We start from the raw sequence: 288,358 nt of genomic DNA on the forward strand, positions 1-288,358 counted from the left end.
TTCAGTTATTTATTTTTATGACCCCCGGTGAAGGAGTAAGGCATGCAAAAAAAACACCAGCCCTCTGCCGGCACGTTCAAGGCCCCCCCTTCTCCCGGTATCATATCCACCCCCGTCCCCAGATCTGGTCTGCTGCCCCACTCCGCGCGAGAGCCAGCGGATTTCCCAGCATTCCTGACCGGCAAGTAGCAGCCGGCTGCCTGTCTGATGCCTGCAGCTTGTCAGTGGCATTTAATTGAGGCCCAAAGCTGAATTTGGCTCAGGGGTCAGTCAGGCATGGACTGGGGCACGGAACGGTCCCTCTGTCGACTTTGCACTCATATGGATGGGTCTGACGGTCTTTATCAGCCTTGTTTTTACATGTTCATATAATATAAGAACATAAGAACATAAGAAATAGGAGCAGGAGTAGGCCAATCGGCCCCTCGAGCCTGCTCCGCCATTCAATAAGATCATGCCTGATCTGATCCTAACCACCAATCTACTATCACAGAACCATCTCCTGAATCTAACAGAATTAGACACACGAAATAGCAGCAGGATCAGGCTACACGGCCCCTGGGCCGGCTCCGCTACCCACAAGGCCATGTCTGATCCGAACCTGGACTCATGTCCAAATTCCTGCCCGCTCCCCGTAACCCTTAATTCCCTTTACTTCTGGGAAACTGTCTATTTCTGTTTTAAATTTATGTAATGATGTAGCTTCTACAGCTTTTTGGGGCAACATATTCCATGGACCTACCACCCTCTGAGTGAAGTAGTTCCTCCTCATCTCAGTTTTGAAAGAGCAGCCCCTTATTCTAAGACTATGCCCCCTAGTTCTAGTTTCACCCATCATCGGGAACATCCTCCCCGCATCCACCCGATCCAACCCCTTCACAATCTTATATGTTTCAATAAGATCGCCTCTCATTCTTCTGAACTCCAATGAGTAGAGTCCCAATCTACTCAACCTCTCCTCATATGTCCATCCCCTCATCCCCGGGATTAACCGAGTGAACCTTCTTTGTACTGACTCGAGAGCAAGTATGTCTTTTCTTAAGTATGGAGTGTCTCATGGTGAAATTTGTGAATGCATCTGCTTATTAGTAGCAGAAGAGTCAAGACGGAGGGAACTTAACTGTAAAAGAACATGCCATAATATGGCTAGGTTTTAAAAATCACAAGCTTCATATTTTCTTCAGTCCTACATGGTGTGACTGGCATCTGCTAACAATTCTAAATTTGGTGAAATTTTTTTTTTGATTAAAAAAAATACACATTTTCTGAATGTTGCTTTGTGGACCTTTAACTTCGGCTTAACTTAGCGCAGCAGGAGATGGAACCCAGGCCATGGGTTTCTGCATTATCACCATCAGCATTGCTCTCTAATCACCCGACAGAAAGCATCTGTGTAATAATGTGTAACATCTGGACTTTTATGTTCCTTCTAAGGAATATAGGATCATAGAAATGTAGCACACAAGGAGGTCTTTCAGCCCACTGTGCCTGTGCTAGGTCTTCAACTGGAGCTATTTACTCTATTCCCATTTACCAATCATTAGTAGAAGATTCAAGATGGAGGCAACTTAATTGTAAAAGAACATGCCACACTATGGCTAGAGTTTAAAAATCACAAGCTTCATATTTTCTTCAGCCCTATGTGAGGTGACTGGCATCTGCTAACAATTCTAGTGTTTTTCATTTTTCAGTAGTTTATTATGAACAACAATCCATTGGATATCCGGAGTCTGTGTTTATTCCAAGAATCTGAAACAAAAGTAAACTGAACCAGTGCTGCAAAAAGAAATAGCAGTCAGAAAATTTTAAAACAAACAGTGTTGAAAGGCAAGCAGTGATATCAGCACCCAGATGGAGACAAAACAAAATGAGTTCTCAGGAACATTCAAGTGACCCATAACAATGGCTTATGCCAACATTTTAATGCTTAATTTATCTAAAGAACAGTTTTAAAGGATCCTGGTATTTATTGGACATTCAAAAAGATTTAAGTCGAGGGATGCTCATTTGGGCTGATTGAGGATTATCACATCAATGGTCATACTTAGTAATCTATCAATTCAACAACATCAACAACAACAACTTGTATTTATATAGTGCCTTTAACGCAGTAAAACTTCCCAAGGCGGTTCCCAGGAGTGTTATCAAATAAAATTTAACACCGAGCCACATAAGTTAGCATGCAGATACAGCAAGTAATTAGGAAGGCTAATGGAATGTTGGCCTTTACTGCAAGGGGTGTGAAGTATAAAAGTAGGGAAGTTTTGATGCAACTTTACAGAGCGCTGGTGAGACCGCACCTGGAGTACTGCGTACAGCTTTGGTCTCCATATTTAAGGAAGGATATACTTGCATTGGAGGCAGTGCAGAGAAGGTTCACTAGGTTGATTCCCGGGATGAAGGGGTTGACATATGACGAAAGGTTGAGCAGGTTGGGCCTATACTCATTGGAGTTTAGAAGAATGAGAGGTGATCTTATTGAAACATATAACCATGCAAAAGGACATAGGCAGGCTAAGTTGAGTGGGCCGAAATTTGGCAGATGCAATATAATGTTGGAAAGTGTGAGGTTATGCACTTTGGCAGAAAAAATCACAGAGCAAGTTATTATCTAAATGGAAAGAAACTGCAAAGTGCTACAGTACAAAGGGATCTGGGGGTCCTGGTGCATGAAACACAGAAGGTTAGTATGCAGGTACAGCAGGTGATCAGGAAGGCCAATGGAATCTTGGCTTTTATTGCAAGGGGGATGGAGTATAAAAGCAGGGAAGTCTTGCTTCAGTTATACAGGGTACTGGTGAGGCCACACCTGGAATACTGCGTACAGTTTTGGTTTCCATATTTAAGAAAAGATATACTTGCTCTCGAGGCAGTTCAGAGAAGGTTCACTCGGTTGATTCCAGAGATGAGGGGGTTGACTTATGAGGAAAGGTTGAGTAGGTTGGGCCTTTACTCATTGGAATGCAGAAGAATGAGAGGCGATCTTATCGAAACATGTAAGATTGTGAGGGGGCTTGATCGGGTGGATGCGGGGAGGATGTTTCCACTGATGGGTGAGACTAGAACTAGGGGGCATAATCTTAGAATAAGGGGCTGCCATTTCAAAACTGAGATGAGGAGAAACTTCTTCACTCAGAGGGTGGTGAATCTGTGGAATTTGCTACCTCAGAGAGCTGTGGAAGCTGCGACATTAAATAAATTTAAAACAGAGATAGACAGTTTCCTAGCAGATAAGGGAATTAGGGGTTTCGGGGAGCAGGCAGGGAAGTGGACGTAAGTCTAGGTTCGGATCAGCCATGATCCTATTGAATGGCGGAGCAGGCCCGAGGGGCCGTATGGCCTACTCCTGCTCCTACTTCTTATGTTCTTATAAGATTCTGAGGGGAATTGACAGGGTGGATGCTGAGAGGATGTTTCCCCTAGTGGGGGTATCTAGAACTAAGGGGCATAGTTTCAGAATAAGGGGTCGCCCATTTAAGACGGAGATGAGGAGGAATTTCTTCTCTCAGAGGGTCGTGACTCTTTGGAATTCTCTACCCCAGAGAGCTGTGGAGGCGGAGTCATTGAATATATTCAAGGCAGAGATTGACAGACGTTTGAATGATAAGACAGTCAAGGGGCTGGATTTTGTCAGCCCCGAGGAGGCGGGTATGGAGGCGGGATTGCCGGTAAAGTTGCAGGATTTGAGGGCAGCTGGCAAACCCGCCCCCGTACCCTTTTGCCAAGAGGTGGGAAACCAACATGCCCTGGGTCCAATCTCCTCGAGCTGGGAAAGGGATTAAATCCTATTAGCTGCCTGTTAACAGGTAGTTAACAGGCAGAAAAAAGGATTATCCCTATTTTTAACTCCGAAGTGCAGGCTTCCTGACCTCGGAGAACCTCGCCAGGGTGCAGAAGATGAGAAGGAGGTCTGCGGGGGTTGGAGGGGTCTGAAAGTGTGATGTAGAGGTGAGTGATGGGTGCAAGTGTGGAGTGTTAAGTATTATAAAATGTTCACTTACCTTTGTTTCTGCCTACAGCCTTCAGCCGCTGTGGATCCGGAGTCCCGATATCTTCATTGTGGATTTCACAGACTGGCTGTTGGATCCTCCGAACCAACAGTCAGGTGATTTCTGCAAAGTTGAAAGGTTTGATGAGTCCTGAACACAAGTACTTATCAAACTACACAGAATGTCAGTGTTAGACAGCTTCACAGAGCTGTCAAACACTGACATTTTTTCTTTCAAGAAATCTTGACAGATGGCATGTCAGACGTACTCTGTCAGTGACTTCCCCCTAATTGGCCTGCTGAGCCCGCTGGGTGGGCTTAACAAGGTCAATCAGGGGAAAATCCTGCTGGTTGGCCAGAAGCTGATGGAGGCGGGATTGAAAGCTGGCAAGCAGCAATCCCGCCTCCAAAAGCTTCCCATTAACAAAATCCAGCTCAAGGGGTATGGGGAGAGAGCGGGAAAGTGGTGTTGAGGCCAAGATTGGATCAGCCACGATCTTATTGAATGGCAGAGCAGGCTCGAGGGGCCGATTGGCCTACTCCTGCTTCTTATGTTCTTATAAGGAGATATTAGGGCAGAAAAGCTTGGTCAAAGAGGTAGGTTTTAAGGAGCGTCTTAAAGGAGGAAAGCGAGGTTGAGAGGTGGAGAGATTTGGGAAGGGAATTCTAGAGCTTAGGGCCTCGGCAGCTGAAGGCACGGCTGCCAATGGCAGAGCGATTAAAATCAGGGTGCGCAAGAGGCCAGAATTGGAGGAGCACAGATATCTCGGAGAGTTGTAGGGCTGGAAGAGGTTACAGAGATAGGGAGGGGCGAGGCCATGGAGGGACTTGAAAACAAGGATGAGAATTTTAAAATGGAGGCGTTGCTTAACCAGGAGCCAATGTAGGTCAGTGAGCACAAGGGTGATTAATTCATATTAATTAAGATTAATTCCACGATAAATGAAACCCAAACTCTTGTGGGGTGTACCTCTGCAGTGTTTTATAAGATTATTAACCTTCAGCTCAAACATATCCCAGCAATCAACATGATGTACTTAAGGTAATTCCCCAGAACATCAAAGATCCAGCATGTTGATGACATGCATTGTGTGTCTAGTTTATAGAAACTTAAATGGCACAAGACTATATAGCTCACACAAACGTGTGAGCAAGGTTGTTTCCATGACAAATGACTTGTTTTCTGTAAACCACTGCTTCCTAATGTGTGTTTTGTTTATATCGCATATCCTGGTATATTCACTTTAAAATAAAATAGTCACTCTTTGTTGTCATTTTCAAGATTTTTGTGGTGTTCTGTGCTGTATGTTGGTGATCTAAACGCACTGCTGTGTAGGAGGTTACCGTCAATGGAGGCACAGTCTGTGAATGGAGGCTGACTGTTCAGCTTGGTGTATGTTGTAAAGCCAAACTGGAATGGAAAGGGTAAACAGAGTAGTGAGAATGAGCGAGCAAGAGGAGAAAGTAATAACCCTGAATAAAGACAGGAAGGTGCAGGAAAGAAAGTGAGCCTGCCATCTGGTAATTGAGTGGGAAGGGATTCATGACAGAGAAATTGGCTCCTTGAGGCCTGTAAACACCACATGTGTGGTATATAGCTGTACACGTCAGTACAGGTTATTCAATGGGAGATTGTACTGTCTCATAAACTTAGCAACTCATTTAAACAAATTACAAACTACAACATCCAAGACATGTTAAAGGGCCACATGCAAACAAACTATGCAATGGAAAATATTCAACATACCCTCTCTTAGCAACCACACAATATTTAGACAACTATGAATAATCTGCAGGGAATTAAATTACAATGTATGTTTCAGCATAATATTTCACTTTATCTTCAAAAATTGAAAGTTTGTAAAATTATGTAATATACAATGTGCTTAATTATACCGATGGCACGCAATAAAATGAAATTATACACTATAGCTAACAAAGTACATTTAGTTACTTAACACCCATACAGTGAAGAGACACACCAACTAACGTAACTGTGTATGAACACTTGTTTATAAAGGTGATTGCTAAATACATCTTTTCAAGTCTCATCGTGTCCTTCAGAGACTTTGGAAAGCTCTCTGAACTATCAGCATGATAATAAGGAAAGAAAGACTTGCATTTATATTGTACTTAGCATGTCACTTGGAAACATCCCAAAGACCTTCAGATACAATGAATTACACTTGAAGTGCAGCCACTGTTATATAGTTAAATGAAGCAGAAAATGTGTGCACAGCAAGGCCCCACATACAGCAAATGAGATGACCAGCTAACCTATTTCTGGAGGAGTTAGCTGAGAATTTTGGCTAGGACACCAGGAGAGCTCCTTGCTCTCCTTTGGATATTTCCATGGGATCTTTATGTCTAGGCAGATGGAATGTCAGTTTAATGAATCTGTTCATTGTATTTATTGTTTAGCTAATCTGGTACCTTGGATAAAACATTAGCTGTACCAGAAATATCAACATAACTTGATTAAATTGGTAGAAATCAGAAGCATGTATGTAAATGCTCAATACACACACACTCTCCTTTTTGTGAAGCTGCACAAACTTTATGAGTCACAGCCCCAATTTTAACTCGGGGCAGCAGCACCAGGTGGTGGGGAGGGGGGAGAAGGGGGCGGCAAACCATCCCAACCGTGGCAGCGTGAGGCAGGAAGTAACAGCTGGACAGTGGGCTGGTGCACGATGTCAGATAGCAGGAGGCCACTGCTGGGGACTGGAGGAACTATCCCTGGCACTCAGGTAAGTAGTTGGGTGGAGGAAAGGAAGGGGGGCCTGGGGCAGGGGCAGTCAAAAAAAGTAAGATGACTTATCTTTTTGGGCATCTTCTGGTCTCAACTCTTCCTCCTGCTAGGTTGACCTGGCAGGAAAGTTATAACAACATCTCCACACAGGCCGCTGGTTAAAATAACAGTCGGCACCAATGATGCTATTGGAGCCCAATCTGCAGATTTAAAGAAGGATCCCAACTGGTTTCCGCTGGGTGTCCTTCTCGCCTGCTCACATTCAAGAAGCATTTGGATGAGCACTTGAAATGCCATTGCATACAAGGCTATGGACCAAATGCTGGAAAATGGGATTAGATTGGACAGGGCTTGATGGACGGTGCAGACACGATGGGCCGAAGGGCCTCTTTTTGTGCTGTATAACTCTATGACTCTATGACTCTAAGACAGCAGAACTTCGATAGATAAGTCCCATGGGTGGTTTTAATTTAAAATCGCCCCTTATATCTCAATCCATTTGATCTTTCCCTCCCACTCAAATGAATGTAACTCATCTCAGGTCACGTATTGTCCCACACAAGTATTTAGAATTACTAGGGATGAATTCCATTGTGTTTCTCAAAGTGAAGTTAGTTTGAATTGGTTCAAATTTTGATCAAGAAAAATCTAAACTTTGGCCTATTATAGATGGGTTTACCTCTCTAAAAAATGAGCCCTTCTGTGTGCAATGAAGTCATTCAATGGGTTTGTCCATTTTCTAGATGAGTAATGCTATTTTAACAGCTGCATGCCAAAATAAGCTTCTGTTCTTTGCTCCTCATCATTCTGTCTGGGCTTGGCTGGAAGGGAGTGACAAATATTTATCTTCTTTGTACACATTCATTCTGTATGGCTATCTGACTGCTGTGTGGTCCATCAGTTCACTTGAACAAGGCTGCGACCAAATCCCCTGCTGGGTGTGTAACAAGCCCTTGTGGGGGAGGATTTAAACAAATATGGCAGGGGGAATGGGAAAAAAAAAATTAAGCAGCATATAGGGAAACAAAAGGAGCAAACCGCGTGGGAAAGATAAAGAGAAAAACAGTTGACAGAGTAAAATGAGTAAGAGTGCCAAACAGCCAGAGGGAGGCTTAAGTTGTATGTACGTAAATGCACAAAGTCTTGTGAATAAAATTGGTAAGCCAGAAGCAGAAATTGCTGAGGACGATGATATAAAGCATCAATAGAGATGTGAGATAGGTAGGGCAAGACTGGGGACTGAACATTCCTGGTTACAGATTGTTTAGGAGGGATAGAACAGGAAAAGAAAGAAGAGGTGGCAGTGTTAATCAAAGATTTCTGGTTACAGCACTAGAAGATAAGGATGATATAAGAGATGGTGCAGATGATGAATCTGTTTGTTTAAATTTAAGGAATGAAAATAAACTGTTACTTTATTGGGAGTATATTATAGATGTAGTGTCCGAGTATAAATAATACACGGACTGCAGGAGAACAATAAAACAGGTATTTACTTGAACAGAGGGTACTCTTTTTGTTCGTACCAAAAAAAAAACAAATTGACTGTAAACAAAAGTTCAACTAAAACTTAACAAGTCATATTAAAATTCGGTTATCCGAGTTGATGATGCACTCCAGTCCCCGCGGCGCCCACCGGTCGCGGAAATACTCAAGTGCACCGGCGGACACCGCGTGCTCCATCTCCAGGGCCACCCGGGCGCGAACATGGCCGTGGAAGAGAGGCAGGCAATCCGGCTGGACAACCCCCTCGACCGCCCGCTGCCTGGACCAATTGATGGCTCTTTTAGCCAGGCCCAGGAGCAGGCCCACAAGGAGGTCCTCCAACCTGTCCGCTCCCCTCCGCACTGGGTGACTGTAGATCAAGAGCGTGGGACTGAAGTGCAACCAAAAATCGAGGAGCAGCCCCTTCAAGTAGTGAAAGAGGGGCTGCAACCTCTCACACTCCATATAAACGTGAAACACGGACTCCTCCAGGCCGCAAAAAATGCAGGTGGCCTGGGAGTCCGTGAACCTACTTAAAACCTTATTGCACGGAACCGCTCCATGCAACACCCTCCAGGCCAAGTCCCCGATGGAACAAGGGAGGACTCCCGCGTAGAGAGCCCTCCATTGGGGACCTGGGCCACCGCCAGTCGGCAAGACGCCACGCCAAGGCGTGTCCGGACGGTAGACGAAGATGGCAAAGTGGAGAGTGTGCAGGAGCAGCCCGTACAGGAAACCACTCCCGCGCGGAATGAAAAGGCACGGAGGGTATTTCCTCGAGATGGCTCAAGTTGTGAGGCGCCGGTTCCCGAGGGGAGTTTCGGGGCTGGGCGCCGATGAGGAATTCCGTCCGAACGGGGGTAAGCTCGGACGGGATCGCCCCACATGCTTGAGCCGCCTCGATACACCTAGTGGAGTCAGGGCCCAGTGCCACTTTCACCGATTCGATGGCTTCGACCGCAAGCCGGACGTTGGCCCAGGACAGGCGCCGCGCCAGCTCCTCCGGCGCCATCCAGCCCGCTCCTCCGCCATCGAGCAGGTCCCCGACTCTGGTCACCTTGCCAGGCACAGCCCTGCCCTCCGTCAGCCGCCCAAAACCGCGCTCGTGGAGGTGCGGATTCCTGAGCAGCGGCTCCCGAAGGAGAGCCGCCGCTCCTGATGGGGGAGAGCTCCGCCTGGAAGCGACGTAGTTCCAAACCCATAGTAGTTCCTGGTAGAAGACAGGCAGCTCCTGCAGGCCGGCACGCCTGCCGCCCACTTTCGCGAACAGGAGCTGCGTGTCATAATTGAGGCCATGCAGCTGGCGGAAGAAAAACGTCGCCAGTGCACGCCATCTCGGAGGATTCTCGACGTACAGGTATCTCTGCAGTGTCTGAAGACAGAAAGTCGCAGCCTGGGTGCAAAGGCACACCAGCGCCTGACCGCCCTCCCTAAGCGGGGGACACAGAACCGCGGCAGAGAACAAGTGCTTCCTTTTGTCCCAGAAGAAGTCGATGAGCTTCTTCTGCATCTTGGCGACAAACGCAGGGGGAGGGATCAAAGTGACCAACCGGTACCACAACATGGCGGCCACCAGCTGGTTTATGACCAGCGCTCGACCCCTATAGGACAACACTCGGAGCAGTCCTGTCCAGCGTCCCAGGCGAGCGGTGACTTTGGCCTCCAGCTCTTGCCAGTTCGCCGGCCAGGCGTCCTCGGCAGGGCTAAGGTAGACTCCCAAATAGAGGAGGTGCGTGGTGCTCCAGGCGAAAGGCCTGAACTCCTCCGGCAGGGAGTCCACCCGCCACTGACCCACCAGGAGTCCGGAACATTTCTCCCAGTTGATCTTGGCGGAGGATGCGTCTGAGTAAATCTGCTGGCATTCCCGCATCCTCCGCAAGTCAGCGGGATCCGTGACCGTGAGGAGCACGTCATCGGCGTAAGCCGAGAGGACCACCTCCACGCCCGGCCCTTGCAGAGCCAGTCCCGTCAACCTCTTCCGCAAGAGGCGCAGGAATGGCTCCACGCAAACGGTGTATAACTGACCGGACATGGGGCATCCCTGACGCACCCCCCTACCGAAGCGAAGGGGCGCCGTCAAGGACCCGTTAACTTTAATCAGACACTCCGCGGCGGCGTACAGAAGTCGGATCCGGGCGACGAAATGCGTCCCGAACCCAAATGCGCACAGAGTCCCGAAGAGATACTCGTGATCCACCCTGTCGAACGCCTTCTCCTGATCCAGGGAAAGGAAGGCGACCGACAGACCAGCCCTCTGGGAGTGGTGGACCAGGTCCCGGACCAGATGGATGTTATCGTGGATGGTCCGGCCCGGGACCGTGTAGGACTGGTCGGGGTGGATCATGTGGGCCAGCACGGTGCCAAGGCGAGCAGACATGGCCCTGGCAAAGATTTTATAGTCCGTGCTGAGGAGGGAGACCGGGCGCCAGTTCTTAAGGAGGCGGAGATCGCCCTTCTTAGGCAGCAGGACAATGACCGCCCTGCGCCAAGAGAGGGGCATCTCCCCGGTCGCCAAACTTTCCCCCAGGACCCGCGCGTAGTCGCCCCCCCCAAGACGTCCCAGAACGCCCTGTGGAACTCCACGGTCAGCCCGTCCAGCCCCGGGGACTTTCCTCTAGAGAGCTGGCGGAGGGCGCCGGTCAGCTCCGCCAGGCTTAGCGGAGCGTCCAATTTTTCGGCGCCCTCCGGGCTGACCTTCGGCAGGTCCTCCCACAAAACTCTGCGCGCATCCTCACTGGACGGATCCGGAGAGAACAGAGCCCCGTAGTAGGCGCGGGTCTCCGCGCTGATTCCCTCCGGATCCGAGACCAGAGATCCGTCGTCGGCCAGCAGCCCCAAGAGCTGCTTACGGACCCCCCGTCTTTTTTCCAGCGAGTAGAAGAAGGGGGAGCCGCGGTCCAGGTCCCGCAGGAGCTGGATCCGCGACCTCACGTACGCGCCTCGAGACCCGACGAGCTGCAGGTCCTTCAGCGCGCCCTTCTTCTCTTCGTACACCTTCCGCAGGGCCGGGTCCTCGACGACCTGACCGAGACGGGACTCCAGGTCGAGCAGCTCCTTCTCCAACTGCCCGACCCGGGCCTCCCGCCTCTTGGTCGACCCCTTCGCGTACTCCTGACAGAAGAGACGGATGTGAGCTTTGCCCACATCCCACCATAGCCTCAAGGAGGGGAAGCCCCCCCGCTTCCTTCTCCAGTCGGCTCAGAACAGACGAAACGAATCCCGGAACCGCGCGTCCTCCAGCAGCAGGTTGTTAAAATGCCAGTACGCGGACCCCCCCCCGCACGCGCAGCGGAGCGAGCTCTGCCCACACCAGGTGGTGGTCCGTGTACGGCACCGGCCGCATGGAAGCCGCCGGAACGCAGGAGACGTACGCCCGGGAAATGTAGAGGCGGTCGATTCTGGACCTTCCTCCCCCAGACCTCACGCTAGTGAAGGCGCTGGAGTCGGGGTGGAGATTTTGCCAGACGTCCACCAAGTCGAAGGACCCAACCAGGTCCCTCAACTTCTCCATCGCCGCCGGGCTTCGCGGGGGACCCGAACGGTCCCTCGCCTCGAGGGTGCAGTTAAAATCCCCCCCGAGGATGACGCACTCGCCCACGTCGATGGAGCCCAAGAGAGCGGACACTTCTTCGAAGAAGCGCACTTGCTGCGCACTGGTCTGAGGGGCGTACACGTTCACTAGATGGAGCGGCACGCCCCCCAGGCGAACAGTGACCTGGAGCAAGCGGCCCAGCACGTGCTCCTTGACCCCCAAGATCTCCGGCTGAAAATGCGGGGCCAGCAAGATAGCCACCCCGCTGGAATTGTTGGAGAGGTGACTCATGCTGACCCCTCCTTGCCACTCCAGGAGCCACGTGGCTTCGTCTCCCGGAACGGTGTGGGTTTCTTGCAGGAAGCACACCGCATACTTCCCGTCCCGAAGGACCGAGAAGTTATTGAATCTGCGGCGCGCCTCCCTGCTGCCGTTGATGTTGAGGCTGGCTATGGTTATCTTCATGTCAGAAGCATAGTGCAACCTCTACCTACACCTAACGGGGGGAGGAAGCGCAGCCGCTGGTCCGCCGCCACTTCCTCAGCAGCCCAGTGAGAAACGTTGTGAGCCGACGCAGCTCGAGCGGGTTCACACCCTCGTCCGCGCCCAAGATCTTAACGGCGGCGCGGACGGAATCGATGAGCAGCGCCAGCTCCGACCACCTGTCGAGGGCCAGCCAGGCCTTATTGCGCTGACCCAGGCACGTGGCCATAAAATCCCGGAGTTCCCTTACGGAAATGAGGGGAGACTCGGCAAGGGGCACGAGGTCATCCATCGCCACGTCGGCGCTGGAGTCCGAATCGTCCTCCGTGCCCATCACCGAGTCCCCATCCTCCTCCAGGGGGTCGTCACCAGCGGCCGACCCGTCCGCCGCGCAGTGCGAAGCGAACGACTCGGCCGCGCCAGCCAGCCCCGCCTCCGCCCGGATCCCACCCCCAGGATCGGCGGCAGAGGATTTCTCCCTGGGCTCCTCTAGGGGTGCCGGGCCAGAAGACGGCGGCGGTTCAGAGCTCCCCTCCGCCTCAGACGCCGGAACGACCGGAGAAACCGGGGAGAGAACAATTTCCAGCTCCTCCAGTACGTCCGGCACCAGAGACGCAGCCAGGGGGCCATCCTCCTCCCCGCCACCAACCTCCGACCCAGCGGACGGGGGGTTTTGAATTAAAAGCTCTACCAGGACGAGCATCCCCTGGGAGACGTCCGGGTCGCATTGGGCGAGCTCATTATCCTCGAGCTCGCCCGACCCAGCCCCCAGGCTGCCCGACCCGGCGAGGGGTAACGACACCGATAAAAGGTCAACTTCAATTACTGCCGCGGGTTGTTCCGCAACCCCCCCCACGGGCAGGGTCTCATCCCCATCCCCGGGAGGCACGTGCTGGACAGACACATCTGCCTCAGCCTCCCGAGGGACAGGCGACCCCTGCCGATCGCTGGTGATGACGACAGCGCTGGGGGGGGCGGGCGCAGTACCCACGGCGGGCGACGACTCCCCCTGCTCGGAGGGACCTTCCTCCTCCCGGTCCTCCTCCTCATCCAGGGGGTCGCGCCTTCTTTTTAGCACGGAGGGAGCGAGGGAGACCTCCATGTCTGCAAAGGCCTCCTCCTCGACTCCCTCCGGCGGAGCAGGTTTGTCGGGTTCCTCGGGCCCGAGCCCGGCCGCAGGTATTGGCATTACCGCTGCGGTGGTTGCGGCCACAGGCTCAGGCACGGGGCCCCTCCCGCTCACATCTGCCCTGATCAACTCCGCGAGGAGCGCGGGTGTAAGGGGCTCAAGGGGCAAGGGCTCACCATCCACGGGGGGACCTGCCCTAAGGTGCTTCTTTTTTCCCCGCGCCTTCTTTCCGGCCGGACACACTCCCTCCCCCCCGCCGGAGGCCTTGGTGGCATCGGCCCCCGACGTCAACCGCGCATCAGACGTACTTGACGCGCGGGCAGATCCGGGGGGAAGGGCGGCGGCGGCGGCGCCAGCCTTGGCCGCACGAGATGATCCGGCGGCCTTGGAGGCAGGGCAGTTCCTCCTGATGTGCCCCACCTCCCTGCAGGCATGGCACCTCACACCGTCCGACGTCCAAAAGGCGCGGTAGGCGGTCCCCTCGTGGAGGACGACGAACGCCCCTTCAGTGTCCTCCTCCCGCGCCAGCTGGATAAACAGCTGGCGCCGGAAGGAGAAGACGTGGCGAAGGCTGGCCTCCCGGAAGCCGAGCGGGATGGGCGTGATCCCCGACCTCACCTCCCCAAGTTGTCGCAAATGGGGAAGGAGGAGCTCACCAGGAACATAGGGCGGGACGTTGGAAATAATGATCCTCTGCGCGGTGGCCTCGAGAGGATCCACCGGCAGGAAGGTCCCGCCCACGGTGAGCCCCTTGGCGACAGCCAGGGACACCGCCCGCTCCGACCCCAGGAAGAACACAGCCTTCCCATACATTTTCGAGGCCGCGACGATGGCTGAGGGGCCGACAACCCCAGCCATGGCCTTGACGCAGGCCTCGATGGTCATAGTGGGGTGAGTGTAGCTCTTCACCCCAAGCTTTTTTGTTATTAATCGAAAAGGTGACGGGGCAGCAGGAACAGCGGGAGCAGCTGTGGCTGTGGCTACCACTCTCGCATAGGTCCCAGCTGGCCCCGCCACCGACGAAGACGCAGTCGCCATTCTGGGGTGCTTTTTTTAAGGGCTACACTCACCCCAAGTCACAGGCCTGAAGGTGTTAATGGCCTCGGTGTATATATATATTTTTTTGTCCTCTATTGAGCAGAGGGAGCTGATTAAAATGAGGACACACCTCTCTCCTTATTGATTTAAATTGGGAGAGGAGCCCTCTCCCCTCTGCTCAATTGGCAGTTAATAAAATAGATGAAACTAAGGTGCCTTAGAAAGACAGGCAGAGAGAGACAAAGAGAGAGAGAGAGGTGGGGGGGTGGGAAGGAGGGAGGCCGCAAAGGGCAGTGTTGCCACTCAGGATGGTGGGTGGGTGTTGGCAGGGTTGCACTCTCCGATGGAAAAAGTCTTTGGTGATGGTGGTCTTCTGGCAGGGGGAGAAGACGTCTTCACCTGGAAAAGCTGGAGAAGCCCAGGCTTAGTCCTGCAACAGGTCTTAACGATGTAATTAAATTAAATTAAGGACTTCACCTTGGGCAGCTCCAATCTCTCCCAGGGCAGGCAATAGAAGGGATGCTAATTAGTGGTGTGTGTGGCCTAGCTTTTAACAAGAGCACACACACACACACACTACACCCCTTGATGATCCGGCCTTGCTTCTTCTTTTCTCCCCCCACCTAAAATACAAAGTATTGGGAGAGTGCCCCAAATAACACCCACCTGTAGATGTTCCGGATGAAGTTTTCTTCCCTCCTTTCAAGCAGTGGGTTTCTCTCCCCTCTCTCCCTCTCCTGCAGTGGAGGCCAATTTGGGGAGGCAGTGATAGAAAGGCCTCTCCCCTGGTTGATGTTGATGTAGGCCTCCTTTCTCCTTCTCCTCCTCTGTCCTCTCTCTCCAGGCACCTCAGTTGATGTAATGATGGTGGAGTTGGTGGTGGCGGTGGTCCAACGTTCTCCTCCTCTTCCTGGTCAGGGGACCACCACTTTAATCCACTCTCCAAAGTCTGGCTGCTCCCTCTGCTCGTGCTTGCAGCTGCACAGCCAACAATGCTGTGCAAACTGAACAGAGGGTAACTTAAGACTGACGTACAGAAGCCTGCTATGGCTTTGTATACAGGGGTGGTCACTGCCGGTACTGCAGTATAGAATCAGTTCTTCTCTTAAAGGTACATACACAACAATAGACTGTCAAATACTTGAAAGGAGACAGAGGAAGAAATATGTAGACAGGGGTGTAATAATGGATGATTTTAATTATCCAAATATAGACTAGGTAAGAAAGGGAGAAATTTCTACAACAGGGTAGTTCACCATCTGGGCAGTAATGTCGTGAACCTGCCCAATTTTCATTCCATTGATTTCAACAGAATTAAAATCAGGCAGGCTCTACAATGGTTCGACGATTTACTCCACCAAATTTTCTCACAGGCAGTAAAGAACAAAATGTCCCCTATGTGTCTCAGACTGTTTTCTAAATCAGAACAGTTTTAGTCCAACAAGGAAAGACGCTGTGCTGAGTCTGGTTCTGGGAAACAAGGTGGGGCAAGTACAATTGAACCATAGAAGTTTACATCATAGAAGGATGTAATTTGGCCCATAATGTCTGTGGTAGACCTTTGTTAGAGGAATCCAAAACTAGTCTCACTGCCCCTCTTTCTTCCGATAGCTCTGTATGCATCTCTGCCTCAACTATTTATCCAATTTTCTCTTAAAAGTAGTAATGGTCTCAGCCTATAAACAATCCATATGACAAAGCATTCCATTCTCTAACAACCTTCCGTGTAAAGGCATTTTTCACAACCTCTCTCCTCACTCTTAATTGATCATTTTAAATCAATGACCCCTCAATACCAACTCTCCAACCAGAGAAAATAGTCTTTACCTATTCACTTTATCAAAACCTTTCATAATATTTAAACCTCTATAGATTCTCCTCTTAGTCTTATCTACTCCAGTGGGAAAAGTTCCAGTACCTCAAATCTCTCCTCATAATTAAAGTTTCCCATCTCTGGCATCATTTTGGTGATTCTATGCTGTATGTTCTCTATGGCTTTAATATCCCTTAATGACGTGTCCGAAACTGCACACAGTACTCTAACTGTGGTAGAAACATTGGCCCAGAAATTCGTGTTGGGGGCTTCCCGCGGGTGCAAGCCCCCGACCTACATGTACCTAGCGCGCCGGCAGTTGAGGCCTGGGCCTGCGTGGATTTCCTGTCTGTGGCCCAGTCCAGCTCCCGGCACGCTGTGCTTGCGTGATCCAGCGGCGTACTTAGTGCGATGTGTCGGCTGGGATCACGTGAGCACTGGGCAACCAATCGGAGGAGGGAAAAGTCCATTCATGAGTTTGACAGAAAGAACTGTCAAACTCATGAAAACTCCGGGTGCCCAAAACAGTACTTAACCTTAAAATAAATTTGAAAAAAAATCACACTATTTAAATCAACTATAAATAACATTAAATAACTATTTTAAACAATAATTAAAATTTTTGAAAAAAATAATTTTATAAAAAATCGGGGCTAAAAATACACTTACCTTACTGTAAAGTATTTAAAAATAATAAACCTGTGGAAAAATGTTCTAATTTTAATTAATTGACCACTTACCTTTTAAAATGAAGTCCTTACGTCTGATTTTTAAATGTGCAAAAAGTAGAGGCCTTCACGCACGGGCAAACCTGTAAAAAAAGAGGAAGTTCAACGCGCACGCGCACGCGCGCACGCATTTGACCTCTGAACCCCTTCGTTCAGAGGATCGGAAATGCCGGTTTCCCGCGCGTGCGTAGTGCATGCAAGAAACCGGCACTTCCATCGGGTCCACGTGTGGGTACTCCGTCCGTACTCACGCGTTCGGACCCGAATTTCTGGGCCAATATGTTGCATAGATTCTTCACTGCTTCTTTATGCTTGTACATTGAGTTATATCGAGTCTACATTACAGAAACAGGCCATTTGGGCCAACTGGTCGATGCCACCTTTTATGTTCCACACGAGCCTCTTCCCCCCTCTCTTTCACCTAACTCTATCGGCATACATAGAAACATAGAAGATTGGAGCAGGAGTAGGCCAATGGGCCTCTCAAGCCTGCTCCGCCATTTAATAAGATCATGGCTGATCATCCAAATTCAGTACCCTGTCCCTGCTTTCCCCCATATCCCTTGATCCCTTTAGCCTTAAGAAATATATCTAACTCCTTCTTGAATATGTTTAATAAGTTGGTCTCAACTGCCTTCTGTGGTAGAGAATTCCATAGGTTCACCACTCTCTGGGTGAAGAAATTCCTCCTCATCTCTGTCCTAAATGGCTTACCCCTTATCTTTAGACTGTGACCCCTGGTTCTGGACTCCCCCGCCATCGGAACATCCTTCCTGCATCTAGTCTGTCCAGTCCTGTTAGAATTTTATTGTTCAATGAGATCCCCTCTCATTCTTCTAAACTCCAGCGAATATAAGCCCAATCGACCCAATCTCTCCTCATATGTCATTCCTGCCATCCCAGGTATCAGTCTGGTGAATCTTTGCTGCACTCCCTCCATGGCAAGAACATCCTTCCTCAAATAATGTGACCAAAACTGCACACAATACTCAAGGTGTGGGCTCACCAAGGCCCTGTACAACTGCAGCAAGACATCCTTGCTCCTGTACTCGAATCCTCTCGCTATGAAGGCCAAAATACCATTTGCCTTCTTAACCGCCTGCTGCACCTGCATGCTTACCTTCAGCAACTGGTGCACAAGGACACCCAGGTCTCGTTGCACTTCCCCTTCTCCCAATCCATTGCCATTCAGATAATAATCTGTCTTCCTGTTTTTGCCACCAAAGTGGATAACCTCGCATTTATCCACATTATACTGCATCTGCCATGCATCTGCCCAATCACCCAACCTGTCCAAATCATACTGGAGTTTCTCGGCATCCTCCTCACAACACACATGCCCACCCAGCTTTGTGTTGCCTGCAAACTTGGAGATATTACATCTATTTCCCTCGTCTAGATCATTAATATATATTGTGAATAGCTGGGGTCCTGGCACCGATCCCTGCGGTACCCCACTAGTCACTGCCTGCCACTCGGAGAAAGACCCGTTTATTCCAACTCTTTGCTTCCTTTCTGCCAACCAGTTCTTTATCCAAGTCAGTACCTTACCCCCAATCCCATGTGCTTTAACTTTACACGCTAATCTCTTATGCGGGACCTTATCGAAAGCCTTCTGAAAGTCCAAATACACCACATCCACTGGTTCTCCCTTATCTATTCTACCAGTTACATCCTCAAAAAATTCCAGTAGATTAGTCAAGCATGATTTACCTTTTGTAAATCCATGTTGACTTTGTCCAATCCTGTCACTGTTTTCCAAGTGCTCTGCTATTACATCTTTTATAAAGGACTCTAGCATTTTCCCCACTACCGATGACAGGCTTACCGGTCTATAATTCCCCGTTTTCTCTCTACCACCTTTTTTGAATAGTGGGGTTACATTAGCTACCCTCCAATCCATGGGAACTGTCCCAGAGTCTATAGAATTTTAGAAGATGACCAGCAATGCATCTACTATTTCTAGGGCCACATCTACTATTTCTAGGGCTACTTCCTTAAGTACCCTAGGATGTAGATTATCAGGCCCTGGGGATTTATCAGCCTTCAATCCCATCAATTTCCCTAACACCATTTCCCTACAAATACTGATTTCATTCAGTTCCTCCCTCTCATTAGACCCTATGTTCCCCGACATCTCTGGGAGGTTATTTGTGTCCTCCTTTGTGAAGACAGAACCAAAGTATGTATTTAATTGGCCTGCCATTTTTTTGTTCCTCATTATAAATTCCCCTGGTTCTGACTGCAAGGGACCTACGCTTGACTTCACCAATCTTTTTCTCTTCACATATCTATAGAAGCTTTTACAGTCAGTTTTTATGTTCCCTGCAAGCTTACTCTCATACTCTATTTCCCCCCTCTTAATTAATCCCTTTGTCCTCCTTTGCTGTATCCTAAACTGCTCCCAATCCTCAGGTTTGTTGCTTTTTCTGGCCAATTTATATGTCCTTTCCTTGGATCTTATGCTATCCCTAATTTCCCTCATTAGCCATGGTTGAGTCACCTTTTTTGTTTTATTTTTATGCCAAACAGGGATGAACAAATTCTGTAGTTCATCCATGTGATCTTTAAATGTTTGCCATTGCCTGTCCACCATCAACCCTTTAAGTAACGTTCCCCAATCCATCCTAGTCAACTCGTGCCTCATACCATCGTAGTTTCCTTTATTTAAATTCAGGACCCTTGTCTCTGAGTCAAATAGTTCACTCTCCATCTTAATGAAGAATTCTATCATATTATGATCGCACCGCCCCAAGGGGCCTCGCACAACAAGATTGCTAATTAATCCTTTCTCATTACATAATACCCAGTCTAAGATGGCCCAATCTCTATTTCATTCCTCGACATATTGGTCCAGGAAACCATCCCGTATATGATCCAGGAATTCCTCCTCCATTGTATTGTTACTAATTTGGTTAGCCCAATCTATATGTAGATTAAAGTCACCCATGATAACTGCTGTGCCCTTATTGCACGCATCTCTAATTTCCCATTTAATGCCATCCCCAACCTCAGCATTACTGTTTGGGGGTCTGTATACAACTCCCACTAACGTTTTCTGCCCCTTGGTATTTCTCAGCTCTACCCATACAGATTCCACATCATCACAGCTAATATCCTTCCTTATTATTGTGTTAATTTCCTCTTTAACCAGCAATGCTACCCCACCTCCTTTTCCTTTTTGCCTGTCTTTCCTGAATATTGAATACCCCTGGATGTTGAATTCCCAGCCTTGGTCACCCTGCAGCCATGTCTCTGTAATCCCAATATCATATCCGTTTACATCTATTTGTGCAGCTAATTCATCCACCTTATTACGAGTGCTCCTCGTGTTAAGACACAAAGCATTCAGGCTTGTTTTTTTAATACTCTTAGACCTTTTAGAATTATTATTTACTGTGGCCATGTTTGATTTACAGCTTTGATTTCTCTGACTGCCACTTTTGCTTTTCTCCTTCCTGTCTTTTGCTTCTATCCTTGCTTCCCTTTCCTCTGTCTCCCTGCACAGATTCCCAACCCCCTGCCATTTTCGTTTAAACCCTCCCCAACAGCACTAGCAAACACTCCCCCTAGGACATCGGTCCCGGTCCTGCCCAGGTGCAAACCGTCCAGTTTGTACTGGTCCCACCTCCCCCAGAATGGGTTCCAATGTCCCAGGAATTTGAATCTCTCCCCATTGCACCATTCCTCTAGCCACGTATTCATCTGAAATATCCTTCTATTTCTACTCTGACTAGCACATGGCACTGGTAGCAATCCTGAGATTACTACCTTTGAGGTGTTATTTTTTAATTTACCTCCTAACTCCCTATATTCAACTTTTAGGACCTCATCCCGGTTTTTACCTATATCGTTGGTACCTATATGCACCACGAGAACTGGCTGTTCACCCTCCCCCTCCAGAATGCCCTGTAGCCACTCCGAGACATCCTTGACCCTTGCACCAGGGAGGCAACATACCATTCTGGAGTCTCGTTTGCGGCCGCAGAAACACCTATCTATTCCCCTTACAATAGAATCCACTATCACTATAGCTCTCCTGCTCTTTTTCCTCCTGTCCTGTGCAGCAGAAACACTCACGGTGCCAGGAAGTTGGCTGCTGCTGCCTTCCCCTGATAAGCCATCTCCATCAACAATATCCAAATTGGTATATCTATTCCTTTCTTCTCTTTTGTGTTTATCTTTTTTTATTCGTTTATGGGCGTCGCTGACAAGGCCAGCATTTATTGCTCATCCCTAATTGCCCTTGAGAAGGTGGTGGTGAGCTGCCTTCTTGAACCGCTGCAGTCCATGTGGTGAATGTACTCCCACAGTGCTGTTAGGTAGGGAGTTCCAGGATTTTGATCCAGCGATGATGAAGGATCGGCGATATACTTCTAAGTCAGGATGGTTTGTGACTTGGAGGGGAACTTGGAGGTGGTGGTGTTCCCATGCGCCTGCTGCCCTTGTCGTTCTAGGTGGTAAAGGTCGTGGGTTTGAGAGATGCTGCCGAAGAAGCCTTGGCGAGTTGCTGCAGTGCATCTTGTAGATGATACACACTGCAGCCACGGGTACGCTGGTGGTGGAGGGAGTGAATGTTTAAGGTAGTGGATGGGATGCCAATCAAGTGGGATGCTTTGTCCTGGTGGTGTCAAGCTTCTTGAGGGTTGTTGGAGCAGCACTCATCCAGGCAAGTGGAGAGAATTCCATCACACTCCAGACTTGTGCCTTGTAGATGGTGGAAAGGCTTTGGGGAGTCAGGAGGTGAGACACTTGCCTCAGAATACCCAGCCTCTGACCTGCTGTTGTTGCCACTGTATTTATGTGGCTGGTCCAGTTACATTTCTGGTCAGTGGTGACCCCCCCAGGATGTTGATGGTGGGGGATTCGGTGATGGTAATGCCGTTGAATGTCAAGGGACGGTGGTTAGACTCTCGCTCATTGTAGATAGTCATTGCCTGGCACTTCTGTGGTATGAATGTTACCTGCCACTTATCAGCCCAAGCCTGAACGCCGTTCAGGTCTAGTTGCATGCAGGCATGGACTGCGTCATTATCTGTGGAGTTGTGAATGGCACTGAACACTATGCAGTCATCAGTGAACTTCCCCATTTCTGACCTTATGTTGGAGGGAAGATCATTGATGAAGCAGCTGAAGATGGTTGGGCCTAGGACACTGCTCCGAGGAACTCCTGCAGCGATGTCCTGGGGCTGTGGTGATTGACCTTCAATCACCACAACCATCTTCCTTTGTGCTAGGTATGACTCCAGCCAGTGGAGAGTTTTCCCCCTGATTCCCATTGACTTCAGTTTTACTAGGGCCCCTTGATGCCACACTCGGTCAAATGCTGCCCTGATGTCAAGGGCAGTCACTCCCACTTCACCTCTGGAATTCAGCTCCTTTATCCATGTTTGGACCAAGGCTGTAATGAGGTCGGAAGACGAGTGGTCTTGGCGGAACCCAAACTGGGCATCAGTGAGCAGGTTATTGGTGAGTAAGTGCCGCTTGATAGCAGTGTCAATGACACCTTCCATCACTTTGCTGATGATTGAGAGTAGACTGATGGGACGGTAATTGGCCAGATTGGATTTGTCCTGCTTTTTGTGGACAGGACATACCTGGGCAGTTTTCCACATTGTCACCGATAGATGCCAGTGTTGTAGCTGTACTGGAACAGCCTGGCTGGAGGCACGGCTAGTTCTGGAGCACAAGTCTTCAGCACAACAGCCGGGATGTTGTCGGGACCCATAGCCTTTGCTGTATCCAGTGCGCTGAGCCGTTTCTTGATATCACGTGGAGTGAATTGAATTGTCTGAAGATCGGCTTCTGTATCTCGCTTCCCCTTAAATGCCACTTATTTGCATATGCAAATTGCCTAATGCCTGCTTCAGATGTGAGTAAAGGGCATCTCTTATTTGGCCTTTACCAAGATGGCATCCAGTGCAACCCCCACCAGAAATGTGCACGCGCAGTGTGGACGCCATTTTGGACACAAAACGGCACCTGCAAAGCCAAAAAACCAGGTGCAACAGAGCTGAATTTCTAACCCATAGCCTCTAGTTTTGGTCTTCCCCACATGCGGAAACATTTTCTCCACATCTACTCCATCAAACCCTTTCATTATTTAAAGGCCTTTATTAGGTCACCCCTCAGCATTCTCTTTTCGAGAGAAAAAAGCTCCAGCCTATTTTTTTAAGCTCTCAGTTCTAGTATCATCCTTGTGAATCTTTTTTGCACCTTCTCCAATGCCTCCATATCCTTTTTATAATATGGAGACCAGTACTCCAAGTGCGGTCGAACCAAGGTTCTTTACAAGTTTAACATGACTGCCCTGCTTTTCAATTCTATTGCTCTTGAAATTAACCCCAGTGCTTGGTTTGCTTTTTTTTAAATAGCCTTATCAACCTGCATTGCTACTTTTAGTGATTTGTGTATCTGTACCCCTAGATTTCTTTGCTCCTCTACCCCATTTAGACTCTTATTATCCAAGCAGTATGTGGGCCTCCTTATTCTTCCTACCAAAATTCAGCACTTCAAACTTATCTATATTGAAATTCATTTGCCAATTAAATGCCCATTCTGCATGTTTATTAATGCCTTCTTGTATTTTGTCGCAATCCTCCTTTGCATTAACTATACCCCTAATTTGGCGTTGTCTGAAAATTTAGAAATTCTACTTCCTCTTCCCGAGTCCAAATCATTAATGTAAATTGTGAACAACAGTGGTTCCCGCATCGATCCCTGTGGAACACCACTTCCCACCTTCTGCCTTACCCTCACAGGTAGCAAGTACATTGTACCTGTTGGATAGGACCAGGGTCTGTGACCACCTTCTCTGCCTCCCCTAGGTTTCCTTACCCTGCTGACTGACAGTCACACACTCCTCTTCCTGCACCTGTGCTTTCCACTGAGGTGTGACTGTATTCTGGAGTAAACTGTGCAGAAATTCCTCCCCCTCCTGTATGTGTCGGAATGTCTCTAACACGCACTCCAGCTCAGCAATTCAAAGCAGAGATATTTCCTGCAGATCTGGCAATCTAGGACAGTCTCGCTGTACACAAACTCCCACATATTACAGTCCCAACACATAGCCTGCACTGCCATTTCTAGTTTTTAATTATTAATGTATCTATTTGTTAGTAGTAATTTAATTCTAGAACTAAGGTATGATGGGGGTTATTTTGGTGTACGGGTGACAACAGGTGCTAAATGGGTGCTGTGCTAATAAAGCACGCCTGTTCGAAAGTCTGGTTTTAGTGCGCAATTTTGGTCCTAATTGCTGATTACCATAATTTGAACTTGCCTGGAGGTGATAAAACAGACACCTGCAGGTTTAGCACTCAAGCGCTGATTAGATGCAATTTTCGCTGAGCAGTATATGTGGGCTCCACTCTCCCACTGAAGGTGTGGAGTGGGCTGGCTGCCACACCGCGGCAGGTTTCAGGATGGCTCAGAGACCGAGTGAGAGGGCGCACAGGTTCTCAGACGTGGCACTGGGGGAGGAGTCCATCTCACTCTCCTGTCCCTCGTTCCTCCTCCTCCTCTTGTGGCTCCTGAGCTTGACCCTCTGGCACAATTGCTGGTGGTAACGGCTGGTCTCTCATGATCGCCAGATTGTGGAGCCTGCAGCAAGTCACCACGATTCTGGAGCCCTCCTCACCCTCCTGTCTCCCTCTCCTCCAGCAGCTGGTGCTGCTCTGCCTGGCCTCATCTCTCCCTCCCATTCCTCCTGCAGACCATGGGGGACCCCTAGCAAGATGCCGATGACCAAGCAGTCCCTTTCTCCTGGTAACTCCTATAAGATGTCCAATAAGGTAGAGTAGCACAGCACTTACACTCTTTTTGGGTGAAGTCCTCATAGAATTTCCAGAATACATGTTGATAGAGTATTGGTGAAGTCTTGACAAAGTATCCCAGAAAGAGTGGCATAGTGGTTAGCACTGTTGCCTCACAGCGCCAGGGACCTGGGTTCAAATCTGGCCTCGGGCGACTGTCTGTGTGGAGTTTGCACATTCTCCCTGTGTCTGCGTGGGTTTCCTCCGGGTGCTCCAGTTTCCTCCCACAGTCCAAAGATGTGCAGGTTAGGTTGATTTGGCTATGATAAATTGACCCTTAGTGTTAGGGAATTAAATACGTGGGGTTACGGGGATAGGGTGGGATATGTGTCGGTGCAGGCTCGATGGGCCGAAATGGCCTCTATCTGCACTGTAGATTCTGTGATTCTGTGTTTGAAAAGTCCTCTTCCAACTCCAGCAGCAAGTGAACAGTAAAAAGTGATGTACCTTTAAGTAGTGTTGGAAATCCTCAGCAACGGCTAGTTTACGCCCAATCAGCTGGTCGCTGTTAGGTCAAGCGCTACATCAAAATGCCATTTAGCCTCTTTAATGAGCGCTAGCAGGCAATTTAAGTGGCAATCAGCTGCTTAATGATCCTCCAGGCAGCCGTTCCTAGCATCTTTACCAAGATGGCATCTTGCACTAAACATGGACTAAACAAGCATTTCAGCTTAAGATCCCAACTTGACCACCTTGGAGGCTCTTTAGCACCTAAAGTATCTGGGGAAAATCGCCTACTATGTGCCTTATTTATAAAACATAAAATTCTGTTGGTCATTTTTAAGGCCTTATCCACCTGCACTTGCACATGGAATGATATATTTGAATCCCTCGGTCTCTCGGTTCATCCACACCTTTCAGTGTCTTTCCATTAAGTGTATACTCCCATTCCTTGATTTTTCTCCCACAATATATTCTCACACTTATCCACATTAAATTTCATTTGCCACCTGTCTGCGCATTCTACTAAGCTGCCTATCTATGTCTTCTTGAAGTTTTTCTTGAGCCCTCCTCGCTGTTTGACAAACCTCCTATTTTTGCGTCTTCAGCAAATTTCAAGATTGTATTCCCTATAGCCATCCAAATCATCTATACCGACCAAGAACAAAATGATTCCTAGGCTATATATGAACACAGGAAAAGGAGTAGGTCATTCAGCCCCTCAAACCTGTTCCGCCATTCAATTAGATCATGCCTGATCTGTATATTAACTCAATTTACCCGCCTTGGTTCCTTAATACTTAATGCTCTTGCTTAACAAAAATCTATCAATCCCAGTTTTGAATTTTTCAATTGATCTCGCCTCAACAGTTTTTTGAGGGAGAGTGTTCCAGATTTCCACTACCCTTTGTGTGAAGAAGTGCTTTCTGACATCACCCCTGAACGGCCTTGCTCTAATTTTAAGGTTATGCCCCTTTGTTCTGGACTCCCCCGCCCCCCCCCCCTCCCCCACCAGAGGAAATAGTTTGGGCTCAATTTTCCAAGCCCCGAGGAGGCGGGTTTGGAGGCAGGAGTGGTGGGAAAATTGCAGAATCGGGGGTCAGGAACCCATCCCACCCCCAACCCGCCTCCGTGCCAATGTCCCAGGAGGCGGGTACCCGACCTGTGCTGGGAGCCGCCTCCCCGAGACAGGAAGGGGATTAGTGCCAATTAACTGCCTGTTAACAGATAGTTAACAGGCAGTTTTTTGCCTAATCCCTATTTTTAGCCCTGAAGTGTGGGCTGTCCGACGGCTCCGAACCACGCCAAGTTAGCAAGGCGGACCGTCAGTCTGCAGGGGTTGGAGGGGTCGAGATGTCCGGTGTGCAGGTGAGTGATGGGTGCATGTGTGCAGAGGTAAGTGTGTGGGGTAAGTGTAAAGTGTTTTAATAAGTTTTACTTACCTTTACTTTCTCCTGCAGGCTTCCTCCCTTCAGTTCTTGGGAGTCCCTCAGCTCACTGGCACAGAAAGCAGAATGGCCGCTGAACTGTCAAAAGCTGCAGCCTCTGCTTTCTGGTCTGGAGAGCTCTCTAACTGAGTCTGAGTAGAAGGACTCAAGTTAGAAGACAGATTGTCCATGTTTGACAGCTTCACAGAGCTGTCAAACGCTGATTTGTCATCTGTCAAAAGCTCTTGACAGATGAAATGTCAATCGCTGATGTCACCAGTAACCAGGTGTCCCTTAATTGGCCTGTTGAGCCCACTGGACGGGCTTAACAAGGTCAATCAAGGGAAAATAGCGTGTGTTGGCCACAAGTCGATGGAGGCGGGACTACAACCCAAAAAGTGGGAGTCCCGCCTCCAAAAGCTCCCCATTGACAAAATCGAGCCCTTTATCTCTCTCTACCCTATCAACTCCTTTGATCATCTTAAACACCTCAAATAGATCATCCCTTAATCTTCTATATTCAAGGAAAAACATGCCTTGTCTATGCAATCTGTCCTCATAATTTAACTCTTTTAGCCCCAGTATCATTCTGCTGAGTCTGCGCTGCACCCACTCCAAGGCCAATATATCCTTCCTGTGGTGTGGTGTCCAGAACTAAATGCAGAGCTCTAAATGGGGTCTAACCAGAGCTCAGTACAGCTGTAAGATAACTTTCACCCCTTTGTATTCCAACCCTCTTGAGATAAAGGCCAACAATCCATTAGCCCTTTTAATTATTTTTGTACCTGTCCACGAGCTTTTAGTGATTTCTATATTTGGACTCCTAAATCTCTCTGCTCCTCCACAGTTCCTATCATCTGCCATTTAGAAAATACTCTGATCTATCTTTCTTAGGTCCAAAAGGGATGACCTCACACTTTCCCGCATTAAACTCCATCTGCCACAGTTTTATTCACTCACTTAATCTATCAATGACCCTTTGCAACTTTCTGCTCCAGTCTACACTATTTACTGTGCCAGCTAACTTAGTGCCATCAGCAAACTTAGATATACAATTCTCTATTCCTTCATCCAATTCATTTATAAATATATAGTGAAAAGCTGCTGCCCCAGTACAGATCCCTGGGGGGACACCATTAGTCACATCCTGCCAATGTGAGTACATACCCATTATCCCTACTCCCCGTCTCCTACCACCTAACCAATTCCTGATCCAAGCCAATAGGTTGCCTCCAATTCCATGTGCTCCCATTTTTGTTAACAGTCTCTTATGTGGGACCTTGTTGAATGCCTTCTGGAAGTTCATATAAATAACATCCACAGACATTCCCATATCTACCATGTTTGTTATCTCATCAAAAAATTCAACTAGTTTCATTAGACATGAAAATCCATGCTGGCTCTCTCTGATTAGCTTATATTGGTCCAACTTTGTACACTACGTTGAACCCTTCTCCAGTCCGAGCAACATCAACCTACTCTAATTCTTTGTTTGCTATCTGTTGTGTCTGTGTATAATAAGACACAGACTGCAGGAGAACGGTACAACAGGTGTTTACTCAACGTGGCTCACACTGGAACTGATCTGTACAGATTACTACTCAGTACTATATACAGGTGTGGTCACGGCCGGTACTGCAGTATACATGAGCTGTAAAAGATAGTTCCCCCCTTAAAGGTATATACATTACAATTCCTCCCCTTTTAGATTAACAGTACCATAACACTCATATAACAATTAAATATCAAACTAATTACAATTAACACTTTTAACATGCAACATTAGCTGAAAATAGTCTATTTATATATTCAGTCTTTGGGGAGGCTTCCTGATCCTTTCTGGATAGCGCCTTTCCAGAGTGTCTTGCTCTTGGTGCGGAGGCGATTCTGGCCCCCTGTCGTCGGTTGGTTCATCAGCTTCCGATGCTACTGTTTCTGGGGTAGATGCGACCTGTACGTCGGGTTCATCACCAGGTACGTATGGGCGAGGCATGGGATTGACTTGTTCCTGTGACTCTAGGATCTGGTCAGCATGGCGTCTCACGATGCTCTCCCCAACGTCCACTGTGTACATTAGTGGGCCCTGCCATGTGCATATCGTTCCTGGCTGCCATTTTTCTGTTCGGTAGTCGCGGGCCAAGACTGGTTGCCCTACATTGAAGCTCCTTGTTGGCTTCTCATGGATGTGCTGGAATTGCTTACTCTCAACATCTCTTCGTACGTTTGGTCTGAGCAAATCCAGGCGAGATCTTAACCTTCGGTTAAAGAACATCATGGCTGGGGCCTGGTTGGTGACTGCATGTGTCGCATTCCGGTAGGCGAACAGGAAATTGTCCACCTTGTGCTGCAGCGGAATGTTGTCATTGTACATAGCCTTTATTGCCTTCTTAAAGGTTTGTATGAACCTCTCAGCCAATCCATTTGTGGCTGGATGATACGGGGCGGATGTGTAATGCCTTACCCCATTCTTTTTCAAGAACCTCCGGAACTCTCCGAACACAAACTGTGGTCCGTTGTCGGAGCAAATCTGTTCTGGCAAGCCCTTCCTGGCAAAAATGGTCCGTAGGACTGCAATAGTTTTCTCCGTGGTGGTGGAGGACATTTTGATGACCTCAGGCCATTTCGAGTGCGCATCCACGGCTATTAAAAACATTGAGTCCATGAATGGACCAGCAAAATCAATATGCACCCGTTGCCATGGAGATGAGGGCCACTCCCATGGGTGTAGAGGGGCCTGTGGTGGTGCATTTTGGACTTTCTGGCATCCTGAGCAGCTCTTGGTCAGGTCCTCGATTTGTTTATCGATTCCCGGCCACCACACATAAGCCCTGGCTAGGCTTTTCATTTTTACCCCTCCCAGATGACCCTCATGAAGCTCATTGAGCACTCTATCCCTTAACTTGGGTGGAATTCCCGCGCATGCGCAGTGCATGCACAAAACCGGCACTTCTGTTGGGCCTACGGGTGAGTACCCCGTGCGTACTCACCCGTGGAGACCCAAATTTCTGGGCCATTGTCTTCAGTCCCCGCTACAAACTCCATTCCCTAGCCACCGACTCCATCCCTCTCCTTGGTCTGAGGCTCAACCAGACTGTTCGCAACTTTGCGTCCTATTTGACCCCGAGATGAGTTTCCGACCACATATCCGCTCCATCACCAAGTCCGCCTACTTCCACCCATCGTCTCAACCCCTGCATCAGCTCATCCGCTGCTGAAACCCTCATCCATGCCTTTGTTACCTCTAGACTTGACTATTCCAACACTCTCCTGGCTGACCTCCTATTTTTCATCCTCCATAAACTTCAACTCATCTAAAACTCTGCTGCCCGTGTCCTAACTCGCACCAAGTCCTGTTCACCCATCTCCCCTGTGCTCACTGACCGTGTCCTAACTCGCACCAAGTCCTGTTCACCCATCTCCCCTGTGCTCACTGCCCGTGTCCTAACTCGCACCAAGTCCTGTTCACCCATCTCCCCTGTGCTCACTGCCCGTGTCCTAACTCGCACCAAGTCCTGTTCACCCATCACCCCTGTGCTCACTGCCCGTGTCCTAACTCGCACCAAGTCCTGTTCACCCATCACCCCTGTGCTCGCTGCCCGTGTCCTAACTCGCACCACGTCCTGTTCACCCATCACCCCTGTGCTCGCTGCCCGTGTCCTAACTCGCACCAAGTCCTGTTCACCCATCACCCCTGTGCTCGCTGCCCGTGTCCTAACTCGCACCAAGTCCTGTTCACCCATCACCCCTGTGCTCGCTGCCCGTGTCCTAACTCGCACCAAGTCCTGTTCACCCATCACCCCTGTGCTCGCTGCCCGTGTCCTAACTCGCACCAAGTTCTGTTCACCCATCTCCCCTGTGCTCGCTGCCCATGTCCTAACTCGCACCAAGTCCTGTTCACCCATCTCCCCTGTGCTCGCTGCCCGTGTCCTAACTCGCACCAAGTCCTGTTCACCCATCTCCCCTGTGTTCGCTGCCCGTGTCCTAACTCGCACCAAGTCCTGTTCACCCATCTCCCCTGTGCTCGCTGCCCGTGTCCTAACTCGCACCAAGTCCTGTTCACCCATCTCCCCTGTGCTCACTGACCTACATTGGCTCCCGGTCCAGCAATGCCTCGATTTAAAGTTCTCATCCTTGTTTTCAAATCCTTCCATGACCACATCCCTCCCTATCTCTGTAACCTCCTCCAGCCCTACAACTCTCCGAGATCTCTGCGCGCCTCCAATTCTAGCCTCTTGCACATCCCCGCTTTTAATTGTTCCACCATTGGTGGTCGTACCTTCATCTGCCTCGGCCCTAGGCTCTGGAATTCCCTCCCTAAGTCTCTCTACCTCTATCTTTTCCTTTAAGACACTCCATAAAACCTACCTCTTTAACCAAGCTAGGCCACCTGCCCTAATATCACCTTATGTGGCTCGGTGTCAAGTTTTTTTTGATAATTGCTCCCGTGAAGCACATTGGGATGTTTTATTACGTTAAAAGCGCTGTATAAATACAAGCTTTTGTTGTTGAAATTACTATTGATGATATTAGTGGACAAAGACTTAACTTGTTCATATAACATTCATTTATCTGCTATTATAGTCGAGGCGTAAACCGTTTTCAAATAAACATACCAATACTTGTGTTAAAATAGTGAACAGAGGAACGTACAAGTGCATTAAGTACCCATCCACTGTTGTGTCCATTTATACAATTAATGTATTTCTTCTCTCCAATGTAGGAAATACTTCAAATGGTGCCACCATGTGTGCGGACCCTGAACTACAAGTTCTTGATTCATTTTTACCATGGACAAGGCCAAAACTGATTCACAAAAATATGAAATAGTTCTGAATAATTATACTGGTACACCAGTTTGTGCAAGTAAGGATATTGAGCCATAAATTCTGATTTATTTTTTGAGGGGTGCAAAAATGGTGTAGCTTTGGAATGAGAGGGCAGGATTTGGGGTAAAATTTCCTTCTGGCAGAAGAGGCACCCGCCCCCAAAGTGGTGCATGGATACAAATGACAGGGTAATGAGAGCAAATCTGCTGATCCAGAAATCCCCCCCACCCCCCACCCAGAATTGCACCTGACTTACGTAAAGCCTGTAGGAGAATGGTAAGTTACCGCATGACTTGTCAACCCAGGAAGTGGTCGAGTTCAACGGCTTTGAACATCCACAAACATTGTCCGAAACATCAGCTTTAACAACAGCAATTGCAGATATCTTTTGTCAGCTGCGCAACTAAGAAAGGATTCTGCGAGCTGTCCGCCAGCAATTTCAGGCGGAGTTATCTTTTACCCCTTACCATGGGCTTTCCCATATATGTCCTTATGATGGAAGCAGAACAGGAGCAGGAGGAAGAGAAAACAAGAGGAGGTACATAGGATAAAGCTACACTGAAGGAGAATACCAAGTAGAAGGTACCCTTCCACCAGACCATGCCACTCCTTAGATGATATCTCAGAAGAGGTCTGTTTAAGGAGGCAAAGAATCAGTAAGGAGGCATAGAAGGAACTGTCTCCCATTGAATACTGGTCTCCAAACATCCTCTCAAACACAAAAAACAAAGAACAGACATACATCAGAACACTTAACTTCAAAACACAAAGTGGTTTTGCTGTGTGTTCTGGACTTATTACATGCAGATAGCACCCTCTAGTGGTAGTTAGTGTATAGCAGTGTTAGTATATAGCAATATGTTATTTGACCTTTCTTCCTGTTTGACCTGGAAGTAGTATTCTGGGGAGTGTTCCTGCTGAGTTATGAAGAAGCTCACATGAAAGATTCTCAATCCTGTTCCATCCCATCTTATATGCTAGGCAAGACGCAATGTCTGTGAGTATCTTTGTTTACATGATAACAACCTTGTCAGTGTAGTATTTTGATAATACTTTGTCTATAAGAAGTTATTAGCTGTTAGTTACCGAGGTTTAGCTTCAGTGCTAGTTAGTCATACAATTAGTCTATTCTGTTGTTATAAATATTTTTATATCTTATGTAACATCTAATGTATAGTACTCAGTTCTATGTACAAAACATACTTTGTCTTTGTTTACAGTTTCACAAATTTGTTCAAGTAAAGCTTCAAAACAGCAAACCCGCTTCTCAAGGAATTATTTGAATGAGTGTTTAGCTGGCTGGATAACTAGATAGGAGTATGTCTAGTGAGACCAGTACAGTGAAAAGACAGCATTACGGCTAGCTGTGAAGAGAGGAGATCCTCCACGTGGAGCAGCAAGGACTCAGAGTCGCCATCACGACAGAGCCAGATGTGTCTTCACCTTGTACACCACACTTACCCCAAGCCAGCATGGCAGAAGGCAACACCGAAAACGCTACTCAGCAAGTAGAAGACCTTAAACAGTTAGATGAAACTGTAGAATGTGACAACCTGTCTATAAGCTCTCGTTACTACAGATCGCCAGCCGGTTCACGGTCATCAGCCGGTTCACGGTCATCAGGTAGTTCTAGGGTAAGCATGGCCATCGCCAAAGCACGGGCTAAGCTAGAAGCAACCCAAGCCAGAGCTGCTTATGCCAACAAAGAAATAGAAATAAAAGCTGAACAGGCCCGTCCCCCAGGTGAACTCCAAGCTGACCAGGCCCGTCTCCAAGCTGACCAGGCCCGTCTCCAAGTTGGACGCCAAGCTGAACAGGCCCGTCTCCAAGCCACATTAGATGCTCTGCAGGAAGAAAAAGAGATAGATGCTGCATTAGCTGAGGCACAAGTATTCGAGGCAGTTTTAGTGGAAGCTGATCCTGAGGCAGCTAACAAACATTTAATTCCAGTTCCGCGGCAGAGTCAATGACAGCGCACCAGAGATTACGTGAGCGACCAAGCCGACATACAGTTTACGAGAGAGAGGGATGAAGACGCGCACATCTCTACAGACTCAAGCACTTCATATAACATGCCCCATGTCACCAATCAAGGTCAAAATGGACAGTGTGCCTCAAGTCACAGGATCCTCCCCTGCAAAACAGAGGACACGGTGCAGAGGAATGGAGCGCTGAAGAGAGAAAGTCAGCAGCAAACCCCCTCTCGTTTCCTTGAGACCCCCAACAGAGCCCCTACTCAAGGCAACCCTGGCACAGGTCCCAGCACCTACGACCTTGCCAAATACCTTGCACGCAGCCAGCTGGTGACTACAGGGTTAACCACGTTTGATGATAGACCAGAGAATTATCGGGCGTGGAAGTCCTCCCTCCACGGTGCCTGTAGTGTATGTGCTTTAAGTCAGGACTACTTTTTACAGCTCCTGTATACTGTAGTACCGGCAGTAACCACACCGGTATATAAGCTGTGCGCATGCCTCTGTACTCCAGTCTAGAGATGACCCTCCTCCAGTAAAGACCTGTTGTTTGTTTATGTACAGCATCCGTGTAATTCTTTATCCACTGAACCACGGATCTAACAGTGGCGACGAGTGTTGATGCGAATCTACCTGCAACAATAAACAAACAAAAAAAATAGTCGAGTCCAGGAACACGGGCGTCGACCGCGAGCAACCGCCCAGCAGTCAGGCAGAGATCCAACTTCGCTGGGGAGGCTGTGGAGAGCCGGGCTTGGTTCCCCAGCCACAACGAGCAGTAAGAGACCGACGACAGGTCCTGAGCAGACCCTTCCCGAGCAGCGGCAGCTGGAGCCGACCAACGGCAGAGAGAGAGAGAGCCGGGCAGCGTCGACGGGGTAAGAAAAAGGGTGAAGAGAGCAGGGCGCAGCCGGGGGTTGATCACCGAGCGGCATCGTGGAAAAATACTGCAAAACCGGAGAGAGGGTAAGAAACAGCCGGGTTCTAGACCGAGCGGCGTTGACAAATATCAAGAGAACAACGCGCAGAGCACAGCCAGGGATCATGGGTTGATCAGGGTCCGCGGGGCGAAGCAAGGGGAGACGCCATTGAGCCGCGGAGAAGCAGGGAGAGCACGGGAGACGCCATTGAGCCGCAGAGAAGCAGGGAGAGTGCAGGAGGCGCCATTGAGCCGCGGAGAAGAAGGAAGAGCGCGGGAGACATCATTTTGCGAAGCCGCAGCGGAGAAGACGGGCGAGCGCGGGAAGGAAGGAAAGCACAGAAGACGCCATTTTGTGCCAGCGGAGAAGAAGGGGAAGCGTGGGAGGCACTATTGGGGATAGTTAACGCACAACCAAGGATGCCGAAGAGTGGCAGTATCTCTACATTCGACAATGAAGTTGAAGATTGGGCGACATATGTGGAACGTATTGAGGTGTACTGCAGGGCGAATGAAGTGCCAGATGCTAATAAAGCACTGGTTCTGTTAAATTCCATGGGTGCAAAAACTTATGGGTTACTGCGGAATCTAACAACCCCAGAGAAGCCGGTAAACAAGGATTTTGGAAGCATAGTAGAAATCCTACAGGACCACTTAAGCCCCACACCGCTGCTGATAGCAGAACGATTTAAGTTCCATAAAAGGAACCAACACAAAGACGAAAGCAATGCTGAGTACCTAACGGAACTGCACAAGCTATCGAAATACTGCCAGTTTGGAGCGGGACTAGCAGACATGTTAAGGGACAAGTTTGTGTGTGGGCTACAAAGTGAAGGAACCCAGAAACGGCTTCTATCAGAAAAGGACCTTACGCTGGACAAAGCTTTCAATATGGCAGTATCCCACGAAGCAGCCGCAAGGGGCGCTGCAGAGATACAACGGAGACCGCAAGAATACGGCACCAACGAAATGACCTATGGAACAGGGAAGTGCTATCGCTGCGGCAGAACAACACATGACCAGAAAGATTGTTGGTTCAAGGACCAAGTGTGCAGACAGTGTGGGAAAGCAGGACACATAGCAAGAGTCTGCAGGTCTGGGAAGAAAACCAACAGTAAGAAATCTCCACAGGAGAAGTACAAAAAGGTACACCAGGTGATGGACAGTGGTTCAGACGAACAGAAAAGTGACACAGACTCCGGAATCAAGGAGCTGGGTTGTCTGAAACTACGTAATGTAACCGAAATAGAGGATCACCAGACTATCTGGGTTACACTCAAGATAGATGGAGTCCAAGTGGAAATGGAATTTGACACAGGGTCAGCTCTAACAGTCACAAATCAAAGAGACTACAAGCGGCTATTTTCACACATACCCTTGAAAGCTACAGAGATTGTCTTGAAGACGTATACGGGGCAAAAAGTCTACCCCAAAGGAAAAATAAGGGTGAAAGTGACATATAAAGGTCAGGAAATACCTAAAATGGATATATATGTATTGCCAAATGGAGGACCACCACTGCTAGGACGTGAGTGGATCCAGAAGATACATTTAGATTGGCATTCCATGCAGGCACTGAAGGTGGAGGCCAAAAAGGATGACGACGTCACACCTGGACGACTGTCAAAAATGCTAACTGACACAAAAGAAGTGTTCCAGGAGGGACTAGGAACACTAAAAGGTATAACAGCAACAATTAAAATAGAGGATAATGCAAGCCCAAAGTTTCTGAAGGCCAGACCAGTGCCTTATGCGATCAGACCAGCGGTTGAAGCAGAGCTGGAAGGGTTGGAACGTTCAGGAGTACTGTCCAAAGTGGACTGGAGCGAGTGGGCTACACCCATCGTCCCTGTAATAAAGAGGTCGTTGAGTAATATGCCTGGGGAACCAAAGAAGATCCGCATCTGTGGGGATTTTAAGGTGGCAGTGAACCCAGTCCTTCACACGGTGCAATATCCGCTTCCACGAATTGAGGATATTTTTGCCTCGCTATCTGGTGGTAAACACTTCACCAAAATTGATCTAGCCCAGGCGTACTTGCAAATGGAGGTAGAAGAAGCTTCGAAACATTACCTTACGATCAACACCCATAAAGGTCTCTATCAATACAACCGGCTGGTGTTTGGAGTAGCCTCGGCTCCGGCTATCTGGCAAAGGGCGATGGATCAGGTCCTGCAAGGGATTCCAGGGACCCAGTGTTATTTGGACGACATCTTGGTCACGGGCAAAAATGACGGTGATCACCTCGCTAACTTGGAGAAGGTGCTCGCCAGATTAAAGGAATATGGGCTACGAGCTAATCGCCACAAGTGCGAGTTTTTCCAGAAACAGATCTCGTATTGCGGCCACGTCATCGATGAAGAGGGGTTACATAAGTCCCCTGACAAGATTGAGGCAATAGTCAAGGCTCCAGCACCGGAAAATGTGTCACAACTGAGGTCGTTCCTCGGGCTGGTAAACTATTATCACAAGTTCTTACCAAATTTGTCTACGGTACTACACCCGCTGAACACCCTACTGCAAACAGGGGTACCATGGAAGTGGGATGACGAACGTAGACAAGCTTTCCAGAAGTGTAAAGAATTGATCACATCAAAAGAGGTGTTGGCCCATTTCAACCCAGCACTACCAATTCGTTTGGCATGTGATGCATCACCCTACTGCATTGGAGCGGTGCTGTCGCACAAATTCTCAGACGGGTTGGAGAGGCCAGTGGCCTTTGCGTCTCAGTCACTAACCTCAGCTGAGCGCAACTATGCCCAGATTGACAGGGAGGCCCTCAGCCTAGTATGGGGAGTAAAAAAATTCAACCATTATCTGCATGGGCAGAAGTTCACCTTGCTGACTGACCACCAACCACTTGTCTCCATCTTTAATCCTAAGAAGGGCGTGCCAGTAATGACTGCACAGCGGTTACAAAGATGGTCCCTGTTTCTAGGGGCGAATCAATATGAAATAGAATATAAAGGCACGAAACAGCATGGGAACACTGATGGGCTATCGCGCCTGCCACTGCCAACGGTGGAGGAAGCACCAGCAGTGGACCCTATCGAGATATTTTATTCGTCGATAATTGAACGATTGCCAGTAACAAACGCGGATATAGAGAAGGAGGCCCGCAATGATCCGACGCTGTCACGGATATATGAATTGACGGTGAGGGGATGGCCAACACATGGCAACTCACTGTTGCCAGCATTCTCATCCAGAAGAGAACAGCTGTCAGTATGCCAGGGGACAGTGATGTGTGGATCCAGAGTGGTGATTCCACCCAAGTTAAGGGAGAGAGTGCTAAAGGAGCTACATGAAGGTCATCTGGGGGGAGTGAAAATGAAAAGCCTTGCTAGGGCTTATGTGTGGTGGCCGGGAATCGATCAACAAATCGAAGACCTAACTAAGAGCTGCTTAGGATGCCAGACGGTCCAAAATGCACCACCACATGCCCCTCTACACCCATGGGAGTGGCCCTCCTCTCCATGACAACGGGTGCACATTGATTTCGCTGGTCCATTCATGGACTCAATGTTCTTAATAGCAGTGGATGCTCATTCAAAGTGGCCTGAGGTGATAAAGATGTCTTCAACCACTACAGAGAAAACGATTGCAGTCCTACAGACCATATTTGCCAGAAACGGTTTGCCAGAGCAGATCTGCTCTGATAATGGACCACAGTTTGTGTCCAACAAGTTCCAAAAATTCATGAAAAGGAATGGGGTAAGGCATTACACATCCGCCCCGTATCATCCAGCCACCAATGGATTGGCTGAGAGGTTCGTACAAACCTTTAAGAAGTCGATAAAGGCCATGTGCGATGAGGAAATTCCACTACAGCATAAGATGGACAATTTCTTATTAGCCTACTGAAACGCGACACATGCAGTTACCAACCAGACCCCGGCCATGATGTTCTTTAACAGAAGGTTGAGATCTCATCTGGATTTGCTCAGACCAAATGTGCGAAGAAATGTTGAGGACAAACAATTCCAGCACATCAACGAGAAGCCGACAAGGAGCTTCAATGTAGGGCAACCAGTCTTGGCCCATGACTATCGAACAGCGAAGTGGCAACCCGGAACGATAAATACAAGGCAGGGGCCATTAATGTACACAGTGGATGTCGGCGAGAACATTGTGAGACGCCACGTCGATCAGATCTTAGCGTCACAGGAAGGCGTCAACCCCATGTCTCGAGTACCTGGGGATGAACCCGACATACCGGTAGCACCTACTTCAGACCCAGTAGCAGTGGAACCCAATGAACTACCCGATGAAAAGGGTCAGAATCGCCTCTGCACCAAGAACAAGAACCTCCGGAAAGGTGCTATCCCGAAAGGGTCAGGAAGCCGCCCCAAAGACTGAATCTATAAATTGACTTTTTGTTATTGAATGTACATGTAAAAATGTAATTGTTATTTGAATATTAAGGGGGTATTATTAATCTAAAAAGGGAGGAATTGTAGTGTATGTGCTTTAAGTCAGAACTACCTTTTACAGCTCCTGTATACTGTAGTACCGGCAGTAACCACACCGGTATATAAGCTGTGTGCATGCCTCTGTACTCCAGTCTAGAGATGACCCTCCTCCAGTAAAGACCTGTTGTTTGTTTATGTACAGCATCCGTGTAATTCTTTATCCACTGAACCACGGATCTAACAGTGCCATATCGGGCTTAGACCTGTCGGCAGGAGAAGAGCTCGACCTCCTTATCAAATGGCTCAGCCCAGAGTCCGCCGGACAGGCACGCAGGATAAAAGCGGTCAATGTGGGACATCCGCCAGCTGGGTTAAAGATGGCTTGGGCGAGGCTGGAAGAAAGCTACGGCTCGCCTGAAGCCATTGAAAGGGCTCTCTTTGACAGGTTGGAGAACTTTCTGAAGTTGACAAATAAGAAACCCCAGAAGCTCCGCAACCTTGGAGATCTGCTGTCGGAACTCGAAGCCGCAAAGCAGGATGGCTACCTACCCGGCCTATCGTACGTAGACACTTCCAGAGGGGTAAGTCCCATCATTGAGAAGCTTCCATTCAATCTGCAGGAGAAGTGGATATCGTTCAGGTCAGAGTTCAAGCTAAAGCACAAAAGAGGGGTCAATAACAAGGGGGCATAGATTCAAGGTAAGGGGCAGGAGGTTTAGAGGGGATTTGAGGAAGAACTTTTTCACCCAGAGGGTGGTTGGAATCTGGAACTCACTGCCTGAAAGGGTGGTAGAGGCAGGAACCCTCACAACATTCAAGAAGCATTTGGATGAGCACTTGAAATGCCATAGCATACAAGGCTACGGACCAAATGCTGGAAAATGGGATTAGATTAGACAGGGATTGATGGCTGGTGCGGACGCGATGGGCCGAAGGGCCTCTTTCTGTGCTGTATAACTCTATGACTCTATGACACAACGTTACCTTCCCTCCATTCTCTGCGTTTGCCAACTTCATCCATAGAGAAGCCAAAGCCAGGACCAACCCCAGCTTCAACCTCTTCTCCTCCCACACAGCACTTGCCAGAAGAGATAAGTTTGACAGACGTGGAAAGACACCAATATCTGTCCACAAAATGCAAGTGTCTTCAACCGAGAACACAAGGGATCAGAAGAAATCTGAGGATATGAGCAAACAGTGCCCCATCCACAAGCCCCATCCATTAAAGAAGTGCAGAGGCTTCAGAGAGATGTCCCTGGAAGACCGAAAACAGTATCTCAAAGAGAACTCTATGTTTCAAGTGCTACTCTTCCACGAACCATCTCGCCAAGAACTTGAAGGTAGATGCAAAATGCACAGAATGTGAAAGTGATCGGCACATTTCAGCACTCCACCCAGGCCCAGCTCCTTGGAAGTCAGAGTCGCCTCCTCCCGCCTCAGAGCACGGCGGGGAGAGAGAGGGAGCTGCCGGTCCGGAGATTACATCCAGGTGCACCGAGGTGTGTGGAGAAGGAGTGAGCGCAAGAGCATGCTCCAAGATATGCCTCGTTAATGTGTACCCTGTAGGACGTCGCCAGGAATCTGAAAAGATGTATGCCATACTAGATGAACAAAGCAATCGTTCTCTAGCAAGATCCGAGTTCTTCAACATCTTCAAGGTCAAAGGAAGTCCGTCACCTTACACGCTGAAGACGTGTGCTGGACTTTCAGAGACAGCCGGCAGGAGGGCCTGTGGTTATGTTGTTGAGTCAGCCGACAGGAAGATTAGTCTCCCCCTTCCTACACTCATCGAATGTAATCAAGTCCCTGACAACCGTTCTGAGATTCCCACTCCGAATGCAGCTCATCACCACCGTCATCTGGGACGCATTGCAGACGAGATCCCACCTCTTGATCCAGACGCAGACATACTTCTGTTGTTGGGAAGGGACATCCTGAAGGTACATAAGATAAGGAAACAGATCAACGGTCCACATGACGCCCCTTTCACCCAAAGGCTAGACCTCGGTTGGGTCGTCGTTGGAGGCGTGTGCCTCAGGGGTGCTCACAAGCCATCTCAGGTGAGCACACTCAAGACTTCCATCTTGGAGAATGGTCGTCCAAGCTACCTTACCCCATGCAGTAGTCAGATCCGAGTGACAGAGAAGTTCAGTCATCCGGCCCAGCATCAGAACCCCCAGCGCCGATCTCCACAGACAGCACACAGATGATGCTCACTGGAGAGAACCCGGGTCAGTCAGTCTTCTGTCGCACCGCCAATGACCACAAACTTGCTCCATCGATCGACGACATGAGATTCCTCCAGATTATGGACAATGAGGTCTCTCGTGACAGCTCTAACAGCTGGGTTGCACCCTTACCCTTCCAGAACCCCAGACGACGGCTGCCGAACAACAGGGAGTATGCCTATAATTGTCTTAACTCACTCCGTCGCACACTAGAGAAGAAGCCAAAGATGAAAGCACACTTCCTAGAGTTTGTCAAGAAAATGCTTGTCAACGATCATGCAGAGCTAGCTCCTCCACTCCAGGAAGGCCAAGAGTGTTGGTACCTCCCTTCCTTCGGAGTCTATCACCCCAAAAAGCCGGAACAGATCCGCGTGATGTTCGGCTCCAGTGCACCATATCAGGGAGTCTCTCTCAACGATGTACTCCTCACAGGGCCCGACCTCAACAACAGCCTCTTGGGGGTCCTCATGAGATTCAGGAAAGAGCCCATCGCCATCACTGCCGATATCCAGCACATGTTTCACTGCTTTGTGGTGAGAAAAGACCACAGAGACTTCCTCCGCTTCCTGTGGTATCGCAACAACGACCCCAACAGAGACATTGTGGACTATAGAATGTGTGTCCATGTCTTCGGGAATAGCCCATCCCCTGCTGTCACTATATACGGACTAAGGAGGGCTGCCAAGGAAGAAGAAGATGACTTTGGCAGTGATGTGAGAGGGTTCATCGAACGAGAGTTCTACATCGACGATGCACTGAAGTCATTCCTGACCGAAGCAGAGGCCATCAGTACCCTTGGACGAGCTCAGGAACTACTTGCACTATCCAACCTCAGGCGACACAAGATAGCCTCTAACAGACCAGCAGTGATGGAGGCATTCCCCCCATAAGATCATGCTAAGGATGTCAAGGATCTAGACCTCTTCACTGATGACCTCCCCCTACAGCATAGCCTAGGAGTGTCTTGGAACATAGCAACAGACACGTTCACGTTCCAAGCCTTAGATGCCAAGAAACCCTTCACACATAGAGGAGTGCTCTCTACAGCCTATACGACCCTCTCGGCTTTTTAGCTCCTGTCACCATACAAGGCAGGCTGCTCCTCAGGGAACTCTCCACACGCGCTGAAGAGTGGGATTCACCCCTCCCTGAAGAGATGGAAGCAGAGTGGGACAGATGGAGAGACTCACTTCAAGACTTACAGGAGATCCGAATACCTCGCTCCTATACGTCCTTCTCTCCCTCATGTGCCCAATTCAAAGAGCTTTGTGTCTTTGCAGACGCATCCGCTAAGGCCATTGCAGGTGTGGCTTATCTGAAGGTCACCACTCAAGATGGACAAAGCAAAGTCGGCTTCGTCTTTGGTAAGGCCAAGTTGGCACCCAGCCAGACCTCACCATACCCAGATTGGAACTGTGCGCAGCAGTATTAGCAGTTGAGATTGCAGAGTTCAGAGCAGAGGAGATTGATCTGAAGTTCGACAGCATCACATATTATATAGGCAACAAAGTGGTGCTAGGATACATCCATAACCAAAGTAGATGGTTCTATGTATACGTGAACAACAGGGTCCAACGTATTCGACAGTCCACATCCCCCGACCAGTGGAGGTACGTCCCCACAGACCTGAACCCAGCTGACCATGGGTCTAGATCTGTAACAGCGTCCCTTCTCGGCAGCACGACTTGGCTGTCAGGACCTGCTTTTCTTCAGGATCCGTCCCTGCACTCCTCTGAACTCAATGAGTCATTCGACCTCCTCAACCCTGTTTCTGAGTCCGAGATACGCCCACAAGTCACAGCGAACGTTACTCAAATCTCTAAGGACCCGATGAGCACCAAATGCTTCGAGCGTTTCTCCAAATGGAACACTCTCATAAAGACGATAGCACGCCTAACCCACATAGCTCATACCTTCTCCCAGCCTACACAAGAGAGTAGCTGCCATGGGTGGCACATTTGTCATAAGAGTCCCTCTGAAGAGGAGCTCAAGAGAGCCAAAATCCTTGTGATAAAGAGTGTCCAACATGAGTGTTACTCAGAAGAGTTGAAGTGCATAGCAGCAGAATGCAACCTACCCCCTCACAGCAGTCTATGGAAGCTGCATCCTATCGCTGACACCGACGGACTTCTCAGAGGTCGTCCTTCTTTTGTCGCCAGAGGACTCCAGTGACGAGTAGAGTTAGGATTATGTGGAGTCGTTAACAACCCCAGATGGAGTGTGTTCTGGACTTATTACATGCAGATAGCACCCTCTAGTGGTAGTTAGTGTATAGCAGTGTTAGTATATAGCAATATGTTATTTGACCTTTCTTCCTGTTTTACCTGGAAGTAGTATTCCGGGGAGTGTTCCTGCTGAGTTATGAAGAAGCTCACATGAAGGATTCTCAATCCTGTTCCATCCCATCTTATATGCTAGGCAAGATGCAATGTCTGTGAGTAACTTTGTTTAATAACATGATAACAACCTTGTCAGTGTAGTATTTTGACAATACTTTGTCTATAAGAAGTTATTAGCTGTTAGTTACCGAGGTTTAGCTTCAGTGCTAGTTAGTCATACAATTAGTCTATTCTGTTGTTATAAATATGTTTATATCTTATGTAACATCTACTGTATAGTACTCAGTTCTATGTACAAAACATACTTTGTCTTTGTTTACAGTTTTACAAATTTGTTCAAGTAAAGCTTCAAAACAGCAAACCCGCTTCTCGAGGAATTATTTGAATGAGTGTTTAGCTGGCTGGATAACTAGATAGGAGTACGTCTAGCGAGACCAGTACATGGTGCACATGTATATTTACAGCAAGTGCTTCTTACTAAAATAATGTGTACTCCAGTGTCTCAGTGCTGTTCATAAAGCTATCCTGGTGATGTGCCAAGGTGATAGCTGAGGGCCGGGGATGCCAGAAGCCCCTTGGGACTGAGATGGTCCTCGTCCCTCCTATTCCATCTCTCTGTTACGAGGGCATGCAGGTCTGGCTGCCAAAAGTCTGTGGCTCATTTCTTCGATCTGACTGCCATCTTTGTCACCCAGGTTGCCTGCTTCCTCCGGTGTTGCCATTGCCTCTTTGAGTAGCAGCAGGTTTTACATCCTGCTGTTGTACCAGGTCTCTGCCTCTCCTGCAGCTTTTTACTGGCCCCATCCCCATCTCCTGTTCCCACATCTACCTTTAGCTATATTCCTGTCCACTTTTCTGCATGGTCCATTTGGGGCCTAACTCCCCCACCAAGCTATTTTCGATCGCTTCCTGCTCTCTCACCTTCTCATCCAGCACACCCGCTTGTCCCAACTCATTATGGGTAAATTTCATTTTAATGCCATTCTAATTGACATGCAAAAACTAATTATTGCTACTTTTGGTTTGATATACAGTTATTTATGTATTTGGAAACCTAGAACACATTTGAAAGTGTGAAAGTAATTTAAAGCAGGGACAAGAATCCTTAAATGATTGGACGAAGTACTTTGATATTAAAATAAGTTCTATAGCATTGATAGACTTATAATGAAACCATATGTTACATTTAATAAGTACATTTACAAACATAAACCATATTTAATTCTGGACATTTATACAATTATTTTGTGAATATATGGATGTATTAAATGATGTTGAATGAGGAATATTCACATTCTAACATCTACATCTCCCAGGCTTACACAGTGACAATATCAGCCCTTGTACCAAAAACATGAATTTCACAAACTCCAAATGAACTATGCACGTTGAGGCAAAATACATAATTACAGTTTTTATCTATTCATATTGATTTAAGGAAATATTAAGATACTATCAACAGTTTACAAAAAATATATAAAAAATGTAATTTGGCAAATGATGATTGTAGTTCTGTAACAACAGAGAACGTTTTCAGTTTTCAGCAACATGCGAATATTTAATAAGGATTTTTGCAGTTAACTTTACATCAGTCACCACACACACACACACACACACACAAGTCCTTTTTCTCCTCAGCCTACCTTTTTGTGACTCAGAATATATCTCATGAAATTCATATTATCTGATTGATCAACACACGTCCTTTACTGTTACTGTAACATCAGATTTCTTTCCACATGGCCAACATTTCATACACCATCAACTTGTCCCATCCCCCAATGAACCGTACATGTTGGAACTTATAGTGCAGTCACAATGTGATATGAAAATGTCTCTTCTCAATAAAATATAACATTTGATTGTAGTTCATTCAACTGAACACTTTTCATTTTGTTAAAATAATTCCGTTTAGTTGTTTTGCATTCATCCTTATTATGAATATAAACCAAGAATTACTTCCATAACCATAAATGATTTAAGGCAGGTATTGAAATTCACCCTCAGATTCATCGTCTGATTCACCTAATTAAAACAAAATTTAAACAAATTAAAACCCAAAACAGAAACAAAAAAGAAAAACTGTCAAATTAAAAATCTCGTGAAAAGTCTTTAAGAGAAAGGATATGTTTAAATCAAAGACTGATTAACTTAGAAGCTATTCTACTCAATAACATTTAGCAACAGATTATTCAAAAGGTGTTCATACTCACTCCTTGTGTTAAATATGTTGCAGGTAGAGACATCACAATGTCCCGGGGCACCTGGTGGCCCAATGGAGCCAGGAAAACCTGGCAGTCCAGGACGGCCTGGTGGGCCAGGCAAGCCCTGTGATCCTTGTTTTCCACGTTTTCCTTCACCACGAGGACCTACACAAACAAGTTAAAGTTAGAACTTTGTTCAAGCAAAAAACAAAATTACTGGGGTATTATATCATTCCATGAAGTGGGAGCACAGCAAGGTCTGGTGGTGTACTGGGTTTACAGCATCTCGTTTCACCTCTGGGACTACGGATCAAATCCAATTTCAGACTGACAGGATGAATTGTGTCTGTTGGCTCTCAGAGCTCAACATGGAACTAATTTGGGTATTTCCATTCCAACTCATGGTGGAGAAGAAACTACTTGACACAAATTGCCAATCTTCTTCAGAAAGGTCGCAGGAATGGCGAATGTGGGAAGTAGTAAAGTTCACACTGAAGCAGTATGGGACATTTTTCTGAGGTTGGAGTAGAATAATGGCCCCAAAATTCGGGTCTCCACGGGTGAGTATGCATGGGGTACTCACCCATAAGCCCAATGGAATTGCCGGTTTCGTGCATGCACTGCGTATGCGCGGGAAACCGGCACTTCCGTTCCCCTGGAAGAAGGGGTTAAGAGGTGGAACAGGTGCATGGGAGAGGCAGCGCGTGCGCATCGAACTTACATTTTTTTTGCAGGTTGTAAGTCTCCAAGAGTTACACTTTTAAAAAGCAGGCGCAAGGCCTGCTTTTTACAAGGTAAGTGGTGAATTAATTAAAATTAAAACATTTTTTCCACAGGTTTATTATTTTTAAATACTTTAAAGAAAGGTACGTTTATTTTAGCCCTGTTAGAAAATGTAATTAATTTTTTCAAAAATTTAAATTGTTTAAAATAGTTATTTCATGTAATTTATAGTTATTTTAAAAATGTGATTTAAAAAAAAATTTATTTGAAGATTGTGATGTTTTGGGGCTTATAGTATTTATAGGTTTGACAGGTCTGTCAAACTTATGAATGAAGCATTCCCTGCTACCATTCGCTCTCCATGGCCCATGTGATCCCAGGGGACGCATCGAACTAACTGCACCCCTGGGATACGCAAGCACTGCGCGCCGGCAGTTGGAGGAGGCCCAGGATCGGAATCCCACGCGGGCCCACAGCTCAACGGCCGGCGCGGTAGGTAAGTGCAGATCGGGGGCTTGCACCCGCGGGAAGTCCCCGACCCGAATTTCTGGGCCAATAAAGTTTTCATCCAGCCACCCTATCCCTAATTTAGGAATGCTTGGCACAGGTACTCAGCAAGAAGGAGAAAGAGTTCCATTTCCAGTACTAACCTTTCTTGTCGAATCTGGTGGAGGTGAGGGAAAAATCAGTCAAATTAAACTTTGCGTAAAGTATAGAGAAACATATTTGAGTAAAATTTTCAGGAATTTATTAAGTAGAGGTAAAACCCTGAGACTATTGAAGAAACAATTGGATGACACAATGGGAGGACTTTCCAGGTGGATGAACTTAAATGAGCCAAATATCCTTCCTCATCTAATTTATCTGATGATACTGTTTGCTGGTGAATAAGGGAATTTTTCCTCTTGTCTTTTAATTAGTTCATTCATATTTAAATGTGCAGTATCAGCTGTTAAGTCGAGTTTCAGTAATTAATTGGGTCAGATAAACTGGTGAAGCTGTTCTTACACTGGCTGGAGTTAAAGAACTCAATTATTCCTAATTAGTGTTGTGTCAACGAGGCAGGTGAAGTAGTGCTTCTCTTGTTATTAAGCTTTAATTGTAACTAGAATCCTCTAAATCTGAGTAACGGCACAAACCCCACAATTTCCACCTGCTTTCAGTATGAATTTTAGCCTATTTTTGAAGTCTATAGCTCTACCACAGAGGTTGACAGATGATAATAATCAGCATCATTACCTGGGATCCCTTTTGGTCCCTCAGAGCCTGGAGCATTGGTTCCTGGGCTACCCTTCTCTCCTTTATTACCTGGTTTACCTGTTAACAAAAAGTTTCAAACTTCGACAAAATTGAGACTACATACGACTGGCAGAAACAAGTTCTTTTTAATTCATTTATGGGATCTGGGCATCGCTGGCAATGCCAGCATTTATTGCCCATCCCTAGTTGCCCTTGAGAAAGTGGTGGTGAGCCACCTTCTTGAACCGCTGCAGTCCATGTGCTGATGGTACTCCCACAGTGCTGTTAGGGAGGGAGTTCCAGGATTTTAACCCAGCGATGATGAAGGATCGGCGATATACTTCTAAGTTAGGATGGTATGTGACTTGGAGGGGAACTTGGAGGTGGTGGTGTTCCCATGTGCCTGCTGCCCTTGTCCTTCTAGGTGGAAGAGGTCGCAGGTTTGGGAGGTGCTGCCGAAGAAGCCTTGGTGAGTTGTTGCAGTGCATCTTGTAGATGGTACACACTGCAGCCACGGTACGCCAGTGGTGGAGGGAGTGAATGTTTAAGGTGGTGGATGGGGTGCCAATCAAGCAGGTTGCTTTGTCCTGGTTGGTGTCGAGCTTCTTGAGTGTTGTTGGAGCTGCACTCATCCAGGAAAGTGGGGAGTATTCCATCACATTCCTTACTTGTGCCTTGTAGATGGTGGAACGGCTTTGGGGAGTCAGGAGGTGAGACACTCGCCGCAGAATACCTAGCCTCTGACCTGCTCTTGTTGCCACAGTATTTATGTGGCTATTCCAGTTAAGTTTCTGGTTAATGGTGACCCCCAGGATGTTGATAGTGGGGGACTCAGTGGTGGTAATGCCACTGAATGTCAAGGGGAGGTGTTTAGACTCTCGCTTGTTGGAGATAGTCATTGCCTGGCACTTCTGTGGTGTGAATGTTACCTGCCACTTATCAGCCCAAGCCTGAATGTTGTCCAGGTCTTGCTGCATGCGGCCATGCACTGCTTCATTATCTGAGGAGTTGTGAATGGCGCTGAACACTGTGCAGTCATCAGCGAACATCCCCATTTCTGACCTTATGTTGGAGGGAAGGTCATTGATGAAGCAGCTGAAGATGGTTAGGCCTAGGGCACTGCCCTGAGGAACTCCTGCAGTGATGTCCTGGGGCTGTGATGATTAACCTTCAACCACCACAACCATCTTCCTTTGTGCTAGGTATGACTCCTGTAGCAGTCGGCGCAGACTTCATGGATTTTTAAAAACTGGCAGGCTGTTTGTGGGGGAGGGGGAGGGGGGGGGGGGAAGCAGTGAAAAACCACCCAAGCTGAAGGTGACTCACGTAACCAGGTTGCATTCGTATGGAAATGAACTGTCCTTGGGAACAATGGCCCGAGAGGCCCACAGGAACGATGGCCCGAGAGGCCCACAGGAACGATGGCCCGAGAGGCCCACAGGAACGATGGCCCGAGAGGCCCACAGGAACGATGGCCCGAGAGGCCCACAGGAACGATGGCCCGAGAGGCCCACAGGAACGATGGCCCGAGAGGCTCACAGGAACGATGGCCCGAGAGGCCCACAGGAACGATGGCCCGAGAGGCCCACAGGAACGATGGCCCGAGAGGCCCACAGGAACGATGGCCCGAGAGGCCCACAGGAACGATGGCCCGAGAGGCCCACAGGAACGATGGCCCGAGAGGCCCACAGGAACGATGGCCCGAGAGGCCCACAGGAACGATGGCCCGAGAGGCCCACAGGAACGATGGCCCGAGAGGCCCACAGGAACGATGGCCCGAGAGGCCCACAGGAACGATGGCCCGAGAGGTCCACAGGAACGATGGCCCGAGAGGCCCACAGGAACAATGGCCCGAGAGGCCCACTCCCAAGTCTTGATTAACAAGGCTGATGACTTTCTGGTCAAGATGAGCTCGTTAAGTTAATCAGCTGGGAGATCGAAGTGAGTTCTAAAACATCAAAACCTGGGAGGAAGCCTGGAAACCACTTCCCTGAGGCCATGCGTCCATTAAAACCACAGAGAGCGGTCTGTGTATTGGAGGGGTATATCAGAGAGCAGTTTGGATCACTCTCTCTCTCTCTCCTGCCCTCCACACAATGGAATGTCAAGAGGAGCAGAGCCTTGCTCTTCCAAACAAGACGGACTTCGACTAAGGCTGGGACTCGCATGCCGCAAGGCCAGTATGGAACCAGGTAGCCGAGACGTACGGGAGGAAGCTGCAAGCAAGATCAAAAGGGCAATCTAGGTGAGCACTGCCAAGCCTACACACCCACAAGATCACTTAGCTGTGTGATGGGGTGCCTGTATGTTCCTACCAAACCAGAGGGGGTTTAGCGTTGGAAGCGTCCTGTGATAGTTTAGTTCACGGGAGGGTGTTTTTAGGCCATGGTAAGTCAGCACGGCAGGGGCTTGTTGGACAAGTCAGGGTTGTACTGTTTTAAACTGTACTGTTGTGTTCACACCGCGTGTACTGTATGCGAGTGGAGTGGTTTTTGTCAACCTTAATAAACACTATACGGGTGAGCCCGAAAACGCTGTCCGTGTTCAAATCTGTCCTCAGTAATCCCTATCGTCCAGAACTTGTAGTAAGGGGGTTTGCGTGCTCGCTACGGGTGGGGCGAAACCACTTACAATAATTGGCGATTGCGGCAGGGGCCATAGGAAATTGGCCACCGCAAAAACTGGTTACACTCCAGCCAGTGGAGACTTTTCCCCCCGATTCCCAATGACTTCAGTTTTACTAGGGCTCCTTGATGCCAGATTCGGTCAAATGCTGCCTTGATATCAAGGGCAGTCACTCTCACCTCACCTCTGGAATTCAGCTCCTTTGTCCATGTTTGGACCAAGGCTGTAATGAGGTCGGGAGCCGAGTGGTCTTGGCGGAACCCAAACTGGGCACCAGTGAGCAGGTTATTGGTGAGTAAGTGCTGCTTGATAGCACTGCCGATGACACCTTCCATCACTTTGCTGATGATTGAGCGTAGACTGATGGGATGGTAATTGGCTGGATTGGATTTGTCTTGCTTTTTGTGAACTGTTTCCACATTGTCATAGATGCTAGTGTTATAGCTGTACTGGAACAGCTTGGCTAGAGGCGCGCGGCTAGTTCTGGAGCACAAGTCTTCAGCATGATAGCCGGGATATTGTCAGGGTCCATAGCCTTTGCTGTATCCAGTGCGCTCAGCCGTTTCTTGATATCACGTGGAGTGAATCGAATTGGCTGAAGACTGGCTTCTGTGACTGGTACCTAAAATAAATATAAATGAACCAATTGCTGGACATCTGCGTAAACTAAATAATCACTTACTATGAACACCATGGGGCACATTTTGCCAATTAGCGCTCTGTACAGAGCATGGTGTGATGGGAGTGCATCAGAATTCTGGCATGGAGGTCAGTGCTCTCTGCCCCTCCATTATGGAAGGATATTTGTGTGGGGCTTGATGACCTCAATGCCTAAAGTCAGATAAGCACTACCATCATGTAAAGCTTGGCACTGGGGGCAGTAATTTCCAAATATACTTCTGTATTTTAATGCTATGATGATATAAATCCATGTTTATTTGGACATTATCTAATTTTGGATGTAGAGACAATAAATCATTGTTGGTGCTGCTTACTGGGTACAGTATATAAATTGCTTTACCATCTCTCTATTTCATTATGAGGACATAAGAAAAAAGCCCATTCAGCCCATCGAAATTTATCCCTCTTATAGCCCAACTCTCTCATTGAAGCCCATCTGGTGTTCCCCAGGGGTCGGTACTAGGACCACTGCTTTTCTTGATATATATTAATGATTTGGAATTGGGTGTACAGGGCACAATTTCAAAATTTGCAGATGACAAAACTCTGAAGTATAGTGAACAGTGAGGAGGGTAGTGATAGACTTCAGATGAAATTTAATGCAGAAAAGTGCAAAATTATGCATTTTGGTGGGAGGAACAAGGAAAGGCAAAATAAACTAAAGGGTACAATCCTAAAGGGGGTGCATGAACAGAGAGACCTGGGGGTATATGTGCACAAATCGTTGAAGGTGGCAGGGCTGGTTGAGAAAGCAGTTAAAAAAGCATACAGGATACTGGGTTTCATAAATAGAGGCATAGAGTACAAAAGCAAGGAAGTTATGATGAACTTTTATAAAACATTGCTTCGGCCTGAACTGGAATATTGTGTCCAATTCTGGGCACCACATTTTAGGATGGATGTGAAGGCCTTAGAGAGGGTGCAGAAAAGATTTACGAGAATGATTCCAGGGATGAGGGGCTTCAGTTACGTGGATAGACTAGAGAAGCTGGGGTTGTTCTCCTTAGAGCAGAGAAGGTTGAGAGGAGATTTGATAGAGCTGTTCAAAATCATGAGGGGTCTGGACAGAGTAGATAGAGAGAAACTTTTCCCATTGGCGGAAGGGTCGAGAACCAGAGGACAAAGATTCAAGAGTGATTAGCAAAACAACCAAAGGTGACATGAGGGAAAACTTTTTTACGCAGCGAGTGGTTCGGATCTGGAATGCATTGCCTGAAAGGGTGGTGGAGGCAGACTCAATCGTGACTTTCAAAAGGGAATTGGATAAGTACCTGAAGGAAAAAATTTGCAGGGCTACTGGGAAAAGGGTGGGGGGGTGGGATTAGCTGAAGTGCTCTTGCAGAGAGCCGGCACGGGCTCAACGGTCTGAATGGCCTCCTTCTGTGCTGTAACCATTCTATGATCTTTGTATTCCCCTAAATCTCCCATTGAATCCCATCCCTCTAGCATTTTAACCATCCCATCAAAGATTATTGCTGAAGTACACAAACTCTTGCAGTCCAGCATCCAATCCTGCTTCCACTGTTAATGATGACTAGATGATACAATCGTGGTCTCTTACAGTTCTTAAGTAAAACTCTTTTTTCAGTGATTAAAGAAGAATCAAAATCAGAGGAGGCACCTTTTACACAGGGAAACGGGGCACGTTATTGAACTTTTGCCCAAAATAAGTACGAAGTTGGTGGTGTGCCCACAGCAGCTGCTTGATGGATTAAGCAAGGAGCCTGACCCATTTTCTGCTTTGGGCCCCATTAGAATACAGTCAGTGAGCTGCCAGTGCTCAGCAAGCACTAACTGTCAGCTTGCTGAAAGAGAGTGGGCAGAAAACCCAGCAGCTCCGTAAACAAACTGAGGCAGGAGTTGGCAGTAAAGGAAGGGGTGGGGGGAGCACCGAGGCGGGGAGGGCCTACCCAACTAACAGCAGTGGGCTGCTGTATTGTTGCATTCCTGCTCCTCCTGGCTTTACAAACATTCCCCCCAAAAATGATCCAGGCCATTTTACGAGCACCCTCCAGCAATTGCTTTAAGGATCACTGGTTAGGCTGCTAACTGCTGGTAAAAATAGGCAGAGGATGTGCAGTGTACGCTTTGCCTATTTGTTTTTGGAAATTAGAAAAAAGCTCCTACAACCGGATTAACTCTAATTTGTATATGCAAGCAGTCTCCTACCTGTTTGCTGGCGCCCATTTTAAGGCTCACCCGGCAATTTTCAATTGAGCACCTTTTAAATGGTTAAAAATTATCCCCAAGGTGGCTTATATGATTGACGGATCTATTTGTTAATTTTCTCCTCTCCTCTTGCTGGGGTACTGTCACACGAGTGGCAGCCTTCCTATACCTTGCCCAAGTGCCTGAAATTCATCGGTCAGTCTAGGCAGTGAATGTTGATGGGCTATTCCGCAATGAAGGGCATTCCAGTCAAGCCTGATACTGCGCTCAGCAGACACGCACCCATGCTGGTCACTCGATATCACACAGGAATTGGAAACCTGGATCATTCTGCCATTTCCTAGCAATCAAGAAAATTGTCACACCCAAACTGCTGGGGTGGCAGCACAGGTTGATAATGTGAGGGCAGGAGAGCTTTGAGCACAGAAGCCTGTGGCCTACCACGCACCCGAGGCACTCAGCACACCTGAATGCAAGCAGCAAGCACAAAGGAGCCCGAGAATGTATTCACTGCCCTGTTCCGTTTAAATTAAGCGGCTACCCTATAAGGTGCCCAGAGCATCTGAGCAGTAATCCATCCAGAAAGAGCCGGAAATGTGGAAAAAGATATTCAGGCACCCCCAACTTTGGTACCCCTTCAAACGAATGAAAATCAGGTTGGTTGTGCAAAGAGCATGTAATCCATCCCACCAGATTACCACCCAGGGAGTGAAAACAAAAACCTAGGGGGAAAAATTCGGTATCGCCCCATTTGGGGCGTTATTATTGGCGGTGCGCAAAGTTTAGCACCTGGCGCTAATTATCGCCTCCAACAGCAAAATTGGCTTTTATCGCCCCTGGAGGTGATTGGAGCGCTGAAGAATGGTCATCGATCTGAAATGTTAAATCTGTTTCTCTCTTCACAGATGCTGCTTGACCTGCTGAGTTTCTCCTGCATTTTCTGTTTTTATCTTAAAGGGGAGGGTTGATCTTGCTCTCCATCCACATCCTGCTCATTGCAGCCTTGAATCTCGGCCTGAATCTCAGCCTGGAGAGACCTGTACATCAAATCTGCTGGAAAGAACAATGGAGAGAACCAGGGGAAGAGCTCAGAGTGCAGACCCCATAGTCTCTTCTAAATCGATACAAGGAAGGGCAAATCAAAACCAACCTGCAAAGTGCTGCTCAGTACCCAAAACTCCTTCACACAGCATTGAATCTCTCCAGAGGTCTCTCTCTCTCTCTCAGAATGCGTGGTGCAAAAATGTCACCGACAAAAAAAGGCAGGAAGTGGTTGCCTTTAAATAGCGCCCCCCTAGTCCCTTTCTGACAGCATAACGCTCCCCTCAACCTGTCGTTGCTAGCGGCAGGCGGTAAGGCAGGGGGTGCCACTCAATTTCTGGTCCGGGACGCTAACGGGGCGTTGCGCACTTGACTGACGGCACGATCTGCCGGCGCAGGAGATCGTGGCGGTATTGTTTAGCGCCGCCGCAAAATGTCTGGTCAATTTCGCGAGAGGCGCAGATATCGCCGCGCCCGGGCGCTAGTTGCTTTGCGCCCCACTTAGCGCCCTCTTAAGGTGCTAACGGGTGGCGCTACCAACTGAATTTCCCCCCCCTACTCCATTGTCTAGTTAAACTGTAGCAACTAACTATCTCTCTACGCTGGCAATATTTTCCAGTAATGAGATTAAGTTGCTTTTTAAAATATGAGCTAGGAGATGTAAATTACCTATCTCTCCCGGATAGCCAGCCTTGCTAGCATCTCCAGGCATGCCAGGTATTCCCGGAGGCCCTCGACTTCCAGGTGGTCCTGGTCGCCCTGGGTGTCCGACTTCACCTGCTGGTCCCTGAATGATCCGTACAGGTGCTGGGTTCCTTGTAAACTCATTCAGGATCGAATCAAATCTGATCATGTGATCTAGTAGTTAATAAATATAAAAGTGAGAATTATTACAATGGAATAATAGTTACGTTTAAACCCGCCGATAAACAGAGTTAAAATGCACTCAGCTGCCTACTTAATAGGCATTTATCCCTGAAATTGTGAGACACCTGTCCCAGCACAAAGTCTCACTCAGTGGGAATGCAGAGTCTCGCAATTTTGAGGTATATTAACTTTTCCTTGGACTCTTCAGGTTGTAGGTTTTATGCAATAATAGTTACATAGTGAATTGCTAAATTACAATATAAACATGGGATTCAAATGCGGTCCTAGACAACAGGTGTTTTATTTTCACGGGTCCTGAAATGAGACCGTGGGATACTAACGCACAAGTACTTAACCTGTTTGTTTGAAATTCCTATCTGTGATTTTACCTATTTTAAATAAATGGGTTTACAGCTCCCTAAAATAGTGGAGGAATGTCAATGGCGACAGCAAGTATTCCTACATTAGTATCCCACGGTGTGGTCTCTCCATCACCCTGCGCTGCACTCTGTGCTCACTGATTTCCATTGGTGGCCTATCCCCCAAAACACTGAATTCCAAATTCTCATTTATAAATCATTCTATGGCCTCACCACATCCTCTCTTTGCAACTTCCTCCTGCCCTACATCCCATTCTGCGCTTTTTAGTTCTCTGGTCTTCTATGCATTTCACCCTTCCTCTACTCCATCATCAGATGTAGAACCCTCAACCATCTCAGCCCCACTCTCAGAATCTCCCTCCCTAAATAGCTCCACCTTGATACTCCTCTCCCTGCCTTTAAAAGTGTCCTAAATACTGATCTTTTCAATCATGCTTTCGATCTTCTTTCTAAACGAAGAACATAAGAACATAAGAAATAGGAGCAGGAGTAGGCCATTCGGCCCTTCGAGCCTGCTCCGCCATTCAATGAGATCATGGCTGGTCTTCTGCCTCAACTCCATTCACCGGCCCTATCGCCATATCCCTTGATTGCTCGGCATCTGTTTTTTCCTTTGTGAAGAGCATCTACATTAACTAGTAGGATGGATAAGGGGAAACCAGTGGATGTGGTGTATTTGGATTTTTAAAAAGCATTCAATAAGGTGCTACACAAGAGGTTATTACACAAAATTAGGACTCATGGTACTGGGGGTAATATATTAGCATGAATTGAGGATTGGTTAATGGACAGAAAACAGAGAGTAGGAATAAACGGGACTTTTTCAGGTTGGCAGGCTGTAACTAGTGGGGTACTGCAAGGATCAGTGCTTGGGCCTCAGATATTTACAATCTATATTAATGACTTAGATGAAGGGACTGAGTGCAACGTATCCAAGTTTGCTGATGATACAAAGTTAGGTGGGAAAGTAAGCTGTGAGGAGGACGCAAAGAGGCTGCAGAGAGATATAGACAGGTTGACTGAGTGGGCAAGAACATGGCAAATGGAATACAATGTGGGGAAGTGTGAAGTTATCCACTTTGGTCGGAAAAACCAAAAAGCAGAATATTTTTTGAATGGTGAGAGACTGGGAAATGTTTGCACTGAGAGAGACCTGGGTGTCCTTGTACATGAATCACAGAAAGTTAACATGCAGGTACAGCAAGCAATTAGGGAAGCAAATGGTATGTTAGCTTTTGTTACAAAGGAATTAGAGTACAAGAGTAAAGAAGTCTTACAATTATACAGGGCATTGGTGAGGCCACAGCTGGAGTACTGTGTACAGTTCTGGTTTCCTTACCGATGGAAAGACATACTTGCCTTAGAGGGAGTGCAGCAAAGGTTCACCAGACTGGTTCCTGGGATGAGGGGATTGCCCTATGAGGAGAGATTGAGTAGACTAGGCCATAGTCCTGAGAGTTTAGAAGAATGAGAGGTGATTTCATTGAAACATATAAAATTCTTAAGGGGCTTGACAGGGTTAATTCTAGGAAAATGTTTCCCCTGGCTGGGGAATCTAGAACATGAGGTCACAGACACAGAATAAGGGGTCGGCCATTTAGGACTGAGATGAGGAGAAATTTCTTCTCTCAAAGGATTGTGAATCTTTGGAATTCTCTACCCCAGAGGGCTGTGGATGCTCAGTCGTTGAGTATATTCAAGACAGAGATCGATAGATTTTTGGATATTAAGGGAATCAAAGGATATGGGGATAGTGCGGGAAGGTGGAGTTGAGGTAGAAGGCCAGCCATGATCTCATTGAATGGCGGAGCAGGTTCAAAGGGCCAAATGGCCGACTCCTGCTCCTATTTCTTATGTTCTTGCGTTAAGGATGCTATATAAATAAATGTTGCTGCTGTTGTTGTTCAGGTTTCTAAACTTCATAGGTTATTACATTACAGTTTTTACCTTCTCAGAAGTGTGCTATATTTCTAGTTTACATTATTTTTGTATTTAATTATAAAATTATACAGTGGTAGCTGTTGTGTATGTACCTTTAAGAGAAGAACTGATTCTATACTGCAGTCCCGGCAGTGACCACCCCTGTATATATTAAGCCATAGCAGGCTTCTGTACTTCAGTCTTGAATTACTCTCTGTTCAGTAAATACCTGTTTTATTGTTCTCCTGCAGTCTGAGTATTATTGATCCTCGGACACTACACTGGCGACGGGCAGGTTTGAACTCACCTGCAGTACTGCATCACCTCACGGGGATCTTTTCCCTGAAGAGAAGCTTCTTGGAGGTTGAAGTCAGCACGGCGGGCGTTGACCGCGGGCAACCGCCCAGGGATCCATCGGAGAGTTGCAGGGGAGGCTGTGGAGAGCTGGGCCTGGCTCCCCAGTCGAGGTGTTCCAGCAAATCGTGCTGGTAGCAGGTAGTGCGCTGACCCTTCCGGACTGCGGCGGGCTTGGGCTCGATCGAGCGGCTCTGCAAAGGGGCCGTGCAGCGTCGTCGGGAGGAAGAGAGAGAGGGTGGAGCACACAGGGCGCGGTCGGTGCTCAAGAACAGGGCAGCGTGGAGAGGATAGAACGCGGGGAAGGAAAAGTGAGACGCGCCAAAGCCGCGGGTCGCCGCCATTACCCTGTAGAACGCTAGGAGCAGCGTGGCAGCAAGGGGAAGAAGGAAAAGCGCGGGAGGTGCCATTTTATTCCATTGGGGAAGAAGGAAAAGCGCGGGAGGCGCCATTTTATTACATTGGGGAAGAAGAAAAAGCGCGGGAGGCGCCATTTTAAATCACCCAAGATGCCGAAGAGTGGCAGTATCACTGCTTTTGACAACGAGGTAGAAGACTGGACCACGTATGTGGAAAGAATTGAAGTGTACTGCAATGCCAATGAGGTGGCCAATGGAAAGAAGGCGTCGGTATTATTAAATTTGTTGGGCGTGAGAATGTACGGCCTATTGCGGAATTTAATTACCCCAGCTAAACCAATGGAGAAAAATTTTGAAGAGATTGTTAATAACTTACAGGAACACCTAAACCCTACACCGCTGCTGATAGCAGAAAGATTCACGTTCCATAAAAGAAACCAGCACAAAGATGAGAACAATGCTGACCATCTTACACAACTATGCAAGTTATCGAAGCACTGCCAGTTCAGAGCAGGACTGGCAGACACCTTACGGGATAAGTTTGTCTGCGGGCTCCAGAGTGAAGGAACCCAGAAACGACTACTTTCGGAAAAGGACCTGACGCTAGAACAGGCTTTCAGCGTGGCAGTATCCTACGAAGCAGCAGCACGGGGAGCTGCGGAAATACAACAGAAACCACAAGAATACAGCGCTAACGAAATGGCGTATGGAGCAGAAAAGTGCTATCACTGCGGCAGAACAACCCATGAGCAGAAGGACTGCTGGTTTAAGGACAAAGTATGCAGGCAATGTGGGAAAATGGGACACATAGCAAGAGTCTGCAGGTCGGGAAAGAAAACCAACACGACAAGAACTACTAAGGAAAAGTACAAGAAAGTAAAGAAATTGACAGACAGTAGTTCGGAAGACCAGGAGAGTGATAAGGACTTCGGGAGCAGGAGACTAAGTTGTCTAAAGTTACACAACGTGATCGCAAAGGAGGATCACCGAACCATTTGGGTCACCCTCATGATAGCAGGGTCCCCAGTAAAGATGGAATTGGACACAGGATCAGCCCTATCTGTCATGAATCGACGAGACTATGAGCGGCTATTCCCACACATGCCCTTGAAGGACACGTCCATTGTATTGAAGACATACACGGGGCAAAAAGTCTACCCAAGAGGAAAAATAAGGGTGCCAGTTGAATACAATGGCAAGGAAACACAGAAACTGTATCTATATAAACTACCAGATGGAGGACCACCATTATTGGGACGTGAATGGATCCGAAAAATACAATTGGATTGGCATTCCATTCAGGCGCTAACTGTGACTGATAAAAAGGATGATGATGTCACACCTGGACGACTGTCAAAGATTCTAATTGACGCGAAAGAGGTGTTCCAACAAGGACTTGGGACTCTAAAAGGAGTAACGGCAATGATAAAAATCGAAGATAACGCAAACCCAAAATTTTTTAAAGCCAGACCGGTACCTTACGCGATCCGCCCAGCCGTTGAAGCAGAGCTGGAGAGTCTGGAGCGTTCGGGTGTGCTGTCCAAGGTGGACTGAAGCGAGTGGGCCACACCCATCGTTCCTGTAATGACGAAATCATTGAGCAGCATGCCTGGGGAACCGAAGAAGGTTCGCATCTGTGGGGACTTCAAGGTAACTGTGAACCCAGTCCTGCACACAGTACAATATCCACTTCCACGGATAGAAGATATTTTCACCTCACTATCTGGAGGGAAACGCTTTACAAAGATTGATCTGGCCCAAGCGTATCTACAAATGGAGGTGGAAGAAGCATCTAGGAAATACCTCACGATAAACACTCACAAAGGCCTTTACCAGTACAATCGACTGGTATTCGGGGTAGCATCAGCCCCGGCTATTTGGCAGAGGGCGATGGAACAAGTCCTGCAAGGGATCCCGGGGACCCAGTGTTATTTGGACGACATCCTGGTTACGGGCGAAAATGACAGTGAACACCTTGCCAACCTGGAGCAGGTGCTCACGAGATTACAGGAATATGGGCTACGAGCCAACCGCCCCAAATGCGAGTTCTTCAGGAGACAAATCTCGTATTGTGGCCACATGATTGATGAGGAAGGGTTGCATAAGTCGCCGGACAAGATTGAGGCGGTAGTCAAGGCTCCAGCACCGGAAAATGTGTCGCAACTGAGGTTGTTCCTCGGGTTGGTGAACTACTACCATAAGTTCTTGCCGAATTTATCTACAATTCTGCACCCACTGAACGCCCTACTGCAAACTGGAGTAACATGGAAATGGAGTGATGAGTGTAAGCGTGCCTTTCAGAAATGTAAATGCCTAATCACTTCAAAAGAAGTATTGGCCCACTACAATCCAACACTACCGATTCGGTTAGCATGTGATGCGTCTCCCTATGGCATCGGAGCGGTGCTGTCACACAAATTCCTTGACGGTTCAGAGAGGCCAATAGCCTTTGCGTCGCGCTCGTTAACCTCAGCTGAGCGTTAACTACGCCCAGATTGACAGGGAGGCCCTCAGCCTGGTGTGGGGGGTGAAGAAGTTCAATCACTATCTGCACGGGCAGAAATTCACCCTACTGACTGATCATCAGCCCTTGGTCTCCATTTTTAACCCAAAGAAGGGCATTCCGGTGATGATGGCACAACGGCTGCAAAGATGGTCCCTTTTTCTAGAGGCTCATCAGTACGACATAGAGTACAAGGGTACGAAACAGCATGAAAACGCTGATGGGCTGTCGCGCCTACTGTTGCCTATAGTAGAGGAAGCACCTGCAGTGGACCCTGTTGAGATATTCCATGCGACCATAGTCAAATGTCTACCTGTTACAAACTCAAGTATAGAGAAGGAAACCCGAAATGACCCGACACTCTCTCGGGTCTATGATTTGACGGTGAAGGGATGGCCAGCACATGGCGACTCACTGTTGCCAGCATTCTCGCCAAGGAGAGAACAGCTGTCAGTGTGCCGGGTGACCTTGATGTGTGGATCCCGAGTGGTAATTCCACCCAAGTTGAGAGATAGAGTGCTCAATGAGCTTCATGAGGGTCATCTGGGAGGGGTAAAAATGAAGGGCCTAGCCAGGGCAGTTGTGTGGTGGCCGGGAATCGAGGATATGACCAAGAGATGCACAGGATGCCAGAAGGTCTAAAACGCTCCACCACAGGCCCCGCTACATCCATGGGAGTGGCCCTCATCTCCATGGCAATGGGTACACATTGATTTTGCTGGTCCATTTATGGACTCAATGTTCCTAATCGCTGTGGACGCCCATTCAAAATGGCCAGAGGTCATCAAAATGTCCTCCACCACCACGGAGAAAACTATTGCAGTCCTACGGACCATCTTCGCCAGGAATGGCTTGCCAGAACAGATTTGCTCCGACAATGGGCCACAGTTTGTATCCGAGGATTTCTGGAGGTTTCTGAGGAATAATGGGGTGAAACATTACACATCTGCCCCATATCATCCAGCCACAAATGGATTGGCTGAGAGGTTTGTTCAGACCGTTAAAAAGGCAATAAAGGCAATGCATAAGACGACATACCACTACAACACAAGGTGGATAATTTCTTGTTTGCTTACCGGAATGCGACACAAGCAGTCACCAACCAAACTCCAGCCATAATGTTCTTCAACCGAAGGCTAAGATGTCGCCTGGATTTGCTCAAACCAAACATAAGAGATGTTGAGGATAAGCAATTCCAGCACATAAATGAGAAGCCAACCAGGAGCTTCAAGATACGGCAACCAGTCTTGGCCCGCGACTACCGAACAGAAAAATGGCAGCCAGGAACGATATGCACGCAGCAGGGACCACTAATGTACACAGTGGACGTTGGAGAGAGCATCGTGAGATGCCATGCTGACCAGATTCTAGAGTCACAGGAACAAGCCAAACCCATACCACGAGCAGGTGCACCTGGTAATCAACCCGAAGTACAGATTGCGTCTACCTCAGAAGCAGTGGTATTGGAAGCTGACGAACCAACCAATGACAATGAGCCAGAATCAACTCCGCCATAAGAACAGGATACTCGAGAAAGGCGTTATCCAGTCAGGATCAGGAAGCCTCCTCAAAGACTGAACTTATAAATGATTATTTCAGTTGATGTATATAGTACAGAGAAAATTGTAATTGTGATTAGTTATTATTTAGTTGTTAAATGAATGTTATGTACTGTTTATCTAAAAGGGGAGGAATTGTTGTGTATGTACCTTTAAGAGAAGAACTGATTCTATACTGCAGTACCGGCAGTGACCACCCCTGTACATAAAGCCATAGCAGGCTTCTGTACTTCAGTCGTGAATTACTCTCTGTTCAGTAAATACCTGTTTTATTGTTCTCCTGCAGTCTGAGTATTATTGATCCTCGGACACTACAGTAGCATCTGCAACAGCAATAGAACTGAAGCCATCACCAAAGCCACTGTGTGACATAAAACATAACGCATGCCAATGGTAAAGTGTTAAAAAGATGTTCTTTTTGCAACATACTTCTGAGCTATATACTTTGCAAATTCAGAAACAATTTCTTAAATGCTACAATAACACACAAATTACCTTTTGTTTCAATCTTGGGCCAAATGTGATTTCTGAGCCCTGACAATCTGGAAGTAACTGATTTCTATTTGCACTTACTCGCTGGTTTGACCTGTTTGAATTTTGTGATTCTGGAGGTTTGGAAGGAGCTGTTTTTAGCATTGTTGCATCATTGGTGGATAAATCCTGAATCAGTATACCAAGATCTATTAGCATCAATAACTTGAGATATATGCAAATTGAAGGGAACATAAATTTAAACTTTTTATGTGGCTCATAAGACTCTGTGGTATGCAACTGTGCAGCCCATGAAGACAGCTTGCTTCAGATAACTAATCCTATCTGAAATCCTTGTGTAAATCTCGAAGAACAAACTGAAAGCATAATGTACAATTTACAAAATGTATAGTACAAGTTGCACTGGATCTGTTGGACATGATTTTTACACTCACTGGTTTAATCCTGTTAATGAGTACTTATGGGAGAGCAACTTAAACAAATGGGCTAGTTGTCTCGATTGTGTCTCCAGCTGAGCATCTACATAAAATGTCTTCCCTGTCCCATTATTACAATACTCATGTACATGGAACAAATGGTAGCTATATTACTAGGACATCACTGAAGTTCTAAGGTCCTCTATTGCATAAAATTGCTACAACATACAAGTAGAACCCCCAGCTTAAAATGCATAAACTTCTTGTGGCTACTGTGAACCCAGAGCTTGTAAAACTACTCCACCAGTATACCTAATTATATTGACAGGCTCACGATATCAATGTATGCTCCTGCAACAACTATATTTAAAAACTGCACCAATGTGCAAGCCACTGTATGATTCTTCTCATCAATGAAAACAATTTTTAAAAAGTTTCCTCAAAACAAAGATTCAAAAACAAAATTCGCAAACAAAAGTGTCCACTGGGACATAATACTTATCAACAAGTGGACGGACATTATAATGTGCTCCTTATTTTGTGACATGTGTGTTTTCAGACAAGTTGTTCTTTTGATAAATACCAAATCCAATAGGGCCCTGAGTTCTACCCTTTGAATCTGGAATCTGGTTATGTTACTTACTCTGAACAAGCTCCTCACAAGCTTGGGTGACCAGCTGATAAACTGTAGCGAGGGACTGAGGTTCACCCTGAAAGTGAAAAACAAAGTCGAAGTGTTTTGGATAATTCCCGAATCTTTTTGGTTTTGATGGAGCCTTTTCACTGGTATTAGAAATAAAAATACCAGGAAAAACAAATAAAACAAGAAAATTCACCTTCTCGCCTTTTTCCCCTTTTGCACCAGGGAGACCCTGTGGAAATAATTAAAAATGTAAATAAGCAATTGAACCACACACATTTAATACTTAATAATACTAACAGCCAAGGTGAATAGACGTGATTTAATTTCAGAATCGACTGGAAAATTTTAAACCAGAATTCTGGAACATGGATTTAAATTTCTATTAATTGTTTCACACAGGAAGCTAGTGAGTCAGTTATATAGTACTTACAGATGGTCCCACTTCACCTGGTAGGCCTCGTTCCCCTGGATAGCCTGATGGCCCTGTGATACCTGCTGGTCCCTAAGAAACCATTACAGAATTTAATTCAGTAACAGTTCTGAAGTCAAAGCCAAAGTCTTTAAAATTCCACTGTGGCAAACAAATATACCAATACTAAGAGTATTGTTTGAAATTTTTCTCTGCTATTTTAGGGGCTGTATTAACTCACTAATTCTACACAGGTTAATGCCTTGTTATAAAACAACGGAAAGAGGAATGTCAGCTGAATTTTTAAAAATTTGTTCCTGGGACGTGCTCGTCGCTGGCATGGCCAGCATTAATTGCCCATCCCTAATTGCCCTTGTGAAGGTGGTGGTGTGGCTTGCTAGCCCATTTCAGTAAACAGTTAAGAGTCAACCACATTGCTGTGGGTCTGGAGTCACATATAGGCCAGACCGGGTAAGGACAGCAGACTTTCCTTCCCTAAAGAACATTAGTGAACCAGATGGGTTTTTCCAACAATCCGGTAGTTTCATGGTCACCATTATTGATACTAGGTTTTTATTCCAGATTTATTTAATTTACTCAATTTAAATTCCTCAGCTACTGTGGCAGGATTTGAACTCATATCTCTCAGATCATTAGTCCAGGTCTCTTGATTACTGGTCTAGTAACATAACCACTATGCTACCGTGCCCTTGTATTTAATGTTTGTGCGTTAGTATTCCGCAGCATCATTTCAGGGCCAAGATTTATAAATAGCTCAGAGAGCAGCTTTTAGTGTTTTCCACATCACTTATTTAAGGAGTAAAATGTATCTGTTGCTGACACTACACATTTACAGGCCCTTCACAACGTATACTCAGCTATCACTTTGTCACTTGTGAAATGCTTTGTAATATCACAGCATCATTTCAAAGTAACTTAAATTTTAAAGAAGAATGCAGCATTAATTGGAAAATGCTATTTTTTTAAAAATACCCTGCTCTGCCATTCAATAAGATCATGGCTGATCTTTGATCTCAACTCCACATTCCCGCCTGATCCCCATATCCCTTGATTCCCCTAGAGTCCAAAAATCTATCGATCTCAGCCTTGCTGAGTCATTGGGCTGGATTTTGAAACTGGGGCAGGCTGGGGTCGTGTAATCCGCATTTTGTGTTAGCCACCCGATTCTAACTTGATGTGGGAGAATGACGAAATTTTAACTTAATTGGCCAATTGAGTTCCAACGTGTGGGAACCCATGGCCAATGAGTTTTTCCAGTCTGAAAGTCGCCTCCGATTATGTCATCATTCCTGCTGCATTTAAGGTCTGCAACAAGCCTTGCTTCTTCTGCAGACTGCCAACCTTTTGGGCTTTGCAGTGAGAGGCACCTGCAGGCAGAATGGCCAGCCAGAGACCTAGGTCTGCACCCCGCTTCGATGACGTTGCCCTGCAAGCTTTAGTAGAGGGAGCAAGAGCACATAAAGAGGTGCTCTTCCCTTCTTCAGGGAGGAAGAAGCCTCCCAAGCAAACCAAGGCTGTGTGGATCCAGGTGGCTGAGGAGGTCAGCTCCTTGTCAGCAACCCGCAGAACCTGGTTTCAGTGCAGGAAGAGATTTCATGACCTTCTGCGCACTGGAAAAGTGAGTATGAATTTCCCATCACCCTCACTCTGATCCCCACTGCCTCTCCTCACCAGCACTCAGCTTTAGCAATCTCTTCCTCCACATCCCACTTGACACTGACATCCATGCACCCTTACCCATTCCCTCTCTATGGTCACATTCACCTAACTATTCGACTATGCAGCCCTCACACTCCCTATCACTGTGATGCAATTACAACTTACAACACACAGGGAGGGCGCTTGGTCTAGCCACCTCACTCCATCTTTGTCTCCTTCTAAGCATCTATGCTATGGATTCTCTACACTCACTCCTTCATTCTCACTCAAACTCCACTTGTCTCCCTCATTGCAGGAAAGAGAGCTCACAATAAAAGGGAAAGATCGAGGAGGGCCACCCTCAGTAGCCCAGCTCACCACCTGGGAGGAGGCGGTCCTGGAGATCGTGGGAGTGGAGGAAGATTCCCAAGTGGGGGACGGATTGATGGGCGCATCACAGCAAGCTGGTGAGGGAATAGTTTTCCATCTCTCTCAATGACATTGCATGAGTCGCTGATAATGATTCTGAAGCTCTAACAGATGGACTTATGATCATCTGCAATATGCAATGTGCATGTAACCTTGGCATCACATCTCTGATTCTTTCCTTTACTCCCCCACAGGACCATCACAAGCACCTGTCCCCACTAGCCAGGAGGAAGATCCTGAGCATCCAGACTCCTCAAAGGAAGCTGCAACAACTGAGGGCGCAGCGTCACCAGAATTCAACGCACCCGGCACCAGCGCAGACACTCACACCTCGGTGGGACCATCGCGAGATAGAGTAGTGTTGTCACCTGGTGTATCACAGCTCACAAGTGAGCATCAGCAGATTGTGGAGACAGGGACAGCAGTGGAGAGTCCTAGTCGGAGGGCGCAGGACTCTGCCAGCTCGGCTTAGCTGCATGTCGACCCTCTGCCTCTGGGTCCATCCATAAGATCAGCGGTGCTGAAACTGGTAGGTTTTGTCTCAGGGTCGCTGCGAGTGTGAAGCGAATGGAGGAGTCCATTGCGAACATAAGCAGAGCCTTTGTGGAATCATTGGTGCATGAACGCATCACCATGGAAAGGATGGCAACTTCCATGGAGGTGATAAGTCGCCAGAGTGCAGAAAACATGGTGAGTGTTCTGAATAGAATGACATCTCTGGAGGAGCGATGGTCATCTATTGAAAAGAGAAACCAGACCTTCATGGAAGTCCTTCTGAGTAGGACTGCCAGTGCAGATACAGGTCCCCATGGCCCCCCTGATGTGCAGCAAGGTGCTCTCAAGCCACTTGCAAGCATTGAGGGGGACCTGACCCATGAGAGGGAAGTTGGTGGCAGACATCAAGGAAGTGGGGGCTCCTCTCCAAACGCTCACACTTGCATGCCACTGCAGAGCCCTTGGTCAGAGCCCCACCAGAGTCCACACCCAACTGAGATCGGTGTCTCAACCCCTGCACAGCCGCAGGAGCAGCAGACTGTTGATGAGCCCTCACATGTTCGCAACCCCAGAGGACGCCCGCCAAAGGTGTCGAGACAGGAGCAGCAAGAAAGTGAGCAAGGGGCCTCCACATCTGCTGAAGCCACAAGGGAAGCACCACGTAGGAGCACGCGTAAGAGAAAGATACTGCACAAATAGTCACAAGGTTAGTCACTTGGGTGAAATTTGATGTTTTATGTTAAAAAGCCATCAGATGATTACTGTAAATAAAATATCTGATGGCTACTGCTGTAGTTGTGGCATGTGTCATTTCGCGAATGGGACTTCCACATTGAGGGCTTAGCATTACTTGCAATTGTCAGTATGGTGATCAAATTGCTAGGAATCCGTTCATTCTTGGCCATTGTCGATGCTCAAGTAAGAAGCTGCAAGGCAAAAGTGCTTGATTGGCTAGACTAAGCAAATCTGGCCAAGATGAGTGCGTTCCTTGCATCCCGGGCAGCTGTGTTCTCGCGTACTGCTGCCGCTGGTTAATGGGCCTCTGCAAAATGTTCGTTTTCGCCCTCCTCCTCCTCCTTCTCCTCCTCCTCCTCCTCATCTGAGGAGGATATGTGACAAGCCACTTGGTCCTCATGAATCTGCAAGCCATGACGCTGTGCCAGGTTGTGAAGTGCACAGCAAACTACAATGATTCTGGAGACCCTGGCTGCTGAGTACTGCAGGGCTCCACCTGATCTATCCAGGCATCTGAAGCGCATCTTCAGCAAACTGATGGTTTGCACAATTATGGCTCTGGTGGACATGTGGCTGAAGTTGTAGCTCTCCTCAGCTTCGTTGGATGGGCTCCTCAACAGCGTCATTAGCCACATCTTCAGGGGATAGCCCTTTGTCTCCAAGTAGCCATCCGTTAAATTGGTCTGGCGGACTGAATAGTGGAGGCACACTAGATTAGCACAGTATGAAGGAGTCATGGCAACTGCCAGGGTACTTGGCACAAACATGCAAAATTTCCTTCTTGTGGTCACACACCAGCTGAACGTTAAGGGAGTGGAAGCCCTTGCGGTTGACAAAAATACCTGGATTACGAAGGGGTGCCTTAAGGGCCACACGTGTGCAGTCAACGATGCCCTGCACCCTTGGAAAGCCTTGCCAGATTAGCTAATCCAACCGCACGTGCCGTGACACTTGCTTGATCCTTGGTGAAATGGATGTGATTGTGTGCGATGGCAAAGAGGGCATCGGTTACCTGCGTGATGCAATTGTGTGCGGCCGCCTGGGTGATGCCGCTGATGTCTGCTGCTGATCCCTGAGGCAAAAAAGTTGAGTGCGGTGGTGACTTTGACGGCCACTGGTAAGGGTTGGCCACCTGGTCCTCTGGGCTGCAGGTCTTATTGCAGCATTGTGCAGATGTCACCCACTACCTCTCGCGAAAATCGGAGCCGCCTTTGGCACTGCTGCTCAGTCATGTTGAGGTAGCTGACCCTGTGTCTGTAAACCCTGTTTGGGGGGTATCTCCTGTGCCGACAGGCTTCCATGGGCTGGCGCATTCTGGCCTGTGCAGCTTCAGGTGGGGGAGCAGCAGCCTGGCGCTCCTGCTGGTGCTGCTGCTGTTGGTGCTGCTGTTGTTCATGGTTCTGCTGGTGCTGCGGCTGGTCTTCGTTCTCATATAATGTCCAGAAGGGAAGGAAATAAATGGCTCCCATGCTTCTGGTATATGCCTCAGTTGAGGAAGCACTCAGTCAAGGTGGCGAGAGGGGTTTCCCAGGAGGTCACACTGGAGATGGGTGTCAGGCTCCAAACTTCCACAGCTGTGATTATGCCTTCTAAAAGTTCCCCCAGACCTGAGACAACAAAGTCCTGCCACCTGCAAATGATGGCTGATCAAATCTCCTATTTAATGGTTGAGCTACAGCTGATAGTTAGCAATCCAATTGTTTCACCGTCGTGTTTCAGAACAGGCGTGCTTCACGTGGGAAAAGTTAAAATCGCAAAGGCCTATCAAAATGGCAATTTAGTGCTTGTTAAGGGCCTTAATGGTCTATCCCATCTCTTGGAGGTGGGACGGAGACGGGATCAGCAGACACGATTTTTTGAAAATTGCTTGGAGGTGGGGTTGGGCCCGCCTGCCAGTTTCTGCAATTTTAACCCCCCACACGCCTCCAATCCCGCCTCAACGGCCCGATGAAAATCCAGCCCATTGAGTATATTCAAGGCATATGCATGAACAGAAAGACCTGGGGGTATGTCTGCATAAATCTTTGAAGGTGGCAGGGCAGGTTGAGAAAGCAGTTAAAAAGGCTTACAGGATCCTGGGCTTGATAAGTAGAGGTATAGAGTACAAAAGTGTGGAAATTATGATGAACCTGTATAAAACACTGGTTCGGCCCCAACTGGAGCACTGTGTCCAATTCTGGGCACTGCACTTTAGGAAGGATGTGAAGGCCTTAGAGAGGGTGCAAAAAAGATTTACGAGAATGATTCCAGGAATGAGGGACTTCAGTTATGTTGATAGACTGGAGAAGCTGGGGTTGTTCTCCTTGGAGCAGAGAAGATTGAGAGGAGATTTGATAGAGGTGTTAAAAATCATGAGGGGTCTGGACAGATTAGATAGAGAGAAACTGTTCCCATTGGCAGAAGGGTCGAGAACCAAAGGACATAGATTTAAAGTGATTGGCAAAAGAACCAAAGGCGACATAAGAAAAAACTTTTTTACGCACCGAGTGGTTAAGATCTGGAATTCACTGCCTGAAAGGGTGGCGGAGGCAGACTCAATCTTATCTTTCAAAAGGGAGTTGGATAAGTATCTGAAGGAAAAAAAATTGCAGGGCTACGAGGAAAGGGCAGGGGAGTGGGACTAGCTGAGAGTCGCCACAGGCTCGACAGGCCAAATGGCCTTCTTCCATGCTGTAACCATTCTATGATTCTAAGGCTGAGATAGATAGATCGGTGGAAGGGCCATACGGCCTACTCCTGCTCCTAATGCTTATGTTCTTATGCCCAGAATCTCTCACTATTCCTATGTGGAGAAGGTAACACACAAAACTGGAAACTAGTGAAGCAGCTTAGTGATCAGACCCATCATAAACCACAAAAATGAAGCTTGAGTAGCTCATCAACAAGACATCTTGGGTGCTCCTACGACAATTGCAGCAGCAGCACTTAATGCAGCAAAATGTTCTAAGGTACTTTACAACTGGGAGTTGGTGCTGAGCAGGATTAAGAGGGGACTAGGAAATTATGTCAGACAGATAAGCCCAATTCTGAAGGTGGAGAGAGATGTACCAATGTGAAGGGGTTCAGAACTTATGTCAATGAAACACACTATAGCTTGTGTTGTTCTTTATAATGAATGCAGTCGCAGTTCCTAGGACTGTTCTTACCATTTTCCATGTACTGTAATAGTTTTCTTTTTGCCAGGTGCAGTTATCAGAGGGATGACAACATTAAAAATATAAAGGCAGAGGAATATTATACTAGTGCATTACATACTCTTCTGCTAATACTAACAGTACTTTCTACACTACAATCTGAAACCAAACATAGCCACACTTTGTGGTTGAGAAATAAAGTAACTCTGCTGGGCTCCACACTAACAAAGTCCATGATGAAAAAGATAGGTTTCCAATTCACAATTGCTTGGTGTGAATGTAGTCACTTGCGTTATTTTAGGGTGGATGTTAACCTGATTGTGGTGTGGATAATTTCTACCAAAATATCTGCTAGTGAACTGTGGTCAAAGAAAAGATTTCATAATGTGGTCTCGCTTTGGTCAGAACTGGACATGACATAATGATGACAATCATGTAGATGGCACCTTTAATGTAGAACAACATACTAAGGTGCATTACAGAAGGAAACATTTTTTCAGAAAGATTAATTACAGCTAACAGGAAATTGATTTTTCACATTGTACTGACTAATTCTGAATAGAGGTATTGAGGGTCATTTTCAACCCCCCCACACCCCAATTGGACCTGCCCAATTTCCATTCAATTGAAAACAATGGAATGAAAATTGGGCAGGTTCTACAACAGGCAGATGATCCGCCGTCAGGTTACCACCCGGCCACTGAGGTTGAAAATTACCCTCATTGTTCAATAGTCTTGTGTCACAGTGCAGACACAGATAAAATTATGTCAGACTATTTATTAGCTATCTGTGTGCAAAAAGTGATGAGTTATTTGACTCCTTGGGATGTGTAAACAAAACAAAGTGGATACAGAATAGCTAGAAGTGAAATTATTCAGCTTGGGAGAGTTGTGACCAACAGCTCCATTTTAAATTCATTCAAAATCAAATCTAATTCATTAAGTCTGACTTGCGCACTGAGTTCCTGAGTGTGGATAAGATCAGGGTTTACTTTTGACATTATCAGAATCTGTATTCACAGACATATCTACCCTTGGAATGGGAATTTTGCAACCTTAATTCAACTGAAAGTGTAATAACTTCATGAAATAAATCATACCCCATGCTAAGGAATTCAATATTAACAATTCAAACAACAAACTTAATTCTAATTTTTACACTAAATGTGTTGCCACTAGCTGGCTCTATGTAAACATTGCAGGGCCCTGAAATTTCTATGAATGATGTTACTACACTTAGAATAGTGTGTACAGTTCTGGTCGCTGCAGTAACAAAAAGGATATTGCAGTTATTGAAAGGATACAGAAGCGAACAACCAGAATAATTGAGGGGAAGGAGTGATTGGATTACGAGGAGTGATTATGTAAATTGAGCATGTTCTCACTGGAAAAGAGAAGGTTGAGAGGTGATATGATTGCTGCTTTTAGGATTCTAAAAGGGACTCGATAATGTAGACCCTGATGAGCTATTTCACCTTGTCCAGAACAGTAGAACCAGAGGACACAGCCTGCGGTTGAAGGGGGGTAAATTCAAACCTAATCTGTGGAAACAATATTGTAGTGAGTGCTTAGTTAATCTATGGAACAGGCTCCCTCGGGAAACGGTGGAAGCAGTTAGTATTGATTCATTCAAATGCAAATTAGATAGATTTCTTTCCGAAAATAACATTTTGGGATACAGTATATGAGTAATTTGAGACATGACATGGTGAGTGTAGCTTGCTTGGGAGGAGCAGGTGACTTTGGACCTATGGTTCCCAAAGCTCTCCACCACTTATGTTTTCCTCTCATCATGTCTGGGTCTGTTGTAGATTAACTGATAAAGATTGATTGCTATGCTTAGTCAAAAACTCCATTGTTGTTGTATCATGCGACTACCAGGATGGCAGAAGACAAACTAGAAGGACCTTGGCCTTTTACTGTCCAGCAATTCCTATGTTCCTATTGCATGAGCCCTTAGCACATTAGTATCTAATTTGTCTCTTCATAGTTTAATGGAGGCACTATCTGATTTATTTTAAATGGATAAACATCTCTGTTAAAATGGTGCAGAGAAGAACTGAATACTAGTGTTTTTATGATAAAATTGCCAACAGTAATTTCTAGGTTTATAGCTTTGCCAAAACCAGGAGTAGAGATAATAAATGAATAAACCCTGACTTCAATTGAGTTTTCTGTTCACAGTACTCCAGAATAACCAATTATTAATGCATACCACAAAATGTTAAAGTGATTTCCTTAGTATAAACTAATCTATATTGTGGCATTGCTGAGTTACATTTCTAGTATGAAAAATATGAGATATATGTGAGAAAATAATTCACATTTACAAATAGTAATGAAAAATAGAAAATCAATGTTCTGTAACAGTATAATCCAAACAACCTAATGATTTCAATTCTAATCAAATAGTGGAAGGGCACGCGATCATCCTCTAAAAGATTCAATGTGGAAACAAAATATTTTTGTTTTGCAGGCAACTGGTCAAGAAATTTCTGAACATTTTGTCCTCAGAAATGAAGTGAAATATATTTTGTTACTTACGACTTTTTATAAAACCAAATCCCTTGTAAATAAAACTTACTCTTGGTCCAGGAAGTCCTGGGGGTCCTATTGCGCCTTCCAGTCCTCTTGTACCCTAAAACATTGACACCAATTGACAATCTATATCACAGAACATCTTTATTGGTGATACCCAAATTAAAAAGAACACAGTTCCGCTCCACCCGTGCCTTATTCTATAGTGAGCAGGAAGGCTGCCCTCAGCTTGGCTGGCAATACAGGATTTGTTCCCTCCGTAAACGTAGCAAATACATCCATCAATTGAAATTAAACCCAGATACTTCTATATTAGGTGATGGAAAACAAATGGCAAATTATTTACCAATTTGATTTTGAAACAATAAAGATATCTCGGGTACAGTTTCAATATTTTTTTGAACTACACATGAAATGTTCCATAACACATCATGCTACATTCAAACTGGGTCTGATAAAGTTCAGCGGAACATAAGCAATCTAATCAGTATCTTGTATTTAATAAATATAGAAAATCATGGACCTGAAGCCATCCTTGTCACGGTTATATCCACTGGTTTGATGTAACTTTTAAATAACACTATGCAACTTGCACTTATATAACACCTTTAATGCAGAAAAACATCCCAATGGAGGGAGGATGAAGGTGGAGAGTGTGGGGAAGGAAGGAGGAGTTAGAAGAGTTAAGGAGGTGTTCAAAAGAACAGATATTGAGAAGGCTTTTGGGGTGGAGAGAGAAGTAAAAGGCCGAAGGAGTTTGGTTTAGGAAGGGAATTTCAGCGAACACGCTGAAAGATCTGTCACCAATAGTGGACAGGTGAAGGGGAGCAGCTTAAACTAAATAAAACTGCTTCAAATGTTGATCTTAATGAGAAAATCAAAACAAACCCAGGGGGTGAGGTTCTAAAATGATTTGTATTATTTTACAATTAGTTTTCATGTTATTTTTAACTGATTAGATATATAATTTTTAAAATGTTTGTTCCAGTTTTCGGAAAATGCTGACTCTTGCTGGGGTACCAGTCTGTGGATGGAAGCAGTCTCCAGCCCCCCTCATCTAAGTGGTCACTTCTCGAATGTGAATCTAAACAGCAAATGTTAGCAGGCTATTTGATTGTGAACGGCATCACGGCCTATCCAGATACCATCAGATGCACTTTTCAGCCAGAGTATTTGGACACTCAATGACATTTCTTTTCACTAGCTCAGTGATATTAGTTGTAGCATCCCAACAGCTAAAATCAGCAGAGGCAGGGAACTGAACCTGGCGTAAATACCCGCATCACGTGCTGCATTTTCCACTCATCCATCAAGGGAGTCTGCAAGCTTTTTTTTAATATACTTTATCGAGAAATTTTAAATGCCTCACCGTTAATCATTGGCCACCTTGCTACAATTAAAAATTATGGCATTAAACAGTTTTTAGAGTAAGAAATTCAGCAAAAATTGTTAATGACAGGAATGAGTAATTACAGTGAAAAACTATTGAGGATACATTTCAGAAACTGCCCCACTTCTCGTGCTAGAAGTGAGTGTTATTCAATTGGGTATCATTAAAGGAAAAGGAAAGTCTAAGATTGGGGGGGGTCCAAATTGTGCGAACCAAACGTAGCTCTTTAGCCCTAACAATCCAACTCTCAAAGCTCAGGCAATTCAGTCATACTTGGGCTAATATCTCTTATTCACTGATTTCTCCTGTTTAAATTTTGTGAGTCTGCAGGTTTGCAAAGAGTTGTTCTTATCTCTGTTGCCTCATTGATGGGTTAATTAGATCACCAAGATCTGTTAGCATCAACAACCTGAGACATATCCAAATTAATGGGACTATAGACTTAAGCTCATCAGCAGTGGCTTAGTAGTACCACTCTACTGCCTCCGAGTCAGAAGGTTGTAGGTTCAAGTCCCACTCCAGTGATTGGGCCCCACTCTTGATTGGGGTGGGTTTTGTGAGCCAGAGTGGGGTGGGGAGGAGTTTAGTTCGGGCTGTAGAGTTTTGACTCCACAGCGTACGTCTCTTTTTTCCAAGCAGGTTCCCCGCCCAGAAGCCAGCCTGATTGACAGGCTTGGATCCCTGTCGGGCGGGGAACGCTCCTGAGGAGGCCCAAGCCCAGGTAGGGAGCTTGCAGCTGGGTTAGTGGGGGCATTGGGGATCCGGACCTTGGGGGTGGGGTGGTCACCGATCCCTGGGGCGGGGAGGCATCCGATCTCCGATCCTGGGAGGTCCGATCGCAGGGGCCGTGGGGCTTTGTATCCCGGGGGGGGGGGGGGGGGGGGGGGGAGGGTTTGATGGCCGGCAAGGAAGAAGGTAAACTTGGTGGTCTGGGTGGAAGCACTCCTGCTCCTCCTGGCCCACAAGCAGCGCTGTAAAGGCACTTATTTTTTCCACAAAGCAGTCCTTGCCTCCCTTTAGCTGTCGGGTTTCTTGAGGCTTGGGAAACCCGGTCCAGCCAGGGTTAAACCTGGAAGACAGGTTAAATATGAGGCACCCAAATTTTAACATCCCACATTACCCCAACTCACCTGTTGTTTGTGGTTAAAATTACCCACTTGAGCACAAAATCTAGGCTGACACTCCAGTGCAGTACTGAGGGAATGCTACACTGTTGGAGGTGCAGTCTTTCGAATGAGACCTTAAGCCAAAACCTTGTCTGCCATCTCATTTGATTGAAAAAGATCCTATGGTACTATTTCAAAGAAGAGCAGGGGAGTTTTCCTCAGTGCCTTGACCAATATTTATCACTCAAGCAGCATCACTAAATCAGATGATCTGGTCATTATCACATTGCTGTTTGTGGGACCTGTGGGCAAATGGCTGCCGCATTTCCTACATTACAACAGTGACCACACTTCAAAAGTACTTCATCGGCTGCAAAGCCCTTTGGGACATCCTGAGGTTCTGAAAGGTGCTATGTAATTGCACTTATTTCTTTTCTTTCTATAATTAACTCAAAGGCTCCATAGTATGAATAATATGATCCACAAAGACAAAAAGATTGGACACAGCTAATTTGGAGAGCACTTTTTATTGCAGTATTCCCCTTTTTATAGAAGAAAGCTTACCTTAAGATTATTTGTCCTTTTTCTACCGGCATGAAGAGCCTCAAGTAAGTCATTCTGCTGGTGTCAACTATTCTAGTGCAGCTTAATGGCAAACAGGGGAGGCATGACTTCTAATTGTCCTGATGGGCACCCCACGGCCACCCAGAAAACCACACTATGGTGGAAGAATTGGCAAAAGCATCTCTTTCTCTGACTAAATGTGCTTACATGTTCACTTCACCATTTTTTCTTTTTTTTGCATGACAAAAACCATAAATTAGTAGTCTTAAATGCCAATCATGAAAATTGGACTAAAGCAGGTAGCAGACCCATCTCATTCTGGATCATTGCAATGCAGCTTTCATGTTTCGGTCATAGTTTTCAAATTCAGCCTCCATGAAGTCGAAGTGTTTTAGCATCAGGTGTAATCAGTGACTTTGTAGCATCAGTCCGGTCACTGTGCAATCTTCCATTTAGAAGCTTGGGAAAGTGGATTCTCAATGTTGACTCCCCTTTAATATGCCATGAAATACAGCGAAACTGTGTATTTTGCATTTTTTATATATAGAACTATCTGTTGTTTGGTTACTTCTACACAAATGTTGGTTTACCTTTGGTCCCTGAAGTCCATCTCTCCCTGGAGGACCTTGAGGACCTGGGAGACCCTATGGAGAAATAAAGTAAGTTAGGTTTGATAATGTGCAATCATGTATTGTTCAATTAGCAAGCTAATAATTGCGATTTTATCTTCCCTTTCCCACCAATTATCCCCTTCCCAACACATTGGGCTGGATTTTGTCAATGAGGAGCTTTTGGAGGCGGGACTCCCACTTGTCGGGTTTCAGTCCCACCTCCATCAACTTCTGGCCAACCCATGCTATTTTCCCTTGATTGACCTTGTTAAGCCCACCCAGCGGGCTTAGCAGGCCAATTAAGGGAAAGCCAGTTACAGAGAACGTCAACGTATGATGTTTCATCTGTCACTGAATTGTCATCGTTTGACAGCTCTGTGAAGCTGTCAAGCACTGACATTCTCTGTAGTTTGGTGAGTTCTTGAATTCAAGACCTCATCAAACCTCTTTCTTTTGTAGAAATTAGATGGTTGTTGCATTGGAGAATGCAATGGCCATCTGTCATCTCTGCCGCAGAGGTGCGAGACTCTCCGCATACCCACCGATTGAAGCCTGCAGGAAGAAACAAAGGTAAGTACACTTTTTCTAACACTTTGCACTTACCTCAGATACTCACCTCTCCACACTTGCACCCATCACTCACCTCCACAGCACACTTTTGGACCCCTCCGAACCACTACTCGCCTCGGTGACCCTCGGAGCATTCGGGAAGCCCGCACTTGTGTGGGCAAAAAGGGGATAATCCTATTTTCTGCCGTTAACTACCTGTAATCCCTTCCCGCCTCCAAGGAGACGGGACCCGGCGCGGGACGGCTACCCGCCTCCTGGCAAGATGGCATGGAGACGGGTTGGGCACCCGCCCCCAAATTCAGCCATTTTCCCGGCAGTCCCGCCTCCAAACCCGCCTCCCCAGGGCTGGCAAAATCGCCCTCATTGACTCTTTTCTGGGATATAACTCCATGGGTGCGGAGCACCTGCTGGTACCTCACAAGTGGTGAGCCCACACCATGATTGCTGACGGGTTACCCAATTACGAGGACCATCACATCCAAGCCCATTCCTGTCTCCAACTAAAGTCCACAGAGGAACACTTTAGTATTCAGATTCTGCTTCCATAAAGTAGAAACATTTTAGCATTAGGTATAATCAGTGACACTGCAGCACGAATCCTCTCAGTGCACAGCTTTCTGTTTACAAATGTGGGAAAGTGGCTTGCAAGTTATTTTATTTATTCCCATAATATATCATGAGATAGAGCAAATTCAGGTCACAGGATAGTAATTAGAAGCATTTTTCTCTCCCTGCCAGAGAATGCTAGATCAGTTATAGCGCTCCTACCACTCCAGCTAAGATCAGTTAACTCAGCACAGACTCGAAAAGAAAGACTTGCATTTATATAGCGCCTTTCACGACCACCAGACATCAAAAAGCGCTTTACAGCCAATGAAGTACTTTTTGGAGTGTAGCCACTGTTGCAATGTAGGAAACGTGGCAGCCAATTTGCGCACAGCAAGCTCCCACAAACAGCAATGTAATAATGACCAGATAATCTGTTTTTGTTATGTTGATTGAGGGTTAAGTATTGGCCAGGACACTAGGGCTAACTCCCCTACTCTTCTTCAAAATAGTGCCATGGGATCTTTTATGTCCATCTGAGAGGGTAGATAGAACCTCGGTTTAACATCTCATCCAAAAGACGGCACCGCCGACAGTGCAGTACTGCACTGGAGTGTCAGCCTAGATGTTTGTGCTCAAGTCTCTCGAGTGGGATATATATAGGGAATATTGCATTATCACATTCATACATAGTTGACCATATGATAATGTTGCATGTTTGTTTATGTCTCTTTGAAACTGCTATGACAATAATTTGCTGAAAATTCTTGCAATTGAAACTTTTTCTTTTATAGTTTTAAAGGAAACCACGAGGACAGTTTAGGGAGTAATGTTTAAAGCTAGATAATTAATAGGCAATATGCATCACCGGTAAAAATTCTCATTTTATTTGAAATAAGACAGAGTAGAACCATTTGCGCTATATATGTTTCCCATAGCTAAAGAAACCATTCAAAAATAATATGGAAGATATCTTAATCTTTGGTCCAATTTCCCAGAAGTTTTGTTTGCATTGCAACAACTTATAGTTGCTAATGAGCTCTCAGCAAACGCTGTAAATGTGCCAAATAACAAAGTAGACAAACACTGGCTGTGTGGGAAAAATTATCACTATAGGTTAGATAGTACTGTCATTGATGTTATATATATATACTGCGTGAATTCATTATCTAGCTTTAATGTGCTCGTATTAACTTCCTTACTCTGCTATTTAATAGGCTAATTTTAAATAGGGTTAACACTGCTGTTAAAATAATGAAGATAGAAATTTCCACAAATTGATTGACTCAATCAGTCTAATTTCTCTAATAAATGTTGGCAAACTGTATCTGGTTTGATCACCTCTAGCAGCGTAAAATGGGACTTTGTAATCTAGCACAATCTCAGACAATGACGACAACTTGTATTCGCACAATATCTTTAATGTAATAAAATGTTTCAAGGTGCTTCACACAGGAGAGAGAAACAGACCAAGTAACAGTAGAATAATTAGGCACAATGACAGAAAGCAAGGTTTTTTGGGGGGAGTTTCAGAGGCTAGGACCTAGATGGCTGAAAGCTTTGCCATGAGATGAAGAACACTGGAGGGGTGGGTTAAACAGGAGACTGGAGTTGGAGGACCACAGGGTACAAGCTGGGACATAGGGCTGGGGAGGTTGCAGAGCTATGGTGGTGTGAACCCGTGGAAAGATTTTGTAAAAAAGAGCACACGGATTTTGAATTCAGTGCATTTAGAGCCAGGGAAGGCCAGTGAGGCCAGGGTGATGGGCGAGCAAGACTTTGTGCAACAGCTGCTTGGCAACAGCTCTGTAACCAGAGACAAAGAGAAAAAGAAAATTACAGCTCAACTCAAGAGAAAACACTTCTTGAATTCTGGTTGCACTAATCGCTCCTGAAATTTGTAAATCAAACTGCATCAGAACGGAATTATCTTTCCTCTATGCGACATTTCCAAACTGGGGCGGGACATGTGCAGGAGTTCCCATTAATCAGCTGCATTGGATAAGTAGGCCTCCAGTCACTTATTACCTTACTCTCCCCCACCCCAAACATCGCCATCTTCAAAACTTCCTTCCCTTCACAAGATGCTAAATGGACTTTATTTTTTACCAACTCACAGGTTAAATTATTATTAAATTTGCTTTTTTGGAAGAGCCAATTTTTCATAATCTTTAGATCAATATTTTACTGAGCCTTACAATAGTTTAAAGTAAAAGTGGTTCTACTGACTATAAGTATTTAATTGAAAAAGTTAGCAGAAAGTATATTTCTGTTTGAATCTTTACCTGGTTGCTTCTTTGTCCAGGCTCACCTTTGTGACCTTTTTCACCAGGAGGACCCTTTTTAAAAGGAATGAAAAGTAAGGACATTGGTAAAATATTCATAATTTTCTCCAATAAGTTAATTATATTTTAATTCTAAACACTACCAACAAATGAGGCATCATGTATGTATACTTTAAAAGATAATTTTTATGTATTTTAAACATTTTAACATGATTTTTTTGTGTTTGTTTTGTATTTATGAATATAGCATACATACTGCAGGTCCTTGCATACTGAGTCCTCTTGGCCCCGGAGGTCCGGGTTGACCCTCTAATCCCATAGGCCCTGTGTTACCAATTGGACCTTCTTGACCCTAGGGAACAAATGTTGTGTTAGGACTGAAGGAATTTCTGAAAGTTGATTCATTTCCAGTAAACAAATGCTTGTTAGTCCATTATTGAAACTCAAAGTTTGGAATCAAGTAGAACATCATTGTACAACATGTTCATACACCTACCTGAGGTCCAGGCTCCCCAAGTTCACCCTGGGCACCTCTTAAACCAGGAGGTCCCTGCAGAATTGGTTAAAAAGTGCAGGATTAAGAGATCGAATTTATATTATGTTTTTAATGCATTTGAACTCTTTAAGGAAGGAATGAATGAATGCATTCAAACTCTTCCGGCAGTGGACAAAGCATGGAGCATCTTAATGGAAGATGGGTCTGACGACTGGACTTAGGTTCAGATGCTGTCAAGTTAATCACGTTCTCAAAAATACAACCTTATCATTACATTATCTTCAATGACTACACTTCAAAAGTACTCCATTGGCTATAATGCATTTTGGGATATCCTGAAGTCGCAAAAGGTATTATAAAAATGCAAGTCTTTCTTTTAAGAAGAATTTCAGATAGACACGATATTTGTTTTGACACTATTATCCCACAGGGCCAAAGAGGAAATAATAGATGATCAGGCATCAGATAGAATACCACACTGAGCAGTGTATTCTGCATTTCAGATCACAAGTATATAAATTTGAGTGATATGAACACCACTACCTTCTGACTCTCTTATGAATGGACTTAAAGCAATTGTCAAAAAAGGTTCTAAGACAATTAACACTGTATTAAAAACAATTTTGATATTAGCTAGAAAATCCTGATGAAAACAAATGGCTATTTCAATGTGAAATTAAAAAAAGTGATTTTGCAACAACAACAACTTGCATTTATATAATGCCTTTAACATAGTAAAACATCCCAAGGCATTTTCTCAAATAGTGCTACTCATTCTTTTATGTCCACTTCAGCAGACAGATTGGTCTTTGATTTCACTTGCCAACTGAAATAGTTGGGGGTCTAAATTCAACATCATTATGCCCATTCTATGGGCGTTAAACAGGTGCAACAATAACGAATTTAGCAGAGACACATTCCGCATTTGATTTATGCTGCCGCTAAATTCATCGGGGCCTTTTTTTTTTTTTTAGGTAGCCCTGGCGCCCACCTGAATTGAGCACAGGACCCTCCTTCAATATTTCAGGAAATTGGTTGAGACGCAGCACAAGTTCTGACTAGTTTTTCAGGCTCTGCTGTAGCTTAACCAGTGGTCCTTGAAGGGGCCAATGGAGGCCACGCAAGAAACTTACCTCAATGTGGAGTTAGGAATGCACATCAAGTTCCCACAAAACAGCTCCACCTCCCCAACCCCCCGCCATCCCATTTGCTTCCTCCTGGCCAAAATTTGAATGGCCCGGACCGGCGAGCTGGGTTCGAGCGACTTATTGGCACCCACAGCTCGCCGGATTTATTCCAATGAGGCCCGAGGACAAATGTAAGATAGTCCTTGGGCATCTCTCTTCTAAGTTCAACGAGCTGATTACTTTTCTCCCATTATCAGGCGCTATCGAATTGACCTTTTATTCTGAAAGATCTCAACAGATTGATCTTGAATTGGAAATTCTATATGGAGCCTGAAGTATTTAAACTGCTCCTGAATAATTCATATATTGAAAATCTTATGCCAGGTCTGCAGTTAAGACTGTTTCAATGTGTTTCCATAATTGCTTATCTTTCCCAGAGCGATAATAATTAGTTTATCCATTATGTTGCTTAATTATATCCGTCAGGTATGGTGACTTCATTCACTCTCCACTGCAACATTTCTTATCTCTATTTTATCAATAGCATTATGGTCATTCTGCGCTGTGTGATAAAAGATGATAAACTTACTGGTGGTCCTACAAGCCCTGGTCGTTCCTTGACAGCTGATGAACAAGTGCAAGCATGGAAACGAGGAGGACACTTCACTTCATCTCTCTAAAACCAGGAAAATACTTCAATTACTACAATTTATGGAGCACATGTAGAACAGAGACAGGCAGATCCCAAAACTGAAAACAAACAGTAGTGTTGAAAATGATACTGCAATGGAGTTTCTATTAATCTGTTTTAGTGACTTTATTTCAATATAATTATCTATCCATTACATACATCACACTCCAGACATCACATATAGTTGCAAATGCAAAGCAACCAGAAAACCAGACACTTATCAATGGGCATTTTTTGACCTGCTGTCTGAAATTTACAAACACCTTCTTAGCTGCAAATTTCTCTCAGCAAACAGTGAATAAACTCTGATTGTTTTTAAGTAAACACAGGTAGGGTCAAAGGCCGGAATTTTGCCTACCTCGATGGGGTCGGCGTGGCGGGTCGTGACTCTGCTGTTGACTCCATCCCACTGCTGAAAATTACTTTCCCTTAAGGGGGCCTAGTAAGCCCATCCAGCGCATTACCTGGCCCAATTAAATGGAATGGGTCTGGTGATGTCATTCATGACGCGTTTTCAGCTGGGATCTTTAAAGGCACCACGGCCACATTACATTTGACGTTAATCTAACATAGTGCTGTCAGTGTACTATAGCATTGAAGTGCTGCAAACACTGACAATGACTGCACAGAGGCAGAGGGCTGCACCCAGGTTCTCCCATGACTCCCTCCATATGCTTATGGAGGGAGTCAGAGCAAGCAGGGAGGTCCTCTTCCCTTCCAATGGGTGGAAGAGACCCCCCCAGGAGACAAAAACAGCCTGGTTGCAGGTTGCACAGGAGGTCACAGGCAGGGATGTTGTGAGGAGGACCTGGGTGCAGTGCCGCAAACCTTTCAATGATCTCACTAGATCAGGAAACATTAGTACAAAGCCACACTCAACTTCATCCTGCTGTGCCTCTCATCAGATCCCCATCACTCTGCCTTCCCTACCCTACTCCTGCACATCCTCACTCACAACAACATACCTTGCACCTCCACCCATCCCTCTCTATCTACATTACCACTTCCCCATCTCACTAGCCACCCCTCATCCTAGTGCAATCATACCAACTAACAACACACAAGGGTAGCCACTTGAATGTTTTATCCAATGTTCATGTAAAGTTTCTGTTAATGTGCTGTCAAACATTGAAATCTTTATTTTCAACACTTTCCGGTCTTGGACAGATTTTTGTGCACCTTTGGAAGTGGCTTAGTGAGTTACAGTAAATGGCGAGACATAACGGTAGCCACCCCCCCCCCCCTCCACCCCACAATGGTGATGAGTGTGAAAGGAATGGCTTGGTCGTTGTAGGGATGCTTTATGGTGGTGGTGTGGGGTGGTGCCAACCTGGCGCATTATGTGGCAGCCATGGTGTACAGCATAAAGTTAACTAAATCTGGCCATGATGAGGCCATCCCTGGCCTCCCAGGCAGCAATGTGCTCAGGTGCTGATGCCCTATGTCCTGTACAGAATCAGTTGATTGCGGAGAAGGTTGGTGTTGTTGTTGGTGCTGCTGGTGTGCCTGGTGCTGCTGATGTTGGGGCTGATCGTCATCCGATTCTGAGGACCAAGGTGAGAGAGTATAAAGGGCGCCCATGTTGATGGAATAGATGGCAGGTGAAGTACAGATGACAGAAGCGATCTGTCACTGGTGAGAGAGTTCTTCCAATGAGGTGGGACCGGATGGAGACTTTGCTGGAAAGACTTGCACCCTGCAGAATCTGTGCTGGAAATGTGTTGTGTATGTCCCTTTAAGGGAATAACTGGTCTCAGACTGCAGTACCGGCAGTGACCATCCCTGTATAAAAGGCCCTGGCAGGCTTCTGTAGTTTCAGTTTCCAGATTGTCTTCATTCAGTAAAGACTTGTTAAACCAACTCCTGCATTCCGTGTCTCCATTAACACACGGATTTAATACTGGCGACGAGTAAGAAACGAACTTACCTGCAACTCGGCAGCACCGCAGACGACGTTATTGAAGGTCGAAGCCAGAAAAGAAAAAAAAAAATAATCCAAAGAAACTCGAGAAACGGGCGTCGACCGTGGGCAACCGCCCTCCAAATCATCAGATTGAAAACTTGCAGGGGAGACTGTCAAGAGCCAGGCTTGGTTCCTCAGTCTGTGGTTTCCCAGCTAATCGGGCTGGTGGCAGGTAGTGCACTGATCCTTCCTGGGCTGCAGTGGGCTAGAGCTCGATCGGGTGGCTCTGCAACGGGGCCGGGCAGCGAGTCGGGAAGCAGAGAGAGAGAGAGAGAGAGGGTGGAGCACACAGGGTGCGGCCGGTGCTTTGCAGCCGGGCAGCGTTCGGACCTAAGAAGAGGGAGGGAAGTGTCCCAGAGGGTCTGCTCCACGACGGGAACGGTTAAAAATAAAAAATACCGTGGAGAGCGGCGTTGACAGCAGCGGCAGCGGCGGGAAAGCGCGGGAGGCGCCATCTTAACTCGGCGGGTAAGAAGGAAAAGCGCGGGAGGCGCCATTTTGATCCATCGGGGACGAAGGAAAAGCGCGGGAGACGCCATCTTAGATTTTCAAGATGCCAAAGACTGGCGATATCACTGCCTTCGATAATGCAATAGAAGACTGGACCACGTATGTGGAAAGAGTCGAGGTATATTGCGAGGCAAACGAAATAGCCGAGGGGAAAAAGGCATCGGTATTGCTAAATTTAATGGGCGCAAGAACGTACGGCCTATTGCGGGACCTGATTACTCCAGCCAAACCGAAGGCGAAGAGTTTTAACGAAATTGTTGCTATCCTACAGGGACACCTAAATCCTACACCGCTGCTGATAGCAGAAAGATTTAAATTCCACAGGAGAAATCAGCATAAAAACGAGAGCATTGCTGATTACCTTACGGAACTATGCAAGCTATCAAAGCACTGCCAGTTCGGAGCAGGACTGGCAGATACCTTACGGGACAAATTTGTCTGTGGACTCCTGAGTGAAGGAACCCAGAAGAGGTTACTCTCAGAGAAAGAGCTGACGCTAGATAAGGCTTTCAGCGTGGCAGTATCGTACAAAGCAGCAGCAAGGGGAGCTGCGGAAATACAACAAAAGCCACAGGAATACGGCACCCACGAAATGACATGGGGATTTGCAAAATGTTATCGCTGCGGCAGAACAAACCATGACCAGAAGGACTGCTGGTCCACGGACAAAATATGCAGGCAATGCAGAAAGATGGGACACATTGCACGAGTTTGCAGGTCTGAGAAGAAGACCAACGACAATAAAAAGGCTACTAAGGAACCGTACAGGAAAGTACAAAAGATGACAGACAGTAGTTCCGAAGACCAGATGAGCGATAGTGAATCCGGGAACAAGAGACTAAGCTGTCTCAAATTTCACAACGTAATCGCAAAAGAGGATCACCGAACCATTTGGGTCGCCCTCACGATAGCAGGGTCTCAAGTCAAAATGGAATTGGATACAGGATCAGCTCTAACCGTCATGAATCGATGAGACTACGAGCGGCTATTCTCACACATACCCTTGAGAGAGACATCCATTGTCTTGAGGACGTATACAGGGCAAAAAGTATACCCCAGAGGAAAAATAAGGCTGCCTGTCGAATACAACGGCAAGAAAATACGGAAATTGTATCTCTACATTCTGCAAGATGGTGGACTACCGTTATTGGGACGTGAATGGATCAGAAAGATAAGTTTAGACTGGCACTCCATTCAGGCACTGACGGTGGCTGGTAAAAAGGATGACGACGTCACTCCTGGACGATTGTCAAAAATCTTAGCTGACGCCAAAGAGGTATTTCTACAAGAACTGGGCACTCTTAAAGGCATAACCGCCTCGATAAAAACAGAGGAGAATGCAATTCCCAAGTTTTTCAAAGCAAGACCGGTACCATATGCAATTCGCCCAGCCGTCGAGGCAGAGCTGGAGAATCTGGAGAATGCAGGCGTGTTATCTAAGGTAGACTGGAGCGAGTGGGCGACACCCATCGTTCCTGTCATGAAGAAAACGTTATACAATAAGTCTGAGGAGCCAAGGAAGGTTCGCATCTGTGAGGACTTCAAGGTGACAGTGAACCCAGTCCTTCACACAGTACAATATCCTCTTCCAAGGATAGAAGATATCTTCGCCTCACTATCCGGAGGGAAGCGTTTTACAAAAATTGACCTAGCGCAAGCATATTTGCAGATGGAGGTTGAAGAATCCTCTAGGAAGTATCTCACGATAAACACTCACAAAGGTCTTTACCAGTATAATCGACTGGTATTCGGAGTAGCATCAGCTCCGGCGATATGGCAAAGAGCGATGGAACAAGTCCTGCAAGGGATTCCGAGGACTCAGTGTTACTTGGACGACATCCTAGTGACAGGTGAAGATGACAGTGAACACCTTGCCAACCTAGAGCAGGTGCTCACTAGACTACGTGAACATAGGCTATGAGCCAATCGCCCCAAGTGCGAGTTTTTTAAGAAACAGATATCGTATTGTGGCCACGTGATTGATGAAGAGGGGTTGCATAAGTCCCCTGACAAAATTGAAGCAGTAGTTAAGGCTCCAGCACCTGAAAATGTGTCACAACTGAGGTCATTCCTCGGATTGGTGAATTACTACCATAAGTTTTTGCCGAATTTGTCCACAATTCTGCATCCACTGAACACCCCACTACGAACGGGAGCAGCATGGAAATGGAGCAATGAATGTAAGCGGGCCTTTCAGAAGAGTAAGGACCTAATCACTTCAAGAGAAGTATTGGCTCACTACAACCCATCACTACCGATAAGACTGGCGTGTGATGCGTCTCCCTACGGCATTGGGGCGGTACTGTCGCATAAATTCCTTGATGGTTCTGAGAGGCCGATAGCTTTTGCGTCACGCTCGTTAACTTCAGCCGAGCGTAACTACGCCCAGATTGACAGAGAGGCCCTCAGCCTGGTGTGGGGGGGGTGAAGAAGTTCAATCACTACCTGCACGGTCAGAAATTTACTCTACTAACTGATCATCAACCTCTCGTCTCCATTTTCAACCCTCAGAAGGGCGTACCGATAATGACGGCACAACGGCTACAGAGGTGGTCCCTTTTCCTAGGGGCACACCAATATGACATTGAGTACAAAGGAACTAAACAGCATGGGAATGCTGATGGATTGTCGCGCCTACCGTTGCCGACAGTGGATGAAGAACTGGCAGTGGATCCAGTGGAGTTATTCCACTCGACTATTGTCGAATGTCTCCCTGTGATGAATGCAAACATAGAAAAGGAAACACGAAATGACCCGACACTCTCCCGGGTCTATGATTTAACGGTGAAGGGATGGCCAGCACATGGCGAACCACTGCTGCCAGCATTCTCGCCGAGAAGAGAACTGCTGTCAGTGTGCAGAGGAACCTTAATGTGTGGATCCAGAGTAGTAATTCCACCCAAATTGAAGGATAGAGTGCTCAATGAGCTTCATGAGGGTCATCTGGGAGGGGTAAAAATGAAGAACTTAGCCAGAGCGTTTGTGTGGTGGCCGGGAATCGATAGAGAAATCGAAGAGATGACCAAGAGCTGTACAGGATGCCAGAAGGTCCAAAACGCCCCACCACAAGCCCCTCTACATCCATGGGAGTGGCCCTCATCTCCATGGCAAAGGGTGCACATTGATTTTGCTGGTCCATTTATGGACTCGATGTTTTTAATTGCGGTGGATGCACATTCAAAGTGGCCAGAGGTAATAAAAATGTCCTCAACCACCACAGAAAAAACTATCACAGTCTTACGAACCATATTCGCCAGGAATGGGCTGCCTGAACAGATTTGCTCCGACAATGGACCACAGTTTGTGTCTGAAGAGTTCCGGAGGTTCTTAAAGAACAATGGTGTTAAGCATTACACATCCGCCCCATATCATCCAGCCACTAATGGATTGGCCGAGAGGTTTGGTCAAACATTCAAGAAGGCTATCAAGGCAATGTGTAATGAAGATATGCCCCTACAACATAAGGTGGATAACTTCTTGTTTGCCTACCGGAATGCGACACATGCGGTTACCAACCAAACTCCAGCCATGATGTTCTTCAATCCAAGACTACGATGCCGCTTGGATTTGGTTAAGCCAAACGTCAGAAGAGATGTGGAGAACAGGCAGTTTCAGAATATGAATGAAAGGCCGACCAGGAGTTTTAAGATAGGTCAACCAGTTTTGGCCCGGGACTACCGCACAGAGAAATGGCAGCCAGGAACGATCTGTACACAGCAAGGACCTCTAATGTATACTGTGGACGTTGGAGAAAGCATTGTAAGACGCCATGCTGACCAGATTCTAGAGTCACTGGAAAACCTCAACTCCACACCACGATCTGATACACCTGGCGATGAAACCGAAGTACCAATTGCATCTGCCGCAGAATCGGTGATATTGGAAGCAGACGAACCAAACAACGACATTGATCCCGACTCAACCTTGCCAGAAGAACCTGATATCCCAAAGAGGCGTTATCCAGACAGAATCAGGAAGCCTCCTCAAAGACTGAACTTATAATTGCTTAACTTCAACTAATGTATCTAGCAACCGTAATTGTAATTGTAATTAGTTATTATTTAGTTGTTAAATGAATGTTATGTACTGTTTATCTAAAAGGGGAGGAATTGTTGTGTATGTCCCTTTAAGGGAATAACTGGTCTCAGACTGCAGTACCGGCAGTGACCATCCCTGTATAAAAGGCCCTGGCAGGCTTCTGTAGTTTCAGTTACCAGATTGTCTCCATTCAGTAAAGACCTGTTATAACCAACTCCTGCATTCCGTGTCTCCATTAACACACGGATTTAATAAAATGGACTGAGCAACAGCTTCTGCCTGAGGAAAGTGATCATCTGTCAGGTGGGAGCTTTTACTGTACATTTGATGCTGTCAAGTAATCAGCTGGAGCAATGGCCATGGAACTCCCGCCTCAGGTTGACAGACGTGGTTCCTGAGCAGCATGGTTGCCCTGGCCATGCAGTTAAATTTAAAAAGTGAAAAAACCTCTCAATTGGGTCGCCCGCTGGTCGGGTCAGCTCCGCGATGACAGACGTGCCTGGGGGAAAGGTGGGTGGGGGCGGGATGACAGCGGGTTCCTGACCCGCTGGCAAAAATAACAACTTTCCTACCCAATCCACCACCGATCGCGCCCGCTACCACCCCGGAAAATTCTGGCCAAAGATTCTTTGTGCTTCTGAAGGGACACAGTTCTGTTATAGCAGCAGAATAACACATTGTGCATCATATGGTATAACACTTTTGTCATTCTCTCAACTCACTTACAGTAAGCAATGATATGAGAAATCCACCAATCTATATTAATTTGTTTATTTTCATATGTTATCACTCACTTTATATGCTAATATGGACCTAAAGAGACAGGAAAGACGAGCATATGGGTAAATAGCTTTATCTCCAGTGAAATTTGAAGAAATATATGAGTGTTTCAATTAAATCATCATGGATATTATTGGGCTGGCTAGGTTGAAAAGAGGAGCTAAATGTTGCTTGGAGGCAATTATAAAAGATTTATGACTCTGCAAGTCCATTTTCTGATTGTGTCCTATCCATCTGGGCCAATTGTACTTGTCAAATACCAATGACAGCTTGGCTCAGTCAGTAGCACTTTTGTCTCAGTCAGAGAGTTATGGGTTCAAGCTCCACATCGTAAGCACATAATCTAGGCTGACACTTCAGTGCAGTACTGAAGGAGTGCTACATCATTGGAGGTACCACTTTTTGGATGAGATGTTAAAGAGAGGCTCTGTTGTACTACATGCAAAGGATTCCATGGCAGTATTCAAAAGCAGGCAGTTTCTCCAATGTCTAATCAACATTTCTGCCTCAACCAAATTAAATCAGTGTCATTTGCTTTTTGTGGGACCTTGCTGTGGGCAATTGCTTACCATGTTTCAGTGCATAACAGGCTAAGTGTTTGTCTGCCAGCATCCCATGGCTTAATAAGGCTTCAATTTATTCATTTGACTAACTCACCAGTGCAGGTAGATCACAGCATTTGTCCATGTCAGCCCAGGAAGTATTGCAAATCATTTCAAACGCCTGTAACTGAAACTGAACAAACAATTCAACAGAGTCAAAAATATCAACAAAATGAAACATGTTGAAGGGGTTAAAATGAACCCTCTCAGAATTCAGATAGCCGAGGTAACCACTAATTAAGTGGTGCCAGCAGAATTAAAATCAGAACAAAGGAGTGGGGTCATGTGAATATGAACAAGAGCCAAAAGAAACCAGGTGGCGATAAGAAATTTCACAATAAAAACTGACTTACGTAAAAAGGCAAAATTAAACAAAGGACAGACTAAAAAGTGCTACTTTCTTATGTGAAAAAGCAGAACTAAACAAAGGACAGTGTGTAGGGAAGCTTTGCAAAACAAAGATAAGACGCAGCTGTGGGACAAGACAGAATATGTGTGTTTTGAGTAAGCGATAAGGAATGTGCTGCTTTAGTTAAAAATTGTAGACACAGCAGAATATAGGGGTCATGGGAATTTGACATGTGACCAAAGGCATAGTAAGATGTAACTAACCTTTACTAATACTGAAAAGAATAAATAAGCCATATGTGATCAGGTGATTATTGTAATACAATGTGATTGGATGAAAATAGAATAAAAAGCTGTACCAACCAAGAGAGAACGAGAAGGGCATCACTAGACCGCGGGGTCTATGACCTTCTCCCAGAACGTTCTGTTAATAAACTGTACTTTTACTTTAAGACAGACTCGAGTGAATTTATTTTTCACCAACAATGTCAAAGAAATGGAAAATCTGATCCTTAATCACTTACTGGTGCTGAACCACTGTTGGGGCCCCTGGTTTTTACCAGTTTCCCGAGCATCTCAAATCCTTCTGTGGAGATTTTCCCAGCAACATTAATGAACTTCTCTCCAATCTCCTTGCAGTCAATATAAAGCTTGACATTTGTCCTACTCACTGCTATATGGACCTAAAGGGACAGGAAAGACCAGTTTTGGTTTAGTATTACTTGCAATGAATATTTTATTCATAATATGATGAAGGCCAATTAAATACCATCTTATGAGGCTTGTAACCATACAAAAGATGCAAGAATGTCTAACATATTGCAAAGGGAAATACAGGACTGGAAATGATTCTGCAGTTCATCTGGCCAGTCCCAAAGATTAATACCATTCAGTTGCTCACTTTCTCACATATTTCTCCTTAAACTTTCCACGCAATTTTCCTCAGCTGCCTCTCTGGTTCACCGAATGGTTAAATCTAAACTGCCTGTGCACCTTCCTTCTTCTAAGCACATGCTTGTGTCCTTGGTTCTGGAGTTTGTGGCAATCTTGAACATATTATCAGGATTAAATTTATCTATTCCTCAAGATTCTTGGTTATCTCCCCTGAGCATTCTCTTCTACACAATAAACAATCCCAGACTCTTCAAGCTCTCATCAAACCAAGGATGCCTTCAGCTACACATCAGTTTGGTTGCTGTATTCTACATAGCCTTCAATGCCTGGATATCCTTGGTGTAGTACAGTGACCAGTACTAGAGGTGTGGCCGTACCACTGCCTTGTACAGACTCATTATCACCTCCTGCGATTTATGCTCTCTCCCTCTGGTAGTACTTCCCAAGATCCAGTTAGCTTTCCTTACTAATGCTGCACACTGCATTGTTGGTATCAGTAAACTATCCACCAATGCTCCCACATTCCTCTCCTGTGTTGTGTCTTGTTGCCTAGAATTATTTAGTTTGTATTCCCACTGTTTATTTCTCTTCCCTTGTCACGTTACCTTATATTTGTCTACATGAAATGCCATTTGCCACTAAGCAGCTCACCTTTCCAACCTATCTAGGTTTGTTTGTATTTGGTTTGCCTGTTCCCTATTGTGTGAAGTTCCCCCTCCCCCAATTTAGTGCTTAGCCTTCCTGTAACATCCTCAGGCTCACCTAGTATGGCTCCCTCCCTCCAGGAATTCATTCTGGGGAAACTGCCTATGGACTCTATAAACACAGGGAAGAATTATTCATTTAGCATTGTTTAATATTCCCTGTTATCCTAACCTGATTTTCTATTTTAATGCTCCTAACCACTTTCTTAATCTCCTTTACCTTGTTTTCATATTTGTCTTGATCCACTTACTATCCATAGCCTTATCCTTTTGGAACAATCTTTTTTACCCTTATTCCCCACATTACTTTCATTGTTGCCGAGTAACTAAAGATGTGAGATTGACGAATGAATGGTGAACACATTTGTGTGATCTTCCTCTGTCCATTATTTTAATGCACTATTTGAAATGGGATAATGCCCTCTCCCGACCAGATAACAGATTGTTATACAAAAATATTAAATGTCTGTTCCATAATATCACCAACAGCCACTTCTATTTTTATTTCAAGTTTTATTCTTTGAATTTACCGACTCTCCTATATGATCATATAATTGCTTGGAAAGCACTGTAAATATGTATATATAATCAAAACATCAACATTTTACTTTCATACATACACAAAAATTAAAAGTTACTGCACTACTGAGTTCTAATCAGACTCTAAAAATAAAATATGTACCTTATGAAAACTTCCAAAGAAAATCCTTTTAACTTCAGGCTGGTTAAAAGTAACTCCCTGAAATTCACTCTTATAATCGAGATTAAAATAATTGAGAGTTTGTTGGTTATCTGAAAGTTGAATGGGATAGCATAAATTAGAATGATGCTACTTTAAACATAAAGCAAGCATCAACTAGTAACCTTCAATATTTTTGAGGGGGTTATTTTACAAAATTGTACCCCCAGCTGGGAGCTCTATCCACTGGGAGGGCATATTGTGAATTTGGGCCATTCTACTCTTTTCTGTAACGTTCCAATTCATGTGTCCTTGAATTCCCATTATACACTCCCAGCCAGCAAGGCTCCCTTTTATAATATGGTTTCCTGTCGGAAGTGCAATTTTTTTTTTAATCACCCGTTTGATCTAATTTGAGTATGAAAGTCTTACGGTCAAGCACCACTCCAACAAGAGGCTGAAAATCTTCATCCACAATCTGCCAAATTGCATATGGTTCTTTAGGAGTATTGGGCAGCAATCGGAACAACAGTGTAATAGTGTGCTCTGGAGGTAGTCCTGTGGGGTGGATATTCCTAGACAAAAAAATACAGCAATTCAAAAAACAAATCAAAAATATATGTTCTTGAAATCTTATTTTTTAACAGTTGTATTTTAACTGATAAATGGGGACAAAGTGGGGCGGGGGTCGGGGGTATAGCAATTGACTGATTAACTTTTGTCAAGTCCACTTCCCAACACTGCCCAGGCCTGCTGGAAAGCCACACTCAGGAATGCCATAACATGAAGTGATGCAACCCAGGTCTGCCTCTGCACTCCACAGTGAGCTGATGATTTTAATCAAGTGGACAGTTCCAAGGAGGCCAAGCACTTTCTGACAGTTCCAGCCAGGCAGGCAGTGAATGGAAGGAGGCGCAATTAGTACTGGCCACTGTAATGATATCAGCAAATAGTGATGGTATTTGCCTGTTTGATTATGATGCCTTACCAGCATATTTGCCTGTTTGATTATTTATGCCTGACCAGCAGAGGGCATGTGAGAGAGAGAGAGTTTAGTTTTATTTTAGATGGATCTCTAAGATGGTGTCTCCTGTTTAGCTGTTAACTGAGTTGAGCATACTTTAGATAAAAAGTCATTCTCTTTCATGAATGTGTCGTCATTGAACCCACAATACAAATCAATACAGCCACATGTGCTGGAAATGACCCATGCGCTGTATTGTGATTGCTTTTGATTTAATTGTTTTTACAATGCTGCACTATATTGCTAGGGAGTTCTTTCAAACATTTTGAAGTATTCTTTATTTTAAATCCATTTTTTTCCATTCAGTGTTTCCCAATATACTCATGGGAGGTATTTGTTTGTGCACAGTACAAAGTTTCAGCCTGCTTAGCTTTGCTTGCTGGGGATATTTATAGATTCAAGCCTAGTGTCCTAGTTTGGCCTAATGGATGCTCACAAACTGCAGTGTAATGTAGATTCATTGCATTTTCAAGGAATTCTAGCAAAGGCTTAAGAACAGCAAGCTTTTCCATACACCAACTGCCTAAAATTCTTTACAAATAGTAAAGGCTGTTTCCAGATTCTATCAACATGAAACATGACACAGTTATGACTTGGTGTATTGTACAAACATAATGCAGTATGGCAATAAGCAATTTACAATTAATACCAGCTAATGTAAAAGTTCCATTACAGTTTCTGACTTTGCACATTACATTACATTCTTTAACTCCAATTATTGTAGTTTTAAATATGAGCTCTTGCCATGACAGATTTCTGAACAATTGTTTGACAAGGACATAAGGATTGTATAACGGAATTGGTATTAAATGGTGGTACATTTAGCTATAGTTGGGTGTAAAGGAAATGCTGGCTAAAATATACATTCATATAAATGATAGAGAGAGAAATCACATACAAATTGAAGTTACATTGAAATTGAAACATAATGAATTGAAATTATTGGATATAGTTGAAAACTCTTTCCAACTGTTGTGATGTAAAAGTATCTATTTAAAGTCTAGGGGGGGGAAATTGGGTTGGTTTGCACCTCTCGTTAGCGTCCCCGGGGGGCGCAAATCCCCTTGTGCCTGGATGCGGTGCCACTGACGCCTCCCATGAAATTCAGTGGGCAGTTAGCGGCGGCCCCGTGGCGCTGCGCCACCGGCGATGATATCATCGCCAATGATATCATCGCCAAACGATGCGGCCCCTTACCGCCCCATGGCAGAAATTCGCCTGTGGCCTGTGAAGCTGCTGCAGGCAATGTCAGTGACAGCCTCATGGGTCACGAACCAGGCTGACCTCGGTTCGCGAGGCGGTAATTAAAGGGGAAGCCCAGCTGCACTCCGCACCGCCATTTCATTGATTTGGCCGACCTCCAGGTCTGCCCCTCATGGCGGCCCTTAGCGTGGGCCGTGGCTGCCATCGCGCAGCCCGGCATCACGTCTCGGTGCCGGGCTGCGGCCACGGCACCACACCACCCTGTTGGGCTAGTGGAGGCCGTCAAATGGCCTGCAGAGTGCACAGCGTCCCTCCCCTTTAACGGAAGGGGAGGGGTGATGAAACGCATCAGCGCTACGCAGAGCAGCCGCATAGTGCTCTGGCACCACCGTGCTTTGTGCCCCAGACACTGCCCCGAGAGGAAGTGGAGCACCCGAGATAGCGCTCCGCTTCCTTGCCGGGGTGGTAAGCCCAATTTAACGGCCGGGGCGGTACTCCCGCGCCGGGCGCTAAATGGCTTGCTAATTCAGTTACCGCCCCCAAACGGGGCACAACTGAATTTCTCCCCCTAGGCTTTTGAGACGGGCTATGGCTTGAAGTATAAAAACAATCAAATTGCTAAATTTAATCGTGTTATTTCAAAATGTGCATTTTAGGGCTTCAATATTTCAGTTACTAAGATAAATTGGCAGAGGAATTATTTTCAAAAGACATTTTGAGTCATTCAATTGGTTTATTAACAAACTGTGACGGTGAACTGTTTACATACAATTTTCTCATTATTAAATGTTTACATGCAGAATCATGTAACTGTTTACACAGGCAGTCCATTGTAAGTGTCAACAGAAAAAAAAATTACAGGGAGAAAGGGTTGTGAATATGAAGTGTGCACCACATGCAAAATTTGTAACATAGAAAAATATTGTAATGTACCTCCTGTGGTGCTGCTCATAGCAAGTCAGATGATATTGTTTTATAAGGAATATTATACCATGTAAAACACGTATTATTCTGCTGCTAAAGTGTAGGTGTTTCTCCTTTAAGGCTATAAAGTCTAACGGATATTAAGAATACACAGGATGAGTTTATTCAAAGGTTAATTTCTATTTATGTTGGAAATCAGAACCATGGCTTTATTTATTGAGAAAGTCAATTAAGAGCTTGCAGATATTGTGGCTTCTGTATGTTCTGTTCCATGGAGAGTTTTTCTGTATGTTGTTAATGATTACCTTTACTACTTTATATTTTTTTTAAATGTGACACAGAAATATGCATTAGACAATGTGTGATGGCAAGGAAATGCAAACATGTAGTGATTCTTTTTATAATATCATAACAACTTGCATTTGTACAGCACTCCACAAATGAAGGATATTGTCTGCGAGCACTTTACAAAAACAAGGAAATGAATATTGTGGAAACGGTTTTGTGGGAAAGGAGGATAGAGAAGCTAGGATGGGAAATTGAAGGGATGGGTGGGGGAAACAATTCTAAGGCTACAGGAGATTGCAGAGATAGGAAGGAGTGAGGCCATAAATGCATTTAAACACAGAACAGAGGCGATGGATGAATGATACTTGGTATAGGACTGAAGTTTATGGAAGGTGGAGAATGGAAGGCCGACCAGGTGAGCATAAAGCATAGTTAAGTCTAGAGGTGACAAAAACATTGATGAGGGTTTCAATGACAGATGGGCTGAGGAGGGAGCAGAGGTGGACAATGTTACAGAGGTGTTTTTTTAGATGGGAGAATATGGAGTTGAAGCTCATACACACCTGGTAGCCTGTGTAAGCTGAGCATTTTCAAAAATACTATATGATGGTGAACCTGTAAAGATATCAGACTCCATAGAAACTCCTTCAAGTTCTGAATACTCTTTGTCTACTAAGCCGAATGCCTCCATCATGTTAATTCCTATAAGAGATATATCAAACTATAAATGTGATTTGCCGACATATAAAACCAGTTTTGGTATATAAAAAAAATTGAGAAGCCATCAGAATTTTAGTTCCCATTTTTATCAGTATTATTTCCAGAATGTTAGAATTAACACTTTTTGTAGAATTGATACAACTGAATCAGAATAAACTACATTCACTTCATACCTGGTACGACAGTGCCTCTAATATTTGTCAAGGGGCAAGCTGAAAACAAGTAATGAGAAGTCAATTATTCACAAATTACTAATCTTTGGAAGAAAAGGTTTTGTAATTATGTAAGACGTCACTCAAAAATATCCTAAAATGCTTCATATACAATTAAGTGCAGTGACTGTAATGCAGGTCAGCTCTGCAATTTTACACACAGCCAGGCCATCAGTAAAGTAAATGACCAGTCAATATGCTTTTGGTGTTGTTCGTTGAGGAAGCAGAAAATGGCCAGGATATCGAGAGAACTCCCTGCTCTTTGAATAACACCATGGGATCTTTAGCATCCAGCAGGAGAAGCAGACAGTTTAACATCCCATTGGAAGAATGGCACCTACCACAATGCAGCGCTCCCTCAGTACTACATTGAAGTACCGCCTGCTAACTGGTGAAGTCCTGCAACTGAACCCACGATCATCTGAATCAAAGGTAGAATAATACCAACTGAAAGCAGTCAGCAATTGGAGAACAGATTCAGTTATCACACATATCTTTCAATAAACCAACAGATTTATTGGGCGCTCGGTTAATGAATAGCTTTTACTTATTTGGAGGGGGGGGAATTAACAACTCAAAGTAATAGAAATGAAGCAAGTAAAAAATAATACAAGTCTTTTAAAGATTGTGCAAGTTACCCAGTCAATATTTATCGGTTGTGCTTTTAAGTTGACAATTTTGAAGAACCTAGGGGATAAAGTGTATGATTTAACACTCTCAGTGCAGACCTTCACTCAATGGGAGTTCACATCACAAATTCAGGTATAGACCTCAATACCCTCAACTTGCAGCCCACACATTTTTAATTGATGGACAATCGTACGGGCTGCAACGTGGCACTCCTGACCTCTTCAATGGGAAATCCTGCACCAGGACCTCTAAGTTGCAAAAGTTATTCTCATCTTACTAAATAGACAGCAGTTCATATGAATGTGTCAACCAAAGCTGCAGTTGGCCTTTAGTGGTTAAGAGGATCAGTATTGTATAACCACAGTATTGCTGAAGCTCAGTTTCCTTAAACATTCCTAAGTTTTGTATTTCCTGTAAGGGCAACAAATATGCAGTTTGAGAAAGTAAAACACTTACTTGTAGAGACAGTCTGGCAAATGGATGCAATTAATTTGTTTCCAATCGTGCTTAAATCATTGAGATCATCTACATAAAAAACAGTTCTGCTGCTGGGCATGCTTGCAATTTCATTCATTTTCTCCTCATCAGCATCATCAACCCCAAGAACAAAGATAAAGAACCCTGTGTAAAAACAATTGGAAAAACTTTACAATGACAAAACTTTTGGCATGCAGATATTATCTGCTGCCCATTGTGATGCTGCCTATATTATCCTTGGTACAAATTACAGTACTTGTCACATTTAGCAAACTAGATATAAATACTGGTAATACTTTTTACACAAACTCTGATATTCCTTATATATAAGTTTTGTATCTAATGTGCAACTATCACTCTTCAGATAGCACAATTTTTATAGAAGTATGGAGATAAAGAAAGCCAGTCATTAACCTGGAGCCTGAAATGTACAAGTTTCCAACAGCTGCCCTTTGAAAGAGCTCTGCAGTTTACAAGTATCAACATTTACTTGGATTTGTCTACTGAGACCATTTTCCCACTTGAGCAGTGACCTTAAAGGGACAGGATGGCTCAGCAGCTAAATGTCAAAACTGTGCGTCAGATTCCAGACTACTCATGAAGAATGTCACAGGAGGTCCACTAGCACACTTATGAGTTCACATTGGCTGAGTCATAGATGAATAATAATTCTTCAATAAAATGTCAAATACAAGAGGGCATTCTTAAAGCATCAGGCAGAGGGATCTCATTGTTACGGTGCGAGTCATTTGCGGTTTTGTGAAAGTAAACCCAGTACAGTTCCACAGTAATAGATGTTGCCTTCACTTCTCCCGTCTTCCAAACTGTTTTATACACAAATACGCTAACAGAACATTACCACTGATCCTCTGTTATTTTCTTTTACAAATATGCACCTGTAACAACTGCTTCAGCCCTTAATTTATCATACAGTTCTATTCTAGAAATATTTTAAGCATTAACAATGATTTATTTAGTAACAGTTCATTTCATTGAGTGGTAGTTGCCTATAGGATCACCTTTCAGTGCCAACTGTTGTACAGTTTGGCTTATCTCACCAAGTACAGTCCCACGAGAGATTATGATCAAAATTTTGTGAACACCTCTCCTTCGCATTGTTTCTTCTTTGGAAAACAGATCATTAGATGTTACGCCATTCTTGCCTATCAAACAAAATAAAACAGCTTGTGATCAAGAAGTCCTATATTAATAACCATTTAACTAACAGCTACGTGAATGTAAGCATAGATTTCCAATAGGGGGCTGTCTAATTTTGGGGGGGCTAATCAGTGGGAAATGTGGCGGAGATCAATTACCCCTGATCTCTGCCCACTTTGCCCCATGTGAAATTTCCTATAGGTGTGGAATGCCAGCAAAGGGAGTGCCCATCTCAAACAGATGAGTACTTCACTGAAATATTAATTTGTGGATGGGAACATCCTGCACACCATTTCCTGATGTTCTGGCATGCAATACTTCAGATGTAAATGGACAGCCAGGGTTGCTAGGTAATGTTAAGTATATGGAGGGTAAGCATATTGCAGCCATTTCACAACTTTTTTTATTCTTTTCCTGTTGAACAAACCTCACTTCGACAGATAATCCCATTTCCAAAGAAAGCTGGGACAACATATCCAATGGCACCACTATGGTATGCAATTGTCTGACTAACCTCAATGTTAGATGCTTCCTCAGATGTACCCCACTGACAGTATGTCATACTTTCAACCAGAATACATGAAAGAAGGCATGCCAAGGTGATCAACAGCCAGCATAACCTGACTGGGAACACATGCCAAGATTCCACCAACCATATTTACAAGCCCTGGCACAACTACCTGGCAACAACTGCACGGAAATGTCTTAACCGGATCTAAGTCACCAGAAAGCCAGATGCAGAGCAGTATCATCTGCTACAACGGCACCTTAGAATTTAAGTTAAGCCAATTAAAAACGAGTGTTGGAAAAATACCTTCACCCAAAAGGTTTGTGAGAATGTGGAATGCATTGCCTCAGAAGGCCACAGATGCAAAGTCAACTGAAGTGTTTACAAGGAAGATCAATACTTATTTGGGAAGTAAGGGTATTAAGGGATAATGGAAGGGCAGTAAATTGGGATTAAAGAGATAGAGCTGCTATGGTTAGCAACATTTTCTACCACTGTTTCTATGTTCCCAACTGAAGTGTGGAGAAAAATAAAATACTTTGCTAAAACAAAAGTTGGAGGATAGACCCCAACCTGCTGAGGATATTTACCTCGCATACACATTTCACGTTGTGCAAATGGCTGCAGTTGCAATAAAACCACACACGGCATAATTTATTATTTATATATATTAAAATAACTCCATTAATAGTGCATGCTAGATACAATGCTAATTCTTTCTTTAGAAGTACTGGTACGTGGTGGAAGGGGTGGAGGATGGGCCACGTTTGTGCTCCTGAATAAGTAAGTGGTTGTGATTTTGGAGGCAAATTTAGTCTGTTCACTTAACAGAACATGTATTGAATGTAGGATTGTTGGATCATCAAAATAAACCCATCTATTTTTTTATTTGGTGGAAGCAGATTCAATAACTACTTTCGGGAATTGGATAAATATTTGAAAAGGAAAGATTTTAAGGGCTATGGGGGAAAGAGTATGGGAGTGGGCCTAATTGGATAGTTCTTTCAAAGAGCCGGCACAGGCACAATGGGCCAAATGGCCTCATTCTGTACTCTATCATTCGATGATTCTATGATCCTGAATAAATGATAAAAGTTTCCGATGTACTGATTGCAGAGGACTGAATTTCAAACAAAATGTTATAATTCAGAGTTTAACGTCAAACAGTATCTTAGACGATTACAAGTCATGGGCCTACAATTGTGACCTGTCAGCAGTGTCTATACCTGTGTTAGAGTCCGCTCCTCTGTACGGTATGTCATAGATTGCTCCCAGTAATCTCTCTCTATTTTCAAAGGTGCCATACTGAATTTCATTTCTCATGTGACCACTAAACTGATTCACTGACACCTGTGAAAAATAAATCAGCATATTAAAAAACATATTCTCTACTGATCATTTTCAGTATAGAAAAATGGACATGTGATTTTGAAAAACAATTATTAATGCAAATAAGCAGTTTAATTACTTTTTATTTAAACAGGAAAAGTACAAGCTAATAACTTCCTGTTTTAGGATGAGCTGTAGATGAGTTTTCATACAAGTCCTTTATACAGAAAAGGTGATCATGATTTATGAGAAGCTTGTGAGCAGGATCACAAAAAGATAACAGAAGAAATGAGAAAATATTGGGTCCAGACATCAAACATTACCTGTATTCCTTCTGGGCCGATTTTGTCAAAAACACTAACACTGTCATACAGGAAGGCAATGAGCTTCTTGAAGTTTATTCCTCCGACAAACCGGGATCCATCGATTATGAACTTTAAGTCTGCTGTGATATCACGGCAAGCTAATGGAGAAAGGGAAATGGATTGTTTCTATCACACAACTTGATTAAACAAAGCTGCAAAATATTCTCTAAACTAAAGGCTTAAAGCTTTGTTCTGTTAACCTTGAACAGGCAGGTTAACATAAAAAAGGATTGCTGACTTGGATTTAGAAAAAAGATTTTGATGATATCTTAAACCATTATGTGGCCAATTAACAGAACCACTGGGAATATTTTTTTTTCAAAAGACACGTTTAAAATTTCACTAGAAATACCAAGCTGAAGGATTCTTTATGAATATGTTCATGATGTCACTACAGAGGTAACCTTACAACCACAACACGTGCCTTTAAATCACTACCAGTATTACTTACTTTTATAATGAGATCGTTATAGTTTATCTATTGTAAAAACAAAAGGCCTGATTTTAATCCTGCAGGAATGGGGTAAGCTGGTGATTAAAATGATAATCGGGCGCTTCCCGCAGTGTTCCCGATGAGTTTGCGCCTACTACCATATTAACACTGCCAATTCCAGTCACGGGGATGGCACCCGTTGCAGGCAGGTAGGGGCCACATCAATACTTAAATTTTGAGGTCCAATGACGTCATTCTGACCCCGACATGATGTTACCGCTGATCACAGCCATGGGCTCAGTGCCGGAGCTGCCAGTGAAACCTGGCGACAGACAGGATCATGGCCAGAAGAGCCCAGGTAAGTTGGATTTTTAATTTTTTTTAAAGCCGAGAGGAGCAGAAGTGCCGAACACGGTTGCCAGCTCCTGCTCGCTCCCCTCCCCCACCCCCACCCCCTCCTGATCATTCCCCACCACCCCCCTCCCGGTCGCCCCTCCCTCCCCCAGGACCTACCAGAGGGCCGCTGCTGTTGAAGTAGTAGCCCAAATTTAAATCCACTTCACCAGCAAGCATCTCAAATAAATGAGGCCTGAGGCCCATTATCGGTTGTGCCTCGGGCCTACCCATTCCAGCAGAGGGATTGCAGGCGCAAACCATTTTCCAGGCTGCTGTTTCTATCTACTCTGTCTCATCCCTTCATAATCTTGAACACCTTTATAATATCACCTTGTAATATCCTCTGTTCTAATGAAAACAGCCCCAATTTTTCAAATTCAGTTCCTGCATTAATTGGTATTACAAGTTTACTTTCCAGCAGTAAATTACCAGCAAATAAACCATTCCTTCTAAATTAATGAACAATAATAACAGCAATGACAAGTAGACAATCAGTCTGCCATCATTTTTACATGAAAAGCTACTTTGGAGTGTTTGCACAGGGCTGACTTCATATAAACAGTTATATCCTGTTTAAACCAATTTTTCTCCAAAATAAATGTTTTACCATTGGCCTGTTGCCTGCCTGATTTCACTCCCCTCCTCCTCCCTGGCAAACAGATAAAACACAAACCCATTGACTGTAAACTTATGGAAGTAAAAGTCAGAAACAGGAGCCCAGACATGGGGAGGAAAACTTAAATTTGAAACCAACAGTGGGGAAACTGCAGAAAGACATCAAACACATGCATCACAAAAGGATATGTAGAATGAGACAAGGAAACAAAGATACAGAGACCTAGAAAAATATTAAGAAACACAGAAAGAGTACCAGAAAAAAAGAAACACAGCAAATGGTGGAGGGTTTCAATTACACAGAGTAGAAAATCCAAAACTATGGTAAACAAACGGAGCATCTGGAAAACAACAGAAAAGAGCCCCAAAGGAAGAAATAAATGTACTTAAGAAATAGCTCATACAGAGAGTGAACAACACATAGGGCTAGATTTTCGTGGAGCCGTCAGGCGGGGCTTCAGGCGTGTGGGGGGGGAAAATCCCGAATTTGGGGGTCCCGACACCATCCCGCCCAAAACCCCGCCCCACGTAAGTTTCAGGGGCAGCGGGTACCCGCCCCACACTGGGACCCGCCGAAACCAGGCGGGAAGGGATTAGTGCCAATTAACTGCCTGTTAACAGGTAGTTTTTAGCCTAATCCCTATTTTGAGGGGTTTCGTGTGGGTTTCCCGACGGCTCAAAACCACGCCAGGTTAGAGCAGGTGGGCCGTCGGGTTGAAGGAGTTGGAGGGGTCGCGATGTCGGTGCTCAGGTGAGTGATGGGTGCATGAGTGTAAAGGTAAGTGTGTTTGGTGTGTCTAAAGTGTGTAAAGAACTTTTACTTACCTGTACTTACCTTCACAGCCTTTCTTCCTGTAGCCGTCGGGAGCGCATCACTTAGCCGGAACTGAAAGCTGAATGGCTGCGATCTGTCAAAAGTGACAGCCTTCAGCTTTGAGTGCCGGTGAGAGTTCTAACTGAGTCTGTGCAAAAGGACTCATGTTAGAACTCAGAGTGTCAGTGTTTCACAGCTTCAAACAGCTGTGAAACACTGATATTTCATCTGTCAAGAACTCTTGACAGATGAAATTTCAGTCTGTGACGTCACCTGTTGCCGGGTGGCCCTTAATTGGCCTGCTGAGCCCGCTGGGCGGGCTCAACAAGGTCAATCAAGGGAAAATCGCACAGATTGGCTGGACATCGAAGTAGGTGGGTCAAAAACCCGAAGGGGAAGTCCCGCCTTCTTCCCGACAGGTTCGGGAAAATCTACCCCATGGAATGGAATTCTGGGCAGATTGATGGAGGCGAAAACCCTGGGATCATTTAAGAAACAAATGGATACTACAACAGTTTCCCCACTGTTGGTTTCAAATTTAAGTTTTCCTCCCCGTGTCCGGGCTCCTGTTTCTGACTTTTACTTCCATAAGTTTACAATCAACGGGTTTGTGTTTTATCTGTTTGCCAGGGAGGAGGAGGGGAGTGAAATCAGGTGGGCAACAGGCCAATGGTAAAACATTTATTTTGGAGAAAAATTGGTTTAAACAGGATATAACTATTTATATGAAGTCAGCCCTGTGAAAATGCTCCAAAGTAACTTTTCATGTAAAAATGATGGCAGACTGATTGTCTACTTGTCATTGCTGTCATTTAGGATCCTTCGATACAAGAATTAAGATGGGAGAAATGACGATCCTCATCAGTAATAATCTTGTGAAGACAAACATGAGTTACCTGCACATAACAAGCATGGCTGCTCACAGTTGTTACAGGAAACTTTCGATTAACCGGCCCCTAAATAACCGGAATGCTCTATCCACCGGCAAAATTCAGGAGTCGGTTCAGGTAACTTTTACTTTTAGTTACTTTTTTTACTCCATTTGTTGCTGTGCAAGGGTGTAGCTGAAGCTGTTGCTAAGCTACAGAGACGCTTGCAACTTGTGCCGATTGTTTTGAAGGTAAGCAACAGGGTTTGTTGCTTTATACGGAGCTCTGAGCTCTGTTTCTTTTACTATAGCGTTCGGTTATCCAGAATTGTTGATGAACCGGCACCACGTCGGTCCCGTCCGTGCCGGATACCAGAAAGTTTCCTGTAGTAGTTTCTCACTGCATTGCAAAATTATAACCATGTTTTAGTAAGTTACTTTTATTATGGGATAGATCTGGTTATGACCTTTTTCAACATGCCCTAGAAGGTCCAGCACTGACTGTCCCAAAGGTGCTCTATGTATCTCAGTACCAAATTCACTTTTGAATCCAACACCTGTATACCTGCTACCTCTAAAAACTGCCCATTTATAGTAGGTACATAGAAACATGACTATTACCTGCCAAGTCCATTCCTTCCCTCCAGTAGCTGCTTCACATTCCAGTCCAGCAATTTCTTCCTTTAACCTACCTTAGCTTCTGCATGGATACTTACGTGGACAAATTAAGACAGATAAAAAGTTACTGAGGTACCCGAGTGGTGGCTGCACTCTGGTGGGAACCAGCCAACTTGCTGAGTGACGTCTGATAACCTAATTGATCAGGAGTATGTTGACCTTATATAGCATTGTTACTACTCAGAAATCCGCATTTAGATTTGTTGGGGTGTTATTGTTGTCCTATGTGGGAAATGGTGAGGCTGTTATACAGTGGAACCCAAGTTATCCTGCATAATATAGGAAGTCCATCTCTATTGGACAATGCAACTTGGCAGACAATCAAGAGTCCCTGGGGGAGAAATTCAGTTTTTAGCGCCAGCCATTAGTGCCTTAAGAGGGCGATAAGTGGGGCGCGAAGCAGCTAGCGCCCGGGCGCGGCGAGACTTGCGCCTCTCGAGAAATTGAGTGGACATTTAGCGGCGGCGCAAAACCGCAACGCCCGCTCAGCTGCACACGCAGATCCTTACGTCATTTCATGGTGCAACGCCCTTGGTGCGCCCCGAACCGGAACTTCAGTGGCGCCCCCCTTTCCGCCTGGCGCTCCCAGCGACTGGTTGACTGGAACGGTTCCCAGTCGCTGGTGGGGGTGCTATTTAAAGGGGGCTCTTCCTGGCTTCTTAGTGGTAGCCATTTTTGGACGACTCCTTCTGTGTGAGAGAGAGAGAGATTTGCAGAGAGTCAAAGGGAGAGAGCTTTCTGCATTGAGTCAGCGCTCGCACAGGTACTTCTGGCTTCAGCCCAGAACTTTGCAGTTGGATTGATTTTTCAGTGCCATAGCCTTGAGTGGCCACATACTATGGGGGCTGCAATGGGTGGAAACATTGGGTTTCTCCATTGCATTGAGAGGGCTCAGAGACGCCGAGAGAGAGTGCCAATTATGGCCAGGCGGAGGAGGGCCAACAGGCGTCGGCACAGGAGGCCTTACCCTCCCAGGGTATACCGCCAACAGTTCTCATACCTCAACATGTCTGAGGAGCAGTGTATTCGGAGGAACAACAGAAAATGCTGGAAAAACTCAGCAGGCCAGGCAACATCCGTGGAGAGAAATTAGAGTTGCCATTTCCAGTTGAAACCCTTTTTCAAAACTGGAAAGGAAACAAAATAGATCGAAGTCAGGGCTGCGATAGAACAAAAGAAGTAAAAGAGACATTAAGAGGTATTCAAAACCAGACGAGATGCTAATAGGACAGTGGAGACAATGTATTCGGAGGCTTTGATTCAGAAGGGAGGTGGTCACTGAGCTCTGCCACCTGCTTCAGACAGATCTGCAGCCTCAGCTGAGGAGCAGGACGTCTCTGTCGGTGGCAGTGAAGGTGACGGTGGCTCTCAACTTCTTTGCCACCGGCTCCTTCCAATCCGCTACTGGGGACATTGCCAATGTCTCCCAGTTCGCGGTGCATTGCTGCATCCGCCAAGTCACGAATGCCCTCTTCAAAAGGAGGCATCAGTACATTTCCTTCCCCATGACCCTGGACAAGCAGCAAGAGCGCGCAATGGGATTTGCAAGAATAGCGGGCTTCCCCATGGTCCAGGGCGCCATTGACTGCATGCATGTAGCTTTGCGGGCACCTCAAGAGAAGGCCGAGGATTACCGCAACTGGAAGGGGTTCCATTCGTTGAACGTGCAGTTGGTGTGTGACCACAGACAGCTGATACTAGCTGTCAATGCCCGCTTTCCAGGCAGCAGCAACGACGCCTTCATCCTGCGCCAGACTTCTGTGGCAGACCTTTTTGAAGCCCTGGCTCACCCAGGAGGCTGGCTTCTCGGGGACAAGGGCTATCCTTTGTGCACCTGGCTGATGACCCCACTCCGTGCGCCCAGCACCCCTGCTGAAGAACGATACAATGAGAGCCATCAAGCAACCAGGAACATCATTGAGCACACAATCGGCGTGCTAAAGCAACGGTTCCGCTGTCTGGACCATTCTGGGGGAGCCCTTCAGTACTCGCCTGAGCGAGTCTCCCATTTCGTTGTAATGTGCTGCATGCTGCACAACCTGGCTATCCTCAGCAAACATTGGAGGATCACCAGAGCAGGAGGAGGAGGAGCACCAAGACGGGAGGGAGGCACAAAGTGCAAGGGCCGTCCATCAGCGGCTTATTGCAAGTCGGTTCTAGGCCCCCTCTGAGGGAATGGCTTGTGCCATTGAAAGAACACGAATGGAACCGTTCCGCAAACCCTGAGCCCGTCAAGGCAACAAATAGTTCAACAAATAGAGCAAACATGCACAATCTGAATAAAGACAATTATTTATTTAACAAACTCTGTGCCCTTCCTGCATGACAAACAAATACAGAGAACCCCCCCAAAAAACAGTCAGACACATAACTGGCTCTCACAACCTGGAGACAATGAACAAAAGAGTTAACCAAAAATGACCATGATCCTCGGCCTTCACTAAAAAAATTCACAACATTTTGCCACACCTCCTACTTTTTGGCCTGCGAGGGTGATCTGCTTCGCTTGCGAGATTGGTCCCTTCCCACCCTGCAGCTCATCCACAATGGGACCCAAGTGGCTGCAGCAAGCCTGGGGGAAGGCTGCTGAGTGTCAGAAAGTGAGTCGGCAGATGCCCTTGGGGGACGGCCTGGACCAGCTCTGGGCCTGGAGAGCCCGGCTGCTGACTGCTCCAACTCTGGTGTGGAGATGCCGGAGTTGGACTGGGGTGGACAAATGTAAGAAGTCACACAACACCAGGTTATAGTCCAACAGCTTTATTTGAAGTCACAAGCTTTCGGAGCGCTGCTCCTTCATCAGGTGAAGTGGAGAGATGCATAAAGGCACAGCTTATAATGTCAGATGTTTACAGGTAATCTTTCTAACTGCCATTTATCACACCTCGGCAGAGAGATAATCACAGCAATCAAAGGTGTCCAAACAGGTCAGTCAGGAAAACATTACATCAAAGAACAATGAGGTGGGGTCAAATGTTGCAGATGCTGGGGTCTGTGTGAAGAACAAAAAGACAGACAAAAAACATTTTTTTTGCTGGAAATCACAGCAGGTCCGGCCGCATCTATGTAGAGAGAACAAGCCAACAACGATTCGAGTCTGGATGACCCTACGTCAGGTGGGGTTACATGTAGCGTGACATGAACCCAAGATCCCGGTTCACCACACCTGACGTAGGGTCATCCAGACTCGAGTCATTGTTGGCTTGTTCTCTCTACACAGATGCGGCCGGACCTGCTGTGATTTCCAGCAAAAAAAATGTTTTTTGTCTGTCTTTTTGTTTTTCACACAGACCCCAGCATCTGCAACATTTGACCCCTTGTGACCCCACCTCATTGTTCTTTGATGTAATGTTTTCCTGACTGGCCTGTTTGGACACCATTCACACCTTGGATTGCTGTGATTATTTCTCTGCCGAGGTGTGATAAATGGCAGTTAGAAAGATTACCTGTAAACATCTGACATTATTCTCTGACTATATAAGCTGTGTCTTTATGCATCTCTCCACTTCACCTGACAAAGGAGCAGCGCTCCGAAAGCTTGTGACTTCAAATAAAGCTGTTGGACTATAACCTGGTGTTGTGTGACTTCTTACATTGCTCCAACTCTGCATGGGCGGCAGCAGTCTGTCCTATGCGTGGTGGCAGCTGCAGTGGAGGAGTGACAGTGTTGGCAGCAGGAGTGCTGCCATCCTGACAGAGCACAGGCACTCCCTGGTCGGACGACACACTGGCACTCGCACGGGGCAGCACTGCAGCATGCGGAGCAATCTGCTGAAGCACAGACTGCTGGCGTGTGCGGCGCAGCGAGGGCCCCGGCGAATCCTGCCCGATCCAGCGAGGGTGGCAGCAGTCAGTGCTCGTGTGGCCCTAATCTGTGTCTGCACCAGACCAGCCACTGACTGCATGGCACCACTAAGCACTTGCGTGGAAGCCGCTTGTGCTGCACCGAAGTCCTGCAGACTCCTTGCCTGTGCTGCCCCGAATTCCTGTACACTCGTTGCCAGTGACTCTATGGAGTCAGGCATCCTTGCCACTGCAGCCATGAGCTCAGTGTGCCTATGCTCCGTCTGGGCGCCCATTTCAGCGAGGAGCTGCACCTCCTCTGCGCTCACTGTGGCAGGACTGGAGGCCATACTCTCCCTCCGGGGAGAAGGCCACCGAGCTTCTCTACCGCCCGCCCCCCACGTTGCTGCAGCCTGCTGGGCCCCAGAGCTTCACCCTCCTCAGACCCTTCCCCCCTGCTCCCCTCCAGGGAAGACGTGTCCCCATTATGGCCATGGGCTGCCTCGGCTGAGAGTGGCACTGATGGTCCGGCTTCTTCCTCTTCCTCCTCGCCTTCAGAATCACTCACAGTGGTAGCTTGAGGGCCCGTCTCCTCACCTGGCGAATCAGCATCTGAAAGCAGGGAGGTACAAGAGTTGCTTTAGCGTGAGGACAGGGCGGCAGTGAGGGAGGCATGAATGCTGCAATGCACTGTATTGGTTCGACAGTGGCAAAGGATGCTGGTGTGAGGCACAAGTGGAAGGAGAGAGGTCAAAAAGGTGATGACTGTAGTGTACGTACTTTGCAGAATGAACTATATTCTGCAGCCCCTGTATACTGCAGTACCAGTAGTGACCACCCCTGTATATAAGCCCGTGTAGTAACTTTGCATAGTTAGTTCCAGTTTGTCTCCACTCAGTAAAGACCTGTTATAACCAACTCCTGCAGTCCGTGTCTCAATTACACACGGACATAATACTGGCGACGAGCAGATCCGAACTTACCTACAGTCTGCACCACCTCATGGGGATCCATCCCTGAAGCGAAGTTGTCAGAGGCCGAGGCCAGAAGAAAGAAAGAAAAAAAATTAAAATAAATAAAACGATCAGAAGAAACGGGCGTCGACCGTGGGGCAACCACCTCTGCTCCATCGGAGTGAAAGATTTGCAGGAGAGGCTGTCGAGAGCGGGGCTTGGTTATCCTGTCGATGGTGTTCCAGCTAATCGGGCTGGTGGCAGGTAGTACACTGATCCTTCCTGGGCTGCGGCGGGCTAGAGCTTGATTGGGTGGCTTTTCAACGGGGCCGAGCAGCATTGTCGGGAAGAGGAGAGAGAGAGGGTGGAGCACACAGGGCGCGGCCGGTGCTACGAAGCCGGGCAGCGTACAGACCCGAGAAGAGGGAGGAAAGTGTCCCGCAGGGTTGCTCCGACGACGGGGAAATAAAAGAAATTAGAAGCGCAGAAAGCCGCGAGGAGCTGCCGTTTGCCATGGGAACCGTGGAGAGCGGCGTTAGCAGCAGCGCGGGGGGAAGAGTGCGAAGACCATAGGGCGTCGCCATCAAGGCATAAAACGCCAGCAACAGCGCTAGCAACAGCGGAGAAGACGGAAAGCGCGGGAGGCACCATTTTGTTAAATCGGGGAAGAAGGCAAAGCGCGGGAGGCGCCATCTTAGATTTCCAAGATGCCGAAGACTGGCAATATCACTGCCTTCGATAATGCAATAGAAGACTGGACCAGGTATGTGGAAAGAGTCGAAGTATATTGCGAGGCAAACGAAGTAGCCGATGAGAAAAAGGCATCGGTACTACTAAACTTAATGGGCGCAAGAACGTACGGCCTATTGCGGAACCTGATTACTCCAGCCAAACCGATGGCGAAGAGTTTTAACAAAATTGTTGATATCCTACAGGAACACCTAAATCCTACACCGCTGCTGATAGCAGAAAGATTTAAATTCCACAGGAGAAATCAGCATAAAGATGAGAGCAATGCCGATTACCTTACAGAACTACGCAAGCTATCAAAGCACTGCCAGTTCGGAGCAGGACTGGCAGATACCCTACGGGACAAATTTGTCTGTGGACTCCTGAGTGAAGGAACCCAGAAGAGGTTACTCTCAGAGAAAGAGCTGATGCTAGATAAGGCTTTCAGCGTGGCAGTATCGTACGAAGCAGCAGCAAGGGGAGCTGTGGAAATACAGCAAAAGCCACAGGAATATGGCACCCACGAAATGACACGGGGATTTGAAAAATGTTATCGCTGCGGCAGAACAACCCATGACCAGAAGGACTGCTGGTCCAAGGACAAAATATGCAGGCAATGCGGAAAGATGGGACACATTGCACGAGTTTGCAGGTCTGGGAAGAAGACTAACGACAACAAAAAGGCTACTAAGGAACAGTACAGGAAAGTACAAAAGATGACGGACAGTAGTTCCGAAGACCAGATGAGCGATAGTGAATCCGGGAACAAGAGACTAAGCTGTCTCAAACTTCACAACGTAATCGCAAAAGAGGATCACCAAACCATTTGGGTCACCCTCACGATAGCAGGGTCCCAAGTCAAAATGGAATTGGATACAGGATCAGCCCTGACCGTCATGAATCGACGAGACTACGAGCGGCTATTCTCACACATACCCTTGAAAGAGACATCCATTGTCTTGAAGACGTATACGGGGCAAAAAGTATACCCCAGAGGGAAAATAAGGGTGCCTATCGAATACAACGGCAAGGAAATACAGAAATTGTATCTGTACATACTGCAGGATGGTGGACCACCGTTACTGGGACATGAATGGATCAGAAAGATAAGTTTAGACTGGCACTCCATTCAGGCACTGACGGTGGCTGGTAAAAAGGATGACGACGTCACACCTGGACGATTGTCAAAAATCTTAGCTAACGCCAAAGAGGTATTTCAACAGGAACTGGGAACTCTTAAAGGCGTAACCGCCTCGATAAAAATAGAAGAGAATGCAATTCCCAAGTTTTTCAAAGCAAGACCAGTACCATATGCAATTCGCCCAGCTGTCGAGGCAGAGCTGGAGAATCTGGAGAATGCAGGCGTGTTATCTAAGGTAGACTGGAGCGAGTGGGCGACACCCATCGTTCCTGTCATGAAGAAAACGTTAAACAATAAGTCTGAGGAGCCAAGGAAGGTTCGCATCTGTGGGGACTTCAAGGTGACAGTGAACCCAGTCCTTCACACAGTACAATATCCTCTCCCGAGGATAGAAGATATTTTTGCCTCACTATCTGGAGGGAAGCGTTTTACAAAAATTGACCTAGCACAAGCATATTTGCAGATGGAGGTTGAAGAATCCTCTAGGAAGTATCTCACGATAAACACTCACAAAGGTCTTTACCAGTATAATCGACTGGTATTCGGAGTAGCATCAGCTCCGGCGATATGGCAAAGAGCGATGGAACAAGTCCTGCAAGGGATTCCGGGGACTCAGTGTTACTTGGACGACATCCTAATGACAGGTGAAGATGACAGTGAACACCTTGCCAACCTAGAGCAGGTGCTCACTAGACTAAGAGAACATGGGCTACGAGCCAATCGCCCCAAGTGCGAGTTTTTTAAGAAACAGATATCGTATTGTGGCCACGTGATTGATGAAGAGGGGTTACATAAGTCCCCTGACAAAATTGAAGTGGTAGTTAAGGCTCCAGCGCCTGAAAATGTGTCGCAACTGAGGTCATTCCTCGGATTGGTGAATTACTACCATAAGTTTTTGCCGAATTTGTCCACAATTCTGCACCCACTGAACGCCCTACTACAAACTGGAGTAGCATGGAAATGGAGCGATGAATGTAAGCGGGCCTTTCAGAAGAGTAAAGACCTAATCACTTCAAGAGAAGTATTGGGTATTGGCTCACTACAACCCATCACTACCGATAAGACTGGCATGTGATGCGTCTCCCTATGGCATTGGAGCGGTACTGTCACATAAATTCCTTGATGGTTCAGAGAGGCCGATAGCTTTTGCGTCACGCTCGTTAACTTCAGCCGAGCGTAACTACGCCCAGATTGACAGAGAGGCCCTCAGCCTGGTGTGGGGGGTGAAGAAGTTCAATCACTACCTGCACGGTCAGAAATTTACTCTACTAACTGATCAACCACCTCTTGTCTCCATTTTCAACCCTCAGAAGGGCGCCCCGATAATGACAGCACAACGGCTACAGAGGTGGTCCCTTTTCCTAGGGGCACACCAATATGACATCGAGTACAAAGGAACTAAACAGCGTGGGAATGCTGATGGATTGTCGCGCCTACCGTTGCCGATGGTGGAAGAAGCACCTGCAGTGGATCCAGTGGAGATATTCCACTCGACCATAGTCGAATGTCTACCTGTGACGAATGCAAACATAGAAAAGGAAACACGAAATGACCCGACACTCTCCTGGGTCTATGATTTAACGGTGAAGGGATGGCCAGCACATGGTGAACCACTGTTGCCAGCATTCTCGCCGAGAAGAGAACAGCTGTCAGTGTACAGAGGAACCTTGATGTGTGGATCCAGAGTAGTAATTCCACCCAAATTGAAGGATAGAGTGCTCAATGAGCTTCATGAGGGTCATCTGGGAGGGGTAAAAATGAAGAACTTAGCCAGAGCGTTTGTGTGGTGGCCGGGAATCGATAGAGAAATCGAAGAGATGACCAAGTGCTGTACAGGATGCCAGAGGGTCCAAAACGCCCCACCACAAGCCCCTCTACATCCATGGGAATGGCCCTCATCTCCATGGCAAAGGGTGCACATTGATTTTGCTGGTCCCTTTATGGACTCGATGTTTTTAATTGCGGTGGATACACATTCAAAGTGGCCAGAGGTAATAAAAATGTCCTCAACCACCACAGAAAAAACTATCACAGTCTTACGAACCATATTCGCCAGAAATGGGCTGCCTGAACAGATTTGCTCCGACAATGGACCACAGTTTGTGTCTGAAGAGTTCCGGAGGTTCTTAAAGAACAATGGTGTTAAGCATTACACATCCGCCCCATATCATCCAGCCATCAATGGATTGGCTGAGAGGTTCGTTCAAACATTCAAGAAGGCTATCAAGGCAATGTGTAATGAAGACATACCCCTACAACACAAGGTGGATAACTTCTTGTTTGCCTACCGGAATGCGACACATGCGGTTACCAACCAAACTCCAGCCATGATGTTCTTCAATCGAAGACGACGATGCCGCTTGGATTTGGTTAAGCCAAACATCAGAAGAGATGTGGAGAACAGGCAGTTTCAGAATATGAATGAAAGGCCGACCAGGAGTTTTAAGATAGGTCAACCAGTTTTGGCCCGGGACTACCGCACAGAGAAATGGCAGCCAGGAACGATCTGTACACGGCAAGGACCTCTAATGTATACCGTGGACGTTGGAGAGAGCATTGTAAGACGCCATGCTGACCAGATTCTAGAGTCACTGGAAAACGTCAATTCCACACCACGATCCGATACACCTGGTGATGAAACCGAAGTACCAATTGCATCTACCTCAGAATTGGGAATATTGGAAGCAGACGAACCCAACGACGACGTTGATTCCGAATCAACTTTGCCAGAAGAACCTGATACCCCAAAGAGGCGTTATCCAGACAGAATCAGGAAGCCTCCTCAAAGACTGAACTTATAATTGCTTAACTTCAGCTAATGTATATGACAACTGTAATTGTAGATATGTTATTTAATTATTAATCGAATGTTATGTACTGTTTAGCTAAAAGGGGAGGAATTGTAGTGTATGTACTTTGCAGAAGGAACTATATTCTGCAGCCCCTGTATACTGCAGTACCAGTAGTGACCACCCCTGTATATAAGCCTGTGTAGTAACTTTGCATAGTTAGTTCCAGTTTGTCTCCACTCAGTAAAGACCTGTTATAACCAACTCCTGCAATCCGTGTCTCAATTACACACGGACATAATAATGACCTTACCATTGCTGTCCAGAACGGGGTCGGTATCTCCAGTGGCGACGGGGCCAATCATCCGGCCTGCCATAATCCGTTCCACTCGCTGCTCCAGATCGCTGAGATCTTTAAGGTCAGGACGGCCTCCCCCGGTATGTTGCTGCTGCCTCCTATTGTGCGTCAGCTTGCCCTGCAAGAGAAAGGACGGGCTCTGAGTACAGTGTGAAGCCCTGATCTTGGCTGCACTGCCTCCCATGGTGGAATAGCCCTTACAGTGTGAAGCCCTGATCTTGGCTGCACTGCCTCCCATGGTCGAAGAGCCCTTACAGTGTGAAGCCCTGATCTTGGCTGCACTGCCTCCCATGGTCGAATAGCCCTTACAGTGTGAAGCCCTGATCTTGGCTGCACTGCCTCCCATGGTCGAATAGCCCTTACAGTGTGTAAAGTGGTGAATGTGCATGTGAGTTTCATAAAAGGCCCATAGGTGTTGGATGAGGGCTGGGCATTGGGGCTTTCAGGACCCTTTGGCCATAAAGTGAGGTGCACATGCAGGGATGAAGAGGATACTGGAAAGGGTACTCACCCTGACAGCCCGAGTGAGATCGTTGAACTTCTTCCTGCATTGCACAGGGGTCCTAGGCACCATGCTGCTGGAGGTCACTCTGTGTGCCACCTCCCTCCAAGCTGTTCGATATTCGTTGGGCAGCGGCCTCCTGCCACTGTCCGGAAACAGGATAGATCGCCTGCGCTCCACTGCGCCAACCAGAACCTTCAGGGCCCCCTCACTGAACCGCTGCGCTCGCTCCCTGGCCCTCTCCATGGTCCTAGGTGTTAGAATGTCGCAGCAGGTCTGTCCAGGCCGAGAATCAGGGCTCCAATGTGCAGGGCGTGGCTGCAAGCCAAATCGCTAACTGGCCGCACCTGCGCTGTGCGCCCGCCCTCGGTGGTAGCGCCTCGCCTCTCCGGCTTAGCGCCTTAGGACAGTCGTGCAGCGCCTGCTTTAGCGCACCAAGCACCTCTTGGGGCGATGCAAGTCAATTTCGCTGAAGGTGGCGATAATTTGCGCCAGGCGCTAAATTTAGCGCACGCTCGACTATAATGCCCCAAACGTGGCGATACTGAATTTCTAGGCCCCTGAGTTTTTCTTTTATGCATTTTAATTTTTTTATTTATTCGTTTTTTATGGGATGTGGGCGTCACTAGCAAGACCAGCATTTATTGCTCATCCCTAATTGCCCTTGAGAAGGTGGTAGTGAGCCACCTTCTTGAACCGCTGCAGTCCATGTGGTGAAGGTACTCCCACAGTGCTGTTAGGTAGGGGGTTCCAGGATTTTGACCCAGCGACAATGAAGGATCGGCGATATACTTCTAAGTCAGGATGGTGTGTGACTTGGAGGGGAACTTGGAGGTGGTGGTGTTCCCATGCACCTGTTGTCCTTGTCTTTCTAGGTGGAAGAGGTCGCGGGTTTGGGAGATGCTGCTGAAGAAGCCTTGGCGAGTTGCTGCAGTGCATCTTGTAGATGGTACACACTGCAGCCACAGTACGCCTGTGGTGGAGGGAGTGAATGTTTAAGGTGGTGGATGGGGTGCCAATAAAGCGGGCTGATTTGTCCTGGATGGTGTCATGAATCTTACCATTCGTGTAGAAATGACGCATGAGATAACACTGGGCGGCCAGCTGGTGGCGCCGTCCAAGGAAAGTATAAATACTCGGGCGTGGGCCCAGCTTGCTCAGGACGTTTTTGTAACCAGGAACTAGTGATGTAACTAGAATCTCACGGTTGTGAAACAGTTGATTAAAGCCTTGTTTTATACTCAAACCAAGTGCGTAGTAGTTTTCTTACGTCAGATGGTGTCGAGCTTCTTGAGTGTTGTTGGAGCTGCACTCATTGAGGCAAGTGGAGAGTATTCCATCACACTCTTTACTTGTGCAGAAATACCCACAGGACAGGAATTAAGACAAGAGCAATACACAGAACAAAATAAATATTTGTAAGCTGGGAGATGAGGCAATGCTTCAATCAAGGCCTAATCCTGTGAAAATTCTGGTGGATCGGAGTGCACTATTTTCTTATAGCTATTATGGCTATGGTTAATATACACATTATTTCATTCATTTTACTGTAAAAGAAATTGAAAATGCCCATATGCAGGATTGATTATTAGGATGGAATACAAATTGTGTGTACATTTTTCTAATGTGGACACTATTCACTGCTTCAGATAAACATTTTATTGAAGAATATACATAGATTTTCAAATTCAAATTTACAGGATTCCGTTACACTGAAAGTCAGTAGGAAGTCAAACAAAATCAATCAATCAATCAGGCCTCAGCATTGCTTCAGTTTGTGTGACGGTGACAAGAAAGCTTAACACTACAGGGCACATTGTGTCTGTTTCCAGAGATCACAGCACAAGTGCAGCAGTAGCGATAACCCAAGCAGATTTAATGACTTTAATATAAATGAGTTGGAAATCTTCGACAGACTAAAAGGGCTCAAAACAAATAACACTGCAGGGATGGATGGTATTTATCTCAGAGTATTAAGACAGATAAGGCAGGAGATTCCGGAAGCACTGAAGGTCATTATGAGAGAGTTGAACGTAGAGGAGATACCAATAGTTTGGAAACAGGATGCTATGGTGCCCATTTTCAAAAGGGGCAAAAAAGTTTTATTTCAACCTGTGTAAAATAATGGAATCAACTATAGATGTAAACTTGAGGATTATCTCTACAATAACAGCAGCTAACATGGTTTCAGACAGATATACCCTGATTTATTAGAACCTATAACATCCCAAGTGGACTGTGGAAAGCTCTACAATGTGATACACCTCAAATTTCAAAAAGCATTTGACATGAAAGACTACAAGTTCAGTTCAAAGCTGTGGGGATTCAGGGTAAATCTTGGGCATGGAGAAGAAATTATCCGCAGGGTAGAAAACAGCCAGTACTCTCTTTAGAGTACTTATGTGAAGGGGGGAGGAAGGTGAAGAAATGCTGAGTGGGGTGCCCCATGGATCAGTATTGGAACATCAATGACTTGGATTCAGAAACTCTACAAATTGGTCAGATTTGCAGATGATACCAAGCTAGGAGGGGCAGTTGATTCTAAGGGGGAAATACAAAATAAGTTGCACAAATGTAAATGGGTGGAACAGTGGCAGATGAAATTTAATGCAGACAAGTGTAAAGTGCTGCAAATAAGAAGGAAAAATGGACAACATACAAACTCTGCAAATGGTGTCGAAACAGCTAAAGATTTGGTTGAAAGAGATCTATGGGATTTAGGAGACACAATATTCAACATGTCCAACCTCTCCAGAACAACGATCAACAAGCAAATATAATATTGGTAAAACAGTACAGGACAGGCCAGAGAAATTCATGCCAAAACTGTATGGTGCTCTGGTCAATTGACATCTTGAGTACTGTGGCCGGTCTGGTGACCAGAGCACCGGGGAAATATTCAAACACTGGAGTACAGCCACAAGGCAGATCCTTAGGAGGAGACAGGCATGAAGAAAGACTGCAGAAACTTGGGCTCTTTGCCCCCAAATGGAGCAAATGAGAAATGATCTTATTCAAGTATATATCATAGTAAACTGTATGGAAATGGTAGATTCAGAAAATTACTTCAACTGATGTGTAGAGGTAGGACAAAGGGAGACAGCAGCAAATTAGTCAAAAGTAAACTTGGGACTGATGTCAGGAAGTTCTTTTTCACACAAAGAAACTTGGCTCTGAGTGATGTAGTGCCAGCAAAAACCCTGGAATTATTTAAGAAACAATTGGATAACCACAACTGGGGGCATTGTAGGCTCTTTCTGAATAGATGAACTAAAATGGGCTGAATGGCCTTCCTCATCAATTTACAGCTTAATCTTTATCTGCTAGCGAGTGTCAGAATAGCAGGGTCTGTTGTGTTTCGCCAATCAATCAACAGGATACTTAAGGCGGGAAAGAGTTCCTGTAAAACGATGTCATGTCTCAGAGATTGCTGCTGTTTTTAATTACCTGTAACCCAAGGGCTTATGGGGCAGCAACATCAGCACAACTGACAGCAGTTTCAAAGATACTAGCTCCTTAATTTTCTAAGTGACTAATTTGCAAAATGAATTGATTCTCTGATTCACTGCAAATACACAGCTATTATTTGAGAAAAAGGAATCATTTGGTAAACTTCTAAAATAATCAAATCACAGTGTTGAAAGAGCAACAGCCCCACCTTGTGGTCATAGAATGAAAGGCACCTTTCAACACATCTTTAATTCTACAAACACAGGGATAGATTTTCAACTTGATGTCCAGTCATAAAACTGGAAATGAACAGCTTCTATAACAGCAACCAATTTGGAAAATAATGTTTTATACCTGGGCGGCATGTTGAACATCTACCCCACTATTGTCAAATCACAAATACATTGGGGAGTTTACAATGCTGGCAATAACCTGCAGACTAGAGAAAACTTTGACAATAATTTAATGTGAATAAACTGATCATATTTTTCCTTCTTTAAAAGCAGAATGATCTGCACCAATATGAGCTGTGGTTGATGTAACCATTTTATTAGCTACAGGTTTAACTGTAAATCAATTTTAGTTTCTAAATAATGGGCCATAATTTGCTGTGGCCGGGCATCTAACAGTGTCTGCTGTTAGTTAGATTTGCCCTTGCACGTTTAGCTTTTAAAATTTTTTGCGTGGCACGTTGCTGAAAGTGCGAGCTGATAATGTCACAGCGAGGGAAATGGGGCATCTGGGACCTGAGTGAACAGAACAAGCAATTGTGTATCTCCTTAACTAATCAGATTGAAGGACTGAGAAATTAACGGTGCAAGGACTGAGAAGGAAGTGTAAGTCAGAATAGTGAATTCAATGTGAGAAATAAAGAGAGGGAAAGAAAGATTAATTATGAGAGAGGAAAATAAGAGACAGAAAGGAAAAGTAAAAAAATTATTTTAAATTTGACATTTAAAAAAAATCTTCAACAACAATTAAAACCTGAAGGAATGAGACTGCACACTTGTAATAGTTAATTTTCAGTACCAGAGATGTTGATTGACAGTAATTAACAATGTTCACGTCATTAAAAGGGTATTTAGACTGAAATGGACAAGACTTACCTTTCGTGGCAAGTTTAGTTTGTATTTACCACAAATAGAGCAACTTCACACCGCTCAATGCATTTTAATGGAGAGCCAGTCGGTGAGATGCCGATTTCGCAAAGCTAACAGCGACAGACGCATCTCAGACTGAAACATCTGGATTGCTGCGTTCTGTAGCATTTGCGCATAAATAGCGGCGGGCGCCATTAGCCTCGCTGTTACTTTGACAGCAAATTATGGGTCAATGTTTCTTATTTTTGAGGCTTTGTTTTAAAACCTCTATCCTATACAAGTGATATACTTGTGAATACATAACAAGTGCATATTTCTGTGAAGTGAGTAGAAATTCAAAACTTTATTTGTTCACACTGTCCCGATGAGTGTTGAATATTTTTTAATTCCTACCAGATACACAGGTTTGCAGAGATTACTCACCTCCAATAACAAACTCTACATTCAGTCATGTTCTACATCATCTGTTCAGTGGCTGCTGCAACAAGTGACATTTCTCACAGTCATCCTATGGTGGACAACTCTGGGAGCTTTTGAAACTGGGCTTCACACTAATCTGCAGTCATCCTGCATCAGGTGTGAAGCCCAAAGATCGATATCTGTTCAAAACTGATTTGCATCAACCACAAAAGGTACAATAAACTGACTCAATGGGCTGGACTTTGCTGTAGAAATAACGGTGAGGCTAACAGCGCTCACAATTATTTCCCTTACTGCCCTTGAGAAGGTGGTGGTGAGCCACCTTCTTGAACCGCTGCAGTCTGTGTGGTGAAGGTACTCCCACGGTGCTGTTAGGGAGGGAGTTCCAGGATTTTGACCCAGCGACGATGAGGGAATGGTGATATATTTCTAAATCAGGATAGTGTGTGACTTGGAGGGGAACTTGGAGGTGGTGGTGTTACCATGTGCCTGCTGCCCTTGTCCTTCTAGGTGGAAGAGGTCGCGGGTTTGGGAGGTGCTGTCGAAGAAGCCTTCGCAAGTTGCTGCAGTGTATCTTGTAGATGGTACACACTGCCACGTTATGCCGGTAGTGGAGGGAGCGAATGTTTAAGGTGGTGGATGGGGTGCTAATCAAGCGAGCTGCTTTGTCCTAGATGGTGTTGAGCTTCTTGAGTGTTGTTGGAGCTGCACTCATCCAGGCAAGTGGAGAGTATTCCATCACATTCCTGACTTGTGTCTTGTAGATGGTGGAAAGGCTTTCGGGAGTCAGGTGGTGAGACACTCGCCACAGGGTACCCAGCCTCTAATCTGCTCTTGTAGCCACAGTATTTATGTGGTTGGTCCAGTTAAGTTTCTGGTCAGGATGTTGATGGTGGGGGATTCGGCGATGATAATGCCGTTGAATGTCAAGGGGCGGTGGTTAGACTCTCTCTTGTTAGAGATGGTCATTGCCTGACACTTGTGTGGCACAAATGTTACTTGCCACTTAACAGCCCAAACCTGAACGTCATCCAAATCTTGCTGCATGCGGGCATGGACTGCTTCATTATCTGAGGAGTTGCAAATGGAACTGAACACTGTGCAATCATCACTGAACATCCCCACTTCTGACCTTATGATGGAGGGAAGGTCCTTGATGAAGCAGCTGAAGATGGTTGTGCCTAGGACACTGCCCCGAGGAACTACTGCAGCGATATCCTGGGGCTGTGATGATTGACCTCCAACAACCATAACCATCTTCCTTTGTGCTAGTAATGACTCTAGCCAGTGGAGAGTTTTCCCCCTGATTCCCATTGACTTCAATTTTACTAGGGCTCCTTGATGCCACACTTGGTCAAGTGCTGCCTTGATGTTAAAACTATCAGGAACTATCCAGAAAAGGTTTGAGCTTGTCCATTCCGGTGTAAGTACCCATTCAACAGCGTGGTAAGTCTTAATTACTGCCAAACAACCTCTCTGGCACTGAAAATTTACTTATAAAAGTGCGGAGTTTCATTCCTTCAGATTTTAATTTTAAAAACTAAAAGAAAATTAAATAAAACTTTTTTTTTACTTTTCCTTTCTGTCTCTTTTATCTCTCTCTCTTAATCCAATCTTTTCTTTCCCTCTCTTTATTTCACTTCCTGTACCTGATTTGAAATTTAATTCAATATTCTAACTGATGCTTCCTGGTTCAGACTCTGCGTTGCTCATTAACGATTCTTCAATCTGATTGGTTGAGATATATAGTTGCTTGTACTGTTCACAGACGCCCCATAGGGGGCGTTGTGCTTTTTGGCTCTCTAATTACAGTAAGTTCCAGTGCAAAATCCCATAGAAAGCCTATGGGCAAGTGCAAGTGTAATGAATGGCTCGCACCATTCGTTCACCGCTGAGAGCAAAATCTAGCCCATTAGATTAACATCTCCAGGTCCTGCACAAGGAGATGCAACGATAGCAGTTTCACATACAGTAGCTCTCGGATAGAAATATAATTTAAACAGCAACAATCTTACCTTTTAAAGCAGCAGGAACAGCACTCGAAATAAATGTAGACCTTGTCGGAAGTGGCACTAGCAGCAAGAAAAGAAACCATGGTTTATATTTTAATAATTGAAATACAAGTAGAATCTTTGCAAGTTAACCTTGTTTTAGCTAATTCTACTAAAGTGTTCATTTAACTTAATTCCAACAACAGCTCCCAACATGGGCTGCAAATAATAACATTACAATGGCAGTCTGTGCTACAGTATCACTTGTGTCCTAATTTTACATATTCCATGCATTGTAATGCGTAGGCAGTGTAGATTGGTGTAGAATTTAAGATATTATTTATAATTTTTAATATTCTAAATTTTTTCTTCTAAATATAAACTATTATCCATTTCCTCTTTTATTTTATATGTGAGAAACCCTATGCTAACAGTGGCCTTGAAATGACTGTTGGTGATGTTAGCAGATGAATGTTAGCACATTCATACAATAGTCTGCTATTGTAGTCAAGGTGCTAACCCATTCAAAATAAATGGGTTAATATCTCTGTTAACATTGTAGACAGAGGAATCTCATATGAACTCATTAGGTGTTTGTCGATTGTTGATACCAACTTTAGTATTTCTATTAACTCTTGGGTGATGGTTATCAATTTAACATTCAAGAGTGACTATACTTCAAAAGTACCTAATTGGCTGTAAAGCGCTTTGGGACGTCCTGAGGCCATGAAAGGTGTTATATTCTGTCTTTATACTATTGATTTCTAAAGGTCTTTAAACTACTTTTCTTTCTAATACTAGTGGAGGCCATTATAAGTGGGTGTGGGGCTTTATTACTTCCACAACCGCGTGAGATCACTTTTGTCTCACTACATGCATGTTTGGCAGCTACTGTGAAAATCTAATAAACAGAGATTTCAGGAAAACAATTTAGGGTATTGAATCTCATCAGAAATTTGTGTTGCTATACAATATTGCTTCATAACTAATTGCAGGAGTACTAATCCTTGTCGTTCTGGTGGCCAAATTAGTTCATTGCTTTCTAGATAACACCAGAAAGAGTTAATGGGGATGGAGAAGAAAGAGCAGATTCAGCTGTGATGTCAATTCGTAAGCAATCTCTGGTTAACCTGCAAATGTTACACCCTTGTTCAAAAAAGGGGAGAGGGATAAACCTGGCAATTACAGGCCGGTCAGTTTAATGTCGGTGGTGGGGAAGCTTTTAGAAACAATAATCCGGTAGAAAATTAAATGCCACTTGGGCAGGCGTGGACTAATAAAAGGAGAGCCAGCACAGATTTGTTAAGGGCAAATTGTGTTTGACTAACTTGATTGAGTTTTGTGATGAGGTAACAGAGAGGGTGGATGAGGGCAGTGCAGTTGATGTTGTGTATGTGGACTTTCAAAAGGCGTTTGATAAAGTACCACATACTAGGCTTGTTAGCAAAATTGACGCCCATGGGATAAAAGGGGCAGTAGCAGCATGGATACAAAATTGGCTAAGGACTAGAAAACAGAGAGTTGTGGTGAATGGCTGTTTTTCAGACTGGAGGGAGGTATACAGCGGCGTTCCCCAAGGTTCAGTACTAGGACCACTGCTGTTTTTGATATACATTAAATGACTTGGGCTTGGGGGTACCGGGCACAATTTCGAAATCTGTAGATGACATAAAACTTGGAAGTGTAGTAAACAGTGAGGAAGATAGTAATAGGCTTCAAGAAGACATAGACAGGCTGGTGGAATGGGCGGACACATGACAGATGAAATTCAGTGCAGAGAAGTGTGAGGTGAAACCTTTTGGTAGGAAAAATGAGGAGAGACCATAAATTCTAAATGGTACAATTTTAAAGAGGGTGCAAGAACAGAGAGACCTGGGGGTGCTTGTGCACAAAACTTTGAAGGTGGCAGGACAGGTTAACAAAGCATATGGGATCCTGGGCTTTATAAATAGAGGTATAAGGCTGGATTTTGTCAATGGGGACGTGATGGAGGCGGGACTCCCACTTTTTGGGTTGTAGTCCCGCCTCCATTGATTTGTGGCCAACCCACGCAATTTTCCCTTGATTGACCTTGTTGAGCCCGCCCAGCGGGCTCAGCAGGCCAATTACAGAACACCCAGTTACAGGTGATGTCAGGGATTGACATTTCATCTGTCAAGAGTTATTGACAGATGAAATATCAGCATTTGACAGCTCTGTGAAGCTGTCAAACACCGACAATCGACTTCTAACTTGAGTCCTTCTCCACAGACTCAGTTGGAAATCTCTCCAGAACAGAAAGCTGAATGCTACAACTTTTGACAGCTCACGGCCATTCTGCTTTCTGTGCCGGTGAGATGAGGGACTCCCGAGATCTGAAGGAAGGAAGCCTGCATTAGTAAGTAAAGGTAAGTAAAACTTATTTAAACACTTTACACACACCAAACACACTTACCTCTGCACTCATGCACCCATCACTCACCTGAACACCAGACATCTTGAACTCTCCAAGCCCTTCAGCCCGACGGTCCACCTCGCTAACTTGGCGTGGTTTGGAGCCGTCAGGAAGCCCACACTTCAGGGCTAAAAATAGGGATTAGGCCAATAACTGCCTGTTAACTACCTGTTAACAGGCAGTTAATTGGCACTAATCCCCTTCCCGCCTCGGGGAGGCGGCTCCCAGCACAGGTCGGGTACCCGCCTCCTGGGAAATGGGCATGGAGGCGGGTTGGGGGCGGGAAGGGTTCGTGCCCCCCGATTCCGCAATTTTAACACCCCACACGCCTCCATTCCCGCCTCTACAGCCTGGGAAATTTGAGCCCATAGAGTACGAAAGTCAGGAAGTTATGCTAAACCTATATAAAACACTATTTCAGCCTCAGCTGGAGTATTGTGTCCAATTCTGGGCACCACACTTTAGGAAGGATGTGGAGTCTTTGGAGAGGGTACAGAAGAGATTTACTAGAATGGTTCCAGGGATGAGGGATTACAGTTATGTGGATAGACTAGAGAAGCTGGGGTTGTTCTTCTTGTAGCAGAGAAGGCTAAGAGAAGATTTGATAGAGGTGTTTAAAATCATGAAGGGTTTAGATAGAGTAAATAAGGAGAAACGGTTTCCAATGGCTGAAGGGTCGATAATGAGAGGACACAGATTTAAGGTGATTGGCAAAAGAACCAGAGGTGACATGAGAAACTTTAACGCAACAAGTGGTTAGGATTTGGAATGCACTGCCTGATAGGGTGATGGAAACAGATTCAACAGTAGCCTTCAAAAGGGAATTGGATAAATACTTGAAGAAAAAATTGCAGGGATATGGGGAAAGAGCAAGGTAGTGGGACTAACTGGATTGCTCTTCGAAAGAGCCGGCGCAGTCTTGATGGGCCAAATGGCCTCCTTCTGTGTTGTACTATTCTATGATTCTATGAACCAGCCAATTTCATTGGATAAAAGGCCATACAAGTGGTGTAAGGTTTACATAATGAGTACCCTATGCACTCTGACATTTTCCAGTAACTTATTTAACCATTAATAAAGTGATATTGATAATTCCAAAATGCACTGTAATTTACTATTTTGCAAGTTTATTCCATGATGATTTGGGAGACTGAACTCCTACATTTCTGATATCTTACAGAAGCACAGTCTGAAGTGGTTTTGACCTGTAGCCTCCATTACTTGTGAATAGCTGGCTGGGTGGGTGCTTACTTAGTGGAAACAGAATGTAATGGGGGAAGACAACAAAAGGGCTTCATGAGTTCAGTGGACAAACTGCTATGCCAGGGTTATGAATGTGAAAACAGATTGAGGAATATAGGATTGACAGGGCCAAGTCTTACTGGAAATCATTAGTGTTGACTTTATGAGCTGTACAGGAAACTCCAAACTCTTGGCCTGAACACTTCCCTCTGCAACTGGACCCTGGGCTTCCTAACAAACAGACCCCAATCTGTCAAATTAGGTAACCACACCTCCCCCCCCCCCGACCCTGAACACGGGGGCCCCACAAGGATGTGTGCTGAGCCCCCTCCTCTACTCCCTCTTCACCCACGACTGTGTGGCTGTTCATGGTTCCAACACCATCATCAAGTTTGCGGATGATACCACGGTAGTAGGCCAGATCACCAACAACGATGAGTCAGCCTACAGGGAGGAGGTCCAGCATCTCGTGAAGTGGTGCGCCGATAACAACCTGGCCCTTAACATCAAGAAAACCAAAGAAATCATTGTGGACTTCAGGAAGTCTAAAGGCGGAAGTCACACCCCCATCCACATCAATGGGGCTGTGGTGGAAAGGGTGGACAGCTTTAAGTTCCTCGGAGTCCACATCATGGAAGACCTCTCCTGGTCCCTCAATACCTCCTCTCTGGTGAAGAAGGCCCAGCAGCGCCTATATTTCCTAAGGAGGCTGAAGGGATGTAACCTGTCACCCCTGATCCTCTCTAACTTTTACCGCTGCACAATAGAGAGCATCCTGACAAACTGTATCACAGTATGGTATGGCAGCTGTAGCTACTATGACTGGAAAGCCCTGCAGCGGGTAGTCAAAACTGCCCAACGCATTACCGGCACCCGGCTACCGACCATAGAGCACATATACCAGAAACGCTGTTTACGGAGGTCACGGTCCATCATCAAAGACCCTACCCACCCCAGCCACAGTCTGTTCGCCCTCCTGCCATCTGGGAGATGCTACAGATGCATTCGCACCCGTACGACCAGATTTAGGAACAGCTTCTTTCCCAGGGCTGTCGTCCTACTGAACTCCACAAATAAACTCTAAAGCCTGCACATCTGCCAATGCACTTTATTATGGTTATGTTTACGTTAATGTATTACAAGCCAAATGTATGTTGAATGTTTAAATGTCTTAATCTAAATGTACACTCTCGGGAGCCGCAAGCCTACATTTCGTTGTACTGCACTTGTGCACTAACAATGACAATAAAAGTTGATTTGATTTGATTTGATTTGAACACCAGGTTACAGGAATACGAAAAGACCACTCTGTTCATAGAGTTCCTCCATCAGCCAGGTCATGTGTCAGAACCTGATCTGACAATTTTTCATCATTTTCAACCCCAAAGCTCTAGCCCCCACTCTTTACTGAATGAGAATTGTTTGTAATTCATTTTAACTGCTTGACCTAAGCCACCATTCACTACAATAAATTAGGGATTCCAGATTTGCAGACATTATTCAGCTGTAACATGTCTGTGGAATGCAGAATAAATCCACAGTCAGAAGTAGGCATTAATAAAACTTAACTTGAACAAAATAAGGATCTTACAGATATGCAGGATTCAGCTCCTCGGTAAAAAATCTACTGGGTTTCAGGTTAGAAACTAATTTCCAACTTTTAAACATTGCAGACTTCAGACTTGTGAATTCTATCTGCTGTCTTCGGACTTACTGCACAACTTCAAGGCAAAACTCTTGTATTCAGACACATGATGCCATGACATCAATCTCATTGTGACTTGTTAGCATATCCTTTATACCCAATGTTACTGTGACAACAATGACATACGGCCTGTTACAACCCCAAATCAAAAAAAAAATTGCCAAACATTTTTTTCATGAAGATATTACACCTTTAAACAGCAGAATCCATATTCCCCAACCACAAGATGGTGGCACTAAATGTTGTCACAGGTTAACCATTAATACATTAATAGACTACATCAATGAGCATTCCATTAGATTAACCTAATTATCCTGTCTGCTATATTGTGATTTCAACAGAGAAAATCGGTCAAGATGACTTCAAACCAGGAAGTTACTCAGTAATTTGTACATACTCCTCACAATTGGTCTCCAATAAATCAATGGCCAGCAAAAATGGCAAATAGTCTCAATAGCCCACAAGTAGTATCTACCTGCCTAACGCAACCAATTATTTTTATTGGTCTCACTGCTAAATAAAGCACGACAGTGTATCTAATGAACTTGTAGTCCCAGTGCACAGCTCCATGTGGTGGAAGTACGGGTCGGAAATCCAGGTGCAAAGGTCAATGCACTTTGCACAATTTATTTTTATCCTAATGAATAGAAAGCAATGTGGGATATGCTGACTTCCAAACCTAGAATCTACGCTCACATGAAAGAAACTGTCTCAAAAGGTTCTCACTGCTACTCAGGTGGATAGTGCTTAATATAGATCTTGATCGTCATTTATCGCACAACTGAAATGTATTGAATTTCAATTATAATTTTGCAATTAAATTTCCTGGTGAGAACTGCCCAATGGCTCAGTATATAAAGGCCATACAGACCAGATTGACTACAGTTCAATCTCTGATCTATGCTCAGTTAGCTGATCTCAGCCACCGCAACAATTCAAGAGCTACCTCTGACTGAGTACCTCTGGGTAGGAAGGCAAAAAGAAAATCTACACTTGGATGTTGGATGACAAAGGACTGGGCTTGGCGATGGCAAGAGTGGCCACTTCCATAAGATCTCAGAGGACAGCCATCACTCCGGAAGCATACCCAGCATGAGTTATCTTAATCAGGAGAGGAGGGGAGTACATAGGATGGAAAAAGGAGAATGTATTGATGGTGAAATAATATTACAATGGAAAATTGTGGGAAACGTGCATCCCAATTCTCAATGTGCACTCCTGGTGGATGAGGCTCCCCACTGAAAGCACAATTTCATAAAACTGGCCTTTATATTACACTCATGATATTAATGGGAATGGTGGAATTACCAAAATATGAATTTTATTTCCACCTATTGGGAAAATGTTGCAGGAAGAATTCCCTGTCATAGAATCATAGAATGGTTACAGCACAGGAGGCCGCCATTTGGCCCGTTGAGCCCATGCTGGCTCTCTGCAAGAGCAATTCAGCTCATCCCCCTCCAGGTACTTATCCAATTCCCTTTTGAAAGCCACAATTGAATCTGCCTCCACCACCCTTTCAGACAGTGCATTCCAGATCCTAACCACTCACTGCGTAAAAAAGTTTTTCCTCATATCGCCTTTGGTTCTTCTGCCAATCACTTTAAATCTATGTTCTCTGGTTCTCGACCCTTCCACCAATGGGAACAGTTTCTCTCTATCTACTCTGTCTAGACCCCTCATGATTTTGAACACTTCTATCAAATTTCCTTTCAACCTTCTCTGCTCTGAGGCAAACAACCCCAGCTTCTCCAGCCTATCCACGTAACTGAAGTCCCTCATCCCTGGAATCATTCTCGTAAATCTCTTCTGCACCCTCTCTAAGACCTTCACATCCTTCCTAAAGTGTGGTGCCCAGAATTGGACACAATACTCCAGTTGAGGTCAAACCAGTGTTTTATAAAGGTTCAACATAACTTCCTTGCTTTTGTACTTTATGCCTCTATTTATAAAGCCCAGGATTCCGTATGCTTTTCTAACCACTTTCTCAACCTGCCCTGCCACCTTCAATGATTTGTGCACATATACCCCCAGGTCTCTCTGTTCATGCACCCCCTTTAGAATTGTACCCTGTAGTTTATATTGCTTTTCCTCATTCTTCCTACCAAAATGTATCACTTTGCACTTTTCTGCATTAAATTTCATCTGCCACGTGTCCGCCCATTCCACCAGCCTATGTTCTCTTGAAATCTATTACTATCCTCCTCACTGTTCACTATACTTCCAAGTTTTGTGTCATCTGCAAATTTTGAAATTGTGTCCTGTACACCCACATCCAAGTCATTAATATATCACGAAAAGTAGTGGTCCTCGTACCGACCACTGCGGAACACCACTGTGTACCTTCCTCCAGTCCGATAAACAACCGGTCACCACTACTCTCTGTTTCCTGTCACTTAGCCAATTTCAGATCCATGCTGCCACTGTCCCTTTTATTCCATGGGCTTCAACTTTGCTGGCAAGCCTATTATGTGACACTTTATCAAACGCCTTGTACATGGAAGTCCATGTACACCACATCAACCACGTTGTCCTCTCTGTTACCTCATCAAAAAACTGTCCCGAGAGCTGTCAGGACAGCTCTCAGGAGATTAGTTAGGGAATTCATAAGAGAGCTTCACTGAGGAACCTGGGAAGAAAGATTGGTTTAAGAGATCACTTAAGTGTAATGCATGTTTGGGAGCTCTATTGAAAGTACTTTCCTGTTAACATAACACCAATTATATTTTAAATACTGTAGTTATATTATTTGATCTACATGAGCTTCATACTGTCCAAAATAAAATACCTTGACACAACCTGTGTTATTGTGAGCTTCATTAAATTCTTCATGTACAGATTTTTTATTTTGAATAGGATAAAACTTAAAGCCGGAACTTACATGTAGACTGAAGAACAGAAACAGCAGGTCCTTCCATGTCTTGCAGGCGTGTGTAGACAGTGATCTTGTACTGAGTATTGGGAAAGAGCAGCCTGAAACAGTACTTGTCTATTCCTGCATGCAAAGTGTTTTCCTGTGTCTTTCCATCTGTAATTGAACAGAGAAGATATTAAAGGTAAAGATGCTGCTTGTCTAAGGGGACGATGATGATGAAGAATTAGTTTGCGTTGTAATTTGAAGTTTCTGCATTAATTTGATAATCTCATTCAGGGCAGGTACAATGATAGCTGGTGTGGCATTTCCACAGTATCTAAATAAAGGGTGCTGTTCAGAGGCTAGGCTCTGACCCATAGTATATCTCACCTTCAAGTGTTTGATACTGATGTTGGAACAGGAGCAAGTGTTTGAAAAGTCAATTGCACAGCAAAAAACATCCAAACCTTGGTAAGTAAGATATTCCTCCGCCTCATCAAAATTAAATAAATGTGAGGTGTAGAAGAACATGTGCAAACAATCCTGAGTTTTATTTCTCAAGCTAAAGTATCTTGTAACTGAAATTGTAGCATGACTGCATTATCACAATTTCACTCCAAGCATCATTCTTTTGGCATGAGAATTCAGTTGCCATGTACTTTAACAGTAAACAGAGATGAGTACAAAGACAATGGCCCCCAATATTTAGGGGGAGCAGGAAGGGGGTGGGGGGGGTGTTTCTACGGCTGGGAAACTCGGAAATGGCGGGAACTTCATTAGGGTTTTATTTACTCAGTTTCCCGCCTGGCAGCTGGTCAGATTGAGAGTGTCATCCTCGTCCACATCTGGTGCAGTGGAATGTCTCCCCTCGAGATATTGAAACTTCTGCACAAGAGAAAGCTCCAGCTCTTAATGAACAAATGTAGTAAATGTATTCACTTTCCACGATGTGTATAAATGTACAAGAAAAATAGTTAAAAGGAAAGAAATTCATTTTGCGAATACTTCAAACAGAAAAATTAAATACAAGTTTCAGTTTCAGTGAAATGTACCTTTCATTGACTCTAAGACAATCCTGTAAGCTAAGGCTCCTGCATGTCCTTCCCACTTAGCACACATGGTGGTCAAGTGGACCTGATAGGTACTAAGATCAGTTACTTTCAAGTACACTGCAAAACAAAACATCCACTTTAGGTAAATAAGAGACTGGCAAAATCTTACAACCCTTAAAGTAAACATTCAGCATAGACTGCTGTTTCCAGTACACGATAGCAGCATTCTCACATTTGTGTGATGAATGAGTTTAGTTGAACTGTAATTGTGGAGTAATACGTTAAGATTCCATTAGTAGTTTTAATTGTAGTAGAGCTCTCATATTGTCATATCCCATTTGTCAGTGTAATTCACCTGCTAAATTCTATTGCAAAGTATTTAAGGGGGTAGTTCTCACCTTCACCCCTTGGGCAGTAAACTGCCTGTTAAAGAACTTGCCTGATTTTCATTGAGATGATAATTGTGTGGGTCCAATAATGGGCAGGCAATCTGCTCCGGCAATTTTCTGCCAAAGTGGCAAAGCTGAAAATGACCTCCTATGTGTTCTAAGCAGAGGGTACTGTATGATTCAATCTGTGATGTGACGATCCCACTATGTCACTAGCTCTGCCTGTCCTGAACTTTCCTTTTATTTTGAAGCTTCAAACGACTCAGTGAAAGGTTTGTGGCCGAAGTTATTGCACCAACTGAATACATTTAAACAATTCTCCAACAGGATGACAACCTCCAACAAGATGTTGTACAACAGTAAGCTGGATATTAAAAGCAAATGAAAATTAATACTAAACAAAAAGCAAATAGATGAAACAAGGAGATAGGTGTACTGTAAAGAGCTACAGCTGCATTCACACTCCAAGTGTAACATTGGTGCGAATGGGCTTGGCTTCACAACGATGCTGCATTTCAGTGTAAGTGTAACATGAATCCAGCCTGTGAGTGCAAGACCCAACCTGACACTGGAGAGAAGTGGAGAGTGACTCCCTGTAGGAGGTAGACACACTCTACTTCGCTGTGGAGTCAGTTCTGGCCTTGACACCTGATTTACATTCTATGTTTAATTTCAATGTGAAGCTGTTTTCACTTCCACTTCATTAGGACACTTACTGGGCAATTTTAACCTTAAAGGGTTGACGGTTAAAATCGCCAATGGGACTTATCCACCATGGTTCTGCTGTCTTCCTGCAGGTTCCCATTTTAACCTGCTCTTCTCCGTAGATGAGGGGGACACCCACCAGGCACTGGTGCACAACTACCATTCGTATTAATATCGGGGCTTTACTTTTTTCTGCCTCGTTCACTCACACACGCAAGCATACACGTACACACACAGTTAAAAAAAATACTATAAATTTTACCTCTAAAGTTTTTGAAATTTGTCCTCTTTCTCTAATATTTTTCAAAATTATTTGAAGGAAAGTTATTGGGCAGTAAATGCTTGGAGCTGAAGAAAAATGTTCCATTAGTACAGCTGACTGAACAGTACTGATGTATCCTGGGTAATTAGACGCAATACACATCCTCAAACTACACAAATTAAATTCAGCTGGTAAGAATTGAAATAACAGCGTTCCTCTTAGAATTTCTGTTACAGGAATATTTTTTAGTTATTTAGCACCTTATCAAACCTCTCAGAAAGGTTCCAAAGCATTTCACATACAATGAGTTACTTTCAAAGTGCAGTTACTGTTGTTACGTAAGCAAACATAGCAGTAACCGAGACATCGGGAAAACGCCTTGTTCTTCAAGCAGTACCACAGGATCTTTAACTTCCGCCTGAACAGGCTTTAGTTTAACATCTCATCTTTGACAATCCAACACTCCTTCAATACTCCACTGATCTGCCGGCCTAGGTTATGTGCTCAGGTCTTGGAGCAGTGTTTGAACTCCCTACCTTCTAACTTAGGGTGCTACCAACTGAGACAAATTGACACCTTATAGAGTTAGAACCCCTTGATTATTATGACTTTGTAATTTCCTCCTGCCTACAATCTGTCCTGTATTCAAGCAATAGGAACCTACATGTTGTAGCTTTTCCTTCAATAGTAGTACTGTTGCCATTTGGATAGACTGCAAGTACTTTGACATTGTATTCCAGGCCATTCTGCAGGTTCTTAATTACTATCGAGTCTGCATCCTCTCCAGTCATTACTTCCATAGCCTGACCTGCAAAAAAGAGAAAGCCTATAATTCTTCTCATGTGCAACATACAGGAAAAACAACACTGAAGAATAGGTTAGTGAGTTTGGCAGGTCTTTGCACAGAAGCCAAGCTGATTATTGGAGATGATACGCAGAACAAATTTCAAATTATAAATCTTAATTGAACCAAAAGTTATAGATAACCATATAAATCTGACTGTGACCACAATACAGGATCATTAAGACTTGGAGCAGCCTCTAGTTTTGAAATAAGAGTACTGTGAAAGTTCAAATGGATGATTTTCCAACCTGTCTCTTCTTTACATGGGACATAATTTGAAGTAATATAAAACATTTCCCTCTGTAAATATGGATAACTGAAATAAATAGTCATGGAAGTGACTACCCGTAGTCTCATGCAAAGGGATTTGGGTGTCCAGGTATCCAAATATCACTAATAGCTACTGCACAGGTACAAAAAATAATCAAAATGGCAAATGGAATGATGGCCTTTATCTCAAGGGGCTCGAATGCAAAGGGGAGGAAAGTATGCTTCAGTTATACAGGGGGAGAAATTCGGTATCGCCCCGTTTGGGGCGCTATTATCAGCCGGGCGCAAAGTTTAGCGCCAGGCACTAATTATCGCCTCTGACTGCAAAATTCACCACTATCGCCCCTGAGGTGATTTGAGCGCTAAATCAGGCTACATACCTCTCTTAAGGCGCTAATGTCAAGGAGCGAGGCGTTACCTCAGAGCGCTACCGAAGCTCAGGTGATGTCAGTTACCGTGGAAGCCAGACAGACTGGCGCCATCCAGTTCTTAAAGGGGAGGGGTCATCTTGCTGGCCAGCCAATCCCTGCTCATTGCAGCCTTGAATCTCGGCCTGGAGAGACCTCAAAAGCAATTGTGTTGGAAGCACTAATGGATAGGCCCAGGGAAAGATCTCGGCGCTTAGGAACCTCAAAAGTGGTGCTGAGGGCCAAAACTCGTTAGGACAGCATTAAAACCAAAAGTTTTGCTGTCAAGGAAAGGCAGGAAGCACCCGCCTTTAAATAGCGCTCCCCCAGCCCCTTCCTGACTTGAAAACGTTCCCCTCTACCTGTCATTGCTAGCGGCAGGTGCTAAGGCAGGGGACGTGACTCAATATCTGATCTGGGGCGCTACTGGGGCATTGCATGCTTGACTGATGTCACGATCTGCGGGCGCAGGAGATCATGACGGTAGTGTTTAGCGTCGCCGCAAAACGTCTGGTCAATTTCACGAGCGGCAGTAAAATGGCTATGCTCGGGCGCTAACTTCCTAGCGCCCAGTTAGCGCCCCTGGAGGTACTAACGGGAGGTGCTAAGCAATGAATTTTTCCCCCAAAGAGTCTTGGTCAAACCCCATCTGAGAACTGCATTCAGTTTTGGGCACTGCACCTCAGGAAAGATATATTGGCCTTGGAGAGGCTGCAGCATAGATTCACCAGAATGATTTCAGGGTTAAATTATGGTGACAGTTTGCATAAACTTGGCTTGTATTCCTTTGAGTTTAGAATGTTGAGGGGTGAGCTAATTGAGGTGTTTAAAATGATAAAAGTATTCAATAGAGTAGATACAGAGGGGTCGACTTTGTCAAACCTGTCGGGAAGAAGGCGGGACTTCCCCTTTCGGGTTTTTGACCCGCCTACTTCAACATCCGGCCAATCCGCGCGATTTTCCCTTGATTGACCTTGTTGAGCCTGCCCAGCGGGCTCAGCAGGCCAATTAAGGGCCACCCGGCAACAGGTGACGTCACAGACTGAAATTTCATCTGTCAAGATTTCTGACAGATGAAATATCAGTGTTTTACAGCTGTTTGAGACTGTGAAACACTGACAGTCTGATTTCTAAGATGAGTCCTTCTGCGCAGACTCATTTAGAAATCTCAGCAGCACTAAAAGCTGAAGGCTGTCACTTTTGACAGATCGCAGCCGTTCAGCTTTCAGTTCCGGCTGAGTGCTGCGCTCCCGACGGCTACAGGAAGAAAGGCTGTTAAGGTAAGTAAAGGTAAGTAAAAGTTCTTTACACACTTTAGACACACCAAACACACTTACCTTTACCCTCATGCACCTATCACTCACCTGAGCGCCGACATCGCGACCCCTCCAACTCATTCAACCCAACGGCCCGCTGCTCTAACCTGGCGTGGTTTGGAGCCGTCGGGAAACCCACACGAAACCCCTCAAAATGGGGATTAGGCTAAAAACTGCCTGTTAACAGGCAGTTAATTGGCACTAATCCCTTCCCGCCTGGTTTCGGTGGGTCCCAGTGCGGGGCACGTACCCGCCACCCCTGAAACTTACGTGGGGCGGGGTTTTGGGCGGGATGGTGTCGGGACCCCCAAAGTCGGGATTTCCCCCCCCCCCCCCCACACGCCTGAAACCCCACCTGATGGCTCCCCGAAAATCTAGCCCTCAGAGAATCTATTTCCTTTGTGGGGGAATGCAGAACAAGGGGGCACAATCATAAAATTAAACCTAGGCCATTCAGGAATAAATCAGGAAACAGTTTTTCATACAATGGGTCTGAATTTGTGGTTGGCGGCCTCCTGCAGGCGAATGCCTCCGAACCACAAGAAAAGTATGAACCTACCTGATGGTCCTCAAGGTTCGTAGACTCGAACTCTTAGGCCTCTACAGATATGCATGCATAAAGGCCCACGTACCCTGGGTCGCATGTGGTTCGCAAGCATCCCTGGGATCACATGGGCCAGGCCAACCAATGAAAAAGAGGGATCCCCATTATGCTTACGGGTACGGTAACATTGTGGTAATCCGGAATGGCCTGGCCTAATGATCTGGAGACGCGAATTCAAATCCTCCCATGGCAGCTGGTGAATTTAAATTCAGTTAATTAAATAAATCTGGAATAAAAAGCTAATATCAGTAATGGTAACCATGGAACTATTGGATTGTCGTAAAAACCCATCTGGTTCTCTAATGTCCTTTAGGGAAGGAAATCTGCCGTCCTTACCCAGTGTGGCCTATATGTGACTCTAGACCCACAGCAATGTGGTTGATTCTTAACTGCCCTCTGAAAAGGACTAGCAAGCCACTCAGTTGTATAAGGCGGCTCACCACCACCTTCTCTAGGGCAATTAGGAATGGGCAATAAATGCTGGCCTTGCCGGCGACGCCCACATCCCATGAACAAATAAATTACATACAAAATCCCCATAAGCATGAATAGGAAGCCCCTAAAAAACACAATTACACACCAGTGAAATAAAAATAAATCACATGTTCAAATTTAATTAAAATACAACTAAATTAAACATTTAAAACAAAAATGTAATTAAAAAAAATTTAAACATGTTAAAGGGGCTAAAAATAGCCTATATCTAATTGTAAGGTTTTTTATGTTTAAATAATTTTTTTTTAATGTAATATTCATTTGAACTCTAACACTGGTAAAAGAAGACCCTACAACTGCTTTTACCAGGCATAAAAGTTTCACAGGCATTCGCTGGGCAGTAGCTGGGCAACTAGCCCAACTCTCCGCCTGCGAATGTCCATTTCCCAGGGATGCGGTGGATCTGTCGAGCTGAAACTTGACAGATCGCAAGTTCCGGGTTTTTGCACATGCGCATCGCATGCGAAAACCCAGACTTGCGGGGCACTTACGGCCACGTACACACCGTGTACACGGTCATAGGCCCCGGAAAATCTGGGCCAATGGTAATTCTCTCTCCTAAAAGACTTTGGATGCTGAGTCAATTGAAATTTTCAAGACTGAGATCCTCAGATTTTTATTAGGTAAAGGTATCAAGGGATATGGATCAAAGCCGGGTAAATGGAGTTGAGGACAGATCAGCAGAATGGGCTCGAGGGGCTGAATGGCCTACTCCTGTTCCTATGGTCCTATGGTCCTATCTGCAGGTGCAATCTATCTGGACCAGAGTTCTTGTCCACCTCACATTTGGCTAGTTTCTCCTTTCTTTCTTGACTTCTACTGCTGTCTTTTTTTCCTCGTTACCTCTTCAGTGAAAACTGAGACAACGTAAATATTCAGTGTCTCTACCATTTCAGTATAATTTCCTCAGAGTTTATCTTGCTCATCCCTTAATGGCCCTATCCCTATCTTAATTCTCCTTTTGTTACTTATGTCCCTATAGAATGCATTACTATTTATTTTTATATTCTTTGATATTTTCATTTCACATTTCCTCTTTGCCTTCCTACTTGTCTTTTTACCTTTTTCCCAACCTCATCATATTCCCTTTTGACATCCTCTCCTTTATTATGTACTTTGAATATGCCTTTTCTTTAGATTCAAATTTATCCTCATCTCTTCATTTATCTATGGCATCTCATTCTTGGCTAGTTTGTTCTTATTTTTTAGTGGAATATATTTTTCCTAAATTCTATTGATCCCTCCTTTAAATATTGCTCACTGTTGTTCTACCTCTTTGCCTCAATATTTTTCTCCAGTTTACCTTTCTTAGCTCCATCCTCATTCCCTCATAGTTGGCTTTGCTCCAATCTATTACTTTTGTCTTTGTACCATCTATATCGCACTCAATCATTATCTTAAACCTTATATTGTAACCATTACTCCCTAGGTGTTCTCCCACACTTACTTCTCTATCTGCTCTGGTTTATTTCCCATTACTAGGTTGAGCTGTGCTTCCTCCCTTGTTGGGTTTCTTACAAACTGGATCAGAAAGGAGTCTTGTACATGTTGTAAAAACTCCACCCTTTCTCCTCTTTCACTCCCTTTATGAATAAAAGATCTTGAAAAGTGAAATGGTTCTAAACAGGAGATATCAGAAGTATCTTTATATTGCTCTCATTAATATAGATTCTTTAATAATTTCAGGTAGGCATGCTGTGTGAAGTGAGCTTCCATTCAGAATTTTCTGACTAAACTAAAATTTTAATCCTAACTCTTTAATCAAGGAGAAATCCTAACCCCTTCCACAAATCAAAGTGAAATCCACACTTACCAGAAGCTGTCTGATAAATCACAGCGTATCCCATAGGTTGTGTATCAGCTTTATCCCATGTGACTCGAAAGTGATTGTACCATACTTCTGAGATACGTAGGTTAGTTGGCGGAGCAAATGGCACTGAAGGGGAAAAAAGCTTAATATAGCACCAACTGACATGTATAATTGCTAATGATTATTAAGAAATAAAATTGGTAAAGGTGATAACCATACATTTATCATGAATGCTACAGTATTATATATCACAAGGTTTTAACTACTCTTCTTGTAGTTAAACATACATTTTTCTTCCAGAGCCCAATGGTCTCTTGCCTGGATACTATTTTTGATACTTAACGGCCAAAGAATTGTGGTCGACGGCGTAGCTATGGAGTACACCACCCACCTCAGAAAGGAATTCACGCTTAGCTGGTGTGAGGCCTCGTGCATAAAATTGCTGTCACACGCTGCAGAGTTGTGCACAGCGTATTGGCCCACGGATCCCAGGGGTGCACTGTGTGCGTAAGTGTACCTGGGATCATGTGGGGCAGTGCTTCAATCAGGAAACAGAAGGTCTCTCATTCACCCCCAGGCTGGATTTACATTCTTAGAATTAGAAGTGAATTTTAGGGGAAATGATCAATAGACCAGAAGCAATCACACAGGCTGCTTAACAACTTTATTTAAGCAGAGATATACATTTGGATAATATTCAACTGAACTTTTGGAGGTTTGCTAATCCTTCAGGCAGGCTCAGTGTAAAGGGCAAACACATGTATAGTAATTTAAACAAAAAAAGCATCAGATGAAGATTTATCATCATGACGGGTGTCCCCTTATGCGGTTCAAACAGGCTCCTGCGCCTGTTTGCACCAGTCGTAAAATGTCCATGCATAATTGCTGGGCAATTAGCCCAACTCTGTGGCAGCAATGAAGATAATACAGTCGGATTTTATCCAGAACTTGCTGTCCATTTCAAAGGTGGTATGACAGTGTACTCTGAGAGTACGCCATCATACTGACCGCAAATTCTGCTCCAATATGTCAGTTTATAATTGTGGCTCTTTCAGCTTGCCCTAATGTTAGTGGCTATAATGTGAACACTGCATGCTTGGGTCATTCATATAATTAAACAGTTGCAGCGAATAATTTTATAGACATTTTACATTTAAACAAATGACAACAAAAGTTCCCTCACTGATACAGTAACATAAATTTTCTGACTCCTCTTGCTCTGATGGCAGTGGAGACCCAGGCTTGAAACTTTACTGTGAGATACTAATGTATTCATCTGAAATTTCTTACTCTGCTCTTTTAGTTGAGGGGCTAATCCATTTAAAATAGATGGGTGAATACTTCCAAAGAGAGGAATTTAAGACAAATTTGCCAGGTGTTCCTATGTTATTATTCCACGGTGTATTTGCAGTGTGTTCTATGAATCTTAGGAACTTCTGCCAGATTTATCCTTTCTGCTTCTGTCTGACATTTGATGGACAATAGCACCAGGTGGAAGTGCAAATGTGTGAGCACAGCACTGAAAGGCTTATATGGCAGCACCAAAACCGGCACTGAAATATAAAAGCATCTTGTAAGAATGTGACTGTTTCAGAATCAGCAAAAGGGTTCTGAAAATGGCTGAGATTTGGACTTGAATAAAATACAAAGAAAAATAGAAACTGCACCTCCATTAGGTATTTTCTGGAAAATGGCTCTTAAATCCCTTGCCTTGATAACCTATTATTATTTTGAAAGAAATGATCAACCGCTTGCCATTTAGATTACATACCACGGCACATACTTTACTGTACTCTTGTTTATTGTGAAATCATCGTGTCCAAAATAGTGAGAGGGTTCATGAAAAACAACCGGATATCATTATACTTACAGGTTTTGCCCTCTCCGGATATACTGGCCTCATCACCTGAAGCATAGACAGCAGTAACTGTCACTTCATATGTAGTGTCGGAGATTAGTGGCTGTATTATTATGCTGTTTCTCTTAACAGGTGTGATCTGGAATATTAGAAAACTTTCATTTAACAAATGTTCAGGCTTTGCTCATTTAGAAAAAATTTACAAGCAGCCACAAATCTATAAACTTCTCTTACTGACAGCAGTGAACCATTTAACTGCAGAATACAGCAATTAGACTTTGTGGCCTTAACAAACAGCCCAAGTTAAACACAGCTCCAGCATATCAGCAGAATACATTTTGTGTTACATGGTAAACATCATGTCCTTATGAAACAATGGGCTAGATTTTCGGGGGGCCGGCAGGCGGGGTTTCAGGCGTGTGGGGGGGGGAAATCCTGACTTTGGGGGTCCCGACACCATCCCGCCCAAAACCCCGCCCCACGTAAGTTTCAGGGGCGGCGGGTACCCGGCCCGCACTGGGACCCGCCGAAACCAGGCGGGAAGGGATTAGTGCCAATTAACTTTTGTGTGGGTTTCCTGACGGCTCCAAACCACGCCAGGTAGAGCAGGCGGGCCGTCGGGTTGAATGAGTTGGAGGGGTCGCGATGTCGGCGCTCAGGTGATGAATGGGTGCATGAGTGTAAAGGTAAGTGTGTTTGGTGTGTCTAAAGTGTGTGAAGAACTTTTACTTACCTCTACTTACCTTAACAGCCTTTCTTCCTGTAGCCATCAGGAGCGCAGCACTCAGCCGGAACTGAAAGCTGAACGGCTGCGATCTGTCAAAAGTGACAGCCTTCAGCTTTTAGTGCTGCTGAGATTTCTAAGTGAGTCTGCGCAGAAGGACTCATCTTAGAAATCAGACTGTCAGTGTTTCACAGTCTCAAACAGCTGTAAAACACTGATATTTCATCTGTCCAGAAATCTTGACAGATGAAATTGCAGTCTGTGACGTCACCTGTTGCCGGGTGGCCCTTAATTGGCCTGCTGAGCCCGCTGGGCATGCTCAACAAGGTCAATCAAGGGAAAATCGAGAGGATTGGCCGGATGTCGAAGTAGGCGGGTCAAAAACCCGAAAGGGGATGTCCCGCCTTCTTCCCGACAGGTTCGACAAAATCGACCCCAATGTATCATCTGGCTTATTGTGAGCAATGTCAGGAGAGATCTACTAGTATAACTTTTAAAAGCATACTATTTTATTTTGATTTTTTTTTCGATAGTAGCCAACATGAACATAAAACTGGTTATCAAGAAACAATTCAACTGAAGCAATTCATCAGTCTTACCGCCCTGTAATAACAGTACGTTTTTATAAGCGATTCAAAATACCCAAACTTGGAGACATGGCAGCAAACTTAGTGGGATAGATTTTTGTCTTTTCCATCTGGACATTAAGCATCATTTAGGTGGACCATAAAAAGGAAAATCTGGCCGAGAGGATCATGATAACTGAGCCCACCTGAAGTTCTTTCCTTTGAAATTAATGAACGGAAAATCTGCTATAGGCGTGTGGTCTTCCACTCCAAATGTTCAAAACATAATAGTGTGCTTTTGGCCCAGAAATTCGGGTCGGGGGCTTCCCGCGGGTGCAAGCCCCCGACCTGCACTTACTTTGCGCGCCGGCCGTTGAGCTGTAGGGCCCCGTGGAATTCCGATCCGGGGCCTGGTCCAGCTGCCGGCGCACAGTGCTTCCGTATCCCAGGGGCGCAATTAGTTAGATGCATCCCCTGGGATCACGTGGGCCATGGGCAGCCAATCGGAGCAGGGAATGCTCCATTCATAAGTCTGACAGGAAGTGCTGTCAAGACTTATAAATACTACGGCCCCAAAATAGCACTATACCTTCAAATAATTTTTTTTTTTAAATCACATTTTTAAATAAACTATAAATTACATGAAATAACTATTTTAAACAATAATTTAAATTTTTGAAAAAATAATTTTATATTCTAACGGGGCTAAAAATAAACTTACCTTGCTTTAAAGTATTTAAAAATAATAAACCTGTGGAAAAAATGTTTTAATTTTAATTAATTCACCACTTACTTTGTAAAAAGCAGGCCTTACACCTGCTTTTTATATTTCTAAATTCTGCAGGCTTACATTCCCGGAGAAACCTGTAAAAAAAACCTAAGTTTGATGCGCACGCGCAGCCTCCCTCGCGCATGCGTTCGACCTCTGAACCTCTTCGTTCAGAGGAGCGGAAGTGCCGGTTTCCCGTGCATGCGCAGTGCATGCAGGAAATCGGCACTTCCATCGGGCCTACGGGTCAGTACCCCGTGCGTACTCACCCATGGAGACCCGAATTTCTGGGCCATTAGATCAGCTCTCATGGCATCTCACCCTCTTTTCCCTTCTCACCCTCACACACTATGCATGACAAAAGGCTGGTGCTTTCAGCAGTCACTCATCTGTCTCTGCTTACCCCTGCCAGAAACTGCAAACCCTTCTCCCTCTTCCTTACCTTTCAGATCCTAACACTCTAGAGGATGCAGCGGACCGGAGGAACAGGAGGACATACCTCCAGAAGATCCAGCGTCACGCAACCTTGCCCAAGCAAGCACCAGCTCAGAGACTGGCACCCCATGTAGTTTAGAGGCTAGAGTGGAAAGGTCTGCACTGTGAAGTACACTGAGCACAAGTGCTCATTTAAGGAATGGAATCCTTTCCTGTTGTAATAGTGGGCTTGATCCTACATGGGAGCTTGCAGGGCCACGTGGGTTCTGTCGATGATCCCCTGCAGCTGAGTAAATATTCAGTAGTATTCAAAAAAATCCAATAATGCACAGAGAAATGTATCTAAAAGATTAGTTTATCAGTCCCTGAAGAGATTCACCTTTATAATTCTGTCAATAAGAGGCATCAATAGCGCTAATTAATACATTGTCTGTGACAGGTAAATAATTTAAACATCCTATTCTATCATTCTTTATTTTGAATTTAATGCTTTTAATTTCAGGATAACAAATTTTGAAAGGAAAATTAACTTCCAATAATAGGGCTATAACCTTCTGAGGAATATAGAAATTACATTATGATGTACAGTATAAATAGCACTTACCGTCTCTTCAGCATGGTCACCTTTAACAGTCATATATGATATCTTGTAATGCTGCACATTCACGGTTGGATGATCCCAGCTGATTTGAAGGCTAGTTGGTGTCTTGGCTTCTACGAGAAGGTTTGTTGGAGGATCTCTGGAAACTAAAACAAAAAACAGTATACAGCTCAATAAATTAAACACAATTTGTAAAATGAAGGCAAAATTTGTGTCATAACATTTTTCCAAATTTCATGGAGCTGATTTCACAATTGAAAGAGATGGCAACTGAGGACAGTGGGCTAAAAAGCAATTCATGGTAATAATCTGTGCGAAATGTAGTTCTTATTTAAAATTCACATTTATATTTTATCCTATTAATGCTCAATACAAGGTGTATGTTGAAGAGCTGCACGATATGGCCAATATCACACTTATGGGGCAGGATTTTCATTCAGGAGTTGGGTTGGAGGCGGGATGACAACTTTCAGGGTTGTAGTCCCGCCTCCATCGAGATGCGGCCAATCCACATGATTTTAACTTGATTGACCTTGTTGAGCCCGTCCAGTGGGCTCAGCAGGCCAATTAAGGGCCACCCGGCAACAGGTGGCATCACAGACTGAAATTTCATCTGGCAAGAGCTTTTGACAGATGAAATATCAGTGTTTCACAGCTGTTTGAAGCTGTCGAACACTGACAGTCTTACTTCTAACCTGAGTCCTTCTCTACAGACTCAGTTAGAAATCTCTCCTGCACAGTAAGCTGAAGGCTGTCACTTTTGACAGTTCGCAGCCATTCTGCTTTCTGTGCCGGTGAGATGAGGGACCCCCGGGACCTAAAGGTGTAGTGTATGTGCCTTTAAGAGCCCCAGGTGTACTGTAATGCCGGTAATGGCCACTCGGGCTATATAAGCCTGTATATTGTGTTGTATCAGTTAGTTCCCCTGCAGACTTTGTTTAGTAAACACCTGTGAAACCAACTCCTGTCTTCAGTGTCTCTATCAACACACGAACACAACAGTGGTGACGAGGATGGGATACGGACTTACTTGCAATTTGGCAGCACCTCAAGGACATCGATTCCTCTGGCGTCCAAAGTTGAAGAAAAATCAAGAAAAAGACAAAGCTGTGGTTTCACCAGCTAGCCAAACTGGTGGCAGGTACTGCAATAATCCTTCCTGGGCGTCGGGCTGGGGCTCCAGCGGCTGGCTCTGCAGCTAGGCCAAGCAGCGAAAGCAGAGGCAAGCAGTAACAGACGGGGAGGGAGCACTCGGGAGACGGCCGGCGCTGCAAGCAGGTCGGCGTTCAGACCTAGAGAGAGAGTCCGGCGGGAACGAGTCTCCAACTGTAAATAAATAAATAAAAAGAACGGAAACCGCGGGAAACAGCGTTGTCATCGGCAGCAGCGGCGGGGAAGCGCGGGAAGCGCCATATCTTTTCTGCAGAAAAGAAAGAGAAGCGCGGGAAGCGCCATTTTTTTTCTAGGATGCCTAAGTCTGGCAATATTGATGCTTTTGATAACGAGATAGAGGATTGGACCACATATGTGGAAAGAGTGGAGGTATATTACACCGCAAATGGAATAGAAGATGAAAAAAAAGCTTCAGTACTGCTAAATCTAATGGGCGCAAAGACATACGGGCTGTTACGAAATTTAATCACTCCAGCCAAACCAAAGGACAAGAATTTTAAAGAAATTGTTGATACCCTACAGGAGCACTTAAACCCAACACCGCTGCTGATAGCGGAACGATTCAAATTCTTCAAGAGAAATCAACACAAGAATGAAAGTAACGCTGATTACCTCACCGAATTAAGAAAGCTATCAAAACACTGCCAATTCGGGGCAAGACTAGCAGATTATCTTCAAGACAAATTCGTCTGCGGTCTCCTAAGTGAAGGAACACAGAAAAGGCTGCTTTCTGAAAAAGATTTAACACTGGACAAGGCTTTCAGTATGGCTGTATCATACGAAGTGGCCGCAAGAGGAGCGGCAGAGATACAACAAAAGACACAGGACTTCGGCACCCATGAAATGACACAGGGTTTCGAGAGATGTTATCGCTGCGGCAGATCCACCCATGACCAGAGGGACTGCTGGTTCAAGGACAAAGCATGCAGGCAATGCGGAAAGATTGGACACATTGCACAGGTATGCCGATCTGGACAAAAAAAATCCATGGACAGGAAAAAAAAAAATCAATAAAGAAAAGTACAGAAAGGTACAAATGATGACGGACAGTAGCTCCGAAGACCAGAAGAGCGATAGCGACTCCGAAAACAAGAGACTAAGCTGTCTCAAATTACATAATGTAATTGCCAAAGATGTTTACCAGACCATTTGGGTTACCCTCACGATAGCAGGGTCCCCAGTTAAAATGGAGCTAGATACAGGATCAGCTCTGACCGTCATAAATCGACGGGATTACGAGCGGCTATTTCCGCATATACCTTTAAAAGACACATCCATTATCTTGAAAACATATACGGGGCAGAAAGTATACCCCAAAGGAAAAATAAAGGTGCCTGTTGTATACAACGGCAAGGAAATACAAAAGTTGTATTTATACATCCTACAAGATGGTGGTCCACCGCTGTTGGGACGTGAATGGATCAGGAAAATACGTTTCGACTGGCACTCCATTCAGGCACTGACAGTGACCAGTAAGAAAAAAAACGATGATGACGTCATACCTGAACGATTAAAAGACATCTTGGCCAACGCCAAAGAAGTGTTTCAAGAGAAACTAGGAACCTTGAAAGGCATCACCACCTCAATAAAAGTGGAAGATGCAGCAATTCCCAAGTTTTTTAAGGCAAGACCGGTGCCATACGCAATTCGTCCAGCAGTCGAGGCAGAGCTGGAGAATTTGGAAAAAGCAGGCGTATTATCCAAAATAGATTGGAACGAGTGGGCAACACCCATCGTCCCAGTCATGAAGAAAGCATTGAATAATGATAAATCTGAAGAACAGAGAAAAATTTGCATCTGTGGAGACTTCAAGGTGACTGTAAACCCGGTCCTTCACACGGTACAGTAAGATATTTTCGCCTCACTATCCGGAGGGAAACGTTTCACCAAAATTGACTTGGCACAGGCATATCTACAGATGGAGGTTGAAGAGGCCTCTAAAAAATCTCACGATAAATACACACAAAGGTCTGTACCAGTACAATCGACTGGTTTTCGGAGTAGCGTCCGCTCCAGCTATCTGGCAAAGAGCTATGGAGCAAGTCCTCCAAGGGATTCCGGGGACTCATTGCTACCTAGACGACATTCTTGTAACAGGAGAAAACGACAATGAGCACCTTGCCAATTTGGAGCAGGTGCTCACTAGGCTAAGAGAACGGGGCCTACGAGCAAATCGCCCCAAGTGCGAATTTTTCCAAAATCAAATATCATATTGTGGCCACATAATTAATAAGGAAGGGTTGCATAAGTCACCTGAAAAAATTGAAGCGGTCATAAAAGCCCCAGCACCTGAAAATGTTTCACAATTAAGATCATTCCTGGGATTAATAAATTACTATCATAAATTTTTACCAAACTTATCAACTCTTCTGCACCCTCTTAATGAACTGCTACAAACAGGAGTAATTTGGAAATGGAGCGAAGACTGTAAACGTGCCTTCCATAAGTGCAAAGACTTAATCACGTCCAAAGAAGTTTTGGCTCATTACAACCCATCACTGCCAATCAGACTGGCGTGCGATGCATCCCCTTACGGCGTAGGAGCAGTATTATTGCATAAATTCCCTGATGGCTCGGAACGGCCGATAGCTTTTGCGTCACGCTCATTGAACTCAGCTGAGCGTAACTATGCCCAAATCGACAGGGAAGCACTCAGCCTGGTATGGGGAGTGAAGAAATTCAACCATTACCTACACGGACAAAAATTTACCTTGTTGACTGACCATCAACCCCTCATCTCCATATTCAACCCTAAAAAGGGTGTTCCCATTATGACAGCGCAAAGGCTACAGAGGTGGTCCCTTTTTCTAGGGGCACACCAATACAACATAGAATACAAAGGATCAAAACAGCATGGGAATGCTGATGGGTTATCGCGCCTACCGTTGCCAACGGTAGAAGAAGCACCTACCGTAGACCCAGTGGAGATTTTCCACTCTACCATAGTCGAATGTCTACCAGTAACAAATTCTGCCATTGAAAGGGAAACTAGAAATGACCTGACTCTCTCACGAGTCTACGATTTAACAGTGAAGGGATGGCCAGCACATGGCAAACCACTGTTGCCAGCATTCTCGCAAAGAAGAGAACAACTGTCAGTATGCAGAGGAACCTTGATGTGTGGATCCAGAATGGTGATTCCACCCAAACTCCAGGATAAAGTTCTAAAGGAGCTTCACGAAGGGCATCTGGGTGGAGTGAAAATGAAGAACCTAGCCAGGGCGTTTGTATGGTGGCCAGGTATCGATGGAGACATCGAAGAAATGACCAAGAGCTGCCTAGGATGCCAGAAGGTCCAAAACGCTCCACCACAAGCCCCTCTACATCCATGGGAGTGGCCCTCATCTCCCTGGCAAAGGGTACACATCAACTTTGCTGGTCCATTTATGGACTCAATGTTCTTAATCGCGGTTGATGCACACTCCAAGTGGCCGGAGGTAATAAAGATGTCCTCCACCACCACGGGAAAAACCATCACAGTATTAAGGACCATATTTGCCAGGAATGGGCTGCCTGAACAGATCTGTTCTGATAATGGACCGCAATTTGTGTCCGAAGAATTCAGGAAGTTCTTAAAAAACAATGGGGTTAAGCACTACACGTCCGCCCCATACCATCCCGCCACCAATGGATTGGCTGAAAGGTTTGTCCAGACCTTCAAGAAGGCCATAAAGGCCATGGGTAATGAAGACATAAAACTTCAGCACAAGGTGGATAACTTCTTGTTCGCATACAGGAATGCAACACATATGGTTACAAACCAAACTCCCGCCATGATGTTCTTCAATAGAAGCCTAAGATGCCGGCTGGATTTGATCAAGCCAAACATCAGAAGGGACGTGGAGAACCGGCAATTTCAAGGCATGAATGAAAGGCCAACTAGAACCTTCCAGATAGGTCAACAAGTTTTAGCCCGGGACTACCGTACCGAGAAATGGCAGCCTGGAACTATCTGCACACGACTAGGACCGCTGATGTATACCGTGGACATCGGAGAAAGCATAATAAGGCGCCATGCTGACCAAATCATAGAGTCATCCGAAAAGGGACAACCTACACCACAACTCTATACGCTTAATGATGAAGTAGAGATACCCATATCTACCTCCGATCCGGTGATACTGGAACCAGATGAACCCGACACTGGCATTCAAGCCGAATCAGCCTTGCCAAAAGAACCTACTACACCACCAGAAACTACTACACCACCGAGGCGTTATCCAGACCGAGTCAGGAAGCCTCCAGAGAGACTGACTTATAATTAATTAACTGCAGCAATGTGTAGATTATTTTTCTTGTAACATGTAATTAATGATTACTTAAAATATTATGTACTGGTTGGCTAAAAGGGGAGGAATTGTAGTGTATGTGCCTTTAAGAGCCCCAGGTGTACTGTAATGCCGGTAATGGCCACTCGGGCTATATAAGCCTGTATATTGTGTTGTATCAGTTAGTTCCCCTCCAGACTTTGTTTAGTAAACACCTGTGAAACCAACTCCTGTCTTCAGTGTCTCTATCAACACATGGACACAACAAAAGGAAGGAAGGCTGAAAAGGTAAGAAAAGCTCATTTAAACTTCTTTAATCACTTTAGACACACCAAACACACTTAACTTTGCACTCATGCACCCATCACTCACCTGAACACCGACATCTCGACCCCTCCAAGTCCTTCAACCCGACGGCCCGCCTCCTCTAACTTGGCGTGGTTTGGAGCCGTCGGGAATCCCACACTTCAACCTTAAAAATAGGGATTCGGCTAAAAACTGCCTGTTAACTACCTGTTAACAGGCAGTTAATTGGCACTAATCCCTTCCCGCCTCGGTTGGGTGGGTGCCAGGGCGGGGCGGGTACCCGCCTCCTTTGAAACTGACATGGAGGCGGGTTTGGGTGCGGGATGGGGTCGGGACCCCTGATTTCGGGATTTTAACCCCCCACACGCCTCCAATCCTGACTCCACGGCCAAATGAAAATCCTGCCCATGGTGTTTATTATTCATGCACAGCTTTATCGCTTGTTATCAGTTCAGCTCTCATGAGATTTAGGGCAGATCCCATGGCTTACTCACTTGTATTCTTTCTGTCACATGTAAGCAAGAATACACAAACAGCAAAATTATTTAGTAGTAGAAGTCCATAATTTATCGTTTTAAGAGTTATTTTAAACCCACTTTGAAGTGAGATCTCAAAGTCTGTGTCCTTCTAGAAAATCAAATAAATACAAATTATTAATAACATTAGTAGCCTTCTGTTTTCTACAAACTTTGGTTTTTAATTTTTAGGAGGGTGGGGGGAGATGAGTATCAGGGTTTGGGACTAGAGCACTTTCTGCACTTTTTCCATCCACATCAGGTTTATCAGATGCAAAGTAAACGTCACTTTACTATTACCCAATAATGTGCCGTAACCTCAACTTCATTTCATCTATCCTACTATTTTTTCCATTTCCCACAACAATCGTTATTATAACCTTCCTGATTAAGTTGCCAATTTTTGTCAAATTAAAGGTAGTTTTACGGTTGTTTGTTTAATCAGACCGGTGTCTGACACTCCAGTTAAGAGTCTCCAAAACAAAGCTACTGAGAAATCCACACAGGTAGAGTTTCTGTTTGCCTGATATAAAGTGCACACACTCATAAGCACAAATCCCATTTATCTAAATTCAGAGAGTTTAGCAATAGCCAAGGATTAGGGACCGCCAGGTGTGTGCAGGGGCATTCCTGGAAGAAAACCAGCTAAACCCGCACAGCTTACTACCACAAAGCACCAGTGAGGTACCTGCTTTTAAAAATCAGGAGCATTTTCCTTTTGTTTTCTAATGTTAGTGCTCATCAAGAGTGAATAGGGATGTCGTCTAAATGGACTTCCAGAAGGCATTTGATAAAGTTCCAGATGAGAGATTATTAGCAAATTTAGTCCTGCAAGAATGTTTCCACTTGACCCACCCCCTGCCCACACAAAACCCACTGGCCTAGAAATTCGGTAGGCTTAGCGCCGCATTTGAGGCGCGAGAGGGCCTAGCGCCGGAGTTATGGCCAGTTGAGAAATTCCCTGGGGCCCTAAATCGGCGTTGCACCGGTAGCGCTGCGCCGGCACCGATGACGTCATCGGTGTGCGCAGCGTCCCGGTTGCCGTGGTAACCCGGCCCCAAGCCGAAATTCAGTTGCGCCCGCCTCGTCCATGGCAGGCGCAACTAAGACTCTGGCAACAGAGTCTTCCCCCAGTGTGCGCCGGCGCATAAAGGTGGAGCGGCGGCCGGCCGCGTTCCCGGCGGCCGCCTGCCCGCACCTCCCTTCCCGGACTCCTGCATTCCCCCCCCGCGGCCCTGATCAGTGTCTCATGCGAGCCCGGCACTTCCCCGAGGTGCCGGGCTCAGATGTCGGGTCAATCCGCCGGACAGTTGTCGGCTGCAGGCAGCTCCTCCTTAACAGGAGGAGGAGGCCTGCAGTTCCCCCGCCTGCCGCACCGCATCGGGTGCCGCAGCGGGGGATTAGCGCCGGGAAACCCAAGTTCACGCCCGTTTTGAGGCGCTAAAGGAGGGTTTTAGCGCCCGCCGCCGTCTGGGCCCGGCGCACCCGAATTTTCGTCGCGCGCTGCCGCATTACCGCTGGCGCAAACTTTCTGGCGCTACAGCCCTGGCAAGACCAGAACCCAATTTCTAGGCCACTAGGTGTTAATAAGTCAACAAATATAGAATTCTGATGACAGACAGGCAGAAATCTGATAGCCTTGGGGATGCCAGCTGCAAAATTCTGGTGAACAAGGGCAGCGTTTAGACCATCTTGTCAATCAGGGTATTTTTAAATTATTTTCAGAAAGAAAGAACAAAGTTGGATTTATATAGTGCCTTTCACAACCTCAGGCTATCAAAAGCTTTTCATAGCCAATGAAGTACTCTTGCACTGCTGTAATGCTGGCAAAAGTGCAGCTAATTTGTAAATGGGATTTTTGTGTAAAAAGTTGTTTTACACTAATGACACGTAATTAAAATGATCCAAATGCCAGCACTAGATCCTTCTGTACTGTAAAGAGATCCAAAGATAATGATTTTAAATAAAGGAAACTACGATGGTATGAGGCGCGAGTTGGTTGGATTGATTGGGGAATGTCACTCAAAGGGTTGACGGTGGATAGGCAATGGCAAACATTCAAAGACCGCATGGATGAACTACAGAATTTGTTCATCCCAGTTTGGCATAAAAATAAAACAAAAAAGGTGACTCAACCGTGGCTAACAAGGGAAATTAGGGATAGCATAAGATCCAAGGAGAGGACATATAAATTGGCCAGAAAAAGCAGTAAACCTGAGGATTGGGAGCAGTTTAGGATTCAACAAAGGAGGACAAAGGGATTAATTAAGAAGGAGAAAATAGAATATGAGAGTAAGCTTGCAGGGAACATAAAAACTGACTGTAAAAGCTTTTATAGATATGTGAAGAGAAAAAAATTGGTGAAGTCAAGCGTAGGTCCCTTGCAGTCAGAATCAGGGGAATTTATAAGGGGGGGAACAAAGAAATGGCAGACCAATTAAATACATATTTTGGTTCTGTCTTCACAAAGGAGGACACAAATAACCTCCCAGAGATGTCGGGGAACATAGGGTCTGATGAAAGGGTGGAACTGAAAGAAATCAATATTTGTAGGGAAATGGTGTTAGGGAAATTGACGGGATTGAAGGCCGATAATCCCCAGGGCCTGATAATCTACATCGTAGGGTACTTAAGGAAGTGGCCCTAGAAATAGTAGATGCATTGCTGATCATCTTCCAACATTCGATGGAACCTGGAACAGTACCTATGGATTGGAGGGTAGCTAATGTTACCCCACTATTCAAAAAAGGTGGTAGAGAGAAAACGGGGAATTACAGACCAGTAAGCCTGACATCGGTAGTGGGGAAAATGCTAGAGTCCATTATAAAAGATGTATCTTGGAAAACAGTGACAGGATCGGACAAAGTCAACATGGATTTACAGAAGGTAAATCGTGCTTGACTAATCTACTGGAATTTTTTGAGGATGTAACTGGTAAAACAGATAAGGGAGAACCAGTGGATGTGGTGTATTTGGACTTTCAAAAGGCTTTCGATAAGGTCCCGCATAAGAGATTAGCGTGTAAAGTTAAGGCACATGGGATTGGGGGCAAGGTATTGATTTGGATAGAGAACTGGTTGGCAGACAGAAAGCAAAGAGTTGGAATAAACGGGTCTTTTTCCGAGTGGCAGGCAGTGACTAGTAGGGTACCGCAGGGATCGGTCCTTGGACCCCAGCTATTCACAATATATATTAATGATCTAGACAAGGGAACTAGATGTAATATCTCCAAGTTTGCAGACGGCACAAAGCTGGGTGGGCATGTGTGCTGTGAGGAGGATGCCGAGAAATTCCAGTATGATTTGGACAGGTTGGGTGATTGGGCAGAAGCATGGCAGATGCACTATAATGTGGATAAATGTGAGGTTATCCACTTTGGTGTCAAAAACAGGAAGGCAGATTATTATCTGAATGGCAATAGATTGGGAGAAGGGGAAGTGCAATGAGACCAGGGTGTCCTTGTGCACCAGTCGCTGAAGGTAAGCATGCAGGTGCAGCAGGCGGTTACGAAGGCAAATGGTATGTTGGCCTTCGTAGCGAGAGGGTTTGAGTACAGGAACAAGGATGTCTTGCTGCAGTTGTACAGGGCCTTGGTGAGACCACATCTTGAGTATTCTGTGCAGTTTTGGTCACCTTATCTGAGGAACAATTTTCATGCCATGGAGTGCAGCGAAGATTCACCAGGCTGATACCTGGGATGGCAGGAATAATGTATGAGGAGAGATTGGGTCAATTGGGCTTATACTCGCTGGAGTTTAGAAGAATGAGAGGGGATCTCATTGAAACTTATAAAATTCTGACAGGACTGGACAGACTAGATGCAGGAAGGATGTTCCTGATGGTCGGGGAGTCCAGAACCAGGGGTCACAGTCTAAGGATAAGGGGTAAGACATTTAGGACAGAGATGAGGAGGAATTTCTTCACCCAGAGAGTGGTGAACCTGTGGAATTCTCTACCACAGAAGGCAGTAGAGGCCAATTCATTAAATATATTCAAGAAGGAGTTGGATATATTTCTTAAGGCTAAAGGGATCAAGGGATATGGGGAGAAAGCAGAGACCGGGTACTGAATTTGGATGACCAGCCATGATCGCATTGAATGGCGGAGCAGGCTCGAGGGGTCAATTGGCCTACTCCTGCTCCTATCTTCTATGTTTCTATGTTTAGCGCTGACAGCAATGTCCATTTCAATCTATGCAAAAATATTAATGTCTGTTTTAGGGTACTGAATGCTACCTCTTTAAAGCAAATCACCTACATGTGTTATAGCGCAGAACAATGGCATTGCTTTTGGCTGTGTCATTATACAGTGCAGACAGCGACACTTGATATTCTATGTTCTTGTCCAGACCCTGTAACACTGCTGTGTCCGTGTTCCCTTTGATATCGAGCTGTAAGCAAAATATCAAGACACATATTTAAAGCAGGCTTGTCAGCACATGAAGAAAAGACAGATTAACATTTCGGGCATGGCTCATCCTCAAAAGTTCTATTTACAGATGCTGACAGTTCTGTTATACATTACTAACATTTTCTATTTTTTCTTCAATTTTCCAGCATCAGCAATTTTTCTCTTTTTAACAAGACAAAGATTTACATGTGTTACTCTTACTTAGTGATTAGTAGAAGATATTAAATAGAAATTAATATTGATTGATCCAAAACACAGAAATTTAACTTATCTATTCAGAACAGTACAGGATGGTGATGAATGTTTTAGGTAAATGTAACTAATATAACAAATGCAACCATTTTGCTTTATGTACATTGGCTGACTGATTAATCTTACAAGTGCTGAATGTTTTCTTTTCGGGGTCTTTAAATTGGTCTTTTCATTTGGACTCTGGGAGCCAGCTAGTGTTTGTGCAGTGGACTAGATGAAATAACGGAAAATTTTTAAAAAGCAAATTAAATTGCAAAAAAATAGAAAAAAAAATATCGCAAGTGAAAAGAGGTGGAAGGAATGAGAATTGGTAAAGAAGCCTGAAGAAACAAAGAAAATAAAACAATCAGCTGAGGCCCCAGCTGACTGCTAAGAAAGTAAGAGTAATTCTTGGAGGAATTTGGACTAGTTACTTCGGGGGAGATTTTACCAGCCCTGGGGAGGCGGGACTGCTGGGAAAATGGCAGAATTTGGGGGCGGGTGTCCAACCCGCCACCAGCCTGCCTCCATGCCATCTTCCTAGGAGGCAGGTAGCCGTCCTGCGCCGGGTCCCGTCTCCTTAGAGGCGGGAAGGGATTAAAGCCTATTAACTGCCTGTTAACAGGTTGTTAACAGGTAGTTAACAGGCAGAAAATAGGATTATCCCCTTTTTGCCCTCACAAGTGTGGGCTTCCCGAAGGCTCCAAAACCCGCCAGCTCAGCGAGGCGAGTACTGGGTCTGCGGGGGTGCAAAAGTGTGCTGTGACGGTAAGTGATGGGTGCAAGAGTGTAGAGGTGAGTATCTGAAGTAAGTGCAAAGTGTTAGTAAAAGTGTACTTACCTTTGTTTCTTCCTGCAGGCTTCAGTCGGTGTCTATGCGGAGAGTCTCAGACCTCCATGTTGCAGATGAGAGATCTGTATTCTCAGATGCAACAACCATCTCATTTCTGTAAAAGAAAGAAGTTTGATGAGGTCTTGAATTCAAGACCTCATCAAACTACAGAGAATGTCACTGTTTGACAGCTTCACAGAGCTGTCAAACGATGACAATTAGTCTGTCAAAAAATTTTGACAGATGAAACGTCATACGTTGACGTTCTCTGCAACCAGCTTTCCCTTAATTGGCCTGCTAAGCCTGCTGGGCAGGCTTAACAAGGTCAATCAAGGGAAAATAGCATGGGTTGGCCACAAATCGATGGAGGCGGGACATCGACCCGCCAAGCAGCAGTCCCGCCTCCAATGTGCCCTCATTAACAAAATCGCCCCTTTCGCATCAGGGCTCACAAATTTATGGAAACGTGGCTTTCGCCCCCCTCACCTCAGTATAAGTTTTTTAAATGGGTAAACTGTTTTCAATGCAAGATGATGAAGTGTATATCTAGAACTTTTATTCCAACAAATAAATAATATTGTAACACGTGAGTACACACTGGGTACTCACGCGTAGGCCCAACGAAAGTGCCGGTTTCGTGCATGCACTGCACATGCGTGGGAAACCGGCACTTCCGTTCCCCTGAAAGAAGGGGTTGACCGGTGGAACGCATGCGCTGGAGAGGCAGCGCGTGCGCATCGAACCTACGTTTTTTTTCCAGGTTTTTCCGGGAGGGTAAGTCTCCAGCAGTTACACTTTTAAAAAGCAGGCGCAAGGCTTGCTTTTAACAAGGTAAGTGGTGAATTAATTAAAATTAAAACATTTTTTCCACAGATTTATTATTTTTAAATACTTTAAAGAAAGGTAAGTTTATTTTTAGCCCCGTTAGAAAATGTAATTAATTTTTTCAAAAATTTAAATTATTGTTTAAAATAGTTATTTCATGTAACTATTATAGTTATTTTAAAAATGTGATTTAAAAAAAAAATTATTTGAAGTTTTAGTGATGTTTTGGGGCTTATAGTATTTATAGGTTTGACAGCTCTTCCTGTCAAACTTATGAATGAAGCATTCCCTGCTACCATTGGCTCTCCATGGCCCACGTGATCCCAGGGGACGCATCGAACTAACTGCGCCCCTGGGATATGCAAGCACTGCGCGCCGGCAGTTGGAGGAGGCCCAGGATCGGAATCCCACGCGGGCCCACAGCTCAACGGCCGGCGCGCTAGGTAAGTGCAGGTCGGGGGTTTGCACCCGCGGGAAGCCCCTGACCCGAATTTCTGGGCCAAATTGACTTTCCTACTTTTATTAGACAGCATTAGGAATTTAAGTTCCTGATTTCAGGGACATTTGCCTATCCATAAGAGAGATTTTGTCATGTACTTGTGCCCATTTCCTTCTACCCCATTCTTTCAAAATTTATCCAAGTTTTAAAGAACTAATCACAGAAAACGTTTTTTCCTCCTTTTCCCCTTTCTCTAAAAAATAATTAGGGAACCAGTGTCCTCTGCCTGACTGGAGAAAAATAACTGTTTCACCCCCCCACCCCTTGACAAACTTTACCTCTGGCTCTCAGTGAAAAGTCTTTGCCTGCAGAAGACTAAGGCCTCAAACTATCCTTTGGCAAAATAGTGCAGGATTGTTTGATGTGTTCATCCTGAATTCATCTCACTGCAATTTGAGAGGAATTTCAAATAAACGTGTTAACAGTTCACACTTATTGTCCCACAGAGTAATTTCAAGGCCACAATCTTTCGCTGGTTCTTCTCTGTTCTGCAGCAGAGGCTCCAAGATATTCCAATTCTCTTCATTTCATTCAGATTCTTCATTGAATTAAAAAAGGAACTCCGCTGCCATTCAGGTACATTCAATGCTAGAAATGTCAGCTATCAGTTCGTCCCCAGAGTCCTGAACCTCTGCCACTGCTGTTCAATGCAATGACCAATGGAAATAAGGCAAAAAAGGAACATAACCTACATCGGTTAACAAATGGAATACTGTCTAAATGCATTCATAGCTGCACTGTTTTAGTATACAGTATCCCTTCATATATTGCTGCCTATAATGACAGTCAGAACAAATTAATTGGCTAAATGTATAACACAGACCTCTTTTAATTTTCCTCCGCTAAGTGGAATCCATTTTATTTTATATAGAACGACATCGCTGGCCGCATGTTTCCATGTAATCGTTAAATTGGTGCCTGCAAATTCAGTGACTTTCAGATCTGATGGAGGTGGAACCTTGACTAAGAATAAAACACCCAGAATATTACCTTTATTCAAATATAACTGGTTCTTTTTAAATCAACCACAAGCAATTATAAGCAAATGAATGCTAGATATGAAAGTACATACATGTTTCAGCAGTGATGGTAACAGGCACAGAGGACCCAGTATCATAAATAGAACGTACAGTAATCACATACTTTGTCAATGAGGTCAGGTTTTTCAATAGTACATTTGTAATGTTCCCAGCAACTTCAACCTGGAATTAAAAACAGCCAAAGATGAATACCTTACTATAATGATTCCACATACAAAGCTCACTGAGTTTATCCAGTGAGTGGCTGAGCCATATGGGCCAGGAAGATCCCAGTTTCAATCCCTCGTCTGAACTCAATCAGCTGATCTCAGCTTGATGGGTTAAGAAGGGGGAAATATCAATCAGCCTACCAGGGTTTCTGCTCCTGATTGTAATCCAGCAATCCTTGGTGGAAGTGTGCACACATGGACATCAGTTGAGGACAGAATCAGGTTCAGCTGTGATCTTCTTCACAGTGAAAAAGCCTGTTCACACTTACTGTCAGGGCTCATACATGAATGATGGAGGTTTGGACTAGGTAAAGGAGGTCACCCAATGCCTATGGATCCAATCCCCAGTAAGGCATTAACACCTACTGCTGGGGTGGAAGGGAGAAGAGAGAACTTTGGCTGGAAAAAGTGCATCCAGGAAAATTCCACAAATATGACTAATATATTTCAGAAGTAATTGGGGCTCTCCAAAGCAGTACACATCTATAGAGTAAACAGATAGAGAATTTAAACTCCCTCCGCCTGGTGGAATCCAGGCAGAATAGGAGTTAAAATCAAACGGCTGTATTTTCCACCCCATTCCCACACTGCAGCAAGTTTAACCCTGCTGTTTATTGCTGGCGGCTGAGGTGCCCAACTGACTAAGCTGGGAGCTCATTAACATATGCTAATCGAAGTCCTAGTGCGTGCTCCTCTGGACCTCACAAGGAATGTCTGGGCCTCTGCTGTCCCTGGCCACCCCCTTCCCACCGATGAGATCTTGTTGAACTGCATCCCATGCGTGCCTGAGTGCCTGAGTGCCAGCGTGCGGCCCAAAGGCCACATGGTCTTCACCTGCTGCCAGCCAGCCAGCTGTTTCTTTACGCCCATTTTGAACAGGCAGGTGAACAGTGGTAGGTAAATGAGACCTGGCTGTTAATATTGGCCGGGGCTCCCACAGCTTCCCGCTTGAGAGTTAAAATTCCCGCTAGTAGCTGATCAGAGATGCAACATTCAAGATATTCCTTATTCGTATGATTAATAAATAACTCAGGTCTCAGTTAGTGAGATCAAGACCTTTGACATTTGTGCAAGTCACCAGCATGAGCAACATATCCTTGAGTAGCTCAACATAAATCTCACCTGTTTGGGATCATTCCCATTGGCTGTTACATACATGATACGATGACCTCTCACTTTCCTTGAAGCTGTCTCCCAGTTTACTTTAACACTACTGTGATGGAGTTCAGTGAGATGTACATTTTCTGGGGGGTTCAGTGATACTACAAAAAAATAACATAGTATTTCAAAACCTAACTAAATAAAATAGGCACATTCTAATTTAATGCTCACCAAGACCAGCTACCCTGAAATCCTACTAAAAATGGGTGTTCCTTTGCAGCCTTTACAAGTCCTGGCAGTGTTACACTTGGCTTGTAGTTGGTTGCACAGGACCTGAGCTTTGGTACAACTCTGCTCCTGAGTCTGGCTTTTTATGTATTCCCCTGCCCTTCACCCCACCGCGCCTTCAGCTGTCTAGGTTGCACTCTCTAGAATTCCATTCCTAATCCTCTCTGCCTCTCTCTTGTCCTTTAAGATCCTCCTTAAAACCCACTTCTTTGCCTCCTAATCTCTCCTTCTTTGGCTCAGTCTCCATTTTCCTTATGCCTCTGTAAACCACCTTGGGATATTTTTCGATGTTAAAGGTACAATATAAATGTAAGTAGTAGTTGTTGTTATATCATGTAACATACAATGTATAATAATATAGATTTCTCGTGGCATTGTATAAAGGTGAAAAATTATTATACATTTCTATCCTGTAATTGCGTCTCTGCTCTTTATCCATTCCCTAATTCTGTGTTGCTCATTCCCTGTCCATCATCCTCTCCATCTCCATCTGGCTGTCTCACACTTTTCTCATTCTGCTGTCTGTATATTCTGTTCAACTCTTTTTCTCACTGTTCTTCTTTCAAGCTTTCTGTAAGTCTTGTCTCCCCAGTGTTTCCTCCTTTCTCTATTTCTATATCTGTATGGCTCTCGTATATTCCTTTACTGATGTACTCAATGGGGTGATTCTGTGATCTGACAGATGAAAGTGTTAACACTGTATTAGTGATGCACTATCAACAACACCAAAGACTACGAGTTGAACTTATACGAAGTAGGCTTTTATTGACTAAGAACTGGAGCATGCCTCTGTTAGTGGATCCATCCTAAGAGCTCCCGGGGGAAGGGTGGTGAGTCACCTTTATACCCGGGCTTAGGGGTGGAGCCAGGGGCGGAGACGTGCCCGGACCTGTACAGAGTTAACAGTGGTTTACCACACAGACATGTACAGAGTTAACAGTGGTTTACCACAATTAGTATATTATAAAATATAATATACTAGCGGTTAGAAATTCCTCCATGCATTACATTTATCTGAAGGGAAAAATCACAGTGGGTCCATGACTCTGTCCACGGTATATAGAGAGATTTCTAGCCACAGCTCAAAAGAGTGCTTTGAAGTCAAGGCCTCGGGGATTATTTTCCAAGTTTGCTCCTCCAACAAATTGTTTCACCCGGCAGCTACACATGTCGGGAAATCAATGCCGATAATTTTCTATTAATAGATGGTAACACAAATTTAAAAAAAATCTGCTTTCTCATCTCTTCTTGAAATATTTTAAATTTTGCCCATGGCACCATCACCGTTTATTAATAGATCTGATGAGTCTGCTGACAGAATAAATAGAAGTAAATCATCCAGAACATTGCTTATAATGACAGCAGCGTTACACCATGTAATGAATAGCATAGGTCTCCCACAACGTTGTTCACGATGAGCCGGATGTTTTATAAGAATAGGAGTGTTATGCCAAAGAGCAATATCAGCGATACTGATTTGTCAGCAATAAGCAGAGCCCTGAGATCCAGGCACACTGGAGAGGAAGCCCAAGGTCTGGCAGTGCTGGGATGGAGCTTCACAGATTAGAGGCACTTTGAGGGCATCCCAACATCTGGAAGTGCTGGGAGAAGGGTTCTAAGATTCTAGAAACACTACCAATGGGGGCTAATGGGAACACTGGGGCAGATTCTGGGATAACTGAGAGAGGGGTCCTGGAATCTGGAAGGAATGAAGGCAGAAAGCAAACAAGCAGGGGAAACTAAATAAAGCAAAGGTCAAGCTGCATAAACTCCTGACTTTACCTATTTATTTCAGCAGAGGACAGTAAGAAGATTTTGCCAGGCATAAAAGTTCTAATTTCAGAGGCTGTAAGCTAAGGTGGAGTGGGCTCAGAGCCCAGCAAACAGTGGCAGGACAGCCAAGCTGAACAGTGGAAGCTCTGTAGAACTCTAGCCCCACACCGCGGAGGGGCAGGCCTATGTACAGGAAAGTTATATCAGGAATTTCAATTACAAAATCATTAAGTTACTAGCTAAGTTTAGTGATTTCTTGGCGAATTATTTAATTTTGTGCGTGTTTATTATGTTATAAATTTAATCTCAAGTCCACAGCTCATAGAATTATGCATGGAAACAGGCCATTTGGCCCAACAGGTCTATGCCGGTGTTTATACTACACATGAGCCCCCTCCCACTCTAATTAACTCTTTCTGCTCTGCCCCGCATGCCGCTATTCATCTTTTCCCTTAAAACTCATGGCTTTACCTATTTGCTCAAAAACCAACATGGCTGCCAAAAGAAGTTAGAGCAAAGGTTTTAGATTTTTTGACACATGGGCACTTTCCATATGTAATAGATGTGACAAGCTTGTACTAGAGGCAAATCTTTTAATCGGTGGGAAAGCAAATTGTGTGGAGAACGCAAAGAATCTCCAAAGGGATATAAATAGGCTAAGTGAGTGGGCAAAAATCTGGCAGATGGAGTTTAATGTGGGAAAATGCGAGGTTATCCACTTTGGTAGGAAAAATAAAAAAGCAAATTATTATTTAACTGGGGAGAGATTACAAAATGCTGAGGTACAGAGGGATCTGGGGGTCCTTGTACATGAATCACAAACAGTTAGCATGCAGGTACAGCAAGTAATTAGAAAGGCAAATGGAGTGTTGGCCTTTATTGCAAAGGGAAGCGAATATAAAAGTAGGGAAGTCCTGTTACAACTGTACAGGGTGTTGGTGAGACTACACCTGGAGTACTGTGTACAGTTTTGGTCTCCTTATTTAAGGAAGGATATACTTGCATTGGAGGCAGTTCAGAGAAGGTTCACGAGGTTGATGCAATGCAAGTATATCCTCCCTTAAATAAGGAGACCAAAACTGTACGTAGTACTCCAGGTGTGGTCTCACCAACGCCCTGTATTGTTGTAACAAGACTTCCCTACTTTTATACTCGAGGTTAATTCCAGAGATGAAAAGGTTGTCTTATGAAGAAAGGTTGAGCAGGTCGGGCCTATACTCATTGGAGTTTAGAAGAATGCGAGGGGATCTTATTGAAACATATAAGATTCTGAAGGGGCTTGACAGGGTAGATGCAGAGAGGATGTTTCCCCTCGTGGGGGAATCTAGAACTAGGGGGTATAATTTCAGAATAAGGGGCACCCTTTTAAATCGGAAATGAGGAGGAATTTCTTCTCTCAGAGGGTCGTAAAGCTTTGGAATTCTCTTCCCCAGAGAGCTGTGGAGGTGGAGATAGACAGATTTTTGAACGATAAGGGAGTCAAGGGTTATGGAGAATGGGCAGGAAAATGGAGTTGAGGCCAAGATCAGATCAGCCATGATCTTATTCAGGCTCGAGGGGCCAAATGATCTACTCCTGCTCCTACGTCTTATGTTCTAATTGTGTAAATATTGTAATTTTCATCACTATTGCAAGAAATTTCTGTATGATCTTTTCGACATGAAAAGCAAATACTGCAGAGGCAGCTAAATGAAGCTAATCACAACCATAACCAACACTGGTCAATAAAGAGGTAATTGACAAGAGCATAACTGTAAAACTGGGCTAATTGGTGCCAAAGACAGCCTGTTACGATAGACCTAAGCCTTATCAGGCACGAACCCAGCAATGTAACACATTTGTGTACTGACCTGTCACACTATAGATGTGAACAACAGAGTCCACATGGTGAGTTCCCAATTCAACCAAGTGATCTGTGGGAGATATTGACTGCAGGCAAATTTCCCAGAGTGAGGGTAGGGAGAATTAGGTGTGATCAAACCATGTTACTATTGCACTTCTCCTGGAGCCACTGGCTTGTGACTGGAACTGACAGAACACCATCTTCCCACCCTCTCAGTCAAGAAGTGATTCAGGGAGACATCAAGATTTAGGAGAAAATATAGTAAAATGGCAGAGGAGGTGCAGAATGTTATGCTAAGAGATGCAGATCGATTGCACAACTCACAAAATGGTACAGAAACACAGGCTTGATTAGACTCACGTGTTGCATGCTGTGCGGTCACTGGTTCACTTGTTTCCTCTCCATATAATGCATAAGCCGTTACAATATACTCTGCACTTGGAGAGAGACCTTCTATTTCAATATCTGCGTGCTGAGCATCAATCCTCACCTGTTAGTACAAGAATGATCCAGTTTAAATATTTTGAACCTAACAGTGGCAATTACTTATCATTAAACAGTCGCCTATCTTTCTTCCATAGTCTCTGGCAAATTATTATTTTAAACTTTGAAAAGTAATGATAATATTTCTGTCATGCTTCAGGAGCTACAGTCAACTTAAAGTTGGAGTTAATCCATAAATGTAATATGAGCCCACATTACAGGCCGTGTCTTTTCAAATTCTATTTTCTAAGGGTTTTCACAAACAGATTATTCCAAGCAGGCACACAAAGATTATATGCTGCCTCATTTGGTAGCACTCTAAGCTCTGAGTCAAAAGGTTGTGACTTCAAGCCCTCTCCAGGATTTGAACATATAGGCTGAGAACAGCAGGTAACCTTGTGACATGGGCTAATAATTGATTGGGAGGTAGGAGGCAGAGAGTAGGGATAAAGGGAATATTCTCCAATTGGCAGGATGTGATAACTGGTATTCCCCAGGGATCTGTACTGAGGTCTCAGCTTTCCCCCATTTATACTAAAGACTTGGATGAAGGAATAGAGAGTTGTATATCTGATGACATCCAAGTTTTCAGATGACATAGTAAGTTGTGTAGATGTGAACATAAAGCTACAAAGGGACGCAGAGAGACAAAGCGAGTGGAGTGGTCAAAAACTATCACAGAGGGAGTTCAATGTGGGGAAGTGGGAGTCATCCACTTTGGATTCAAGAAATATAAATTGAAATATTTTCTTAATGGTGAGCAACTATGAGCTGTGGAGGAACACAGGGATTTAGGTGTCTATTTATAAAAATCACTAAAATCTAGTGCACAGGTACAAAGAGTAATCAAATAGGCTAAACTCCTTTGGTATTCCAAACCCCTTTATCTCAAGATGGTTGGAATACCCAAAAGTGAGGAAGTGATGCTTCAGTTGTACAGACCCCATCTGGAGTACTGCATTCAGTTTTGGGTGCTGAACCTTAGGAAGGATATATTGGCCTTTTGGAGTGGGTACAACGTAGATTCATCAGAATTATATCAGGGCTTAAAAGAGTTAAATTATGAGGACAGGTTGCATAAACTTGGTTTGTATTCGCCTGAGGTCAAATGGTTGAGGGTTGATCTTATCAAGGAATTCGATAGGATAGATGCAGAGAAACTATTTCCTCTGGTGGAGGAATCCAGAACAAAGGGGCATAATCTTAAAATTAGAGCTAGGCCTTTTAGGAGTGAATTTAAGAAGCACTTTTTCACACAAAGGGTAATGAAAATCTGGAGATCTCTCCCCCTCGGTGCTGGATCAATTGAAATTTTTAAGACTGAGATTGATAGATCTTTGTTAGGTAAGGGTATCAAATGGATATGGAGCAAAGGCAGATAAATGGAGTTGTGGAACAGATCAGCCATGATCTAATTGAACAGGCTTAAGGGGCTGAATGGACTACTCTTGTTTCTATCTTCCTGTGTTCCTTCCTATGACACTCCAGCACAGTACTGATGGATCACTATTCAAAGAAGAGCACAAAGTTATCTTTATCTCCTAGCAAACTTCCTCCTTCATCCAGCATCACCAAAAGCAAACTAATTGAGATTGATTTCATTGCTTCTGTGTAGTGCCTTCAGACGTTTTTCTACATTAAAAGCACTATATAAATTCAAGCTGTTGCTGTTAAGGTTGAAGCAGTGTAGAGGGAGCTCTATCCCAGATGTCCAGTGCTATATTTGAGGGGACAGGCATCGACAAGGAGGTGGGTAAAAACAGTGCAGATTATCTCTGTAACCTCCTCTAACCCTACAAGCCTTCGAGACCTCTGCACTCCTCCAATTCTGGCCTCTTGTGCAGCCCCGATTTTAATCGCTCCACCATTGGCGGCTGTACTTTCAGCTGCCTTGGCCCTAAGCTCTGTAATTCCCTCCCTAAACCTCTCTGCCTCTCTACCTCTCTCTCCTTCTGTAAGTTGCTCCTTAAAACCTTTGACCAAGCTTTTGGTCATCTGTCCTGATATCTCCTTCTGTGGCTCAGTTTTAAAAATGTTTTTATTGATATCGCTCTTGTTAAGCGCCTTGGGACGTTTTGCTATGTTAAAGGCACTATATAAATGCAAGTTGTTGTTGTTGTTGACTTGGCTTCAGATTCTGCCATCTACCCCAATGGGAAGGGTTCACTTCCAGTCTACAACTGAGATCAAGAATCCACCTTGCAGGAAATCTCTCGTCTAAATGTATCCTACTAGTCTGTGAGCTACTGCAGTATTATATCAATTACCATATAATTAGATAAATACCCATTTTAGTGAACATTTTCATTAGGAAGTGAGCTGATCTATTAAGAAATACTTTTAAAGAAAAATATGAAATATGATCTAATAATATAAAAGCAGAACATGAAAATTCTGATGCTGTAATGGAAATTACCTCTTTTCCTTCATCTGTTTCATCACTAGAAACTTGCTCATACAGGATCATATACTGAGTGGCTCCTTCTTGAGGTTGCCATTTAATTCTCATACTGTTGTGTGTAACATCATAGATCGTAAGATTATTCAGTGATGGGAAAGATACTAAAAATGAAGAATTTTTCAAAATTAACACCAGCTAGGGTATCAATATAAACTGGAAATGACTGTTGCTGATATCCACAGGTGAATATTTAATGCATTTATATGGCATTCTTTTATCTGCTATTTACTGCAGGAGTTAACCCATTTATTTTAAATGAGCTAATGTCTCTGATAAAATATCGGCAAACAATGGCCAGATCAAACTGTTGTGTTTATCCATAAATATCAGCAGCAGTAATTTCCAGGCTTCTACTCCTTAAAGAGCAAATCACATCAAAGGAGACAACCCCTTATATAAAAATCTTGAAATAAATAAACAGAATAAATTCTGTTTGCCAGCAGATTAGTCCTTAAAAGTCACTTAGTTACTTTTTATTTACAGGATGTTCTCCTAATTCTTATAAGAGTTAAAGATACTGGGTAGTGATGCAAAGGTTTGATGTACTTATACTGACGTTAACCATAAACAGCATCCAACCGTTTAGGGTTTTGGTGGGAGGGGGCTGCTAGCTGATTGGCGGTTGAAATAGGATTCAGTGAGTGAGCTAGGATATAAAAGAATGTATCATAGTCAAATGCACAGAGAGTTCAGGTAGAACAAGTAGTCTGTTTTTGTGTCAAAGGAATTGTGACTGTTAGACCACTACATAATATTCAGCTGCTTTAACTATTTTTAACCTGTCTCTGTTAGGATAGGAATGAGATAGAAAAGTTAAATTTCAGCGTGGAATTTAAGTTCTGTAGCGTGCCACTGGGTGTAGTTTAGTTCATTTAGTGACAAAACCTAAAGAACGGCATGCCATAGCAGTAACATTCACTATGGTATATATGACATTCCAACTGTGTTGCAGGATTCATATGGATGCCCAAATACAAATGCATTGGAACACTTGAGATACAAATCATAAAACTTGAGGGGCAATTGGCCACATTAAGTGAACACAGTTGACAGAAATTTGAGGCAACCCCGAGAAGATTAAACCAATAGAGGGCAAGACGTGCTGCACACAGGGAGAAGGGCAGAGTGTGGAGCAGCAATTACCACTTCACCGAAGCTTTGGTCAATATGATGTCTGGTAAGCAGGGAACTGAACAGATGGCTATGATATCTCACAGCACCAAGGGCATTTCAGTGCCAACTGTGAGGGGTGGGGCGGGGATACTGCAGAGGAGATCAGTAATTGTTATGGGAGGTTCAACCCTTAAGTATGGAGACAGGAAGACATGCAGATTAGATCATGAGAATCACCAGGTATTTTGCCTCCTGGGCATAAGGGTGCTGGATCTCAGCTCAAGGGTGAATGACTTACTAAAGAGGTGTAAGGAAATACTTAGCATCTTAATCCACATTGGAACCAATGTCATAGACAAAATTAGTCCAGCAGTCCTTCAAAGTAATTTGAGAGAGATAGGGAGAAAAGCTCAAGAATGCTGTTGCATTCTCTGAAATACTACTAGTGCCATGTGCAGGAGTAGAGAGGTAACCTAAGACTTTAAAATATCGACATATCGACAGGCTGTGGTTTGGAGAATAGTTACAGGTTTCTGGGGAACTGGGTACCTTATAGGAAAGAGGAAGCCTGCACTGACCATATATCCTTCAGTTAAACAGAAGAGAAACAGGGGTACTTTCAGAACTAGGATTCTTCTTCTTGGAGAAGATATGAAGGATGCATTAAAATGAATAAGGCTCAGGTTTATAGAGGATGCATGAAGAATATTTGCTTTTAATCTCTTAAAATTCCTTCTCACATTAATGGTTAATGAGAATGCAAGGTAGCATTTACTCCACACATCAGTGCGTCACCTTACATACAATCTAAATAATATCTCACATTAGAGCTCTTTAACACTAGGTGCTTCTGAAACATACATGTAGTTCCTATGCCTCGGAGACCTTCTCCAACAAAACCTTCATAGATAGGAAATATTGCCATTTGGTATTCAGTAAGGGAGTGTAAATTCTCTAGATCTACAGATGAAACTGCTCCATCCACAATCACCTGAAAAACAAAAACACTTCACAACTCAGAGTAAAAAAAACTATCAATCCATTATAAATCTAGCATCTGTAATTTATGTGATTGTAAAGTTCCATATTGATCTATGGTACTACAAGGAAGGTCATTGGAAAAATATTTGGCTGCCATGATAGTTCCCTATTCACCATTCCATTAAATCTCCACCCTGGACACTCCCATCCTTTGCTCCTTGCCCCACCCCTGTGCTGTCACATGCCCACTCCTATTAGCCCCATAATTGGCCCTATTCCCTCCCAACCCCTCCTGCACTTGGCTGGGCCGAACACAGCCCAACCTCCGCCGCAGCTTTTGATCAACCGCACGGGAAATCTGCAAGCATTTATCAAGTTGTATAATCAGCAACAATATTTATGGAATAAAGGATGGCGCAGTTGTATGTTCTTCCCTATTAATTTTGAGTATCTCATAATTCACTTTTTAAGCACCTTTTCCAATTTGTTGCTTAATTCAATTCTATTTTTTTCAGTGTAAAAAGTAATTTTGACTTATCAGGAGTAAACTGTATCATTTAAAAATCAAGATTATATCCCTCCCACACCACCAAAATAGCCCAAACTAATTTCACAAATAATATTCTCTCATGGTGCATTATCCCTCCTTGTCCAATCAGCAGCCTTTGGCACAGTTGACCATACCAACCTCCTACAACACTCTCTGTTGGATTTACCCTCACTTGGTTCCATTCTTACCTACATCATTTTTTTTTATTCGTTCCTGGGATGTGGGTGTCGCTGGCAAGGCCTGCATTTATTGCCCATCCCTAATTGCCCAAGGTGGTGGTGAGCCGCCATCTTGAACCGCTGCAGTCCGTGTGGTGAAGGTACTCCCACAGTGCTGTTAGGGAGGGAGCCCCAGGATTTTGACCCAGCGACAATGAAAGAACGGTGATATATTTCCAAGTCAGGATGGTGTGTAACTTGGAGGTGGTGGTGTTCCCATGCGCCTGCTGCCCTAGGTGGTAGAGGTCGTGGGTTTGGGAGGTGCTACCGAAGAAGCCTTGGCGAGTTGCTGCAGTGCATCTTGTAGATGGTACACACTGCAGCCACGGTATGCCGGTGGTGGAGGGAGTGAATGTTTAAGGTGGTGGATGGGGTGCCGATCAAGCGGGCTGCTTTATCCTGAATGGTGTCGAACTTCTTGAGTGTTGTTGGAGCTGCACTCATCCAGGCAAGAGGAGAGTATTCCATCACACTCCTGACTTGTGCCTTGTAGATGGTGGAAAGGTTTTGGGGAGTGAGGAGGCTACACACTCGCCGCAGAATACCCAGCCTTTGACCTGCTCTTGTAGCCACAATATTTATGTGGCTGGTCCAGTTAAGTTTCTGGTCAATGGTGAACCCCAGGATGTTGATGGTGGGGGATTCCATTGGTAATGCTGATGAACATCAAGGGGTGGTAGTTAGACTCTCTCTCATTGGAGATAGTCATTGCCTGGCACTTGTGTGGCGCGAATATTACTTGCCACTTATCAGCCCAAACCTGAATGTTATCCAGTTCTTGCTGCATGCGGGCATGGACTGCTTCATTATCTGGGGAGTTGCAAATGGAACTGAACACTGTGCAATCATCAGCAAACATCCCCACTTCTGATTTTATGATGGAGGGAAGGTCATTGATGAAGCAGCTGAAGATGGTTGGACCTAGGACACTGCCCTGAGGAACTCCTGCAGTGATGTCCTGGGGCTGATATAATTGATTTCCAACAACTTCAACCATCTTCCTTTGTGTTAGGTTTGACTCCAGCCAGTGGAAAGCTTTCCCCCTGATTCCCATTGACTTCAATTTTACTAGGGCTCCTTGATGCCACACTCGGTCAAATGCTGCCTTGATGTCAAGGGCAGTCACTCTCACCTCACCTCTGGAACTCAGCTCTTTTGTCCAAGGCTATAATGAAGTCTGGAGCCGAGTGGTCCTGGCAGAACTCGAAATGAGCATCAGTGAGCAGGCTGTTGGTGAGTAAGTGCCACTTGATAGCACTGTCAGCAACACCTTCCATCACTTTGTTGATGATTGAGAGTAGGCTGATGGGGCGGTAATTGGCCGGGTTGGATTTGTCCTGCTTTTTGTGGACAGGACATACCTGGGCAGTTTTCCACATTGTCGGGTAGATGCCACTGTTGTAGCTGTACTGGAACAGCTTGGCTAGAGGCACGGCTAGTTCTGGAGTGCAAGTCTTCAGCACGCCAGCCGGGATGTTGTCGGGGCCCATAGTCTTTGCTGTATCCAGTGCACTCAGCCATTTCTTGATATCACGTGGAGTGAATCGAATTGGCTGAAGACTGGCTTCTGCAATGGTGGGGACATCAGAAGGAGGCCGATATGGATCATCCACTCGGCACTTCTGGCTGAAGATGGTTGCAAACACTTCAGCCTTGTCTTTTGCTCTCGTGTGCTGGGCTCCGCCATCATTGAGGATGGGGATATTCATGGAGCCTCCTCCTCCCCACATTAGTTGTTTAATTGTCCACCACTATTCACGACTGGATGTGGCAGGACTGCAGAGCTTTGATCTGATCCGTTGATTGTGGGATCACTTAGCTCTGTCTATAGCATGCTGCTTCTGCTGTTTAACATGCATGTAGTCCTGTGTTGCAGCTTCCCCAGGTTGGCACCTCATTTTTAGGTAGCCTAGTGCTGCTTCTGGCATTCTCTTCTGTACTCCTCGGGGTTGGTCCCCTGGCTTGATGGTAATGGTAGAGTGAAGGATATGCCAGGCCATGAGTTTACAGATTGTGGTAGAATACAATTCTGCTGCTGCTGATGGCCCACAGCGCCTCATGGGTGCCCAGTTTTGAGCTGCTAGATCTGTTCTGAATCTATCCCATTTAGTACGGTGGTTGTACTACACAACATGATGGAGGGTGTCCTCAGTGTGAAGATGGGTCTTCGCCTCCACAATGACTGTGCGGTGGTCAACTGCTACCAATGCTGTCATGGACAGATGCATCTGCAACAGGTAGACTGGTGAGGACGAGGTCAAGTAAGTTTTTCCCCTTGTGTTGGTTCTCTCACCACCTGCCGCAGGCCCAGTCTGGCAGCTATGTCCTTCAGGACTTGGCCAGCATTGGTGCTACCGAGTCACTCTTGGTGATGGGCATTGAAGGCCCCCATCTAGAGTGCATTCTGTGCCCTTGCTACCCTCAGTGCTTCTTCCAAGTGGTATTCAACATGGAGGAGTACTGATTCATCAGCTGAGGGAGGGCGGTAGGTGGTAATCATCAGGAGGTTTCCTTGTCCATACTTGACCTGAAGCCATGAGACTTCATGGGGTCCGGAGTCAATGTTGAGGACTCCCAGGGCCACTCCCTCCCACCTGTATACCACTGTACCATCACCTCTGGTGGATCTGTCTGCCGGTGAGACAGGACATATCCAGGGATGGTGATGGAGGAGTCTGGGACATTGGCTGAAAGGTATGATTCTGTGAGTATGACTCTGTCAGGCTGTTGCTTGACTAGTCTGTGGGACAGCTCTCCCAATTTTGACCCACATCCCCAGATGTTAGTGAGGAGGACTTTGCATCGGCTGGGTGTGCTGTTGTCATGTCCGAAGTCCAGTTTTTTTTATTATTGTTTTCTGTAGCAGTTTGTTACAACTGAGTGGCTTGCTAGGCCATTTCAGAGAGCAGTTAAGAGTCAATCACATTGCTATGGGTCTGGAGTCACATATAGGCCAGATCAGACAAGGACGGCAGATTTCCTTCCCTAAAGGGCATTAGTGAACTAGATGGGTTTTTACGACAATCTGATAGTTTCATAGCTTTTTATTCCAGATTTATTTAATTAACGGAATTTAAATTCCCCTGCTGTCATTTGAACTCCCGTCTCTGGATCATTAGTCCAGTCTTCTGGATTACTAATCCAGTAACATAACCACTGTGCTACCATTCCTGACAATCTTTGAAAGAAAATCGTAGCTGAGTATCTCTAGCAATGGCTTTTCTTCCCACCCACTACCATTGTCTCAGGAGTTCATTCTGGGCCCTCTCCGCATTCTCATCCACATGCTACCTGTTGGCGACATTGTCCAAAGACATGGGGTCAGCTTTCACAAGCACAATGATGACACCCAACTCTACATCTCCACCACTTCACACAATCCATCCACTGCCTCTGTGCTGTCAGGCTGCTTCTTCAACATCCAATGTTGGATGAGCCATAATTTTCTCCAGATGAACATTGGGAAGATAGAACCCATTGTTGTTGGCCCCCACCATAAATTCCATATCCTCCCTGTCGACTCCATTCTTCTCCCCTGCCACTGTCCTCAGGTTGAACCTATGACTATTTGCCACTTTGACATGCTAGTTGACTTTGAATTTAGCTTCCAACCACACATCCACTCCTTCATAAAAACCGTCTACTTCCATCTCTGCTTTGTCCCTATCTCAGCCATCTACCACTGTAACCCTCATCCATGCCTTTGTCACCTCTAGACTCACTTATTCCAATGCTCTTCTGGACAGTCTATCATCCTCCATCCTCCATTAACATCAGCTCATCTAGCTCTGCTACCTGTATTCTATCCTATGCCAAATCCTGCTCACCCATCACCCTTGTCCTCGCAGACTTTAATTTTCACCCAGTCCCCTGAAGGCAAATTTAAAATTCTCATCCTGTGTTGAAATCCCTCAATGCCTCACCCCTCTCTATTCCTCTAATTTTCTACAGCACTAACCAACCTTCCCTGAACTATCCATTCCTCCGACTCTGGACTGTTGTGAATCACCTCAACTTTCTGCCCTACCATTGGTGATTGTGCCTTCACCAGCCTAGGCCCCATGTTCTGGAGTTCCTTTCCTAAAACCGTCCAGCTCGCCAGCTCCCTCTTCACCTTTAAGACCCTTTGTAAAGAAACACCTCATTGGCCAAGTTTTGTCATCCCTTCCAATATCTCTTTCATTGGCTTGACATCTTTGTTCCCTTTCACCTCTGTGAAGCACCTCGAGATGTTTTTCTACATTAATGGTGCTATATAAATGTAAGTTGCTATTGTTGTTGAATGCTTAAAAAGAAACTGCATTCTTGCATTTTGATGCCAATTACTTTGCCTTTGAATTAACCTTGTATTGCAAAAAGTAAAATGGGGCACTGGATTGTTTTCTTTCCATATGAATGCTCAGTAACATAGTATTTAACTTGTTACCTCTTCTGGTTTTTCCCCTTTAGTTGGGTAATATACAACACGGTATTTTTTTGCTTTCTTTGGGCCATGCGTCCAGCTGACTTTGAAACTCCTGGCTGTTACATCATATATAATCAGATTAGTCGGGGTTGGATATAAAACGATACCACTGTCATGTTCACCTAACAATAGAAATGAGAAACATCATCAGAAGAAAAAACCATTCATTTCACGACAGTTTTATTTTTCTTTGCTTGCTTCGCTGCTTGTCTGGCCACATCACATTAAAACATTTACAACAGCCTCACTCAACTTTCACTTTTCAGCCATCTCAAGGTTTCTAATCACTATCAAATGTGGTGAGCCTGGTTGAGTCAGGAGGGAGCTGCTGCCACTGCATTGCAGGTGAGAGAGGCTTCAAATAAATGTCCCACCAATACTACTGTTGTTATTATGGTCATTGCTTGATCTTCACCCACTAGGCAAGTGATTACTTTTCCCAATAGTAGAGACCAGCATTTTCTCCACCGAAGGGTTGTGTCTTTGGAATACTTGGAGGCTATTGTTGGCAATATTACCAGATGAGTATTTCACAGAGGAATGTTATATATTTGCATTAAGTGTTTGTTCGCTAATATTACCAACAATAATTTCTAGCCTTGCAAGTGAAAAGCAGAGGCTGCACAGTGTTTACACCCTCCATAAAATCTGTTAATAGTGAAGAACATATTCATTATAAAATAAGTTTGTGATATCCTTCTGCCAGTCACCTAATGTGATCTCTTGCTTACATCACAATGATTTGTACTATACACTCACTGACATCACCTCATGAGAAACATTCAATTGTGTTGATCTCGTGTAATGCCTCCTTTTACTAATCAATTATTTTGTATTTAATGGTGTGTGTTTCAAACAGGCCTACCAGTAAATGCAGGCAACACAGCAGTAAAACAATGAATGAACTAAACAGGCAGTTAAACTGGCTGGACCAATCTTTCACCATAGTGATTCCCTACCAGAAAACGGCTGGTGCCACTTCCTATGATAATTCAGATCAGACTATTGAACCTAATTACCACTACAATCCAATACTTCCAATATTGACTTCTAACTCACCACACTGATTCAACTGCCATCTAAATTTTGTTCAGCTGAAATAGTTCATGGGCCCCAGAATTCATGGGGTAACAGAGGGCAGACCTGCGGTACAGTGGTACCAGGTGAGGGGATCAGAATTGAGGTGCAATTTGGATCCAACAGGGTTATGCCCCTTTTCAGCCCAATCACAAATCCCAGCATTTTCAAGGGTAGGCTCATAATACACCGTGGGCAGGTGTATTAAATCCAATTTTCCAATACCACACTATATTTCACAATTATACCCTTAGCAACTATGGATGCCAGGAATGTGTGGAGTCCCTGGTATCAGTGTTGCTAGGGATGGGGTGGCAGTGTTGAAGCTTGCTGAATTTGCAGTTCAATTGATGGCAACGTTGCTGAAACTGGTAGAAGGAAACACAGGAAGATTTTTAAGATTTGAAACATTAGCGGAGTCCTGAACACCTGCTAACTCTGCAGTAAGGTGCCGCAGCAAAATTCCTCCTCATGCCGGTTGTGTCTGAAAGGGAGTAGTGCCTGGCCAGGATTGGCAAATTTGCCTAACCATGGGATTTCCAATGGGACAAAGGACAAACATCAGCGTGTGGATAGAAGTTCCACTTCACTCAGATTTGCACCCCGGAACCTTCCCAGGAATTTCACGGTCCAGGTGTTTTCGTCTCCTTCACGACTAGTTTATTTAGTGGCCTGCAGTGCAACACTGAGTTATAATTGGCCAAATAGAAATGACACCAAATGACATTTTTCAGTGTAATATATACTTAGCAAGTTCTATACTGCATCGAGCCACAGCAGTGAGAATCCTCACCTCCAGGCTAAGTATCATCCTAGGATCAATTCAAGGATAGTAAAGTGTAAAATACAATATCCCGGGAGGTCCACCCCACCTGCCATAGACCCTGGCCAGAGAGCCCACCCCAAATCTCAGAGACAAGGTCATCTGCATGGCCAGGGTGGGCACACCAGCGATGCCTGCCTTCAGACACCCAGAATGTGACAGCAGGCCACGCCTCTCCAACTGTGGAGAGGAGGCCCCGCAGAAACAGATTCCCTTTGGAAATAATTACCTTTTGGGGTCTTTTTCCAGACCTCAATAAGACTCACACCAGCTCAGAGTTCCATTGAGGCCTATAGAGTCCATAAAGGGTCGAATTCACAAGGTAGCCTGGGAACTCCCATCACACACTCCCTTGATATAGGAAGATCAGGCCATGCCCTTCCCTCGTAAAATGGTGGATGGAAAACAAGGGGCGGAATTCCAGCAGGAACGGGCTCCACCCCCTTTTCTGACACCCGATCCAGAGTTCCAGTAGGATTCCCCAATCAGAATATCAGGGCCAATGAATTTGCTGCTGAGCTAACAATCCCAGCAGCCTCTATGCTTCACTGCAATGTGTACTACTAATGACATATAGAACATTCCTGAAAAGCCATGTCATTATGTAATTGGAAAGCCAAATTTTCTAATGAAGTCATCACTTCCTTTTGCATGCTTAAGAAAAAAGCACAATGATACTTGAAAGGCCCCATTGAGAGCTTCCAATGTAAATGAGGCAGCTGCACTGGGTTTAAGATTGATATTTGAATAAGGAGGTCAAAGTAGGGTTCCTGCAGTCAGTGCAAACATGGATAGATTCATGTCTACCAAAAAACATTTCATTCACAACAGGTTTGTGCAGCAAAAGGGAACAAGTTGCATCTTTTAAGAAACACAATGAATTTAAATGATTACTTTTCACTTTGGTTGCCTTTGCCTTCATCTGTCCACAAAGAATTGTTGTGAGTCTGTCACTAAGTGAGTCAAGAAGACTAAACTCAAGTACATTGTGCACATGGAGTTCAAGTGGATCGGATGCGATTTGTTTCAGCTCAGCTTCATCAGCATTCTTTACACCTAGAACAAAAAAATACCACCAGTGTCAGCCAAAAGAGACTGTTTCTTGTGGATAATTCAACACTGCTTTGTTAAAATCCCGTCTCCTTGTCGCTGGCCTACAAGCATAAAATCTCAAATCCCTGCATTTGGGATTGGCAGGGGCAAGGATGTTGGTGTTGCTTGAGGGATTGATGTTGGCCAGAACACTATGAGAACTCCCTTGATCTTCTTCAAATAGTGCCACGGCATCTTTTACATCCACCTAAGCAGGTAGAAAGGGTTAATATCTCAACTGAAAGGTGGCACCTCCGATAATAAAATATCAGCCTGGATTAAGAGTTCAAATTCTTTAATGGGGCTTCAATCCACAAGCCTCATATTCAGAGGTGACAGTGCTATGATCTCTACATTAGTTACGTCTCTATGGCATAGATATTCATCTTTACGGCCTGAATATTAAGCATTGCATAGGTGGAGTGCAGGAACTGACAATTGTTGCCGGGAACATCGCACGCTTCTAAAAGACCCTGCCTGATTTTCTTTAATATAAATGAAAGGGAAATCAGAAAGGCTCTGTTACAGGTATGCAATCCCCCACCCGATTTTCCTCTTTGTGCTTCACCCAGATGATGTGTAATACCCAGGCAGCCTATGTTTTTTTCCTATTTTAATTGACTATTTTTATTATTCGCCCATCACTCCTTCCCCAATATAAATTTTCTCTCCAATCACATTACACCAAAAAAAAAATCTGAGGTACAGTCACCATAATATTACCTGTTACACCACTAAGAATTAACTTTGCAAAGCAAGAGAAAAAAAAAATCACAAAACATCGCCTACATTGTACCCAGATTCTGGGGGTGATGCTGCCGGCACTCACCCTCGCAGCCACCTCCATCCAGAACTACTGGATATTTTTCCTGGTGATGCTCCTGTGGGTGCTGGGGACCAGTACCTCCCTCCTTGCCCCGACTCCCTCCACCAGGACCTGCAGGGAGGCAGCCCTCTGACTTGTTCTCCTACTTGATTCTTCTTCCAGCAGTACAACAAGAAAATCAGGTAAATGGAAATACAACTTTGTTTTAAGAGCGGCGACATCAGGGAGGTGCGTCGCTTGCCCCGCCCCCACTGTAACCTACAGGGCTACGGACCGAGAGCTGGAATGTGGGATTAGGCTGCGCAGCTCTTTTAGGCCGGCACAGGCATGATGGGCCGAATGGCCTCCTTCTGTGCCGTAAATTTCTATGATTCTACGAGTCATCGGTCCAATTCCCGCTCTAAGTTAAAATCAGGGCTTTAGTCTGTAAGTTATGCAATTCAAAACACACTTTAAGAAAGAGATGACCTAAATGAGAGCAAAAAAAAAAAATCACGCATTTATAAATGTATTTAGTCAGTTTTTTCTATCTGACTGTCTCAGAACTTTGGTCTGAAATCAGTCAGACCTTTAGGTGATCAGTATGCCACCGTATCCCTCAATTACTGTAAGGTGCCGCAGTCGATGATGAAAGGGGCAATTATGCACTTCCAGATTTCCCCATGCAGGAAGTTACAAAAAGTTTATACTCACCAATAGCAAATATTTCAACGCCAGCGTTTTTCAAGCTTTGAGCTGATGAGTTGACATCATCTTGTGACTTCCCGTCGGTAAGCAGAATCAAGAATTTCGCAGTTTCTGGTCTAGCACCAGCTGAAGGTTTTAGGGTGTTTTTGAAAACATGATTCAAGGCAAGGGCTGAAGAAACAGAAGCAGTGAAATCTATTTGTAGAAATATATACATATTGTATATGCACAATAGTCGAAGACTGTTTTCACTGGTTGACAAATCAGTAACAGGAGGGCACAGACTCGGGATTATCACTAGAAGGACAAAGGGGGAAGTTCGAAGATTTTTCTTTCTGACAAAGGGTTATTGGAACATAAAACAGAAAATGCTGGAAACACTCAACCAGTCAGGCAGAGCTAATGTCTCAGGTTTTGTCAGAACACCATAGAGGGTAGGAGGTTAGAGAGAGGAGTTTAAGTGGAACAGGATTTCTGAAGACAGGAGAAAGGGCCTGCTGTGGGAGGGGGGTAAGCCTCCTGGCCAGAAAAGTGATCATGGAGGCGAAGGCAGCAGGAGAAGAGCTCAGCAACATATTGAGCTCGAAATTGATTGAAATGGAGGGGTAAGGGTGTAATGTATTATCACATGGTTTGTCACATGGTTTAGTATGAGCAAGCTCAGTTCACTCTGGGTAGCAAATGAAGGACAGAGATGATGAGTTACTAGTCAAGTACCCTGATTAGCAACACATCGTATCTCTGTCCTTCATTTGTTCTACCCACATATATTGCATTTTTGGCGACAAGAATGGGATCCCAGAGACATTTTTAAGGTTCACGGAAGGACACAGTGTTCAACTTTCGAGTGGAAAAGTTTAAGTGGAATTTGTGACACCTAAACTGAATTTTTGTGATGTTTTACTGTTAATGCTCATGCAGAATCGTCTGTGCTTCGCCTTCGCGTGTATGTATACACAGCAACAGCAGCGTTGATGGAAACTTGGTTGAGGGGTGATGACACCTTACCCTTAAATGAAGCCTCCCCGCCTGGCTATACCTTTCATCACTTGCCCCGCTCAGACCGCCGTGGTGGCGGTGTGGCTCTCATCACCAAATCACACCTTGGTTGGTCCCCTACTCCTCCGGCACTTTCTCCTCCTTTGAGCATCTCACCTTATTCCACTCTTCTCACCTCTCATTTAAAATTCTTGTTCTCTTACGCCCACCCAAGTACCATGAAAATGTTATGACAGTGATATCTTCAATGCTCTCCTCCCTCAGCCTTTGCACCAAACGACTTCTCATCCTCGGTGATTTCAACCTCCATCTCAATTCACCATGCTCTCTCTCCTCTGAGTTCACTAGCCTCCTACCCTCCCTTAATCTTTTCCTCCATGTAAACTCACCAAACCATATTCACGGCCATCCCCTCGGCCTTGCCATCTCTTGTGGCCTTGCGACTCCCATCGTGTCAATTGCAGATAAGGCCATCTCTGACTACTTCCTTGTATCGCTCTCCACCCACATCCCCCTTCCACCAACCCTCCACTTCCTCAACCCTACATCCTTCGGTGTCCATCCCTGGAAAAAACTGTCCCAACTATCTTACAACTGCACTTATGAAATCCCAACTGTCCAGCCTTTTGCCCTCCATTCACCATGAAATTTCTGCAGCTACCGATCTGCTCAACCACACCCTCACCACCACCTTTGATGCCCTAGTCCCTATTAAAAAACAATTACTCTCTCTCATCCTGGCCATTCCCCCAGTATGGCCCTCATCTTCGCTCCTTTAAGTCCAAGGGATGCAGACTTGAACAGATATGGCAGACAACTGGTTTAGCCATTCACCGCCAGACGGCTACTCTCGTCTGCCAAAATTTCTCACTATTCCAGAATCATTCTGGAATGCAAAGATAAACCCCTGCTCCTAGTCTCTACTGCTAACCATCTTCTTAACCCCTCTCCCCTGTCTCATCTACCCTCACATCCGACAACAAGTGTGAGGAGCTCCTGGACTTCTTTGTCTCTAAGATGCAGACCATCCATTCTGCTGCCTCTGCCACTTCCCTTCCTTCCCCTAGCCCACCAGGCCAAACTTCCTCTAAGGTTCCCCCCTGCCCTAGCCCTGAACTCACATCTTTCTCCAGTTTCTCGCCGATCTCCCCTCATGACCTCTCCACGCTCATCTTGTCCATGAGACCCACTTCCTGCTCCCTCGACCCTATTTCCACCAAACTGCTGACCACCCAACTCCCTTTTCTGGCTCCCATGTTAGCTGACATTGTTAACGGTTCTCTCTCCTCAGGTACTGTCCTCCTCTCCCTCAAATCTGCTGTCATCACCCCTCTCCTCAAAAAAACCCTTGACCTCTCCATCCTTGCAAACTACTGCCCCATCTCCAACCTCCCTTTTCTCTCCAAAGTCCTTGAACGTGTTGTCGCCTCCCAAATCCGTGCCCATCTTTCCCGCAATTCCATGTTTGAATCCCTCCAATCAGGTTTCTGCCCTTGCCACAGTACCGAAACGTCTCTCATCAAAGTCACAAATTACATCCTTTGTGACTGTGACAAAGATAAACTATCCCTCCTCATCCTTTTTGACTTGTCTGCAGCCTTTGAGATGGTTGACCACTCCATCTTTCTCCAACGCCTCTCCACCGTCGTCCAGCTGGGTGGGACTGCACTCGCCTGGTTCCATTCTTATCTATCTAATCATAGCCAGAGAATCACCTGCAACGGCTTCTCTTCCTGCTCCTGCATCATTACCTCTGGTGTCCCCTAATAATCTATCCTTGGCCCCCTCCTATTTCTCATCTACATGTTGCCCCTTGGCGACATCATCCGAAAACACAGCGTCAGTTTCCACATATACGCTGATGACACCCAGCTGTGCCTCACTACCACTTCTCTCGACCCCTCCACAGTCTCTAAATTGTCAGACTGCTTGTCCAACATCCAGTTCTGGATGAGCAGAAATTTTCTCCAATATTGGGAAGACCGAAGCCATTGTTTTTGGTCCCCGCCACAAACTCCGTTCCCTAGCCACTGACTCCATCCCTATCCCTAACATCTGTCTGAGGTTGAACCACACTGTTCGCAAACTTGGTGTCATATTTGAACCTGAAATGAGCTTCCAACCACATATCCGCAGCATAACTAAGACCGCCTATTTCCACCTCCGTAACATCGCCCGTCTTCGCCCTTGCCTCAGCTCATCCGCTGCTAAAACCTTCATCCATGCCTTTCTTACCTCTAGACTTGACTATTCCAACGCATTCCTGGCTGGCCTCCCACATTCTATCCTACATAAACTTGAGGTGATCCAAAACTTGGCTGCCCATGTCCTAACTCGCACCAAGTCCTGTTCACTCATCACTCCTATGCTCGCTGATCTACATTAGCTCCCGGTTAAGCAACGCCTCAATTTCAAAATTCACATCCTTGTTTTCAAATTCCTCCATGGCCTCGCCCCTCCCTATCTCTGCACTCCTCTAATTCTGCCCTCTTGAGCATCCCTGATTATAATCACTCAACCATTGGTGGCCATGCCTTCTGTTGCCTAGGCCCTAAGCTCTGGAATTCCCTGCCTAAACCTCTCTGCCTCGCTACCTCTCTTTCCTCCTTTAAGACACTCCTTAAAACCTAACACTTTTACCAAGCTTTTGGTCACCTGCCCTAATTTCTCCTTATGTGGCTCGATGTCAAATATTTTGTCTTTTAATACTCCTGTGAAGCGCCTTGGGATGTTTTACTATGTTAAAGGTGCTATATAAATAAAAGTTGTTGTTTTTGTTGATTGTCACAGATACACAAGTAGCATGCTGAGTCACTGTTCAACGAGATTGGGACAGGCCGCGCCTACGGGATTCATCGGAAGCCTCGGCATGTATGTCTGAGCTCACGAACCATTCAGTTCTTACACTGAGTGGATGGAGATTTTTTTTAGGGCCAATATCATTATTGAGACCGAAGGTGCAGATGAGAATGTTCAAGCTGAAAATAAAATAATTAATGAACGTAAAAAAGCAATTTTTCTAACGGAGATCAGGCCAGATGTCTACGGAACATTGACAAACCTACTCGCCCCAGGGAAAGCAAAGGATGCGTTGGTTGAAGACATTGTCAAGAAACTCGAGGACCATTTCGACCCAAAGCCCTTAGAAATAGCAGAGAGCTATAAGTTTGGTACCAGAAACCAAAAACAAAGTGAAACCATCAGTGAGCACATTGTAGCTCTTAAGAACCTGTCTTTGCATTGTAACTTTGGCACACTTTTAGATCGTGCATTGCGAGATAAGTTTGTGTGTGGTCTGGTGGATGAGCGCACACAGTCCAAGTTACTGAACGCTCCGAACCTAACGTTTGACAGAACATGCAAAATTACCCTATCTCTGGAGATGGCATCTAAGAATGCTAGGGAGCTCCGTCCAACTCAAGTGACTAGTGCAGCTGAGGTCTACAGTCACAAAGCCACTGCCAAACCTAAAGTTCTGAGACCAAGTCAAAAGCATGTCGGTGTGAGCAGTTCAGTGAATTGTTATCGCTGCAATGGAAAACACTCACCACAGACCTGCCAATACAGAAATGGGAAGTGTTTTCACTGCCAGAAGCAAGGCCATATTTCAACAGCTTGCAGAGCTAGATCGAAAGCAGGAAGCAAGAACCATTTTAGTGGCAATGCAAAGCAGCGACAAAAAAAGGGAGGAGTTCACAATATTGATTGAACACACCTGATGTTGAAAAACTAGACATCTACAGTATCTATGCCACTAGCGGCAACGCTAGCAGTCATAAGAAAGACTTCCGTACAAAACTTTTGATCAATGACCAATATATTGATAAGTGTATCGACTGCTCTATCATAAGTAAGGACACATATGAGTTTAATCAAATACCACTTACAAAGAGTACCATAGTGTTAAAAACCTACCCGAAGAAATCCTAGGGGGTCAATTTTCATTGACCCGTGGAGTCGGGATTGGAGGCGTGTGGGGGGTTAAAGTCCCGAATTCGGGGGTCCTGACACCATCCCGCCCCCAACCCGCCTCCATGTAAGTTTCAAAAGAGGCGGGTACCCGCCCCGCACTGGGACCCGCCTACCCGAGACGGGAAGGGATTAGTACCAATTAATTGCCTGTTAACAGGTAGTTAACAGGCAGTTTTTAGCCTAATCCCTATTTTAAAGCTTGAAGTGTGGGATTCCCGATGGCTCCAAACCACGCCAAGTTGGAGGAGTCGGGCCGTCGGGTTGAAGGACTTGGAGGGGTCGAGATGTCGGTGTTCAGGTGAGTGATGGGTGCATGAGTGCAAAGGTAAGTGTGTTTGGTGTGTCTAAAGTGTGTAAAGAAGTTTAAATTACCTGTACTTACCTTTACAGCCTTCCTTCCTCTAGGTTTCGGGAGTCCATCATCTCACCGGCACAGAAAGCAGAATGGCTGCGAACTGTCAAAAGTGACAGCCTGCAGCTTTCTGTGCCGGTGAGATTTCTAACTAAGTCTGTGTAGAAGGACTCAGGTTAGACATAATACTGTCAGTGTTTGACAGCTTCAAACAGCTGTGAAACACTGATATTTCATCTGTCAAAACGTCTTGACAGATGAAATTTCAGTCTGTGACGTCACCTGTTGCCGGGTGGCCCTTAATTGGCCTGCTGAGCCCGCTGGGCGGGCTCAACAAGATCAATCAAGTTAAAATCGTGTGGATTGGCCGCATCTCGATGGAGGCAGGACTACAACCCCAAAAGTTGTAGTCCTGCCTCCTTCCCGACTTCTGAATGAAAATCACTCCCTAGAGGTATGTGGACAAATGGAATGTACAGTTCAACACAATGGCCAGTCAGTAAAGCTGCCTATTATTGTAGCGAGCTACAACAACAGGCCAACCCTCATTGGCAAAGACTAGTTAAGAAAGTTAAAACTAGACTGGAAAAACATCTTCAGTGTAGATGCTTCAAAGAAGCAACTCAACACAATGCTGAACAAGTATGAAAGCATGTTCACAGACAGTTATGAGGGCATCACTGGGTATGACGCGCATATCCGCATCAAGTCCAACGCAAAGCCTGTCCCCTATGCGATGAAAAGTCAGGTGGAGGAAGAGCTAAAAAAGCTCAGAGAGAATGGAGTGCTAGTAAAAACTGACAAAAGTGAATGGGCTACCCCGATTGTGGTAGTGCCCAAAGCAGACAAAACTGTAAGCTTGTGTGATGACTACAAAGTTATTATCAACCAAGCAGTTGACAATGAACAGTACCCGTTACCTACATCACAAGATTTGTATGCAGCACTCTCTGGGTCAAAGGTTTTCTCGAAGCTTGACCTGTCGCACGCTTATGCTCAGCTGAATGTTGACAAAGAGAGTCAACAGTATCTCATTATCAACACACACAAGGGACTGTACTCAGACACCAAGCTGCCGTATGGTGTAAAGTCCTCCCCCCAAATCTTCCAGGCTACGATGGATAAGATTTTGCAAGGAATTCCAAATTGCTTATGCAATCAAGACGATGTGCTGATCACAACAAGCAGCGAAGAAGAAAATCTAGAAGTGTTAGATTTAGTGCTTGAAAGGTTGAATTCCCGCAATGTAAAATTGAAAAGGAACAAATATGCTTTTGTGCAGTCCGAGGTTGTGTACCTTGGTCTGAAAGTTGATGCAAATGGCTTGCAACCAGTGAAGGAAAAGGTTGATGTTGTCATTAATGCTCCAAAGCCACAGAACGTCTCTGAGTTAAGATCTTTCCTTGGAATGGTCCAGTACTATGCACATTTCTTACCTACCTCGACCATGTTAGCTCCATTGCACGAGCTCCTCAAGAAGGATGTCCAGTGGAAGTGGACAAAAGCACAACAGGAAGCTTACGATGCTTGTAAGCAAAGTCTCTCTAGTGATGCTCTACTTGTGCACTACGAAACAGAGCGTGAGCTTAAGTTAGTGTGTGGTGCTTCTAGTTATGGTGTAGGAGCTGTCATAAGTCACGTAATGGATGACGGCCAAGAGAAACCAATCGCGGTTGCATCGCGAACCCTCACAAAGAGCGAAAGAAACTACGCACAAATTGAAAAGGAAGCACTCGCCATAGTGTTTGAAATCAAGAAATTCCAACAGTTCCTGATCGGCAGAAAGTTTATCCTGATAAACGATCACAAACCGCTCCTAGCAATATTGGGGCCCAAATCTGCCATCCCTGCAATGGCCGCATCAAGAATGCATCGTTGGGCTGTGTTGCAGTGTTGTTGTCACAATATGACAACACGATTGAATATCGCACTTCAAAGCAAAACACAATCGCAGATGTCTTGTCTAGGTTGCCACATGGAGACTCATGTGTTGGGAGTGAAGGTGAGATTTTCACACAGTTGACAAAGACTTTCCCGTGAATGCAACTGAGATTGCAAATGAGACTCAAAAGGACTCAGTACTGAAAAGAGTGTATGAAAACACCTTGAATGGATGGACTGATCAGTGTCTGGACACAGAGTTGAAACCATTCCATAACTGTCATACTGAATTGTCTTTTGAGCAAGGTTGTATCAAGTGGGGAAACAGAGTGGTGGTACCTACTTCTTTAAGAGCAGAACCAAAACAAAACAGCCCGAAAATTGGTTCAACAGCAAAACCTTCTGTAAGGAGATCAGGAATGCTCTGCAAACTTGATATTAAACTGGATTTGTAGTTCATTTAAAAGAAAAAAAGCCAGTAGTTTTTGTTATGTGGTACATGTAATACTGAGAAAGGTGGGACCATAGTTTTGTTGTATTGGAGAAGGGAATATGTACATTTATTTTAAGGGGAAAGCAGTGTAATGTATTATCACATGGTTTGTCACATGGTTTAGTGTGAGCATGCTCAGTTCGCTCTGGCCTAGTAAACAAGCACCTTGACGAGCAACTCATCGTGTCTCTGTCCTTCATTTGTACTACCCACATATATTACAAAGGGGATGAAGCTGAACGCTTTGCTGAGGATGCATTGTCAAATAGGGGAAGGTCAAAGGGGATAGTGAAAATACAATTAAGAGGGGAGATTGAAAGGAGGGATGGGGTCAGAAGAAAGTGATAGGGAAGAAGGATCAGGAGAGATGTTGGCATCCAAGAGTCATTGACGCTTGCAGTCCTTGCTACCTGACAGGAAGAAAAAAGTTTCTTGTTAAAGCACCCGATGAGGTGAATGATGAAATGGAACTGAACACCGGGAGAGCTCTAAAATGAAATTAGTCAGCGGTGCTGAAGAGAAAGGTCGAGAGCGTGCAAATGGTGGCACATGGCGGAGAGGGTGGATCTCATGAGATGGATAAGAGCAATGGATAGAGTAACAGTGAATATCACAGGGATATTTGTGATCATGGGTGGATACGAAACAGGAAGGGTGGGATTTAAGCTGGAATTCATATGTAATGAGTCTGAGCTGGAGACAGACATTGAGCAAAAAAGATGTGACTCCTAAAGTGAGTTTGGCGAACACATGATCAAACACAAGAAGGAAGACAGATACTAATGAAATTGAATAGGATAAAAGAGACAAACAAAAACACATTGAAGAGCAGAACTTCTTCAAGGTGGGCATTCCTGGATGAGAAGTGGCAGTGAATTAAACAATGAAGCAAAAAGCAAAATACTGCAGATGCTGGAAATCTGATATTAAAACAGAAAATGTTGGAAACACTCAGCAGGTCAGGCAGCATCTGTGGAGAGAGGAAGGTCTGGTTAACATTTCAGGTTGATGATCTGCCATCATCTGAACATAGACTGGTTTACCACAAGTGGCTATTGAGGCAAAGACTATGGCCAAGGCTTTCTACCGCCCCACCCACCTACCCAATTGGAGTGCATCTTTGGTTGGATAGGTCTTCTACCTGTCTCAGAGTGTTGACCCTGAGCATAATTCTGACTCCAGGGTCATTTACATGCAGGACATGGGCTTTTGCTGGGGAGTTGCACAAATATCGGGGTGGAGAGTTACTGTGGTTGACCTGGAGGCCTGCCGCAGTGAAAGAGAGCTCGCCAGCAAGTTTTAATTTTGTTCTCCTTGAAAATGCTGGATTACACTAATGTAATGTCCCTGTGTACAAACACACTCTGAGAGCATTTGCAAAGGTCCCTCTTCAATTATTGTCCCGGTGATCCCTCCATCGGTATCTGAATGCTGGGTATCAGAGCTATACAGCAGTCCAAGTGTGCAAATAATGGGGAAACATAGTGGTGGGGGAGATAGGATGGTCATGCTACCCTCATTTGGATCCTTTCACCATTCACCTGTCCACAAATCAGTGAGTAGAGTTTCCCCTGACGCAACTAGATAGTGTAAAACCCGAGAGAGACAGAGAAGCAGCGGAGCACATTCCAGAGTATATTTTTCCAACTGCCCACCCCAGATCCACTGAAAAATCAGTGGGAAGAGGCATAAAGACTATGTTTATATCAAAATTTAAATAGGGGAACTGGGTAAGTCTTTGAAAAGGAAGAATATAAAATGATATGGTGAAAGAGCAGGGAAATGGGATTGGGGTAAATAGCTCCAGTTAAGAGCTTGTCCTGACACAGATGTGATGGGCCAAATGGCCGCCTTCTGTATTGTAATTTCTATGATAATTCATGCCAAATCATGGATAGTTTCATCCACTGGATTTATCCTCACTAGGAACAGTAGAGTCTATCCAAACTCATTTTATATAAAGCCTTTCATCCAGAATAACAAGGAGACTTTCATACCACTAGGCTGGGTTTAAGTCTAACCTGGTAAAACGGCAATGTGTTAATCCAACAGGTCTTCAGCATACCAGTGTTAAAATCAGAAGTAAAACGAGAGACGATATGTTAGCTCAGTGGGCAAAAATGGCAACAAAAATTTGTGAGTCAGCTTGAAGATGGTCGAAGTGCCTAGCCTTTCAGCATGTGTCAGAACTACCTGTGTTGGTTGTATTAAAGTCCCAAACTAAAGCAAAAGAAATGTCAAAAAGTCTTGAAACTTCAATGATGTTCATAATTTGGCAAATATTTAACCGAAAATGAACATTCAAATTACCTCTGGAAGTAATTATTGTATTATTAGCGATAATATACCTGTATATGTGTTGCCTCCCTTGTAGCGTATTTTTTGAACTGCTTCTAGCACTTCATTCTTGGTAGAATAAGCATTCAGGTCCCACTCTGTCCTTGGTTCTCCACTGTATTGAGTTAAACCTGTTATAAGAAGAACAATCTTTAACAGTGAGAGTGCTGTGTTACTGGATGTCACACGTTATCTTGTACATTTTTCTCCACATATTAAGTTACAGACACACCACAAAAGTGTACTGAAGGAATGAAAGTGTTTCTATGCCTCACTCAGTATGTTCTCACTGTGCACAAAGAACTTTTTGTCTTTTCCTCATTTCTCATATCTCCTGAAGGTGCTGACTAGGATACCATTCCATGGGCGCCAGCTGCTCTCCAATATCTTGCTCAAGTGGCCTTTCTTCACGTGTGAGCCCAGTGATACCACAGCTCAGGTCACCATAGCTAAGCCTGGCCCCTTGTCCTCACCCAACATCTGCATTTATACAATTTCTAGCACGGGTCACTGATCAGCAGTCAAGAGTGAGAACCCTGCCTGATTTCTCCCTAATCTCACCCATGGTTTTCGCTCAAGGCTGCTGAGGGTAATTATAGCATCACTACTGCTGTCCCAGGTCAGTCTAGCTGACTGAGCACAGACGATGGAGACATTTTTTGAATCTACAATTATACTAATTTTTTAATAATTCAGAATTTATTTCATTTTTCCCACATTTCCGTCTTGGTGCGCTCTCATTCAAAGAGATCGAAGGGTTATAATGGATTACTCTATGAAACTTCAGCAAAGTTCTCAGCTGCAGTTAAAAAACAAAGGGTTGTAGCATATCAGGTTACATTAGCAGAGGGATGCAGTACAAATCAAAAAGGGTTTTGTTGTTGTGAAAGGAGTTGCTCAGACCTCATAGGAGTAATATATCTTCTGCTGCTACTACCCATAGAGATGGGCACTAAAACAAGCCAAACAAATCTGAGGCAAAGAATAGCAGCAGTCGCTGACAGTATTTCCACCCTGTCAAAGCAGTATGGTCCTGAAATGCCTGGGCCTGAGGGGATGATACAAGAATGTGCATCAGTCTGGGGGTGGGGGCGAAATTTGGAATGGGACCTGGTTTCATTATGTCCCTATCTCGTTTATTTTTGTTGTGAAATTCCAATGGAGGGAGCAGGTACTTCTTGCGCCCCCCCACCCCCCCTCAATCATAATTTCACTCAAAGAAGTGGGACCAGTAGGATGATATCCTCATCTCAGAGATCACATCCATTCCACCTTTAATCCAGCTAGGGGAAAGCATGCCTTCTTAAAATTATTATTCTTCTTGATTATATGTGTACATTAAGTCTTCCCTTTAATTAAATAGAACAGATGGTAAAGGAAACCAGTCAAACTAGTGTATTAAGTTTTAAGCAATGGACACAAATGCAGTACTTACCAATTCTAATTCCATTCACAGCAACATGAAAAGGTGTAATTAAGTTTATCAAAAACTGACGCACCAATCGGAAGTTTACTCTGCCAATACTCCAAGACCCATCGATTAGAATTATAATATCTGCAGCGGTACTCGACTGGCACTTGAACTGAGATCCTGCAATGTCATGACAATGGTCTTTATTTTAACACTGTACTGAGACAACTCCAGTGCTGCTACAGATAGGAAATGTTAACAAAGGTTAAAGCAATAGACAGAGGAACGTCATATAAATGTGTTACTCATTCGTGCACTGACATTGCTATTCAGCCTCATAAAACAAAAATGATTCAGAAAGGATACACTACAATTTTATTGTTTTAATCTTCGGTACTAATAATGGGTTAGAAATTCGTCATAGCCAAGGAATGGGCGGTGTCAGTAGAAAAGATGGAGAATTAGCGCCAGGCGCCAATGCTTTAGAATGCACGCAAAATTTGTCCTCACTACTCAAAAAAATAATTGCAGTCCTAATTCAAGTCTTAAAAACTTTACCCTTAAAGGCTGGACCAATATCGGGTGCAGTCTCATCCCAACTCATCATTGCCACAGGCTTTTTTCACTAGTTAAAGGAGAGGTTCATTGATGCTACAGCACCTCATTCTCAGCATTGCTGGCTGTGCAGCTGCCTCAGCAAGCAGAAGCAGAACAAGGAGAAGGAGCCAGAGGACTGAACCAGGTGTGCTCATGGCAGGTCCACGCCCCAGGAAGAGAGCCCGCAGATTCTCCGATGAAGCACTGGAGGTGTTGGTTTTCGCTGTGTAGAGACGGAGGGCGGTGCTTTACCGGACAAGTGGCAGGAGGCCCACGCCACAAGTCTTCCACACCATGTGGAGGGAGGTAGTGCAGCACGTCTTGGGCAGCACTGTGGTCCCCAGAACCCACACACAGTGCAGGAAGAAATGTAATGACCTCACTCGGGTGGTCAGAGTGAGTGGATGCTTCAACAAATGCTACGTACCACCACTTCCCCCTCACTCCACAAGCGTTTGGCACTTTCCAGCTAATCATGCTGTATGCATGCATTTCTCCCTTCCTGTCCGCCTCCCCTCACCTTAGCCTGACTCTTGTGCCTTTATGCTTTCACATAATCAGCAAGCACCTGAGCAGCCTGTCCCTGAGGGCACCGTAGAGGGCGAGGCGGGAGAAGAGGAGGAGGAAGAAAATACCACGTCACTGCATGTCTCACCCACAGACACCAGCTCAGATACTGGCACTACGTGTTCTTTAGAGGCTAGCATTGTAGCGGGATCTGCACAGGGTGAGGCACCAGGGACGAGTGGGCTGCAGCAAGGCCAGGGTGAAAGGGTAGCTCGGGGGCCAGCTCCCCGGAGAGAGAGTTCGCATGCGAGTTCTGCTGCACAGGATTCAGATGAGGACCTCGATGGGGAGGCGTTTAGAAGAAGGGTGATGGGCATGCACACGGAGATGATAGGTGCAATGACAATGGTGCCCGAGAGCCTCTCGGCAATGGTAAGGAGCGTGGAGGAGTCCGCCTCCAACATTGCACAAGGCTCTGTGCACACCATGGAGCCCATCATTTCCAGTCTGCAAAGGATGGTAGACTCCCAGAGAGACCATGGCGACCCAGACCTGATGCCGCGTGTGATGGGCGATCTGGCAGCTTCCATTGCAGCACACGTGGAAGCGATGCAACGTCTTAGTACTGTAATACAGTCTATGCTTGTTGGCATCGAATCTCAGACCGCTCTCATACAGTCTCAGCTTGATGCCACACAAGCTCTGACTGCTGCCATCGTGGCTGGGTCTACTACCGTCCACTGGGGCTTTCACGGTGTGGCAGCAAGCCAGCAATCTGTGCTGCAACAGATTGCTAGTGATGCTGAGGTGCTGCCCCAGGGGAGTGGCAGAAGGTCAGTGGAGCAGGAACCTGCTGTCCTCTCTCAGGATTACAGCATTTCTGCTCCCACCACTGCCATTCTGCCATTGCCCTTGTCACTGCCTGTCATCCAGCCATCACAGACTGCAGCCGCCCATGCTGAGGTGGTGCAGTCTACAGCCGGGCTTTCCAGGTCCAGAGCTGGTTGAGGGCGTCCTGCAAGGCCATCTGAAGTCTCCAGCATGGACACTCAGCAGCCTTCCACCAGCCCTGCTGCAGCCACTGGGCCAACACTTTGTAGGAGCACTAGAGTAGGAAAAGGCACAGTAACGAGAGGCACTAAGGGATTGCACAATGGTGAATAGTTAATATTTTTGGTGTAAATATGTGTTCACTGATTTTTGATAAATTTATTGATTCACTTACCATTCTTTTGTGGTGTCTAGCATTTCAGTTTTGCGGTGTGATACGGCCTGCGAGAGGGATGGAATGATGGGGATGTGGTGAGCAAAGGGGTTCTGGGCTTTAAGTCATCCTGGTGTGAGGCTGGAGGTCTGTTTGGAGGAGGTAGCAGAGTTCTGTGACCAACTCCTTGGTGAGGCGGAGGTGTCTAATACACTGCTCCTCGCTTAATTGAAGGTAGGAGAAGTGCTCTCGGAATACCCTCCTGGTGAGAGCCCTGATATCCCTCCTCATCTCTCTGCTCACATGTTCCCGTCTTTCTCGCTGCCTACGCTCCCTCCACTATAGATCCTGGAGGGCAAGGTGGCATGCCAGTACAGCCCCTATTAATATTACCAAGTGTAGCAGTTTGATGCTTTGAAGAATAAATGTAGGTACTTTTAAGTTGCCACAAGACTCCTGATACAAAAGAGCTTTGAAATTACTGAATGAAACTGTTAGGTGGCGATTTCTCCTACCTTGGCGGGTCCGTGGCAGGCGAGGTCAGTGGAGGGTAATGGCCACGCTGCTTGCTCCATCTAGGCCTCCGATGTGACTTTCCCCTGATTGGGCTTGTTAAGCCCAACCAGAGAATTTCCCAGTCAATTGAAGGAAGCGGGTCTGATGACTTCATTTGATGACGCGTCATCAGCTGGTTTCCTTAAAGGGACCATGCGCAAATTTACTTTGACATTTGTGCTTTCAGTGTTCTACAGCAATGAGGTGCTGCAAACAATGACAAGCATTGCACAGAGGTGCATGACTGATTCCAGATTCTCCCATGACTCCCTCTATATGCTTCTGGAGGGAGTCACAGCACACAGGGAGGTTCTCTTCCCTTCTGATGGGCGGAAGAGACCTCCCCAGGAGACCAACGCAGCCTGGTTGCACATTGCACAGGAGGGCACAAGCAGGGATGTGGTCATGAGGACCAGGCTGCAGTGGCGTAAACCTTTCAATGATCTCAGTAGATCACGAAATGTTACTGCAAAGCCTCACTCAACCTCATCCTGCTGTGCCTCTCATCACATCCCCATCACTCTGCCTTCCCTACCCTACTCCTGCACATCCTTACTCACGCCAACTTACCTTGCCCCTCCACCCATCCCTCTCTATCTACATTATCACATCCCCATCTCACTAGCCACCCCTCACACTCACCCTCATTCTAGTGCAATTATACCAACTAACAACACACAAGGGTAGGCACTTGGGTGTTTTATGCAATGTTCATTTAAAGTTTCTGTTAATGTGGTGTCAAACATTGAAACCTTTATTTTCAGCACGTTGCATTCTTGCACAGATCTGTGTTCACCTTTGAAAGTGGCTTAGTGAGTTGCAGTGAATTGTGAGGCATAACAGTACCCCCACAATGGTGATGAGTGTGAAAGGAATGGCTTGGACATTGTAGGGATGCTTTATGGTGTTGGCACATCATGTGGCAGCCAGGGTGTACAGCATCAAGTGAAGTCAATCTGGCCATGGTGAGGCCATTCCTGGCCTCCCGGGCAGCAATATGGTCAAGTGCTGATGCTCTGTGTCCTGTGCAGCACCAGTTGATTGCGGAGAAGGTTGGAGTTGTTGTTGGTGCTGCTGGTATGACTGGTGCTGCTGGTGTTGGCGTGGTGGGATTCTGAGGACCAAGGTAAGAGAGTTTCAAGGGCACCCGTGCTGATGGAATAGACTGCAGGTGAAGTAGAGATGACAGAAGCGACCTGTCAATGGTGGGAGAGGTAATGAGGTCAGACTGGGTGGAGACATGTGTAAAGACTTGCAGCATCCTGAATCTGTAGTGGAAATGCAGTTTAGAGAAGCTAATGGTTAAGGGAATTTATCTCAATCAGCTGGGAGCTTTGACTTGACATTTGAAGCTGTCAACTCATCAGCTGATTCAATGGCCAATGACCTCCCGCCTCAGCTTCACAGGCAAGGTCTAGGCACAGCGGGAAACCAGTAGGCGACCTATCAAATCCAAAAAGCTGGGAAAAAAACATTGATAAGTGACAGTAAACAAGCCACTAATGATTTTAATTGCCTCCCCCACCACTGTGTGTAGGGTCTGCTCAGAGCTGACAGACCCGACATTTGGTAAAGACACGTGGTGGCGGGTTCATAGCGGGTTCCCGACCCACTGGGGAAAAAAAATACTTTCCCACCCGATCTGCCACCGATCACACCCGCTGACTCCCCTTTCCCCCACCCCCCCCACCCCCACCCCGCAAAATCCAGCCCAGAGTCTCTGAATTGTCCATCTTTGTGCAACAGTAACTGGCCAAGAGGACACAATTTTAGGTTCAGTGTGCACTCCTTCTATCCTCCCCCTTTCAATTCAAACAGAAAACACATTTGGGATGATATAACCAGATGGGTGAGTGCTATCTCCACCACCTGAAGAGCCAACCTGAAGTGTGCTGGAACATGATAAAACTTGATGAGCAAATAATACTAACATCAGAGATGAGTTGGTAAAAGGAATACTGGGTGTATCCAGGATGCAAAGAATCAAGAGTGATATAATAAGAACATGTCTTAGACAAGAAATAACGTTTATACAGAAGTTCCAAGAAAGACAACTGTGATTGTTTGGACGTGTTTCAAGAATGGAAACAGCTAGAATATCTTTCATGGCCCTGAATACAGAGGTACATGGAACAAGAAGCCAAGGAAGACCAAAGAAGCGCTGGATAGACAACATCAAGAAAGGGATACAGATGACTGAAGCAGCCGGGCTAGTTCAGAACTGACACGAGTGGAGTGAATTCATTTGGCCCCATCGTCACTGCTGAGCAGACGGACGGGTGTCTAGTAGTAGTATAGAGGTACACCAGTTCAGGTAATGGGAATGGTTGTTGGTGTTAGAACCATGGAAACAAAACCTGTTCAACCACAAATAATTTGTTTCATCTTTAAACACATCCATATAAATATGTACAATTTTTAATCAGGTGCAGGTTTGGTATGGTAGGTCAGTATGTGTGACTATGAACTTTCAGGGCCATAGGCCGTGATTTTATTAATGGAGGCGAGTTGGGTGCGGGTCAGGTGGTTTCCGGCTCCCAGTCCCGCCCCCAGCTGCATCCAGCCCACAGACGTGATTTTGCCTTAATTGACCTTATTAAGCCCGCCCTGCGGGCTTGCCAGCCAATTAACAGGAAGCGGGTCAAATGACGTCATTTGATGACGCGTCATCTGCCGGTTTCCTTAAAGGGACCACCGCACAATTTTATTTTGACAGTTGATTTCTCAATGTTTGACAGTATTGAGGTGCTGCAAACGCTGACAATCACTGCACAAAGGTGACCTCTTGCACCCAGACTCTCCAATGACTCCCTCCATAGGCTGGAATAGATGGCAGCTGCAGGTGAGGTGGCAGAAGCGATCTGTCACTGGTGAGAGAGGTTCTCCCAATGAAGTGGCACTGGACATGGATTTAAAAACTTGTAACCTAAAGAAAAGTGTAAATGTATTAAAAATGCAGTTCCCAACATTTTCTTTCCTCTGATACTCACCATGTGCAACATTGGCTCCTTCACACCACTTCTGCAGCTGTCATCAATCCAGAAACATTACAGCAGACTCACAACACACCACACTTACCTGGCGTGGCATCCGGACATTGGGAAACTCGAGCCAGAAAAGGTAAAATTCAAAAATAGGCTGTCAACTACTGGCAAATACCTGTTAATAGGCAGGTAATTGCCTTTAATCCTTTTCCCACCGCTAAGTGTTGAGTTCATTCGCAAATCGGGGACCTGACACTTGGGAAAATTGTTTGGAGGCTGGTTGCCAGTGGGATCGCAACCCGTTTTCAATCAAAATGATTTTAACCTTTGACCCGACTCCAAACCCGCTCTTTGAGCGCTGGCAAAATCGCACCCATAGTGTCAGTTAGACTGGTGTATGAAGTTTCTAACTTTGCCATTGAAACTTGCCCTAACTGAAATGGGTGGCAATCAGTTTGTGTCTCTCAACCTGCACCAATGTTAACACATATTCTGCTGGTTCAGACAGTCCTTTGTCATCCATGGCCATGGTGCAGATGTGTTCCAGATTAATGTTGAAGGGAAGATAGTTGTGAATGATAATGTAATGCAGTACACAACAATCAGTGTGCGTTATTTTGCTGGCTTATATTGTGAAGTCAATACACTGCCCCAAGTGATCAATGTACCACATCAGTGCAAGAGTTTCCTCAAGAAAGTGCACCTGTGAAGGAATAAGCCATATAACCTATTCAGAAAAATACACTATCTTATGAAAGAATTCTGGCCTTGTTAAAACATGACAAACTGGGTTTGGAAATTTAGAAACCTAACTATGAAATAGCTATGAAAGCATTCTAGCTATTGAGATAAGATAGTTGTTGACACTGAATCAATAACCTTATTGAAACAGAAAGTTAAAGGCTCCTGACAGGCTGACCTTTGGGAACGAAACATTGGTTCACCCTGGATAAGGTGTTCTAATTTACACCTCGTAAAGAAGCCTTCGTAAAAATGACATCAAGTAAAAAACCCACCTGCCGTCACACTGTTTTTTATGGTAAACTTAGAACACCTAGAGAGGAGACATAATTCTGTAATGCTACCAGCTGAGGTGACTGTAAGAATTGCAGAAGTCAGCAAAAAAATGACTAGAGATAATTAGCTTACATCAGCAGAAAACTTTAAAGGAAATACCACTGGAAAAAGGGTATAAATATTGAACTCTCAAATGGGATAACAGACTCGCTTTAATTGGGCAAAGCGATTCTCGGCTTCAGAGGCAGCTCTGTAAGTCTCCAACTCTTTGTACCTCGGGGATCAAAGGTATTTGATTTTGGTGGATATCCTGAATAGAACTTTAAGAACTGTAAAACTGTAGCGAAGTTAAGATTTGAAAGTAAGGTTCTCTGATAATAGAATTATAAGCTTTCTCTTTTTGGAACTGTTAATGTTGCGATTGACTCACCAACTGTAAACTGCATGTCGGTTCTTTAATAAATCTATATATTTTTAGAATTGTCTCTCAAGAGACTTCTGTATCAAAAACTCATGAACTCAATCTCTGTGCACTCTTTGGTGAGGTGTTGCAGAATTCTGGGGGAGTTTTCCGGACCCTCATAATATCCGGAACATTACAGTCTAGCTAAACTTATTAAAAGTGCTATCTGGAGGATGGTAACATTTTCAGGTTGTTCCTTTCCTTTAGGGAGAGATAGTCCAGACCTTTAGACCCAATTAAGCATCTTTAGGATTTGGCTACCTCAAACTTTAGTTGAAGGTGAACGTCTGAGGAATACACCTGATCCGGGGTAGCTCTAAAGGGGCTAGGACTAGTAATTATCCGTTCACACCAATACAAATATTAAGACTGCTGCTGTTATTAATGCTACAATTTCTGAATAAATAGAAACCTATATGGTTATAACTATGTTATAGAGTTCAGCTTTAACAGATGTTAAAATTATACAGAAACTACTCACCTTTGATTGGGAATTCTTCAGGCACAGATTCTTCCTTTCGTTTTTCTTGTCCCATTTTGCTTTTATTTTTAGGCAAAGCTTGTGTTGTATTTTTCACCTGTGACATTCTTCCACTTTCACTAGTAGTGATGCTCAATTTCCGTTTCATTTTATTCTCAGACATCTTATCAGCTGACTTTCTTCGTTCTGAGCCTTTCACTGCAATCATTAAACGAAGCTATGACTCACATTTATTCTAAACAGATTGCAATCTTTTCTCCTAATCCCCAAGTGTAAATATATTTCATGTAAAATGATGAGGAAAGATTTCCTGGGGCCAAGGTTAACCCTGGGCGGACATCAGGCAGGCAGTGTGTGGTATGATTGTGCCGCTTATCCAATGTCCTCGGTGGGAAGCCCGTGTCATTTTTACAGCCAGAGTTGAGGCAATCGCTGGGGGAGGGGGGGCACTGGGACACAGAGGGGCTGGCAGTGGGCCGTAAGATTCTTGTGGGACCAGAAGGAGTATTCATGCCCCACAAAAGTTTTTCAAAAACTAAAGCCTAGCTTTTCAGCAGCAGCCTGCAGTGGTCCCTTTAAGAACCGCTGGTTAGACCGCTCAACGTCAGGTACCAATGCTTGGAGTTTATGCAGCACAATCTGCCCATTGGCACCTCAAAATTGTGTTGATTCCTGTGTAAGTCGTGGGACCCCAATCAGCATATAATACATAACTGCCTGCAACAGGCAGGCACATCGGCCGCCCATTTGGAGGGCACAACCAAAATGGTGGCAGAGCTGGAATGGGGCAGTAAATGAATCTGCGATTTTCAGAGCACTACCACCCCATTCTCACTGGGCAGATAGTCAAAACTACTGCCCCCGCCACCCCCCACCGCCACGTGTGCTGGCAGAGCAGGCTCGACAGGCTGAATGGAATATTCCTGCTCCTTTGCTCTTACAAAATTGTAAACATGTTCTTGTTTTGTTTTGTTATGATTTTGTTACATCTAACACACGGAGGATATTTTGCCACTCTACCTCTTTTTGAATGCAATCTGTGTAATGTTTCTGTTTGATCCAGCTCTGTTGCATTGCTTGTAGGGATAGTAAAATCCAATCGAGTACCATTCTCTCCTGCTGCACCTGTAATCTTCTTTTTGTTTTGTTTATGTTTGGAACTTTTTTTTGAATGTTGCTCTTTCAGGACATTTACTGAAGTGAAGAATATAATATGCATTACAGTAAAATAAGTTGGGCAAATTAATTCCTATTCATAAATAAAAGCTGTCATGCTAATTGCTAACCCAAGTTACAGCAGTATGTGTTATTCTAAAAATAAAAGTATAAAACAGAATGGAGTGCTATATATAATGCACATGGCAAATCAATAGTCCAGTACATTGATACAGATACAGTCTGCACCGTACAGTCTATACTACAAACTGCACCACAAATTGTTGGAAACAGTATACACATAGAAACGTCCCCACAATGGTAGGAAACAGGCTATACATATACAATCTATACATACAGGCTACACCATAAATGGGAGGACATCAGTTCACACTATTGATTTCCCACACATCCATGGTGTCTACTTGATTGGTCACAGCAGAGTCCCAAAGCAGTGGCTCTGATCTGACCACCAAGACATAATGAAGAATTAAGAACCCAGAGGGCAACTCAGAGTGGAGCCGCCTGGCCAATCATCAGCATTAAAGGTAGGGGGTCTGAGGAGATACTGGAGAAACTTGGACTTTTCAGTCTTAAAAGGAAGCAATGGAGAGGTGACTTTATAGAGATATATAAGATAGTTAATCCTAACTCCTGAATACTGTTTCAAACTAAACTGTAACAGAAGATCAGGGTTACTCAGATTCAAACTAGTGAAAAGCAAATTTAGGACCAATTTCAACACATGGAATAGACTTCTGGATAAGAAATAGTTGGATGTTGTGATGGGGAGGAACCCATAGGGTATCTGGATTTTTGGCAATGACAAATTCAGAACTTAAGTGCAAACTAGTCAAATTTTCAGGCGATACCAAAGTAGGAGGGGCAGTGAAATCAAAGGAGGCAGAGACAACTCAGAGGTTACAGGTTGAGTCGGACAAAATATGCATGCGGGCAGAAAAATAGCAGATGAAATTTAATGCAGACAAGTCTAAACTATCACACATGGGAAGCGAAAATGAGCGACATGCATGCTCCATGAATGATGTTGAAATAGCTGAGGATTAAACTGAAAGAAACCGAGGAACCTCAACGCTCAATATCTGCAGCCAATGCAGAGCATCAATCAACAAATCCAACAGAATGTTGAACTATACAGCCAAACAGTAGAATAAAGGTCAGGGAAGGTCATGATCAAACTGAACAGTGCTCTCATCACAATGCACCTTGAGTACTGTGTCCAGTTCTGATCACAGAGAAACAAAGCAGGCATTCAAACACTGGAGGCAGTGCAGAGAAAAGCCATGAGGGTGATCCCTAGTGTCCGAGGGCTGAGCTATGGGGAAGGACTGGAGAAACTTCGGCTTTGGAGCCTGGTAAACAACTATCTGAGAGGTGATCTTAGAGGTGCATAAGATCGTCATTTCATGCCTCTTAAGTGGCTTTGCAGCCATTCAACTAGTAAAATATCAGCCAAGGTAATTAGTCCAACTCTAGAGAGCAGAAAACTATAGGAAAGTAAACAGAGCAATGAATGTGAACACCTTATACACTGACATGACCATCTCAAGATTTTGAAAGATTTACAGATACTGTATATGACTTGGAACCAAAATTATTTGCTCTTGTAATCAAACTGAATTTTGAAATCAGAAACAGATATTAAACTATAATGCAAATTTTAATCATTATGTGCACCGGTGTGGATTGTATTGAAAACTGTAGCCTAGATTTTCTGCTTCCACAGAATTGAGGTTCATCTCCAATGGGGTGGGACAGAGATGCACCACAGAGATGCACACAAAGGGTAGTGGAAATCTGGAACTCTCCCCCAAAAAGCTGTTGAGACTGGGTCAATTGAAAATTTCAAGACTGGGATGGATAGATTTTTGATAGGCAACGGTATTACGGGATACAGAACCAAGGTGGGTAAATGGAGTTAAGATACCGATCAGTCATGATCCAAATTGAATGGTGGAATACAGTAGGAGCAGAATGCGTCCCGTCTAATTTCCCCCCACCTCCGTGCCGCCTGTTCCAGATCCACCAAAGAAACAAAAATTGGCAGCGGATAGGCAGGAAATCTAGGCCTATGACCCTAAATTTCTTGGTTAGTTCTAGCCTTCTTTATACTTAATGATTTATGTAAATAACCAACTCGGAGGAGAATGAAACAGTCAGCTGAGCAGCATATCAGTGCTTTTAAAACTGCTTATGTTCATCTGTCGGTAGCTGTAGAGCTACTCAGATGTTCAAAGTGCCAGTGAGTGCAATGGAGGTTGGTCGGCAGAAGCTTAAGGGGGCATTTTAACTCCACCCTGCTCACCCAGCGGGAACAGTGTGAGCAATGGGTTAAGATGGCGGGGGGGGGGTTCATGCCACATTCCCGACTCCTCCCCCATCTTAACATGCCTGAGCTTAGTCACGGGCAGACAGCCTGCCCCAGGGGAGCGGGGGCCAAATTTAAATAGAAGTCATGTCCTGAAGGTGTTATTGGGATGGCACGCCATTTTAATTGTGGGCCCCATTAAGGCACGAACCCGCCAGCTTTTCCTGGCCCAACAAAGATACCTTGCCCCCACAATTGCAGACTTTAGCGATCCCCCACTTCCTCACTTATCAGAGACCATTTCTGTAGGTCCCTGGTGGCAGCCTGATTCAACCCCCCACTGCCCCTCCCCCCCATTTTTTAACTCCACTTTTAGTGGAGTGGAATGATGTGAAGGGTAGGGCTGTGTCTCTGGGATTGAGGCAGTGTAGTTCAAAGAGGATCAGCCCATGGTGGGATTTGTTGAGCACTTCTGGATCTTGGATGAAATGCTTGATTTGGAGGTACTAATTCTACATTTAGCACCAAAAATTATTTTAATAGTCAGTTATTGCTTTCAACTGTGCCGTGTAAACCATCAACGATACTATGAGTTTGACTACCTCGAAAACTGATGTTAATTCTTTAAGAAAGAAAAAATGTACATTCATTTCATTTTTTACACAAAATGAGTTTCAACTGCTCCATTGATCAGGCTGCAGTAAAGTCTGAGAACACTTATGTTAATTCCTGTGGATTGCAAACTAGATTCTTACTGATGAACTTTCTTTTGGCGTAATGGTGTTCCCGGGTTCCATTAAGCAGTAATATTTGGAGTGTGTACTCTTGAGTGGGAGAAAGGCCCACAACAGTTGCTTTTGCTATATTTGTCTTCAGGATTATTTCCCGTTCAGAGGTACCTGTGAAAGAAACAGACTGTAACTACAAAAGTACATTCATAATGGTTACAGAGTAGGACATTTGCCACAAGCCAACATGAAATCAAGCCTCCTTATATTGCTCTAATAGTATACTAGGGCAACATTTCAGCTTCAACCTCCTTTAAGCACAAAGGCCTAGAAATTCAGTGGTGCCCCGTTTGGGGTGCCAGCCTCGTCTGGGTGCCGGAAGTACCGCCCCGGAAGTAGTCGCAGCCGCCCGCCGCAAATTCAGTTTGAGCGCCCCAGAGGGAAGCGCGGCATTACTCGAGGCGCCCCGCATCCCTCTTGGGGCACTGCAGCTGAAGATCGCAGCGCAACGTGCCGCAGCGCCACACGCTGCAGCACGGCGCGCTGCGGTACTGCAGGCCTTCCTCCCCTTCTTAAAGGGGAGGGGCCTGCTGCAGCACGGGCGACGATCGCGAGTGCCGGCAAAAGAGCCTGGCACCGAGGAGAAGTGCCGGGCTCTTGGGACACAGCCGGTACTCCACGCGGGGGGGGGGTGGGGGGGCTCAGGAGGCCGGGGATGGCGGCGCGGAGAGGTGCTGGCAGGCGGCCAGCAAAAAAAATGGCCGCCTCGCACCTCAGCGCCTCTACCGCCGCAGGTAGGCCCCCCTGAACCGGTCGCAAATAGCGACCGGCGTTAAAGCAGGGGGCGCTACTAAATTTAGCGATCGGGGCGGTAGCGGGAGGCGTGGGCAATGGCGTCCAACCCACTAAGTGCCCTCCTAAGGCGCCAACGGGTGGCGCAGCCCACTGAATTTCTAGGCCAAACTGTGGTAGCATGAAGTATCATCCTTACTATTTTTCTTCTGAAGACCTCTAAAAGCAAGACAGCAAATTTAGTGAACAATTTGAGTCTGTGAGCTCATGTCTATTATGTAATGAATGGACCACTTGAAAAATACTGGAACTCTGATGAAGAATTCATTAACCTTGAGGGCCTATAGAGTGAAAGAGCAATAGAGATTACTAAAATAACAACAGAAAACGCTGGAAAAACTCAGCAGGCCAGGCAGCATCCATGGAGAGAGAAACAGATTTAACATTTCAGGTCTGGGACACTTCATCAGAACTGGAAAAAGCTGGAGATGTAACAGATATTAAGCAGGTGCAGAGACAGGAGGGGGGGAAGGAATTGAAGGAATATACTGTGCTTCTGTTAGAGGCAGGAAAAATAAAATGTTGCAAATGGGAATGACAAAATCATACAGCATGAAAAATGGGGGCAGGAGTTATAGATTGAAATTGTTGAACTCAATGTTGAGGCCAGAAGGATTTAAAGTGCCTAATCGAGAAACAGCACCTCATCTTTCGATTAGGCACTTTAAATCCTTCTGGCCTCAACATTGAGTTCAACAATTTCAAACTATAACCCCTGCCCCCATTTTTCATGCTGTATGATTTTGCCATTCCCATTTGCAACATTTTATCTTTCCTGCCTCATACAAAAGCACAGTATATTCCTTCAATTCCTTTCTCCCCTCCTGTCTCTGCACCTGCTTAATATCTGTTACATCTCCAGCTTTTTCCAGTTCTGATGAAGGGTCCCAGACCTGAAACGTTAACTCTGTTTCTCTCTCCACGGATGCTGCCTGGCCTGCTGAGTTTTTCCAGCGTTTTCTGTTGTTATTTCAGATTTCCAGCATCCGCAGTATTTTGCTATTATAATACAGATTACTATATTTGGTATGTCTCTATCTTGCATTGTTAAGATATTGATTAATAAGGTACTGATAGTGATGTGAAGATCAAATGGTGAAGCAGGGAGCTGGTGGATTCAATTCAGAAGTATTATGAGTGTATAAAGAAATCAGCATCATGAATGAATGGCAAGTTACCAACAGCCAACGGGAAGGGCAACTGAAAAACTGATTCAAGATCAAATAAGCAGAGACTAAGGGGTCATTTTGTGAGGCTCCTTTGTCAGCGGGTGAGGTTCCCTGCCGCAGAGTCATACTTGGAAATTTAACTGCTACGTTTGACCACCTTATACTACTTATAAGTGAACATGAATGAAGACGAACGTAACAATACTGTATTCAACGAGTGGTTTACTATGTTTGTGAAATGTGCAGGTTGCTGTGGATGTGGACATGTTCAATCTAATGCACCCTTGAAGGAACCGAGTTATTACAAAGTTTGACCATTTTATCAATCAAATAAAAAAAACTTGTTTTTAAAAAATGTTTTGGCACTTTGTCCCATCAGCATATTGATGCCTTTTTTACAGTACTAACCTGTACAGACATGTAGCACTATTTTGGCAACCTGCCGAGAGAGCATATTTGATACTGAAGGTATTCAAACCAGGTTTGTTTTTGTTTTGGCATGAAAGCAGTTCCTCACTTACACACAGGAACACAACTTGTAACTGACCTCATGCTTAAAAAATGGAACAGCCACTTCAGCCTTTTAAAATTAAATGCTTCAGGGATATATTTACAGGGTGAAATTCCTCTTTTAATGAAAGACAGGGGAATGTCTGTTTTTCTCTGTGATTAACAAGTTGCCAACAAAACCGTGGAATACCCGGCTTTCAAATGCACAATTCTTGAGAATGCAATTTGTTCACACGTTTTTATGGAAAAGGAACAGTAATTGAGAGAATTCTTTCAAAATGGACATTAATGTCACTGCAACTCTTAAGATGCTTTTACATTGGGCCCTTCTGTAGTTTTGATCGCAGGGGTGCTATATGCCAGCTCCTTGGAGTTACATGGCTGAAACAAATCTTCACCCAGACAGCAGAATTGTAAATTCTCAAAGAATCTGGATTTCCCTGCTCATGTGCAAGTGAAATATCATTACAGGTAGACTACCCTTTATCCGGACTTCCGAAAACCGAAACCCTCTAAAAACCGAAGGTTTTTTCGGTCAGCGTAAGTCGTGCGCACGACATGACCAGAGTGGCGCACGACTTACAGGCCTAGCCGGATAAGGGATAGTGTAGCATTTTTCCGCACTTCTGAAAACCGAAATCGCTCAGCGTAAGTGTACCAGCCTTTATCCGCACATCCGAAACCAGAAAACCTCTGAAAGCCGAAAGTGGAGCAAACATGACTTCTGAAAACCGAAATGCGCACGACCACGACCCCCGCCGACCCCCACCCCCGACCCCCCGGCCGAACCCGACCCTCACCGACCCCCGACCCCCCCGCCGTACCCCACCCCCGCCGACCCCCACCCCATTTCGGATAAGAGATAGTGGCCTAGAAATTCGGTATGGCCCCGCCAGGTCTTTTGCGCCCGAAATTTTGCGCCCGCCAGGATTCCCATAGCGCCCGCCTAAAATTCAGTTGCGACGGGCCAAGACGGCGGCGGGCGCTATTGCAGGGTTTGGCCGCCTCGCTACGGGCGATGAATGTCACTTTCAGGCGTCCAGCTCCCGCTGCGGCACCCGATGCGGTGCGGCAGGCTGGGGTACTGCAGGCCTCCTCCTTCTCTTAAGGAGGAGCTGCCTGCAGCCGTCAGATCACCGGTGGATTCCCCCGGCAAATGAGCCCGGCACCACGGAGAAGTGCCGGGCTCGCGGGACTCAGACATCAATGCCGCGGGGGGGTGGTGCAGGAGTCTGGGGAGGGAGGTGCGGGCAGGCGGCCGCCGGGAAAGCGGCCGGCCGCCGCTCCACCTTTATGCGCCGGCCTTTCGGAGCTGCAAGACCCCGTTTCACAAACGCTGTTTGCGGCTGCCACGGGCGAGGCGGCCGCAACTGAATTTGGCCATCGGGCCGGAATAGCATTGCAACCGGGGTGCTGCGCACACCGATGACGTCATCGGTGCCGGCGCGGCGCTACCGGCTAACGCCGACGTTAGGGTCCATCTGAATTTCGGGCGATAAAAAACTTCAGGCGCAAACCACTTTATAGCCAATAAGTGGGCGCAAACGCGACTGAATTTCTAGGCCAGTGTATCCTTTATCCGCACTCCCGAAAACCGAATTACCTCTGAAAACCGAAGTGTTTTCGCGCACCTTCCGAAATCCGAAATTTTCCTAAAACCGAAACACGGCTGGTCCCGAGGTTTTTGGATAAAGGATAGTCTACCTGTACTGCCATTTCATTACAGCTTGTAAACAACAACAACTTGTATTTACAGAGCACCTTTAACCTAGTAAAATGCCCCAAGGCTCTTCAGCAGATCCAGCAGAAATTGACACCGAGCCAAAGAAGGAAGAGACATTAGGACAGGTGACCAATAGCTTGGCCACAGAGGTTGGTTTTAAGGAGCTCTTAAAGGAGGAGCAAGGTGGAGAGGTTGAGGAAGTGAATTCCACAGTTTAGGGTCTAGACAGCTGAAGGCACAGCTATCAATGATGGGGCACTGGAAGTGGAGGATGCACAAGAGGCCAGAGGAGCGCAGAGTACTTGGAGGGTTGTAGTGCTGGAGGAGGTTACAGAGATAGGGAGGGACAAGGCCATGGAGGGATTTGAGCACGAGGATGAGAATTTTAAAATCGAGGCGTTGGTGGACCGGGTGCCAACGTAAGTCAACGAACACAGGGGTGATGGGTGAACGGAACTTGCTGCAAGTTAGGATACAGGCAGCAGAGTTTTGGATGAGCTCATTAAGAGCCTAAATCAATAATAAAGTTAGAGATCATGAAAGACCATAAATGTAACTCAGTAAGTAGGATTTTCATTTCTGTGCTTTTCTGCAACTAGCAGAGCATTTTTCAGAAGGAAGTTCATGATGAAACTGACAGTTATGATAAAACCTGAAATAAACTCTCGTGCTAGGCTATGTTTTCAACATTTTATTCAGATTCAAGCAATGCTGGGTGGAAATATTCTTGTTGGCCATAAAATTAGGAGGAAATTCCACCTATTGACCATAAACAACCCAGAGTGAGGAAAGGTAAATGTCAAATCACTATTTATTAGATTGAATTGTTGAACAAATAGAGAGTCACTGTTTCCTCTGACGAAAGGAAGCCAAATAAATAAAATAGACGCCCCCCCACTCCACTGGAGTTTGTACTTTAGTCACCGTGGGCATGGCCTTCCTGTTGACGTTAGCACAAAGCATCAGCTGGAGCTGAACTTTCCACTGTGAATAGCGATAACAATGCTTGCTACCAGGTTTCCAATCTTTCAAGTGTAGGTAGCTAATTACAGAGCTGGGGGTATGGAGTGAGGGCCAGGAAGGGGGGCTGGGCGGGGGGGGGACGGGGGTGAGAGGCGAGTAGAAAAAGGGGGAGGAACAGTTAAATACAGAAATTAAGCTACTGACCCAATATTTTGGGGTCAATTGTAACCCCAAGCGGGTTTCGGGCAGGCGGAGGTGGTGTGACTGCAAAATGCACTTGCTGGCCCAAGTCTGGGGCAGATGGTATTTTAACTCCCGGACCTCATCTACATGCTGTCGGTCAGTTGCTCGCCCAGAACGGGTCAAAGCGGCAGCCACAGCTGCCCAGTGGACCAAAGAGGAAATTGGGTAGCCAGAGGTTGCCGGCCAGCATTAAGGCAAGGCTCACCTGTAAACAGATAAGTCGCAGGGAGGAGGGTCTTGCGGGGTGGGGTGGGAGGGAGGGGGCAGGAGAGGAAGTTTGTTCCACTGTCAGATTTCGATTAAAGTAGATCAAAAACCAACACACTCCTCACCCCATGAAAAATGTTCAGAATTGAAATCCAGAAAATTGTTCCAGTGCTTCACCAGGGAAATTGCCATTAATAATATTTTTAAATTGTTGTTCAGAAAATAGAAACGTTATAGTGAAAACTAAGGCCTAGAAATTCACTTGGGCGCGGGCAGCTCGCTCGCGCCCAAAAGTTAGCGCTGGGCGGGGAGGCATTAGCGCACGCCGTATATTCGTCTTCTGCGCCCCAATTCGGAAGCGGGCGCTATACCAGGGTGTGCCCGCCTCCGTTTGGGGCGCTGCAACTGAATATCGGCGCGCTAGTTGCCGCAGCGCCACCCGATGCGGTGCGGCAGGCTGCGGTACTGCAGGCCTCCTCCTTCTCTTAAGGGGGAGGTGCCTGCAACGGCCGGAGCCCCGATCGCGAGTGCCGGCAAAAGAGCCCGGCACAACGGAGAAGTGCCGGGCTCCACAGAAACCAGCCGGCAATGCCGCGGGGGGGGGTGGAGGAGGCCGGGGAAGGAGGTGCGGGCAGGCGGCCGCCGAAAAAGCGGCCGGCCGCACCTTCAGCTTTAAAGCGCCCCACTATGGCAGCAGGACGGCCCCGTTTTCTGTTCGCTGTTTGCGCCCGCTTCGGAGGAGGCGGGCGCAAATAAATATGGGGATCGGCGCGGTTTCGGGGCGTTACGGGCCACCGCGCACACCGATGATGTCATCGGTCCCGGCGCAGCACTAACGGCTACCGCCGCCAATACCGCTGCACTCAATTTCCGCGCTACCACGCCGCCGGCGCAAAAGACCTCTTTAGGCGCTAAGTGGGCGCAAGGCCCACTGAATTTCTAGGCCTAACTCTTTAAGCTCAATATTATTAAAATATTATTGAGACTTCGGATTTTTCACAGAAATTGTAAGAACAGCCCAAAAAGTGAGATTTGGCAGAAATTTGAGAAACAGATCCAACCAGAAACAAACACAGAAAAAGGGGGGGGGAAGAGTCCTACACACAATGTATTAATCTACCCCTTATCTTTACAGATGCTGTGCATTTCCAGCATTTGCAGTTTTTCCTTTTTATTTAGACATACCTTAATGTAAGGCTTGTCTTACTCCTTCTGTCAGCCTAAACTCCAAATGGCTCCGGCTGCTTCATGTGGTTTTATTCTTTCAGTGATGTCAGTAAGGAAGCCCTACAGGTTTAGTTCAGTGAAATTGGGGTTAAATTGCCAAGGGGAGAATTTCCATAGGGATTCAGCTCCCCTTTCACCAGGCAGTAAAATATTGCCAAAGGAACCTTTCCATTATTGTGACTGGGAGGAAGCCCAGAGAATGATGGCATACTATCAATTAACGTGAAAACCCTTAGTTTCATTGATGACTCAATGCTTATATCATTGCCTAAAGTAATGAGACATATACTTCAGGAGGGTCATAGGTTCACTCGCTGGTCGTTACTGTTAGCTGATCTCACCAGGGCAGCAGTAGAAGTGCTGCAATTGGTCTTAGCATCCCTGGGCTAGGAAGGAGAAGTATCAGCAAATATTCCCGTTCCTGATTGTTTTCCATTATTTTCCAAAGGTCACTTTATTTTTTTTGTTTTCCTGTACTACTATATGTGAATGTGAGATGAGGATAGGATTGGGTTTGGCTGAATTATGACCTCATCTTCCCCACACCCAAACATCCTACTAACATTCATTGCCAAGACTTGCACATGATCACTTGGGTGAGGTACTTAAGTGCTGCTGGCACCCATGCAATTGTACCCCAGCATAAGTCACCACTATCAGGAGAGATGAGGAAGAAAATGCTACAAAAATGCATATGTACAGTTTACTTTTCACCAAGGAAGTGTAAAAAAAAAAGTCCCTTTACCTGCTGACGGCTTTACGCGTACTTTATACCCATGTTTGTTTCCATCAGCTTCTTTCCATTTCATCTGCAGCCTGTCTTCAGACAGAACAGTTAATTTCAATCTACCTAATTGCAGGAACAAAAAAAATATCGAAGAAACTGTTTAAAAGAAACTATATAAATGTGTTTTAAGAATTAAAAAAAAAAAATTTGTTTGAAGTAAAAAATGTAACATTAGGATGAGTTAAGAGTTTGGAAATTTGTAATGTCATCAATCTTGGGATTCCACCCATCTGCAGCGCAGTACACCTGCAGCATGGCTGGCCTCCCCAAAAAATGCAAGGCAAGCCTCTCCCAATCATGGTTGTCAGCTCTCAGTGCCTGGGAACTAAGCTCAACCATCAATGATATTGTGGCAAAGGTTGGTAAAAAAACAAAGACAATTTAGAAATGTATAAGGCACTCCAAAGAGGAACATAGAGAAGTGGGGTTTTGTTTTGCTGTAAAATCCAACAAAATATCTAAGGTTGAGAGTCTTCCTAAAGGAGTAAATGATCGCCTGATGACTATCAGACTTTTGTTGTCTTGTAAGAGGTATGCCACCATTATTAGTACCTATGCAGCAACCATGACAAACTCCGATGAAACCAAAAATGAATTCTATGAAGATCTAGAGTATGTCATCTCGCAGGTTCCTAGAAAGGACAAGCTAATTTTCATAGGTGACTTCAATACTCATGTAGGAGTTGACCACCAGTCCTGGAAGGAAGTCATTGGCAGGTACGTCATAGGGAAGTGCAATAATAATGGAACATTGCTCCTTAGGGTGTGTACAGAACATCATTTGACCATCACCAACATCCTCTTCAAGCTTCCAAGCAAATACAAAACGACATAGATTCACCCTCGCTCCAAATCATTGGTACCTGATTGACCACATACTGGTTCGCCAGAGAGATGTCAAAGATGTTAAGATCACACGAGTCATGCTGGGAGCTGAGTGTAGGATGGACCACAGATTCAAACTTGATCCACAGATAACTCCATTTCGACCACAAGGTTACAAACCCCCTAGAAGATTTAATATCACCAGACATAAAGCAGCAGGAGTGGAAGATCAGCTCTGTCAAGCTGTGTAATATCATCTCAGCACTGTCAAATTGGAAATGGACTGGAAAAACTTCAGGGATGCCTTATACTCTGCAGCCAGTAAAACCCTAGTGCCAAAAAAACAGAAAACACCAAGATTGATTTGATAAGAATGACACAGAGATCACTGAATTGGACATTGCCAATCACAACCAGTGCTGTGCTGCCAGACTGCCTATCTGACATCAGGTTATAGATAAGCCAGAATTTTCTCCAACCGAACATTCGTAAGAACAAAGATATCCTATTTGACTCTCACCAAAAGCTCAATACCCTGGACATTGACTCAGCCCTCTTCCAGCTTTTCACTCAGGCTCCCCCAATCCTATGTCCCATCCATAACATTGTCCTCTAATTTTATCCTCCTGTGCATTCTCCTCCCTCCTCCTGCTCCACCATCAGTGGCAGAGCCTTCAGTCACCTTGCTCCCATACTCTAGTATTTTCCTAAAATCCTCTGATTTAATATTTCTCTCCCCTTTAAAAGGCTCCTCAAAACTTTTATTTTACCCATGTTTTTAGTCATCCAGAGCTCTGCTGCTCATATCAAATCCAGAACTACAATAAGTCCCAAACTCCAACGACGCCTGTCACCGACGATCTCTGTTGGCACCCGTAATACATCATTCTCAATTTAAAATCTTTTCACCTTACTCCACCTTAACTCTATGACCTCCTCTATTCCCATGATCCAGCACATACCCTCTATTTTTTGAACAACTTTAGTCTTGTATCCCTTTCCTTCCACTGGGTAGAATTCATGACGGGGAAAATTGGGCCTGTTCATTGTCATTATTAGTGCCAACAACTTGCACCTTTAAAGCAATAAAATATCTCAAAGCACTTCATTGAGGTGAAAATAACCAGAAATCGAGTAGTGCTGTGAGTGTTTTTTTCTGTCTTTTAATACTCCTGTGAAGCGCCTTGGGATGTTTTACTACGTTAAAGGCACTATATAAATACAAGTTGTTGTTGTTGAGAAGAGTTGGGGTAGTGACCGATGGCAAGATCAAACAGGCAGATTTTAAGGAAGCTTTTGAAGGTGGCGAGAGAGGTAGAGAGGCAGGGGGCTCTGGTTCGGATGACAGTTATAAACTGCTTGCAATTTACTTAAGATAACAACTTTTAAAAAGTCAAGGAATTAACAAAGGTTATTTGGCGGAAGATGGAGTGGTGGAGGTGGGGATGCAAAGGAGGTCACAGTTGGAAGAATGGAGAGCACATACTGGAAGTTAGGACTGAAGGAGGGTGTAGAGATGGAGAAGAGGTAAAGCCATAGAGCGAGTTGTAGATGAAAACAAAGAAAGAATGGGGTTTAAGAACCAAATTGCCTTTTCTCATTCCTTAATTCCTTTATGTTTTTATCTTGTTTGAATCTCAAGCACTTTATGACTATCATCTGAACCAGAGATGAGATTATACCCAGTTCTTTAGCTATATCAGAATCCACATGGTAACTTTCATGGGGTAATTTTATCCCACTTTGGTTCTTTTTTACTGGTATTGTGTATTGTGGCAATCGCTGATGGTCAGTGCTCTCAGTGTAGGTAATCAGGTCTCCAGTTTAAATATATCATGCTATATTGTCAAATCACCAATCAAGAATCAAAGTCTATGGCCTAGAAATTCATTAAGGCGCTGCCAGCTTTGCGCCCAGTTAACGCCTAAAGAGTGATTTTGCGCCAGAAATCAGTTTGCGCAGATATTCAGCGCAGCGGTATTGGCGGCGGTAGCCGTTAGCGCTGCGCCGGCACTGATGACGTCATCGGTGTGCGCAGTGCCCCGGTTCCGCCCCGAAACCAGCCCGATCCCCATATTTAATTGCGGCCGCCTCCTCCGAAGCGGCCGCAAACAGCGACCAGAAAACGGGGCCGTCCTGCTGCCTTAGTGGGGCGCTTTAAAGCGGAAGGTGCGGCCGGCCGCTTTTTCGGCGGCCGCCTGCCCGCACCTCCTTCCCCGGCCTCCTCCACCCCACCCCCCCCCCCCCCGCGGAATTGCCGGCTGCTTTCCGCGAGCCCGGCACTTCTCCGTGGTGCCGGGCTCATTTGCCGGCACTATCCAGCGGCGATCTCCCCGTTGCAGGCAGCTCCCCCTTAAGAGAAGGAGGAGGCCTGCAGTACCACAGCCTGCCGCTCCGCAGCGGCTGGCGCAGCGGCGCCAAGAGCGCTGATATTCAGTGTCAGCGCCCCAAGCGGAGGCGGGCACACCCTGGTATAGCGCCCGGTTCCGAATTGGGGCGCTAACAATGAATATCTGACGATCGCTATAGGCTTCCCGCCCAGCGCTAACTTTTGGGCGCTAGCCAGCTGGCGGGGCCATAGTGAATTTCTAGGCCTATGCTTCTTTATTTAATCCTGGGCCTGTAACTTATGAGAAACTATAAATCACATCTTTTAATTATTGAACATTTTGGGGGGAAAATTGGCTCACGCCCCCTTTGGGGCACTAGCTTCGCCGGGGTGCTACTTTTAACGCCCTGAAAAAGTTAGCACCCCCGCGCACGAAATTCAATGGTAGTGCCCGAAGCAGGAGGCGAGGCTCTACTGGAAGCGCTCCCCCTCGCTCTTGGGGCGCTCCCATTGAATATCGCGGCGCTATGTACAGCAGCGCCACGCATGTCGACACGTAGCGCCGCGATACTACAGGCCTCCCTCCCCTGATTAAAGGGGAGGGGCTTAGTGCAGCACGTACTGGGGCCCTGCTGGACCACCGGGGAGGGGGTGCAGGCAAAACAGCCTGGCACTCAAGAGGAGTGCTGGGCTGACTGATCGCGGTCAGCGCCCCGCAGGAGGAGGCGAGAGGGGGCAGGTGCTGGCAGGCCGCCCAAAAAAAAATGGCCGCTTGGCACCTGCCCTTTAATTATCGCCGCTCCGGCCGCAAAAACGCCCTCCTGACCCTGTCGGACATAGCGTCCAGCGGTAGGTCAGGGGGAGCGAGCCAAGTTTGCGGCCGGGGCGCTACACACAGCGATGACGTTATCACCAGAGGCGCAGCACCGCGGGGTGCTAACGGCTACCGCTGCCGCTAACCTCCCGCTGAATTTCGTGGGAGGTGTTAGTGGTGCCGCGCCCAGAGGCTAGTTGCTTTGCGCCCTGTTAGAGCCCCCTGCGCAAAGCAACCAAATTTTTTCCCTTTTGTTTCTAAAGTTCAGCAGATTTTTAAAAAGCTCTGATTAGTTGAAGTGACTTCAAACAATTAGGAATCTCACAAATGAAAAAAATGACTCCCTTGTAGCTCTTTGCATCTCCTGTGATACAAAACATTAAAAATAATTCCCTGTACATTTCTAGCACTAATCTGAAGAAGAGTGTGGATACACAATGGGCCAGAAATTCCAGAACGGGGCTTGCAGCGCGTGCAAGCCCCGTATTTGCACTTACCCCGCGCTCCTGCCGATCAGCTTCTGGGACGCCTGAACTTGGAGAAATTGAAAGCACATTCCCGGGCAGCGTATGACGTCACGCCACCCAGGAGTGCAGCCAGCGCGGACCCAGGAGCGTGCAGTGTAAGTGAGACACGCCCCTTGAGGTCTCAGTTTCACTGGACACGCCCCCAATGTTTCTGTCAAGCTGCTTTGCTTTTTTACATGCAAAGCAGCAGTTTAAATAGGTTTTTGGAAGTTTTTTGAAGATTTTGGTAACTTTTATAAACTTTTTTAAATGTTTACATTATTTTGAGTAATCTGAAGTAGTTTTAAAGAGAATTAAAGCAATTTAAAGACTTTTAAAAGCCCTAAAAGAATTTTTTTAATTCCATTTATTTATTTAGCAATGTCGTCGTCATACGTGTCTTCACACTGTTCCCTTTGGGGAACTGTATGAAGTGGTGGAAGGATTTATGGCCGTGATTAACGCTCATTCCGTGACCGTAACCATCTTTGAACCAGCCATTAGGGCGGTTAGTCCTATGGCGGGAGGGTTTTACGGGCTCCCACAAGCTATACAAGGAGGGGGGGGGCCACCCACACCCACGGACGCAAATATCCCACTGGATGTCAACCCAGAATTTAGAGCCGGAGCTCCGACTCCACTTGCCGGGACTGTCTGGAGCGGGGTTCGAAACCCTACCCTGATCTGGCCCAGTGGCGGGGATCCTACCACTATGACAAACGCCCAATCCGATTAGCTACGTGAAATGGCAGCATAGGGCTCTAGTCACGGGGAGGGAAAAGGCGCAGGAAACGTATGGGTGTCACCTTTTGTGCGGAGTGGGCCTTTTGCGTAGCAGTAAGCATCCCCGCCGTTGGGCCAGAAGGAGTAGGGTTTTGAACCCCACTCCAGACAGTCCCGGCAAGTGGAGTCGGAGCTCCAACTTTAAATTCTGGGTGGACATCCAGCGGGATACTTGCGTCCGTGGGTGTTGGTGGTCCCCCCCCCCTCAGATGGGTTGTGGGAGCCCATAAAACCCTCCCGCCATAGGACTAACCACACTAATGGCTGGTTCAAAGATGGTTACGGTCACGGAATGAGCGTTAATCACGGCCATAAATCCTTCCACTACTTCATACAGTTCCCCAAAGGGAACAGTGTGAGGATACGTGCGATGATGACCTCTTGCGCAATGCACCTCCTTGGACCCTCAGTCGCAGATGCGAGAGGGCAAGTCGTGCAAGTGTTAAATTTTTTATTTTATTGACATGTAAAATGTTGGCCCAATAATTCCCTTCCAAATGCGCTAGTACGGTCGGGGTACTTACGCATCTGGCCGGATGAAATGCCGGTTTTCAGCATGCACAGTGCATGTGGGGAAAACCGGCATTTCCTGTCCTCTGAACGAAGGGGTTCAGAGGCAGAACGCGTGCGACTGCACAGGCAGCGCGTGCGCAGTATAATTCGCCGCTTTCATTAATGCTTTCAGTGAGGTCCAGTCATTACAACTTACACATGAAAAAAGCATGGGAACAGTTGCTACAGAGGCTGCGGAGGAAGATATTTCTTATCGTGGAGCTTCTGAAAGTATGTATGTCTGTATATATTCCTTTGCGTGTTATGTATATATTCCTTTACTTATGTGTATGAATGTATTATTTAATTATGACTTTCAGAGAAAGTAACTTATTGGAAAATCATAATTAAAAACATACATTCATAGTAAAGGAATATAAAACATACATACATATACGTAAAGGAATATATGTGGACATACATACATAACTCATTCTCACATTCCATTCACACAGCCACAATTGCTCCTTCTACCTACCGTTCTGAAAACCCTTTAAAAAAAAAAAAATTTTAACTTTAAAACTTACTTAAAATTTCTTAAAATAACTTCCCTCCCTTTCCCAAACAAAAATATTGCATTTCAAAATCTCCACGATAAAATATATCTTCCTCCGCAGCCAATGAACCACTTTACACTTGCTTTTTTTCAGTGTAACTTCTAAGGACTTAACCTCACGGATTTCATGAATGAAATCCATGAAGTTCACTGCGCAAGCGCTGCCTGTGCAGTCGCACGCGCTCGAGGTCTGGAAATGCCGGCGTTCCCCGCATGCGCTGTTCATGCTGAGCGCCGGCATTTCCAACGGCCAGAAGCGTGAGTAAGCCGACCGCACTCACGCTTCTGGCCTGGAATTTCTGGCCCAATCTTCCATAATACACTATTTTTGGTACAAACTAAAATAAATGTGACTTATTTCATTCTGTTGCAAAAATGTGTAGTCTGTATTTACCATGCCCTCAGAACACCCCAAAGCATTTTAAACCAAGTTTTTATTTATCACCAAAACTTTATGCGATGATAATTTAGAGACACTTAAATAGTACTGTAAATAGATTTAAAATACCATTACAAAAAAATCTGGTTTATTCAGATCAAATCCTTATGTGACTTATTTTAAGCTACTTCGGTTTTAAGTCCATTTAACTGTACTTGTTTAAGCTTTGCTATTTTCCGTTATTTCTATAATAGCTGTGTTACAACAGTAACTACACAATGTTATTCATTCTATGTGGAATGCTTTTGGACCTGTCTGAAAGATTTAATAAGGCACTTTATAAGTGCAATTATTTTTTTAACAGTTAATGTTGCTAAATAAATTCATTTCAGTTCTGAAAAGGGGTCTCCATCGGAAACATTAACTCTCTCTTAATTCTCTTTCAAATGCTGACAAGCCTGTTCTGCAGTTCCAATATTTTCTGTACTTTATTCATGATGTTTTTAATTTCATTGATGCTTTATTACCAAAGAAACAAGTTAAAATCCTCACAATATAATACAGCACTGTAGATGACAATACCATCTTTATTGTAGCACATTACGATGAACAGTCACAAATCTCTGCTAAATGTAACAGCTGTGCTGATACAAACTGGTCTTCCTGGGACAATTACGTTTTGATCTGTGATGAAGTCTTTCACCCTCATAAACCTAATTAGCATTTGCTGGTATTATCTTTGTGTTACTGAAACAGAGTAATCACTCTATCCAGTAACTGGGTAAAAAGAAACAATAGCCATTGCAATGCAATTCCTCCTTAGAAAAGGGAAGGAATTAAAGAAAATCAATTAGACCAGTGCAGAGTGAAAAAACTGAAAACTCTTTCCAGTTATTTAATTTTAAAAACATGAATACATTTTGTAAGATATATTTCAAACAGCAATGCTGTACAGTTATAAACGGATAATTAGTTATGAGATTGTAAGAGGAAAGGCATTACACTGGGTCATTTGATCTAAAAAGTGCTCTGTTGCTGCATTCCTGGTTGGAATGAATACTGAATAGAGTGAATAATTAACAACTACCGGTATTTACTTAAAAAATCACTTTTATCTACAACTATAACTCAGATTTTATACTTACAAAAATGCTGCTCATTTTTCTTATTTCCTGTACAACAGCCATTAAACATTCAAATGACAGAATGAAAGTGAAGACCACAAAGAAGAGTTCATATTGCACATATAAAACACATTTGTCCTGTATATGAATACAGAAATTGTCATGCTGTTAAATGGCTCAGGGGGCACAAGAGAATATTGCACATAAATTATGAACAATCGATGTTATTCAATTCTAACATACTAAAATTGTTAATATAGCATCGTTAACCAAGCGCTTTGACTGACTTCTTAATACTTCAAGTGATAAAATCCTAACATTTGTTAACAATAGTTTTGTATGTGGGCAATAGTCACACCTCTTATACAGCATACATATACTTAGCTTTAAACTCGATAACAATGACAACTGAAGTAAAGACTAAAGCTAACAGCATCACTTTCTGGTTTTATTTCAGTCCAGTTTAATAGCTAGTCTTGAGACAGGCGTTGGTCAAGAAGTGATATCCAGAAGAAAACTGGCATTCAGAATAAAGCGTGCCTCTTTGGCATTTAACAGCAGATCTCCCCTAGTGCTGCTCACAGTGAGTCAGAGGTTATGCTATTTATAAGTGCAGGAGCCTTATGCAATATAATGCACAATGCATTTTGCTCCTTCTAAGGTGCAGCTGTGTGTAATGCGGTCTGTCCCTTTACAGTCACAAGGTCTAAATATGGACATCTTGAGGTCAATTAGAGGCTATTTGCATTTAGGAACATCTTGAGGTTAATTAAAAAGTATTTTCTGTTGCTGGGAAAGTTTTTCCTGTAGATTTTCTTTCCTCATACTTTATTGTAAGTGTGACACAGAAATTTGCATGTTTGACAAAATGTGGCAGCTGAGGTACAATGGAAGGCGTTTGAAACTTCTATATATACAGTAGTGGATTTCCCGTGGCACTGCATATGGTAAGCTGGAAGATATGATCGAGGTTTGAGAGAAATGCAATGAGAGGCAGTGTGGCAAGTGGATAATAAAATTCTGTTTTGATTGGCTCACATTTCCCAGAAACCAATCAGAAAAGTATAACAGGCTTTTTGTGCTTAAAATTTGCCACGTGCTGTACCTTTGGGCAGATTTCTTGCAGTGTTACTGACAGTAAGTTGGATGATACATGGTTTTATAAAGTCAGTAGCAAAATGCACATTGCATTATTCTGCTGCTAAGGAAAAACTGTGTGCTGTTAAGGCTACAAAGTCAAGTAATAGTTAAGTAGACAGCAACTGAATTCATTCAAAGCCTAACTGCTGTTCAGGCTGCAGGTCCAAAGATCGGTTTTGTTTGCCTAAAGGTGATTGGCAAATAAGAGGCTGCAGATATTCTGACTCTGGATTTTTTTGTTTCCTGAAGAGTTTTTTTCTGTAAATTCCAAATGACTCACCTTCATTTATAAAAAGGAGTTTGACACATAACTTTGGAGTATGACATACAAGCATTATGGACAGGAAATGTGCACTGTACATACCACTTATATGACTAGCTGATCTCCTGTGGTGTTGCTCACAGTGAGTGAGAGGCTATGCTATTTTGCTGTCCCGCGGCAGATCTCATTGCAGCATCCATACTAACATGAAAGGTAATTTAAAAAAACTAAAGGCCTTTTTAATTATTGAGATCAAGATTGCTAAGGCACTTAGACTTATGCTCTACATGGATTAATCACTTTAAATGTATGGCTGCTCTGTGGCAGATCTCTGTGCCACCTACACCGATGTTCAATATTTGAACTAAAAAGTGGCTATTAATTTGCCACAGCACTTAAAGAGTAAATAGTATATATTTGGATAGTATTATAACTCAACACGCCTGGTTCCTCCTTATCCACATACTGAATATTTTTGCACCACCTCTGTAACGTCCGTGTGTAATTGAGACACGGACTGCAGGAGTTGGTTACAACAGGTGTTTACTGAATGGAGACAAAACTGGAACTACTATACAAAGTTACTACACAGGCTTATATACCGGGGTGGTCACTACTGGTACTGCAGTATACAGGGGCTGCAGAATATAGTTCCTTCTTCAAAGTACATACACTACAATTCCTCCCCTTTTAGCTAAACAGTACATAACATTTGATTAATAATTAAATAACATATTTACAATTACAGTTGCTATATACATTAGCTGAAGTTAAGCAATTATAAATTCAGTCTTTGAGGAGGCTTCCTGATTCTGTCCGGATAACGCCTCTTTGGGGTATCAGGTTCTTCTGGCAAAGTTGATTCGGGATCAACATCGTTGTTTGGTTCGTCTGCTTCCAATATCACCGATTCGGAGGTAGATGCAATTGGTACTTCGGTTTCATCACCAGGTGTATCGGATTGTGGTGTGGATTTGACGTTTTCCAGTGACTCTAGAATCTGGTCAGCATGGCGTCTTACAATGCTCTCTCCAACATCCACGGTATACATTAGAGGTCCTTGACGTGTGCAGATCGTTCCTGGCTGCCATTTCTCTGTGCGGTAGTCCCGGGCCAAAACTGCTTGACCTATCTTAAAACTCCTGGTTGGCCTTTCATTCATATTCTGAAACTGCCTGTTCTCTGTAATGATCAATAACATGTCATTCTATAGTGGACACTAGGTGGAGCCGTAGAGCTGTGTAGAGCTGTATATAAGACTACACTACCCAGCTGTATATATATTAAAACTACATTACCCATGAGGCACTAGGCTACCCACAAGGCAGCAGTCAAAATGGAAGCCTCCACAGATACTGTACCTAGTCCACATGGGCTCAATAAAGTAACTAGCAAAAGCTAGCTGTGTTCATAATAAGAATGTCTATTTATTAATGAACATAAGATGGTACCAGGGTGGTGAAGATCTGCTGAAAATTGTGAAAACGACATGGAGAATTTGAAGCCACTAGAGCGTTTGAAACTCACAGAAAAAATCGACTACAATTGGCAGACTTTTAAACAACAATTCGAACTCTACATTGCAGCCATCGGATTCGGTACTAAGCCAGACGCAAAGAAGATAGCGTTGCTGCTTATGGTTGCAGGCCCACAGGTGATAGAGGTATTTAATACATTTGTATTTAATCCAGATGAGAACAGAGAAAAATTAGAAGATGTGCTAAAAAAATTTGATGCACATTGCTCTCCCAAAAAGAATGAGACGTATGAAAGATACATCTTCCGTTCTCGGACACAGCAACAAAATGAGACTTTTGATAGCTTTATAACTGATCTGAAACTGAAAGCACAGACATGTAATTTCTCTGAGCTGAAATCATCCATGATTCGTGACCAGATTGTGTTTGGTATTCATGATAAAAAAGTCAGGGAACATCTGTTGAGAGAAACCGAACTAAATTTGGAAAATGCAGTGAAAATATGCCAAGCCAGCGAGCTAGCTCGAAAGCACGCGAAGACTTTCAGTGAAATCAATAATGATGTGATTGTAATGAGTGATAATGCTGCTGTCGGTGCTGTGTCCTATAAGGGGAAGAAACATGGGCAGAACAGAAATGAAAAGCAATCGGAGGATGAAATTTTTAATTGTAAACGCTGTGGTTACAAACACCAGTTAAGACAATGCCCAGCGTTTGGAAAAATGTACACAAAGTGTAATGGAAAGAATCACTTTGCCAAACAATGCTTTTCAAAAGTACAAACTAAGAAAGGGCAACGAGTTAATGTAATTGAGGACACTGATTTAAGTGAGACATTTTCTGTAGGAATGGTGTCATGTGACAATATCAAAAAGGATACAGAAAATGTGCAGCCCTCAGAAATGGACAATGCTCAACATAAAGTTAATGCAGTAAAAGAGGACAAATGGATGATCCCACTGCAGGTAAATGGAGCATTAGTTACCTTGAAACTAGACACTGGGGCAAAAGCAAACTTAATCAGTATGAGTGACATTAACAATATGAAAGAAAAGCCAAAAATACAGAAAAAGTCAGTACTACTGAAGGACTATAATGGACAGAAAATAGATAGCTTAGGTGTATGCAGACTTAAAGTGACAGTCAAAGACAAAGTGCATCATCTCATGTTTTCTGTTGTGGCTGAAAGGCTTGATTCACTACTGGGTGACAAAGCTTGTGAGGACTTAGGACTGGTCAAAAGAGTCTACCATATAAACTGTGCCATAAGCAGACCAGATGACTCGATGGATTCTGTAGTGAATAATTTCCAGGATGTGTTCAAAGGATTTGGAGTTCTACCATTCACTTACAAGATCCAGCTAAAGCAGGATGCTCAGCCAGTGGTACATGCTCCACGAAGAGTTCCAGCACCCCTGCATGACCGGCTCAAGAATGAACTGGACAGAATGACCACACTAGGAGTCATCAGGAAAGTCGAAGAGCCAACAGACTGGGTTAACTCCATGGTATGTGTAAAGAAAAAGAACAATGATCTAAGAATATGCATGGATCCAAAGGACTTAAATGCAAACATAAAACGTGAACACTACCAGATTCCCAAGCGAGAAGAAATCACCAGTGAAATGTCAGGTGCCAGATACTTTACAAAGCTCGATGCCTCACAAGGATTTTGGCAACTAAAACTGGATGAAGAGAGCACCAAATACTGTACCTTCAACACACCATTTGGCAGGTATTGTTTCCTCAGAATGCCTTTCGGGATAATATCTGCATCTGAAATCTTTCATAGAGCGATGGAACACATAATTGAAGGTCTGGAAGGAGTTTGGGTCTATGTTGATGACATCATCATCTGGGGCTCCACACTGAAAGAACACAATGAGAGACTGACTAAAGTGCTACAGAGCATACGCCGGAATGGACTGAAGCTCAACAAAGCCAAGTGTCAGTTTGGCGTCCAGGAAGTCACTTTCCTAGGAGATAATCTATCTGGTAAAGGAATAGAGCCAGATATGGAAAAAGTAAACGCCATACTCAACATGCCCCGACCCACTGACAAAAAAGGAGTGGTACGCATCATGGGGATGATAAACTTCATTGGAAAGTTCATTCCTAACTTGTCAGCCAAGACAGCCTGTCTGCGAGACCTGCTACATAAAACAAATGAGTTCGCATGGACAGAAAGACATGAACAAGAGTGGATAAACCTCAAAACAGTGCTGACAACCACACCTGTACTGACCTTCTTTGACCCAACAAAAAGAATCAAAGTGTCAACGGATGCATCAAAAGATGGCGTAGGTGCGGTCTTGCTACAAGCAGAGGGTGAAGATTGGAAGCCTGTTGCCTATGCCTCCAGGTCTATGACTGATACTGAGTGTCGATACGCCCAGATTAAAAAGGAATGTCTAGGCTTGGTAGTTGGACTAGAAAAGTTTCATGGCTACATATATGGACTTCCCACCTTCACAGTTGAGACAGACCACAGCCCTCTGGTTGCCATCATAAAAAAAAACCTGAATGAGACGTCTCCAAGGATTCAACGACTCATGATGAAGCTGCAAAGATATGACTTTGAACTGATCTACACACCAGGCAAATACATAGTGTTAGCAGATGCACTATCCCGAGCACCCACAATGAGTCATGTGAGCTCTACTGAAGAAGACGTGGATGTTCATGTGAGTATGGTCACTGCTGTGCTGCCCGTGTCAGACACAAAATCAAAGCAAATAGCAGAAGAAACAGTAAAAGATACAGTATTACAAACAGTAATAGAGAACATTCATCATGGTTGGCCAAAAGGTTCCTGTCCAAAATATTTTCACATAAGGTCAGAATTGAGTGTCGCAAGTGGACTATTACTAAAACAGAACAGAATAGTCATTCCACAGGCTCTACGTCAAGACATGCTCAAAAGGATTCATGAGGGACACCTCGGAATTGAAAAATGCAAAAGCAGAGCAAGAGACACTGTTTATTGGCCTGGCATAAATAAGGACATTGAGAACATGATAGGCAAAAGTGAGACATGTCAGAAACACCAAAACAAACAAGCAAAGGAACCAATGATAGTAGCTGACATACCAACAGCACCATGGCAAAAGGTTGGTATGGACCTTTTTCATTTAAATGGTAAAGACTATCTAATAGTGATTGACTACTATTCTAACTATCCTGAGATGGCGCTGCTCTCAAGCACCACAGCAAGCAGTGTCATAATGCATGTGAAATCCATCTTCGCCAGACATGGAATTCCCAGGATTGCCATTAGCGACAATGGTCCGTGCTTCAACTGTAAGGAGTGGCAACAGTTTGCAGCACATTATGACTTTCAGCACATCACATCCAGTCCTTTGTATGCTCAGTCAAATGGTAAGGCAGAGAAAGGTGTTCAAGTTCTCAAGCAGCTACTGAAGAAAGCGACAGAAAGCAAGTCTGATCCTTATCTCGCCCTGCTGAGCTACCGAGCCTCACCTTTAGACTGTGGTTCTTCACCTGCTGAACTACTAATGGGTCGCAAGTTGCGCACCACGCTACCCTGCTGTGCAAAAGAACAGCAAAGTGAGGAACTGAGACAGAGACTTCAACTGTTAAAGCTGAAACAGAAATCATACTATGACAAGTCATCCAAAACTCTAAAACTATTGACAAGGGATGATGTTGTCAGGATTGAGGATCCAGATGCATGGAACAGGAAAGCTACAGTTCTTGAGGAAGTAGGACCAAGGTCATACACTGTTAGAACTGAGGAAGGACAGATTCTAAGGAGGAACCGCCGTTCCCTCCTAAAAACACAAGAGACTATTCAAGACCAGATTGATGACAATGCCACAACAGCATCTTGTCATTCACCGCCAGAACAATCTCATGAAGACACATCAGACTTACCTGTGTTGAGAAGATCCACACGTGAAGTAAAAGAGCCTGATAGACTTAATCTTTGAGTACAATGTAAAGCTTTGAAAATGTGTTGACTGTTTTGAAAATGTTTATGTTTATAGAGCACTAACAAAAGTGTTACTGATATTATCTTTATTGTTTTCTTGAAAGTTGATTGATATTGATTTTGTTAAACCTCAAAGAAAGGGGGATGTAATGATCAATAACATGTCATTCTATAGTGGACACTAGGTGGAGCTGTAGAACTGTGTAGAGCTGCATATAAGACTACACTACCCAGCTGTATATATATTAAGACTACATTACCCATGAGGCACTAGGCTACCCACAAGGCAGCAGTCAAGATGGAAGCCTCCACAGATACTGTACCTAGTCCACATGGGCTCAATAAAGTAACTAGCAAAAGCTAGCTGTGTTCATAATAAGAATGTCTATTTATTAATGAACATAAGATCTCTTCTGATGTTTGGCTTAACCAAATCCAAGCGGCATCTTAGTCTTCGATTGAAGAACATCATGGCTGGAGTTTGGTTGGTAACCGCATGTGTTGCATTCCGGTAGGCAAACAAGAAGTTATCCACCTTGTGTTGTAGGGGTATGTCTTCATTACACATTGCCTTGATAGCCTTCTTGAATGTTTGAACGAACCTCTCAGCCAATCCATTGGTGGCTGGATGATATGGGGCGGATGTGTAATGCTTAACACCATTGTTCTTTAAGAACCTCCGGAACTCTTCAGACACAAACTGTGGTCCATTGTCGGAGCAAATCTGTTCAGGCAGCCCATTTCTGGCGAATATGGTTCGTAAGACTGTGATGGTTTTTTCTGTGGTGGTTGAGGACATTTTTATTACCTCTGGCCACTTTGAATGTGCATCCACCGCAATTAAAAACATCGAGTCCATAAATGGACCAGCAAAATCAATGTGTACCCTTTGCCATGGAGGTGAGGGCCACTCCCATGGATGTAGAGGGGCTTGTGGTGGGGCGTTTTGGACCTTCTGGCATCCTGTACAGCTCTTGGTCATCTCTTCGATTTCTCTATCGATTCCCGGCCACCACACAAACGCTCTGGCTAAGTTTTTCATTTTTACCCCTCCCAGATGACCCTCATGAAGCTCATTGAGCACTCTATCCTTCAATTTGGGTGGAATTACTACTCTGGATCCACACATCAAGGTTCCTCTGCACACCGACAGCTGTTCTCTTCTCGGCGAGAATGCTGGCAACAGTGGTTCGCCATGTGCTGGCCATCGCTTCACCGTTAAATCATAGACCCTGGAGAGTGTCGGGTCATTTCGTGTTTCCTTTTCTATGTTTGCATTCGTCACAGGAAGACATTCGACTATAGTCGAGTGGAATATCTCCACTGGATCCACTGCAGGTGCTTCTTCCACCATCGGCAATGGTAGGCGCGACAATCCATCAGCATTCCCATGCTGTTTAGTTCCTTTGTACTCGATGTCATATTGTTGTGCCCCTAGGAAAAGGGACCACCTCTGTAGCCGTTGTGCTGTCACTATCGGGACGCCCTTCTTAGGGTTGAAAATGGAGACAAGAGATTGATGATCAGTTAGTAGAGTAAATTTCTGTCCGTGCAGGTAGTGATTGAACTTCTTCACCCTCCACACCAGGCTGAGGGCCTCTCTGTCAATCTGGGCGTAGTTACGCTCGGCTGCAGTTAACGAGCGTGACGCAAAAGCTATCGGCCTCTCTGAACCATCAAGGGATTTATGTGACAGTACCGCTCCAACGCCGTAGGGAGACGCATCACACGCCAGTCTTATCAGTAGTGATGGGTTGTAGTGAGCCAATACTTCTCTTGAAGTGATCAGGCCTTCACACTTCTAAAAGGCCCGCTTACATTCATCGCTCCATTTCCATGCCACTCCAGTTTGTTGCAGGGCGTTCAGTGGGTGCAGAATTGTGGACAAATTTGGCAAAAACTTATGGTAGTAATTCACCAATCCAAGGAATGACCTCAGTTGCGACACATTTTCAGGCGCTGGAGCCTTAACTACCGCTTCAATTTTGTCAGGGGACTTATGTAACCCCTCTTCATCAATCACGTGGCCACAGTACGATATTTGCTTCTTAAAAAACTCGCACTTGGGGCGATTGGCTCGTAGCCCATGTTCTCTTAGTCTAGTGAGCACCTGCTCTAGGTTGGCAAAGTGTTCACTGTCATTTTCACCTGTCACTAGGATGTCGTCCAAGTAACACTGAGTCCCCGGAATCCCTTGCAGGACTTGTTCCATTGTTCTTTGCCATATAGCCGGAGCTGATGCAACTCCGAATACCAGTCGATTATACTGGTAAAGACCTTTGTGAGTGTTTATCGTGAGATATTTCCCAGAGGATTCTTCAACCTCCATCTGCAAATATGCTTGCGCTAGGTCAATTTTTGTAGAACGTTTCCCTCCAGATAGTGAGGTGAAAATATCTTCTATCCTCGGAAGAGGATACTGTACTGTGTGAAGGACTGGGTTCACAGTCACCTTGAAGTCCCCACAGATGCGAACCTTCCTTGGCTCCTCAGACTTATTGTTTAACGTTTTCTTCATGACAGGAATGATGGGTGTTGCCCACTCGCTCCAGTCTACCTTAGTTAGCATGCCTGCATTCTCCAGATTCTCCAGCTCTGCCTCGACGGCTGGGCGAATTGCATATGGTACCGGTCTTGCTTTGAAAAACTTGGGAATTGCATTCTCTTCTATTTTTATCGAGGCGGTTACGCCTTTAAGAGTTCCCAGTTCCTGTTGAAATACCTCTTTAGCGTTAGCCAAGATTTTTGACAATCGTCCAGGTGTGACGTCGTCATCCTTTTTACCAGCCACCGTCAGTGCCTGAATGGAGTGCCAGTCTAAACTTATCTTTCTGATCCATTCACGTCCCAATAACGGTGGTCCACCATCTTGCAGTATGTACAGATACAATTTCTGTATTTCCTTGCCGTTGTATTCGACAGGCACCCTTATTTTCCCTCTGGGGTATACTTTCTGCCCCGTATATGTCTTCAAGACAATGGATGTGTCTTTCAAGGGTATGTGTGAGAATAGCCGCTCGTAGTCTCGTCGATTCATGATGGTCAGGGCTGATCCTGTATCCAATTCCATTTTGACTTGGGACCCTGCTATCGTGAGGGCGACCCAAATGGTTCGGTGATCCTCTTTTGTGATTACGTTGTGTAGTTTGAGACAGCTTAGTCTCTTGTTCCCGGATTCACTATCGCTCTTCTGGTCTTCGGAACTACTGTCCGTCATCTTTTGTACTTTCCTGTACTTTTCCTTAGTAGTCTTTTTGTTGTCGTTAGTCTTCTTCCCGGACCTGCAAACTCGTGCAATGTGTCCCATCTTTCCGCATTGCCTGCATGTTTTGTCCTTGGACCAGCAGTCCTTCTGGTCATGGGTTGTTCTGCCGCAGCGATAACATTTTTCAAATCCCCGTGTCATTTCATGGGTGCCGTATTCCTGTGGCTTTTGTTGTATTTCCGCAGCTCCCCTTGCTGCTGCTTCGTACGATACTGCCACGCTGAAAGCCTTATCTAGCGTCAGCTCTTTCTCTGAGAGTAACCTCTTCTGGGTTCCTTCACTCAGGAGTCCACAGACAAATTTGTCCCGTAGGGTATCTGCCAGTCCTGCTCCGAACTGGCAGTGCTTTGATAGCTTGCGTAGTTCCGTAAGGTAATCAGCATTGCTCTCATCTTTATGCTGATTTCTCCTGTGGAATTTAAATCTTTCTGCTATCAGCAGCGGTGTAGGATTTAGGTGTTCCTGTAGGATATCAACAATTTCGTTAAAACTCTTCGCCATTGGTTTGACTGGAGTGATCAGGTTCTGCAATAGGCCGTACGTTCTTGCGCCCATTAAGTTTAGTAGTACCGATGCCTTTTTCTCATCGGCTACTTCATTTACCTTGCAATATACTTCGACTCTTTCCACATACGCGGTCCAGTCTTCTATTGCATTATCGAAGGCAGTGATATTGCCAGTCTTCGGCATCTTGGAGATCTAAGATGGCGCCTCCCGCGCTTTGCCTTCTTCCCCGATTGAACAAAATGGCGCCTCCCGCGCTTTGCCTTCTTCCCCGCTGGATTAAGATGGCGCCTCCCGCGCTTTCTGTCTTTTCCGCTGCTGCTAGCGCTGTTGCTGGCGTTTTTATGCCTTGATGGCGATGCCCTATGGTCTTCGCGCACTTCCCCCCCGCGCTGCTGCCAACGCCGCTCTTCGCGGTCCCCGTGGCAAACTGCAGCTCCTCGCGGCTTTCTACGCTTCTAATTTCTTTTATTTTAATTACTGTTCCCGTCGTCAGAGCAGACCCTATGGGACACTTTCCTCCCTCTTCTCGGGTCTGTACGCTGCCCGGCTTCGTAGCACCGGCCGCGCCCTGTGTGCTCCACCCTCTCTCTCTCCTCTTCCCGACAACGCTGCTCGGCCCCGTTGAAAAGCCACCCGATTGAGCTCTAGCCCGCCGCAGCACAGGAAGTATCAGTGTACTACCTGCCACAAGCCCGATAGCTAGAACACCATAGACTGGATAACCAAGCCCAGCTCTCGACAGCCTCTCCTGCAAATCTTCGAATTCGATGAATCAGAGGGCGGCTGCCCACGGTCGACGCCCGTTTCTTCTGTTTTTTTTTCTTTTTGGATTTCTTCCTTCTGGCCTCGACCTCTAACAACTTCACTTCAGGGATGGATCCCCGTGAGGTGGTGCAGAACTGTAGGTAAGTTCGGATCTGTTCGTCGCCAGTGTAACGTCCGTGTGTAATTGAGACACGGACTGCAGGAGTTGGTTATAACAGGTGTTTACTGAATGGAGACAAAACTGGAACTACTATACAAAGTTACTACACAGGCTTATATACCGGGGTGGTCACTACTGGTACTGCAGTATACAGGGGCTGCAGAATATAGTTCCTTCTTCAAATACATACACTACAACCTCCAGTAAGGGAAAAGACAAAAAGTACTTAAAAAATTAATACTGTACATTTGTACGGTGTTGTAAGTTTATGTGCTTATAAATGATTCATGTTTTTAAAATAGTTCAGTGTTGGCCTAGTCAGCATGAAGATAATTCATTGGAAGGAAAGATCACAGGGAGAAAGTGGCATGCAAGTACATAGTGGGGATGCAGGGATCAGGGAGTTCAGGCATCACATGACCCGATGCCCAATCGAGGATATGAAAGGGGGAGCACAACACAGTGACCAGAAATAGTTAGGTAGGTAGGGCCTAGCACTAGGCTCAAGGCCAGATAGCTAGGGAGTAGCTAGGCCATGGCCCAGGGCCCTAAACAAGGGCAGTCATAAATGGGTTGGGTGGGAAGGGGAGATCACTGCAAGCAGCTATCGGCATCCAAGGTGCACAGAAAATTGATTTTTAAAAATCAAATAGGTGTTAAACAAAAGGAAGATATCCCAAAATACCTGAAAATCACAGATTAAGCTACAGCCAAAATTAGGGTCAGTGAATTCTGAGCAGATTTTTGCATTAATTTTCCTTAAACTGTGTGTTCTTATATATCTAATAATAATAAATACCTTGTCCCTCCGCTTGGCTGATTAGATGAAGCACCACTATTACAAAGGCAAGAATGCATCTCTTTTGTACGGTCATGGCAAAATCAGGAAACAGCACAAATCCTATCAATAAAAAGGATATACACTGAATTAGTTTTTAACTGACTATGAATCTATGCAAGGTTCTGGATGGGAACATTCGCTTGATAATTGAAACACAAAAGAGATTCATACACGAGCTGAGTTTTCATGTAGGTCAGCCTAGCCACACCAGAATCTCCAAAACTCAACTCATCCCACGGTTTGATCATACATCATGTGGTTGGTCAACCCTGTCCAGCCAGACTCATATTGTTCAACATTAGACTTCACCTAGTACAATCTGCATTTATAATATGACATGCAATAAAAATACTTACTTACCTCAATGAAAAAGGAACACACCAACAACAATTGGTAAAAATAAATGACCTGTGTTTCTTGTATATCAAAATTATGTTCTGCATTATATGAAAATCATATCTTAGACCTATACCTGGAATGTAGTAATATGAATGTTTCTCAAACTATTGTGTTATCTTTTCAGCTTGTTGAAGATATTTAGGGGGAAAAATTTGTTAGTGACATTTTGGGTCGCTAACATCGCCTGGGCGCTAAATTTAGCACCTGACAAAAAATAGCGCCGGCGATCGCTAACTTCAGTTTTAGTGCCCCAAGAGGGAGGTGGAACACTAATTCAAGCGTTTCACTTCCTTCTTAGAGCGCTAACCCCGAATATCGGGGCATTGCGTTCTGCAGCGCTACGCACTGGGCCACATAGCACTGTCGCATGAAAGGGCTTTTCCCCTCATTAAAGGGGAAGGCCCAAGCCCACAACTCTGCGGGGCCCTACCTGGACCACCGGGGAGTGGGGTGCTGTGCCAGCTGCCCGGCACTCGAGGAATTCCGGGCTGCCAGTTCGCGGCACGGACCTAGCGTTCAAAAATGCAACGGGCCGTGACAAGTAAGTCGGCCAATTTTTGTTTCCCTGCCCACCAGCTCTCCTTTAGTTAGCGCCCTGCGAGCCTCCTGCCACTCCATCCCCGCCCCCTGAATCGGTCGCTGTCATCACCCAGCACAGATTCAGGGGGCGCGGTCCAATTTAGCAGGCGGGACAAAAACGAGGTGCTCCGCACAATGATCACCTGCGCAGTGGAGCGGGGCGCTACTGGTTACCGCCGCTGCTAAAAACTCCTGCTGAGTTTAGCGGGAGTTGTTAGCGGCGCCCACCTGAGCGAAAAGTCGTTTGCGCCCCATTAACGCCCCCCGGGGGGTGCTAAAGGCGCAAATGCACCAAATTTTTAAAAGGTACGCAAATATTACTTGTCCAAAACAGTTATTTTTGTTAAGTGAATTTTTGAGCTCATCAAGGTGAGGAACATCAGTGCAGGGATGTTAGATCTAAACACTTTTGAACTCTATGTCAGCATTGAGCACTCTAAGGCATGACATTGTTGAGGTTAGATGTAGAATCAAGCTCCCGCTTTACTGCCTCAACTCCAGCCTCATAACATAACTCTCTACAACATCAGTGTGACTCAATCGCATCAGCCTTGGCTTAGTAGTAGCGCACTTACCTTTGGCTCAGGAGGTTGTGGGTTCAAGCCCCACTCCAGGACTCGAGCATCATAATTTAAGCTGACTCCTCAGTTTAGTACTGAGGAAGTGTGACCCTGTTGCAGCTGCCTTCTTTCAGATGAGATGTTAAACAGAGGCCCTCTCAGGTGGATGCATAAAATCCCACAGAATTCTCCTGGTGTCCTAGCCAATATTTATCTCTCAACCAACAAAACAGATTATCTGGTCCCTTATCTCATTGGTGTTCCTGGGACCTTGCTGTACACAAACTGGCTGCCGTGTTTCCCTACATTACAACAGTCACGACACTGTACTTAATTGGCTGTGAAGAAATTTGGGAGGTCATGAAAGTGCTATATAAAGACATCTCTGTAGAAATTTGACCACGTTTGCCCATTTTACAGGCATAAAATGGATGCAATAAAACCCAATTTCAGGGACCAACGTCCTGTGCCCCAAGGACTCCTGAAAGACACCTAACCCAAAATTGGGTTGGCCGATTTTTCAAACGTTCCTAGCAACCCATATGTAAATGAGGGGCCTACCATCTGTTTTAGGATTCCTCAGGAAATTAGTGTCTTGAGGAGCAGGACAGGCACCGGGCATGCTCCGCTCAGCTTCACCTGGTTTGGTTGTGGCCTAGGAACCAGCTGCCACTGAAAAGTCGAGTTTTAGTAACATTTTTTTAATTCATGTGGAGCCGTGAAGGTTTTTAATTTTTATCTCTTACCATTTTCAAAGCTGAGAATATGCAGCAAGATGTACCAGTTGGAGGTAGATATTCGGCGGTAGAGTTTCTGCTTTGGATGCAATCGGGAAATTGCACCCAAAATTGTGCTGGTTAGGTTACAGTTCAAGCTTCCGATAAAATTAATTTGCATAATCACAAACGTAAAATCTTCCAGTGCAATCGGGCAGCGTAGTAGAACGTAATCACTGTTTTTTCAAAGTATTACAAAGTATTCCTTGATGTATTTAAGAGTATTAACCTGGTACAGTACGCTACACAAGAAGTTATTACACAAAATTAGGACTCATGGGTTTCGGGGTAATATATTAGCATGGATTGAGGATTGGTTAATGGACAGAAAACAGAGAGCAGGAATAAACGTAACTTTTTCAGGTTGGTAGGCTGTAACTAGTGGGGTACCGCAAGGATCAGTGCTTGGGCCTCAGCTATTTACAATCTATATTAATGATCTAGATGAAGAGACTGAGTGTAACGTATCCAAGTTTGCTGATGATACATAGGTGGGAAAGTAAGCTGTGAGGAGGACGCAAACAGGCTGCAGAGAGATATAAACAGGTTGACTGAGTGGGCAAGAACATGGCAAATGGAATACAATGTGGGGAAGTTTGAAGTTATCCACTTTAGTAGGAAAAACAAAAAAGCAGAATATTTTTTGAATGGTGAGACTGGGAAATGTTTGCACTCAGAGGGACCTGGATGTCCTTGTATATGAATCACAGAAAGTTAACATGCAGGTAGCAAGCAATTAAGAAAGCAAATGGTATGTTAGCTTTTGTTGCAAAGGGATTAGAGTATAAGAGTAAAGAAGTCTTACTACAGTACAATTATACAGGGCATTGATGAGGCCACACCTGGAGTATTGTGTACAGTTTTGGTCTCCTTACCTAAGGAAGGATATACTTGCCATAGAGTGACTGCAACGAAGGTTAACCAGACTGGTTCCTGGGATGAGGGGATTGTCCTATGAGGAGAGATTGAGCAGACTAGGCCTATATTCCCTAAAGTTTAGAAGAATGAGAAGTGATCTAATTAAAACATATTAGGCCTAGAAATTCAGTGGGCTGTGTAGTGTATGTAACCTGTGCCACCTTAAGAGGATACCTTAAGGTGATGGACTACTTTCTGATGGCTCCTGTACATTGTAGTACCGGTGGTGACCACACCGGTATATAAACCCTGTGGAGCAAAGTGTATTTCAGTTCAGCCCTGACCCTCAGTTACTAAAGACCTGTTTAAGTATTCTGTAGTCTGTGTCCAGTTATTCAGCATAACTACATTTGAAAGCACAGACTCAACAGTGGCGACGAGTCCGATCGTACCTAGCGGCAGTTTTGCATCCAAGGAAGCTTCGTCCTCAGAACGGGCGTCGAAAAGGGGCATCCGCCCTCAACATCCTGCTGAGCACTGCATCGCACGGGAGGCCATCGGGAACCCGGGTTGGTTTGCTGGCCACTAAGTCCACCATCAGCAACAGGCAGTGATCATCCCTTCTACGACAGCGGCGGGTAAGCCCGATCGAGCGGTACGGAGGGGAAGTCGGCCGAGTTGTCAGTGGGAGAAGGGGAGGGAAAACGAAGAAAAGGGCGGAGAACACGACCGCAGCCGGTGTCAGGGGCCGGACTGCAATCGGGGCAGAGACGCGCAGCAGCCAGAAAAGCGTTGATGTCCACAAGGACCGCGGGAGCGGAGGGGAACAAGAGCAGCAGCGTCGGGGGAAATAAAGGACCGCTGGGAGGCGAGAACGGCAACAGCGCGGTAATCGCCATTTTAGTCGGCGGGGGAAGAAGACAAGCACGGGAAAAGCCGCCAAGCGCGGGAAGCTGCCATTTTGAAAAATAAAATAAAATAAAGGAAACTCAACAAGGATGCCAAAAACGGGTAACATCACTGCTTTTGATAGCGATGTGGAAGATTGGGCCACTTATGTGGAACGCGTTGAAGTTTACTGTACAGCGAATGAGGTACCGGTGGATAAGAAAGCACTAACCCTATTAAACTCGATGGGTGCGAAGACGTACGGGTTATTAAGGCACCCTGTAACACCAGATAAACCGGTAGGAAAGAGTTTCGCGGATATTGTTACTATCCTGCAAGAGCATTTAAACACCACGCCGCTGCTGATAGCGGAACGATTTAAATTTTACAAAAGAATTCAACGTAAAGAGGAAAGCAACGCTGAATTCTTAATCGAACTGCGCAAGTTATCAAAGTACTGTCAGTTCGGTACAGGACTAGCAGACGCTCTGAGAGATAAGTTTGTGTGTGGGCTACTAAGGGAAGGAACCCAGAAGCGACTGCTAGAGGAAAAGGATCTTAAGCTGGACAAAGCTTTCAGCATTGCAGCATCGCATGAGGCAGCAGCACGAGGCACTGCAGAAATGCAGCAAAGGCCATTGGAATTCAGCACCAATGAAATGGCATTGGGCGCAGTAAAGTGCTATCGTTGCGGAAGGACAATGCATGACCAGAACCAGTGCTGGTTCAAAGATAAAGAATGCAGGCAATGTGGCAAACTTGGTCACATAGCGAGAGTATGCCGGTCAGGAAAGAAGACCAGCAGCAAAAAGTCGCCGCAGGAGAAGTACAAAAAAGTACACAAGGTGACAGAGAACAGTTCGGATGAACAGAAGACGGATTCAGACTCCAGCAGTAAGGAACTGGGTTGTCTAAAAATACATAATGTGGGTAACACAGCAGACCACCAAACTATCTGGGTCATGCTTCGGATAGCAGGAGTCCAAGTGAAGATGGAATTGGACACTGGATCGGCATTGACGGTCATGAATAAGCAAGATTACAAAAGGTTATTCTCACACATTCCCCTAAGGGATACGGAGATTGTATTGAAAACATACACAGGGCAAAGAGTATACCCCATCGGAAAGATAAAGGTAAAGGTGGTCTACAATGGTAAAGAAAGTCAGGAAATGGACTTGTATGTGTTACCTGAGGGAGGTCCGCCACTACTAGGATGGGAATGGATCCGGAGAATAAATGTGGACTGGCATTCCTTACAAGCACTAACTGTAGATTCCTGTAAAGAGGACGACGTCAAACCTAAACGACTGTCCAAAATATTGGACGATGCTAAGGAGGTGTTCCAACAGGGACTGGGAACACTGAAAGGAATTACGGCAAACATCAAGGTTGAAGAACATGCAAACCCAAAATTTTTCAAAGCCAGACCGGTACCTTATACGATACGACCTGCTGTGGAAGCAGAGCTGGAAGGGCTAGAACGTTCAGGAGTACTGTCAAAGGTGGACTGGAGCGAATGGGCCACACCCATTGTTCCCGTCATGAAGCGTTCGTTGAGCAACAAGCCGGGGGAACCTGGGAAGGTTCGCATCTGTGGCGATTTCAAGATCACTGTTAATCCGGTTCTTCACACGGTGCAATATCCGCTTCCGCGGATTGAGGATATCTTCGCTTCGCTGTCTGGCGGGAAACACTTCACCAAGATAGACCTGGCGCAGGCGTACCTACAGATGGAAGTTGATGAAGCGTCACGCCAGTATCTCACGATCAACACACATAAGGGCTTATATCGGTATAATAGACTGGTTTTTGGAGTGGCATCGGCTCCAGCGATTTGGCAAAGGGCCATGGAGCAGGTATTGCAGGGAATTCCAGGCACTCAATGCTACCTGGACGACATTCTGATTACAGGAGATGATGATAAGGAACACCTCGCGAATTTGGAGCAGGTGTTCACCAGATTGAAAGAATATGGACTCAGAGTTAATCGCCAGAAATGTGAGTTCTTTCAGAAGCGAATCTCGTACTGCGGCCACGTCATTGACCAGGAGGGGCTTCATAAGTCACCTGACAAGATCGAAGCTGTTGTGAAAGCTCCCGCTCCGGAAAATGTATCCCAGTTGAGGTCGTTCCTTGGGTTGATTAACTATTACCACAAGTTTCTTCCAAATTTATCCACGGTGTTACACCCGCTGAACGCTCTTTTGCAAATGGGAGTACCATGGAAGTGGAGCGAGGACTGTAAGCGGGCTTTTCAAAAAAGCAAGGCACTGATCACCTCTAAGGAAGTGTTGGCTCACTTTAACCCAACGCTGCCTATTCGCTTAGCTTGTGATGCTTCTCCATATGGTATCGGGGCAGTGCTCTCACATAAGTTGCCAAATGGCTTGGAAAGGCCAGTCGCGTTCGCATCCAGATTGCAGAGCGCAACTATGCTCAGATAGATAGGGAGGTTCTCAGCCTCGTGTGGGGAGTTAAGAAATTTAACCATTACCTGCAAGGCCAAAAGTTTACGCTGCTGACAGATCACCAGCCGTTGGTTTCCATTTTTAACCCTAAGAAGGGTGTTCCGGTTATGACGGCGCAGAGGCTTCAGAGATGGTCCCTTTTCCTAGGGGCACATCAATATGATATCGAATTCAAAGGTACAAAGCAACATGGTAATGCTGATGGGCTGTCGCGCCTTCCACTACCTACAGCGGAAGAGGCACCGGCAGTTGACCCTGTCGAGATATTTCACTCGACCATCATCGAATGCTTACCAGTCACTAATGCGAGTATTGAGAGAGAGACCCGAAACGACCCGACACTGTCTCAGGTCTACGATTTGACAGTGAAGGGATGGCCAGCACATGGCGAACCACTGTTACCTGCATTCTCAGCCAGACGAGAACAGCTGTCCGTCTGTCAAGGAACATTGATGTATGGAACAAGGGTGATTATTCCTCCTAAATTAAGGGAGAGAGTTCTGAAGGAACTGCATGAAGGTCATCTGGGGGGAGTCAAGATGAAAAGCCTTGCTAGGGCTTATGTGTGGTGGCCAGGTATCGACAAACAAATAGAGGATCTGACTAAAAGCTGCTCAGGGTGCCAAAAAGTTCAAAACGCACCTCCAATTGCACCGCTGCATCCGTGGGAATGGCCTTCAACCCCATGGCAACGTGTGCATATCGACTTTGCAGGTCCATTCATGGATTCCATGTTTTTGATAGCGGTAGATGCACATTCTAAATGGCCAGAAGTGATTAAGATGTCGACCACTACCTCTGAAAAGACGATCGCAGTTCTAAGAACCATATTTGCAAGGAATGGGTTGCCGGAACAAATATGTTCAGACAACGGACCACAGTTCGTGTCAGAAGAATTCCAGAAATTCATGAAAAAGAATGGGGTGAAACACTATACATCTGCCCCATATCATCCGGCTACCAATGGGTTGGCCGAGAGATTTGTACAAATGTTCAAAAAGGCGATAAAGGCCATGAGCGAAGACCATATTCCACAACACAAGGTGGACAATTTCCTGATGGCATATCGAAACGCCACACATGCAGTGACAAATCAAAGCCCTGCCATAATGTTCTATAACAAGAGGTTGCGGTCCCGGTTGGATTTGTTAAAACCAAATGTGCGTAGGGAAGTCGAAAACAAGCAATTCCAGCACGTAAATAACAAGGCCACTCGGAGTTTCGAAATAGGACAACCAGTGTTGGCCAGGGACTATAGGAATGATAAATGGCAATCCGGAACAATTCGTGCCCGACAAGGACCCTTGATGTACACGGTAGACGTTGGTGAGAACGTAATACGACGTCATGCTGACCAACTTGTGGAATCGAGAACAAGGGTCGACCCCATGTCTACGGCAGAGACACCAGTTGAAGAAGTTATTGAGCCTGTAGCATCTACCTCAAACTCGAACGTACATGATGATGTTCAATCCATAGGAGATCAAATGGATGAGTCACCCCAGCAACGAGTACCAGAGACCCCTGAAAGGCGTTATCCGGCCCGGATCAGGAGGCCTCCTCAGAGACTGAATCTTTGAACAGTTTGTGTGAAAGTTGTATATATGTTATCCATGTTATGTTTAAATTGGGGTGTACACTGTTAAGCTAAAAGGGGAGGAATTGTAGTGTATGTAACCTGTACCACCTTAAGAGGATACCTTAAGGTGATGGACTACTTTCTGATGGCTCCTGTACATTGTAGTACCGGTGGTGACCACACCGGTATATAAACCCTGTGGAGCAAAGTGTATTTCAGTTCAGCCCTGACCCTCAGTTACTAAAGACCTGTTTAAGTATTCTGTAGTCTGTGTCCAGTTATTCAGCATAACTACATTTGAAAGCACAGACACAACAGGCTCCGCCACCCGTGATCGCCCTAAGAGGGCACTTAGTGTGTTGTACGCCACTGGCCATGCCTCCTGCTAAATTTAGCGGGAGGCTAATGGCGGCGCTAGCCGTTAGCGCTGTGCCGCTACCGATGATGTTGTCGGTGTGCACAGCGCCCCGCTACCGCCCCGATCGCAAAATTTACGACCGGTTAAGGGGGGCCTACCTGCGGCAGTAGAGGCGCTGAGGTGTGGGGCGGCCATTTTTTTTGCTGGCCGCCTGCCAGCACCTCTCCGCGCCGCCGTCCCTGGCCTCCTGAGCACCCCCCGCGGAGTGCCGGCTGTGTCCCAAGAGCCCGGCACTTCTCCTCAGTGCCGGGCTCTTTTGCCAGCACTCGCGCTCTTTGAGCGCGCTGCAGCAGGGCCCTCCCCTTTAAGAAGGGGAGGAAGGCCTGCAGTACCGCAGCGCGCCGTGCCGCAGCGTGTGGCGCTGCGGCACGTTGCGCTGCGATCTTCAGTTGCAGCGCCCCAAGAGGAATGCGGGGCGCCTCAAGTAGCGCTGCACTTCCCTCTGGGGCGCTGAAAGTGAATTTGCAGCAGGCGGCCGTGACTACTTCCGGGGCGGTACTTCCGGTGCCCTGGCGAAACAGGGCGCCACTGAATTTCTAGGCCATAAAATTTTTAAGGGGCTTGACAGGGTTAATGCTGGGAAAATATTTCCCCTGGCTGGGGAGTCTAGAACACGGGTTCACAGTCACAGAATAAGGGGTAGGCCATTAGGACAGAGATGAGGAGAAATTTCTTCACTCAAAGGGTTGTGAATCTTTGGAATTCTCTACCCCAGAGAGCTGTGGATGCTCAATCGTTGAGTATATTCAAGACAGAGGTTGATTAATTTTTTGGGAACTAAGGGATATGGGGATAGTGCAGGAAGGTGGAGTTGAGGTAGAAGATCAGCCATGATCTACTTGGGTGGCGGGGCGGGCTCAAGGGGCCAAATGGCCCATTCCAGCTCCTATTTCTTATGTTCTTATGTTCCAAAACAGCTGAAAATAAGTGTCCAGTCCTCCATCTGTGTGTAACCTGATTTAAAATCACTGAAAATGACTTAACATAAACTACATTGAACCATTTACCAATTTCATTGATGTACACTAGTCCGTTTCTTAGTAAATTAAGTATTTTTTGATGTGAAAATACTTTCAAAACGTGCCTACCGGTGTCTGTATGCCTAAGAAAATCAGCGCAATTTGAAGAGCCTTCCCGAACCAGCACAATCAGCGGAATCTCGCAATGTCGACCTGGGGGCATGGCCAGTTTTGAGGGCGTGGCCAGTTTTGTGGGCAAATTGAATCTTGAACCAGATTCTAGGCGTAACTCACTTTTGTTTAAAATTCCCCGATCGTTTGCGCTGGATTGGCCGATTCCACATGGATTACACTGATATTACCAGCCTAAACGAGCGGAGATTCTACCCCTTGATATTTCACAGTACTGGGGAGGGTGAGTGAGGTTTGGCTGAACTGGATGGCAGGCCAGGGTTTTCATCGCACTAGGGATAATCCTAGGTTTTGCTAACACTGGGGCATGGTGTAGGGATTTGGTAGCATTGTAGGATGCTCCTGGGATTTGGCAGAACTGGGATAGTGGTTCTGGTGTCTGGCAGCACTGTGATGGAGCTGCCAGGGTTTAGCAGCTTTGGTGGATACTCAGGTCTGGCATTACTGTGAAGGGCAAACCTGGGGTTTTGCAGAACTGGGTGGGGGTGGCATAGAATGTCAGGTTGGCTTACTGGTAGATTCCTCATGCGGAAAGGGTCACGGCACATCGGAGACAAAGCTGACAGGCAGGAGCCTGGTGGTTAAAGGGGGCCAAGGCAATTTGGGTCCTGTTTTGCTGGGCCTCCATCCTCTACAAAGCTACTAGAACCTGCCCTCCTCCCCCCTATAGAACCAGATGACAGAAATCCTCTCAATATGCTAGACTCTGGTCTTCCCAGTGCTCCTAAACTTCCTCCTTAGTCCTTGGGGTCCTGAAGATCCCTCTTCCCTGGAATTACCACTGCGTTATTTCAACACCCCTTCTCGGTACTCACGAATGTCTAGACTACAACCCAGTGTTCCTAGAACCCAAGATTCCGCTCCCGTTGCCCATTGTCTCAGAACCACCTGCAATGCTCATAAATCCTCTGATGTGTCTCAGTTTTCCCAGAACTCCTCTCTGCAGTGCTCCAAGACCCTGGAACGCCTCTCAAAAAACTGCTGGACTCCATCTTGGAGTTAAGTTGATGCTGACTTTCACTCGTACACTTTATCACATCATCTGAACTCTTCATTATATTTCTGTGCTGCAGCTAGTTATCCTAAATTAATTTGTGCTAACATTTGAGAATATTGCATCCACAAGAAAAGAAGATGCAATTGTTACCTACTTATTTTTCTTCATCCAGCTAAGTTTAATAACCAGTTCCATTACTATTCAGTATCCAACATGTTTTGTTCCTATCAAAGTACAGTTTATGTTTTAATGTGGGAACTATTACACTGTCTTGATTTACTGAGTTTATACCCAGTAACAGCCAGCTCAATTGATGTCAACATAACACTCCAGTGCACAGAAACAGGTGATGCCAGTATATCTACTAATGTCATCCCTTGAACTGCTTCAGTACATCACTTCACTTTGTATGCAGTGAAATGTGATTGATAAAACAACATTAATACAATCTGATGGAAATTATTTGGAAAAATAATTGAATTTGAAATTCATCATTTAATTTTTAAAATTAACCTACTCCCTTTTAATTATTTCTCAGCAACTACTTGCTCCACAATCACACAAACTTCATAATACTTTGTTATTTTCTCCTTTGATTTCTCAAAAGGATTACATAGGATATACAGCACAGAAACGGGCCATTCGGCACCCATGCTTTTCAACGTTTACACCAGTGACCTGCTCGAAACAGAGTCCTGCAAGTTCGTATACACTGATGACATTGCCTTGGCCACGCAAAACATGAATTTGTCCATCATCGAAGAGATCCTAACCAGGGATTTACAGAGGATGGAGGCCTACTTCCGCCGATGGTGACTTTGGCCGAACCCGCAAAAGACCATCGCCTCGACATTCCACCTCAACACGCATCAAGCAATCCAAACTTTGAAAGTTTCCTTTTGCGGCGCAGTGGTAAACCATGCTAAAAGAAACTCCTATTTGGGCGTCACGCTTGATCGCACTCTGTCATATAGACAACATCTCCAGAACCTTGGGAAGAAACTAAAGAGTAGGGTCAACTTGATCCAGAAACTCGCCGGATCCACATGGGGAGCAGACGCTCAAACCCTCCGTACGGCAGCACTCACCCTGGTGTACTCTACAGCAAAGTACTGCTCTCCGGCATGGCTATCAAGTCCGCATGTCAAATCCATTGATGTCCAGCTGAATTCTACTATGAGAATTATCACCTTTTATCAACACCAACACCTTAGCTGCCCGTGCTTGCAAACATTGCACCACCACACCTATGCAATGAATATGCAGTCTCTAGGGAACACAACTGCTACACCAGCAAAGACATGCTGATCCAGGCAGACTTGAACAACCTACCACCAACCCGTCTCAAATCATGAAGGCCATTTTGGACCATCAGCCTTGATGACCGATGGCAAAATGCTTGGAAGAACTGCGACATACAGAATGGATTCCTTATAGAGGACCCCACAGTACAACCTGAAGGATCAAACCTTCCTTGCAAACAGTGGACAACCATCAACTGCCTCAGAATTGGTCGTGGTAGATGCTGCCACCTTCTCCATAGATGGATGATTAAAGCATCCCCATCATGCAACTGTGGAGCTCCTAATCAGACCCTGGAGCACATCATTGAGCCCTGCCCTCAGAGGAAATTTGCAGACAACCTGCAAGATATCCACGCTGTTGCACCGGAAGCTTTGGCCTGGATATCTAACTTAGATATTGAAATTTGATTTGCTTTGCTACTGCCATACGAAAGAAGAAGAAGAAGAAGATTCGGCCCAACCAGTCCGGCGTTTATGCTCCACTCGAGTCTCCTCCAGTCTTTCCTCATCTAACTCTATCAGCATAACCCTCTATTCCCTTCTTCCCCATATGCTTACTAACCGCCCCTTAAATGCATCTATACTATTCGCTTCAACCTCTCCGTGTGGTAGCGAGTTCCACATTCTCACCACTCTTTGGGTGAATAGTTTCTTCTGAATTCCCTGTTGGATTTATTGGTGACGATCTTATATTGATGGCCTCTAGTTATGCTCTTCCCCACAAGTGGAAACATTCTCTCTGTATCCACTCTATCAAAACCTTTCATAATTTTAAAGACCTCTATTAGGTCACCCCTCAGCCTTCTCTCCCAGCCTGTTCATCCTTTCCTGATAGGGCTGCAGCTGCACTACACAAACACTGCAAGATGTGCACAATTTTAAAAAAAGCTCTGAAACTGAGCTAATAAAGCACCAACTCCCCAGGGAAATGTATTTTTGTAGTAACACATATCATTGCAACATTGAAGTAAAGTAGTAAAGAAATCGATGACTGTGCGTGAACATAGAATTCTGTGATAAGGCAACAGAATCAAAGATAATTAAAACTGTTTTGACCTTTTAAATCTTATTCTTGGTGTGTTCAGCCCTACACTCTGCAACTTTCTCCCCATCCCCTCCCTCTACTTTGTTTCATCCTTCCCCACTTTCAAAAGCCTCCTTAAAACCCATCTCATCAGCTATGCCTTTAATCACCACCCCAACCCCTCTGTTGCTCAGATCCAACCACAAACTGTGAAACGCCTTGGGACGTTTTGCTACATTAAAACGTTAAATTACTGGTAATATATTAAAAGTCTTGAATATAACATGTACTTCCTGTAAATTAAAATTATAGCTAGAATTAAAAAGATTGCAAACAACCAAATAGGAGGCATCAAGAGAACTCAGATGTCTGGCATTTTCGACTTTATAGATGAGTGGCCATCATAAGCACAAGCTTTCCAGCAGTGGTACTGGTGGAGTAACAAACATGAGCCAGTTGGCATTCATGCCATCAGCAGTTTAATAACCATTACCTAGTAAGGCTGAAGAAATCGGGCCATATATGCGGTCCCAATAGTTGCAAACCTTGCTTCTGCCATTACAATACAAGCAGTTCTGTGTCTGAATGTAAAACTTCCTGGCCCTTTATATTTCCCCCATTTTCTCATAACAGATCTCTAATTAGGCAGTAATAAGATTCAAAAAATGTTTTTTCATTTCCCCATTGATAATAATGCACATTTGTTCAGGACGTTAGGCTGAGGAAAACTGGCCCCCGTGGCCTCTGTACTGAGTGCTCTTTCACAATAGTCAATGAACATCTTATTCGCTCTAATGTGGTCAGAAGCTTTGATGTTCCAGCCACACTCATTTAAATGAAGAGTACTGACTTGGCTTTCAAGAACTTGGCTCACATTGGTTCTCCTTATTTCAGCTGTTGCATAATCTTTGATATTGTGAATACTGACTTTTATTTCTGTGCTTGCTTTAATTTAGTAAAAAAGATTGCATTTCTATTTTTACTAACTGACAACTTTGTTATTAGTGCTTTCAAATCAGTTTTCCAGTGATTGAGGAGTCTAGAACAAGGGGACACAGATATAAGATTAAATGTAAGAGATTTAGGACAGTGAGCAGGAGAAACTTGTTTTTACGCAGGGTTGTGAGGCTGTAGAATGCTCCACCAGAGTTAGTGATTGAAGCAGAGACCATGTCAAAATTTAAGAATAGGTTAGAAAGCTGGTTGAGAATCGGGGATAGGGGAATAGGGTGAGGCCATGGGATTAGAACTACTGCTCATATGGAGGATAAACACCAACGTGGACTGGTTGGGCCAAACAGCGTATTTTCTCGTTAAAAATCTGTGGCCGAGATTTTGCTCACCTCAGCAGGTCTGGGACGGGCAATGGCAGTGGCGGGTTGTGGCCTCATTGCTGGCTCCATCCCACTGCCTAAAATGAATTTCCGTTGATAGGGCTTGTTAAGCCCTCCCACCGCATTTCCCAGCCCAATTAGAGGAAGCGGGTCTGGTGGTGTCATTCATGATGCGTCATCAGCCGGTTTCCTTAAAGGGACCATGCCCACTTTAGTGTTGACATTTGTACTGTCAGTGTTCTAAAGCACTGAAGTGCTGTAAACACTGACAATGACTGCACAAAGGTGCAGGGCTGCACCCAGGTTCTCCCATGGCTCTCTCCATATGCTTATGGAGGGAGTCACAGCATGCAGGGAGGTCCTCTTCCCTTCCCATGAACGGAAGAGACCTCCCCAGGAGACCAACACAGTCTGGTTGCACATTGCGGAGGAGGTCACAAGGAGGATGTCATCAGGAGGACCTGGGTGCAGTGTGTGGTGTATGTAACCTGTTCCACCTTAAGAGAACTTAAGCCTGTTCCACCTTAAGAGATGTACTACTTTCTCTGGCTGCTGTATACGTAATACCGGTGGTGACCACCGGTATATAAGCACTGTGTAGTAATATTGTATTTTAGTATAGTCCTGACCTCCAACCAGTAAAGACCTGTTGAACTTTAATCTTGTAGTCTGTGTTAGTAATTCCAACTAGAACATACAGACTTAACAGTGGCGACGAGTCCGATTCTTACCCTGCGGCAGTTTATATCCACGGCGGCTTCGTCCACAGAACGGACGTCGAAGAGAGGCTTCCACCCTCATCACCCTGCTGGGAGACACGTCGCGTGGCAGACATCGAGAAACCAGAGTGCAGAAGACATCCTGAACTCGAAGCCTCCATCAGCGGCTGTCAACTATCTTCTTTCTACCTCGGTGGTGGGTAAGCCGGGCAGCGACGCGACCAGAAAGTCGGCCGCGTTGGCTGTACAGACGGGGAGGGAAGACGGAGGAATAAGGGCAGTGAGATCGATCGCGACTGGAGATAAGGGCCGGGCCGCATTCGGGCCGAAAGGCGCAGCGCGGGGACATCGATCGCGGCTGGTGATAAGGGCCGGGCCGCATTCGGGCTAAAAAGGCGCAGCGTCTGGGGCAACTGAAGGCGCGAGAGCCGCGGTGAAGCGGAGACAGCGTCGGGGGACGGGTGAAGACCGCCAAGCGCGGGAAAACCGCCATTTTGTAGGCGGAGGATGAAGACAAGAGCGGGAAGCCGCCATCTTGGATAAAAATAAAAATAAATTAAATTGCAACGATGCCTAAACATGGGAACATTAATAACTTTGATAGCGACATCGAAGATTGGGCCATGTATGTAGAACGCATACAAAATTATTGTAAAGCAAATAAAATCCCAGATGAAGAGAAAGCACTAACATTATTAAACTTAATGGGTGCGAAGACGTACGGGCAATTGAAACACCTTTTATCACCAGATGAACCGGCGGATAAGACGTTCGAGGAGATTGTTACTGTCCTGAAAAATCATCTAAACCCCACGCCGCTGATGCTAGCGGAACGATTTAAATTTTACAGCAGAAGGCAGCTGAAGGATGAAAGCAATGCTGAATATTTAATGGAATTGCGTAAGCTAGCAAAGTACTGTCAGTTTGGAACGAGACTGACAGAGGCGCTACGAGATAAATTTGTGTGTGGTTTATTAAAAGAAGATACACAAAAGCGACTGCTCGAGGAGAATGAGCTGACGCTCGAGAAAGCGGTCACTATGGCAGCAGCACACGAAGCCGCAGCGAGAGGCACGGCAGTAATGCAGCTACGGTCACCGGAACTCAGTACAAATAAATTGGGTTTGAGTACTGTAAAATGTTATCGTTGTGGAAAGACAACGCACGATCAGAACCAGTGTTGGTTTAAAAACCAAGAATGCAGAACATGTGGCAGGCTTGGCCACATAGCTAAAGTATGCCGGTCAGGAAAGAAGACCAGCAACAAAAAGTCACCGCAAGGAAAATACATAAAGGTACACAAGGTGACAAAGAACAGTTCGACCGAACAGAAGTCAGATTCAGACGCTAGCAGTAATGAACTGGGTAGCTTAAGAGTACACAACGTTGGTAAGGATGCAGATCTCCAGACAATTTGGGTCACCCTTCAGATAGCAGGAGTCCAAGTAAAGATGGAATTGGACACTGGATCGGCATTGACGGTCATGAATAAGAAAGATTACAAAAGGTTATTCCAACATATTCCCCTACGTGATACGGAGATTATATTGAAAACATACACGGGGCAAAGAGTGTACCCCATCGGAAAGATAGAGGTAAAAGTGGTCCACAAGGGCGAAGAAAGCCAAGTAATGGACTTATGTGCTACCTGAAGGAGGTCCACCACTACTGGGACGGGAGTGGATTAGGAAAATGAATATGGACTGGCACTCCTTGAAGGCACTAACGGTAGATTCCGGGGAAACAGATGTCAAACCTAAACAATTGTCCAAAATATTGGATGATGCTAAAGAGGTGTTCCAGCAGGGACTGGGAACACTGAGAGGAATTACGGCAAACATCAAGATTGATGAACATGCACACCCAAAATTTTTTAAAGCCAGACCGGTACCCTATGCAATACGACCTACTGTAGAAGCGGAATTGGAAGTGCTAGAACGTTCAGGTGTACTGTCTAAGGTAGATTGGAGTGAGTGGGCTACGCCCATTGTTCCCGTTATGAAACGTCCTTCGAGCAACAAGCCAGGAGAACCAGGGAAGGTTCGCATCTGTGGAGATTTCAAAATCACCGTTAATCCGGTGCTTCACACGGTGCAGTATCCGCTTCTGCGGATTGAGGATATTTTTGCTTCGTTGTCTGGCGGGAAACACTTCACCAAGATAGACCTGGCGCAGGCGTACTTGCAGATGGAGGTTGAAGAAGAGTCACGCCAATACCTCATGATCAACACGCATCGAGGTTTGTACCGGTACAATAGGCTGGTTTTTGGAGTGGCATCGGCTCCAGCAATTTGGCAGAGGGCCATGGAGCAGGTATTACAGGGAATTCCAGGCACACAATGTTACCTGGACGATATTCTGATTACAGGTGATGGTGATGAAGAACACCTCGCAAACTTGGAACTGGTACTCAACAGACTGAAAGAGTATGGACTTAGAGTTAATCGGCAGAAATGTGAGTTCTTCCAGAAGCGGATCTCGTACTGTGGTCATGTCATTGACCGGGAGGGGCTTCATAAGTCTCCTGACAAGATAGAGGCAGTTGTAAAGGCTTCCGCTCCGGATAATGTCTCTCAGTTGAGGTCGTTTCTAGGATTGATTAACTATTACCATAAATTTCTACCAAATCTATCCACGGTACTGCACCCGTTAAACGCTCTTTTACAGAAGGGGGTACCATGGGAATGGAGCGAAAACTGTAAGAAGGCATTTCACAAAAGCAAAGAATTGATCACCTCAGAGGAAGTGTTGGCTCACTTCAACCCGACACTGCCTATTCGGTTGGCTTGTGATGCTTCTCCATATGGTATTGGGGCAGTACTCTCACACAAGTTGCCAAATGGCACGGAAAGGCCAGTCGCGTTTGCATCCAGATCATTGACCTCCGCTGAGCGCAACTATGCGCAGATCGATAGGGAGGCTCTCAGCCTTGTATGGGGAGTGAAGAAGTTTAATCATTACCTGCAGGGCCAAAAATTCACACTTCTGACAGACCATCAGCCGTTGGTATCCATTTTTAACCCTAAGAAGGGTGTTTCAGTGATGACAGCACAGCGTCTCCAGAGATGGTCCCTTTTCCTAGGGGCACATCAATATCAAATAGAATTCAAAGGTACGAAGCAGCATGGCAATGCTGATGGGCTGTCGCGCCTGCCACTACCTGAAGAAGAAGAAACGACGAAAGTTGACCCTGTTGAGTTATTTCATTCGACCATCGAGTGTTTACCAGTCACCAATGCAAGTATTGAAAGAGAAACCAGGAACGACCCGACACTGTCCAGAGTCTACGAGGTGACAGTGAAAGGATGGCCAACACGTGGTGATCCTCGGTTACCGGCATTCTCGGCAAGGCGAGACCAGCTGTCCGTCTGCCATGGTACTTTGATGTACGGGACAAGAGTGATTATTCCTCCCAAGTTAAGGGAAAGAGTTCTAAAAGAACTGCATGAAGGTCATCTGGGGGGAGTTAAGATGAAAAGTCTTGCTAGGGCTTATGTATGGTGGCCGGGTATTGACCAACAGATAGAGGAGTTGACGAAAAGCTGAGCTGGGTGCCAAAAAGTGCAAAATGCACCTCCGATCGCACCACTACACCCATGGGAATGGCCTTCAGCCCCATGGCAACGCGTACATATTGACTTTGCTGGTCCATTCATGGACTCCATGTTCCTAATTGCGGTGGACGCACATTCCAAATGGCCAGAAGTGATCAAGATGAATACCACTACTTCAGAAAAGACAATTGCGGTGTTAAGAACAATATTCGCAAGGAACGGATTGCCAGAACAGATCTGTTCGGACAACGGACCACAGTTCATGTCGGAAGAATTCCAAAAATTCTTAAAGAAGAATGGGGTGAAACATTATACCTCTGCCCCATATCATCCGGCGACAAACGGGTTGGCCGAGAGATTTGTCCAAACATTCAAAAAGGCAATAAAGGCCATGAACGATGATCAGATTCTGCTACAGCACAAGGTGGACAATTTCCTAATGGCATATCAAAACGCCGCTCATGCAGTGACTAACCAAAGTCCTGCCATGATGTTTTATAACAGGAGGTTGCGGTCCAGGTTGGACTTGTTAAAACCAAATGTGCGGAGGGAAGTGGAAAACAAACAGTTCCGGCATATTAATAACAAGACCACTCGAAGTTTCGACGTAGGACAACCAGTGTTGGCAAGGGGCTATGGAAACGAAAAATGGCAGTCCGGAACAATTCGGGCCAGACAAGGACCTCTGATGTACACAGTAGGTATTGGTAACAATGTGATAAGGCGTCATGCGGATCAACTGGTAGAATCGAGAGCAAGGGTCGAACCCATGGTTGCGACAGAGACAACTGTGGAAGACGTTAATGAACCTGAAGCATCTACCTCGGCAGGGAATGTACCTGATGATGATAACACCCAATGCATGGGAGACCAACTAGAGGAGTCACCTCAGCAACAGGAATCAGAGACCACTGAAAGGCGTTATCCAAACCGAATCAGAAGGCCTCCTGAGAGACTGAACCTTTGAACTGTTTATACCTGAAGTTATATATGTTATTATGTTATGTTAAATGGGGATATGACTGTTAAGCTAAAAAGGGAGGATTGTGGTGTATGTAACCTGTTCCACCTTAAGAGAACTTAAGCCTGTTCCACCTTATGAGATGTACTACTTTCTCTGGCTGCTGTATACGTAATACCGGTGGTGACCACCGGTATATAAGCACTGTGTAGTAATATTGTATTTTAGTATAGTCCTGACCTCCAACCAGTAAAGACCTGTTGAACTTTAATCTTGTAGTCTGTGTTAGTAATTCCAACTAGAACACACAGACTTAACACAGTGGCACAAACCTTTCAATTATCTCATTAGATCACGAAACATTAGTATAAAACCACACTCACCTTCATCCACCTGTGCCTCTCATCACATCCCCATCACTCTGCCTTCCCTACCCTACTCCTGCACATCCTTATTCACACCAACTTACCTTGCACCTCCACTCATCCATTTCCCTCTACCTACATTATCACATCCCCAACTCACTAGCCACCCCTCACAATCACCCTCATCCTAGTGCAATCATACCAACTAACAACACACAAGGGTAGGCACTTGGGTGTTTTATCCAATGTTCATGTAAAGTTTCTGTTAATGAGCCGTCAAACATTGAAACCTTTATTTTCAACACTTTTCGTTCTTGGACAGATCTGTGTGCACCTTTAGAAGCGGTTTAGTGAGTTGCAGTGAATGATGAGACGTAACGGTACCCTCGCAATGGTGATGTGTGTGAAAGGAATGGCTTGGACATTGTAGGGATGCTTTATGGTGTTGGTGTGGAGTGGTGCCAACCTGGTGCATCATGTGGCAGCCAGGGTGTACAGCATCAAGAGAAGTAAATCTAGCCATGGTGAGGCCAGCTCTAACCTCCCGGGCAGCAATGTGGTCGGGTGCTGATGCCCTGTGTCCTGTGCAGCATCAGTTGATTGCGGAGAAGGTTGGTGTTGTTGTTGGTGCTGCTGGTGTGCCTGGTGCTGCTGGTGTTGGGGCTGATCGTGGTCGGATTCTGAGGACCAATGTGAGACAGTACAAAGGGCACCCATGTTGATAGAATAGATGACAGGTGAAGTAGAGATGACAGAAGCATTCTGTCAATGGTGAGAGAGTTCTTCCAATGAGGTGAGAGTGGATGGAGCTTGTGGCTGAGGAAAGTGAGGCACTGTCAGGTGGGAGCTTTTACTGTACATTTGAAGCTATCAAGTAATCAGCTGGAGCAATGGCCCCTGAACTCCCGCCTCAGGTTGACAGACGTGGTCCCTGAACAGTGTGGTTCCCATGGCCATGAAGTTAAAGTTAAAAAGGCCTGTTAAGGGTCTGTTAAGTTCATTATAATAAGTTTAATTGGGTCGCCCACCGCTGCCTGTCGGGTCTGCTCAGTGCTGACAGACCCGACATTGGGAAAGGCGTGTTGCGGCAGGTTCCTGACCCCCGTCAAAAAAAAAACACTTTCCCACCTGACCCACCACTGAACCCGTCCGCTGACACCCCGGAAAATTCTGGCCTATGAGTTTGTTAAATCAGATTCCTTATATGCAGTATATTAGAGTATAACTGCACACTCTGTTCATGCCACAACATAAATGATATAGATATTGCACTGGAATTATCAATATAACAAATTAGTTTTCTAATAAAACTGTTAATAACGTTAAATGAGAAAAAAAACTATTCCCATAAAAGTGCCACTGTCAAGCAAATCCATTAATATTACAGAAACGTCTTGTTAATTCAGACAGGTAATTGATTTTGCTAAATTTCACATGCTTGGAGGGGAAAGCAAGACTTACTGAAAAGATATCTGACTGCAAACAAGCCATCTCCAGGAGCAGACATTAAGATAAACGTTTTACAAGACATTTTACTGGTGCATGCCGCATGATGATATTTGTGTGAGATTATATAATTACATCCCTAATGGAATGGAATAGAATGTATCTGAATGGCAATAGATTGGGAAAAGGGGAAGTGCAACGAGGCCTGGGTGTCCTGGTGCACCAGTCACTGAAGGTAAGCATGCAGGTGCAGCAGGTGATTAAGAAGGCAAATGGTATGTTGGTCTTCATAGCGAGAGGATTCGAGTACAGGAGCAAGGATGTCTTGCTGCAGTTGTACAGGGCCTTGGTGAGACCATACCTTGAGTATTGTGTGCAGTTTTGGTCACCTTATCTGAGGAAGGATGTTCTTGCCATGGAGAGAGTGCAGTGAAGATTCACCAGACTGACACCTAGGATGGCAGGAATGACGTATGAGGAGAGATTGAGTCGGTTAGGCTTATATTCGCTAGAGTTTAGAAGAATGAGAGGGGATCTCATTGAAACTTGTAAAATTCTAACAGGACTAGACATACTAGATGCAGGAAGGATGTTTCTGATGACGGGGGAGTCCAGAACCAGGGGTCACAGTCTAAGGATAAGGGGTAAGCTATTTAGGACTGAGATGAAGAGGAATTTCTTCACCCAGAGAGTGGTAAACCTATGGAATTCTCTACCACACAAGGCAGCTGAGGCCAATTCATTAAATATATTCAAGAAGGAGTTAGATATATTTCTTAAGGCAAAAGGGATCAAGGGATATGGGGAGAAAGCAGGGACAGGGTACTGAATTTGGATGATCAGCCATGATCTCATTAAATGGCAGAACAGGCTCGAAGGGTCAAATAGCCTACTCCTGCTCCTATCTTCTATGTTTCTATGTTTCTATGTATTGATTGGAGTGCAATTATAGTAACATCCCTAATAAAATGGGTTGGGATGAAATGAAGCAAAAAAAGCCATTATGAAAAAACTGATTCTATCTCTATCTGCAACATGATAGCTTTTAAATGCAGATTAATCCTCCCGTTTTATTGATTGCTTTTATCTGTTAATTCCACCACAAGACAACAATCTCCCTTTAAAAGGTAAATTTTCTCAAATGGAGTGATTTAAAATGGAAAACTGGGGCTATTCTCCAGTGTTTATATGTTAGAAGTGTATTCTTAAAAATGTGTGTAGCACTGTCTTATTGCATAAGTGTGCTGTGTGGTGTGGTACTGAGCCACAGAGAAGAGGAAAGTCTGATCCCTTGCCTGTGCTGATCTATGCTCAGGTTCTATAATCATTATCAGCATTCCTAGCCTAGAGAGGGGAAAAATCAGCCAAGTCCCCCACTAGAATGTGTGTGCTCAACACCTGGAGTAGGATATGGTCAGCTCAATTGTGATCTTCTCTAACCCCTCCCCCAGCCAAATAATCTGTCGACACTCACTGCCTTGCTTCACACAAGAATGGCTTTTTTAGGGCAAAGAACCCGAGGTTGCTGAAAGCCTTTGAACAATATCCCAGCATAAATCACACATTCAGGAGAGGGGAAAAGCTATGGAGGCAAAAAAATGCTGTGTAGCATTGCCGCTTATTGGACGACTGTCTTCCTCACCAATGCAGAGCCTCACTAGGTGTAAGCATGGGTCAGTGAATGGGGAGTCAAAACTGCATGGCAACATGTTTCATATGTCCATAGTTAATTTGTTTTGTTGATGATTCTTTGGTAATATGTAATGACTTTGGAAGAGAAGTAATTTACCATAGGCCAACAAGATATTTCAATTTAGTCAGGTTGACACATGTAAACAACATTATTTGCCACACTACTTTTTTGTAATGTAGTCAGTAAACGTTCTTGTCATTTTATTATAGGAGCACTTCCCTAAAGCTCTAATCATGATGACTGTTTTACAGCAGCAGCAAGGGGAAGCTCAACAGACCTGTTTTTCACTTTTAAAATCTCCTCAGGCACCCTCGTGCAGACCTCACATCTCAGCTTTTGTTAGCTTAGCAGGTATTTGATTTATTACATTCATAGAGGTGTATCTACAAAGCTTGGCTACTGAAGAAAATGCTCCATTTCAGAAATGTGCAAAAAGCCAGCATTTTAAAAGCTTTCTGTGCAGATTCCAAACTACAAAGATTACCTCATTGTACAACATACTCACAAACCAGAGTGCTACTGCTCCCAACTACAGCATGTTGCTACATGTGCATCTTAATTATATAAAAACAAACCTGTGCCAGAGTCAAACTTATATGGGAAAGAATTTGACTTTTTTCCACTCTGTAGATCTTCAGTTCTGAACCAAAACAAAATAATGATCTAAAAGTGGCTTTGTCTTCCTACAATTCTTATTTATATATTAGAACATCATAGAATGTCTCAGTATAGAAGGTGGCAATTTTCCCCATCAAGTCTGCACTGGAGTTTCACTGGGGTGGGGTCTAAAATGGGCAGCCCCTGATCTTCCCGCCGAGCGAATTAGATTAAAATTACTCCCCCCTCCCCCCACAACTGTCAAATTCTAAAGTATCCTTTTTAACAGACAGCTAATTTAGGCTGTAGTTATCGCAAAGTGATAGCTACAGGATTATTTCACAGCCTAGAGCACCTAATTTATAGTTTCCTACATTACAACAGCGACTACACTTTAAAAGGCAAAGGGGGAGAAATTCATTAACGGCCTGTTTGGGGAGCTAATTTTTAAAAGTTTGAAAAGTTAGCGGTAGGCGCTAAGGATTTCAAACGTTTGAAAAATTCGCCATTTGCGCTCCAAGAAGGAAATGGAGTGCTAAATCGGCAGCAGGCGCGGCGGAGACCTCATGGCGCTGCACATTGGGCCGTGCAGCGCTATCGCATTCAAAGGCTCCTTCCCTCCCTTAAAGGGAAGGGCCCTCACTGCAGGCTCTGCAATTTAAAAAGTACCTACCTGGACCACCAAGGCAGCCACAATCCCGCGCGATCAGCCCAGCGCTCAAGCAGAGTGCCGGGCTGATCGATTGCGGGCAGGAACCTGCGAAAAAAACTGGAACAAGAAAAGTAAGGTTTTTTTACTTACCTCAGTTACCTCGCCTTTAATCGCCCGATGTACGCCTTCTGCAGCTGTCGATATTTTCGAACGGCGCTTCTGCAGGGGATGGAAGTCAATTTCGGGTCCGGGGAGCTACCGGGGCGATGCACACAGCGATGACGACACGATTTCCGGGCGAAGGAGATCGGGGTGCAACACCGTAATGCCACAGCAAAACTCCCGCCAAATATGGTGGGAGTCGATGTCAGCACCACGCCCAATCGCAAAGCCATTTGCGCCCCATTAGTGCCCCCCGTGGGTCCTAACGGGAGGCACAAAGGCACCCAATTTCGCCCCCAAAGTACTTAATTGGCTGTAAAACACTTTGGGACATCCTGAGGTTGAGAAAGGCACTATATAAATACAAGTCTTCCTCCCAACACCCCCCCAGCCTTTTCTGACTGTGAATCCTACCTTCCTAGCCCAGAGACAGCTCTGTGCATCCTGGCATACAAACCTCACAGAACTTCACTCTCAGCCAGTAAGGGGGAGTGATCAGGAGCATTAACACATTTGACTAAGCTCTTCTTTAGTTTATAAAGTGTCCAGGGGGTCCAGTGGACCTCCCAAGAACTATTTAAAACCTGGGTTGACAGTGTACTAGAGTAACTTGGGATAATCTTGTGCGGCTCCATTTGCCTCATTGGAGTGCGTGCAGGTCAAAGAATTGGGACTATAGTGTTATAGCTCTATCTCCAATCTTTGCCACCAGCAATGGATCTCCCTGAAATTACCCTCATGCACTATGTGGTATCAACTCGAACCAGCATGAGAACTCCTCCGAGAGAGGATCTCACACTGCTGCAACATCACAATGATAGAAAAGCAACGGTCTATTAAGTGTAAGGTAGGTCTTAACTTGTTTGTAAGCAGTTTCAATTTTTACAACAAAAATAAATCTTCAACAATATTATTATAACTTTCCATACTTTGTTCATTAACCTTGTACTTTTACTCTAGATTTTAGTTGTACTTCGAGCACAAACCCTAAACATTTTAATGCATTTCCCGTGACAAGCATATACTTGACTTCATTTTGTCTAAACTTTCCTACCTGACACTGGCCAGCCTCTCTTAACATCGGAAACGGCCTCGCCCAATAGGTCAATAGTTCAGGATAATAAATATTTCTCATTTTAGATAGTCATGTCCGTTTGTGTTGACACCGTTTTTGTTTAAACGCCGAGAAGTCAGATTTTGTAAAGTATTAAGAAGTTATCAATTATAACTGTGCTGAGACCCATTGATACAGAGGGGATTAGAGTAAATTTATTGAAAAGGTTAAATATTTGTTGCCGGCGAGACTGAATATGCTTAAAACTGCAGGTGTGAAAGTTCCGAAGGTTTTTCTGTGTACCTCTTTATGCTGCGAGGCTCAACACTAAACCACTATTTGGCCGATTTAAACATGCAGTTACTAAACCCCAACTAACGGCACATTCGGAACAAACTTTCATTCTTCATGTGTCCTTTTTCCAACTATGAAGTCATCTGAAAGAGACCAAAAATGCCAGGATATATGCTAAACATTTTTTCAGGACTACTGTTATCTTATTTTGTACATTTGCTGTGCGCTGTCTGAATTTTTTGTTAAATATATACTTCAAGGTGCTACATAAATAATGGATATATGACCCCCCAGTAATGAACAACTCATCTCTCCCCCTTAGCAAATCATCCATCATTAATCTGGGAATAATTCACTGAACAAAAAGAAATTCTACCTGTTGGAGCCCTGACAATCCCCTGGTCCTGTGTTCTTCTGATGTTACATAAATACCCGGCTTCCCTCTCACAGAGGGAGTTTTGCCGCTAACACACTTACAGGGATCCTTCCACAGCTCGTTTATTCGATGACATATTCCATACACTGTACTTACTGAAGAGGAGTTTGGATCCGGAGTGATCATTCCGTTTATAATCTGTTTTTTTTCTAAAGCTACGATACTCAGGGGTGTGTCCTCCAATAAAATGTAGTGTGGATCTGCCCCTCAGTGACGAACCAACGGCGTATTAACCCTTTCAACACTGAATAGCCTAGTTGTCCCTGGAATGTTTGTTTCCGACCGCATTTACAAAACCGAAACAAAATTCTAACTGAGCACATTGGTGAGGAGTAACAAAGTATTTAAGTACAGAATCTTCTGTTAAGGAGGCAAATATCCGCAGCTTTATCCAAATAAGGACATCACAGACTTTTCAGTAATAGTTTTGAATGGTTACTTTATGTACTTTTGAAGTTTCTGATATTTACACTCTTCAAAAAGACCGCAAGATCCAACAGATTCGTCACTTACAAAATATTGGCAACCGGGTGGCCTGGGCCCTGGCGTTTACGCCATGGACCTCTTTGCTTCTCTTCCTTTCCCTCGTCTTTTAAGCCGTTGCTTGGGGCCTGCCTCTTTGGTCATGCTTTCGGTCACCTGCCCTCGTGTCTCTTTACGTGGCTCGGTGTTAACTTTTATCTGATGACAATCCTGTGGGGTGGCTTGGGACGTTTTGCTACGTTGAATGCGCTATGTGGATGCAATTTGTTGTTGTTGTAGAACTCAAGCCAAATCCAGTGGCTCCACTGCCACCTTGGCGAAGACAGTGTGGCTCATCACAGACGAGGGTGAAACTCGAGGCCTTTCTGGTTCATGCACCAGACTGTGCACTTGTCAACTGAGGCGTGGGAGTGGGTTACCTTTTCTGTCTCGGAGATAGAGGAAGTTCCGAGTTTGTAATGTATATACCTTTAAGTGGGGAATTATCTTTTACAGCTCATGTATACTGCAGTACCGGCAGTGACCACACCTGTATACAGCCCTGAGTAGTAATCTGTACAGATCAGTTGCAGTGTGAGCCACGTTGAGTAAACACCTGTTGTACCATTCTCCGCATTATACACGGACACAACATTGACGACGAGGCAAGTTCGAACCTAACTGCAACTCTGCATCACCTCCCGGGGATTCGTTCCTGGAGATCAGTGGATTGGAGGTCAAGGCCAGAGACTCAGGCGTCGACCACAGGCAACCGCCCAGTCATCCAGCAGAGACTCGAGAATTGCGGAGGAGGCTGTCGAGAGCCAGGCTTGGCTTTCCAGTCGAGGTGGTCCAGCGAAACGGGCTGGCAACAGGTAGTGCGCAGACCCTTCCCGGACAGCGGTGGGCTAGAGCCCGACCAAGCGGCACAGCAAAGGGCCGAGCAGCGTCGACGGGGGAGAGAGAGAGAGGGCAGAGCGCACAGGGCGCAGCCGGTGTTCAGGGGCCGAGCAACGTCGGAGAGAGGGAGAGAGAGACGCGCAGAAACCCACGAGGCGCCGCCATTGCCACGAGGACCGCCAAGAGCGGCGTTGGCAGCAGCGCAGGAGAAGCGCGCAAAACCTACAGGGCGCCGCCATTGCCACGAGAACCGCCGGGAGCGGCGTTGGCAGCAGCGGGCAAGGAAGGAAAGCGCGGGAGATGCCATTTTAAACCACACCCAAAATGCCAAAGAGTGGCAGTATCACCGCATTTGACAATGAAGTCGAAGATTGGACTACATATGTCGAACGAATAGAGGTGTACTGCAAGGCAAATGAGGTGTCAGATGACAAGAAAGCGTCGGTATTGTTAAATTTAATGGGTACAAAGACGTAGGGGTTACTAGATTTCGTAATAAACCAAACGAAGCCAATGGAAAAGAGTTTTGAAGACATAGTAACGATACTAAAGGAACATTTAAACCCCACACCGCTGCTGATAGCAGAAAGATTCAAGTTTCACAAACGGAACCAGCATAAGGATGAAAGCAATGCTGATTATTTAACAGAACTGCGCAAACTATCGAAACACTGCCAGTTTGGAGCGGGACTGGCAGATACCTTAAGGGACAAGTTTGTGTGTGGGCTTCAAAGTGAAGGGACCCAGAAACGGCTTTTATCTGAAAAGGACCTTACGCTGGAAAAGGCTTTCAGCATTGCGGTATCATATGAAGCAGCAGCACGGGGCGCTGCAGAGATACAACAGAGACCGCAAGAATATGGCACAAACGAAATGTCATATGGAACAGAGAAGTGCTATCGCTGCGGCAGAACAACACACGACCAGAATGATTGCTGGTTCAAAGACAAAGTGTGCAGACAGTGTGGGAAAGTAGGACACATAGCACGAGTCTGCAGGTCGGGAAAGAAAACCAGCAATAAGAAACCTACCAAAGGAAAGTACAAGAAGGTACATAAGACGACGGAGAATAGTTCAGACGAACAAAAAAGTGATAACGACTTCGAAAGCAGGGAACTGAGTTGTCTGAAACTACATAATGGCCCAGTAATTCCGGGCACAACGCGTGAGTGAGGACAGGGTACTCACGCGTGTGCCCGGAGGAATTGCCGGTTTTCAGCATGCACAGCGCATGCGCTGAAAACCGGCATTTCCTGTCCTCTGACCCAAGGGGTTAAGAGGCAGAACGCGCGCGACTGCACAGGCAGCGCGTGCGCAGTAAAATTCCTTTTTTTTTTTCCCCAGAGTTGCGCGCGTGTAAAGGCCTCCGGTCTTTACGCGTGGAAAAACAAGACGTAAGTATTTAGTTTTTCAGGTAAGTGGGCTTTTAGTACAATGTAGAAATTTTTTTTCCACAGGTTTGTTATTTTTAAAGAATTTACAGGTTGGTAAGTTTAGTTTTAGACCCTATATTTAAAAAAATTATTTTTTTCAAAAAATTGATTAATTGTTTAAAACATTTTTTTAAACTTATTTATAGTTAATATAATCAGTGGGATGTTTTTTAAAATTTCATTTAAAGTTAAAGTAGTGTTTTGGCAACCCATACTTTTCATGAGTTTGACAGCTCTTGCTGTCAAACTCATGAATGAGTTTCCCCTCCCCTGATTGGCTGCACAGTGCTCACCTGATCTTAGCTGGCACATCACACTAACTACGCCACTGGATCAGGTAAGCACAGCATGCTGACAGCTGAACCGGGCCTGTGACAGGAAATGCAAGCAGGCCCGGGCTTCAGATGTCGGCGCGCAGGGTGAGTGCACATCGGGGGCTTGCATGCGCGGCAAGCCCCCGATCCTAATTTCAGGGCCAATGTGATCACAACGGAGGATCACCAAACCATTTGGGTCACTCTCAAGTTAGCAGGAGTCCAGGTAAAGATGGAATTGGACACAGGATCAGCCCTAACAGTCATAAACTGACGGGACTACGAGCGGCTATTCTCACACATACCCTTGAGAGACACAAAAATTATTTTGAAGACGTACACGGGGCAAAAAGTCTACCCCAAAGGAAAAATAAGGGTGACCGTTATATATAACGGTAAGGAAACACCAAAACTTGACCTATATGTATTGCAAGATGGAGGACCACCATTACTGGGACGTGAATGGATCCGGAAAATACAACTGGATTGGCATTCCATACAGGCACTGACTGTGGCTGACAAAAAGGATGATGCCGTCACACCTGGGCGACTGTCAAATATCCTAACTGACGCGAAAGAAGTGTTCCAGCAAGGACTCGGAACACTAAAAGGCATGACAGCGATGATTAAAATTGAAGAAAACGCAAGCCCACACTTTTTTAAGGCCAGACCGGTACCTTATGCGATCCGCCCAGCCGTCGAAGCAGAGCTGGAGAGTCTGGAACGTTCAGGTGTACTGTCCAAGGTAGACTGGAGCGAGTGGGCTACACCCATCGTCCCTGTGATGAAAAAGTCGTTGAGCAGCACGCCTGGGGAACCAAGGAAGGTTCGCATCTGTGGGGACTTTAAGGTAACAGTGAACCCGGTCCTTCACACCGTACAATATCCACTCCCGCGGATTGAAGATATTTTCGCCTCGCTATCTGGAGGGAAACGCTTCACTAAGATTGATCTGGCCCAGGCGCATCTGCAAATGGAGGTAGAAGAAGCATCAAAAAAATACCTCACAATCAACACCCATAAAGGTCTCTACCAATACAACCGGCTGGTATTCGGGGTAGCATCAACTCCGGCTATTTGGCAGAGGGCAATGGAACAAGTCCTGCAAGGGATCCCAGGGACCCAGTGTTATTTGGACGACATCCTGGTCACGTGTCAGGGTTGGGGAGCCACGGGGCCGTATAAATACGAGGCCGTGCTCTCCGGGCGAGGTAGGTTCTGGACCCAAGTGCAGAAACCAGACAAGAGACACATATACAGTACTTTGTTTGAACTTTACTAGATTCACACATAACTAGATTAACACAGCAATATACATAAGAACTAGAGACAAGAGAACTCGAGACAGAAACATAAAAACTAGAGACAAGTTACAAGACAGCTAGTCAAGATAGGAACTCAGGACAGCTTCCATGAGGAAGCCCACTTGTCTATACTGAGCTTGCGACAAGCTACCACAAGGGGCAACCGGCTTGCCGAGGCTAAACTCCAGACAAGCTACCCCAAGGGTAATCGGCTTATCAATGCAAAGCTCAAGACAAGATCCCAACGGCTCCCACATAGCAACACGCTAGTCCAAACAGCACCTTACCAAGACAAGCAGCACTCAACAGTACAAGACTTAAATACATCTTAAATCCAGAGACAAAAACACAGACTTAGATACATAGCTTGAGAGAACTAGAACACAGACTTAGGCACATAGCTCGAGAGAACTAGAACACAGACATAGATACATAACTCGAAAGAACTATGGCACAGACTTAGATACATAACTCGAGAGAACTAGAACACAGACTTAAATACATAGCTCAAGAGAACTATGGCAGCCAGCTTGTGAAGGCAAGCTGCCATAGAGGAAAGGCTAGTCACACAGAGAACCTAGTCAAGACAAGGAACATTGTCAAGACTAACTCCCTGGTTCACCCTAGTGAGGACTGAGCCCTGAGTGAAACAACAACAGAACTTATATACCAAGAAAACCAGGTGCCACCCATAAACAGCTAACAGGCTGATTAAAAACTAACACAGGGTTAGGAACAATTAACACCAGAGACGAGAACAATTAACAAAGGAACAAAGTGAAGGTGCCATCTAGAGGTTACAAAAAGGAACTGACTGGCACCCTCACAGTCACGGGCGAAAAGGACAGTGATCACCTTGCCAACCTGGAGCAGGTGCTCACTAGATTGCAGGAATATGGGCTCCGAGCTAACCGCCCCAAATGCGAGTTTTTTAGAAAACAGATCTCGTATTGTGGCCACGTTATCGATAAAGAGGGGTTACATAAATCCCCAGAGAAGATTGAGGCAGTAGTCAAGGCTCCAGCACTGGAAAATGTGTCACAACTGAGGTCGTTCCTCAGGCTGGTAAACTACTACCATAAGTTCTTGCCAAATTTGTCTACAATACTACACCTACTGAACACCCTACTGCAAACTGGGGTGCCATGGAAGTGGAGTGACGAATGTAGATGAGCTTTCCATAAGAGCAAAACACTAATCACATCGAAAGAGGTATTGGCCCATTACAACCCAGCATTACCAATTCGGTTGGCGTGTGATGCGTCACCCTACGGCATTGGAGCGGTGCTGTCGCACAAATTCTCGGACGGCTCAGAGAGGCCAATAGCCTTTGCGTCACGATCACTAACCTCAGCCAAGCGTAACTATGCCCAGATTGACAGGGAGGCCCTCAGCCTAGTGTGGGGAGTGAAAAAGTTCAATCACTATCTGCACGGGCAGAAATTCACCTTGCTGACTGATCACCAGCCTCTTGTCTCCATTTTTAATCCGAAGAAGGGCGTTCCGGTGATGACTGCGCAACGACTACAAAGATGGTCACTTTTTCTAGGGGCGCACCACTATGAGATTGAATATAAGGGCACGAAACAGCATGGAAATGCTGATGGGCTATCATGCCTGCCACTGCCTACTGCGGAGGAAGCACCAGCAGTGGATCCTGTCAAAATATTCCATTCGACTATAGTTGAATACCTACCGGTAACTAACGCTTGTATCAAAAAGGAAACCCGAAATGACCCGACACTGTCTTGGGTATATGATTTGACGGTGAAGGGATGGCAAGCACATGGCGACTCACTGTTGCCAGCATTCTCGACAAGGAGAGAACAGCTGTCAGTGTGCCGGGGGACCTTGATGTGTGTATCCCGAGTGGTAATTCCACCCAAGTTAAGGGATAGAGTGCTCAATGAGCTTCATGAGGGTCATCTGGGAGGGGTAAAAATGAAAAGCCTAGCCAGGGCTTATGTGTGGTGGCCGGGAATCGATAAACAAATCGAGGACCTGACCAAGAGCTGCTCAGGATGCCAGAAAGTCCAAAATGCACCACCACAGGCCCCTCTACACCCATGGGAGTGGCCCTCATCTCCATGGCAACGGGTGCATATTGATTTTGCTGGTCCATTCATGGACTCAATGTTTTTAATAGCCGTGGATGCGCACTCGAAATGGCCTGAGGTCATCAAAATGTCCTCCACCACCACGGAGAAAACTATTGCAGTCCTACGGACCATTTTTGCCAGGAATGGTTTGCCAGAACAGATTTGCTCCGACAACGGACCACAGTTTGTGTCCGAAGAGTTCCGGAAGTTCTTGAAAAAGAATGGGGTAAGGCATTACACATCCGCCCCGTATCATCCAGCCACAAATGGATTGGCTGAGAGGTTCGTACAAACCTTTAAGAAGGCAATAAAGGCTATGTACAATGACAACATTCCGCTGCAGCACAAGGTGGACAATTTCCTGTTTGCCTACCGGAATGCGACACATGCAGTCACCAACCAGGCCCCAGCCATGATGTTCTTTAACCGAAGGTTAAGATCTCGCCTGGATTTGCTCAGACCAAACGTACGAAGAGATGTTGAGAGTAAGCAATTCCAGCACATCCATGAGAAGCCAACAAGGAGCTTCAATGTAGGGCAACCAGTCTTGGCCCGCGACTACCGAACAGAAAAATGGCAGCCAGGAACGATATGCACATGGCAGGGCCCACTAATGTACACAGTGGACGTTGGGGAGAGCATCGTGAGACGCCATGCTGACCAGATCCTAGAGTCACAGGAACGAGTCAACCCCATGCCTCGCCCATACGTACCTGGTGATGAACCCGACGTACAGGTCGCATCTACCCCAGAAACAGTAGCATCGGAAGCTGATGAACCAACCGACGACAGGGGGCCAGAATCGCCTCCGCACCAAGAGCAAGACACTCGGGAAAGCGCTATCCAGAAAGGATCAGGAAGCCTCCCCAAAGACTGAATATATAAATAGACTATTTTCAGCTAATGTTGCATGTTAAAAGTGTTAATTGTAATTAGTTTGATATTTAATTGTTAAATGAGTGTTATGGTACTGTTAATCTAAAAGGGGAGGAATTGTAATTGGTTGGTGAGAAGGTCACGGAAGGAGCCCCGGGAGGGGCGGCTGGTGAGCAGGCCCGGGCGTTGGGCTGAAGATTGTCGGACAGGAGGAATGGTGGAAATGGAATGGCGGCGCGCACAGACGCAGCGGCTTTGCTTCTCCCAGGACGGTGCTATTTATGTTTAATGTTAATGTTATTTGTACTGGACTCATGGGAGCTTGCAAGATCACATTTCGTTGTTCATGTACTTGTGCAATGACAATAAAGTTGAATTATTATTATTATTATTATTATACCTTTAAGTGGGGAACTATCTTTTACAGCTCATGTATACTGCAGTACCGGCAGTGACCACACCTGTATATAGCCCTGAGTAGTAATCTGTACAGATCAGTTGCAGTGTGAGCCACGTTAAGTAAACACCTGTTGTACCATTCTCCGCAGTCTGTGTCTTATTATAGACGGACGCAACAGAGTTCCACTTCCACAGTGCGCAGCAGTAAACAAGCCATTGTGGCAAAGCCACCAAGGGATTCCTGTATGACTATATAACTGCCTTTAACAGAGTGCTACAGCACCTATGTTTGTTTACTGTTTGTAAATAACCCATTCTCGGTAAGTTCCAGAACCAGCGCGATGACATCATCACGTTGGTCACGTGACGTCCCGAACGGCGGGAAACGTGATGACGTCATGACGTCAGGCTGGGAGGTTGTTCCCTAGGCAGACCTCGTGAAGCCAGCCTTAAGAAAAGACCTGTTGATTGTTTCTCCTGCATTCCATTGTTTGTTCTTTAGTTTACATTAAACTTCGTTTAATTATCGGACTGACTCGACCTCAGTATTTCAGCTAGGGATCTGACGATTCCTACAGTGGTGACCCCGAAGCTTCGCGGACGATTTTCACGGAGGAAGCGCGACACAGCACGATGGATGTTAATGCAGTGACATTGAAGCTCCCTCAATTTTGGGAACAACAGGCGGCCTCCTGGTTCGTCCAAGCGGAGGCTCAGTTCCAACTTCGGAACATCGTGCTGGATCAGACCCGTTATCTTTACGTGGTCTCCGCACTGGACAGCTCGACGGCTTCGAGGATCATTAGCCTGCTGGAAAACCCGCCCATGGATAACAAGTATGATACGCTTAAGGCGCAACTAATGCAGGTTTTCGGCCTCATGAAAGTGGAGCGCGCGCGACGTTTACTCATACTGCCCGGGTTAGGCGACGCCAAGCCGTCTGCGTTGATGAGCCAGATGCTCACGCTCCTTGGTTCTGAGCAGCAGTGTTTTCTGTTCCGGGAACTGTTCCTGAGCCAGCTCCCCGAGCAGGTGCAAGCAGCCCTCGCCAGGTCGAAGGCTACGGATGGTGTAGCGCTCGCAGCCGAAGCCGACACTATTTATGCGGTGATGCAGCAGTACGGCGCCACCTCGAAGCATCCCGCCCCGAAGAACCCCGCCTTGGCGCCTCCACCATCCAGTCTCTGTTACTATCACGCCCATTTCGGCCCAAAAGCCAGATGCTGCCATCCTCCCTGTAGTTTCGTGCCTAATGCAATGAGAAAGCAACAGCACCGACTGCGTGAACGGAAGAACGACCCCGAGGTCGGTTTCACATGGAGATTCCGGGAAGTTACTTTATATCACCGACTCCATTTCGGGCCGGCGGTTTTTGTGTGACACGGGCGCCCAGTGCAGCATCCTCCCCGCTTCGCTCCTCGACGTCAGGGCCGGGAGGCGCGGTTCTCCACTCCAGGCCGCCAACGGCAGTGCTATTCGTATGTTCGGGAAGCAGCGGATCCAGGTGTGTTTCGGCGGGCAACGTTTCCTATGGGAGTTTATCACCGCCCAAATCGCACAGGCAATCCTCGGCGCTGACTTCTTCTGTGCCAATGGCCTATTGGTTGATTTACGAAATCGCCGTCTGATTCACGCCGCCTCCATCCTGTGCTTTCGGGGCTTAGGCGCGCCTCACACGGTTTCATGCACCGTGCTGGCGCCCAACGACTTTGCCCGCCTTCTCGGGGAATTTCCAGATCTAACTCGGCCCACCTTCTCGGCAACGACCGCTAAACATGGTGTGGAGCACCACATCGCGACGACCGGCCTTCCGGTCTATGCCTGGGCTCAGTGGCTGGAACCCAGTAAACTCGAGGCCGCGCGAAGGCGGAGTTCGCCACCATAAAGCGGCTGGGGATTGTTCGCCGGTCGGATAGTCCCCGGTCTTCGCCACTTCATATCGTCCCTAAGCCCGGCGGTGGTTGGCGGCCCGGCGGCGATTATCGGCGCCTCAATGAGGTCACGACACCCGACCGGTACCCAATACCGTACATCCAAGATTTCTCCGCACATTTGGCGGGCAATTCGTTGTTTTCCAAAATCGACCTCATCCGGGGGTTACCATCTAGTGCCCGTCCACCCCCAGGACATCCAGAAGACGGCGGTCATTACCCCGTTCGGACTTTTTGAATTCCTCCGAATGCCGTTCGGGCTCAAGAATGCGGCGCAGGCATTCCAGCGCCTTATGGATTCAGTGCTGCGGGATCTTAAGTTCCTGTTTGTGTATCTCGATGACATCCTGGTCGCCAGTACTTCGAAAGAGGAACATCTCAGCCACCTGCGCCTCCTTTTTCGCCGCCTCCATCAGCATGGCCTCATAATTAACCTGGCCAAATGCCAGTTCGGGCTGCGACAGATCGACTTTTTGGGCCACCGCATCACTGCAGAAGGAGCAGTGCCACTTCGGTCGAAGGTGGAGGTGATTGCTGCTTTTCCACGCCCGCAATCCGTTAAAGCGCTCCAGGAGTTCCTCGGTATGGTAAATTTTTTCCATCGGTTTGTTCCCCGGGCCGCGCAGCTTATGCAGCCACTCTACGAGGCACTCAGAGGGAAACCGGGGAAGGAACCTGTGGTCTGGACACCAGAGATGGATTGCGCTTTTGTGGACATGAAAGATGCTCTCGCAAATGCAACGATGTTGGCACACCCGCTGCCTGGCGCCACCATCGCGCTTACGACTGACGCTTCGGACTACGCCGTGCAGGAGCAATGGGTCGACAGGGCGTGGCAACCGCTGGTGTTTTTTAGTCACCAATTGTGTCGTAACAAACGCAGCTACAGCACGTTCGACAGGGAGTTGTTGGCGTTGTTTCTGGCCATCCGCCATTTTCGTTTTCTGTTGGAGGGACGCCAATTCACCGCGTTTGTGGATCACAAGCCCCTGACGTTTGCCATGGCCAAGACGGCTGAGCCGTGGTCGGCTCGACAGCAACGACAGCTCACCTTTATTTCTGAGTTCACCACCGACATCCGGCACGTGGCCAGCAAGGACAACGTGGTCGCCGATTGCCTCTCATGTGCGACGGTCCAGGCCGTCCAGCTGGGACTCGATTATTCACTCATGGCTGCTGACCAAGCGGCTGATCCAGAAACACAAGCTTTCCGTACCGACTCCTCCTGCCTTCAGCCAGCGGATGTGCTTTTCCACTCGGCCGGCACCTCCTTGCTCTGCGACGTCTCCTTGGGGGACCCCCGCCCGATCGTTCCGCTCTCCTGGCGTAGGAACGTTTTCGATGCCATCCACACCCTGGCGTGAGGACTTCACAAAAACTACTGGCGTCCAAGTTCGTCTGGAGAGGGATGCACAAGGATATCCGCGACTGGGCCAACACCTGCGTCGTGTGTCAGCAGGCTAAGGTGCTGCGGCACGTCAAAGCTCCCATAGCCGTTTTCGAAGTACCGGAGCGGCGTTTCGATCACGTCCATGTCGACCTCGTTGGCCCACTACCGCCGTCACAGGGTTTCACACATCTCTTGACTATTGTCGACCGTACCACCATTCCTTTGACGTCCACCACCTCCGCGGATGTCGCCCGGGCTTTTCTTTCCTCCTGGGTTGCACGTTTCGGCGTTCCATCTGATATTTCGTCAGACCGCGGGCCACAATTCTCATCTGCACTGTGGAACGCCGTAGCCTTGGGTTTGGGCACCAAGCTCCATTGGACCACGGCTTACCATCCGCAGGCAAATGGACTATGTAAGCGCTTTCATCGGTCCTTGAAGGCGTTGCTGTGGGCCAGCCTCCAGGGGGCCGCATGGATAGACAGGCTGCCTTGGGTGATGCTCGGGTTATGCACAGCACCCAAAGAGGACCTGCAGGCATCGGCCGCCGAGCTGGTTTATGGGCAGCCACTCCGGGTGCCAGGCGAGTTTCTTCCATTACCAACGCGACCTTGGTCGGCAGCCGAACAACTGGAGGCCCACCGGGACGCAGCTCAATCTTTTAGGCCAATTCCGAGATCACATCACGGTTTGCCCGCGTCACACGTTCCACCGGAGCTTATGCAGGCTAAATTCGTTTTTGTCAGGCATGATGCCCACCGTAGTCCTCTCACACCTCCATATACAGGCCCTTTCCAGGTACTGCAGGCGGGTGCCGAGAGTTTTTTAGTGGACGTTGGGGGCAAACCTGACCACATTTCCGTGGACCGCCTCAAGGCTGCACACCTAGACCTCGAGCGACCGGTCGAGGCAGCGCAGCCACCGCGTCGTGGGCGGCCGCCCGCTGCCGCCACACCTGACCGGACTGTTCCGCAGGCCAGCTCGTCGTCTGCCCAGCCCATTCCTCTCCGGGAATATCGGAGTCGTTCGAACAGGCTTGTCCGACCTCCTCTGCGATTGACTTTTGTGGTTAAAGACACTTCTGGGGGGGCGCATGTGGCAAAGCCACCAAGGGATTCCTGTATGACTATATAACTGCCTTTAACAGAGTGCTGCAGCATCTATGTTTGTTTACTGTTTGTAAATAACCCGTTCTCGGTAAGTTCCAGAACCAGTGCGATGACGTCATCACGTTGGTCACGTGACGTCCCGAACGGCGGGAAACGTCATGACGTCATGCTGGGAGGTTCCCAGGTAAGAAAAGACCTGTTGACTGTTTCTCCTGCATTCCATTGTTTGTTCTTTAGTTTACATTAAACTTCGTTTAATTATCGGACTGACTCGACCTCAGTATTTCAGCTAGGGATCTGACGATTCCTACACCATGATATAATTACAATGCCATATTCTTGAATGCACTGATATTTATTTTGTATTGCAGGCTGTAAAAAATGACTACATGTTCTAAAGGGGAAGGGAACACAAGTAGCAAAGTAAGACAGTTTCATTTTATTATTCCGTCAATTCTGTATTATTCTCTGGTAAGGTCTTATTAACAGCTGTTTGTCATGATAGGTTTGAGAAGTTGAGTAGAATGGGCCTATACTCTTTGGATTTTAGGAGAGTAAGAGGTGATTTCACTGAAACATGCAAGATTCTGAGAGGGCTTGACAGGGTAGATGCTGAGAGGCTGTTTTCCCCTGGCTGGAGAGGCTAGAACTAGTGGGGCATAGTCTTAGGATAAGTAGTCAGCCATTTAGGGCTGAGATGAGGAGAAATTTCTTTACTCAGAGTTGAGAATCTTTGGAATTCTCAACCCCAAAGGGCTGTGGATGCTCTGTCATTGAGTATATTCAAGGCTGAGATCAATAGATTTTTGGACTCATGGGGAATGGGCGGGAAAGTGGAATTGCGATTGAAGATCAGCCATGATCTTATTGAATGGCGGAACAGGTTCAAAGGGCCGAGTAGCCTACTCCTGCTCCTATTTCTTATGTTCTTATGTTTATGTACAGGAATATCTGGCCTGTTCACAAAAGCCCATGGAAATATTTACAATGACTGAAACATCAATTAAACTACCAATTAAGTGATTAACCTGACCAAAACAACTTAAACTACTATTTTCCACAAATAGATTTATGAGTGTTTGGTAAACATATGCATTGTGCAAGAAGACGTTAGAAAACTTGCAGATTGGGCAGTTAAATGGCAAATGAACTTCAACATAGATAAATGTAAGGTGATGCCCTTCGGTAGGAAAAATAGAAACACCACCTAAACCTTCGAAAATAAGAAACTGAATGAGGTAGAAGAGCAAGGGGATCTAGGGATGCAGGTGAACAAATCATTAAAAGTAGCATCGCAGGTCAGCAAAGCAATTAAAAATGCTAACAACATACTGGGATTTATTTCTAAGGGTATAGAATTCAACAGTAGCGAAGTTATGTTAAACTTGTATAGGACCCTGGTCAGGCCGAACTTAGAGTACTGCACAGTTCTGGTCTCCATACTATAAAAAGGACAAAAGCACTGGAGAAAGTGCAAAAAAGATTAACCACAACTGAGAGATTACAGCTATCGGGAAAGATTGAAACAGTTGGGGATTTTTTCTTCAGAAAAGAGAAGACTTAGAGGTGGTCTGATAGATGTCTTTAAAATTATAAATGTGTTGGACAGGATAGACGCAGAGAGAATGTTTCCACTTGGAGAATCCAAAACAAGGGGCCATAAATACAAGATAATTATTAATAAATTCAATAGGGAAATAAGGAGAAATTTCTTTACTTAGAGAGTGGCTAGAATGTGGCACTCGCTACTACAGGAAGTGGTTGAGCCAAATAGCTTAAATGCTTTCAAAACGAAACTAGACGAGTACATGAGAGAAAAGTGAACAAAAAGATATGCTGAAAGGCTGAGATGAGTTAGATGGAATGGGAGAAGACTCGTGTGGAGTAGAAACAGTTGGGCCGAATGGCCTGTTTCTGTGCTGTATATTCTATGTAATTGTACAATATGTTTAAATTTAAAGCACAGTTTTATGAATTTGAAAAAAAGCTCTAATTAATTGTTAGCAGATCTCCCATATAGCTACACACAAGTTAAACGGGAGCATATGCTATTTAATCACAAAAGAAAAATATTATGCCATGTAGCACACAATGGATTATTCTACTAAGGTGCAGCTTCAAATGGCTTTCTTCTTTAAAGCCAAAAAGTCTGGTGTTGGAAATAACTCATCCTGAGGTTAATTAATGGTTATTGGTGATGGAAGTTTGCATATTGGCAGCTGCTTGTAAAACCCTTGCTCCATCAGAGGAGAAATCCGGCTAGGATTTTAGGAAGATTTTGGGTTGTGGATGCTGGGAAGAGTCTGGCCAAGGCGACAAGCCGGATTTGGGTGAGGGGTGATGAGTGCTGGGTCATCGGGCAACAGGGCAGCAGAGGAAAAACGATGTGAAGGGGATTGTACTCCACTCTCCTAACCCATATCTTCTCCCCCAGTTCCACATCTCTTGTCTACTCTCACCCACCCACCCGCTTTCCCAAGTCCTCCAATCCTCATTATCCCTAGCACCATCATGTACAATGCCCTCTTCAACCCTTTTTCTCCTTTGTCCAACCTCCACATTTTTCCAGAATTGAGGAAATAGGCCATGCACACTTAGCTTTTGGGCTCTGCGGTTTGATGAAATCATGATGGTTTCAAATGGAAGCTAATTTCTTCAGCACTGTTTTTTAGTGACTTCACACTACTGTTTTAGGTGACACCCTAGATTTCTTAGTTTGAAGGTGCAATTCTGGAATATGTTGTGCAGTGTTGGTGACCCTACATCAAAAAGAAGATAGGTGTATTAAAAAGGATTCAGAGAAGAGTGACCAGGATGATTCCAGGTCTTAGAGGACTAATTTATGAAGAAAGGTTCAAATGACCTGAACTTATTTTTGCCAGAGGAAAGAAGAGTGAGAGGAGACATGATAAATCTTCAAAATAATGAAAGGGACAGATAAGATTGAAATAAGCAAGCTAGTTAACCTTTTCTTAATATAAGTCCCTGGGATGTGGGTGTCACTGGCAAGACAAGCATTTATTGCCCATCCTAATTGCCCTTGTGAAGGTGGTGATGAGCCACCTTCTTGAACTGCTGCAGCCCTTGTGGTGAAGGTACTCCCACAGTGCTGTTAGGTAGGGAGTTCCAGGATTTTGACCCAGCAACGATGAAGGAACGGCGATATATTTCCAAGTCAGGATGGTGTATGATTTGGAGGGGAACTTGGAGGTAGTGGTATTCCCATGTGTTTGATTCCCTTGTCTTTCTAGGTGGTAGAGGTTGCGGGTTTGGGAGGTGCTGTCGAAGAAGCCTTGGCAAGTTGCTGCAGTGTGACTGGTCCGGTTAAGTTTCTGGTCAATGGTGACTGTTGATGGTGGGGGATTCAACAATACCATTTAATGTCAAGGGGAGGTGGTTAGTGTGGTGTATGTAACCGTTCCACCTTTAAGAGAACTATTTTAAGAGATGCACTACTTTATCTTGGCTGCTGTATACTGTAATACCGGTGGTGAACACACCGGTATATAAGTGCTGTATAATGATTTATTGGGTAGTTCAGCCCTGACCTTCGACTAGTAAAGACCTGTTAAAACTTACTCGTGGTCTGTGTAGTAATTCTCACTATAACACACAGACTTAACAGTAGCGACGAGTACGATCTTACCCTGCGGCAGTGATACATCCAAGGCAGTTTGACGGGCGTTGAGAGGAGGCATCCGCCCTCATCATCCTGCTGAGAAAAGACGCGGGTCTGAAGAGCAAAGGAAGAATCCTGACATGAAGCCTTCCATCAGCAACAGGCAGTGATCATCCCTTCTATCACGGTGGTGGGTAAGCCGATCAGCGACGAGCAGCAAGTCGGCCACGTTGGCTGTGAAGTAGGGGAGGGAAAAACGGAGGATATAAGGGCGGAGAACTCGACCATGGCTGGGGAAAAGAGCCGGTCAGAAGTCGGGGCCAGAGGCGCTGAGACTGGGGCAGCGTAAGGCACGGGAGCCGCGGTGAATGCAAACGCAGCCGGTGTAAAAGACCGGGCTGCAAGCGGGCTGGGAGACGCAACAGCGTCGAGAGAGAGCTCGACCGCGACCGGTGAAAAAGGCCGGGCAGCTACCGAGGCCGCGAGGCGCAGCGACCGGGACAGCGTAAGGCGCGGGAGAAAATTTTAAAAAAACCGCGGAGAACTCAGCCGCGGCCGGGGGAAAGGACCGGACTGCAAGAGGGGCTGGGAGGCACGATTTGAGAACCGCTGGGGAGGGCGAACGCAGCAATACGGCAATCGCCATTACAGCCAGCGGGGGAGAAAGGCAAACGTGGGAAGCCGCCATTTTCATAGGCGGGGGAAGAAGACAAGCGCGGGAAACCGCCATTTTGGAAAAAAAAATAAAAGAAAAATTTCTTTTTGTTTCTCAAGAAGATTGCGAGGATGCCTAAGCGTGGTAACATCAACGATTTCGATCCCGATGTTGAAGATTGGGCCACGTATGTAGAACGCATAGAGATTTATTGTAAGGCAAATAAAATATCAGATGAAGATAAAGCACTAACCTTACTAAACTCAATGGGTGCGAAGACATACGGGCTATTGAAGCATCTTCTATCACCAGCTAAACCGGCGGATCAGGCTTTCGCTAAGATTGTTGCTGTCCTGAGAAATCATTTGAACCCCACACCGCTGATGTTAGCGGAATGATTTAAATTTCATGCGAGAACGCAACTGAAAGAGGAAAGCAACGCGGAGTATTTAATTGAACTGCGTAAGCTAGCGAAATACTGTCAGTTTGGGGAAGGACTGACAGAGGCACTGAGAGACAAATTCGTGTGTGGATTGTCGAAAGAAGGAACACAAAAGCGGCTGCTTGAAGAGAATGATCTTACACTTGATAAGGCTGTCACTATTGCAGCATCGCACGAAGCCGCAGCGAGAGGCACTGCGGAAATGCAGCTGAAGGCAGCGGTACTCAGCGTAGATCAAATGGCTTTGGGTACAATGAAATGTTATCATTGTGGAAAGACAACACACGATCAGAACCAATGCTGGTTTAAAAACCAGGAATGTAGAAAATGTGGCAAGCTTGGTCACATAGCTAAAGTGTGCCGGTCAGGAAAGAAGACCAGCAACAAAAAGTCACCGCAGGAAAAGTGCAGAAAGGTACATAAGGTGGCTGAGAAGAGTTCGGATGAACAGAATTCGGATTCAGACTCCAACAGCAAGGAACTGGGTAGTCTGAGAATTCACAATGTGAGTAAGGAAGCTGACCTACAAACTATCTGGGTCACACTGCAGATAGCAGGAGTCCAAGTGAAGATGGAATTGGACACCGGATCGGCATTGACGGTCATGAATAAGCAAGATTACAAAAGGTTATTCACACATATTCCCCTACGGGATACGGAGATAGTATTGCAGACATACACGGGGCAAAGAGTATACCCCATCGGAAAGATAAAAGTCAAGGTGATACACAAAGGCAAAGAACACCAAGGAATGGACTTATATGTACTACCTGAGGGAGGTCCACCACTTCTGGGACGGGAGTGGATCAGGAAAATAAATATGGACTGGCACTCCCTAAAAGCAATAACGGTAGATTCCAGAAAAAGAGATGTCAAACCTGAACGATTGTCCAGAATATTGGATGAGGCTAAAGAGGTGTTCCAACAGGGACTGGGAACACTGAGAGGAATTAAGGCAAAAATCAAGATTGCAGAACATGCAAACCCAAAATGTTTCAAAGCCAGACCGGTACCTTATGCGATACGACCTGCTGTGGAAGCTGAGCTGGAAGGGCTTGAACGTTCAGGAGTACTGTTTAAGGTGGACTGGAGTGAGTGGGCCACGCCCATTGTTCCCGTCATGAAGCGTTCATCGAGTAACAAGCCAGGGGAACCGGGGAAGGTCCGCATCTGTGGAGACTTCAAGATCACAGTTAATCCGGTGCTTCACACAGTGCAATATCCGCTTCCGCGGATTGAGGATATCTTTGCTTCATTGTCTGGCGGGAAACACTTCACCAAGATAGACCTGGCGCAAGCGTACTTACAGATGGAAGTTGAGGAAGAGTCGTGCCAGTATCTCACAATCAACACGCACAGAGGCTTGTATCGATATAATAGACTGGTTTTTGGAGTGGCTTCGGCTCCAGCAATTTGGCAGAGGGCCATGGAGCAGGTATTACAGGGAATTCCAAGCACTCAATGTTACTTGGACGATATCCTGATTACAGGAGATGACGATGAGGAACACCTTGCAAATTTGAAACTGGTGCTCACCAGGTTGAAGGAATATGGCCTTCGAGTTAATCGCCAGAAATGTGAGTTCTTTCAGAAACGGATCTCGTACTGTGGTCATGTCATTGACCAGGAGGGGCTGCACAAGTCACCTGACAAGATCGAAGCTGTTGTGAAGGCTCCCGCTCCGGAAAATGTATCCCAGTTGAGGTCGTTCCTAGGGTTGATTAACTATTACCATAAGTTTCTGCCAAATCTATCCACGGTGCTGCACCCGCTGAATGCTCTTTTGCAGAAAGAAGTACCATGGGAATGGAGCGAGGACTGGAAGAAGGCCTTTCGCAAAAGCAAGGCATTGATCACCTCAGAGGAAGTGTTGGCTCACTTCAACCCAACGCTACCTATTCGTTTAGCTTGTGATGCTTCTCCTTATGGTATTGGAGCAGTACTCTCACACAAGTTGCCAAATGGCTCGGAAAGGCCAGTCGCATTTGCATCCAGATCATTGACCTCCGCTGAGCGCAACTATGCTCAGATAGATAGGGAGGCTCTCAGCCTTGTGTGGGGAGTAAAGAAGTTTAATCATTACCTGCAGGGCAAGAAGTTTACACTGCTGACAGACCACCAGCCGTTGGTATCCATATTCAACCCTAAAAAGGGCGTTTCCATTATGACAGCGCAAAGGCTACAGAGGTGGTCCCTTTTCCTAGGGGCACACCAATATGACATAGAATACAAAGGATCAAAACAGCATGGGAATGCTGACGGTTTATCGCGCCTACCGTTGCCAACGGTAGAAGAGGCGCCTACAGTGGACCCAGTGGAGATGTTCCACTCAACCATAGTGGAATGTCTACCAGTAACAAATTCTACCATTGAAAAGGAAACGAGAAATGACCCGACTCTCTCACGAGTCTACGATTTAACGGTGAAGGGATGGCCAGCACATGGCGAACCACTGTTGCCAGCATTCTCGCAAAGAAGAGAACAGCTGTCAGTGTGCCGAGGAACCTTGATGTGTGGATCCAGAGTGGTGATTCCACCCAAACTCCAGTATAAAGTGCTAAAGGAGCTTCACGCGGGGCATCTGGGTGGAGTGAAAATGAAGAACCTAGCCAGAGCGTTTGTGTGGTGGCCAGGTATCGATGGAGACATCGAAGAAATGACCAAGAGTTGTCTAGGATGCCAGAAGGTCCAAAACGCCCCACCACAAGCCCCTCTACATCCATGGGAGTGGCCCTCATCTCCATGGCAAAGGGTACATATCGACTTTGCTGGTCCATTTATGGACTCAATGTTCTTAATCGCGGTGGATGCACACTCCAAGTGGCCGGAGGTAATAAAGATGTCCTCCACCACCACGGAAAAAACCATCACAGTATTAAGGACCATATTTGCCAGGAATGGGCTGCCGGAACAGATCTGTTCTGATAATGGACCGCAATTTGTGTCCGAAGAATTCAGGAAGTTCTTAAAAAACAATGGGGTTAAGCACTGCACGTCCACCCCATACCATCCCGCCACCAATGGATTAGCTGAAAGGTTTGTCCAGACCTTCAAGAAGGCCATAAAGGCCATGGGCAATGAAGACATAAATCTACAACATAAGGTAGATAACTTCTTGTTTGCGTACAGGAATGCAACACATGCGGTCACAAACCAAACTCCCGCCATGATGTTTTTCAATAGAAGACTAAGATGCCGGCTGGATTTGATCAAGCCAAACATCAGAAGGGACGTAGAGAACCGGCAATTTCAAGGCATGAATGAAAGGCCAACTCGAACCTTCCAGATAGGTCAACAAGTTTTGGCCTGGGACTACCGTACCGAGAAATGGCAGCCTGGAACTATTTGCACACGACTAGGACCGCTGATGTATACCGTGGACATTGGTGAAAGCATAATAAGGCGCCATGCTGACCAGATCATAGAGTCATCCGAAAAGGGACAACCTACACCACAACTCTATACGCCTAATGATGAAGCAGAGATACCCATAGTGTCTACCTCCGATCCGGTGATACTGGAACCAGATGAACCCGACACTGGCACTCAAGCCGAATCGACCTTGCCAAAAGAACCTACTACACCACCGAAAACTACTACACCACCGAGGCGTTATCCGGACCGAGTCAGGAAGCCTCCAGAGAGACTGAATCTGTGAACTGTTTTTACATGACGTTGTGTATATATGTTATTATGTTATGTTTAATGGGGAATATATACTGTTAAGCTAAAAAGGGAGGATTGTGGTGTATGTAACCGTTCCACCTTTAAGAGAACTATTTTAAGAGATGCACTACTTTATCTTGGCTGCTGTATACTGTAATACCGGTGGTGACCACACCGGTATATAAGTGCTGTGTAATGATTTATTGGGTAGTTCAGCCCTGACCTTCGACTAGTAAAGACCTGTTAAAACTTACTCTTGTGGTCTGTGTAGTAATTCTCACTATAACACACAGACTTAACAGTTAGACTCTCTCTTGTTGGAGATGGACATTGCCTAGCTCTTGTGTGGTGCGAATGTTACTTGTCACTTATCAACCCAAGCCTGGATGGTGTCCATGTCTTGCTGCGTGCGGGCACGAACTACTTCATTATCTGAGGAATTGCGAATGGAACTGAACACTGTGCAATCATCCGCAAACATCCCCACTTCTGACCATATGATGGAGGGTAGATATGATGGAGGGTAGGTCATTGATGAAGCAGCTAAAGATGGTTGGGCCTAGGACACTGCCCTGAGGAACTACTGCAGTGATGTCCTGGGCTGAGATGATTGGCCTCCAACAACCACAATCATCTTCCTTTGTGCTAGGTATGACTCCAGCCAGTGAAGAGTTTTCCCCTGATCCCTATTGACTTCAGTTTTACTAGGGCTGCTTGATGCCACACTGTGTCAAATGTTGCCTTGATGTCAAGAACAATCAATCTATCCTCACCTCTGGAATACAGCTCCTTTGTCCATGTTTGGACCAAGGCTATAATGAGGTCTCAAGCCGAGTGACCCTGGTGGAACTCAAAATGGGCATCAGTTAGCAGATTATTGGTAAGTGCTGCCTGATAGCACTGTCGATGACACCTTCCATCACTTTGCTGATGATTGAGAGTAGAATGATGGGGCAGTAATTGGCCTGATTGGATTGGTCCTGCTCTTTGTAGACAGGGCATACCTAGGCAATTTCCCACTTTTTCAGGTAGATGCCAGTGTTGTAGCTGTACTGGAGCAGCTTGGCTAGAGGCGCAGCTAATTCTGGATTGCAAGTCTTTAGTACTACAGCCGGGATGTTGTTGTGGCCCATAGCCTTTGCTATATCCAGTGTGCTCAGCTATTTTTTGATATCATGTGGAATAAATCGAATTGGCTGAAGACTGGCATCATTGATGGTGGGGATCTCTGGAGGAGGCCAAGATGAATCATCCACTTGGCCCTTCTGGCTGAAGATGGTTGTGAATGCTTAAGCCTTGTCTTTTGCACTCGTGCTGCGTTCTGCCATTGTTAAGGATAGGGATGTTGATGGCGCCTCCTCCTCCCATTAGTTGTTTGACAGTCCACTACCATTCACAACTGGATGTGGCAGGACTGCAGAGCTTTGATCTGATCTGTTGGTTGTGGGATCGCTTAGCTCTGTCTATTGCATGCTGTTTCCACTGTTTAGCCTATAGTCCTGTGTTGTAGCTTTACCAGGTTGGCAGCCTGGTGCTACTGTGTTACATTCGTCATTGAACCAGGGTTGGTCACCTGGTTTGATGGTAATGGTAGAGTGAGGGATATACTAGGCCATGAGGTTACAGATTGTGGTGGAATACAATTCTGCTGCTGCTGCTGATGGCCCGCAGCACCTCATGGATGTCCAGCTTTGAGGTGCTAGATCTGTTGTGAATCTATTGCATTTAAGCACGGTTGTAGTGCCACACAACACAATGTAGTGCCACAGAACACAATGGAGGGTGTCCTTAGTGTGAAGACGGGACTTCGTCTCCACAAGGACTGTGCGGTGGTCACTCTTACCAATACGGTCATGGACAGATGCATCTGCGATAGGTAGATTGGTGAGGACGAGGTCAAGTAGGTTTCTCCCTTGTCTTGGTTCTCTCACCACCTGCCGCAAGCCCAGTCTGGCAGCTATGTCCTTCAGGACTCAGCCAACTCGGTCAATAGCGGTGTTACCGAGCCACTCTTGGTGATGGACATTGAAGTCCATCAACCAGAGTACATTCTGTGTCCTTGCTACCCTCCAATGCTTCTTCCAAGTGGTGTTCAACATGGAGGAGTACTAATTCATCAGCTGAGGGAGGGCAATAGATGGTAATCAGTAGGAGGTTTCCTTGCCCATGTTTGACCTGATGCTTCGAGTCTTCATGGGGGTCGGAGTCAATGTTGAGGACTCCCAGGGCCTCGCCTGACTGTATACCACTGTGCCGCCACGCAGGGATGGTAATGGAGGAATCGGGGATGTTGGCTGAAAGCTATGATTCTGAGAGTATGACTACGGCAGGCTGTAGTTTGACTAGTCTGTGTCACAGCTCTCCCAATTTTGCCACAAGTCCCCAGATGTTAGTGTGGAGAACTTTTCAGAGTCGACTGGGCTGGGTGTGCCTTTGTTGTTGCCGGGTGGTCCGTCCAGTTTTTTTTATTCTTATAGTTTTTCTTAGCAATTTGATACAACTGAGTGGCTTACTAGGTCATTTCAGGGAGCAGTTAAGAGTCGGCCGCATTGCTGTGGGTCTGGCGTCACATATAAGCCAGACCGGAAAAGGGCGGCAGGTTTCTTTCCCTAAAGGACATTAGTGAACCAGATGGGTTTTCAACGACAATCTGTAGTACACCATTTTTATTCCAGATTTATTTAATCTTGAATTTATTTAAATTCCCCAGCTGCCATGGTTGGATTTGACCTCACATCTCCGGATCATTAGTCCAGGCCTCTGGATTACCAGCCCAGTAACATAACCACTACGCTATTGAATATTAATAAGAAATAAAGTTGTTTAATAAGTTTTATAAATATACCATTAGAGGAATAATGCAGCCAGTAAACCCATAAAATAACACGGCATATTTCCTAAAAAGAGACCAGATGAACCCTTAGCCAATTCAGCTTAGCTGTTCATCAAAGAACCATCTACAGTTACCATCCACATTTAAGGATTATTAGATACCTAAAATTTGGCTTGCTTGAACTATCTTATATTAATCGGTCCAAATTATATTCACATTTATACAACCAACCATCCTTCAGAGGATCGGTGCACTAATGAGTAAATCAATGAATCTTGCCAAAGCAATTATAGAAGTCAGACAACAATCATTAACTGGCATTTCTTTATTAACACATTTAGGATAACACAATTAGTAGTATTTCAATATTAAATATTAAAAGTATGCAGATGAAATTATTGATAGAAGTAATAAATTTAAGATTATAAAGACAGTTCAAGTGTATCAGGCCAGATCACCAACAACGATGAGTCAGCCTACAGGGAGGAGGTCCAGCATCTCGTGAAGTGGTGCGCCGATAACAACCTGGCCCTTAACACCAAGAAAACAAAAGAAATCATTGTGGACTTCAGGAAGTCCAAAGGCGGAAGTCACACCCCCATCCACATCAATGGGGCTGTGGTGGAAAGGGTGGACAGCTTTAAGTTCCTCGGAGTCCACATCACGGAAGACCTCTCCTGGTCCCTCAACACCTCCTCTCTGGTGAAGAAGGCCCAGCAGCGCCTATATTTCTTAAGGAGGCTGAAGGGATGTAATCTGTCACCCCTGATCCTCTCTAACTTTTACCGCTGCACTATAGAGAGCATCCTGACAAACTGTATCACAGTATGGTATGGCAGCTGTAGCTACTATGACCGGAAAGCCTGCAGCGGGTAGTCAAAACTGCCCAACGCATTACCGGCACCCGGCTACCGACCATAGAGCACATATACCAGAAACGCTGTCTACGGAGGTCACGGTCGATCATCAAAGACTCTACCCACCCCAGCCACAGTCTGTTCACCCTCCTACCATCTGGGAGATGCTACAGATGCATTCGCACCCGTACGACCAGATTTAGGAACAGCTTCTTTCTCAGGGCTGTCATCCTACTAAACTCCACAAATAAACTCTAAAGCCTGCACATCTGCCAATGCACTTTATTATGGTCATATTTATGTTAATATACTACAAGCCAAATGTATGTTGAATGTTTAAATGTCTTAATCCAAATGTACACTCTCAGGAGCCGCAAGCCTATATTTTGTTGTACTGCACTTGTGCACTAACAATGACAATAAAAGTTGATTTGATTTGATTTTGATATCAGCATAACTCAGCATTACTCATCACAAAATAAAGTTATGCTCAATGTCCAAGTTTAACAGCAATGTTAATTTTATTGTTGGACTCCTTGTATACCTGATGCTAACAAAACTATTGTGAATAGCAAGTTTACTATGTATGTTAAAGCCTAGTTAGTTCAGCTTATTGTTGAATCTTGCTGTTTGGCAATAAATCATTGACGTTATATAACCTTGTCATTCCAAGTTGGCATTGTAGATTTGGTGGTTTCACCTTCTGGGAGGTTCATGCACACCTTGGGGTGTCATGCGATGAATTTCCATTTATTGTTGTAGTATTTCTTCTTTCTTCTGATGTCTGTTCTCTCTTAGTAGAATTAAAGTTACTTCTGTTCTCATAAACTTAACTCTTACATACAGAAATATCTCTGGCTAGAGTTCTTAAACTTAAAGTCTCACACCTGACACTTCTCTGCTTGGAGGTCCTGCTCAACAATGTAAGCTTTGACCCTCTGGATGCTTCTCCCAACTAATTTAACTCTCTTATCTCCTGTAATCTCTCTCTCTCTCAAAAATCTAACCATCTAATTGTATGACTTTAAATGCACTATAATGTGGATAAATGTGAGGTTATCCACTTTGGTGGCAAAAACAGGAAGGCAGATTATTATTTGAATGGCAATAGATTGGGAGAAGGGGAAGTGCAAAGAGACCTGGGTGTCCTTGTGCACCAGTCGCTGAAGGTAAGCATGCAGGTGCAGCAGGCGGTTAAGAAGGCATTCGTAGCAAGAGGGTTTGAGTACAGGAACAAGGATGTCTTGCTACAGTTGTACAGGGCCTTGGTGAGACCACACCTTGAGTATTGTGTGCAGTTTTGGTCACCTTACCTGAGGAAGGACATTCTTGCCATGGAGGGAGTGCAGTGAAGATTCACCAGGCTGATACCTGGGATGGCAGGAATGACGTATGAGGAGGGATTGTGTCGATTGGGCTTATACTCACTGGAGTTTAGAAGATTGAGAGGGGATCTCATCGAAACCTATAAAATTCTGTCAGGTCTGGACAGACTAGATGCAGGAAGGATGTTTCTGATGGCCGGGGAGTCCAGAACCAGGGGTCATAGTCTAAGGATAAGCGGTAAGCCATTTAGGACTGAAATGAGGAGGAATTTCTTCACCCAGAGAGTGGTGAACCTGTGGAATTCTCTGCCACAGAGGGCGGTGGAGGCCAGTTCATTAAATATATTCAAGAAAGAGTTGGATATATTTCTTGAGGCTAAAGGGATCAAGGGATATGGTGAGAAGGCAGGGACAGGGTACTGAATTTGGATGATCAGCCATGATCTCATTGAATGGCGGAGCAGGCTCGAAGGGCCGAATGGCCTACTCCTGCTCCTATCTTCTATGTTTCTATGTTTCTGATCTTTAGTGTTAAAAATGTCAACATTTATACATTTCATTCTCAAAGTAATCATTAATTGTCCCATCTCTCAAATTCTTGACCAATTTTAAGTGATACACCTTATTGTAAGGATTTACTTTTTTGGTGTCAATACCTTAGAAAGGCACTAAAATGAGCAAATTTTAATTATTTGAGAAAACCCAGATCGGCTGATTAGCTGCAAAAACTTTCAATTTCTCAGTTTTGAGTAATGAAGTTTTACACAACAGTCTCTAAAGTCATGAGATGTCTGCCCACTCCCATGCTGCATAAAAGCTGCTTACAGAGCAGTCTGCATATGTTTATTTAATCTCCTGTCATGGTTACTGATGTGTTATGTGAGTTATAGTTTTCACCTTGCTCCTGTGGAACTGTAATACCCAGAATACTCTGACAATGAGGCATGTATTCACCATGAGTCACAAGTGACAGAATAAAAATGTAACTATTTCATTTTTTCACTGTTTTATACAGTTTAAACCATTAAATAAAAATATTGGAGCTAAAGATGTTTGGGATCTTGATTTTGTGAGGGACTGATGTTTGAGGTAGGGCTACATGGGGATCTTCGAGGTACTTTGATTCTGACCTCAGACATCGAAGTGGAATAAAAAATCTCACTGTGCAATGTTACACCAACACCTTCGGCACAAACTATAAATGAACTGTGAATAACATATATTTTATAATCATATAAATAGCTGAAAAAGGAGAAAAGTTTTCAGCAAAGAGGAAAGAATAAACAAATAAAGTACTTTTATCGTAAGCAATGTACTGCAAATCTACCATGGGAGGTAAAACAAAACAAAGATTTTATAATCTAAATAACTGAGAAAAGAAGTTTTTTTGTCAAGGAAGGAGCAAATTTTGTAAAGTGGTAGTAACTAGTATTGAAAATATTCTATCTGTGAACCCTTGATCTTCCATCATCAGTAAGTTCTGTAACATTTTTACGTCATTGTTTATGTGATAGGCTGTTTCAGTAAATTTGCTTAATTACAGCAATGGTTGAATCATTGTCACCTTTAGGCTAGTGGGACCATGCTAAACATCAGGAACCACACAGTGGAAATTCCATTAAAAATGAGTCAAACTGTCTGTACAGCAATGCACATAGTGTCCATAATAAAACAGGGGACCTGGAGGCAATCATGCGTTGCGAGGAACCAGACATAGTAGGGATTACTGAGACATGGCTACAGAAAAATCAGGACTGGAATTAAACATTGCAGGGCATAACATATTTAGAAAAGATAGAGGGGGGAAAAGGGGAGGTGGAGTAGCTGTACTTATTAGGGATAACAATGGCAGTAGAAAAAAGTGACGCAGCTATCAGCAAGACAAAAATAGAATCCATATGGATAGAGATAAAATATAATAAAGGATCAATCACACTAATAGGCATAGTCTACAGACTACCTAATAGCGGAAGGGAGGTGGAGGAAGAATATGCAGACAAATTAGGGAAATGAGTAAAGAAACATAGAATAATAATCATGGGGGATTTCTACACAATATTAATTGGACAGACGAGGCAGGTAAAGGGGATATGGGAATGGCATTCTTACAATGTGTACAGGACTCCTTTCTAACTCAATATGTAAAAAGCCCAACAAGGGAGGATTTGCTATTGGATCTAGTAATGGGGAATGAACCAGAGCAGATAAGAGAAGTAAAAGTAGGGGAACATCTAGGCAATAGTGACCATAATATAATACGCTTTAAGATGATAATTGAGAAGGACATAAGTATGATGAAAACTAAGTTAATAGATTGGAGAAAAGCTGATTTTGAGGGGCTAAGAGAACTTGGGAAAATAAAATGGGCAACAATATTGGCAAACTACAATGTAGAACAGCAATGGGAAACATTTAAAATGCTGTTCAGCAGAGTGCAGGAACAATATATTCCAGACCGAGCTATTGGGAGCAGCAGCGAGAGCGGACCGACCTGTGAGGGAACAGGCGAAGGAGGAGTGAGGAAATAAAGCCCAAGGCTCGAGGCCCAGACCGAGCTATTGGGAGCAGCAGCGAGAGCAGGCTGACCTGTGAGGGAACAGGCGAACGAGGAACGAGAAAATAAAGTCCGAGGCTTGAGGCCCAGACCGAGCAATTGGGAGCAGCAGCAAGAGAGGACCACACCAGGCAACATTTGAAAGTGACGTCAGCGATTTAAAGTGACGCCAGCACAAGGGAAGGAGCTGATTGGCAAGTAGGACCTGGTGAGTATTTCTACAGTCCAGTCGTTAAAGTAAAAGTAAGGTCTCTAGTTTAGAGTAAGTAGTGTTTAAAGTGAAGTAAGGTCCCTAGTATATTTAATATTCTTTAATTTAAAGTAAAGGGAGTAAATTAAGGGTAGGACATGGCAGGGCAGCTTGGCAGCATGGAGTGCTCCTCCTGTGCTATGTGGGAAGTCAGGGACACTTTCGGTGTCCAGGGCAAACACGTCTGCAGGAAGTGTCTCCAGCTGCAGCTACTTGAAATCCACGTTTTGGACCTTGAGCTGCGGCTGGAGTCACTGTGGAGCACCCACGAGGCTGAGATCTTCGTGGATAGCATGTTTAACGAGGTGGTCACACCGCTGGTAAAGAGTGCACAGGCAGACAGGGAATGGGTAACAGCCAGACAGAATAAAAGAACTAGGAAGGTAGTGCAGGAGTCCCCTGGGTCGTTCTCCCTCGCCAACAGATTTTCCGTTTTGGATACTGCTGGGGGAGATGATTTCTCAGGGGAATGCAGCAAGAGCCAAGTCCGTGGCACTACGAGTGGCTCAGCTGCACAGGAGGGGAGGAAGAAAGAGTGGGAGCACAATAGTGATAGGGGATTCTATCGTAAGGGGAACAGATAGACGTTTTTGTGGCCACAGACATGACTCCAGGATGGTATGTTGCCTCCCTGGTGCCAGGGTCAAGGATGTCACTGAGTGGCTGCAGGACATTCTGAAGGGGGAGGATGAACAGTCACAGGTCGTGGTCCATATCGGTACCAACAATGTAGGTAGAAAGAGGGACGAGGTCCTGCAAGCAGAATATAGGGAGCTAGGAAATAAATTAAAAAGCAGGACCTCAAAGGTAGTAATCTCAGGATTACTCCCAGTGCCATGTTCTAGCGAGAGCAGAAATAGGAGAATAGACCAGATGAATGCGTGGCTGGAGAGATGGTGTAGGAGGGAGGGATTTAAATTCCCGAGGCATTGGGACCGATTCTGGGGAAGGTGAGACCTGTACAAGCTGGATGGGTTACACTTCGGCAGAAACGGGACCAACATCCTCGCAGGAGGGTTTGCTAGTGCTGTTGGGAAGGATTTAAACTAGTTCATCAGGGGGCTGGGAACCTAAGTGTGGGCCCAGAACGGAGAGAAACAAAGCTGGAAGTGCAAGTTAAAAAAGTAGTCAGCAAAACTAGTAGAGAGCAGAAACAAAGGCCAACAGTAAAGAGGGTCAAAGTGCAGAAAAATATTCAACATGCAAAGTTGAAGGCACTTTATCTAAATGCACGTAGCATTCGTAACAAGGTGGATGAATTAATGGCACTAATAGAAGTAAATGGGTATGATGTAATTGCCATTACAGAGACATGGTTGCAGGGTAACCAAAGCTGGGAACTGAATGTTCCAGGGTACTCAACATTTAGGAAGGACAGACAAAAAGGAAAAGGAGGTGGCATAGTGCTGTTAATAAGGGATAAAATTGGTATGGTAGAGATAAAAGAACTTGGCTTGGCAGATCGTGATGTAGAACTGGAATCAGTTTGGGTGGAGCTAAGAAACAGCAAAAGGCAGAAAACATTGGTGGGAGTTGTGTATAGGCCACCAAACAGTAATGGTAATGTAGGGCACAGTATCAATCAGGAGATTAGAAGTGCATGTAACAAGAGCAATACGGTAATCATGGGGGACTTTAATCTACATATTGACTGGGCAAATCAAATGACCACTAATGGCGTGGAGGACGAATTCTTGGAATGCATGCAAGATTGTTTCCTGGATCAGTATGTGGAGGAACCAACCAGGGAACAGGTTATTCTGGATCTGGTACTGTGTAATGAGAAAGTGCTAATCAGTAATCTTGTGGTAAAGGGGCCTTTAGGGACAAGTGACCATAATATGATTGAATTTTACATTAAGTTTGAGAGTGATGTAGTCCAATCTAAAATTAAGGTCTTCAATCTAAACAGAGGAAACTACAAGGGTATGAGGGACAAGTTGGCCATGGTAGATTGGGAGACTACACTAAAAGGTATGAAGGTGGACATACAATGGCTAACATTCAAGGAAATAATGCATAATTTGCAACAAACATATATTCCTCTAGGGCATAAAAACCCAAAAGGAAAAGTGATCCAACCATGGCTATCAAAAGAAATTAAAGCTAGTATTAAGTCAAAGGAGGAAGCTTGTAAAGTTGCCAGAAAAAGCAGTCAGCCTGAGGATTGGGATTTTTTTTAGAAATCAGCAAAGGGGGACCAAGAAATTGATAAAGAAAGGGAAAATGGAATATGAGCACAAACTAGCGAAAAATACAAAAACGGATTGTTAAAGCTTCTATAGGTATGTAAAAAGGAAAAGACTGGCGAAGGTAAATGTAGGTCCTATACAATCAGAGATGGGAGAATTTATAATGGGGAATGAGGAAATGGCAGAGGAATTAAATAAATACTTTGTTTCTGTCTTCATGGAAGAAGACACAAAAAACCTCCCAGAAATACGAGAAAGCCAAGGCGTGACAAGAATGAGGAACTTAAAGAAATTATTATTAGTAAAAAAAAGTACTAGCAAAATTAATGGGACTAAAAGTCGATAAATCCCAAGGACCGGATGACCTACATCCTAGGGTTTTGAAAGAGGTGGCCATTGGAATAGTGGATCCATTGGTTGTCATCTTCCAAAATTCTATAGATTCTGGAACGGTTCCTGCAGATTGGAGGATAGCAAATGTAACCCCGCTATTTAAGAAAGGAGGGAGAGAGAAAACGGGGAACTACAGACCTGTTAGCCTCATATCAGTAGTTGAGAAAATGCTGGAATCTATTATAAAGGATGCAATAACTGGGCACTTAGAAACTAATAGTAAGATTGGGCAGAGTCAACATGGATTTATGAAAAGGAAATCCTGTTTGACAAACCTATTGGAGTTCTTTGAGGATGTAACTAGTGGAGTAGACAAAGGGGAACCGGTAGATGTGGTGTATCTGGATTTTCAGAAGGCCTTCGATAAGGTCCCACACAAGAGGTTGGTGAACAAAATTAGGGCACATGGAATTGGGGGTAATATACTAGCATGGATTGAGAATTGGTTAACAGACAGAAAGCAAAGAGTAGGGATAAACGGGTATTTTTCCAGATGGCAGGCTGTGACTAGTGGGGTACTGTAAGGATCGGTGCTTGGGCCCCAGCTATTTACAATCTATATCAATGATTTGGATGAGGGGACTAAATGTAACATTTCCAAATTTGCTGATGATACAAAGCTACGTGGCTGTGTAAGTTGCGAAGAGGATGTGAAGAGGCTTCAAGGGGATCTCGACAGGATCAGTGAGTGGGCAAGAACATGGCAGATGGAATATAATGTGGATAATTGTGAAGTTATCCACTTTGTTAGAAAAAACAGAAAGCAGAGTATTTCCTAAATGGTGAAAGGTTGGGGAATGCAGATGCTCAAAGGGACCTGGGTGTCCTTGTACATGAGTCACTGAAAGAGAATGTGCAGGTGCAGCAAGCCATTAGGAAGGTAAATTGTATGCTGGCCTTCATTACAAGAGGATTTGAGTACAGGAGTAAAGAAGTCTTACTCCAATTATATAGGGCCTTGGTGAGACCACACCTGGAGTACTGTGTACAATTTTGGTCTCCTTACCTAAGGAAGGATATACTTGCCATAGAGGAAGTGCAACGAAGGTTCACGAGATTGATTCCTGGGATGGCGGGACTGTCGTATAAGAGGTGATTGAGTAAACTAGGCCTGTATTCTCTTGAATTCAGAAGAATTGTAGTGTATGTGCCTTTAAGAGTCCCCTGTGTACTGTAATGCTGGTAATGGCCACTCGGGCTATATAAGCCTGTATATTGTGTTGTATCAGTTAGTTCCCCTCCAGACTTTGTTCAGTAAACACCTGTGAAACCAACTCCTGTCTTTAGTGTCTCTATTAACACACGGATACAACAGTGGCGAAGAATTAGAAACGGACTTACCTGCAATTCGGCAGCACCTCAAGGACATCGATTCCTCTGATGTCCAAAGTCGAAGAAAATCAAGAAAAAGAAAAAGCTGTAGTTTCACCAGCTAGCCGAGCTGGTGGCAGGTACTGCAATAATCCTTCCTGTGCGTCGGGCTGGGGCTCCAGCGGCTGGCTCTGCAGCTAGGCCAAGCAGCGAAGGCGGAGGCAAGCAGTAACAGACGGGGAGGGAGCACTCGGGAGACGGCCGGCGCTGCAAGCAGGTCGGCGTTCAGACCTAGCAG

At 45.3% G+C, this 288,358-nt stretch overlaps 1 protein-coding gene across 2 annotated transcripts; it reads right to left on the reverse strand.

Moving 5' to 3' along the window:
* Positions 1-44,484: 44,484 nt before the first annotated feature.
* LOC147108694 (collagen alpha-1(XIV) chain-like) lies at positions 44,485-229,531 on the reverse strand. 2 transcript variants are annotated; one of them, XM_086005411.1, is made up of 47 exons: positions 229,434-229,531; positions 209,196-209,300; positions 201,584-201,727; positions 198,365-198,538; positions 197,345-197,542; positions 189,561-189,716; positions 188,137-188,256; positions 178,098-178,262; positions 176,381-176,542; positions 173,548-173,708; positions 168,234-168,363; positions 166,215-166,360; positions 163,676-163,805; positions 159,433-159,572; positions 158,134-158,263; positions 157,885-158,024; positions 154,522-154,654; positions 144,006-144,148; positions 140,920-141,046; positions 139,053-139,175; positions 133,968-134,111; positions 131,948-132,064; positions 130,923-131,069; positions 122,685-122,741; positions 101,602-101,741; positions 101,176-101,299; positions 99,303-99,446; positions 98,263-98,427; positions 97,138-97,176; positions 96,808-96,946; positions 93,238-93,380; positions 92,809-92,918; positions 91,053-91,211; positions 90,236-90,313; positions 82,186-82,272; positions 80,470-80,523; positions 80,230-80,325; positions 79,974-80,027; positions 76,552-76,605; positions 72,948-73,001; positions 63,933-64,004; positions 63,696-63,731; positions 63,503-63,569; positions 54,679-54,867; positions 47,494-47,571; positions 45,541-45,696; positions 44,485-45,352 (listed from the first exon to the last, which is right to left on the reverse strand). In XM_086005411.1, the coding sequence occupies exons 1-47, from the start codon at positions 229,507-229,509 to the stop codon at positions 45,306-45,308; spliced, it is 5,553 nt and encodes a 1,850-aa protein (XP_085861537.1). In that variant the 5' UTR covers positions 229,510-229,531; the 3' UTR covers positions 44,485-45,305. The 2 variants fall into 2 exon arrangements, with proteins under 2 accessions (XP_085861537.1, XP_085861538.1); XM_086005412.1 differs by lacking the exon at positions 47,494-47,571.
* Between the last annotated feature and the right edge of the window lie 58,827 nt (positions 229,532-288,358).

The sequence above is a fragment of the Somniosus microcephalus genome, chromosome 13, assembly GCF_052327205.1.
Source record: "Somniosus microcephalus isolate GS21.2 chromosome 13, FLI_Smic_1.0, whole genome shotgun sequence".
NCBI lineage: Eukaryota > Metazoa > Chordata > Chondrichthyes > Squaliformes > Somniosidae > Somniosus > Somniosus microcephalus.

Coding starts and splice junctions, on each gene's coding strand:
- LOC147108694 (XM_086005411.1), bottom strand. CDS start 229,509: ATGACCGTACAAAAGAGATGCATTCTTGCCTTTGTAATAGTGGTGCTT. Junction 197,543..198,364: donor CAGATTGCATTCAAAAAGAG/GTAGAGTGGCAA, acceptor TAATGATTGCAG/TGAAAGGCTCAGAACGAAGA. Junction 134,112..139,052: donor GATTTATCAGACAGCTTCTG/GTAAGTGTGGAT, acceptor TCTTTTTTGCAG/GTCAGGCTATGGAAGTAATG.